The following is a 288,358-nucleotide window of genomic DNA, read 5'->3' as shown; positions in this document are numbered from 1 at the left end:
TGCATTTATGCATTTAGTAGGGCTTAATGGAATGATTGCGCTTGTTACACATCAACTCTAGATGCGCTCACTTATTAGACTTTGGTTGGGGCAACTTTAAAATATAATAATGATAATGGTCCTGTCTAGTGACAAGTTTATTTTACAGGCTTCTGGAGAAAGGCACAATACCAGTCATTCAAGGGTTAATTCTTTGGAACACTGAGAGGGACTTTCTAGCCAATGAAACCACAGTATAAAACACCTGTGATAACTATGGCAACTGCGCTGATGTCATAAACACATGCATCTATGATGCAGGAGAAGATTCCAGAACCACAAGACATTCAGCCGTAGACGGAGCCATACTTGATGTGTCTGGAGACCTGGAGCTTCATCACTCCACAATGGGAGGAAGGGGACACCGCCTAGCCAGCCAGATCAGCCATAGCGCCTAGTCAGCCAGATCAGCCATACCGCCTAGCCAGCCAGATCAATGGGGTGACAGATGTTGCAGCCAGATCTCCCTCACGTCCGGTACTGGCCGCCTTCACTTTATGTGTACGGCCTGGAGAGGTCGCATTAGGCTTCTCCAAAACAAATATGACACAATGTACAAATTCAGGTACAATTTGCTGTTACATGTTGGCACTAACCTTCTAAGCCCAAGGGAAGGGCAGTCCTGCAGCCATGGTTCCCTAGAGGTTTCCACCACAGGGGGTTTTTCCTCTCCTGAGTGCTGAAGGACGATTCTTCGTGAGTCGGGGGTTCTGCCATTTTCAGTGTCTCTTTCATAGTAATTGGCGGATTCTAAATTTCAGACACTGAAAGAAATAATAATGATGAGATTTGGAATAAAATTCGGTCAATTTAACATCCAATAAAAGTGTTTTGTGTGTTTCTTTCACAATCTTCGGTTGGTGATATTTTGTTGGGGATCAGGATCCAGCATCTATGATCAAGCCATGAAGCCAGATATGAAGTCAGAGCAATTTAACCCTGCGCTGGAAGACAGGACGGAGCAGAGATGACAAAGTGTGACTGCACAATTAGCACAAGTTCACACTCTTCCTCCCATTCAGATACACGAGGGGATTCAGGGCCGAGTTGGGACTAAAAAGCAGCCCTGGCACACAAAATTCACCAGCCCACATACAATAAGTGTCCTCAACCCAAATCGTAGAACACTGATAGGTCATGTAGGATTTTGCTTTATCCGTTACCAGGGCTGAAACAAAGTATTTTGGGTGCCCAAGGCAGATGAAGCCGAAGGCGCCCATTTTGCATCTCTACCCAGCTAATTCTTCCCTTTTCCATTAGGTCTATGACATCATGTGATTAATAACTGATGAGCTGAATCCTTCTAAGTCAGGCCCATATACATTTGTATCTCATGAACCTACAACTCCCAGTATGTCCTTAACAATGGTAAGGAGATGCTGGGAGTTATCAGTCTTTATCAGACTGTGGACTATACAGGAACCATAGTACTGATGAGACGCAGTCAGTACCAATAGCTAAAAATGTACATCCTGGTACCTTATAGGTGACCTCTTCTCAGATTGAGTCTTTTCTTTCTCTTAGGCCTGTTTCACACTTCAGTTTTCTGGCGTTAGTCAAAATCCGCCAGTGTGCAAAAACGGATCCGTTTCCGTTTTGTGGCAAACGGATGCAACTGGATCCGTTTTTTGTACGGATCCGCTTTAGACGCTAGTGCATGAAATTTAAAGTAAGGCCTGTTTCACGAGAGAGAGATATTTAGCTGCCAGAGTGGGATTTGGGGTTAAATATCATGAAAGGACATTCATTCGGGCATGCTCAGTATAAAAAGGAGGATCCGTTGGCGGATTCCGTCAATTAACGGTTGGCAACGGATACATCGCCTTTTCTCATCCACATCTCGCTTCTTAAGGCCCCTTTCACACTCCAGTCTTTTGCAATCAGTCACAATCCGTCAAAGTGTTCAGATTCGTCAAGTGGACGGATCCTGCGTATATTGCAAAAAACTGATGCACTGGATCCGTTTTTATGACTGATCCGTTGTAGCAGCCTTGCTGTACGAATTAAAGAAACAGAATTCTGGAGAGAGAGAGAGAGAGAGAGAGAGAGAGGGATTTTGTGCCAGAATAGAAAAAGCAGCCGCAGGGGTTAAAATAAAGGAAGAAAAATGATTCCGGTCATGCTCAGTTTTAAAAGACGGAATCCGTCGCTATCCGACTTTTCGACGTACACAAAAAACGTTCATCTGTCCCTTGTCTCCGGCCGACGGACAGAGATTTTCTGACGGATCCGTTGGACGACGGATGAAACATGTGGCCATCCGTCACAATCTGTCACTAATACAAGTCTATGAGAAAAAACGGATCCAGCATGAAAAAATGATGGAAAGCCAAAATTATAAATATATATATTGTATACCAAATTATAATGTGATGACATAAAAATCTGAATAATAAATATATCAATACATCTTGCCAAAATTAGTATAATATAAACACAAAAAATAGAATAAAAAATATATATCAAAAAGTGCTAAGTGCTAAAATATAAAATCTGAAAACAAACAATAAATAAATCAATACATCTTGCCAAAATTTGTATAATATCAGCACCAGAAAAAAATAAATAAAAAATATGTAAAAAAAATGCTAAGTGCTAAAATATATCGCTCAAAAAACTTTTTTAAACATTTTTTTCGCTCAAAAAACTTTTTTCTATTAATAATGTGTAAGTTAAATATATAGTGTAGACAATAATATTGTGGAAAGTACTACCATAATATTCTAAAAATTGCACTAAAAAGTGCTATAGTGCTGTAAAACAAAAATTGTGCAAAAGTGAAAAGTATTGCAAGATATAGAATTAAATCCACTGTAAATGATTCAGTACTATAAAGTGCTAGAGGACAAAACATACTATGCACATTGAAAATAAATGAATATACAAGTATAACCAAGAAATAATGTTCTACAAAAAGTACTGCAGTGCTATGGATGAATTGCAGAGTACTGCAAAATATGAGGGATAAATACAAATGAAAGTTTACATATACTAAAATATGCCAAGATATAAATTACTATAATATGACCCAGTAATATAAGGTGCTATAGTGCTACACCGCCATACACATTAAGTTTGGAGCTGTGACCAAGCTCACCCCAGCGAAGAGCGCTTGACACTGGACGCCAGAGTCCGTGGCTGCACGGGTACAACAGTCCCAGCAGCCAAATCCGGAGGGCAGGAGACTGCAGGCCTCCTGACCCCATCACACACCTGAACGCAGAGAAGCATACCAGAGCCGGAGCCACCACGAAGAAGTGACACCTGTGAAAGGCTCAAGCTGCCTGCCATACAGGCAAGGACTAAAGAACCGTAAGGAACAGAGGACTGAGCATAGCTTTAGACCTCATGGGAAAGCGCAGAAAGGAGGCCTCCAACCCATCTGGCTTAGTGGATCCTAAATTGCTTCCAGGCTGGCTGGATCTCCATTACCATCTGTACTCAGTGCCCTGGTTTGCAACTCTAAATGTGAGTAAAAGCGTAAAGACTGCACCCCGCTGTGTTCTCCTGTTTATTTGCTGCATCACCTCAGCCCTGCATTACATCCATCATCACCATCTTTTATAATATAATTGCCCTGGGACTTAGCTCTACCTGTGGAGAGCTGTACCAACTCTGCTGCATCACCATCAGCCTCAGCGGTCTTTTTAAGCAGCGTCGGCTATCAATTGCCGAATACCACAGGTGGCGTCACAAACTATATCTTATATAGGGTCCAGGATCCAGCAGGATGATGAGGAGCTCTACTAGCCAGCGTCCTCTTCCGTTCACGGCATAGCCACGCCAACCTTGAGATTGTTGATATCTTTCAACAATTTTGGTTCTCAAGTCCTCACAGTTCTCATCTTCTCTTTATGTCCTCCATGCTTAGTGTGGCACAGAGACATACTTTGCAAAGATTGAGTCAACTTCTCCCCTTTTTATCTGGTGTCAGGTGTTATTTTCATATTGCCCCCAATTTGTTATAAATTCTGCCTGGAATCTGCCTTAAAAAGAGCCTCAAAACCACTGCAAAAAGTGAATATAATCCACAGCAATCACACACAATGATCCCCCACTTATCGCTGGCATTACATTCTAAACCTCCAACACGATAGTTGAAAATCTGCCAAGTAAGAAATTTACATTTATTTTAGCATTTATATATTTTAAGGATTTTCAAACCGCTCCCACACACTTATTTATTATTACCAGTCCCTTATTAAATGACCCCAGTTCCTTATTAACCTTTTGCACCTTTTTATAAACACTACTTATGTTCTTAAACAAATTCTACATGATGAAGATGATGAATTAGCTGTGTAGTACTGATGATTGAAGGTGATGAAAACGGGATGAATGTACAGTACTGTACTGCACAGCATGGAAGAGCATTACAGCTCTCCTATTGGCACCACTTCATCAGGAGCTTCTTCAGGTGAGGCAGTAGTATCTTCAGCCTCATCCGTAACTTTTGCTACCACTAAATGCGTAACCAACCTCTTGTTCGAGTGATGAACATAGTCATGGAGAGATGCTGGTTCTGCTTCTTATGAACCATACGGAGGTCCTATTCCTCAGCCAATCGATGAAGTACATTGTCCATTATGACCATGATTACAAGTCGATCAAGTGTTAGGCCAACCTCCTCCTCTTCTTAAACCCGTTGTTCAAACTGTTCCTCATCCTCTTCTTCACTTGCTGAAGGGTGTTTCCGTCTTCAGTAGTCATGTCACTGAAGCCCTCTCCTCTCGGTATTTTCACCAGCTTCACAGCCTAATCCACCGCAGAGTGATACATTTCATCAAGAGAAAGTCTGACACATCATTTTCTTTATGGTTTTTTGAACATTTTTTCAATATATTTTTTGTTTTTAAATATTTGATAGACTCGAAAAAACAAGAAGTGGGAGAAAAGGTAGTCACTTATTAAAGAGACAAGTAGAAGAATATTTACCGTATACATTCGTGTATAAGCCGAGTTTTTCAGCACTTTTTTTGTGCTGTAAACACCCCCCCTTGGCTTGTACACGAGTCACGGTCCCAGAAAGCCGGCAGAGGAGGGGAGCAGCAGGTCACAGAGGCCACCAGCTTCCAGCACACCATACTCACATGCCTGCACGCCTCTCCGCTCCCTTAGGCGTGGAGCGCATATTCATTACCTTAATGAGCAGTACCACGTGATCACTCGACAGGAAGAGCTGCAGGCTCCGGCATCCAGAACGAGCTGCAAAGCCACCAGGGAGGTAAAAAGGATGGTTTTACCAGTTATAGGGCGTGCTGGGTCTGCTGGACAATTGTTTCTCCAAGGATCATTGTGGATACAGGGACCTCACTGCCTACTGATCAGGCACCAGGAAGCCCTGGATGAGATCTGGAGTTTCCGCTGTGGAGTCTCTGATACTTGCCTGGAGTTCATCCTGAGCCCTATATACAGTATGGGAGAGGACATGGGGGGGACTCTGTAGGGGAGGACATGGGGGGGACTCTGTAGGGGAGGACATGGGGGGGACTCTGTAGGGGAGGACATGGGGGGGACTCTGTAGGGGAGGACATGGGGGGGACTCTGTAGGGGAGGACATGGGGGGGACTCTGTAGGGGAGGACATGGGGGGGACTCTGTAGGGGAGGACATGGGGGGGACTCTGTAGGGGAGGACATGGGGGGGACTCTGTAGGGGAGGACATGGGGGGGACTCTGTAGGGGAGGACATGGGGGGGACTCTGTAGGGGAGGACATGGGGGGGACTCTGCAGGGGAGGACATGGGGGGGACTCTGCAGGGGAGGACATGGGGGGGACTCTGCAGGGGAGGACATGGGGGGGACTCTGCAGGGGAGGACATGGGGGGACTCTGTAGGGGAGGACATGGGGGGGACTCTGTAGGGGAGGACATGGGGGGGACTCTGTAGGGGAGGACATGGGGGGGACTCTGTAGGGGAGGACATGGGGGGGACTCTGTAGGGGAGGACATGGGGGGGACTCTGTAGGGGAGGACATGGGGGGGACTCTGTAGGGGAGGACATGGGGGGGACTCTGTAGGGGAGGACATGGGGGGACTCTGTAGGGGAGGACATGGGGGGACTCTGTAGGGGAGGACATGGGGGGACTCTGTAGGGTAGGACATGGGGGGACTCTGTAGGGGAGGACATGGGGGGACTCTGTAGGGGAGGATATGGGGGGACTCTGTAGGGGAGGACATGGGGGGACTCTGTAGGGGAGGACATGGGGGGACTCTGTAGGGGAGGACATGGGGGGACTCTGTAGGGGAGGACATGGGGGGACTCTGTAGGGGAGGACATGGGGGGACTCTGTAGGGGAGGACATGGGGGGACTCTGTAGGGGAGGACATGGGGGGACTCTGTAGGGGAGGACATGGGGGGACTCTGTAGGGGAGGACATGGGGGGACTCTGTAGGGGAGGACATGGGGGGACTCTGTAGGGGAGGACATGGGGGGACTCTGTAGGGGAGGACATGGGGGGACTCTGTAGGGGAGGACATGGGGGGACTCTGTAGGGGAGGACATGGGGGGACTCTGTAGGGGAGGACATGGGGGGGACTCTGTAGGGGAGGACATGGGCTGTGCAGGGGAGGACATGGGCTGTGCAGGGGAGGACATGGGGGGCTGTGCATGGGAGGACATGGGGGCTCTGTAGGAGGGACATGGGGGGGCTGTGCAGGGGGGTAAATGGGGAGGCTGTGTAGGGGAAGACATGGGAGACTGTGCTGGGGGGTACATGGGGAGGCTGTGTAGGGGAGGACATGGGGGGCTGTGCAAGGGGAGAACATGAGGGCTCTGTAGGGAGTGCACTGTGGGTCTGTGCAGGGGGAGGACACATGGGTCTCCTTACACTGTTTTATGGTGCGGCTCTATGCAGGGCAGTGGTGGAGGTTCAGTAGGGTCATCAAGCTAACACATACATATATATAGAGAACTGCAAGAAGATGAAAGTCTAGAAAATTAGAAATAATAACAGCAGAGTTAGTAGCAGACTAAAAATTAGATCTTTGAGTGTAGTGTGGGCTCTTCGGATGCTTCCGGAATATCAACGACCAAAGGGGCGGCAAATTTTTCGACCGCCCCGGGCGCCACAAACAGTTGCTACGCCACTGAGCTGCAGGAATATATAATGTGTATAAAGTGCACAGTAATGAATGTTCTAAATATTCACTGTCATTACCAAGAATTATCCGTGTTATATGGCCGGAACAAGATGCAGTGCCACCGACGGCGTGCAGGCAGGTAAATAGGATGGTTTTTTTCTTAACAGGAATCATACATACAAAGATATGGGATAAGGAGCCATACATACAATGACAGGGACGGGGGAAACATGCATACCACGGTAGGGATGAGTGGTCAATGCACACCCAGCTTATACTCAAGTCAATAAGTTTACCCAGTTTTTCGTGGCAAAAGTAGGTGCCTCGGCTTATACTCGGGTCGGCTTATACTCGAGTATATACGGTAATAGGTAAAACCTGACAAGAATAAACAATAATTTGCAGTTATCCCAATCGTGGGGATAAATAGCTGAGAAATAAATAGTGATTAGTATATCTTAATAAATATATTGCAATTCGCCCAGTACAAAGCGGTGAAAAAAAAATGGTAGTTACTATTTCCATTAAGTTTTGTTGCACTCAACCAGTTGATTAACCAAGAGAGATGGCATGTACCCGAATAGAATTCTCCTAGAGGCTGCACATAAGAGCGGCAGGAAGTAAAGGGTTAATTGGTACACAGAACACACAATTGGGTGAAAATATTAAATGGTCATGAGCGATATGTCCCGGCATAAAGAGTGTGATTATATCCTTAGTCCATAGATAATGCTTGGTATAAACCTGCATTCATAAAATATTCCAATGTCTATAGCCGTGGGGAGAGCTGCCCCGGCCGATGACGAATACACCAAGTACTTTCTCCAATGAGTGGAGGGCTCGTGCCCTGTGAAATAGAGCGCTGAACAGTACAAGGTGATTTCACCATATATAGTTGTATGTGAGTGTTGCTACTCACAATACCTCCGATGGTCTGCGTAGAATCCGGTGACTGCGTTCTGGCTGGTGCAGTAAAGGTCGGACCTGGGAGATGCGGCGATATGCCGAGGTGTAGTGTGAGACCAGAGCTCCTGCACTCCAGCTGTCGGCAGGGATCCGGTCACTCTGGTCGATAGCTGCATCCCGGCAGATGTGCAGTAGGAGCAGGAGCTGTGTGACGCGGTGGATCACGTGGTGCCGCGTAACTGCTGCTAGATGGAGGTACGGGTGGCAAAAAGGGTCGAAACCAACGCGTTTCAGAAAACTCAGCTTCTTTCTTCAGGTCCGGGACATATTGCTTATGACCATTTAATATTTTCACCCAATTGTGTTCTATGTACATATTAACCCTTTACTTCTAGGAGAATTCTATTCGGGTACATGCCATCTCTCCTTGGTTAATTAACTGTTTGAGTGCAATACTTACTATTTCCATTAACTACCATTTTTTTCACAGCTTTGTACTGGGCGAGTTGCAATATATTCATTAAGATATACTAATCACTATTAATTTCTCAGCTATTTATCCCCAAGATTGGGCTAACTGCAGTTTATTAAGAATCATAGAATCGTAGAGTTGGAAGGGACCTCCTGGGCCATCTGGTCCAACCCCCTGCTCAAAGCAGGATTCGCTAAATCATCCCAGTCAGATGTCTGTCCAGCCTCTGTTTGAAGACTTCCATTGAAGGAGAACTCACCACTTCTCGTGGCAGCCTGTTCCACTCATTGATCACTCTAACTGTCAAAAAGTTTTTTCTAATATCTAATCTGTGTCTCCTCCCATTCAGTTTCATCCCATTGCTTCTAGTCTTTCCTTGGGCAAATGAGAATAAAGTTGATCCTTCTACAATGTGACAGCCCTTTAGATATTTGTAGACAGCTATTAAGTCTCCTCTCAGTCTTCTCTTTTGCAAACTAAACATTCCCAAATCCTGCAACCTTTCCTCATAAGACAGGGTTTGCAGACCGGTCACCATTCTGGTCGCTCTTTTCTGAACTTGCTCCAGTTTGTTGATGTCTTTTTTAAAATGTGGTGCCCAAAACTGGACACAATATTCCAGATGAGGTCTGACCAAAGAGGAGTAGAGGGAAATAATGACTTCACGTGATCTAGACTGTATGCTTCTGTTAATACATCCTAGAATTGCATTTGCCTCTTTTGCTGCTGTATCACACTGTTGACTCATATTCAGTCTGTGATCTATTAGTATACCCAAGTCTTTTTCACATGTGCTGTCACTTAGCCCTATTCCTCCCATTCTATATATGCTTTTTTCATTTTTATTGCCCAGATGTAGTACTTTGCATTTCTCCCTGTTAAAAACCATTCTGTTAGTTGCTGCCCACTTCTCCAGTTTATTTAAATCTTTTTGAATCCTCTCTCTCTCTTCTCTAGTATTAGCTATCCCTCCTAGCTTTGTGTCATCAGCAAATTTAATCAGTTTACCCTCAATTCCTTCATCTAAATCATTGATAAAGATGTTGAACAATACAGGGCCCAGGACAGAGCCCTGTGGTACCCCACTTGAGACATTCCTCCAACTGGATGTGCAGCCATTTACGACCACTCTTTGGGTCCGATCACTAAGCCAGTTATGAATCCACCTAACAGTTGCCTTGTCCATTCCATACTTAGTCATTTTTTCAATAAGGATTGTATGAGAGACTTTGTCAAATGCTTTGCTGAAGTCAAGATATACTATATCTACAGCATTTCCTTGATCCACCCAATCAGTGATACCGTCATAGAAGGAAATTAAGTTAGTCTGACATGACTTATTAGTTACAAACCCATGCTGACTCTGTTTAATCACTTCATTCTTATCCAGGTCTTGACATACATGTTGTTTAATAATTTGTTCAAAGATCTTTCCTGGTATAGAAGTCAGACTCACCGGCCTATAGTTGCCTGGGTTCACCTTCTTCCCCTTTTTGAAGATAGGAACAACATTTGCTCTTCTCCAGTCTTCTGGCACTTCTCCTGTTCTCCAAGAATTTTCAAAGATTATGGAGAGGGGTTCAAAAATTTCTTCTGCTATCTCCTTCAGTACTCTGGGGTGTAATTCATCTGGACCTGGAGACTTGAATTCATTTAGGTTAGCTAAGTGTTTCCTCACTATCTTTCTGTTTATAGATATCCTGGATTCTTCTATTCCCTTAATAGGACAGTGAATAACAGTTGATGTTACATTACCTTTCTGAGAGAAAACAGATGCAAAATAGGAATTTAAAAGTTCAGCCTTCTCGACATCCTGTCTTACCATTTCATCATTTTCATCCTGTAAAAATCCTATAGCATCTTTGACTTTTCTTTTACTTTTGACATATCCCCAAAATCCTTTATTATTGCTTTTGACATCTCTTGCAAGCCTCAATTCATTTTCAGCTTTAGATAATCTGATTTGTGCCCTGCAGGTTCTGCAGACAGCATTATATTCTTCTTTAGATATGCCTCCCTCTTTCCATTTTATAAACATTTTTTTCTTCCTTTTTAGCATGTGCTTAAGTTCTGTGTTCATCCATCCTGGTTTCCATAAATGCTTCCTATTCTTCCCTCTTTTCGGAATTGTTAACAACTGTGCTTTGAGAATTTCATTTTTCAAGATTTCCCATCCTTCCTGGACATTTTTGTCTTTAAGGATATCCAGCCATTGGATCCCTCCAATTCTCTTTCTGAATCCCTTAAAATCTGCCTTTCTGAAATCTAACCTTGACGTCTGAGTCTTCACAGGTCTTCCGCCTCTAGTTATCCAAAATTCTAAAATAGCATGGTCGCTACCTCCTAGGGTCCCAGCCACTTTTACCTCCTCAACCATTTCCTCCCTGTTTATAAGGATTAGATCCAAGGTTGCAGTTCCCCTTGTTTTCTCTCCTACCTTTTGGAAGATAAAGTTGTCAGCAAGAGAGGATAAGAATTTCCTTGACCTGTTAGTTTTGCCTGAGAGAGATTCCCAACAAATGTCTGGATAGTTGAAATCTCCCATGACAACTATGTCATATTTTTTGGAGAACTTGGCCATTTGATGCATAAAGAGTTCATCCATATCTTCAGTTTGCACAGGCGGCCTGTAGTAAATGCCTACAATGGTGTCCTTTCCATTGTTCTGTCCTTGTATTCTTACCCAAACAGTTTCCACAGAACTCCCAGTCTCTGAAGCTTCAATCTCTGTGCAGATATACGCGTTTCTAACATACAATGCGACACCTCCTCCTCGTTTATCAAGTCTGTTTCTTGCAAATAAGTTGTATCCTTCTAGTCTTGTATTCCAATCATGTGTATTGTCCCACCAAGTTTCAGTGATTCCTATGACATCATATTTCTTTTCCTGTGTTAGTAGTTCCAATTCTCCTTGTTTGTTGCCCATTCTTTGTGCATTAGTATAGAAACATTTTAGTTTGTGATTGGTTTCTCTTTCTCCAATATTTTTATTAATTAGATTCTTTCGTCTTTGTTCTTCCTTTCCACTTCTAATTGCAGAGTTCTCAATAGCATTTGTCAGGTGTATGGCTTTTTCTGGTCTTTTGCTTCCCTTCCCATGTTGTTCTAGTTTAAAGCTCTCCTTACAAGTGTAGCAAGGCGACTTCCAAATACATGCTTTCCAGTCTTCGTAAGGTGCAACCCATCTCTAGCAAGTAGTCCATCGTATAAGTAGTTCACTCCGTGATCCAGAAATCCAAATCGTTGCTGACGGCACCATCGACGTAGCCAGTTGTTCACCTGCAGAATCTTATTCCACCTCCTCGTTCCATGGCCATCCACTGGGAGGATGGAAGAGAAGACCACCTGCGCTCCCAGTTCTTTCACTTTCTTGCCTAAGTCTTCAAAGTCTCTGCAGATGGTTTCCAGGTCGTTTCTTGCGGTGTCATTTGTCCCCACATGTAGTAGCAGGAATGGGTAGTCATCTGTAGGTCTGAAGAGTCCTGATATCCTGTCAGACACATCTTTAATTTTTGCACCTGGAAGACAGCACATTTCTCTTGAAGTTATGTCCGGTCTGCAGATAGCGGCCTCTGTTCCTCTCAACAGGGAATCCCCCATGACCACCACTCTCCGTTTCTTCTTCACAAGATTTTTCTTTCTCCATCCAGGAGGACTCTGAAGGCGTACAAGGTTGCTGTTTGTTGGCAAAGTCTTATCCTGATGTATTTCTTCATCGTTTTCCTGCGTGAGAGCCTGGTACTTGTTTCTGAGCAGTATGGGTGCTGACTGCCTCCTGATCCTCCTGCTTCTCTGGGTCACATGTCTCCATTTCTCTGTTTCTTCAGGTGCATTTTGAATTTCTTCTCTTTCTGTAACATGAAGAGATAATTCTGCTCTGTCCAAGAACTCTTCACCTTCCTTAATGATCTTCAACGTAGCTAACCTCTCTTCGAGATTTTGCAACTTTTCCTCCAACAGGGACACAAGCTTGCATTTGTGGCATGTGAAGTTTGGCTTTTCCACTGGTAAATCTGTGAACATGTAGCAAGAAATGGAGCTCACCAAATGGCTCCTGGCCTCTTCCATCTTGAGATTTCTTAAAAACGATGAAAGATGAGCCAAAATGTCGGCGCGCGGTTTTTCCGATTTCCTCTTTTCAGCTGCAACGGCCAAAACCCAGTGATCGTTGAGCTCGCGGAGACTCTTCACTTATCCCAGAAGGCACTGGGAATATGCAAATGATCTCCTCAAGACTCTTCCCCTGGTTTTCCGATTTCCTCTTTTCAGCTGCAATGGCCAAAACCCATTGATCGTTGAGCTCGCAGAGACTCTTCACTTATCCCAGAAGGCACTGGGAATATGCAAATGATCTCCTCAAGACTCTTCCCCTGGTTTTGTTTATTCTTGTCAGGTTTTACCTATTAAATATTCTTCTATTTGTCTCAATAATAAGTGACTAGCTTTTCTCCCACATCTTGGTTTTTTCAGCGCGAGTCTATCACAAATATTTATAATCCTTTCGATTTCCTTGTGGTTGGTATCTAGAGTCGCAGCAGTTACTGTCATGTTGAACGCTGTTCACACCACAGCGTCTGGCAGGCAGAGGTAGTTCCACCTCCAGCCACTATAGCCTCAGTGGCGCCGGCTTGATCTTCAGGCTCTCGGGGGTTAATCCTGCTGGAGACCAGGTTGGAAGGTTAGTCACGCCCACGGTCTTTAAATAGTCATACTGGCAAATGGGCGTCGCCGATTATAGCTTGTGTTTCATACCAAGTGGTTCCGGTCTGGAGTGGAGGTGTTGCAGAGAGAGAGATTCGTATCTGGTGTCGTATGATCCGTCGTTATCCTTTCTCCTTCCCATATTTGTGTTTAGTTGTGCCCAGTTCACATTACTGTATAGTCCTGTGTGTGTGCGGCGCAGTGCAGTTTAAGTTCTCCCTGTCTGTCATTATTTGTGTGGGAGCTTTGGTGGTTTGACTCCTCACTGGGTGGAGGGTGGAGGGTTTAGTGCAGGGCTGAGCAGGAGATAAGGAAAGGGTGGAGGCTCAGGCATTTGCACCTTCAGCAAAAACCCTGGGTTGAGGGTCAGACAGGGTTTTCCCTAGGTATAGGGACATCACAGGGGCCCGGGAATTACAGCCTTAGTTGAACTAAGCCCCCGTGACATTATAATCGGCCCACATTTTTTCAGGAGTCCATGGATCCATTAGATTCCATAACCCGCCAGTTGGCGGCGCTGTCCTTACAGGTCTCCGAGTTGAAAGGGGCAGTTCAGCAGCAGTGCCTGGTAGTAGCAAAGGTGCAAACGGCATCTGCAGGTATCGGTGCAGAGCCGAAGTTTCCGCTGCCAGAACGATTTTCAGGCGATCGCAGCAAATTTGTCGTATTTCGGGAGGCCTGCAAATTATACTTCCGCATGCGGCCAATCTCCTCAGGTAATGAGGCCCAGCGAGTAGGGCTGGTGTTGTCATTACTGAGTGGTGACCCCCAAGCATGGGCATTTTCCTTACCAGCTGACTCTGCTACATTTCATTCGGTCGATAATGTTTTTTCTGCCCTCGGGCTCATTTACGATGACCCTGACCGACTGGCTCTAGCGGAATCTAAAATCCGCGCCCTCCGCCAGGGGGAGCGCTTGGCAGAGGACTATTGTTCGGAATTTCGCCGCTGGGCTGTAGACACACAGTGGAATGACCCAGCGCTGCGGAGCCAGTTTATTCATGGGGTATCAGGGAGGGTGAAACAAGCCCTCCTGATGTATGAGACTCCGGCATCATTGGAGTCTGCCATGAGTTTGGTGATACGTATTGATCGCCGTTTTCGTCAGGGGCCACAGGAGACGCTACCTCTGGGGGAAAGCAGAGGTGCAGGTGTGGTTGAAGTAGATGAGTCCCCTGAACCTATGCAGATTGCTGGCGTGGCACAGGTTCAGCCTCGCGCTCCGGGATTCCGGAAGCCCGGAGCATGTTTCTACTGTGGTAAAAGAGGTCATTATGTTAACGTTTGCCCGGTACTACCTAAGAGGGTCACATCGGCGGAAAACTGTTAAGCTCAGAGGGTATGGAGGAGACCCAACTGAGCGTATGCATATCCTCCATGATGGTATCTCAATGTATGCTCCCTGCCAAGGTTATTATCGCCGGCAGAGAGCTACATATATCAGTGTTTGTGGATAGCGGTTCCGCTACCAATCTCATAGATGAGGAGTTTGCACACACCGCCGGGTTTAAGATCGAAAAACTTCCTCACCCCATACAGGTGGTGACCATTAATGCTGTTCCCCTCCCTCAAGGGGAGATTACTGAGTTTGTGGCAGAGGTGAAACTCCACATTGGGGTCCTACATTCTGAGTCGGTTACATGTAGGGTCCTCCGTAATCTCCCAGCTCAAATGGTCCTGGGTTTTCCATGGCTGTCCAGGCACAACCCGGTAATTGATTGGAAAACTCAGGACATAGTGCAATGGAGTGGTTTCTGCCAAGACAATTGCTTGGCCACATGTGTGTCTGCCGTGACGCCCAGCCTGCCGGAGGCTTTGCAGGATTTCGCGGATGTTTTCTCTGAGAAGGGTTGCTCAGAACTGCCTCCACATAGAGCCTATGACTGTGCGATTAGGTTAAAACCCGGGGCCAAATTACCTAAGGCCAGGATGTTTAATATTTCTGGTCCTGAGAGGCAAGCTCTGAAAGACTACATCGCGGAGAGTCTGAGCAAAGGACACATCCAGCCTTCGTCCTCGCCTGTAGCCGCGGGGTTTTTCTTCATTAAGAAGAAAGATGGGGGGTTACGCCCATGTCTGGATTTCCGAGAGTTAAACCAGATTACTATCCGTGATCCCTACCCAATGCCGTTGATCCCGGATTTGTTCAACCAGGTAGCGGGGGCGAAATGGTTTTCCAAGCTGGACCTCAGGGGGGCGTATAACCTCATAAGGGTCCGTCAGGGGGATGAGTGGAAGACGGCGTTTAACACTCCTGAGGGTCATTTTGAGAGTCTGGTTATGCCGTTTGGGTTGACCACCGCGCCTGCCATTTTCCAACATTTTATTAATGATGTATTTGCTCATGTCCTGGGGAGATTTGTGATTGTATACCTGGATGATATCCTCATTTATTCTAGCGATCGGGACACTCATTTGGAGCATGTTAGGCAGGTGTTACAGTTGCTCCGGGAGAACCAGCTCTATGCTAAGCTGGAAAAATGTTTATTTTTTGTCCAGGAGTTGCCCTTTTTGGGATATATTGTGTCTGCAGCCGGTTTTAAAATGGACACCGCTAAGGTGCAAGCGGTGCTGCAATGGGAGAGGCCGGAGAGTCTGAAAGCACTCCAGCGGTTCCTTGGGTTTGCGAATTATTATAGGAAATTTATAAAACACTTTTCGACTGTCGCCAAACCGCTCACGGACATGACAAAAAAGGGTGCCGATCTGGCGAACTGGCCTGAGGTGGCTATACGTGCATTTGAGCATCTGAAGAATAGTTTTGCTTCAGCCCCCATTCTGGTGCAACCAGACGTGTCCAAACCTTTTGTGGTAGAGGTTGATGCGTCGGAGGTGGGAGTAGGGGCAGTACTGTCTCAAGGCTCGTCCTTGAGCGAGATGCATCCATGCGCCTACTTCTCCAAGAAGCTGTCGCCGGCCGAACGGAATTATGATATCGGCAACAGGGAGTTGTTGGCCATCAAACTGGCTTTTGAGGAATGGCGACACTTCTTGGAGGGGGCGGCTCACCAGGTCACAGTTATCACCGACCATAAGAATCTGCTCTACCTGGAGTCGGCCAAGCGTCTGTCTCCTAGGCAGGCTCGCTGGGCATTGTTTTTTACACGTTTCAATTTTCTTGTGACGTACCGTCCCGGGGCTAAAAACACCAAGGCGGATGCTTTGTCTAGGTGTTTTCCGGGGGGAGAACCTTGGGAAGAGCCGGTACCCATCCTCCAGAAAGGGTTAGTGGTCTCGGCTCTCATGACTGAGGTAGAGGCGGAGATTGCCGAGGCCCAAGAGGAGGTACCACCAGGTCTTCCCGCCAACAAATCATTTGTACCCCTGCATCTTCGGCTTAAGGTGTTGAAGGAACACCACGATTCGGTACTGGCTGGTCACCCAGGGGTGAAGGGCACCTTAGAGCTGGTATCGCGTCGTTTCTGGTGGCCCAAAATCCGGCAGGACGTGGTCTCGTACGTGGCAGCTTGCATCACGTGCGCTAGGGCTAAGTCACCCCGAACCCGTCCTGCTGGCACGCTACAGCCTCTGGGGGTACCCAATAGGCCATGGACAGAAATCTCCATGGATTTTATCACTGACTTGCCAGCCTCGGCAGGGAACACGGTCATCCTGGTGGTGGTTGACCGTTTTTCAAAGATGGCGCATTTTGTGGCGTTGTCTTCTTTGCCCAATGCTAAGACATTGGCTCAGGTATTTGTGAAGGAGGTGGTCAGACTCCACGGAGTACCGTCTGACATAGTATCTGATAGGGGTACGCAATTTGTGGCGAGGTTTTGGAAAGCTTTTTGCTCAAGGTTGGGGATCAAGTTGTCACATTCATCGGCGTTTCATCCACAGTCTAATGGACAAACTGAGCGCATGAACCAAAATCTAGAACAGTATTTACGATGCTTTTTGTCCGACAACCAGGAGGAGTGGTCTACTTTCCTTCCTCTGGCCGAATTCACGTTAAATAATCACCGCCAAGAGTCATCAGGAGAGTCTCCATTCTTTTGTGTGTACGGTCAACATCCTCAGTTTTGTACCTTACGTCAGGGTGACTCCGGGGGTGTCCCGGAGGAGGATCAGCTAGGAGCCCAATTGTCATCAGTCTGGAGGCGGGTGAAACAGCGTTTGTTGAGCATGAGTGCCAGGTACAAACGGGTGGCTGACAGTAGACGCGTGCCAAGTTCGGACCTGTGTGTGGGTGAATGGGTGTGGTTAGCTACGAAGAACATAAAACTCAAAATCCCATCTTTAAAACTGGGTCCAAGGTTTATTGGGCCTTTCAGGATTTCTGCCATCATTAACCCAGTGGCTTATCGGTTGGAACTTCCTGCGGTGTACAGAATACATAACGTTTTTCACAGGGCTTTATTGAAAAAGGTGGTAGGCTTGGTGGACACGACGCCGATGCCACCTCCAGTAATGGTGGATGGCGATTTAGAGTTCGAGGTCGCCAAGGTAGTGGACTCTCGAGTAGTACGCCGTACTCTTCAGTATTTGGTGCACTGGCGGGGGTATGGTCCGGAGGAGAGGTCTTGGGTTCCAGCCTCAGACATACATGCGGATCGGCTGGTCAGTTCTTTTCACCGTCGTCATCCGGACAAGCCGGGTCCTGTGAGTCTTGAGGGCCCTGGGGTCCCTCGTAGAAGACGGGGTACTGTCATGTCGAACGCTGTTCACACCACAGCGTCCGGCAGGCAGAGGTAGTTCCACCTCCAGCCACTATAGCCTCAGTGGCGCCGGCTTGATCTTCAGGCTCTCGGGGGTTAATCCTGCTGGAGACCAGGTTGGAAGGTTAGTCACGCCCACGGTCTTTAAATAGTCATACTGGCAAATGGGCGTCGCCGATTATAGCTTGTGTTTCATACCAAGTGGTTCCGGTCTGGAGTGGAGGTGTTGCAGAGAGAGAGAGAGATTCGTATCTGGTGTCGTATGATCCGTCGTTATCCTTTCTCCTTCCCATATTTGTGTTTAGTTGTGCCCTGTTCACATTACTGTATAGTCCTGTGTGTGTGCGGCGCAGTGCAGTTTAAGTTCTCCCTGTCTGTCATTATTTGTGTGGGAGCTTTGGTGGTGTGACTCCTCACTGGGTGGAGGGTGGAGGGTTTAGTGCAGGGCTGAGCAGGAGATAAGGAAAGGGTGGAGGCTCAGGCATGCACCTTCAGCAAAAACCCTGGGTTGAGGGTCAGACAGGGTTTTCCCTAGGTATAGGGACATCACAGGGGCCCTGGAATTACAGCCTTAGTTGAACTAAGCCCCCGTGACAGTTACAAAACCTTTTAGGCTACTTTCACACATCCGGTGTGTGGGGTCCGGCGGCGTGCAGCGAAAAGCCGGGCCGCCGGATCCGGCCTGCAGCCGTGACACCGGATGTGTGTGCGGCGAGACGATACGGCTCAGACATTATTAAAGGAGCCGCAGGACGAGGTGGACAGAGGCAGCCAATGAGACAGCTGCTGAAAGGGAGGTGAGGGGAGGAGAGGATAGGAGAGGGGAGGGGAGGAGAGGAGAGGAGAGGGGGGTGGAAAGAGAGAGACATGGGGGGTTAACACTTAGTGTCCAGGCAAGAGAATCTCTCTCTTTTGCCGGGCACTTGTGGGGTTAACCCCACAGAGAGATCTCTCTCTCTCACCCAGACACTGTGAGTGTTAACCCCACAAGTGCCCGGCGAGAGAGATCTCTCACAAGTGTCCGGGTGACAGAGAGAGATCTCTCTCTCTCGCCGGGCACTTGTGGGGTTAACATTCACAGAGTCCGGGCATGCGCTGCGGAAAATGCCGGTCCGGCGCTGACAAAAAGCGTTGCAGGGAACGTTTTTTGCAGATGCCGGACGGCTAATTTATGCCGTGTCCGGCAACAACCGGACACGACGCATAACCATCCGGCACGATGCGGCGCCCATGAAAGCTTATGGGACAAAACCGGATCCAGTGCTGGATCCGGTTATTAAAAATTTTCCCGCATCGTGCCGGATGACAAAAACCGGATGTGTGAAAGAGGCCTTACACAGGCGCCACTTTATCGCTCTCCTTCATTTTTTGTTTTTAACAATTTTTCCCTGGATCTGTAGCTGGATATTTCCTGCTTTTGAATTGCCTCCTATATACAGTATGAGCCTGCACATTGCTTCCTATATACAGTATGAGGCCGCATATAGCCTCCTATATACAGTATGAGCCTGCACATCGCTTCCTATATACAGTATGAGGCCGCATATAGCCTCCTACATACAGTATGAGGCCGCATATAGCATCCTATATACAGTATGAGGCCGCATATAGCCTCCTACATACAGTATGAGGCCGCATATAGCCTCCTATATACAGTATGAGCCTGCACATCGCTTCCCATATACAGTGTGAGGCCACATATAGCCTCCTGAATACAGTATTTTCCTCCTATATACAGTATGAGGCTGCATTTACCCTTCTATACACAGTATGAGCCTGCACATCGCTTCCTATATACAGTATGAGGCCGCATATAGCCTCCTATATACAGTATGAGCACCCACATATAGCCTCCTGAATGCAGTGTTTACCTCCTATATACAGTATGAGCCTGCACATAGCCTCCTATATACAGTAGCAAAAAAAAAATGATTGAATGAGAGTAATGGTTTTGGGTCCTTTCTGTAAAAATCGTATGGGTATCTTTTTAGTCTTGGTTTTAGTTTTCTGTTTTTAATTAATTTTTCCTGTGCTTATACTCCAGTTCTCTATCTTCGCATCGCAATATATGATCTGGCATGGAATTCATTGTTGAGGGCATTTCAAGATTTTATGAAGAAACACTCCTCTCACAAGAAATCTACGGCTCTTTTCGTACCCATTGGGTCTTCAATATTTCATATTATTTGTTCACATTTTTATTCATTTTTTCTTTTTTTATTTGTTTATTTCATTTACATTTTTGTTTTATTTTTATATATATTTTTTTCACTCATTTTTTATTTTTTTCACAATTTTCTTTGTGTATTTGTGCTATGTATTATGCATTATACATAATTGTGTGTATAATTACTTTATGATATATGACATTTGATGTATGTATTGAATGCCATGTGTTATTTTTATATACATTTGTTTCTTAACAGAGACATGATATATAGTTGTTATAGTTATATGATGCACATACACTTTCATATAGCCTGCATACACATTATGCTAATTGTTAAAAAAAAATTTATTGCGTGCATAGTGTGCTTATAATTGACACATATGTGTGTGCCTTTGCACTCTATGTCAGGCATATTCACTTTAATGGTTCATACACACCGCTATAATTTTTTCAGCATCATTATGTTTTATCCCCTCACTTTCAACACTTGCTATCACTTTACGTAGTGATTATTATTCTTCATAATTATTTTATTTTCTTGTCCTCACTTGAGCGCATGCCCAGTTCTGTCCTCCCTAGGAGCCGTCTGATGTGCTCAGTCTGGTATGTGGTTGTCTCTGGCTGTTTTGCAGCTTGAGCCGCTTTCATGCTGATGAGCGCTGATCATAGACTCCCTGTTCATAGTGGGGACTCAACAGCGCATGCGCCGATAATGCTGTGGACGTTTAGAACTGGATACTATTGACGTCATTGTGGACACTACAGCGCAGGTCCTGAATTTTACAAGCTTTATTAGGGAGAGCGGTTTATTGGTTGACCGCACTATATAAACTAGATCCGGGGCACTTGTAAACCACGCCTCCTGAGGAAGCTGCGGTGTAACGCGTGTAGGGGCGGAAGGTTTTACAGCGACATACACTACACATGTAAGTTGTTACTTTCTAATGCAGTCCTTGTATCTTACTCTGGAATTTGTATAGACAGTTTTTACTCTGTGTACACTTAACGCCTACCAGGCTTATTTGATACAAGGCACTTATGCACTTTATATTCAGCAGTTTACTCTGGGCACTTATTGTATGCAAAACCATATCTGGGCATACATATTATGTAAATGGGGAGTTTGCGGTTTACTATGCATTCTATTTGTGAAAGGAAAGCAAAGAAACTACATGTTTTATACAGATAAAAACTTTATTAACTGTCAAGGTGCTGGTTTACTTATATTGTGTTTATGTCTGCTGTAACTTCCATTTAGCATTTATGCTCTGTTAATTATTCTAAATAAATTATTTAGCTTGAAAAACTCCAATTTTGATCTCTTGTGATGCTTAATAGCTCATTTATGAGATTTTTTTTGCTACTATATTTCCAGTGAGTTGAGCCTTTGAAGAATTTTTTCCAGTATTTGGGATATATTTGTACTTTATCCTATATACAGTATAAGCCTGTACATCGATTACTATATGCAGTATGAGGCTGCATATAGCCTCCTATATACAGTATGAGCCCACATAGCCTCCTGTATACAGTATGAGGCCGTATATAGTCTCCTATATACAGTATGAGCCTGCACATTGCTTCTATATACAATATGAGCCCACATAGCCTCCTATATATAGTATGGGCCTGCACATCGCTTCCTATATACAGTATGAGGCCGTATATAGTCTCCTATATACAGTATGAGCCTGCACATTGCTTCTATATACAATATGAGCCCACATAGCCTCCTATATATAGTATGGGCCTGCACATCGCTTCCTATATACAGTATGAGGCCACATATAGCCTCCTATGTACGGTATGAGCCTGCACATCGCTTCTTATATACTGCATGAGGCCGTATATAGCCTCCTATATACAGTATGAGCACCCACATATAGCCTCCTGAATACAGTTTTTGCCTCCTATATACAGTATGAGCCTGCACATTGCTTCCTATATACAGTATGAGCCAGCACATAGCCTCCTATATACAGTATGAGCCTGTACATCACTTCCTATATACAGTATGAGGCCGCATATAGCTTCCTATATACAGTATGAGCACCCACATATAGCCTCCTGTACACAGTATGATGCTGCATATAGCCTTCTATATGCAGTATGAGGCCGCATATAGCCTCCTATATACAGTATGAGCCTGTACTTCGCTTCCTATATACAGTATGAGGCAGCATATAGCCTCCTATATACAGTTTGAGCACCCACATATAGCCACCTGAATGCAGTGTTTACCTCCTATATACAGTATGAGCCTGCACATCGCTTCCTATATACAGTATGAGGCTGCATATAGCCTCCTATATGCAGTATGAGCCCACATAGCCTCCTGTATACGGTATGAGGCCGCATATAGCCTTCTATACACAGTATGAGGCCGCATATAGCCTCCTGAATACAGTTTTTGCCTCCTATATACAGTATGAGCCTGCACATTGCTTCCTATATACAGTATGAGCCTGTACATCACTTCCTATATACAGTATGAGGCCGCATATAGCCTCCTATATACAGTATGAGCATCCACATATAGCCTTCTATGTACAGTATGAGCCTGTGCATTGCTTCCTATAAACAGTATGAGCATCCACATAGCCTCCTATGTACAGTATGAGCCTGCACATCGCTTCCTATAAACAGTATGAGCCTGCAAATCGCTTCCTATATACAGTATGAGCCCACATATAGCCTCCTGAATACAGTGTTTGCCTCCTATATACTGTGTGAGTCCCCATATAGCCTCCTATATACAGTATGAGCACTCACATATAGCCTCCTGAATACATTGTTTGCCACCATATTGCCTCCTATATACAGTGTGAGTCCCCATATAGCTCCTATATACGGTATGAGCCCCTATATAGCATCCCATATCTAACTGCATTTACATTGGTATCATTAATTTTCTATGAGACTGCTCTGTTCTCATATTGTGCATTTATGCATTTAGTAGGGCTTAATGGAATGATTGTGCTTGTTACACATCAACTCTAGATGCGCTCACTTATTAGACTTTGGTTGGGGCAACTTTAAAATATAATAATGATAATGGTCCTGTCTAGTGACAAGTTTATTTTACAGGCTTCTGGAGAAAGGCACAATACCAGTCATTCAAGGGTTAATTCTTTGGAACACTGAGAGGGACTTTCTAGCCAATGAAACCACAGTATAAAACACCTGTGATAACTATGGCAACTGCGCTGATGTCATAAACACATGCATCTATGATGCAGGAGAAGATTCCAGAACCACAAGTCATTCAGCCGAAGACGGAGCCATACTTGATGTGTCTTGACACCTGGAGCTTCATCACTCCACAATGGGAGGAAGGGGACCCCGCCTAGCCAGCCAGATCAGCCATAGCGCCTAGCCAGCCAGATCAATGGGGTGACAGATGTTGCAGCCAGATCTCCCTCACGTCCGGTACTCGCCGCCTTCACTTTATGTGTTCAGCCTGGAGAGGTCGCATTAGGCTTCTCCAAAACAAATATGACACAATGTACAAATTCAGGTACAATTTGCTGTTACATGTTGGCACTAACCTTCTAAGCCCAAGGGAAGGGCAGTCCTGCAGCCATGGTTCCCTAGAGGTTTCCACCACAGGGGGTTTTTCCTCTCCTGAGTGCTGAAGGACGATTCTTCGTGAGTCGGGGGTTCTGCCATTTTCAGTGTCTCTTTCATAGTAATTGGCGGATTCTAAATTTCAGACACTGAAAGAAATAATAATGATGAGATTTGGAATAAAATTCGGTCAATTTAACATCCAATAAAAGTGTTTTGTGTGTTTCTTTCACAATCTTCGGTTGGTGAGATTTTGTTGGGGATCAGGATCCAGCATCTATGATCAAGCCATGAAGCCAGATATGAAGTCAGAGCAATTTAACCCTGCGCTGGAAGACAGGACGGAGCAGAGATGACAAAGTGTGACTGCACAATTAGCACAAGTTCACACTCTTCCTCCCATTCAGATACACGAGGGGATTCAGGGCCGAGTTAGGACTAAAAAGCAGCCCTGGCACACAAAATTCACCAGCCCACATACAATAAGTGTCCTCAACCCAAATCGTAGAACACTGATAGGTCATGTAGGATTTTGCTTTATCCGTTACCAGGGCCGAAACAAAGTATTTTGGGTGCCCAAGGCAGATGAAGCCGAAGGCGCCCATTTTGCATTTCTACCCAGCTAATTCTTCCCTTTTCCTTTAGGTCTATGACATCATGTGATTAATAACTGATGAGCTGAATCCTTCTAAGTCAGGCCCATATACATTTGTATCTCATGAACCTACAACTCCCAGTATGTCCTTAACAATGGTAAGGAGATGCTGGGAGTTATCAGTCTTTATCAGACTGTGGACTATACAGGAACCATAGTACTGATGAGACGCAGTCAGTACCAATAGCTAAAAATGTACATCCTGGTACCTTATAGGTGACCTCTTCTCAGATTGAGTCTTTTCTTTCTCTTAGGCCTGTTTCACACTTCAGTTTTCTGGCGTTAGTCAAAATCCGCCAGTGTGCAAAAACGGATCCGTTTCCGTTTTGTGGCAAACGGATGCAACTGGATCCGTTTTTTGTACGGATCCGCTTTAGACGCTAGTGCATGAAATTTAAAGTAAGGCCTGTTTCACGAGAGAGAGATTTAGCTGCCAGAATGGGATTTGGGGTTAAATATCATGAAAGGACATTCATTCGGGCATGCTCAGTATAAAAAGGAGGATCCGATGGCGGATTCCGTCAATTAACGGTTGGCAACGGATCCACCGCCTTTTCTCATCCACATCTCGCTTCTTAAGGCCCCTTTCACACTCCAGTCTTTTGCAATCAGTCACAATCCGTCAAAGTGTTCAGATCCGTCAAGTGGACGGATCCTGCGTACATTGCAAAAAACTGATGCACTGGACCCGTTTTTATGACTGATCCGTTGTATCAGCCTTGCTGTAGGAATTAAAGAAACAGAATTCTGGAGCGAGAGAGAGAGAGAGAAGGATTTTGTGCCAGAATAGAAAAAGCAGCCGCAGGGGTTAAAATAAAGGAAGAAAAATGATTCCGGGCATGCTCAGTTTTAAAAGACGGAATCCGTCGCTATCCGACTTTTCGACGTACACAAAAAAAGTTCATCTGTCCCTTGTCTCCGGCCGACGGACAGAGATTTTCTGACGGATCCGTTGGACGACGGATGAAACGTGTGGCCATCCGTCACAATCTGTCACTAACACAAGTCTATGAGAAAAAAATGGATCCAGCATGAAAAAATGATGGAAAGCCAAAATTATAAATATATATATTGTATACCAAATTATAATGTGATGACAAAAAAATCTGAATAATAAATATATCAATACATCTTGCCAAAATTAGTATAATATAAACACAAAAAATAGAATAAAAAATATATATCAAAAAGTGCTAAAAGCTAAAATATAAAATCTGAAGCCATACAATAAATAGATCAATACAACTTGCCAAAATTTGTATAATATCAGCACCAGAAAAAAATAAATAAAAAATATGTAAAAAAAATGCTAAGTGGTAAAATATATCGCTCAAAAAACTTTTCTAAACATTTTTTTCGCTCAAAAAACTTTTTTCTATTAATAATGTGTAAGTTAAATATATAGTGTAGACAATAATATTGTGATAAGTACTACCATAATATTCTAAAAATTGCACTAAAAAGTGCTATAGTGCTGTAAAACAAAAATTGTGCAAAAGTGAAAAGTATTGCAAGATATAGAATTAAATCCACTGTAAATGATTCAGTACTATAAAGTGCTAGAGGACAAAACATACAATGCACATTGAAAATAAATGAATATACAAGTATAACCAAGAAATAATGTTCTACAAAAAGTACTGCAATGCTATAGATGAATTGCAGAGTACTGCAAAATATGAGGGATAAATACAAATGAAAGTTAACGTATACTAAAATATGCCAAGATATAAATTACTATAATATGACCCAGTAATATAAGGTGCTATAGTGCTACACCGCCATACACATTAAGTTTAGAGCTGTGACCAAGCTCACCCCAGCAAAGAGCGCTTGACACTGGACGCCAGAGTCCATGGCTGCACGGGTACAACAGTCCCAGCAGCCAAATCCGGAGGGCAGGCAAATGCCGGCCTCCTGACCCCATCACACACCTGAACGCACAGCAGCATACCAGAGCCAGAGCCACCACGAAGGAGTGACACCTGTGAAAGGCTCAAGCTGCCTGCCATACAGGCAAGGACTAAAGAACCGTAAGGAACAGTGGACTGAGCATAGCTTTAGACCTCATGGGACAGCGTAGAAAGGAGGCATCCAACCCATCTGGCTTAGTGGATCCTAAATTGCTTCCAGGCTGGCTGGATCTCCATTACCATCTGTACTCAGTGCCCTGGTTTGCAACTCAAAATGTGAGTAAAAGTGTAAAGACTGCATCCCGCTGTGTTCTCCTGTTTATTTGCTGCGTCACCTCAACCCTGCATTACATCCATCATCACCATCTTTTATAATATAATTGCCCTGGGACTTAGCTCTACCTGTGGAGAGCTGTACCAACTCTGCTGCATCACCATCAGCCTCAGCGGTTACCACAGCCTCAGCCTTAGCGAATACCACAGGTGGCGTCACAAACTATATCTTATATAGGGTCCAGGATCCAGCAGGATGATGAGGAGCTCTCCTAGCCAGCGTCCTCTCCCGTTCACGGCATAGCCACCCCCCACCTTGAGATTGTTGATATCTTTCAACAATTTTGGTTCTCAAGTCCTCACAGTTCTCATCTTCTCTTTATGTCCTCCATGCTTAGTGTGGCACAGAGACATACATTGCAAAGATTGAGTCAACTTCTCCCCTTTTTATCTGGTGTCAGGTGTTATTTTCATATTGCCCCCAATTGGTTTTAAATTCTGCCTGGAATCTGCCTTAAAAAGAGCCTCAAAACCACTGCAAAAAGTGAATATAATCCACAGCAATACTACACAATGATCCCCCACTTATCGCGGGCATTACATTCTAAACCTCTAACACGATAGTTGAAAATCCCCCAAGTAAGAAACTTACATTTATTTTAGCATTTATATATTTTAAGGATTTACAAACTCCTCCCACACACTTATTTACCATTACCAGTCCCTTATTAGTCGGCCCCATTTCCTTATTAACCTTTTGTACCTTTTTATAAACACTACTTATGTTCTTAAACAAATTCTACATGATGAAGATGATGAATTAGCTGTGTAGTACTGATGATTGAAGGTGATGAAAATGGGATGAATGTACAGTACTGTACTGCACAGCATGGAAGAGCATTACAGCTCTCCTATTGGCACCACTTCATCAGGAGCTTCTTCAGGTGAGGCAGTAGTATCTTCAGCCTCATCCGTAACTTTTACTACCACTAAATGCGTAACCAACCTCTTGTTCGAGTGATGAACATCGTCATGGAGAGATGCTGGTTCTGCTTCTTATGAACCATACGGAGGTCCTATTCCTCAACCAATCGATGAAGTACATTGCCCATTATGACCATGACTACAAGTCGATCAAGTGTTAGGCCAACCTCCTCCTCTTCTTAAACCCGTTGTTCAAACTGTTCCTTATCCTCTTCTTCACTTGGTGAAGGGTGTTTCCGTCTTCAGTAGTCATGTCACTGAAGCCCTCTCCTCCCGGTATTTTCACCAGCTTCACAGCCTAATCCATCGTAGAGTGATACATTTCATCAAGAGAAAGTCTGACACATCATTTTCTTTATGGTTTTTTGAACATTTTTTCAATATATTTTTTGATTTTAAATATTTGATAGACTCTAAAAAAAAACAAGAAGTGGGAGAAAAGGTAGTCACTTATTAATTAGACAAATAGAAGAATATTTACTGTATACACTCGTGTATAAGCCGAGTTTTTCAGCACTTTTTGTGCTGAAAACACCCCCCTTGGCTTATACACGAGTCACGGTCCCAGAAAGCCGGCAGAGGAGGGGAGCAGCAGGTCACAGAGGCCACTAGCTTCCAGCACACCATACTCACATGCCTGCACGCCTCTCCGCTCCCTTAGGCATGGAGCGCATATTCATTACCTTAATGAGCAGTACCACGTGATCTCTCGACAGGAAGAGCTGCAGGCTCCGGCAGCCAGAACGAGCTGCAAAGCCACCAGGGAGGTAAAAAAGATGGTTTTACCAGTTAAAGGGCGTGCTGGGTCTGCTGGACAATTGTTTCTCTAAGGATCATTGTGGATACAGGGACCTCATTGCCTATTGATCAGGCACCAGGAAGCCCTGGATGAGATCTGGTGTTTCCGCTGTGGAGTCTCTGATACTTGCCTGGAGTTCATCCTGAGCCATCTGATTCATGAATACAATGCCAGTCCTGTAGTGAACATTGGCACCGATGTATAATGAAGCTCTGCAGATTCCCGAGGGCTGGTTAACTCTTCAGCCACTGCACAGGTCTCTGCTGATGTCAGGGGGTGGTCTCACGGGCCCCCTGACTATTGTGCTCAGTTTTATAATTGTGTCCCCTTTATGTTGAAGGCTGGTCCTGGCCTATGAATAGCTGATAACAGGGACCCATAGATGCAGTACTGGAGTAGCGTGGGGGGGCGGTCCGCCTCAGGCGGCACGTGTGTGGGGGCAGCAAGGCAGCTCCTCGGCTGCTTTTAGTTAAGGCCCCAGCAGCCGTGTTGCTATGGTAACACTGTAGGACTACATTACCCGTCATGCCTCGGGCGTGCATTCCTGGTATGACCCCGCTGCAGCGCTGTAGATTGGCAGTCACATGACCGTGGGATCTGCCGAGGCTCCGGCTGTCACATGCCCAAACAGCGAGCGGAGCGGCCGCACAGCACGGAGCATGGCCAATGTGGCCAACAGGGTGTCGTGGTCCGGCCGGGAGCAGCTGGAGGAGGCCGGGGAGAGCACGCCGCTGCTGAACGGAGCCGGCAACCGGCAGGTGAGGGTGGGAGGAGGGATACTGGGAATTGGGGGGCTGTGCAGATAGGTGACCATGGCGAGGCTGTGCAGGGGAGGACATGGGGGGCTCTGTAGGGAGAGGACATGGGGGCTCTGTAGGGAGAGGACATGGGGGGGCTCTTTAGGGAGAGGACATGGGGGGGCTCTTTAGGGAGAGGACATGGGGGGGCTCTTTAGGGAGAGGACATGGGGGGGCTCTTTAGGGAGAGGACATGGGGGGGCTGTGCAGGGGAGGACATGGGAGTTCTGTAGGGGAGGACATGGGGGGGCTCTGTAGGGGAGGACATGGGGGGCTCTGTAGGGGAGGACATGGGCTGTGCAGGGGAGGACATGGGGGGCTGTGCATGGGAGGACATGGGGGCTGTGTATGGGAGAACATGGGGGCTCTGTAGGAGGGACATGGGGGGGCTGTGCAGGGGGGGTACATGGGGAGGCTGTGTAGGGGAGGACATGGGAGGCTGTGCTGGGGGGTACACGGGGGGGCTGTGCAAGGGGAGAACATGAGGGCTCTGTAGGGAGTGTACTGTGGGTCTGTGCAGGGGAGGACACGTTGGTCTCCTTACACTGTTTTATGGTGCGGCTCTATGCAGGGCAGTGGTGGAGGTTCAGTAGGGTCATCAAGCTAATACATACATACATATATATATATATATATATATATATATATATATATATATATATATATATAGAACTGCAAGAAGATGAAAGTCTAGAAATGTAGAAATAATAACAGCAGAGTTAGTAGTAGACTCAAAATTAGATCTTTGAGTGTAGTGTGGGCTCTTCGGATGCTTCCGGAATATCAACGACCAAAGGGGCGGCAAATTTTTCGACCGCCCCGGGCACCACAAACAGTTGCTATGCCACTGAGCTGCAGGAATGTATAATGTGTATAATGTGCACAGTAATGAATGTTCTAAATATTCACTGTCATTACCAAGAATTATCCGTGTTATATGGCCGGAACAAGATGCAGTGCCACCGACGGCGCGCAGGCAGGTAAATAGGATGGTTTTTTTCTTAACAGGAATCATACATACAAAGATAGGGGATAAGGAGCCATGCATACAATGACAGGGACGGGGGAACCATGCATACCACGGTAGGGATGAGTGGTCAATGCACACCCGGCTTATACTCAAGTCAATAAGTTTACCCAGTTTTTCGTGGCAAAAGTAGGTGCCTCGGCTTATACTCGGGTCGGCTTATACTTGAGTATATACGGTAATAGGTAAAACCTGACAAGTAGAGTTGAGCGAAACAGGTCGAAAAATTTCAAAAGTCGCCGACTTTTGGCAAAGTCGGGTTTCATGAAACGAAACCCGACCCTAGTATGAGGTCGGCCACGAGGTCGGTGACTTACGCGCCAAAGTCGCGTTTCAAAAGTTTGTTTTGCGCTCTTTTTCAGCCAATCAGGATCCACGGACACTGTGGGCAACGTGATGACATAGGCAGGGGGTCACCACCATCTTTCAGAAGGGCATGCAAGTGATTGGCTTGCTTTTTGGGCGTCACAGGAGGTATAAAAGGGCATGCACGCCGACCGCCATCTTACTTCTGCCGATCTTAGCATAGGGAGAGGTTGCTGCTGCTGATTCTGTAGGGAGAGCGTTAGGCAGGGAAGAAGAAAAAAATACTGCTTCTGCTGCTAGCGATTTTGCCTGTACAACATACCAGTCACTGTGTGTGCAGTGCAAGGGGAGGCTATATTGTGGTAGATCAGCGGTGTTGGTTGTTAGGCTGCCTTCTAAGGCTTCCTGACAGCTGCATTGCTGTTTACCCACTGCTCTGCAAACTGCTTTTTTAAAAGCAATCCCAATTTTTTTTTTTGTCCTGCTGAGGTACTGAGCTGCAAACTGCTTTTTTAAAAGCAATCCCAATTTTTTTTTTTGTCCTGCTGAGGTACTGAGCGTGCATTTTTTCACACCATACAGCGGTGTACGCTCCTCACACAGTACCGTGTAACGGCTGTTATCACAGCCACAGTGAAGCTATCTGTGTGTCACTCTGTGAGAATAAGTCGAGGACATGTTCCGTTCTTACAGACCTGCACCTACTAGTTTTGTCTAGCTTTCAAACAGTTAAATATATTTGCTGTTTGATCACATTCAAAACTATAGAGAGACAGTGTGTGTCAGTCCGTATACTTAAAAAACACGGAGCTTGACAATTTTACGTACACCGGACAGCCGTGTACGTGCACGCTCCTCTCAGTACCGTGTAACGGCTGTTATCACGGCCACAGTGAAGCTGTGTGTCACTGTGGAAGGATAAGTGGAGGACTTGTTCCGTTCTTACAGACCTACACTCTAGGGAGATTCCTATTCTGCCCAATTCTACATACACCTTGTAGTTTGTGATACACGCGCCAATTTCTGCCTGTGACATAGCGCTCTGATATTCAGTGGGCCTCACACAATCCAAAAGTGTCCAGTGTCCACTAGTGTGTGCAGAAATTCAAAATCTCTGTAATCCTGTAGTCACTTTTTTCACACCTGTGCCATCGAGCCTGTGACATAGTGCTCTGATATTCAGTGGGCCTCACACAATCCATAAGTGTCCAGTGTCCACAAGTGTGTGCAGAAATTCAAAATCTCTGTGATCCTGTAGTCACTTTTTTCACACCTGTGCCATCGAGCCTGTAACATAGTGCTCTGATATTCAGTGGGCCTCACACAATCCATAAGTGTCCAGTGTCCACAAGTGTGTGCAGAAATTCAAAATCTCTGTGATCCTGTAGTCACTTTTTTCACACCTGTGCCATCGAGCCTGTGACATAGTGCTCTGATATTCAGTGGGCCTCACACAATCCAAAAGTGTCCAGTGTCCACTAGTGTGTGCAGAAATTCAAAGTCTCCACTGTCCTATAGACACCTTGTACCTTGTTTTACATTACTATATAGTTTGTTGGATTTTGTCTACATTTCTACAAAAAATGAGGAAGGCTGGTGGAAGAGGCCGTGGAATTGGGCGGGGGTTGGCAGCTGGTAATGATGGTGTTGGTGGTGGATCTGATGGTAGTGGCAAGAGCAAAATATGACCGAATGCAGGAGGTGTTGAGCCTGCGTCATCGTCTGGCTCCACAAGGCCTCGAAGGCTTAGTATTCTAGGACTTGGCAAACCGCTTTTAAAGCCAGAGCTGCAGGAAAAAGTTTTGTCTAACATTGCTGACTCAGCCTCCAGCTCTATCGCCTCCTCTTCTTCAGTTGTAAAAAGTAAAAGCACTGAGTCGTCATTGGAGGCTCATGTTCATGAACCACACCTTTCCTTGTGTCCTTCACCCCAACCAAGATTGAAGGATGACGCAGGCCATACTACTGATTACTCCATGGAGCTGTTTTCACATACCATGCCTGGATTATCAAGTGAAATGGTGAATTACCCATGCCAAGATGAATCTGACATGGAGTGCACTGATGCACAGCTGCTGATAGATGATTCTGCTGGTACATTCACTCAGAGAACTACATTGTCCTCGCAGTGTACAGAGCCAGATTCTGACCCTGATGAGACTCAGGTGCCCCTTCCCGCACACTATACCACCATACACGGTGACACAGAGGAAGGTGCATATGACATTGAAGAGGAGGTGATGGATGACCCAGTTGTTGACCCAGATTGGCATCCATTGGGGGAAGAGGGTGCTGCTTCCAATAGCTCAGATGAGGAGCATCCACAGCAGACATCGACATCGCAACAGCTGTTATCTGGCAGGCCCGGAGCACTCCAAAGACAGGTTCCAAAAATCAAAAGAGTTGCTGGACAGCTTGTCCAGAGGGTCAAAAGATCACAGCATGCTTGGCCGCAAAATGTCTGCCAAAGTAGGAAGAGTGCAGTGTGGCACTTTTTTGAACAAAATCCTCATGATCAGGCCAAGGTTATCTGTAAGAAGTGCGCAAAGACCTTTAGCCGAGGGAAAAATCTGAAAAATTTGAATACCAGTTGCATGCTTAGACATTTAACCACCATGCACTTGCAAGCGTGGACACAACACCAAACCTCAAGTGCCACATGTGCAACTGATCACAAAGAAGGTAGTCAGCAACGCTACATTGTTTCCCCCACTGTAAGCCCACCGGTTAGCACAGCAGCAAATGTTGAGGTGTCGTTGCAAGGCCACAGCAGTCAGGGAATCCCACTGTTATATCAATGAAAGACTGATTCTAGGCCATCAGAAAGAACACAAACTCCATCACCATCATCAACCCTCTCAGTCCGCCCTGTCCACCGCTACGTCCACCATATGCAGCTCTCAAGTCCAGCTCACCCTCCCAGACACTGAGTAGGTCAAGAAAGTACTCTCATCCGTGTACACTGGGTTTGAACGCCAACATTGCCAAACTAATCTCGTTTGAGATGATGCCCTATCGGTTGGTGGAAAGCGCAGCTTTCCGCGAACTCATGGCCTATGCAGTACCACGCTATGACCTACCCAGTCGCCACTTCTCTCGCAAAGCCATCCCAGCCCTCCACCATCATGTGAAAGACCGCATTGTCCATGCACTCAAGCAGTCAGTGAGTGGAAAGGTGCACCTCACAACTGATGCATGGTCCAGTCGGCATGGCCAGGGCCGTTACGTGTCCATCACTGCGCACTGGGTTAATGTGGTGGATGCAGGGTCCACAGGGGACAGCGGTGGTGGGACAGTGCTGCCTAGCCCACGGTATAGGAAACAGTTGGCTGTAGGCGTTCGACCCTCCTCCTCCTCCAGAAGCGAAAGCTCGTCCACAGAGCGCAGTCGTACGAGCACTCCATCTGCAGCTGCCACTGTTGCACAAGAGGTGTCCCCCTATCGAGCAGTTAGTGGAAAGCGTCAGCAGGCTGTGATGCAGATGATGTGTTTGGGCGACAGACACACCGCTGAGGTGCTGGCCGAGTACTTTCAGCGACAAACTGAGTCATGGCTGGGCAGTGTACATCTTGAGGCAGGCAAGGTAGTTAGTGATAACGGCCGCATTTTGTGGCAGCCATAGCCCTTTCAAAACTCAGCCACATACCTTGCTTGGCTCACACCTTGAACCTGGTGGTGCAGTGCTTCCTCAAAAATTATCCGGAGTTAACAGACCTGCTCCAGAAGGTGCGAAGACTGTGCGCGCACATCCGCCGGTCGCCTGTACACTCCATTCGTATGCAGAAGCTGCAGCGATTGCTCCACCTTCCCAACCACCGCCTCATTATCGACATTGCAACAAGGTGGAACTCCACCCTGCACATGGTTGAGCGGCTGTGCGAGCAGAGGCAGGCCATAATGCATTTGTGGGAGGATACACGGCCAGGCACTTTGAGAGCAGACATGGAGTTGACAGGTGTGCAGTGGTCGAAGCTGAAAGACCTCTGTAAAGTCCTTCAGTGTTTTGAGGAATGCACATGGCTGGTAAGCGCACACGACGCCATCCTAAGCATGAGCATCCCACTTATGCGTCTGCTCATGCAAACTTTGACGCACCTTAAGGAGCAGGCGTCTGCAGCCAATGTTGACGAGGAGGGAATCCTTGATGACATTCAGCCATTGTCTGCTCAGGGAACTCTCCTGGACGAGGTGGAGGAAGAAGAGGAGGAGGAGGATAATGATGGGGATGATTACTTAGGGGAGGAGGATGCATCTCGTGGGGCAAGTGAAAATGTTGGCGTGGCAAGGTCTGGTACAGGGTTTGTGCGTGACTGGAGGGATGTGGATTTGCCAGAAAGTGCTCTTCCAACCAGCACTCGCAGTGCATCATTGACACCGGGAACATTGGCCCACATGTCAGATTATGCCTTGCAGATCCTAAAAAGGGACCCCCGCATTGCCAAAATGATGAACGATGACTACTGGTTGGCCAGCATCCTGGATCCACGCTATAAAGGCAAATTACAAAACATCATGCCACAGGAGAACCTTGACCTAATATTGGCTAATAAACAAGCAACTCTGGTAAATCGGTTGCTTGAGGCATTCCCAGCACACAGCAGCGGTGATGGTTCTCACACGAGCCGTACGGGCTGGGGGCAGCTTGGCAGAGGTGTTCGTGATGCACACAGCAGAAGTGGCGTTGGAGACAGGGGTTTCATGACAATGTTGTGGACTGATTTTTCAAGTACCGCTCACACAACTGGTAATACTGCATCGATGGAAAGTGACAGGAGACAGCAGTTGTCAACTATGGTTACAAACTACTTTTCCTCCCATATCGATGTTCTCCCACACAGGTCATTCCCCTTTGACTATTGGGCCGCTAAACTGGACACCTGGCCTGAATTGGCACAATATACCTTACAGGAGCTCGCTTGCCCAGCTGCAAGTGTGCTATCGGAAAGAGTCTTCAGTGCAGCTGGATCAATCCTGACAGAAAAAAGGACCCGTCTGTCAACCCAAAATGTGGATGATCTAACCTTCATTAAAATGAACCATGCATGGGTTTCCAAGGATTTTGTCCCACCTTCCCCTGATGACACATAGGGTGACAGAAAAATGGCTTGCTCTGGTCCACCTCTTCCTGGGACTTGACCTATTTCGCCTTTTGCATCAGCTGAATGTCCAACATCAACATATGCCACTTTCAAAAACTCCCTAACTGTGCTGCCCCCCCCCCCCATGGCCGTGGTCACCACCTAGCGCACGACACCGTGCGAGTGCCGTTGCCCTGGACAGGTGGGTAGGCCGACTCTTGGGCGCGGGCACTGGCACAGGGTCCCTCATAGTGCAATCAAGTGTCTCTGACGGTGGTGGTGCACACCCGCCGTCAGACACACCGCCGTACTATGAAGGGCCCAGTGCCAGTACCGACGACCACGAGTGGTCCCCCCTTGCTTGGGCAGGGCCCCAGCATTTGCAATATTTACCTCTCCCTGCTCCTCCGCTGTGTAGTCTGGGCCGTCAAATCCATACTGTGCCTGACACCGTCTGAGCCTGCCTCCTGATGTATAGACATATATTTTGAATGTGTACGCTATCCATACATGTTATCTGGGGATACAGTACCCTTTCTCACCTTTGTGCAATCACGTGCAAGCCATACTGGGCCTAACACCGTCTGAGCCTGCCTCCTGATGTATAGACATATATTTTAAAGTGTACGCTATCCATACATGTTATCTGGGGATACGGTACCCTTTCTCACCTTTGTGCAATCACGTGTAATCCATACTGGGCGTGAGAACGGCTGGCGAGCTGTTAAGCAAGCTACAGCACCTGTGGTTTGCACACGTAAGTTTTTCATTTTTTCAGGAATGACGGTTAGGCCTAATTCCGGAACTGCAGTTGACCTGCACTTACTGGGAAATCATTGTTCGCGGGTAATAATTGTAATCAGTGATCCCCATCACTAACGTTGTTCAGCGGATTATCTGCACCTGTAAGCGACAAACGCTGGCTTTTTCAGTGTAGCGCACATGCAGCCACGGACATGTAAGGGCATGACACACCAGTTATTGGCCAATCTCATGTGCCAGAGCCTCACGTGTCCCTCTAGTAAGCCGGACTCGGACCGCGGGGCATGACGGAGTCTCGTTCGTTAACGGAATTAAGCTTGCAATGTGTGCATCTTTTCTGTAGCTGGCATGATTGAGGTTTCCCAGGTGGAGTCGAATTTAACCGTAGGCTCCACTCCTGGTGGTGCCCTTCTGGACATTCCTTTAAGGTTCAGCTTTGCAACCATACTGCCCACGTAAAACAAACACTTTGCCTTCATGAACGCTGTTTGGAGGGTCATGACTCGTGGGAATAACGCCGCCCAATCAGTTAACCTGCTAGAGAGATCGTTCGTTGCTCCCAAGCATGACATCACACTCCCTAGGAGGAAGGTAATGCCACTGTGGCGACCGTACTCCTGGGGGCGACACAAGTGCACTGATGCCCAGCCACTGCTCGATGAATCTGCTGGTATATTGACCCAGACCACTACATTCCCCTCGCCTGCTACACGGCCTGAATCTGACCCTGATGAAACTCAGGTTACCCTTCCCATATATAGTTCCATCTTACACGGTGACAAAGAAAGCTGCAGATGAAAGTGCAGGTTCGGCCCACCCGCCATCAGACACACCACCGTACTATCAGGGGCCCTGTGCCAGTGCCGTCGCCAACGAGTGGGCCCCCCCTGCTTGCTCAGGATCACAGCACTTGCAAGGTTGAAATACTGTGCAGTGAGATGGAAGATGGGGACGACGAGGAGTCCAGACTAGTACAGGGATTCCCTAGCAAGGAGACTTATTTGATTGTTTTCAATGTTGGGACAGCAATTTTTGGGGAGCACTATACTCTGGAGAATGATAGATGGGGCCCACCATACACTGGAACATTCCAAAGGTGGACATCAGACACTGGAGCAGCATTTACAGGGCCCATTATACACTAGAGCATTAGAAATGGGGCCCATTATGTTTGGAGCATTATTTGGGCCCATAAGACAGTGGAGCTTCATCCATGGGGACCAACATATACTGTAGCATTATGTGGAGCTCATCATATACTGTTTCAAACATTATATGGGACCAATGATTCTGTATGGAGAAATAGATGGGCCTCGTCATGAGATGTAAAACGTGAAGTATTTTTCATTGTACTATACCGCTATTTCTCTGCCGTATCGGAGCATGATGAGTTGTGGTATGTGTTAAAGGGGCGCTCTTTCGCCCAGGGCACATGAAAACCTGGAGCCAGCCCTCCCCCCCACAACTGTAGCCAAATAACCCCCATTTTTCAGTGCGTAACTTGTATTATGAAGTTAATTAAGGTTGACAAGCTTAAGTAAGAAGAATTGATGCTTTTGGCATTCAAATGGGCACTGTAGGTGTGTTTCCTGTACTCCTCTCACTGCCGACTTTTATTCCCCATTGACTTACATTGGGTTTCGTGTTTCGGGACGACCCCGACTTTTCCCTATAATCGGCCGATCTTGCTCGATCCGACTTTTGGAAAAGTCGGGTTTCACGAAACGAAACTCGACCCTAAAAAAACAAAAGTCGCTCAACTCTACTGACAAGAATAAACAATAATTTGCAGTTAGCCCAATCGTGGGGATAAATAGCTGAGAAATAAATAGTGATTAGTATATCTTAATAAATATATTGCAATTCGCCCAGTACAAAGCTGTGAAAAAAAATGGTAGTTACTATTTCCATTAAGTATTGCACTCAAACAGTTGATTAACCAAGAGAGATGGCACGTACCCGAATAGAATTCTCCTAGAGGCTGCAAATAAGAGCGGCAGGAAGTAAAGGATTAATAGGTACATAGAACACACAATTGGGTGAAAATATTAAATGGTCATGAGCAATATGTCCCGGCATAAAGAGTGTGATTATATCCTTAGTCCATAGTTAATGCTTGGTATAAACCTGCATTCATAAAATAGTCCAATGTCTATAGCCGTGGGGAGAGCTGCCCCGGCCGATGACGGATACACCAAGTACATTCTCCAATGAGTGGAGGGCTCGTGCCCTGTGAAATAGCGCGCTGAACAGTACATGGTGATTTCACCATATATAGTTGTATGTGAGTGCTGCTACTCACAATACCTCCAATGGTCTGCGTAGAATCCGGTGACTGCGTTCTGGCTGGTGCAGTAAAGGTCGGACCTGGGAGATGCGGCGATATGCCGAGGTGTAGTGTGAGACCAGCGCTCCTGCGCTCCAGCTGTCGGCAGGGATCCGGTCACTCTGGTCGATAGCTGCGTCCCGGCAGATGTGCAGTAGGAGCAGGACCTGTGTGACGCAGTGGATCACGTGGTGCCGCCTAACTGCTGCTAGATGGAGGTACGGGTGGCAAAAAGGGCCGAAACCAACGCGTTTCGGAAAACTCCGCTTCTTTCTTCAGGTCCGGGACATATTGCTTATGACCATTTAATATTTTCACCCAATTGTGTTCTATGTACATATTAACCCTTTACTTCTAGGAGAATTCTATTCGGGTACATGCCATCTCTCCTTGGTTAATCAACTGTTTGAGTGCAATACTTACTATTTCCATTAACTACCATTTTTTTCACAGCTTTGTACTGGGCGAGTTGCAATATATTCATTGCTAGGGTTCTAAAAGTTCAGGGGTCCAAGCCTCAAAGTGCATGTCTACCCATCTGACCCCCCTACAATCATCTAAAGAGCATCTATAGATATATAATTACAGTATACCACTGTTGCTAACCAAAAACATACAATGCAAAGACCAATATTATCAAAATTACTACTATAAAAGACCAAAACAATAAAACTACTCAATGTCCACCACCATCACCACTACTCAGCAAATACATAATATAATATAACCATTACCTTTACATAACAAAACACTATACAGAGACCAATGACACCACCATACACCTTCTACTACATAGACTGAAACAAATTTAGCGGTCACTAAATAAAAGAATAGTCTTCTAAAAAGAGCAATATTACCATCTTACTGTTATCATATATTGGTAGATACTAGTCCCGCAGAACATACACGTGAGTACAGTAGTTATATATAGAACCTTACAGCTGACAATCTTTCTGATTTGGGTCGCTCACTTTTCCTGTCTTTTTCATCAGGCCCAGACCTCCATTACCACTTCTCCAGCCACAAATCATCTGCACAGTTTACAACAAAAACACATTTGACATTTCACATTTCTACTGATGTCTCATTTATTCCCAACCTACAAAAACTCCCCACTCTGCTTACCTGAGGCATAGGATCCTGACCCCAATATTTTAAAAAACTGTGCCATTACTATGATTACTCCCTCCCCCAAAAATTAGTGTCCCATAGAAAATATTAATACCCCCACTGTGCAAAGGCGTGTATGCTCCTTTAACCCCTTCCTGACCAATGACTCCACATAGGCATCATGAAAAGCTGTGCCAATCTGACCAGTGACGCCTATGTGGCGTCATGAATTAATTGCCCTCCTGCGGGTCGGGTGACTGACCTTTCAGTGACTCCACCCGACCCACACACAGGGGGCTTTGTTCTTCAACACAGATGGGGTGGCTTCACCCCCACGTGTCTACAATCGCTCTGATTGGCTGTTAAATGTGAAACAGCCAAATCAGAGCGATAGTAATATTTCATCAATGAAATTTGATGAAATATTATAATCCCACCACGGCCGATGCTGCAGTAGCATCGGACATGGCTGGAGACACTAACCTGAACCCCCTCCCATACCGGCTGGGAAGGGCGATCTGCCGCCGCTGTCATCATCTGCTCCCCCTGCCTTGGAATTAGGGTTAAGATTAGGGTTAGATGTGTGTTGGGGTTAGGGTTAGGCTTGTTGTTAGGGTTATTGGTAGGGTTGGGGTTAGGGGTGTATCGGGGTTATGGTTAGGGATGTGTTAGGGTTAGGGTTGGAGTTAGAATTGAGGGGTTTCCACTGTTTATGCACATCAGGGGGTCTCCAAACGCGACATGGTGCCACTATTGATTCCAGCCTATTTTGCGTTCAAAAAGTCAAACGGTGCTCCCTCCCTTCCAAGCCCCGACGTGTGCCCAAACAGTTTTCCCCCCGCCACATATGGGGTACCAGTGTACTCAGGACAAACTGAACAACTTTTGGGGTCCAATTTCTCCTGTCACCCTTTGTGAAAATAAAAAATTGCCTACTAAATAATAATTTTTTGAGGGGAAAATTTTTTTTTATTTTCATGGCTGTGTTATAAACTTCTGTGAAGCACCTGGGGGTTCAAAGTGCTCACTATGAATCTAGATAAGTTCCTTAGGGGGTCTAGTTTCCAAAATGGGGTCATTTGTTGGGGAGCTCCGAAGTTTAGGTGCACAGGGGCTCTCCAAACACAGCATGGTGTCCGCTAACGATTGGAGCCAATTTTCATTTCAAAAAGTCAAATGGTGCTCCTTCCCTTCTGTGCCCTGCCGTGCGCCCAAACAGTGGTTCCCCCCACATATGGGGTACGAGCGTACTCCGGACAAACTGGACAACAACTTTGTGGTCCAATTTCTCCTGTTAGCCATGTGAAAATAAAAAATAGCGTGCTAAAAAATCATTTTTGAGGAAAAAAAAAATGATCTTTTATTTTCACTGCTCTGCGTTATAAACTTTTGTGGAGCATTTGGGGGTTCAAAGTGCTCACTACACATCTAGATAAGTTCCTTAAGGGGTCTAGTTTCCAAAATGGGGTTACTTGGGGGTTTTCACTGTTTAGGCACACGGGCTCTCCAAACGCGACATGGTGTCCGATAACGATTGGAGCTAATTTTCCATTCAAAGTCAAATGGCGCTCCTTCGCTTCCGGACCCTGCCATGCACCTAAACAGTGGTTTATGACCACATATGAGGTATCGGTGTACTCAGGAGAAATTGCTTAACAAATTTTAGGATCCAATTTATCCTGTTGCCCATGTGAAAATGAAAAAATAGGAGTGCTGGCGGTGCTCCTTTGCTTGAGGAGTGCTGGCGGTGCTCCTTTGCTTGAGGAGTGCTGGCGGTGCTCCTTTGCTTGAGGAGTGCTGGCGGTGCTCCTTTGCTTGAGGAGTGCTGGCGGTGCTCCTTTGCTTGAGGAGTGCTGGCGGTGCTCCTTTGCTTGAGGAGTGCTGGCGGTGCTCCTTTGCTTGAGGAGTGCTGGCGGTGCTCCTTTGCTTGAGGAGTGCTGGCGGTGCTCCTTTGCTTGAGGAGTGCTGGCGGTGCTCCTTTGCTTGAGGAGTGCTGGCGGTGCTCCTTTGCTTGAGGAGTGCTGGCGGTGCTCCTTTGCTTGAGGAGTGCTGGCGGTGCTCCTTTGCTTGAGGAGTGCTGGCGGTGCTCCTTTGCTTGAGGAGTGCTGGCGGTGCTCCTTTGCTTGAGGAGTGCTGGCGGTGCTCCTTTGCTTGAGGAGTGCTGGCGGTGCTCCTTTGCTTGAGGAGTGCTGGCGGTGCTCCTTTGCTTGAGGAGTGCTGGCGGTGCTCCTTTGCTTGAGGAGTGCTGGCGGTGCTCCTTTGCTTGAGGAGTGCTGGCGGTGCTCCTTTGCTTGAGGAGTGCTGGCGGTGCTCCTTTGCTTGAGGAGTGCTGGCGGTGCTCCTTTGCTTGAGGAGTGCTGGCGGTGCTCCTTTGCTTGAGGAGTGCTGGCGGTGCTCCTTTGCTTGAGGAGTGCTGGCGGTGCTCCTTTGCTTGAGGAGTGCTGGCGGTGCTCCTTTGCTTGAGGAGTGCTGGCGGTGCTCCTTTGCATGAGGAGTGCTGGCGGTGCTCCTTTGCATGAGGAGTGCTGGCGGTGCTCCTTTGCATGAGGAGTGCTGGCGGTGCTCCTTTGCTTGAGGAGTGCTGGCGGTGCTCCTTTGCTTGAGGAGTGCTGGCGGTGCTCCTTTGCTTGAGGAGTGCTGGCGGTGCTCCTTTGCTTGAGGAGTGCTGGCGGTGCTCCTTTGCTTGAGGAGTGCTGGCGGTGCTCCTTTGCTTGAGGAGTGCTGGCGGTGCTCCTTTGCTTGAGGAGTGCTGGCGGTGCTCCTTTGCTTGAGGAGTGCTGGCGGTGCTCCTTTGCTTGAGGAGTGCTGGCGGTGCTCCTTTGCTTGAGGAGTGCTGGCGGTGCTCCTTTGCTTGAGGAGTGCTGGCGGTGCTCCTTTGCTTGAGGAGTGCTGGCGGTGCTCCTTTGCTTGAGGAGTGCTGGCGGTGCTCCTTTGCTTGAGGAGTGCTGGCGGTGCTCCTTTGCTTGAGGAGTGCTGGCGGTGCTCCTTTGCTTGAGGAGTGCTGGCGGTGCTCCTTTGCTTGAGGAGTGCTGGCGGTGCTCCTTTGCTTGAGGAGTGCTGGCGGTGCTCCTTTGCTTGAGGAGTGCTGGCGGTGCTCCTTTGCTTGAGGAGTGCTGGCGGTGCTCCTTTGCTTGAGGAGTGCTGGCGGTGCTCCTTTGCTTGAGGAGTGCTGGCGGTGCTCCTTTGCTTGAGGAGTGCTGGCGGTGCTCCTTTGCTTGAGGAGTGCTGGCGGTGCTCCTTTGCTTGAGGAGTGCTGGCGGTGCTCCTTTGCTTGAGGAGTGCTGGCGGTGCTCCTTTGCTTGAGGAGTGCTGGCGGTGCTCCTTTGCTTGAGGAGTGCTGGCGGTGCTCCTTTGCTTGAGGAGTGCTGGCGGTGCTCCTTTGCTTGAGGAGTGCTGGCGGTGCTGCTTTGCTTGAGGAGTGCTGGCGGTGCTCCTTTGCTTGAGGAGTGCTGGCGGTGCTCCTTTGCTTGAGGAGTGCTGGCGGTGCTCCTTTGCTTGAGGAGTGCTGGCGGTGCTCCGTTGCTTGAGGCGTGCTGGCGGTGCTCCGTTGCTTGAGGCGTGCTGGCGGTGCTCCGTTGCTTGAGGCGTGCTGGCGGTGCTCCGTTGCTTGAGGCGTGCTGGCGGTGCTCCGTTGCTTGAGGCGTGCTGGCGGTGCTCCGTTGCTGAGGAGTGCTGGCGGTGCTCCGTTGCTGAGGAGTGCTGGCGGTGCTCCGTTGCTGAGGAGTGCTGGCGGTGCTCCGTTGCTGAGGAGTGCTGGCGGTGCTCCGTTGCTGAGGAGTGCTGGCGGTGCTCCGTTGCTGAGGAGTGCTGGCGGTGCTCCGTTGCTGAGGAGTGCTGGCGGTGCTCCGTTGCTGAGGAGTGCTGGCGGTGCTCCGTTGCTGAGGAGTGCTGGCGGTGCTCCGTTGCTGAGGAGTGCTGGCGGTGCTCCTTGCTGTTGACTGCTGATGTCGGTGGCCCAAGCAGGTTCTGTGGTGGTTTGGCTCCAAGCTGGTGGTGCTATGGCGGTGGTGGTGCTCCATACAGGAGCAGCGCTTGCCATAGTGGTGGTGGCGGAGGTGTGTCCTGCAGCACTCAGACTTGAGGTGGTGTAGTGATGTCCGGCTTCGCTGGGAATGCAGGTGGCCGTGCAGTGGTATGCAGCAGAAGTCGGTAGTGTGGTCAAGCGAGTCAGTGGTGGAACTGTTGGAAATGACACCACTGACTGCTGCACATACCGATTCTGCTGCATAGCCTGCAAGTAAGCAGTGTTGCAGGCCTGTAACACACTCAGCTGTTGCTCAGGACTAAGGTGTTCCGCCATGCCCTGTTCAATTTTACTGAAAAAATGGTGCGCTGGTGAGTTGAGGTCGACCTCCAGATGGTCAAGGCGCTGGTCGACAGAGTGGAAGCGGTGTTCCATGTGGTTAAAACCATGCTCCATCAGGAAAAAAACGCTTTCCGTTCTGGCGGCCAGCGCCCTGAAGCTGGCCTTAAAGGCCTCGCTCAAGTGCATGAACTCGGGCATGACATTACTGTCCAAGGCCCACTGCCGCTGGCGGGTAGTGCCCGCATAACCAGTGACAGAGACCTGGGACAGGGGAACACCTGATGGACCAGCTTTCTGGTCACCAGCTGTCTGTGTTGCTGACCTGCAAGATGCTTCCTGGCTGTCGGATGGCTGGGACGGGCCCGAGGTCGATCGATGAAGAAGCGCTCCCGGGACAGGGTTAGGTTGCAGGGTGCTGCTCCAAGTGCTGTGGAAAGAAAGGGAAAACTTTAGTATCATGCATTTACAAGAAGCATCACCTGTGGTATAGAAAAGCATATATTAAGCACAAACGAAAAAAAAAAACTTACGCTCTGATGGCAAGGACCGGTCTCAGGAAAGCCAACTCGTGATGGTAGCGGTACTTTCTTCTGCGCCTTGCCGCAGAACCACTCCGAACCGGTCCCTCAGCACGAACATCAGTGTTGAAGCGGTCCTTCATCGAGCGCCAACGTGTGCGGATTTTTTTCACTGTTGGTAAAAAAAAAAAAAATTAAAAATGCACTAGTTTAACGTCATTCTCACCACACACCTCATTGAACTTTGAAAACAGTCTCTGCTGCAGCACCAATAAAATTCTAGACACAATGCAGTAACTGTTGAGACGGCGGGCACTGTTATGTTTCCTGCTACTATATGTATCAGCGAAAACAACAGTATCATCAGGAACAAGAGTGAAAACAGGATCAAGACAGCAGTTGAAAAATCAATCACAGTTCTCAACAAGGCATTGGTCCTTTTCATGCAAGAATATATCAAATCAATCACAGTTCTCAACAAGGCATTGGTGTGCTTAATGCAAGAATATATCTTGCAAAAAACACAGCACCGTCAGGTCCAAAAAACAATGCAGCAGCTGAAGACACAAATCAATCACAGTTCTCAACAAGGCATTGGTGCTTTTCATGAAAGAATATATCTTGCCAAAAAAATACCACCACCGTCAGTTTTACAAAACAATGCAGCAGTTGAAGACACAATTCAATCATAGTTCTCATCAAGGCATTGGTGCTTTTCATGCAAAAATATAACTTGCCAAAAAAATACCACCACCGTCAGGTCCACAAAACAATGCAGCAGTTGAAGACACAAATCAATCAAAGTTCTCAACAAGGCTTTGGTGCTTTTCATGCAAGAATATATCTTGCCAAAAATACACCACCACCGTCAGGTCCACAAAACAATGGAGCAGTTCAAGTCACAAATCAATCACAGTTTTCCACCAGGCCTTGGTGTGTTTAATGCAAGAATATATCTTGCAAAATACACATCAGCACCAACAGGTCCAAAAATAAATGCTATATCACAGAGCATCTTTATACTTACTGAACACCCTTTTTGAAGCTGCAGAGGCGCTGTCCAAGCCATCCATCATCACTGCGGCCACCTCTTTCCAGAGCTCTGTCTTTGTACTGCTGGTCACGGCTGTCCCACAATGGGATGCGCTCCTCAACGAGGCGGATGAGGTGCTCGTTGTCTGTGTAGACTTCTTCGTTATTTCCCTCTACTCCTCTTTGGTCAGACCTCATCTGGAATATTGTGTCCAGTTTTGGGCACCACATTTTAAAAAAGACATCAACAAACTGGAGCAAATTCAGAAAAGAGCGACCAGAATGGTGACCAGTCTGCAAACCCTGTCTTATGAGGAAAGGTTGCAGGATTTGGGAATGTTTAGTTTGCAAAAGAGAAGACTGAGAGGAGACTTAATAGCTGTCTACAAATATCTAAAGGGCTGTCACATTGTAGAAGGATCAACTTTATTCTCATTTGCACAAGGAAAGACTAGAAGCAATGGGATAATAATAATAATAAATTTTATTTTTATAGCGCCGACATATTCCGCAGCACTTTACATTTCAGAGGGGATTTGTACAGACAATAGACATTACAGCATAACAATAATCACATACAGTAGATTATAACATACCAAGAGGAGTGAGGGCCCTGCTCGCAAGCTTACAGTCTATGAGGAAAGAGGTAGACACGAAAGGTGGGTGGTAACAGTTGCCCTGATTGTATGGACCAGCCATAATGTTAAGTGTGTAACAGTACAGACACAGAGGGCTAATGGATGCATAAAGCATGTGGGAACATGATGCTGGGAACCTGGTTATGGTAAAACTTTTGGCTCTGCCACACAGGGATAGGTTAGGTTAATGTGTTGAGGCGATAGGCCAGTCTGAATAAATGCGTTTTCAGGACACGCTTAAAATTGTGGGGATTGGGGACTAATCGTATTGACCTGGGAAGTGCATTCCAAAGAATTGGTGCGGCACGTGTAAAGTCTTGGAGACGGGAGTGGGAGGTTCTGACTATTGAGGATACTAACCTCAGGTCATCAGCAGAACGGAGGGCACGGGTAGGGTGGTATACTGAAACAAGGGAGGAGATGTAGGGTGGTGCTGAGCCATGGAGGGCTTTGTGGCTGAGGGTAATAAGTTTATACTGAATTCTGGAGTGGATGGGTAGCCAGTGTAATGACTGGCACAAGGTAGAGGCATCGGTGTAACGATTGGTGAGGAATATGATCCTGGCTGCAGCATTCAAGACAGATTGGAGAGGGGAGAGTTTGGTAAGAGGGAGACCGATTAGAAGAGAGTTACAATAGTCGAGACGAGAATGAATAAGAGAAACAGTAAGAGTTTTTGCAGAGTCAAAAGTAAGAAAAGGTCGAATTCTAGAAATGTTTTTGAGGTGCAGATGACAAGAGCGAGCCAGTGATCGAATGTGGGGGGCAAAGGAAAGCTCGGAATCAAGTATGACCCCAAGACAGCGGGCATGTTGCTGGGGAGTAATAGTGGAACCACACACGGAAATGGCAATGTCGGGTGTAGGTACATTAGTAGCGGGAGGAAACACAAGGAGTTCAGTCTTTGACAGGTTCAGTTTCAGATATAGTGAGGACATGATATTAGACACAGCGTTTAGACAATCGCCAGTGTTTTCTAGAAAGGCTGGCGTGATGTCAGGAGAAGAAGCGTATAATTGGGTGTCATCAGCATAGAGATGGTACTGGAAACCAAATCTACTGATTGTTTGACCAATAGGGGCAGTGTACAAGGAGAAGAGGAGGGGGCCTAGAACCGATCCTTGAGGAACCCCAACAGTAAGGGGAATGTGAGAGGAGGAGGAACCGGCAAAAGAAACAGTAAAGGAGCGGTCGGAGAGATAGGAGGAGAACAAGGAGAGAACGGTGTCCTTGAGGCCAATGGAACGGAGCATAGTGAGGAGGAGCTGATGATCCACAGTGTCGAATGCTGCAGAGAGATCCAAGAGAATTAGCATGGAGTAATGACCATTTGATTTAGCTGTTAGCAGATCATTAGAGACTTTAGTGAGGGCAGTTTCAGTGGAGTGTAAAGAGCGGAAACCGGATTGGAGAGGGTCGAGAACAGAGTTTTCTGAGAGATAGCGGATAAGACGGGAGTGGACCAGGCGTTCCAGGAGTTTAGAGATGAAGGGAAGATTAGAGACAGGTCTATAGTTAGCGGCACAGTTTTGGTCGAGGGATGGTTTTTTAAGTAGTGGATGTATGATGGCATGCTTAAATGAGGAGGGAAAAATACCAGAAGAGAGAGAGAGGTTAAATATTTTAGTTAGGTGAGGGGTGACAGCAGGGGAAAGGGACTGGAGGAGATGTGACGGAAATGGGTCACTGGTGCAAGTAGTTGGGCGAGAAGATGCAAGGAGCCTGCTTACTTCTTCTTCTGTGACTGGCTCAAAATCAGAGAGTGAGTTAGATGCAGTGGGGGAGGGAGGACAGTACATGGTATGAGGGGATTTGGAGATAATTTCCTGTCGGATCTGGTCAATTTTTTCTTTGAAGTAATTGGCCAGATCGTCAGCTCGGAGCTCCGTGGTTGGGGCCTGTACTCTTGGATTGAGTAGAGAATGAAAAGTGTCAAAGAGACGTTTCGGGTTATTGGACAGTGAGATGATGAGGGTGTTGAAATAGGTTTGTTTGGAGAGGTGAAGGGCAGTGTTGTATGTTCTAAGCATAAACTTAAAATGGATGAAATCTTCGTGTAGATTGGATTTTCTCCACAGACGTTCGGCGCACCTGGAGCACTGCTGCAGGAAACGTGTTTGCACCGTGTGCCAGGGTTGTCGCCGTCTGCGTTGTGGTGTTCTATTTATAGGGGGTGCAAATTCATCCAGGGCACTTTGAAGTGTTTCATTGTAATGCTTCAATGCAGAATCAGGACATGAGAGGGAGGAGATAGGGGCCAATGAAGACTGCAAGTTCTTCAGAAGTTTCTGGGTGTTAATGGCCTGTATGTTTCTATAAGTCTGGACAGTGGGGGTGACCTGAGCAGCCTGGCAGTTCTTTATGGAGAATGAAAGAAGATTGTGGTCAGAGAGCGGGAGAGGGGAGTTTGCAAAATCATCCACTGCACAAAGCCGAGATGAAACTGAATGGGAGGAGACACAGATTAGATATTAGAAAAAACTTTTTGACAGTTAGAGTGATCAATGAGTGGAACAGGCTGCCACGAGAAGTGGTGAGTTCTCCTTCAATGGAAGTCTTCAAACAGAGGCTGGACAGACATCTGACTGGGATGATTTAGCGAATCCTGCTTTGAGCAGGGGGTTGGACCAGATGGCCCAGGAGGTCCCTTCCAACTCTACGATTCTATGATTCTATGAGTCATCCCGCTGTGGAACCTAGAAAAAAAAATATAGAATGTTTAGAAGTTTGGAAAAGATACAAAAAGAAACAGAAAAGAAGCAAGAGAAAGAAAGACAGAAAAAATATATATATACTCACATTGCGTCTCCTCGCCACGACTTGACTACGCTGCTCCCGCTCAGAATCCTCAGACGGCTCCCGCTCAGACCGCTCCGACTGCTCCCGCTCAGACCTCTCCCGCACTCCATTTTCACTTCCCGTGTCCGATGTCTGTAAAGAAAGAAAAAATTAAAACACATTTCTAGAGGCAGCTATACTTATCAAAAGGCAGCAAGATTCTCACCTCACGATCAGCTTGGGCCAGTTCTTGCCGAGATGGCAAATAGACCGATCCGGAAGAAGACATGCTGAAAAGAAAACAAAAAATACATTGGTACATAATAAATTGTACAGGACACACAGACATCATTTTGGCTCCTGAAGCTTGAATCCACAGGTAGAAGGCTCTTGTAGAATGCTTGTCTGGTCTCTGCAAGGCATTATGTAGAGTAATTGTCTGACCCTGAAGACACATTCTTTTATGTACACTCCTCCAAAACAATGTTGCTTGTTTAGGGGGAGTTCTAGACAAGTGTCTAGACATTGTTTACTCAAATCGTGTGTGCGCACAAGGCGCTGACGTGCGCGGGGCCAAGCGCTCGTCAGCAACCTGTAATGCTATTTTTGGGCGCACACGTGCGAGCGCGATTTTTTTAACGATGCCGCCGGAAAAAAAATGCAACATGTAGCGTACGTTGTGTCTGGGCGCACACCTGTAAAATGCGCAGCGCACGCTAAACGCTGAAGAGCGCGTACATTCGCAAGACCCTGCGATCACCATGTTAAAGATAGGGGGACATTGCGCGTGCGCATGATGCGCTGCGCGATCAAACGCTAGTGTGAAACCAGCCTTACTATGTAGGTAAGGGAGCAGAACCAACCTTACGAGAGAGACATGGGAGCAGAACCAAGTTTACTACAGTGCTATGGGAGCATAACCGATCTTACTACAGAGATAAGGGAGCAGAACCGAGTTTACTACAGAGATAATGGAGCAGAACCAAGCTTAATATGTCTACTACACAGATATGGGAACAGAACCAAGCTTACGGCATGCATATGGTACAAGAATCTAGATTACTACATCAATACAGAACCAGAACCAAGCTTACTGCTTAGATATGGTACCATAACTGAGCTTACTGACAAACATACATATATCTCTAGAAACACTGAAAAGTAAACACACAGTACAGCAGGGACATTGCTAGGGTTCAAAAAGTTCAGGGGTCCAAGCCTCAAAATGCATGTCTACCCATCTGACCCCCCCTATAATCATCTAAAGAGCATCTATAGATATATAATTACAGTATACCACTGTTGCTAACCAAAAACATACAATGCAAAGACCAATATTATCAAAATTACTACTATAAAAGACCAAAACAATAAAACTACTCAATGTCCACCACCATCACCACTACTCAGCAAATACATAATATAATATAACCATTACCTTTACATAACAAAACACTATACAGAGACCAATGACACCACCATACACCTACTACTACATAGACTGAAACAAATTTAGCGGTCACTAAATAAAAAAATAGTCTACTAAAAAGAGCAATATTACCATCTTACTGTTATCGTATATTGGTGGTAGATACTAGTCCCACAGAACATACACGTGAGTACAGTAGTTATATATAGAACCTTACAGCTGACAATCTTTCTGATTTGGGTCGCTCACTTTTCCTGTCTTTTTCATCAGGCCCAGACCTCCATTACCACTTCTCCAGCCACAACTCATCTGCACAGATTACAACAAAAACACATTTGACATCTCACATTTCTACTGATGTCTCATTTATTCTCAACCTACAAAAACTCCCCACTCTGCTTACCTAAGGCATAGGATACTGACCCCAATATTTTAAAAAACTGTGCCATTACTATGATTACTCCCTCCCCCAAAAATTAGTGTCCCATAGAAAATATTAATACCCCCACTGTGCAAAGGCGTGTATGCTCCTTTAACCCCTTCCCGACCAATGACTCCACATAGGCATCATGAAAAGCTGTGCCAATCTGACCAGTGACGCCTATGTGGCGTCATGAATTAATTGCCCTCCTGCGGGTCAGGTGACTGACCTTTCAGTGACCCCACCCGACCCACACACACAGGGGGCTTTGTACTTCACCACAGGTGGGGTGGCTTCACCCCCACGCGTCTACAATCACTCTGATTGGCTGTTAAAAGTGAAACAGCCAAATCAGAGCGATAGTAATATTTCAGCAATGAAATATGATGAAATATTATAATCCCACCACGGCCGATGCTGCAGTAGCATCGGACATGGCTGGAGACACTAATCTGACCCCCCTCCCATACCGGCTAGCAAGGGCGATCGGCCCCCTGCCACTGAACGACAGCGGCGATCTGCCGCCACTGTCATCATCTGCTGCCCCTGCCTTGGAATTAGGGTTAAGATTAGGGTTAGGGGTGTGTTGGGGTTAGGGTTAGGCTTGTTGTTAGGGGTGTATCGGGGTTATGGTTAGGGATGTGTTAGGGTTGGAGTTAGAATTGAGGGGTTTCCACTGTTTATGCACATCAGGGGGTCTCCAAACGCGACATGGTGCCACTATTGATTCCAGCCTATTTTGCGTTCAAAAAGTCAAACGGTGCTCCCTCCCTTTCAAGCCCCGACGTGTGCCCAAACAGTTTCCCCCCCCGCCACATATGGGGTACCAGCGTACTCAGGACAAACTGAACAACTTTTGGGGTCCAATTTCTCCTGTCACCCTTTGTGAAAATAAAAAATTGCCGACTAAAAAATAATTTTTTGAGGGAAAATTTTTTTTTTTTTTTTTTTTTTCACGGCTGTGTTATAAACTTCTGTGAAGCACCTGGGGGTATAAAGTGCTCACTATGAATCTAGATAAGTTCCTTAGGGGGTCTAGTTTCCAAAATGGGGTCATTTGTTGGGGAGCTCCGAAGTTTAGGCGCACATGGGCTCTCCAAACACGACATGGTGTCCGCTAACGATTGGAGCCAATTTTCATTTCAAAAAGTCAAATGGTGCTCCTTCCCTTCTGAGCCCTGCCGTGCGCCCAAACAGTGGTTCCCCCCACATATGGGGTACGAGCGTACGCCGGACAAACTGGACAACTTTTGTGGTCCAATTTCTCCTGTTAGCCATGTGAAAATATAAAAATAGCGTGCTAAAAAAATCATTTTTGAGAAAAAAAAATGATCTTTTATTTTCACTGCTCTGCGTTATAAACTTTTGTGGAGCATTTGGGGGTTCAAAGTGCTCACTACACATCTAGATAAGTTCCTTAAGGGGTCTAGTTTCCAAAATGGGGTTACTTGGGGGTTTTTACTGTTTATGCACAGGGGCTCTCCAAACGCGACATGGTGTCCGATAACGATTGGAGCTAATTTTCCATTCAAAGTCAAATGGCGCTCCTTCGCTTCCGGACCCTGCCATGCGCCTAAACAGTGGTTTATGACCACATATGAGGTATCGGTGTACTCAGGAGAAATTGCTTAACAAATTTTAGGATCCATTTTATCCTGTTGCCCATGTGAAAATGAAAAAATAGGCTAAAAGTAAATTTTTGTGAAAAAAAAGTACCTTTTTTATTTACTGATCAATTGTGAAGCACCTGGGGGTTCAAAGTGAGCACTCTGCATCTAGATAAGTTCCTTGGGGCGTCTAGTTTCCAAAATGGGGTCACTTGTGGGAGAGCTCCAATGTTTAAGCACACAGGGGCTCTCCAAACGCGACATGGCAACCGCTAAATATTCCAGCATATTTTCCATTCAAAAAGTTTTCGAAGGGAGTGACAATAAAATCTCTTGAGGAGTAAGATCTGTTGGTGTCAAACCCATACAACGAAGTGAGCCATTAATATCTTTCCAGAAAGTTGAAATACCCGGGCAAAACCAGAAAATATGCACAAGAGATCCTATTGCACCAGAACATCTCCAACACAATGGTGTATTGCTTAAACCTAGGTGGACCAAGCGTTCCAGAGTTTTGTACCAGAATCTTGAATGCATTCTCCTGTAATAGAATACACCTGGAAAAACCGTGAGAGTTGGCAAGCACTTGACTCACTTCTTGGTGAGATAGGGTTATCTTTAGCTCCGATTCCCAAGAGGTTATATAAAGAGGCTCGAAGTTCTCTGGTGGCTTGATAAGATTAGCATATAGTTTAGACACTAGTTTGGAGATAGAATAGAGCTTAACCATGAGCTCCAGCCATAACAGATCCAAGGAATGCTTCAGGTCTGCTTTAAATTTTAAGATGAAATGGACATGCTGTTTCTGCAAGAAGTCCTTAGGACGTTTTGTAGCATCTCTCGGCCAACCCTCCACACATGGTATATCACCCCACAGGAGATGGGAGATAGGAATGTTTGGGAGACCATCCCACAGATCATAAACATCCACGTATTTGGGGTTAGTCAACCAAGGGAGGACTCTGAGTGGGATATCCTCCAGAAAAAAACAGTGAGGTATGATATTTGGGATTAGTTTGAGCATTCCGATACCGCAAGTATCGGGTATCGGCCGATATTCACTGTATCGGAATTCCGATACTGAGTTTCCGATACTTTTAGCATATCGAATACCGGAATCGGAAGTTCCCATAATGCTATGAGCCAGCTTTCTTTTGCCTTGCAGCAGCGCTAGTCACAGCTGTCTGCAAGGTCTGTGTGAGTGTAGCTCACACTGTGTAGTGTGTCCTGCAGACACGTCTGCTTGTAGGACGTTCAGCGTGTCACTGCCTCATACAAATTTTTTCTTTTTCTTGCTGCAAATTTTTCATTCTCCTATTAGTGTGAATCCATCCGTATCCATATACGTTGGTTGCAAACACTATAGGAGTAGACAGCGGAGCCTTTCTGCAGCCTTTCAAGCCATAGCGGGCGCTCCCAAGACTTGCAGTGCGTGGTCCTTTTTTGACACAGTTGCAGATGACATTTGCTTTGTCAAATGCAAGCTGTGTCATCAGAAAGTCAAAAGAGGGAAAAATGTCAGCAACCTCAGTTTGCTGCACTGTTCACGGCTGTCTGAGAGGTCCCTGTGTGTGAGTGCAGCTCACGCTGAGTAGTGTGTCCTTCAGCTACGTCTGGTTGTAGGCCGCTCAGTGTGCGTCACTGCCTCACACATTTTTCTTTTATTGCAGCTCATTTTTTATTCTCCTATTAGTGTGCATCCATCCGTATCCATCTACATTGGTTGGTTGCAAACACTATATAGGAGTAGATAGAGGAGCCTTTTTTCTGGCTTGTGCCCTTCAGCTGCAGCCAGATTAGTATTACCCTATTTTTTGGAGCCTCATCTTTTGCATTGTAGGTTACCTTCCTGTATTGTAATAGCTCCAAAAAGTTTGTGATACTATCGCGTTCAAATCTTTGGTCACATCCTTTTAGTTTTTACAAAAAAAAAAAACAAAATAAAGTTCACCAAACACTCCATTTGACAGTTGTGTAGGCCACATTAGCTCCTATTAAAGTGTAGTCCACACTCACACTTCATAAAATTAGTGTTTCTTATACCTGTTACCAGCTGTTCAGGAATAAGCACACTAAGCCCCCCCTTTGTACTTTTCTGCCTATCTTTATCAGTATACCAAGATGAAGAAGGCAGGAAGTAAGGCCCGTGGGCGTGGAGTTTCAGCAGGGAGAGGACGTGGGGATGCTGTGCCTGCTGCGGGCACCAATTAGTCAGCATCCCCCAGTTTTAGTAGGCAACAGTCCTTTATGCGCAGCTTTGTAGGACCTCGCTGTACCCCACTGCTGCGGGAGGAACAAATTGAAGCCGTTGTCGGATGGATGGCAGATAACGCATCGACTTCAATGACTTCCACGTCCTCTCAGGGCCAGAGCACTGAAGAGCAACCATCTGTCTCTTCACCACCTGCCAAAGTGCCCAGGCAGTCAGAGAGCCCTGGACAGGAGCCATCAGTCTCTACTTCTGTTCTCTGAATCTGTTGGCTTGGAAAGAGGGGGCCAGCCAAGCAGCATTCAAGAATGTGAAGAAGAGAGAGTATGCAGTGATGCGCAACTTCTTTGTCCCTCGGAATCTGAAGAGGCGGGTGGGCCAGTGCCTATGGTCAGCACACCTCGGTACGCATCAGATGATGAGACTCAGGTGCCACTTTCTGGTGTGTACGGTGCTGGCGAGACAACCCAGGAGAAGCAGGTGTTTCAAGAGGGGAGTGTAGATGATGAGGTCCTTGACCCATCATGGCGTGAGGTCAAGGACCTCTCCCAGGAGGGAGAGGGAGGGGGCAGACTTGGTTGCCTGTAGCCTCCACTTCGGCACCCGTTAGGACCATTCCTCTTTCAAAAGCCAAAGCGGGCGCTCCCAAGACTTGCAGTGCGTGGTCCTTTTTTGACACAGTTGCAGATGACATTTGCTTTGTCAAATGCAAGCTGTGTCATCAGAAAGTCAAAAGAGGGAAAAATGTCAGCAACCTCAATACCACAAATATGTGGAAACATGTGCGGACCAAGCACGAGGTGGAGTTACACAGACACACTGAAGACGTAGGCCAGCGTACCGCACCACCTACCACCTCTTCAGCTCGTGTTGGCGCCTCTTCCTCCAGCTCACACACAGCTGGTTCGGCTTCCTCACAGGATCGCCAAGGAAGAACCTCTGGCACTGTTGTCTGAAGACCCAGTGACATTCCACCCACAGCACCACTTTCCCAGTCATCCTCACACTCCCAGGCCACTCTACAGCCATCGGTAGCACAGGCATGGGATAAAACCCGGCGATACTCGGCAAATCATCCCCGAGCACAGGCTCTGAATGCTGGCATTGCCAAACTACTGGCCCTTGAAATGCTCTCATTCAGACTGGTGGAGACTGACACCTTCCGGAACTTCATGGCATTGGCAGTCCCACAATACACCATGCCCAGCCGCTTTTATTTCAGCAGGCAAGCCGTCCCTGCCCTGCAAAAACATGTGGAGGGAAAAATAAAACATGCACTACTTAATGCCGTCAGTAGCAAGGTCCACCTGACCACCGATGCGTGGACCAGTAACCATGGACAGGGACGATACCTTTCCCTCACTGCCCATTGGGTCAATGTTGTGGAGCCGGGTACAGATCTGGAGAGTGGCGCTGTACGTGTTCTGCCAACCCCAAGCCCAGGATCAAGCATGGAGCAGGCAGAGGCCTGATGGTTTTTGAATGTGGAGGCAGCAGGAGACATTGCCGTCCACACAGCAGGGGAACAGCAGAAGTTACTTAACCCCACTAAAGGGGGTTTTACACTAAGCGATATCGCTAGCAATATCGCTAAAACGTCACTGGTTTTGTGATGTCATAGCGATATTGCTAGCGATATCGCTATGTGTGATACTTACCAGTGACCGGCTCCCCCGCTGTCCATCGCTGATCGCGCGAGAATGTCCGGCTCCATTTCTCGTCGGGCGCTTCCTGCTGAGACTTTCTGCTGTGACGACGAGCGACGCGTGGAGGCGGGCGGGAGGACGCCAGGATCGCTGTGTGTGAATGGCAAGTATCGTGCGCTGCGTCGCTGCTGCATCGCTGTGAGATCTTTCTGTATGAAAGCTCACTAGCGATCATTTAGCGATGCACCAGCGATCCTGACCGGGTCGGATCGCTGGTCGGATCGCTGGTGCATCGCTAAATGTAAAAGGGCCTTAACACAGGAGCTAGTGTGTTTTTCTCTGTGAAGATGGCACTTCTGAACACCAACTGGCATTGTTGGAGCCCAGGATCAAGCATGGAGCAGGCAGAGGCCTGATGGTTTTTGAATGTGGAGGCGGCAGGAGACATTGCAATCCACACAGCAGGGTACCAGCAGACGTTACTGAACCCCACTAACACAGGAGCTAGTGTTTTTCTCTGTGCGGACAGCACTTCCGAGCGACAACTGGCTGTGTTGAAGCCCAGGATCAATCATGCAGCAGGCGGAGGCCAACTTGCAGCAAGTTTTATATAGCAACCGCTGCTTTTTGCTATTGGTCCCTATTGAATAATGAACGTTTTGAATTTTCTCCAAAAGTAAAGTAGTTGCAAACTCATCCTTTTAGAAACTTGTTTGGGCTGTTGAGAGGAGTAGAAAAACATCAAAAATTTCAATCCTGCACGATTCTACCAAGAAATGTGAGTGTTCATTCAAACCGCTGGTTTTTGCTATTTTGGGCCCTATTGAATAATGAATGTTTTGAATTTTCTCCAAAAGTAAAGTAGTTGCAAACTCATCCTTTTAGAAACTTGTTTGGGCTGTTGAGAGGAGTAAAAAAACATCAAAAATTTCAATCCTTTCAGTCTGCTGAAGGACCCTGGGAAGGACCAATCAGATCCGACACAGGACCTGAACACGTGACCCCTGCTCTCCACTGAGAGGTAAACTTGCGGGCATGCCCAGTAGCACGGCATGAGGACTTAGCCTCTGGAGCTGTTCCCTGCAGAGCAGGTTGCGCTACCATTGCTGCACCAGAGGTGGCAGCAACATCCAGGCTGTCAGAGTAAGTCTGAGCAGCACCCGGAGCGGTCAGAGAAAAATGGGAGACCGCTGGATGTCTGGCTCTGGATCCCCGCTGTGCAGAGTCAGGAATCCGACGCCTAACAGATTCATGGCATCTGTGGAAAATGGCTCCCTCTCCCATAGCCCCAGGAACAGGTTTGTATAGGATGGCGCACAGGCTGCAACCATGGCTGTCCCCTGGAGCTGTAGGAAGAAGGAACCATTAAAAGTAAAAAAAAATTGTGGGTTAAAAAATTTTTAAAGGTGTTTGAATAAAATTAACCTCATCAACATTCAAATTGGACATGATTAAAAACTGAAAACAAGGTTATTGCCTTCAGTATCCGCTGCTTATCAGACGCCTCTTATTCCAGACTTTTAGGCGAGATATTCAGTACTGAATATTACCACACAGGCCAGCTGTCTCTTTAATGATATATGGAATTCTCCATTACAGCTCCTTTCAGTTAAATCAACTGTGAATTTCCTTTCCTGATGGAGAGGAGGAGGGGTTTGTCTTTATGTAAAATCTTGTCTAAAGTCCATTTTAAGGAAAGATATTAGCGAAGGGAATGAGGATGTCGAGTCCATATGGGTCGAAATACATGGAGGGAAAAAATAGTAACAAAATTCTCTTTGGGGTCTGTTACAAACCCCCAAATATAACAGAAATCATGGCAAGTTTACTACTAAGGCAGATAGATGAAGCTGCAACCCATAATGAGGTCCTTGTTATGGGGGACTTTAACTACCCAGATATTAACTGGGAAACAGAGACCTGCGAAACCCACAAAGGCAACAGGTTTCTGCTAATAGCCAAGAATAATTATCTTTCACAATTTGTGCAGAATCCAACCAGAGGATCAGCACTTTTAGACCTAATACTATCTAACAGACCTGACAGAATAACAAATCTGCAGGTTGTTGGGTATCTAGGAAATAGCGACCACAATATTGTACAGTTTCACTTGTCTTTCGCTAGGGGGACATGTCAGGGGGTCACAAAAACACTGAACTTTAGGAAGGCAAAGTTTGACCAGCTTAGAGATGTCCTTAATCTGGTTGACTGGGACAATGTCCTCAGAAATAAGAATACAGAAAATAAATGGGAAATGTTTAAGAACATCCTTAATAGGCACTGTAAGCAGTTTATACCTTGTGGGAATAAAAGAACAAGAAACAGGAAAAACCCAATGTGGCTAAACAAAAAAGTAAGAGGGGCAATTAACAGTAAAAATAAAGCATTTAAACTACTAAAGCAGGATGGCACCGTTGAAGCTCTAAAAAACTATAAGCAGAAAATGTATCTAAAAAAATAATTAAAGCTGCCAAAAAGGAAACAGAGAAGCACATTGCTAAGGTGAGTAAAACTAATCCGAAGCAGTTCAACTATATCAATAGTAAAAGAATCAAAAGTGAAAGTGTAGGCCCATTAAAAAATTGTGAGGAAAGTATGGATGTAGATGATGAGGAAAAAGCTATTATATTAAACACCTTCTTCTCCACAGTATTCACGGTGGAAAATGAAATGCTAGGTGAAATGCCAAGAGACAAAGAAAACCCTATATTAATGGTCACCAATCTAACCCAAGAAGAGGTGCAAATCCGGCAAAATAAGAATAAAATAGATAAATCTCCGGGTCCGGATGGCATACACCCACGAGTACTAAGAGAACTAAGTAATGTAATAGACAAACCATTATTTCTTATATTTAGAGACTCTACAGCGACGGGGTCTGTTCCACAGGACTGGCGCATAGCAAATGTGGTACCAATATTCAAAAAGGGCTCTAAAAGTGAACCTGGAAATTATAGGCCAGTAAAGTCTAACCTCTATTGTTGGTAAAATATTTGAAGGGTTTCTGAGGGATGTTATTCTGGATTATCTCAATGAGAATAACTGTTTAACGCCATATCAGCATGGGTTTATGAGGAATCGCTCCTGTCAAACCAATCTAATCAGTTTTTATGAAGAGGTAAGCTATAGACTGGACCAAGGTGAGTCATTGGATGTGGTATATCTGCCACACCAGAGGCTGGTACACAAAATGAGAATGCTGGGACTGGGGGAAAATGAATGTAAATGGGTAAGTAACTGGCTTAGTGATAGAAAGCAGAGGGTGGTTATAAATGGTATATTCTCTAACAGGGTCGCTGTGACCAGTGGGGTACCGCAGGGGTCGGTGTTGGGACCTATTCTCTTCAACATATTTATTAACGATCTGGTAGAAGGTTTGCACAGTAAAATATCGATATTTGCAGATGATACATAACTATGTAAAGCAGTCAATACAAGAGAAGATAGTATTCTGCTACAGATGGATCTGGATAAGTTGGGAACTTGGGCCGAAAGGTGGCAGATGCAGTTTAACAATGATGATAAATGTAAGGTTATTCACATGGGAAGAAGGAATCAATATCACCATTACACACTGAACGGTAAACCACTGGGTAAATCTGACATGGAGAAGGACATGGGGATCATAGTTAATGATAAACTTACCTGGAGCAGTCAGTGCCAGGCAGCGGCTGCCAAGGCAAACAGGATCATGGGGTGCATTAAAAGAGGTCTGGATAAACATGATGAGAGCATTATACTGCCTCTGTACAAATCTCTTGTTAGACCGCACATGGAGTACTGTGTACAGTTTTGGGCACCGGTGAACAGGAAAGATATAATGGAAATAGAGCGGGTACAAAGGAGGGCAAAAAAATTAATAAAGGGGATGGGGGAACTACAATACCCAGAGAGATTAGCAAAATTAGGATTATTTAGTCTAGAAAAAAGACGACTGAGGGGTGAAATAATAACCATGTATAAGTATAAAAGGGGACAATACAAATATCTCTCCGAGGATCTGTTTATACCAAGGAAGGTGACGGTCACAAGGGGGCATTCTCTGCGTCTGGAGGAGAAACACCAAGGTTACTTACCGGTAGCCAGTTTTTCCGGAGCCCATGACGGCACACATGAGAGAGGGGATCCGCCCAGTCAGGACAGGAACCCTACTGAAGATAAAAGGGCGGTACCTCTCCCTCGCTTCAGTTGGTTTACAGAGCATGAGAGGCCCCCGGGTTAGTACACATGGTAAAACTATCACCACATTATATCTATCTAACTAAAAAACACCCAAACTATAGTGCACACCAAAGGAGTGAAAAGGGGGGGAATATACAGGTGCCGTCATGGGCTCCGGAAAAACCGGCTACCGGTAAGTAACCTTGGTGTTTTCCCGTCTCCCATGACGGCACACATGAGAGACTTTTGTAGAATAAGACACCTTAGGGAGGGACCACCGCTTGCAGCACCCTTCTACCAAAGGTTAGGTCAGTAGAGGAAGACAGATCAAGTCGGTAGTGTTTAACAAAGGTGGAAGGTGAGGACCAAGTAGCGGCTTTACAAATTTGATCAATCGATACCTCAGCCTTCTCTGCCCAGGAGGTAGCCACGGCTCTGGTGGAGTGAGCCTTGATGCCTTCTGGAACCAGAGCGCCACTTGCGGAGTAGGATAACATAATGGCCTCCCTGATCCATCTGGCAATGGTACTTTTAGCTACCCCGTGCCCCTTTCTACTACCCTGAAAGGCTACAAAAAGGGACTGATCTTTCCTCCACTGACTAGTTATTGACATATATTGTATTATGGCTCTTTTTACATCTAATGTATGGAACTTTTGCTCCCCCGGGTTTCTGGGATTGTTACAGAACGATGGCAAGGAGATCTCCTGAGTCCTATGAAACTTTTGGACTACCTTGGGGAGATAGGCCGGGTCTGGTCTTAGAACCACTCGGTCATCCAAGATCTGTGTATAAGGAGGACATATAGACAGAGCTTGTAGGTCGCTGACTCTTCGGGCTGACGTTAAGGCTACCAGTAAGACCGTTTTAAGTGTAAGTAGCTTTGGTGACAGCTCTAGTAGTGGTTCGAAGGGATCTTTGGTTAAAGCCTCCAAAACTAGGTTCAGGTCCCAGGGTGGTATCTTTGGGATAATGACCGGCCTTGACCTGCCACAGGACTTAATGAACTGGGACACCCACCTATTGGCTGCTAAATTGCAGTTATATAGGGCCCCCAAAGCTGAGACTTGAACTTTGAGTGTGTTAGTGGCTAACCCCAGTTGCAGCCCCGACTGTAAGAACTCTAGGATAGGTCCCACTGGAGCTACATCCCCTAAAGGTTCCCCCAGGAAGTCTAGGAACTTTTTCCACGTTCTACCGTAGATTTGGGATGTTATTGGTTTCCTACTTTTCAACAGGGTGGAGACTAACCCTGGAGAGAATCCCTGGCGACTCAGTAGCGCCCTCTCAAATTCCAGGCTGCTAGATGGAAGCCCTTCACCTGAGAGTGGACCACTGGTCCCTGGGAAAGCAGGTCTGGAATCTCTGGTAGTATCCATGGATCTGTCACTGACATGAGCCTCAGAAGGGAGAACCAAGGCCTTCTTGGCCAAAAAGGAGCTATAAGAATTATTCTTGCCCGATCCTCCCTGATTTTCCTGACTACTACTGGGATCATTGTTATCAGGGGAAATGCATAGGCCAGGATGAACTTCCAGGGTATTTGTAGGGCATCTACTGCGAAGGGGTTTTCCCTTGGATTTAGCGGGCAGAACTTCCTGACCTTCCGGTTGTGTGCGGTAGCGAACAGGTCTATTTCTGGTCTGCCCCAGGCCTGAACTATTTGTTGGAAGACTCGGGAGTTTAGGGACCATTCCCCTTGTCTTAGATGCCTGCGACTCAGGAAGTCTGCTTGTATATTTTCTGCCCCCTTTATGTGCAATGCTGTGATGGATAAGAGATGTTGTTCTGCTAGCTGGAAGAGTAGATCTGATATTTGCATGAGGCCCCGAGATCTCGTTCCCCCCGATGATTGATGTAGGCTACTACTGCCTGATTGTCCGTCATGACCCGGGTGTGGCGGCCCTGAAGTAAGGGAAGGAAATGTTTCACGGCTTTTTCCACTGCCCATAGTTCTTTTACATTTGAATTCTGATCGCTTTCTAGTGAGGACCAGGTCCCCTGTATTGTATGGGATCTCAGGTGTGCTCCCCACCCTGTGGCACTCGCGTCTGTCGTAATGATGTCCTCAACTGGTTTTTGCCACGGGACACCAGCTGTTAGATTCTTTTCTACAGTCCACCAGAGCAGGGAATCTCTTACAGCCACTGAGAGACATAGTTTGCCTTCTAAATGCCCTTTTAATTGTTTCTGCGCTGACAGGACTTCCCACTGTAGTTGCCTTAAGTGGTACTGCGCCCATGTTACTGCGGGTATACATGATGTCAGTGAGCCTAAAAGGGACATTGCGTTCCTCAGTGTCATATTTGGCCTTTGTATTGCTGTGCGAGCTAGGCCTCTTATCTTGGTCACTTTCCTCTGGTAGGTGGCAGCGTTGTTGCTCGGAGTCCAATATCAACCCTAGGAAGGATTGCTCTTTTACTGGGGTTATCCTTGACTTGGGGATGTTTACTATCCATCCTAGTCCTACTAGAGTTGCTATTACTTCCTTCACTTGAAGTGTGCAGTGGGATTCCGACCTCCCTATTACCAGAAAGTCGTCTAAGTATGGGACGATCACTATGTCCCTGGATCGCAGGAAAGACATCTCTGATACTCCCGATGGATTGGGATGTGATAGTAGGCATCTTTTAAGTCTATCACTGCCATGAGGAAATGATGGAACAGGATCTTTGTGGCCATGTTGATTGACTCCATTTTGAAGGAGCAATTGTCTATCCACTGATTGAGTCTCCTCAGGTTGACAATGGTTCTCCAAGAGCCATCTGGTTTTTGTATTAAGAAGAGGGGGGAGTAGAACCCCCTTCCTTCTTCTTGCGCTGGGACTTCCTGTAGGACTTGTTTTTTCACTAGTCCCAAAACTTCCGTCTCCAGGGCCAGCTGTTGCTCTTGGGCTTTCCTTCTGGGTGTTATTATGAAGGTATGCCTGGGCGGACGGATGAATTTTATTTTTAAGCCGTCCTTGATTATATTTAGGATCCATGTACTGGGGGAGATATTTGCCCAGGCGGAAAGGAAGAGAGAAAGCCTTCCCCCTACCTCCGGCCCAATGTCATTGGGGAGATTTTTTGGAGGAAGTGGAGGGCCCTTTAAACATATAGCCCGATCCTCTTTTTTCTTTAAAGTCCCAGCTTTTTCTATCTCCCGGGGGACGACCCCTGTTAAATCTCCTCCTCCGAAAGGGCTGCTTCTTAGGTTCTCCCGGAAATCGGGGAAAGCTTTTCTTCCTATCCCCCGCATGCTCCAAAATCTCTTCTAGTTTTTTCCCGAAGAGGAATTGGCCATCGCATGGAATGGAACATAACTTGTGCTTAGAGGGTAAATCTCCGGGACACCCTTTAAGCCACAGGGCTCGTCTTGACGCATTTGACAGGCTTTCTGCTATAGCTGTCAATCTTGCAGAGTCTGCAGAGGAATCGGCCAGGAAAGCCGCTGCTCCGTGCACCAATGTTAGATTAGCTAGAATTTCGTCTCTAGGAACTCTATCCTTGATCTGGTCCTCTATTTGTTGCAGCCAGACCATGAGGGCACGAGCGGTACAGGTACCGGCTATTGCTGGCTTCAATCCCCCTGCTGAAGCTTCCCAGATGTGCTTCAGAAACCCATCTGCTTTCTTATCAAGCGGGTCTTTCAACACGCCAGAATCTTCTAATGGTAGGGATACCTTTTTTGAGGATCTGGCTACAGCCCCATCAATTTTTGTGACTTTTTCCCAGGTTTCTGAGTCCTTCTGGTCAAAGGGGTACCTCCTCTTTGATGTGGAAGGTAAGCCCCCTGACCGCTCTGTCTTTTTCCATTCCCTGTCAATTAGCGCTTTTATTTTATCATTTACAGGGAAGGTACGCTTTCGCTTTTCCTCCAGTCCTCCAAACATTACATCCTCTAATGATTTGGGAGTTTTTTCTTCTTTAAAGGCCCATTGTAGCTCTAATGGCCTTGACCAGTTTTTCTACGTCCTCCGTTGGGAAACATGGACGGCCGCCTGTATCGCTGTCCGAGGAGGATTCTGAGGACTGCGTAGAGGAAGAGGAGGTGGAGGGGGACAAAGATCTATCCCGCCCCTTCTGCTTTGGCGAGGCCTCTGAATCGGAGCTCCTTCTACGGTTTCTTTTCTTTTTAAGGGCTGCCTTTAGGGAACCTTTCACCTCCTGATGTATTAACTCCTTCAGACTAGTCACCAAATCAGGGGTCTCCTCCTGTATAGTCCTGTTAATACAGTCAGCGCAGAGATCTTTCTGCCACTGATCTGCCAGCGGGTTTTTACATAGGGCGCATTCTCTATTTTTGGTTTTGCTGCTGGCCTTCCTCGCCCCCTAGTGATCAAACAGAGAAAATGGATCCCCATTACCATAAGGGTGACATTCACGTAGATCACTCACCACCGCTGTCAATCAGGGGTACCGATCTCGGAGGCTCCTCAGATGCACTCGTGACGTTTCTCTTGGACGTCCCAGAGTCATGCCGATTGCGTTTATGACTGCTGCTCCTACCACTTGAATGACTGCTCCTGGTATGTTGGTGGCTCGGCCTGGCATCTGGCGAGAGGTCTTGCTGCTGACGCTGCTGCTGTCGCTGCTGCTGTCGCTGCTGACGCTGCTCGTCTTGCCCCACTTCCATTCTGAAGCCTTGGCCATGAGTGCGTCTTCTGTGGTCATCCCCCTTATGTAAGGGGGATCCACTGCACTCTCCGCCTCCTCCGGTTACCCCCACAGCCCCTCCCCCCCGCCATACCGCCGGGATCTCTCTTCACCGATCGGCGTTCTTCACCATGGGCACCGCCATCTTGAATTGTCGGCGCCGCCTCCCGAAGTCACGCCCCTTCCCCAGCGTGCCCTGCGCGTGACGTCAGAGGAGCGCGACCCGGAAGCGGCCGCTCCCTCAAGGCTCCTGAGCTGCTCCAGAGTAGGGAATCACCGGCAGAGGGGGAGAGGGCGGTGCGGCAGCCACGGCAGAGCCCCAGGACCCCCGCCGTGCTGTTCCTGTGCCCGCTCGGACGCTGAGCTCCGGAGGACCCGCGGACGGCGCTTCCTCCATCCCGACGCCCAGCGCTCAGGAGCCCAGCCTGATCTTCTACGCCGGCACGGGAGAGGGGCAGGTAAGTGTGACCTGCTGTCTTCAGCACGGGTCCCTGTCAGGACAGGAAACCCAACTGAAGTGAGGGAAAGGTACCGCCCTTTTATCTTCAGTAGGGTTCCTGTCCTGACTGGGCGGATCCCCTCTCTCATGTGTGCCATCATGGGAGACGGGAAAAAGGGTTTTCCACCAACATAGAAGAGGATTCTTTACAGTTAGGGTAGAGAGAATCTGGAATTCCCTTCCTGAGGAGGTGGTGATGGCAAACTCAGTCGAAGGGTTCAAGAGGGGCCTGGATGTCTTCCTGGAGCGTAACAATATTGTATCTTACAGTTATTGTTAGGTTTTTTAGAAGGACATAGATCTGGGGATTTATTCTGACCAAATTTTATAGGCTGGACTGGATGGACTAATGTCTTTTTTCGGCCTTACTAACTGTTACTATGTTACTAAGGTCGAATGTACGACTGAAAACATTCAAGAATTTTGGAACTGGATGCTTTGTACAATAAAGGAACTGTTAAATTCAATTTTCCCTCTTGAGTGCCAAGTCTTTACTATAATCTATAGTGGATTGGATACCGTACTTCTGCACCTCCCTCTGTCATCGAGTGCTGTGTTTTTTCTAATTCATCCGCATCCATAGGCTTATATGGGTGCGAGTGAGCTGAGACTCTGCCATGTGTCAGTGGCAATCTCTGTATGCTACCATTTCACTCGGACACTGAAAACGGCTGGGGAAAAAAACCGTGATGGGAGCTGTCCCGTAGATGAATACTGGTCCGAGTGCTATGTGATGTTTTATTGCATAGCACTCGTCCGTATTCATCGCTGGAGTTACTCCGGCCTCAGGATGGGAGTCCTGCATTTGGGGCACGACAGGGGATATTAAGGACTGAACTATTCCACCCATCCTCCTATGCTGCCTTCTGAGGGTGATCTTCAGAGAAACAGGGAAGAACCCCCCCCAATTTTTTATTACCTACACTGATTTTTTTCGTGAGCACTTTGTAATAGTCTGTGTCACATATATATTCTATTGGTGTTTGAATTAGTTTACCTGTTATATATTAAAAGTTAAGCTTTATGGTATCTCATGCTACAGAGTTATTGATCCTGGGCAATTGGTCCAAAGTGTCTATGGGAAATATGTGCACAGAAAACTTAGCATATCTGCAAGAAAAAGTGACAGGTTGTGTTTGAAGCACACACCCCAGGTCAGTTTACACTGCATAAAAAAAGCCCAGCGGGCAGGAGGTTTTTATAAATCCCATCCACATTGCTGAACTGTAAGAAGCTGTGTTTTTGATGGAACAAAAATATGTCGTGTCAAAAACGCAACAAAATCTCATTGTGGACACAGAGCCTAAGGCTGGAGTGGAGTCACATCGGATGCGATACAAGTAAGTTCTCCGTCTCCTCCATGGCCTGACTTGGTGTATATCGGACTGCACTGGGATGACATCCGAGTGCAGTGTGAAGTTTCACTAAGACCCTTTGCTAATCCTTTGCATCTAATTTGGTTGTGCCTTTTTTTGCTTTCTGCTTTGTTGCTAAGGTTCAGAGTACTCCCTGCTGGGGGCAGCGCTGGGCACCGCTCATACGTTACAGCTTGTGGCAGATTGTTCAGTCCCCTGGTGTGTTGTTTGAATTAGAGGCCTACCTAACTACCTACCTACCTTCACCTGTCTGAGCTTTCTATCGGCTTACAGCACCGAGGTGTGTCACAATGGAACATTGAAACACGTGTCACAATGGGCGTCCCAGACTGTCTTCCAGCAGTGCGGCAGAAGCCAGCTTCAGTCTGTTGAGGGAGCCTCAGCAGACAGGTAGGGATGGGGCTATGCACACGTGTTGGTTTCAAAACCCAGCAACAGGAGAGATAAGGTTTCCAAAAACAGACTGAATTGAATCCAAAGCAAGTTGTCTTTTTAATATATCATTAAATTGACAGCTGGCCTGTGTGGTATTATTCAGTACTGAATATCTGGTCTAAACGTCTGGAGTAAGAGGCGTCTGGTAAGCAGCAGATACTGAACGTAATAACCTTGTTTTCAGTTGAGGAGCACTGGATTTCAAAATTGGGACTGAAGGAGCGTCTCCTTCAGCAGCTGTACACACGCCCGGACACAGATGCATCGCTATTCCCCTGCACTCAAGTGCCTTTCTAACCAGCGCGTCCTCTCCTCCCGTGGCACACATACCTGGGCAGGACATACGTCCTCAAACAGTACCAGTCCCATATCAGGGACACAAGCCTGATATGCACAACATGTGGCATATCCTCTAATTAAATCAGATCATTTTACCAGGACCTTTGTCAGTCCCAATTTTGAAATCCAGTGTTCCTCAACTGAAAACAAGTTTATTACCTTCAGTATCCGCTGCTTACCAGATGCCTCTTATTCCAGAGTTTAAGACCAGATTTTGGTTTCAATTCAATTCAGTCTGCTTTTGGAAACCTTATCTCTCCTGATGCTGGGTATTGTAACCAACAAGCATGCATACCAACCTCCCTACCTGTCTGCTGAGGCTCCCTCAGCAGACTGAAGCTGGCTGCTGTCGCACAGCTGGAAGACAGTCTGGGCCGCCCATTGTGACATGTGTTCCAATTGTTCCATTGTGACACCTGGCTGCTGTAAGCCAAGAGGATACTCAGACAGGTGAAGGTAGTTAGGTAGGTCACAAGAGGGAGACAATAGAACAAGTTTCACAATGGACGGTCCAGACTGTCTTCCAGCTGTGCGGCAGCAGCCAGCTTCAGTCTGCTGAGGGGGCCTCAGCAGACAGGTAGGGAGGATGGTATGCACACTCGTTGGTTACAATACCCAGCATCAGGAGAGATAAGTTTTCCAAAAACAGACTGAATTGAAACCAAAGCAAGTTGTCTTTTCAAAGCAATATTTTAATGCTTTTTGCAACTTTTGTTGCTCTGCATTAATTTTCCAAGTTGCACATTTCAAATGCCAAATGCATGTGGCTTGATTTAACTTGACCAACTCTGCTACATCAAGTACTCACCTATATATGGAAGGCATTGTATTGTATTCAGTCTGCAATATAAATCATCTGTCTTGGCTTTTGCTATTTGGTAGGTACAGGTGTCATTAGCTACAGTAATGTGTTTAGGTTTGGATGGATACATTTCTGCACACCCACCTGCTACAAGACCATCAGCGCCTTCCCTCATTACTTCAATGTGTAGTTAAGTTATTAAATTTCTACCAGATTCCTGACGCTTATGAATTCTTTAGTGAAACATTGTCTCCCCCTTGAGGCCCTCCAACTTCTAAATTTTGGGTATATGTATTCTATGACAAAGAATGAATTGGTCTGGTGTGTTTGCATCAGCGGCCTACCTAACCACCTACCTACCTTCACCTGTCTGAGTATCCTATTTACTTACAGCAGCCAGGTTTGTCACAATGGAACAATTGGAACCCGTGTCACATTGGGCGGCCCAGACGGTCTTCTAGCTGTGCGGCAGCAGCCAGTGTCAGTCTGCTGAGGGAGCCTCAGCAGACAGGTAGGGAGGGGGGTATGCACGCTTGTTTGTTACTATACCCAGCATCAGGAGAGATAAGGTTTCCAAAGACAGACTGAATTGAATTGAAACCAAAGCAAGTTGTCTTTTCAAAGCAATATTTGAATGCTTTTTGCAACTTTGGTTGCTCTGCATTAATTTTTTCTTTGGTAGGTACAGGTGTGAAAAGGTGCAGTGTACTCCCAGACGGCTCTTCCCCCTTCAAGTTTTGGGTCTCTAAGCTGGATACATGGCCAGAGCTTAGCCAGTATGCATTGGAGGTGCTGGCTTGCCCTGCTGCCAGTGTATTATCGAAACACGTCTTTAGTGCCGCAGGTGGTATACTAACAGACCGTCGCACGCGACTATCCTCCGATAACGTTGACCTGCTTACTTTTCTGAAAATGAACAAGGCCTGGATCTCGCCAGAATTTGCCAGTCCTCTTCCAGAATAAATAATTGGTTGGCAACAGTATCCAGGTCTCCTGCTGTGTTCATGTTTCTACCACCTGAACTGTAATCCCTGGGATTCAACACAGCCAGTTGTTGCTAAGAAGTGCCGTCTGCACAGAGAAAAATACTAGCTCCTGTGTTAGTGGGGTTCAGTAACGCCATCTGCTCCCCTGCTGTGTGGACGGCAAAGTCTCCTGCTGCCTCCACATGCAAACTAGATCATATTTTCTACTTGCACCAAGTAGGTCTCAGCATGCGCCATGATTGATCCTGGGCTCCAACGTTGCCAGTTGTTGCTCAGAAGTGCCGTGCACACAGAGAAAAACACGAGCTCCTGTGTTTGTGGGGTGCAGTAACACCAGCTGCTCCCCTGCTGTGTGGATGGCAAAGTCTCCTGCTCCCTCCAAAATCACACTACATCAGCTTTTCAACTTGCTCCATGTAGGCCTCAGCATACACCATGATTCACACTGGGCTTCAACACAGCCAGTTGTTGCTCAGAAGAACCATCTACACAGAGAAAAACACATGCTCCAGTGTTAGTCGGGTGCAGTAATGCCAGCTGGTCCCTTGCTGTGTGTACGGCAATGTCTACTGCTGCTTCCACATTCAGACTACAACTGATTTTTAACCGTGCTCCAATTAGGCCTCTGGCTCCAGTGTCTCTAGTATTTACCCTGGCCTTCAACACCACCAGTTGCTGCTCAAAAGTGCAGTCTGCACAATCAACACTTGTTCCTGTGTTACTGGTGTTCTGTAACGTCAGTTAATCCCCTGATGTGTGCCCGGCAATGTCTTCTGCTCTGTCCACATTCCCACTACTAGTTGTGCAGACTGCTTTTTTGAGCAGCAACTGGCAGTGTTGGAGGCCAGGGTAAATACTAGAGACACTGAAGCCAGAGGCTTAATGGGAGCACGGTTAAAATCAGTAGTAGTCTACAACCGATATTAAACTTGATGAAATTAGGCCTCAGCCTACACCCTGATTGACCCCGAGCTCCAACATCGCCAGTTGCTGCTCAGAAGTGTCTTTGACATGGGTACTCCCTCCTGCCCATCCTGGTTCCAGCACGCCTGCTGTTTCCGGGTAGTGTCAACGTCACTTTGCCAACAAAACGTTGTCCTGTTGTGTTGCGGCCAGGTTAGCCGCGTCTATGGTGCCTGCAGTTTAGGTGCTTCCAATGTGGGCTGCGGGTTCTGGTAATAAAGGCTGGTTCCTTAGTGCCAATAGGACAAGCACCCCTGTAAGGACTATGGGTTTTGGTAGCTGTGGCCGGCTCGCGGCCTTGCAACTTTGTTTTTCATGGGTACCTTCTGCTACCCATCCGGGTTCCAGCACCGTCAGCTGGTTCCAGGCAGAGCCTTTGGCCTAGGTGCCTCCTTCACGGTATCCGAGTTCCAGCAACGTCAGCTGGTCTTTGGTAGTGCTTTCTAGCACAGGTACCTCCAGCTTAGTAACCGGGTTCCAGCACCGTCAGCTGGTTCTCGGCTGTGTCTTTGGCACAGGTACTACCTCCTGCCCATCCTGGTTCCAGCACGCCTGCTGTTTCCGGGTAGTGTCAATGTCACTTTGCCAACAAAATGTTGTCCTGTTGTGTTGCGGCCGGGTTAGCCGAGCAACGTATGCTGGTCCTTGGTAGTGCTTTCTAGCACAGGTACCTCCTGCTTAGTAATCGTGCTCCAGCACCGTCAGCTGGTCCTCGGTAGTGTCATTGATTCTTGTTCCTTCTGCTGCCCCTCTGGGTTCCAGCACCGTCAGCTGGTTCTCGGCTGTGTCTTTGGCACGGGTACCCCCTCCGGCCCAGCCTGGTTCCAGCACGCCAGCTGTTTCCGGGAAGTGTCAACGTCACTGTCACCAATACGTTGTCCTGTCGTGTTGCGGTCGGGTTAGCCGAGTCTATGGTGCCTGCAGTTTAGGTGCTTCCTATGTGGGCTGTGGGTTCTGGTAATAAAGGCTTTTTCCATAATGCCAATAGGACAAGGGGTTAGGACTGTGGGTTTCGGTAACTGCGGCTGGCTCACGACCTTGCAAATTTGTTTTTCATGGGTACCTTCTGCTGCCCTTCCGGGTTCCAGCACCGTCAGCTGGTTCCAGGCAGAGCCTTTGGCCTAGGTGCCTCCTTCTCGGTATCCGAGTACCAGCAATGTCTGCAGTTACTTGGTAGAGCTTTCTAGCACAGGTACCTCCTGCTTAGCAACCGGGTTCCAGCACCGTCAACTGGTCCTCGGTAGTGCCATTGGCTCTTGTTCCTTCTGCTGCCCTTCCAGGTTCCAGTAGCGTCAGCTGGTTCCAGGCAGAGCCTTTGGCCTAGGTGCCTCCTTCTCAGTATCTGAGTTCCAGCAACGTCTGCTGGTCCTTGGTAGTGCTTTCTAGCACAGGTACCTCCTGCTTAGTAACCGGCTTCCAGCACCGTCAGCTGGTCCTCGGTAGTGCCATTGGCTCTTGTTCCTTCTGCTGCCCTTCCGGGTTCCAGCACAGTCAGCTGGTTCTCGCTAGTATCATTTGCTCTTCCAGCTTCTGCTGCCCTTCCGGGTTCCAGCACCATCAGCTGGTTCCAGGCAGAGCCTTTGGCCTAGGTGCCTCCTTCTCGGTATCTGAGTTCCAGCAACGTCTTGTGGTACTTGGTAGTGCTTTCTAGCACAGGTACCTCCTGCTTAGTAACCGGGTTCCAGCACCGTCAGTTGGTCCTCAGTAGTTCCATTAGCTCTTGTTCCTTCTGCTGCCCTTCCGGGTTCCAGCACCGTCAGCTGGTCCTCGCTAGTTCCATTGGCACTTGCAGCTTCGGCTACCCATCCGGATTCCAGCACCGTCAGCTGGTTCTCGGCAGTTCCTCAGCCTTCTTGTACATTCTGCTACATTTCCAAGTTCAAGCTTTTAGAAATGTTTTCTGTTTATTATCACTCTGGATCTCCCTGAAGATGACGACCCGGAAGACTATCCCGAAGAAGACCAAAAAGATGACCCTGAAGAAGATGACCAAGAGGACTAAGAGCATGAAGACAACCACCAAGATACAGAACAACTAGAGACAGAAGACCAAGAAGCAGAAGACCAAGAAGCAGAAGAAAAAGCAGAAGAACATTAAGCATAAGACTAAAAATCAGAGCAAAAGATATTATCTAAATTATAAGCAGAAGACGACTAAGCAGTGTATGGCGATGAGTCCGTTCCTCCTCGTGGTGCCTCTGGAAAATGCCTGCTACTGCAGGCCAAACTGAACGCGGACAAATCCTGTTGTAAATCTTTTGTGACAGGCAGAAAGGAAGGTGTAATCTTCAAACTTTTATACATAACAACTACAGGAATGACTGTCACAAATAAGAATATGATGAAGAAGAAGAATGGGAAGAAGATGAGGAAGTAGAATATGAAGAATAGTTGAATAAGAAGAATATGAAGAATGTAAAAAAAGAATAATAGGAAGATGGTGAAGAAGAAGTTGATTAAAAAGATGGTGCTGCTGCTGAGGATGATGAAGGAGAAAGTGTGGGAGAAGTAAAAAAAGAAGGTGAAGAGCATGGAAGTAGTGAAACTTACATATCTGACAAAATATAGAAAAGGTTAACATAGTCAATATTTTTGTAACTCCGAACGTCTTTAAAAAAAAAAATTAATTCCTGCTATTCCATTTGATTGGGCTAAACCTCTATGCCTTTAATGTCTCGTCCACCTCCCCCAATACATTCTACATTATTCTTAGTTGTTTTTCTTCATGTAGAATTAACCTACAAGGAAAGAAAGGGTTTTTTTTAATTCCAATATTTCTGTCCCATTGACTTGAATTTGGCTTCCGGTATCGGAATCGGCGATACCCGATACTTTTGTGATATCGATCCGATATTTCACGATATCTGATGGTATCGCTCAACACTATTGACCAGCGATTTCTCATTTTTGCAACACCATTTTATTTTTACGGACCACATCACATTTGAAGTCACTTTGAGGGGTCTATATGATAGAAAATACCAAGAAAATACCAAAAAGTGACACAATTCTAAAAACTGCACCCCTCAAGATGCTCAAAACCACATTCAAGAAGTTTATTAACCCTTCAGGTGCTTCACAGGAATTTTTTGAATGTTTAAAAATAAAAAATGAACATTTAACTTTTTTTCACAAAAAAATTACTTCAGGTTCAATTTTTTTATTTTACCAAGGGTATCGGGAGAAATTGGACTGGAAATGTTTTTGTGCAATTTGTCCTGAGTACGCCGATACCTGAATTGTTGGAAGGAACCACTGTTTGGGCGCATGGCAGAGCTCGGAAGGGAAGGAGCGCCGTTTGACTTTTTCAATGCAAAATTGGCAGGAATTCAGATTGGACGCCATGCCACGTTTGTAGAGCCCCTGATGTGCCTAAACAGTGGAAACCCCCCACAAGTGACCCCATTTTGGAAACTAGACCCCCCAAGGAACTTATCTAGGATTTTCTTCTCCAATAATGAGGGAAGAAAAAAAGCTGGGGTAGCCATTGCCTTTCATAAGGATCTATCCGTGGTAATTTCAGACGTACATAAAGACAACAAAGGCAGACAGCTGGCCATTAACTTTTCTTTAGAGGGTATAGAATATACTGTGGTCAATGTGTACACCCCCAATATAAGACAAATTAATTTTCTTAACAAAGTTAAGAGAAAACTCTCTAGCTTTAGCAAAGGACAAATTATATGGGGAGGAGACTTCAACTGTATTGTAAACCCAGACACTGACTGTTCTTCCTCAGATTTACACTCCTATAGTATGAAGCAGAGGAAGTGGCTGGAAGACTCCAACCTACACGATAGCTGTAAAATATTAAACCCCACCTCAAAAGAATATACCCGATTCTGCCCTCACAACAAATCTTATACCAGAATAGACCACATATTTACCAGTTTCTCATTACTAGATCTATACGTAGATTTCCAAACTGGTCCTATCACATGGTCAGACCATGATCCTATTCTGTTGACACTTTGTGTCTCCTCACTAGACCAAAGACATTACAACTGGAGATACAGCAAATTTGTTGTAGACTCCTCAGACAATATAACATTAATAAGAAATACTCTGATGGATTACTTTAGAGAGAACAAATCCCAGGAGATCACACCTGAGACTTTATGGCTGGCGCATAAGTGTGTCATCAGGGGACATTTGATCCAGATGGCCTCAAGACAAAAGAGAGCGCAAACAAAAAACATTACTAGAACACATCACAAAATTAGAGGGTCTAGCCAAAGCAGATAAAAATTTAACCAAATATAAAGAGTTATATTCTCTCAGACTGGAATTAAGAAACCTTCTTATAAATATCTATGAGAAAAAGACTCTGTTCAACAGAGCAGGGTTTTATATAAATAACAATAAAACTTCAAGAAGTATGGCCAACAGATTTAAACCTATAAATAAGAAGCACTTAATCAAAAAAATATCCCAGAATTCACTAACTATAGAAAAACCAAAAGAAATAGCCTTGGCCTTTGAGAAATTTTATTCTAATTTATACAACATAGGGGAAAATGGGGCTAATCCCCCTCCTACAGAAGAGACGATAAAAATTTTTCTAGATAATGTAAAACTAGGATCTCTATCTCCAGATCAGAGAGAACTCCTTGACACACCTTTCTCGGAAGACGAGGTCTCTCTTGTGATCAATAATCTGAAAAGTAACAAAGCTCCAGGCCCTGACGGTTTCCCAATAGAATATTACAAAACATTTCAAAAAGACCTTGTCCCATATCTAACAAATATTCTTAATTTCATAAGGTCAAGAGGTATATGTAGTGCAGACATGCTGAGGGCCACAATAGTGGTAATTCCTAAGCCGGACAAAGACTCTACAAAAATCAAAAACTATAGACCCATATCCCTTTTGAATGCAGATATTAAAATTTATGCAAAAATATTAGCGGAGAGGGTACAGAATGTTATTCCTTACCTTATACATCCCGATCAGGCGGGTTTTGTAAAACATAGACAAACCTCTGACAGCTCTAGAAGCATTCTGCACCATTTACATTTATGCAACAAGAAAAATATTCCCAGTCTGTTTATAGCCCTTGATGCCGAGAAGGCTTTTGACAGTGTCAACTGGGCTTACGCCTTCGCAGTACTTGAAAGGATGGGTTTTAGTGGGGAGATGATAAAGGGAATTCGAGCTCTTTATTCTCAGCCATCTGCCTCTGTACTGGTCAATAGCACTATGTCTGAAAAATTCTTTTATAACAAATGGGACAAGACAGGGTTGCCCCCTGTCCCCAATTATTTTAATTTTGAGTCTGGAGCCACTGGCTCAAATGATAAGAGACTCGGGTAGGATACGGGGTGTCCGGCTGGGAGATTCAGAGCATAAAATAAATCTATATGCGGATGACATCATCCTCACATTGACAGACCCTGTTGCCTCTCTGAAGCAGACTTGGGACATCATAGACCTGTTTGGATCGGTTTCAAGCTTAACATAAAGAAAACTAATGTTTTGTCACTTTTTATTCCAGCACCCATTAAGCAGCAACTAAGAGACAGATACCCTTTCAATTGGGACTGTACTAAGATTCCATATCTTGGGATATGGCTCACAGGTAATCTCACACACATGGGTGAGGTGAACACTGAATGTCTTTTGCAGTCTCTCGAGATCAAGTTGGGAGAACTGTCAAATACCCCGGCCACTTGGATGGGTAGAATAGTTCTGTACAAAATGTTCTGCCTCCCAAAGGTATTGTTTTTCTATAGAAATGTACCTTTACCTCTCTCAATGCAGTCTATACAGAAACTCACCTATCAAATGAATAAATTTAAATGGAACAACCAAAAATCAAGAGTGAGGAAACATACTCTGCTCAAATCCAAAGAAAATGGTGGGATAGCCCTCCCAGACCTAGAGGCATACTACTTTGCTACCATGGCTGAGCTAACAAAAATGTGGTTTACGGGGTGGACCGAGATGGGGTGGTCAGAAATTGAGAGAAATCTGATGCCTAACAAAGAGCCACTACTATACATATCTTATTTTCTCCTCCACAGGAAAGAGATTACATATATAGAGAACCCAATACTTAGGGCTTCTATGATTTGCTGGTCACATTTGTGCAGGAGGAAGTTTAAGGCTTACCCTCATTCGACTAAACAGTTGAGAATTCCCTTTTTGTCGCCTGTCAGAGTCTCTTTGAGACCATTGTTTGACAGCTGGACAAAATTCTCCATCATGTTTGTTGATGATTTACTTGACAACAATAGAGTCATACCTTTTGAACTGGTTAAAACCAAGTTTGGAGTCCCCAATACTGAGTACATGACATATCTCCTGCTCAAAGAGGAGTATAGTAATTATAAGAAAAACTTCTGTGGAGTGATCATGATTAACCATACTATTTACAATTTTTTAATTAACACCTCCCAGCCACAAGAGTTTCTTGAAACCCTTATACACTATTCTAAATAACAAATACACCTTTTCCAATAAAGGATGTTTTGAAAAGTGGGAAACCACTCTACAGAAACAAATAAAAAATTCCCCAATGGACAACATTATTCAAAATAGCGGCAAAAGCCACAAAATGTATGAATATTCTTGAGACTCATTATAAGCTGGTCCATAGATACTATCTCACTCCGAATAGACTCAGATATTTTGGAGGAGGGGGGTCTGGACTATGCTGGTGCGGATGTGGATCACAAGCTGACTTGCTTCATGTGTTTTGGGGATGCCCTATCTTAAAAGTATATTGGCTCAAGGTTTTTCAATTAATCTCGATTATATGTAACTGTCGTGTCCACCCACACCCAGCTCTAGCCTTGTTACTCATTGGAATCTATAGGTTTAAAAAAGAAAAATTTCTGGTCGCTCATATTCTAATGTCTGCTGTGTATCTAATAGCGAAAGGTTGGAACAACATGCAACCACCTGATGTTGTTACATTGATTATGTTGGTCGACAAACATTACACATATGAAAAAATTCATTAATAATTTATCAATAAAACTATTTGGAGATAGATGGAATAAATGGTTTGAACTTAAATCTAAAATAGAAAATGTTTTCATATCTTGAACCCTTTTTTTTCTTCCTTTTCTCACTCATATCATGCTCAAAAACTTCATATTTCCAGATGCCCGCCGGTGTTTCTACATTTGCCTATTGGTTGATTTGTTTATTGTTGATTACATTCATCTCAAGTGTCTTTGATTTTGATACATGATGGAAAATAGTACCATATTGTATTGTATTGTTACACAATGTTTAAAATGCCATATGGAAATGACTCACACTATATGAATGTATGTTTTATATTTCTGTTATCTTGAAAAACCTTAATAAAAACATTGTTTAAGAAAATTCAAAACATTCATTATTCAATAGAGCCCAAAAGGAAAAAGCAGCGTTTTGAATGAACAATCACATTTCTTGGTAGAATCATGCAGGATTGAAATTTTTGATGTTTTTTTACTCCTCTCAACAGCCCAAACAAGTTTCTAAAAGGATGAGTTTGCAACTACTTTACTTTTGGAGAAAATTCAAAACATTCATTATTCAATAGAGCCCAATATAGCAAAAAGCAGCGTTTTGAATGAACACTCACATTTCTTGGTAGAATCGTGCAGGATTGAAATTTTTGATGTTTTTCTACTCCTCTCAACAGCCCAAACAAGTTTCTAAGAGGATGAGTTTGCAACTACTTTCTTTTGGAGAAAATTCAAAACATTCATTATTCAATAGGGACCAATAGCAAAAAGCAGCGGTTTGAATGAACAATCACATTTCTTAGTTGTTATAGTTATATGATGCACATACACATTATGCGAATTGTTAAAAAAAAATTTTTATTACTTGCATAGTGTGCTTATAATTGACACATATGTGTGTGCCTTTGCACTCTATGTCAGGCATATTCACTTTAACGGTTCATACACACCGCTATAATTATTTCAGTATCATTATATTTTATCCCCTCACTTTCAACACTTGCTATCACTTTAAATAGTGATTATTATTCTTCATAATTATTTTATTTTCTTGTCCTCACTTGAGCGCATGCCCAGTTCTGTCCTCCCTAGGAGCCTTCTGACGTGCTCAGTCTGGTATGTGGCTGTCTCTGGCTGTTTTGCAGCTTGAGCCGCTTTCATGCTGATGAGCGCTGATCATAGTCTCCCTGTTCATAGTGGGGACTCAACAGCGCATGCGCCGATAATGCTGTGGACGTTTAGAACTGAATACTATTAACGTCATTGTGGACACTACAGCGCAGGTCCTGAATTTTACAAGCTTTATTAGGGAAAGCGGTTTATTGGTTGACGGCACTATATAAACTAGATCCGGGGCAATTGTAAACCACGCCTCCTGAGGAAGCTGAGGCGTAACGCGCGTAGAGGTGGCAGGTTTTACAGCGACATACACAGCACATGTAATTTGTTACTTTCTAATGCAGTCCTTGTATCTTACTCTGGAATTTGTATAGACAGTTTTTACTCTGTGTACACTTAACGCCTACCAGGCTTATTTGATACAAGGCACTTATGCACTTTATATTCAGCAGTTTACTCTGGGCACTTATTGTATGCAAAACCTTATCTGGGCATACATATGTAAATGTGGAGTTTGCTGTTTACTATGCATTCTATTTGTGAAAGGAAAGCAAAGAAATTACATGTTTTATACAGATAAAAACTTTATTAACTGTCAAGGTGCTGGTTTAATTATATTGTGTTTATGTCTGCTGTAACTTGCATTTAGCATTTATGCTGCTCTGTTAATTATTCTAAATAAATTATTTAGCTTGAAAAACTCCAATTTTGGTCTCTTGTGATGCTTAATAGCTCATTTATGAGATTTTTTTTGCTATTATATTTCCAGTGAGTTGAGCCTTTGCAGAATTTTTTCCAGTATTTGGGATATATTTGTACTTTATCCTATATACAGTATGAGCCTGTACATTGCTTCCTATATACAGTATGAGGCCGCATATAGCCTTCTATATACAGTATGAGGCCGCATATAGTCTCCTATATACAGTATGAGACTGCACATCGCTTCCTATATACAGTATGAGGCCACATATAGCCTCCTATGTATGGTATGAGCCTGCACATCGCTTCCTATATACAGTATGAGGCCGCATATAGCCTCCTATATACAGTATGAGCACCCACATATAGCCTCCTGAATACAGTTTTTGCCTCCTATATACAGTATGAGCCTGCACATAGCCTCCTCTATACAGTATGAGCCTGCACAAAGCCTCCTATATACAGTATGAGCCTGTACATCACTTCCTATACACAGTATGAGGCCGCATATAGCCTTCTATATACAGTATGAGCACCCACATATAGCCTCCTACGTACAGTATGAGCCTGCGCATTGCTTCCTATAAACAGTATGAGCCTACAAATCACTTCCTATATATAGTATGAGCCCACATATAGCCTCCTGAATACAGTGTTGGCCTCCTATATACTGTGTGAGTCCCCATATAGCCTTCTATATACAGTATGAGCCTGCACATTGCTTTCTATATACAGTATGAGGCCACACATATAGCCTTCTATATACAGTATGAGGCCGCATATAGTCTCCTATATACAGTATGAGCCTGCACATCGCTTCCTATATACACAATATGAGCCCACATAGCCTCCTATATACAGTATGAGCATCCACATATAGCCTCTTATGTACAGTATGAGCCTGCGCATTGCTTCCTATAAACAGTATGAGCATCCACATAGCCTCCTATGTACAGTATGAGCCTGCACATCGCTTCCTATAAACAGTATGAGCCTGCAAATCGCTTCCTATATACAGTATGAGCCCACATATAGCCTCCTGAATACAGTGTTTGCCTCCTATATACAATGTGAGTCCCCATATAGCCTCCTATATACAGTATGAGCCCCTATATAGCATCCCATATCTAACTGCATTTACCTTGGTATCATTAATTTTCTATGAGACTGCTCTGTTCTCATATTGTGCATTTATGCATTTAGTAGGGCTTAATGGAATGATTGCGCTTGTTACACATCAACTCTAGATGCGCTCACTTATTAGACTTTGGTTGGGGCAACTTTAAAATATAATAATGATAATGGTCCTGTCTAGTGACAAGTTTATTTTACAGGCTTCTGGAGAAAGGCACAATACCAGTCATTCAAGGGTTAATTCTTTGGAACACTGAGAGGGACTTTCTAGCCAATGAAACCACAGTATAAAACACCTGTGATAACTATGGCAACTGCGCTGATGTCATAAACACATGCATCTACGATGCAGGAGAAGATTCCAGAACCACAAGTCATTTAGCCGTAGACGGAGCCATACTTGATGTGTCTGGAGACCTGGAGCTTCATCACTCCACAATGGGAGGAAGGGGACACCGCCTAGCCAGCCAGATCAGCCATAGCGCCTAGCCAGCCAGATCAGCCATACCGCCTAGCCAGCCAGATCAATGGGGTGACAGATGTTGCAGCCAGATCTCCCTCACGTCCGGTACTCGCCGCCTTCACTTTATGTGTACGGCCTGGAGAGGTCGCATTAGGCTTCTCCAAAACAAATATGACACAATGTACAAATTCAGGTACAATTTGCTGTTACATGTTGGCACTAACCTTCTAAGCCCAAGGGAAGGGCAGTCCTGCAGCCATGGTTCCCTAGAGGTTTCCACCACAGGGGGCTTTTCCTCTCCTGAGTGCTGAAGGACGATTCTTCATGAGTCGGGGGTTCTGCCATTTAAGGTGTCTCTTTCATAGTAATTGGCTGATTCTAAATTTCAGACACTGAAAGAAATAATAATGATGAGATTTGGAATAAAATTCGGTCAATTTAACATCCAATAAAAGTGTTTTGTGTGTTACTTTCACAATCTTCGGTTGGTGAGATTTTGTTGGGGATCAGGATCCAGCATCTATGATCAAGCCATGAAGCCAGATATGAAGTCAGAGCAATTTAACCCTGCGCTGGAAGACAGGACGGAGCAGAGATGACAAAGTGTGACTGCACAATTAGCACAAGTTCACACTCTTCCTCCCATTCAGATACACGAGGGGATTCAGGGCCGAGTTGGGACTAAAAAAGCAGCCCTGGCACACAAAATTCACCAGCCCACATACAATAAGTGTCCTCAACCCAAATCGTAGAACACTGATAGGTCATGTAGGATTTTGCTTTATCCGTTACCAGGGCTGAAACAAAGTATTTTGGGTGCCCAAGGCAGATGAAGCCGAAGGCGCCCATTTTGCATCTCTACCCAGCTAATAAGGTAAGGGAGAAAACAAGGGGAACTGCTACCTTGGATCTAATTCTTATAAACAGGGAGGAAATGGTTGAGGAGGTAAAAGTGGCTGGGACCCTACGAGGTAGCGACCATGCTATTTTAGAATTTTGGATAACTAGAGGCTGAAGACCTGTGAAGACTCAGACGTCAAGGTTAGATTTCAGAAAGGCAGATTTTAAGGGATTCAGAAAGAGAATTGGAGGGATCCAATGGCTGGATATCCTTAAAGACAAAAATGTCCAGGAAGGATGGGAAATCTTGAAAGTCTTAGTTACTCACCGGTTAACGGTGTTTTTCGGAGTCCATGACAGCACCACCTGAGAGAGGGGATCCGCCCTTCAGGAACAGGAAACCTACAGATACAAAAGGGCGGCACCTCTCCCACGCATCAGTTGGATTACAGAGCACAAGAGGACCACAATGGTTAATAGCAAAGTTTATACACAGTGTTTTTTATACAACTATTCCTTACTAGTGTACATATAAGAGAAAGAAGTGCATATCCAAAATTAAACTACAAAAAGGGAGGGAATATACGGGTGCTGTCATGGACTCCGAAAAACACCGTTAACCGGTGAGTAACTAAGACTTTATCGGTCGTCCATGACAGCACCACCTGAGAGAATTACAGAGAGTAATAACTATTTAGGGAGGGACTATAGCCTGCAGTACCCTTATACCAAAAGAGAGGTCTGTGGAAGCACCCAAGTCTAGCCTATAATGATTATAAAAGGTGCTCGGAGAGGACCAAGTAGCCGCCTTACATATCTGGTCAATGGAGACTTCTGATCTCTCGGCCCACGAGGACGCCATGGCTCTGGTGGAATGCGCCCTCAGGTTTGCAGGTGCCGGTCTGCCCTTTGAGGTGTATGCAATTGAAATAGCCTCTCTAATCCACCTAGCTAGTGTATTTTTTGACACTCTACAGCCTTTCCTGGGACCCTGATGGGAGATAAATAGGGCATTTTTCTTTTTCCAGGGGTCAGTAACAGCCAGATATTCTTTAAGGCATTCTCTAACATCTAAGGTGTGTAATTTCTTTTCCTTCTCATTAGCTGGATTAGGGAGGAAGGATGGAAGGACTATTTCCTGTGTTCTATGAAAGCTAGAAACTACCTTCGGTAAGTACGCCGGGTCAGGTCTGAGTATTACCCTATCGTCCATAAACTGTAAATAGGGAGGACGCCTAGATAATGCCTGGATGTCGCTTACTCTACGAGCTGAGGTTAGAGCTACCAGGAAGGCTACCTTGAGGGACAGGTTTTTTATAGAGGCTGATGAGATGGGTTCGAATGGAGCTTCTGTCATGGCCGTAAGGACTAGGTTCAAGTCCCAAGGCATGAATCTATCCTTCACCACTGGCCTGGATCTACCTGCTGCTTTGATGAATCTACTGACCCAGTAATTACCCGCGATGTTGCAGCTAAAGAGGGCCCCCAAGGCTGAAGCTTGTACTTTGAGGGTACTAGTGGAGAGCCCCATTTCTAGACCTTTCTGAAGAAATTCTAAGATTTGATTTATAGGAGCCGAACCCCCCAGCGACTACTCTAGAGTTCTTTAGGAATCTCTTCCAAATTCTGACATAGATCTTGGTAGTAGTGATCTTTCTACTTTTAAGTAGAGTGTCAACCAGGTCTGGGGAGAAGCCTTTATTTTTCAGCAGTGTCCGTTCAAACTCCACGCCGTCAGATGTAGGCCAGCCACCTGAGGATGAAAGACTGGGCCCTGGGATAGGAGATCCGGGATCTCCGGGAGGACCCAAGGATCGGACACTGACATGGTCCTGAGGCATGAGAACCAAGCCCTCCTGGGCCAAAACGGAGCGATCACTATAACTTTCGCTCTGTCTCTCCTGATTTTCCTCACCACTAGAGGTAATAGCGATAGGGGAGGGAAGGCATAGGATAGCTCGAAATCCCACTTTATCAGCAAGGAGTCTACCGCCAGGGGGTCTTCTCTGGGATTTAGTGAGCAAAATTGTCTTACTTTCCTGTTTTCTCTGGTGGCGAAGAGATCTATCTCTGGCAGTCCCCACTTCTGAACAATCAGGTCGAAGATAGAGTTTTTTAGGGACCATTCTCCTTGCCTTAAGAGATTGCGGCTCAGGAAATCTGCCGTGGTGTTGTCTTTCCCCTTTATATGTAGAGCTGTTAATGATAGGAAATGCTGCTCTGCTAGCTGGAACAGCCGTTCTGCTACATTCATCAGGGATTTGGAACGGGTCCCGCCTTGGTGGTTGATATACGCTACGGTGACCAGATTGTCGGAAAACACTCGCACATGATGGCCCTGTAGATACACAAGCAGTTCTTTAGCCGCCAGCTCTACTGCTGTCAATTCTTTCAAGTTGGATGACATCTCTATCTGATGATGCTCCCATAGGCCCTGGACCAGAATTTCCCCCATATGAGCCCCCCAACCGGAAGGGCTAGCATCCGTGGTGATTATGCGGGATATGTCATATTCCCAGGGAACCCCTATGGATAAATTATTCTCATCTAGCCACCATTCTAGGGACTCCCTTGTGTTTCGGGACAAGGTTAGCTGGCCCTCTAAGTAACCCCCAAGGATTTTTTGATGCCTTAAGACCTCGCCCTGTAGAGTTCTTAAATGAAACTGGGCCCACTGGACCGCCGGGATACAGGAGGAAAGTGAACCTAGAAGGGACATGGCTTTCCTGAGGGACATGGTCGGGTTTTTGGAAGCGTTCAGGACCTGACAGTGTAGGCGAACTAGCTTCTCCGGGGGCAGACGACATTCCTGTTTTACGGAATCTAGGATGAGGCCCAAGAATTGTTGGATTCTCATTGGCTGTAATCGAGATTTTTTAATGTTAATCAGCCATCCTAACCGTTCTAGGGCAGACATTGCCCTTTGTAGCTGTTCCAAACAATGGTTAGCCGTTTTCCCTACAATCAAGAAGTCATCTAAGTAGGGGACTACTAAAATGTCTGATTCACGTAGATGGGCCATAACTTCCGCTACTACTTTCGTAAACACACGGGGAGCGACTGCTACCCCAAAGGGGAGGGCCGCATACTGGAAATGTTGAACTGACCCATCTAACTGCACTGCCACTCTGAGAAAACTCTGATGATCTGCATGAATGGGTATATGGTAGTAAGCATCTTTCAAATCTAACACCACCATGAAGCAGTTTTGAAACAGTAATTTTATTGTTGAATTAATTGTTTCCATCTTAAATGGACGTGTGACCAGGAATTCATTGAGGGATTTAAGATTCATTATGGTCCTAAAGGAACTGTCTGGCTTGCGGACCAGGAACAAAGGGGAGAAGAAACCTTTCCCCCTTTCTTCATCTGGAACTTTAGTTAGGACCTTTTTATGGCAAAGATCCCGAACTTCAGCTTCCAGGGCAGACTGTTCTGATGAGGATGACCTAAGAGGAGTGACCTTAAAACGATCTTGGGGAACCAGGGAGAATTCTAGTCGTAGGCCCGCAGTTACCACCCCCAGTATCCAGTTGCTATTAGAGATTAATGCCCAGGCCGGGTAGAAGGCAGCTAGTCTCCCCCCTACCGGAGCAACTAGTCATTGGGGCGGCTTTTTAGTGTCCCGTGCTGGACCTTCCTGGCGCCCCCCTCCTCCGAACATGAATCCAGTGCCTCTCCTTCTTTTGTCGTCCCATCTGCCCTGATCCCTGGACGGCCTCCTACGGAAATATCCTTTCCTAGTAAAGGGGCGTCTAAAAGAGGGGTTCGGCAGACTGGGGAACTTCTTTTTATCGTCCCCGGCCTTCTCTAAAAGTTCATCCAGGACGGGCCCAAACAGGTATTCGCCCTCACAAGGAATGGAACAGAGTCGAGATCTGGCCTGGATGTCTCCTGGCCAGCATTTTAACCAGAGAGCCCTTCGAGCTGCGTTGGATAAACCTGCGGTTCTAGCCGCCATCCTCGCAGAATCTGCTGACGCATCAGCCAGAAAAGCAGCAGCACTTTGGATAACTGGTAAGGCTTTTCGAATGTATGCTCTTGAAGTTCCATCCTTCAACTGGGAATCCAGCTGATCCAGCCAGACCATCAAGGATCTGGCCGTACATGTGGCCGCTACCGCTGGTCTCAATGCACCCGCTGACGTCTCCCATGTTCCTTTCAGAAAAGAATCCGCTTTTTTGTCTAGCGGGTCTTTTAAGGAGGCCATATCATCGAAAGGTATGGAGGACTTCTTGGAGGCTTTGGCCACTGCCGCGTCCAGCTTAGGGGCCTTGTCCCATTTGGTTACCACTGGGTCATCAAACGGGTACCTTCGTTTGAAGGCAGGTGGCAAAGAACCTCTTTTTTCAGGCTTTTTCCATTCTCTATTTATTAGGTTCTGGACTTTATCGTTCAACGGGAAGGATCTACGCTTTCTGGGATCTAGGCCTCCGAACATCACATCCTGTACTGAAAGTTCCGGTTTTGTGTCTGCTACCCCCATAGTAGACCTTACTGCTTTAACTAACTTATCCATCTGGTCTAAGGGAAAGCAGAAACGGCTCGAGTCTTCCTCTGAAGATGATGAAGTGGAGGCCGGGGAATCTGAGGAGATATCGATTCCAGGTGCGGCCGAGGACTCTGAACCAGAGAGGTTAACATCTCTTCCCTTAGAGGAGTCTTTTTTAGATAGGGCCTTCATTTCTGTCCTGATTATCTCCCTCAGGCTTGTGGTGAAGTCCGGTGTTTCTTCCGCCACCTGTATGGACGGGGAAGAGTGTAAGGGCCTGTCAATCTACCCCTAGGGTACCCCTATCCAACCCCTACCGTTTGTCGCACGCATGGCTGACACAACTTTTTAGGGTGGCCGTCTGGCAAAGGGCAATTACAGAGGGCACATTCCCTGTGCTTCTGCTTCCCCGTAGCTTTCCTTGCCTGTGAAGGAACAAAAATAAAACACTGCATCAGGGTACATTCACGGAGATCTCTTACCCATGCAGATGAGGCAGATACCGGGTCACGGAGGGAGGCAGGAGGGTCCTTTAGCCTGGAGGAACTTCTGTGGCTCTGTTCGCCCGTCCGTTTCTTCTTCTGCTGGCCACTCGCCTGTGAATTCACAGTGGCCTGTTTCTCTGGGCGCTCCTGCGCCTCGTCCTGCTGCTCTGTGGGGGCTTCTGTCGAATACATTGCTGGGCCTTCAGAAGCACCCCAGCAGCGTCACCTCCTGTCTTTTAATGCCTCCCATAGTGTCCGGATTAGCAGGGCTGTGGCGCGGCACCTCCCCCCCCGGGTCCTCCCCCCCCCGCGACTTCCCCCCACATGCTCCGTTCCTCCCCCCCCCCCCCCGGGTACCACGCGCCGCCCTAGACCGCCGAGCAGCGGCGGCGCAACCCGGAAAGCCGGCCGGCATCCGACTTCCGGTTTCGGCGTTCCCGGCCCCGCCCCTTCCGCTGCGTCACTTCCGTAGCGCGATCAAGAGCGCGGGAGCGCGCGGAAAGGAGCCGGCACGGCGCCCCCGGCTCCGGAATGCCTGCCGCCCCCCCATGCGCCGACCCGCGCCCGCCGCACAGGCGCGACCGCCAGCCCCCGGAGAGAGAGAGAGAAAGAGAGGACCAAGCGGAGACCGGGTGGATGTAACAGGAGGGGTTCCAGGGGGTCATACATACCTCGTGCCGGCCCTATGGAGACGGCTGTCCACCGGACCCTCTGCTCCGCCTGCTCCAACCACTGTCGTGGTGACCTACCCGGCCCCACCGTGGCGCATCCAGGGACCCGAGCTTGACAGAGGTAGGAGACCCCCCCGCTACCTGGGTCGGTCAGCCGGCCTGGGAATCCCTCGACGACTCCATGATGGACCATCTGTAGGAAGTCCCGTCCTATAGGAACAGGAAACCAACTGATGCGTGGGAGAGGTGCCGCCCTTTTGTATCTGTAGGTTTCCTGTTACTGAAGGGCGGATCCCCTCTCTCAGGTGGTGCTGTCATGGACGACCGATAAAAATGAAATTCTCAAAGCACAGTTGTTAACAATTCCGAAAAGAGGGAAGAATAGGAAGCATTTAAGGAAACCAGGATGGATGAACACAGAACTTAAGCACATGCTAAAAAGGAAGAAAAAAATGTTTATAAAATGGAAAGAGGGAGGCATATCTAAAGAAGAATATAATGCTGTCTGCAGAACCTGCAGGGCACAAATCAGATTATCTAAAGCTGAAAATGAATTGAGGCTTGCAAGAGATGTCAAAAGCAATAATAAAGGATTTTGGGGATATGTCAAAAGTAAAAGAAAAGTCAAAGATGCTATAGGATTTTTACAGGATGAAAATGATGAAATGGCTTACCAGGATGTTGAGAAGGCTGAACTTTTATATTCCTATTTTGCATCTGTTTTCTGTCAGAAAGGAAATGTAACATCAACTGTTATTCACTGTCCTATTAAGGGAATAGAAGAATCCAGGATATCTATAAACAGAAAGATAGTGAGGAAACACTTAGCTAACCTAAATGAATTCAAGTCTCCAGGTCCAGATGAATTACACCCCAGAGTACTGAAGGAGATAGCAGAAGAAATTTTTGAACCCCTCTCCATAATCTTTGAAAATTCTTGGAGAACAGGAGAAGTGCCAGAAGACTGGAGAAGAGCAAATGTTGTTCCTATCTTCAAAAAGGGGAAGAAGGTGGACCCAGGCAACTATAGGCCGGTGAGTCTGACTTCTATACCAGGAAAGATCTTTGAACAAATTATTAAACAACATGTATGTCAATACCTGGATAAGAATGAAGTGATTAAACAGAGTCAGCATGGGTTTGTAACTAATAAGTCATGTCAGACTAATTTAATTTCCTTCTATGACGGTATTACTGATTGGGTGGATCAAGGAAATGCTGTAGATATAGTATATCTTGACTTCAGCAAAGCATTTGACAAAGTCTCTCATACAATCCTTATTGAAAAAATGACTAAGTATGGAATGGACAAGGCAACTGTTAGGTGGATTCATAACTGGCTTAGTGATCGGACCCAAAGAGTGGTCGTAAATGGCTGCACATCCAGTTGGAAGAATGTGTCAAGTGGGGTACCACAGGGCTCTGTCCTGGGCCCTGTATTGTTCAACATCTTTATCAACGATTTAGATGAAGGAATTGAGGGTAAACTGATTAAATTTGCTGATGACACAAAGCTAGGAGGGATAGCTAATACTAGAGAAGAGAGAGAGAGGATTCAAAAAGATTTAAATAAACTGGAGAAGTGGGCAGCAACTAACAGAATGGTTTTTAACAGGGAGAAATGCAAAGTACTACATCTGGGCAATAAAAATGAAAAAAGCATATATAGAATGGGAGGAATAGGGCTAAGTGACAGCACATGTGAAAAAGACTTGGGTATACTAATAGATCACAGACTGAATATGAGTCAACAGTGTGATGCAGCAGCAAAAAAGGCAAATGCAATTCTAGGATGTATTAACAGAAGCATACAGTCTAGATCACGTGAAGTCATTATTTCCCTCTACTCCTCTTTGGTCAGACCTCATCTGGAATATTGTGTCCAGTTTTGGGCACCACATTTTAAAAAAGACATCAACAAACTGGAGCAAGTTCAGAAGAGATCGACCAGAATGGTGACCGGTCTGCAAACCCTGTCTTATGAGGAAAGGTTGCAGGATTTGGGAATGTTTAGTTTGCAAAAGAGAAGACTGAGAGGAGACTTAATAGCTGTCTACAAATATCTAAAGGGCTGTCACATTGTAGAAGGATCAACTTTATTCTCATTTGCACAAGGAAAGACTAGAAGCAATGGGATGAAACTGAATGGGAGGAGACACAGATTAGATATTAGAAAAAACTTTTTGACAGTTAGAGTGATCAATGACTGGAACAGGCTGCCACGAGAAGTGGCGAGTTCTCCTTCAATGGAAGTCTTCAAACAGAGGCTGGACAGACATCTGACTGGGATGATTTAGCGAATCCTGCTTTGAGCAAGGGGTTGGACCAGATGGCCCAGGAGGTCCCTTCCAACTCTACGATTCTATGATTCTATGATTCTTCCCTTTTCCATTAGGTCTATGACATCATGTGATTAATAACTAATGAGCTGAATCCTTCTAAGTCAGGCCCATATACATTTGTATCTCATGAACCTACAACTCCCAGTATGTCCTTAACAATGGTAAGGAGATGCTGGGAGTTATCAGTCTTTATCAGACTGTGGACTATACAGGAACCATAGTACTGATGAGACGCAGTCAGTACCAATCGCTAAAAATGTACATCCTGGTACCTTATAGGTGACCTCTTCTCAGATTGAGTCTTTTCTTTCTCTTAGGCCTGTTTCACACTTCAGTTTTCTGGCGTTAGTCAAAATCCGCCAGTGTGCAAAAACGGATCCGTTTACGTTTTGTGGCAAACGGATGCAACTGGATCTGTTTTTTGTACGGATCCGCTTTAGACGCTAGTGCATGAAATTTAAAGTAAGGCCTGTTTCACGAGAGAGAGAGATTTAGCTGCCAGAATGGGATTTGGGGTTAAATATCATGAAAGGACATTCATTCGGGCATGCTCAGTATAAAAAGGAGGATCCGTTGGCGGATTCCTTCAATTAACGGTTGGCAACGGATCCACCGCCTTTTCTCATCCACATCTCGCTTCTTAAGGCCCCTTTCACACTCCAGTCTTTTGCAATCAGTCACAATCTGTCAAAGTGTTCAGATCCGTCAAGTGGATGGATCCTGCGTATATTGCAAAAAACTGATGCACTGGATCCGTTTTTATGACTGATCCGTTGTAGCAGCCTTGCTGTAGGAATTAAAGAAACAGAATTCTGGAGCGAGAGAGAGAGAGGGATTTTGTGCCAGAATAGAAAAAGCAGCCGCAGGGGTAAAATAAAGGAATTAAAATGATTCCGGGCATGCTCAGTTTTAAAAGACGGAATCCGTCGCTATCCGATTTTTCGACGTACACAAAAAACGTTCATCTGTCCGTTGTCTCCGGCCGACGGACAGAGAATTTCTGACGGATCTCTTGGACGACGGATGAAACGTGTGGCCATCCGTCACAATCTGTCACTAATACAAGTCTATGAGAAAAAAAACGGATCAAGCATGAAAAAATGATGGAAAGCCAAAATTAAAAATATATATATTGTATACCAAATTATAATGTGATGACATAAAAATCTGAATAATAAATATATCAATACATCTTGCCAAAATTAGTATATTATCAACACAAAAAATAGAATAAAAAATATATATCAAAAAGTGCTAAGTGCTAAAATATAAAATCTGAATACATACAATAAATAAATCAATACATCTTGCCAAAATTTGTATAATATCAGCACCAGAAAAAAATAAATAAAAAATATGTAAAAAAAAAATGCTAAGTGCTAAAATATATCACTCAAAAAACTTTTCTATTAATAATGTGTAAGTTAAATATATAGTGTAGACAATAATATCGTGAAAAGTACTACCATAATATTCTAAAAATTGCACTAAAAAGTGCTATAGTGCTGTAAAACAAAAATTGTGCAAAAGTGAAAAGTATTGCAAGATATAGAATTAAATCCACTGTAAATGATTCAGTACTATAAAGTGCTGGAGGACAAAACATTCAATGCACATTGAAAATAAATGAATATACAAGTATAACCAAGAAATAATGCTCTACAAAAAGCACTGCAGTGCTATAGATGAATTGCAGAGTACTGCAAAATATGAGGGATAAATACAAATGAAAGTTTACGTATACTAAAATATGCCAAGATATAAATTACTATAATATGACCCAGTAATATAAGGTGCTATAGTGCTACACCGCCATACACATTAAGTTTGGAGCTGTGACCAAACTCACCCCAGCGAACAGCGCTTGACACTGGACGCCAGAGTCCGTGGCTGCACGGGTACAACAGTCCCAGCAGCCAAATCCGGAGGGCAGGAGACTGCAGCCCTCCTGACCCAATCACACACCTGAATGCACAGCAGCATACCAGAGCCAGAGCCACCACGAAGGAGTGACACCTGTGAAAGGCTCAAGCTGCCTGCCATACAGGCAAGGACTAAAGAACCGCAAGGAACAGAGGACTGAGCATAGCTTTAGACCTCATGGGACAGCGTAGAAAGGAGGCCTCCAACCCATCTGGCTTAGTGGATCCTAAATTGCTTCCAGGCTGGCTGGATCTCCATTACCATCAGTACTCAGTGCCCTGGTTTGCAACTCTAAATGTGAGTAAAACCATAAAGTCTGCACCTCGCTGTGTTCTCCTGTTTATTTGCTGCGTCACCTCAGCACTGCATTACATCCATCATCACTATCTTTTATAATATAATTGCCCTGGGACTTAGCTCCACCTGTGGAGAGCTGTACCAACTCTGCTGCATCACCATCAGCCTCAGCGGTCTTTTTAAGCAGCGTCGGCTATCCCTTGCCGAATACCACAGGTGGCGTCACAAACTATATCTTATATAGGGTCCAGGATCCAGCAGGATGATGAGGAGCTCTCCTAGCCAGCGTCCTCTCCCATTCACGGCAAAGCCACGCCCCACCTTGAGATTGTTGATATCTTTCAACAATTTTAGTTCTCAAGTCCTCACAGTTCTCATTTTTTCTTTATGTCCTCCATGCTTAGTGTGGCACAGAGACAAACATTGCAAAGATTGAGTCAACTTCTCCCCTTTTTATCTGGTGTCAGGTGTTATTTTCATATTGCCCCCAATTGGTTTTAAATTCTGCCTGGAATCTGCCTTAAAAAGAGCCTCAAAACCACTGCAAAAAGTGAATATAATCCACAGCAATCCTACACAATGATCCCCCACTTATCGCGGGCATTACATTCTAAACCTCCAACACGATAGTTGAAAATCCGCCAAGTAAGAAACTTACATTTATTTTAGCATTTATATATTTTAAGGATTTACAAACCCCTCCCACACACTTATTTACCATTACTAGTCCCTTATTAGTCGGCCCCGTTCCTTATTAACCTTTTGCACCTTTTTATAAACACTACTTACTACACTACTACAAATTCTACATGATGAAGATGATGAATTAGCTGTGTAGTACTGATGATTGAAGGTGATGAAAATGGGATGAATGTACAGTACTGTACTGCACAGCATGGAAGAGCATTACAGCTCTCCTATTGGCACCACTTCATCAGGAGCTTCTTCAGGTGTGGCAGTAGTATCTTCAGCCTCATCCGTAACTTTTAATACCACTAAATGCGTAACCAACCTCTTGTTCGAGTGATGAACATAGTCATGGAGAGATGCTGGTTCTGCTTCTTAAGAACCATACGGAGGTCCTATTCCTCAGCCAATCGATGAAGTACATTGCCCATTATGACCATGATTACAAGTCGATCAAGTGTTAGGCCAACCTCCTCCTCTTCTTAAACCCGTTGTTCAAACTGTTCCTCATCCTCTTCTTCACTTGCTGAAGGGTGTTTCCGTCTTCAGTAGTCATGTCACTGAAGCCCTCTCCTCCCGGTATTTTCACCAGCTTCACAGCCTAATCCACCGCAGAGTGATACATTTCATCAAGAGAAAGTCTGACACATCATTTTCTTTATGGTTTTTTGAACATTTTTTCAATATATATTTTGTTTTTAAATATTTGATAGACTCAAAAAAACAAGAAGTGGGACAAAAGGTAGTCACCAGGGCCGGACTGGGACTAAAATTCAGCCCTGGCATTTGAAGTTACATAGGCCCACTAGTCACATGGTGACTATATAATATCTTTGTACAGTTGTAGTTTACAAGAAGTGAGAGGAGATTAACACAACTATATAACATGTAGTCACAGCTGTGCCCAGGATTTCAGCTCAGTCCTATTTATTGCTTTTAGGTACAGTACTCCTCCCAAAGCGCTGTCCCCTTTTGTATGCATGATTACAGAATTCCTGGCAGAACTGCTCTCTATTGGGCAACCAGACCCCCTGGTCATAGCCTCCCCTATCATACCTCCCAACTTTTGAAGAAGGGAAAGACGGACAAAGACTGCGGCGCACAGCGCGCCACTGTAAATTTTGGCCACGCCCAACCACACCCATTTCACAACTAGTCACACCCATGTCCACACCTAATCGCACCCATTTAGCACTGCTGATCACACTGACTGGTACTGAGGGCACAGTGGCTGGCATTATGGGCACACTGACTGGCACTAAGGAAGAGAGAAAACAGAGAGAGAGAGAAAAAAGAAAACAGAGAGAGCGAGAAAGAAAGGGGAAAGAAAGAAAGAACAGTGAGAGACAAAGAAAGAACAGTGAGAGACAGAGAAAGAACAGTGAGAGACAGAGAAAGAACAGTGAGAGAAAGAAAGAGGGGAAAGAAAGAAAGAACAGAGAGAGACAGAGAAAGAACAGAGAGAGAAAGAAAGAAGTAAAGAAAAGAAAGAACAGAGAGAAAGAGAGGAAAGAAAAAGAAAGAAAGAGGGGAAGAAAGAACAGAGAGAGAAAAAAGAAAGATTAGAGAGAGAAAGAAAGAACAGAGAGAGAATAAAAGAACAGAGAAAGAAAGAAAAAGAGAGAAAGAAATAAAGAAAGATTCTACAAAGATACTATAGCAGCCCGGCTCCCATTGTAGTGCCCACCTGAGCCTCCCGATGCAGGACCTATCATGATCCGCTCACATGGCCGGCATCCCCGATTCCAAGGCGATCCTGCTGTCTGCGCTGTCGGAGGAGAACACGGTGATGGATCTGAAGCATTCCTGGTTCCGTCACAATCTCCTCAAGAAATTATCTCATTTCCGGTCAGCTTCCAGCACATCACTTCAGGTGGAACGTCATGTGTGTGTTTTAAAATGCTCCTAGGGGCTCCGCCGTGTACTCCTGTGTCCGTGGGAAAAGCACGCTTCGTATGCTTTGTACGCGCGGCTCCGCTCCGTACACCTCGTACACGCGCGGCTCCGCTCCGTACACCTCGTACACGCGCGGCTCCGCTCCGTACACCTCGTACACGTGCGGCTCCGCTCCGTACACCTCGTACACGCGCGGCTCCGCTCCGTACACCTCGTACACGCGCGGCTCCGCTCCGTACACCTCGTACACGCGCGGCTCCGCTCCGTACACCTCGTACACGCGCGGCTCCGCTCCGTACACCTCGTACACACGCGGCTCCGCTCCGTACACCTCGTACACGCGCGGCTCCGCTACATCCACACTGTAAATCCTGACCCCACACATACTTACCTCAACCAGCACCATGACAACAGCAAAGCAGAGTCTTGCAGACGGTAGAGGCAAGGCTGAGCGCACAGGACCTGTGATGAGGTCACAGGAGGGGCAGAGTCAGGGGTGATATGATCGGGGGTCTGGACAAAGGCTCCTGATCATGTGACCCCCTGACTCCTCCCCTCCTGTGATCTCATCACAGGTCCTGCGAACAGAGCGAGCAGGCAAGCGAGTGCGACGCTGTGAGTGGCTGCGGGGGGGAGGGGGTCTCATGCTACGGCGAGGATGGGGTGCGAGGATGGGGTGCGTGGGGGTGCGTGGCGGCTTATCTCCCTGCAATGCGGGAGGAACTTGAATCTATCACCGCCGTGCCCACAGAGGGCCGGCGGCAGGAGCAACAGTGGCCGCAGCAGCTGGCAAGCGGCCAGATGTTCGGGCGCTGCCGCCCGCGGCCCACGTGACAGCGGCCCAGCGGGAAAATGCCCGGTTGGTTATATTGCCAATCCGGGCCTGGTAGTCACTTATTAAAGAGACAAATAGAAGAATATTTACTGTATACACTCATGTATAAGCCGAGTTTTTCAGCACTTTTTTTGTGCTGAAAACACCCCCTTTGGCTTATACACGAGTCACGGTCCCAGAAAGCCGGCAGAGGAGGGGAGCAGCAGGTCACAGAGGTCACCAGCTTCCAGCACACCATATTCACATGCCTGCACGCCTCTCCGCTCCCTTAGGCATGGAGCGCATATTCATTACCTAAATGAGCAGTACCACGTGATCACTCGACAGGAAGAGCTGCAGGCTCCGGCAGCCAGAACGAGCTGCAAAGCCACCAGGTAGGTAAAAAGGATGGTTTTACCAGTTATAGGGCGTGCTGGGTCTGCTGGACAATTGTTTCTCCAAGGATCATTGTGGATACAGGGACCTCATTGCCTACTGATCAGGCACCAGGAAGCCCTGGATGAGATCTGGAGTTTCCGCTGTGGAGTCTCTGATACTTGCATGGAGTTCATCCTGAGCCATCTGATTCATGAATACAATGCCAGTCCTGTAGTGAACATTGTCACCGGTGTATAATGAAGCTCTGCAGATTCCTGAGGGCTGGTTAACTCTTCAGCCACTGCGCAGGTCTCTGCTGATGTCAGGGGGTGGTCTAACGGGCCCCCTGACTATTGTGCTCAGTGTTATAATTGTGTCCCCTTTATGTTGAGGGCTGGTCCTGGCCTATGAATGGCTGATAACAGGGACCCATAGCTGCAGCACTGAAGTAGCGTGGGGGGGCAGTCCGCCCCAGGCGCACGTGTGTGGGGGAGGCGCGGCAGCATGACAGCTCCTCGGCTGCTTTTAGGAAAGGCCCCAGCAGCCGTGTTGCTATGGTAACACTGTAGGACTACATTACCCGTCATGCCTCGGGCGTGCATTCCTGGTATGACCCTACTGCAGCGCTGTAGATTGGCAATCACATGACCGTGGGATCTGCCGAGGCTCCGGCTGTCACATGCCCAAACAGCGAGCGGAGCGGCCGCACAGCACAGAGCATGGCCAATGTGGCCAACAGGGTGTCGTGGTCCGGCCGGGAGCAGCTGGAGGAGGCCGGGGAGAGCACGCCGCTGCTGAACGGAGCCGGCAACCGGCAGGTGAGGGCGAGAGGGATACTGGGAATTGGGGGGCTGTGCAGATAGGTGACCATGGCGAGGCTGTGCAGGGGAGGACATGGGGGGGCTCTGTAGGGGGCGGACGTGGTGGGCTGTGCAGGGGAGGACATGGGGGGCTCTGTAGAGGAGAACATGGGGGCTCTGTAGGAGGGACATGGGGGCTCTGTAGGAGGGACATGGGGGGCTGTGCAGGGGGGGTACATGGGGAGGCTGTGTAGGGGAGAACATGGGAGGCTGTGCTGGGGGGGTACATGGGTAGGCTGTGTAGGGGAGGACATGGGGGGCTGTGCAAGGGGAGAACATGAGGGCTCTGTAGGGAGTGTACTGTGGGTCTGTGCAGGGGAAGGACACGTGGGTCTCCTTACACTGTTTTATGGTGCGGCTCTATGCAGGGCAGTGGTGGAGGTTCAGTAGGGTCATCAAGCTAATACATACATATATATATATATATAGAGAGAGAACTGCAAGAAGATGAAAGTCTAGAAATTTAGAAATAACAGCAGAGTTAGTAGTAGACTAAAAATTAGATCTTTGAGTGTAGTGTGGGCTCTTCGGATGCTTGCGGAATATCAACGACCAAAGGGGCGGCAAATTTTTCGACCGCCCCGGGCGCCACAAACAGTTGCTACGCCACTGAGCTGCAGGAATGTATAATGTGTATAATGTGCACAGTAATGAATGTTCTAAATATTCACTGTCATTACCAAGAATTATCCGTGTTATATGGCCGGAACAAGATGCAGTGCCACCGACGGCGCGCAGGCAGGTAAATAGGATGTTTTTTTTCTTAACAGGAATCATACATACAAAGATAGGGGATAAGGAGCCATGCATACAATGACAGGGACGGGGGAACCATGCATACCACGGTAGGGATGAGTGGTCAATGCACACCCGGCTTATACTCAAGACAATAAGTTTACCCAGTTTTTCGTGGCAAAAGTAGGTGCCTCTGCTTATACTCTGGTCGGCTTATACTCGAGTATATACGGTAATAGGTAAAATCTGACAAGAATAAACAATAATTTGCAGCTAGCCCAATCGTGGGGATAAATAGCTGAGAAATAAATAGTGATTAGTATATCTTAATAAATATATTGCAATTCGCCCAGTACAAAGCTGTGAAAAAAAAAAAGTAGTTACTATTTCCATTAAGTATTGCACTCAAACAGTTGATTAACCAAGAGATGGCATGTACCAGAATAGAATTCTCCTAGAGGCTGCAAATAAAAGCGGCAGGAAGTAAAGGGTTAATAGGTACATAGAACACACAATTGGGTGAAAATATTAAATGGTCATGAGCAATATGTCCCGGCATAAAGAGTGTGATTATATCCTTAGTCCATAGTTAATGCTTGGTATAAACCTGCATTCATAAAATAGTCCAATGTCTATAGCCGTGGGGAGAGCTGCCCCGGCCGATGACGGATACACCAAGTACTTTCTCCAATGCGTGGAGGGCTCATGCCCTGTGAAATAGCGCGCTGAACAGTACATGGTGATTTCACCATATATACTGTAGTTGTATGTGAGTGTTGCTACTCACAATACCTCCGATGGTCTGTGTAGAATCCAGTGACTGCGTTCTGGCTGGTGCAGTAAAGGTCGGACCTGGGAGATGCGGCGATATGCCGAGGTGTAGTGTGAGACCAGCGCTCCTGCGCTCCAGCTGTCGGCAGGGATCCGGTCACTCTGGTCAATAGCTGAGTCCTGGCAGATGTGCAGTAGGAGCAGGACCTGTGTGACGCGGTGGATCACGTGGTGCCGCGTAACTGCTGCTAGATGGAGGTACGGGTGGCAAAAAGGGCCGAAACCAACGCGTTTCGGAAAACTCTGCTTCTTTCTTCAGGTCCGGGACATATTGTTTATGACCATTTAATATTTTCACCCAATTGTGTTCTATGTACATATTAACCCTTTACTTCTAATCACAATTTATTTCTCAGCTATTTATCCCCACGATTGGGTTAACTGCAGTTTATTGTTTATTCTTGTCAGGTTTTACCTATTAAATATTCTTCTATTTGTCTCATTAATAAGTGACTAGCTTTTCTCCCACATTTTGGTTTTTTCAGCGTGAGTCTATCACAAATGTTTATAATCCTTTCGATTTCCATGTGGTTGGTATCTAGAGTCGCAGCAGTTACAAAACCTTTTACACAGGCGCCACTTTATCGCTCTCCTTCATTTTTTGTTTTTAACAATTTTTCCCTGGATCTGTAGCTGGATATTTCCTGATTTTGAATAGCCTCCTACATACAGTATGAGGCCGCACATAGCCTCCTACATACAGTATGAGGCCGCACATAGCCTCCTACATACAGTATGAGGCCGCACATAGCCTCCTACATACAGTATGAGGCCGCACATAGCCTCCTACATACAGTATGAGCCTGCACAGCGCTTCCTATATAGAGTATGAGCCTGCACATAGCCTCCTACATACAGTATGAGCCTGCACAGCGCTTCCTATATACAGTATGAGGCTGCATATAGCCTCCTATATACAGTATGAGCCCACATAGCCTCCTGTATACAGTATGAGGCCGCATATAGCCTTCTATATACAATATGAGGCCACATATAGTCTCCTATATACAGTATGAGCCTGCACATTGCTTCCTATATACAATATGAGCCCACATAGCCTCCTATATACAGTATGAGCCTGCACATCGCTTCCTATATACAGTATGAGGCTGCATATAGCCTCCTATATACAGTATGGGCACCCACATATAGCCTCCTGAATACAGTGTTTGCCACCATATTGCCTCCTATATACAGTGTGAGTCCCCATATAGCTCCTATATACAGTATGAGCCCCTATATAGCATCCCATATCTAACTGCATTTACCTTGGTATCATTAATTTTCTATGAGACTGCTCTGCTCTCATATTGTGCATTTATGCATTTAGTAGGGCTTAATGGAATGATTGCGCTTGTTACACATCAACTCTAGATGCGCTCACTTATTAAACTTTGGTTGGGGCAACTTTAAAATATAATAATGATAATGGTCCTGTCTAGTGACAAGTTTATTTTACAGGCTTCTGGAGAAAGGCACAATACCAGTCATTCAAGGGTTAATTCTTTGGAACACTGAGAGGGACTTTCTAGCCAATGAAACCACAGTATAAAACACCTGTGATAACTATGGCAACTGCGCTGATGTCATAAACACATGCATCTATGATGCAGGAGAAGATTCCAGAACCACAAGACATTCAGCCGTAGACGGAGCCATACTTGATGTGTATGGAGACCTGGAGCTTCATCACTCCACAATGGGAGGAAGGGGACACCGCCTAGCCAGCCAGATCAGCCATAGCGCCTAGCCAGCCAGATCAGCCATACCGCCTAGCCAGCCAGATCAATGGGGTGACAGATGTTGCAGCCAGATCTCCCTCACGTCCGGTACGGGCCGCCTTCACTTTATGTGTACGGCCTGGAGAGGTCGCATTAGGCTTCTCCAAAACAAATATGACACAATGTACAAATTCAGGTACAATTTGCTGTTACATGTTGGCACTAACCTTCTAAGCCCAAGGGAAGGGCAGTCCTGCAGCCATGGTTCCCTAGAGGTTTCCACCACAGGGGGTTTTCCCCTCCTGAGTGCTGAAGGACGATTCTTCGTGAGTCGGGGGTTCTGCCATTTTCAGTGTCTCTTTCATAGTAATTGGCTGATTCTAAATTTCAGACACTGAAAGAAATAATAATGATGAGATTTGGAATAAAATTCGGTCAATTTAACATCCAATAAAAGTGTTTTGTGTGTTTCTTTCACAATCTTCGGATGGTGATATTTTGTTGGGGATCAGGATCCAGCATCTATGATCAAGCTATGAAGCCAGATATGAAGTCAGAGCAATATAACCCTGCGCTGGAAGACAGGACGGAGCAGAGATGACAAAGTGTGACTGCACAATTAGCACAAGTTCACACTCTTCCTCCCATTCAGATACACGAGGGGATTCAGGGCCGAGTTGGGACTAAAAAGCAGCCCTGGCACACAAAATTCACCAGCCCACATACAATAAGTGTCCTCAACCCAAATCGTAGAACACTGATAGGTCATGTAGGATTTTGCTTTATCCGTTACCAGGGCCGAAACAAAGTATTTTGGGTGCCCAAGGCAGATGAAGCCGAAGGCGCCCATTTTGCATTTCTACCCAGCTAATTCTTCCCTTTTCCATTAGGTCTATGACATCATGTGATTAATAACTGATGAGCTGAATCCTTCTAAGTCAGGCCCATATACATTTGTATCTCATGAACCTACAACTCCCAGTATGTCCTTAACAATGGTAAGGAGATGCTGGGAGTTATCAGTCTTTATCAGACTGTGGACTATACAGGAACCATAGTACTGATGAGACGCAGTCAGTACCAACCGCTAAAAATGTACATCCTGGTACCTTATAGGTGACCTCTTCTCAGATTGAGTCTTTTCTTTCTCTTAGGCCTGTTTCACACTTCAGTTTTCTGGCGTTAGTCAAAATCCGCCAGTGTGCAAAAACGGATCAGTTTCCGTTTTGTGGCAAACGGATGCAACTGGATCCGTTTTTTGTACGGATCCGCTTTAGACGCTAGTGCATGAAATTTAAAGTAAGGCCTGTTTCACGAGAGAGAGAGAGATTTAGCTGCCAGAATGGGATTTGGGGTTAAATATCATGAAAGGACATTCATTCGGGCATGCTCAGTAAAAAAAGGAGGATCCGTTGGCGGATTCCTTCAATTAACGGTTGGCAACGGATCCACCGCCTTTTCTCATCCACATCTCGCTTCTTAAGGCCCCTTTCACACTCCAGTCTTTTGCAATCAGTCACAATCCGTCAAAGTGTTCAGATCCGTCAAGTGGACGGATCCTGCGTATATTGCAAAAAACTGATGCACTGGACCCGTTTTTATGACTGATCCGTTGTAGCAGCCTTGCTGTAGGAATTAAAGAAACAGGATTCTGGAGAGAGAGAGAGAGAGAGAGAGAGGGAGGGATTTTGTGCCAGAATAGAAAAAGCAGCCGCAGGGGTTAAAATAAAGGAAGAAAAATGATTCCGGGCATGCTCAGTTTTAAAAGACGGAATCCGTCGCTATCCGACTTTTCAACGTACACAAAAAACGTTCATCTGTCCCTTGTCTCCGGCCGACGGTCAGAGATTTTCTGACGGATCCGTTGAACGACGGATGAAACGTGTGGCCATCCGTCACAATCTGTCACTAATACAAGTCTGAGAAAAAACGGATCCAGCATGAAAAAATGATGGAAAGCCAAAATTATAAATATATATATTGTATACCAAATTATAATGTGATGACATAAAAATCTGAATAATAAATATATCAATACATCTTGCCAAAATTAGTATAATATAAACACAAAAAATAGAATAAAAAATATATATCAAAAAGTGCTAAGTGCTAAAATATAAAATCTGAATACATACAATAAATAAATCAATACATCTTGCCAAAATTTGTATAATATCAGCACCAGAAAAAAATAAATAAAAAATATGTAAAAAAAATGCTAAGTGCTAAAATATATCGCTCAAAAAACTTTCTATTAATAATGTGTAAGTTAAATATATAGTGTAGACAGGGGTGGATTAAGGGTAGCCAGGGCCCGGGGCAGTTCAGACTCTGTGGGCCCCCCTCGTCACGTGACGGGGGTCACGAATCGTAGAGCCACACTCTACATAGAGAATAATGGGGCCTCCAGCACCGACCTCCACCCGCAGAGCCACACTCTACATAGAGAATAATGGGGCCTCCAGCACCGACCTCCACCCGCAGAGCCACAATCCACATAGAGAATAATGGAGCCTCCAGCACCGACCTCCACCCGCAGAGCCGCACTCCACATAGAGAATAATGGAGCCTCCGGCACCGACCTCCACCCACAGAGCCGCACTCCACATAGAGAATAATGGGGCCTCCAGCACCGACCTCCACCCGCAGAGCCGCACTCCACATAGAGAATAATGGAGCCTCCAGCACCGACCTCCACCCGCACTCCACATAGAGAATAATGGGGCCTCCAGCACCTACCTCCACCCGCAGAGCCGCACTCCACATACATGGCTGCTCTCAGTGCTCTGTGCTGTGCGCACAGGACCTGTGATGAGGTCACAGGAGGGGAGGAGACAGGGGTCACATGATCGGGGGCCCTGACACCTTACCTCCTGTGATCTCATCACAAGCCTTTGCACGCTACCAGCAGCATCAGCGTTCACGCTACTTGTAGATGCTGCTGGTAGCAGAGCACATAATGCCGCCCCCACGGTCACTCACTTTTAGGTGGGGAGAAGATGGAGTGCCATTGCAGCAGCCAGCAGGAATGTGGTGGGGCCCCCCTTAGAAGCTCTTGTGGTGGGGGCCCCGGGGTTGAAGCCCCGCCTGCCCTCCCTATAATCCGGCCCTGCGCGGTGGCGGATTATAATGGGGCAATTTACTGGCCTGGGCTGTGGGCCCCTTAACCCCACTGGGCCCGGGGCAACTGCCCAAATTGACCTCATTATAATCCGCCACTGAGTGTAGACAATAATATCGTGAAAAGTACTACCATAATATTCTAAAAATTGCACTAAAAAGTGCTATAGTGCTGTAAAACAAAAATTGTGCAAAAGTGAAAAGTATTGCAAGATATAGAATTAAATCCACTGTAAATGATTCAGTACTATAAAGTGCTAGAGGACAAAACATACAATGCACATTGAAAATAAATGAATATACAAGTATAACCAAGAAATAATGTTCTACAAAAAGTACTGCAGTGCTATGGATGAATTGCAGAGTACTGCAAAATATGAGGGATAAATACAAATGAAAGTTTACGTATACTAAAATATGCCAAGATATAAATGACTATAATATGACCCAGTAATATAAGGTGCTATAGTGCTACACCGCCATACACATTAAGTTTGGAGCTGTGACCAAGCTCACCCCAGCGAAGAGGGCTTGACACTGGACGCCAGAGTCCGTGGCTGCACGGGTACAACATTTCCAGCAGCCAAATCCGGAGGGCAGGAGACTGCCGGCCTCCTGACCCCATCACACACCTGAACGCACAGCAGCATACCAGAGCCAGCGCCAGTGGCGGATTAAGTGGACTATGGGCCCGGGGCTGTTCATAAAACCTGGGCCCCTGTACCCCCCTTCCCACCTGAGCGCTGCGGTCCCCGTGCGGGAATTGACAGCCGTACGGACCGCAGCACTTGGTTTGCTGCGGGTCCATACGGAAAACCCGCCACCATTCCACCACGTGTGGACATGGCCTAAAAAGACGTTGCACATAAGCTGTAGGCCTACGGCCAATACGCACAAAATCGCCCAACGTGATCCTGGCCATAGGGGATCCACTTTAATGTCCCCACTTTAATTTGAAGTCCCCTTACTTCATCCATTGCAGTCCCCTATCACCCACTCACTTCATCTGCAGTGCCGCTTCATCATTTGCAGCCCCTTATCCCCCCTTCCATTTTATCATGTGCAGTCCCCTTCCCCCCCAACTTCATGTGCAGCCCCACTCCCCCATCATCATGTGCAGTTAATTTTACCCCCACATCATGTGCAGTCCCCCTTACCCCCACTTCATGTGCAGTGCCCCTTACCCCCAATTCATCATGTGCAGTCCCTCTTACCCCCAATTCATCATGTTCAGTCCCACTTACCCCTTAATTCATCATGTGCAGTTCCCCTTACCCCCAATTCATCATGTGCAGTCCCACTTACCCCTTAATTCATCATGTGCAGTCCCACTTACCCCTTAATTCATCATGTGCAGTCCCACTTACCCCTTAATTCATCATGTGCAGTCCCCCTTACCCCTTAATTCATCATGTGCAGTCCCCCTTATCCCCCACTTCATCATGTGCAGCCCCACTCACCCCCCCTTCATCATGTGCAGCCCCACTCACCCCCCTTCATCATGTGAAGCCCCCACTCATCCCCCCTTCATCCTGTGAAGCCCCCACTCACCCCTTCATCCTGTACAACCCCAGTCACCCCCCTTCATCATATACAGCCCCCAGTCACCCCCCCGTCATCATATACAGCCCCCAGTCACCCCCCTTCATCATAAACAGCCCCCAGTCACCCCCCTTCATATACAGCCCCCAGTCACCCCCCTTCATCATATACAGCCCCCAGTCACCCCCCCTTCATCATATACAGCCCCCAGTCACCCCCCTTCATCATATACAGCCCCCAGTCACCCCCCCTTCATCATATACAGGCCCCAGTCACCCCCCCTTCATCATATGCAGGCCCCAGTCACCCCCCCTTCATCATATACAGGCCCCAGTCACCCCCCCTTCATTGTGTACAGCCCCCACTCACCCCCTCCCCCATTTAATTCATTTTATAAATAAAAAAAAATAAAAAAAGTTCCCCATACTTACCTCACAGCCGGCTCGCTCCCCAGCAGCGCCTCTGCTTTCAGCATCCTCCGGGACATGTCGGCGCGTGCACGATGACGTCATCGCGCACGCCCGACATCTGACCCGGAAGTACAGCCGGAGGGAGCCGGAGCTGAGCAGCCGTCAAGGTGACGGCCGTGCACAGCTCCCGGCCCCTCATAGAATGTGATGCGGGCGGCTGTCTGCTGCCGGCGGTGTCACAGCACAGGGCACGGCCGGCCCTGTACAGGTGCTGGGGGAGCGGTCCGGGGGGCATTTGCCTCTCTGCCACCCGGCCCAGCCCGCCCCTGCCCCTGCCCCTGGGCCCCCAAAAAACCTTGGGCCCGGGGCGACCGCCCCATCCGCCCCTATTAAGATCCGCCATTAGCCAGAGCCACCACGAAGGAGTGACACCTGTGAAAGGCTCAAGCTGCCTGCCATACAGGCAAGGACTAAAGAACCGTAAGGAACAGAGGACTGAGCATAGCTTTATGAAGAGGAGGATGAATGAACTCATGGAGATCAACATCCGACACTGCGGAGACACCATCACGTGTTTCTCAACGCAGTGATTCTAGAGCACTGCCCCCATCCCTTATGGGAAATATGCAAAACATGCAAAACAGAAGCCGCGGAGACACCATCACGTGTTTCTCAACGCAAGCAATGACCAGCTAGGTCTTTGTCCGGGAAGGAACAACCACGGGAAGGGCAGTCTCCAATGAAGGAAACCACCTATGCCAAAACATGGTATCCATCCACATACAGCTGTTTCAGGGTATTGTCCCTCATCAGTGTGGAGTAGGAAACTGGCTGGTAGGAGCAATGCCTAGTAAAAAGACTATGAAGAGGAGGATGAATGAACTCATGGAGATCAACATCCGACACTGCGGAGACACCATCACGTGTTTCTCAACGCAGTGATTCTAGAGCACTGCCCCCATCCCTTATGGGAAATATGCAAAACATGCAAAACAGAAGCTGCGGAGACACCATCACGTGTTTCTCAACGCAAGCAATGACCAGCCAGGTCTTTGTCCGGGAAGGAACAACCACGGGAAGGGCAGTCTCCAATGAAGGAAACCACCTATGCCAAAACATGGTATCCATCCACATACAGCTGTTTCGGGGTATTGCCCCTCATCAGTGTGGAGTAGGAAACTGGCTGGTAGGAGCAATGCCTAGTAAAAAGACTATGAAGAGGAGGATGAATGAACTCATGGAGATCAACATCCGACACTGCGGAGACACCATCACGTGTTTCTCAACGCAGTGATTCTAGAGCACTGCCCCCATCCCTTATGGGAAATATGCAAAACATGCAAAACAGAAGCTGCGGAGACACCATCACGTGTTTCTCAACGCAAGCAATGACCAGCCAGGTCTTTGTCCGGGAAGGAACAACCACGGGAAGGGCAGTCTCCAATGAAGGAAACCACCTATGCCAAAACATGGTATCCATCCACATACAGCTGTTTCGGGGTATTGCCCCTCATCAGTGTGGAGTAGGAAACTGGCTGGTAGGAGCAATGCCTATGAAATATGCAAAACAGAAGCCGTGGAGACACCATCACGTGTTTCTCAACGCAAGCAACGCGGCTTCTGTTTTGCACGTGATGGTGTCTCCGCAGTGTCGGATGTTGATCTCCATGAGTTCATTCATCCTCCTCTTCATAGTCTTTTTACTAGGCATTGCTCCTACCAGCCAGTTTCCTACTCCACACTGATGAGGGACAATACCCCGAAACAGCTGTATGTGGATGGATACCATGTTTTGGCATAGGTGGTTTCCTTCATTGGAGACTGCCCTTCCCGTGGTTGTTCCTTCCCGGACAAAGACCTGGCTGGTCATTGCTTGCGTTGAGAAACACGTGATGGTGTCTCCGCGGCTTCTGTTTTGCATGTTTTGCATATTTCCCATAAGGGATGGGGCCAGTGCTCTAGAATCACTGCGTTGAGAAACACGTGATGGTGTCTCCGCAGTGTCGGATGTTGACCTCCATGAGTTCATTCATCCTCCTCTTCATAGTCTTTTTACTAGGCATTGCTCCTACCAGCCAGTTTCCTACTCCACACTGATGAGGGGCAATACCCCGAAACAGCTGTATGTGGATGGATACCATGTTTTGGCATAGGTGGTTTCCTTCATTGGAGACTGCCCTTCCCGTGGTTGTTCCTTCCCGGACAAAGACCTGGCTGGTCATTGCTTGCGTTGAGAAACACGTGATGGTGCCTCCGCGGCTTCTGTTTTGCATGTTTTGCATATTTCCCATAAGGGATGGGGGCAGTGCTCTAGAATCACTGCGTTGAGAAACACGTGATGGTGTCTCCGCAGTGTCGGATGTTGATCTCCATGAGTTCATTCATCCTCCTCTTCATAGTCTTTTTACTAGGCATTGCTCCTACCAGCCAGTTTCCTACTCCACACTGATGAGGGGCAATACCCCGAAACAGCTGTATGTGGATGGATACCATGTTTTGGCATAGGTGGTTTCCTTCATTGGAGACTGCCCTTCCCGTGGTTGTTCCTTCCCGGACAAAGACCTGGCTGGTCACTGCTTGCGTTGAGAAATAAATAAATAAATAAATAAATACTTATTTTTATATAGCGCTAACATATTCCGCAGCGCTTTACAGTTTGCACACATTTTCATCACTGTCCCGGGTGGGGCTCACAATCTATATTCCCTATCAGTATATCTTTGGAGTGTGGGAGGAAACCGGAGTGCCCGGAGGAAACCCACGCAAACACGGGGAGAACATACAAACTCCTTGCAGATGTTGTCCTTGGTGGGATTCGAACCCAGGACTCCAGCGCTGCAAGGCTGCAGCACTAACCACTGAGCCACCGTGCTGCCCTGAGAAACACCGTGCTGCCCTGCCCGGAGAAACACGTGATGGTGTCTCCGCGGCTTCTGTTTTGCATGTTTTGCATATTTCCCATAAGGGATGGGGGCAGTGCTCTAGAATCACTGCGTTGAGAAACACGTGATGGTGTCTCCGCAGTGTCGGATGTTGATCTCCATGAGTTCATTCATCCTCCTCTTCATAAAGCTATGCTCAGTCCTCTGTTCCTTACGGTTCTTTAGTCCTTGCCTGTATGGCAGGCAGCTTGAGCCTTTCACAGGTGTCACTCCTTCGTGGTGGCTCTGGCCAATGGTGGATCTTAATAGGGGCGGATGGGGCGGTCGCCCCGGGCCCAAGGTTTTTTGGGGGCCCAGGGGCAGGGGCAGGGGCGGGCTGGGCCGGGTGGCAGAGAGGCAAATGCCCCCCGGACCGCTCCCCCAGCACCTGTACAGGGCCGGCCGTGCCCTGTGCTGTGACACCGCCGGCAGCAGACAGCCGCCCGCATCACATTCTATGAGGGGCCGGGAGCTGTGCACGGCCGTCACCTTGACGGCTGCTCAGCTCCGGCTCCCTCCGGCTGTACTTCCGGGTCAGATGTCGGGCGTGCGCGATGACGTCATCTTGCACGCGCCGACATGTCCCGGAGGATGCTGAAAGCAGAGGCGCTGCTGGGGAGCGAGCCGGCTGTGAGGTAAGTATGGGGAACTTTTTTTATTTTTTTTTATTTATAAAATGAATTAAATGGGGGAGGGGGTGAGTGGGGGCTGTACACAATGAAGGGGGGGTGACTGGGGCCTGTATATGATGAAGGGGGGGTGACTGGGGCCTGTATATGATGAAGGGGGGGTGACTGGGGCCTGTATATGATGAAGGGGGGTGACTGGGGGCTGTATATGATGAAGGGGGGTGACTGGGGGCTGTATATGATGAAGGGGGGGTGACTGGGGGCTGTATATGATGAAGGGGGGGTGACTGGGGGCTGTATATGAAGGGGGGTGACTGGGGGCTGTTTATGATGAAGGGGGGTGACTGGGGGCTGTATATGATGACGGGGGGGTGACTGGGGGCTGTATATGATGAAGGGGGGTGACTGGGGTTGTACAGGATGAAGGGGGTGAGTGGGGGCTTCACAGGATGAAGGGGGGATGAGTGGGGGCTTCACATGATGAAGGGGGTGAGTGGGGCTGCACATGATGAAGGGGGGGTGAGTGGGGCTGCATATGATGAAGGGGGGGTGAGTGGGGCTGCACATGATGAAGTGGGGGATAAGGGGGACTGCACATGATGAATTAAGGGGTAAGGGGGACTGCACATGATGAATTAAGGGGTAAGTGGGACTGCACATGATGAATTAAGGGGTAAGTGGGACTGCACATGATGAATTAAGGGGTAAGTGGGACTGCACATGATGAATTGGGGTAAGGGGAACTGCACATGATGAATTAAGGGGTAAGTGGGACTGAACATGATGAATTGGGGGTAAGAGGGACTGCACATGATGAATTGGGGGTAAGGGGCACTGCACATGAAGTGGGGGTAAGGGGGACTGCACATGATGTGGGGGTAAAATTAACTGCACATGATGATGGGGGAGTGGGGCTGCACATGAAGTTGGGGGGGAAGGGGACTGCACATGATAAAATGGAAGGGGGGATAAGGGGCTGCAAATGATGAAGCGGCACTGCAGATGAAGTGAGTGGGTGATAGGGGACTGCAATGGATGAAGTAAGGGGACTTCAAATTAAAGTGGGGACATTAAAGTGGATCCCCTATGGCCAGGATCACGTTGGGCGATTTTGTACGTATTGGCCGTAGGCCTACAGCTTATGTGCAACGTCTTTTTAGGCCATGTCCACACGTGGTGGAATGGTGGCGGGTTTTCCGTATGGACCCGCAGCAAACCAAGTGCTGCGGTCCGTACGGCTGTCAATTCCCGTACGGGGACCGCAGCGCTCAGGTGGGAAGGGGGGTACAGGGGCCCAGGTTTTATGAACAGCCCCGGGCCCATAGTCCACTTAATCCGCCACTGGCGCTGGCTCTGGTATGCTGCTGTGCGTTCAGGTGTGTGATGGGGTCAGGAGGCCGGCAGTCTCCTGCCCTCCGGATTTGGCTGCTGGAACTGTTGTACCCGTGCAGCCATGGACTCTGGCGTCCAGTGTCAAGCCCTCTTCTCTGGGGTGAGCTTGGTCACAGCTCCAAACTTAATGTGTATGGCGGTGTAGCACTATAGCACCTTATATTACTGGGTCATATTATAGTCATTTATATCTTGGCATATTTTAGTATACGTAAACTTTCATTTGTATTTATCCCTCATATTTTGCAGTACTCTGCAATTCATCCATAGCACTGCAGTACTTTTTGTAGAACATTATTTCTTGGTTATACTTGTATATTCATTTATTTTCAATGTGCATTGTATGTTTTGTCCTCTAGCACTTTATAGTACTGAATCATTTACAGTGGATTTAATTCTATATCTTGCAATACTTTTCACTTTTGCACAATTTTTGTTTTACAGCACTATAGCACTTTTTAGTGCAATTTTTAGAATATTATGGTAGTACTTTTCACGATATTATTGTCTACACTCAGTGGCGGATTATAATGAGGTCAATTTGGGCAGTTGCCCCGGGCCCAGTGGGGTTAAGGGGCCCACAGCCCAGGCCAGTAAATTGCCCCATTATAATCCGCCACCGCGCAGGGCCGGATTATAGGCAGGGCAGGCGGGGCTTCAGCCCCGGGGCCCCCACCACAAGAGCTTCTAAGGGGGGCCCCACCACATTCCTGCTGGCTGCTGCAATGGCACTCCATCTTCTCCCCACCTAAAAGTGAGTGACCGTGGGGGCGGCATTATGTGCTCTGCTACCAGCAGCATCTACAAGTAGCGTGAACGCTGATGCTGCTGGTAGCGTGCAAAGGCTTGTGATGAGATCACAGGAGGTAAGGTGTCAGGGCCCCCGATCATGTGACCCCTGTCTCCTCCCCTCCTGTGACCTCATCACAGGTCCTGTGCGCACAGCACAGAGCACTGAGAGCAGCCATGTATGTGGAGTGCGGCTCTGCGGGTGGAGGTAGGTGCTGGAGGCCCCATTATTCTCTATGTGGAGTGCGGGTGGAGGTCGGTGCTGGAGGCTCCATTATTCTCTATGTGGGGTGGAGGTCGGTGCTGGAGGCTCCATTATTCTCTATGTGGAGTGCGGCTCTGCGGGTGGAGGTCGGTGCTGGAGGCTCCATTATTCTCTATGTGGGGTGGAGGTCGGTGCTGGAGGCTCCATTATTCTCTATGTGGAGTGTGGCTCTGCGAGTGGAGGTCTGTGCTGGAGGCTCCATTATTCTCTATGTGGAGTGGGGCTCTGCGGGTGGAGGTCGGTGCTGGAGGCTCCATTATTCTCTATGTGGAGTGCGGCTCTGCGGGTGGAGGTCGGTGCTGGAGGCTCCATTATTCTCTATGTGGAGTGCGGCTCTGCGGGTGGAGGTCGGTGCTGGAGGCTTCATTATTCTCTATGTGGAGTGTGGCTCTGCGGGTGGAGGTCGGTGCTGGAGGCTCCATTATTCTCTATGTGGAGTACGGCTCTGCGGGTGGAGGTCAGTGCTGGAGGCTCCATTATTCTCTATGTGGATTGTGGCTCTGCGGGTGGAGGTCGGTGCTGGAGGCCCCATTATTCTCTATGTAGAGTGTGGCTCTACGATTCGTGACCCCCGTCACGTGACGAGGGGGGCCCACAGAGTCTGAACTGCCCCGGGCCCTGGCTACCCTTAATCCACCCCTGTCTACACTATATATTTAACTTACACATTATTAATAGAAAGTTTTTTGAGCGATATATTTTAGCACTTAGCATTTTTTTTTACATATTTTTTATTTATTTTTTTCTGGTGCTGATATTATACAAATTTTGGCAAGATGTATTGATTTATTTATTGTATGTATTCAGATTTTATATTTTAGCACTTAGCACTTTTTGATATATATTTTTTATTCTATTTTTTGTGTTTATATTATACTAATTTTGGCAAGATGTATTGTTATATTTATTATTCAGATTTTTATGTCATCACATTATAATTTGGTATACAATATATATATTTATAATTTTGGCTTTCCATCATTTTTTCATGCTGGATCCGTTTTTTCTCAGACTTGTATTAGTGACAGTTTGTGACGGATGGCCACACGTTTCATCCGTCGTTCAACGGATCCGTCAGAAAATCTCTGTCCGTCGGCCGGAGACAAGGGACAGATGAACGTTTTTTTGTGTACGTTGAAAAGTCGGATAGCGACGGATTCCGTCTTTTAAAACTGAGCATGCCCGGAATCATTTTTCTTCCTTTATTTTAACCCCTGCGGCTGCTTTTTCTATTCTGGCACAAAATCCCTCTCTCTCTCTCTCGCTCCAGAATCCTGTTTCTTTAATTCCTACAGCAAGGCTGCTACAACGGATCAGTCATAAAAACGGGTCCAGTGCATCAGTTTTTTGCAATATACGCAGGATCCGTCCACTTGACGGATCTGAACACTTTGACGGATTGTGACTGATTGCAAAAGACTGGAGTGTGAAAGGGGCCTTAAGAAGCGAGATGTGGATGAGAAAAGGCGATGGATCCGTTGCCAACCGTTAATTGAAGGAATCCGCCAACGGATCCTCCTTTTTATACTGAGCATGCCCGAATGAATGTCCTTTCATGATATTTAACCCCAAATCCCATTCTGGCAGCTAAATCTCTCTCTCTCGTGAAACAGGCCTTACTTTAAATTTCATGCACTAGCGTCTAAAGCGGATCCGTACAAAAAACGGATCCAGTTGCATCCGTTTGCCACAAAACGGAAACGGATCCGTTTTTGCACACTGGCGGATTTTGACTAACGCCAGAAAACTGAAGTGTGAAACAGGCCTAAGAGAAAGAAAAGACTCAATCTGAGAAGAGGTCACCTATAAGGTACCAGGATGTACATTTTTAGCGATTGGTACTGACTGCGTCTCATCAGTACTATGGTTCCTGTATAGTCCACAGTCTGATAAAGACTGGTAACTCCCAGCATCTCCTTACCATTGTTAAGGACATACTGGGAGTTGTAGGTTCATGAGATACAAATGTATATGGGCCTGACTTAGAAGGATTCAGCTCATCAGTTATTAATCACATGATGTCATAGACCTAATGGAAAAGGGAAGAATTAGCTGGGTAGAAATGCAAAATGGGCGCCTTCGGCTTCATCTGCCTTGGGCACCCAAAATACTTTGTTTCGGCCCTGGTAACGGATAAAGCAAAATCCTACATGACCTATCAGTGTTCTACGATTTGGGTTGAGGACACTTATTGTATGTGGGCTGGTGAATTTTGTGTGCCAGGGCTGCTTTTTAGTCCCAACTCGGCCCTGAATCCCCTCGTGTATCTGAATGGGAGGAAGAGTGTGAACTTGTGCTAATTGTGCAGTCACACTTTGTCATCTCTGCTCCGTCCTGTCTTCCAGCGCAGGGTTAAATTGCTCTGACTTCATATCTGGCTTCATGGCTTGATCATAGATGCTGGATCCTGATCCCCAACAAAATATCACCAACCGAAGATTGTGAAAGAAACACACAAAACACTTTTATTGGATGTTAAATTGACCGAATTTTATTCCAAATCTCATCATTATTATTTCTTTCAGTGTCTGAAATTTAGAATCAGCCAATTACTATGAAAGAGACACTGAAAATGGCAGAACCCCCGACTCACGAAGAATTGTCCTTCAGCACTCAGGAGGGGAAAACCCCCTGTGGTGGAAACCTCTAGGGAACCATGGCTGCAGGACTGCCCTTCCCTTGGGCTTAGAAGGTTAGTGCCAACATGTAACAGCAAATTGTACCTGAATTTGTACATTGTGTCATATTTGTTTTGGAGAAGCCTAATGCGACCTCTCCAGGCCGTACACATAAAGTGAAGGCGGCCCGTACCGGACGTGAGGGAGATCTGGCTGCAACATCTGTCACCCCATTGATCTGGCTGGCTAGGCGGTATGGCTGATCTGGCTGGCTAGGCGCTATGGCTGATCTGGCTGGCTAGGCGGTGTCCCCTTCCTCCCATTGTGGAGTGATGAAGCTCCAGGTCTCCATACACATCAAGTATGGCTCCGTCTACGGCTGAATGACTTGTGGTTCTGGAATCTTCTCCTGCATCATAGATGCATGTGTTTATGACATCAGCGCAGTTGCCATAGTTATCACAGGTGTTTTATACTGTGGTTTCATTGGTAGAAAGTCCCTCTCAGTGTTCCAAAGAATTAACCCTTGAATGACTGGTATTGTGCCTTTCTCCAGAAGCCTGTAAAATAAACTTGTCACTAGACAGGACCATTATCATTATTATATTTTAAAGTTGCCCCAACCAAAGTTTAATAAGTGAGCGCATCTAGAGTTGATGTGTAACAAGCGCAATCATTCCATTAAGCCCTACTAAATGCATAAATGCACAATATGAGAACAGAGCAGTCTCATAGAAAATTAATGATACCAAGGTAAATGCAGTTAGATATGGGATGCTATATAGGGGCTCATACTGTATATAGGAGCTATATGGGGACTCACACTGTATATAGGAGGCAATATGGTGGCAAACACTGTATTCAGGAGGCTATATGTGGGTGCCCATACTGTATATAGGAGGCTATATGCGGCCTCATACTGTATATAGGAAGCGATGTGCAGGCTCATACTGTATATAGGAGGCTATGTGGGCTCATATTGTATATAGGAAGCAATGTGCAGGCTCATACTGTATATAGGAGACTATATGTGGCCTCATATTGTATATAGAAGGCTATATGTGGCCTCATACTGTATATAGAAGGCTATATGCGGCCTCATACTGTATACAGGAGGCTATGTGGGCTCATACTGTATATAGGAGGCTATATGCAGCCTCATACTGTATATAGGAAGCGATGTACAGGCTCATACTGTATATAGGAGGCTATGTGCAGGCTCATACTCTATATAGGAAGCGCTGTGCAGGCTCATACTGTATGTAGGAGGCTATATGCGGCCTCATACTGTATGTAGGAGGCTATGTGCGGCCTCATACTGTATGTAGGAGGCTATGTGCGGCCTCATACTGTATGTAGGAGGCTATGTGCGGCCTCATACTGTATGTAGGAGGCTATGTGCGGCCTCATACTGTATGTAGGAGGCTATGTGCGGCCTCATACTGTATGTAGGAGGCTATGTGCGGCCTCATACTGTATGTAGGAGGCTATGTGCGGCCTCATACTGTATGTAGGAGGCTATGTGCGGCCTCATACTGTATGTAGGAGGCAATTCAAAAGCAGGAAATATCCAGCTACAGATCCAGAGAAAAATTGTTAAAAACAAAAAATGAAGGAGAGCGATAAAGTGGCGCCTGTGTAAAAGGTTTTGTAACTGCTGCGACTCTAGATACCAACCACAAGGAAATCGAAAGGATTATAAATATTTGTGATAGACTCACGCTGAAAAAACCAAAATGTGGGAGAAAAGCTAGTCACTTATTAATGAGACAAATAGAAGAATATTTAATAGGTAAAACCTGACAAGAATAAACAATAAACTGCAGTTAACCCAATCGTGGGGATAAATAGCTGAGAAATAAATTGTGATTAGTATATCTTAATGAATATATTGCAACTCGCCCAGTACAAAGCTGTGAAAAAAATGGTAGTTAATGGAAATAGTAAGTATTGCACTCAGTTGATTAACCAAGGAGAGATGGCATGTACCCGTATAGAATTCTCCTAGAAGTAAAGGGTTAATATGTACATAGAACACAATTGGGTGAAAATATTAAATGGTCATAAACAATATGTCCCGGACCTGAAGAAAGAAGCTGAGTTTTCCGAAACGCGTTGGTTTCGGCCCTTTTTGCCACCCGTACCTCCATCTAGCAGCAGTTACGCGGCACCACGTGATCCACCGCGTCACACAGGTCCTGCTCCTACTGCACATCTGCCAGGACTCAGCTATTGACCAGAGTGACCGGATCCCTGCCGACAGCTGGAGCGCAGGAGCGCTGGTCTCACACTACACCTCGGCATATCGCCGCATCTCCCAGGTCCGACCTTTACTGCACCAGCCAGAACGCAGTCACTGGATTCTACACAGACCATCGGAGGTATTGTGAGTAGCAACACTCACATACAACTACAGTATATATGGTGAAATCACCATGTACTGTTCAGCGCGCTATTTCACAGGGCATGAGCCCTCCACGCATTGGAGAAAGTACTTGGTGTATCCGTCATCGGCCGGGGCAGCTCTCCCCACGGCTATAGACATTGGACTATTTTATGAATGCAGGTTTATACCAAGCATTAACTATGGACTAAGGATATAATCACACTCTTTATGCCGGGACATATTGCTCATGACCATTTAATATTTTCACCCAATTGTGTGTTCTATGTACCTATTAACCCTTTACTTCCTGCCGCTTTTATTTGCAGCCTCTAGGAGAATTCTATTCTGGTACATGCCATCTCTTGGTTAATCAACTGTTTGAGTGCAATACTTAATGGAAATAGTAACTACCATTTTTTTTCACAGCTTTGTACTGGGCGAATTGCAATATATTTATTAAGATATACTAATCACTATTTATTTCTCAGCTATTTATCCCCACGATTGGGCTAACTGCAAATTATTGTTTATTCTTGTCAGATTTTACCTATTACCGTATATACTCGAGTATAAGCCGACCAGAGTATAAGCAGAGGCACCTACTTTTGCCACGGAAAACTGGGTAAACTTATTGTCTTGAGTATAAGCCGGGTGTGCATTGACCTCTCATCCCTACCGTGGTATGCATGGTTCCCCCGTCCCTGTCATTGTATGCATGGCTCCTTATCCCCTATCTTTGTATGTATGATTCCTGTTAAGAAAAAAAACATCCTATTTACCTGCCTGCGCGCCGTCGGTGGCACTGCATCTTGTTCCGGCCATATAACACGGATAATTCTTGGTAATGACAGTGAATATTTAGAACATTAATTACTGTGCACATTATACACATTATACATTCCTGCAGCTCAGTGGCGTAGCAACTGTTTGTGGCGCCCGGGGCGGTCGAAAAATTTGCCGCCCCTTTGGTCGTTGATATTCCGCAAGCATCCGAAGAGCCCACACTACACTCAAAGATCTAATTTTTAGTCTACTACTAACTCTGCTGTTATTTCTAAATTTCTAGACTTTCATCTTCTTGCAGTTCTCTCTCTCTATATATATATATATATATATATATATATATATATATATATGTATGTATTAGCTTGATGACCCTACTGAACCTCCACCACTGCCCTGCATAGAGCCGCACCATAAAACAGTGTAAGGAGACCCACGTGTCCTTCCCCTGCACAGACCCACAGTACACTCCCTACAGAGCCCTCATGTTCTCCCCTTGCACAGCCCCCCATGTCCTCCCCTACACAGCCTACCCATGTACCCCCCCAGCACAGCCTCCCATGTTCTCCCCTACACAGCCTCCCCATGTACCCCCCCTGCACAGCCCCCCATGTCCCTCCTACAGAGCCCCCATGTCCCTCCTACAGAGCCCCCCATGTCCTCCCTCTACAGAGCCCCCCATGTCCTCCCCTGCACAGCCCACCACGTCCGCCCCCTACAGAGCCCCCCCATGTCCTCCCCTGCACAGCCTCGCCATGGTCACCTATCTGCACAGCCCCCCAATTCCCAGTATCCCTCTCGCCCTCACCTGCCGGTTGCCGGCTCCGTTCAGCAGTGGCGTGCTCTCCCCGGCCTCCTCCAGCTGCTCCCGGCCGGACCACGACACCCTGTTGGCCACATTGGCCATGCTCTGTGCTGTGCGGCCGCTCCGCTCGCTGTTTGGGCATGTGACAGCCGGAGCCTCGGCAGATCCCACGGTCATGTGATTGCCAATCTACAGCGCTGCAGTGGGGTCATACCAGGAATGCACGCCCGAGGCATGACGGGTAATGTAGTCCTACAGTGTTACCATAGCAACACGGCTGCTGGGGCCTTTCCTAAAAGCAGCCGAGGAGCTGTCATGCTGCCGCGCCTCCCCCACACACGTGCGCCTGGGGCGGACTGCCCCCCCACGCTACTTCAGTGCTGCAGCTATGGGTCCCTGTTATCAGCCATTCATAGGCCAGGACCAGCCCTCAACATAAAGGGGACACAATTATAACACTGAGCACAATAGTCAGGGGGCCCGTTAGACCACCCCCTGACATCAGCAGAGACCTGCGCAGTGGCTGAAGAGTTAACCAGCCCTCAGGAATCTGCAGAGCTTCATTATACACCGGTGACAATGTTCACTACAGGACTGGCATTGTATTCATGAATCAGATGGCTCAGGATGAACTCCATGCAAGTATCAGAGACTCCACAGCGGAAACTCCAGATCTCATCCAGGGCTTCCTGGTGCCTGATCAGTAGGCAAAGAGGTCCCTGTATCCACAATGATCCTTGGAGAAACAATTGTCCAGCAGACCCAGCACGCCCTATAACTGGTAAAACCATCCTTTTTACCTCCCTGGTGGCTTTGCAGCTCGTTCTGGCTGCCGGAGCCTGCAGCTCTTCCTGTCGAGTGATCACGTGGTACTGCTCATTTAGGTAATGAATATGCGCTCCATGCCTAAGGGAGCGGAGAGGCGTGCAGGCATGTGAATATGGTGTACTGGAAGCTGGTGACCTCTATGACCTGCTGCTCCCCTCCTCTGCCGGCTTTCTGGGACCGTGACTCGTGTATAAGCCAAAGGGGGTGTTTTCAGCACAAAAAAAGTGCTGAAAAACTCGGCTTATACACGAGTGTATACAGTAAATATTCTTCTATTTGTCTCTTTAATAAGTGACTACCAGGCTCGGATTGGCAATATAACCAACCGGGCATTTTCCCGCTGGGCCGCTGTCACGTGGGCCGCGGGCGGCAGCGCCCGAACATCTGGCCGCTTGCCAGCTGCTGCGGCCACTGTTGCTCCTGCCGCCGGCCCTCTGTGGGCACGGCGGTGATAGATTCAAGTTCCTCCCGCACTGCAGGGAGATAAGCCGCCACGCCCCCCCACGCACCCCATCCTCGCCATAGCATGAGACCCCCTCCCCCCCCGCAGCCACTCACAGCGTCGCACTCGCTTGCCTGCTCGCTCTGTTCGCAGGACCTGTGATGAGATCACAGGAGGGGAGGAGTCAGGGGGTCACATGATCAGGAGCCTTTGTCCAGACCCCCGATCATATCACCCCTGACTCTGCCCCTCCTGTGACCTCATCACAGGTCCTGTGCGCTCAGCCTTGCCTCTACCGTCTGCAAGACTCTGCTTTGCTGTTGTCATGGTGCTGGTTGAGGTAAGTATGTGTGGGGTCAGGATTTACAGTGTGGATGTAGCGGAGCCGCGTGTGTACGAGGTGTACGGAGCGGAGCCGCGTGTGTACGAGGTGTACGGAGCGGAGCCGCGTGTGTACGAGGTGTACGGAGCGGAGCCGCGTGTGTACGAGGTGTACGGAGCGGAGCCGCGTGTGTACGAGGTGTACGGAGCGGAGCCGCGTGTGTACGAGGTGTACGGAGCGGAGCCGCGTGTGTACGAGGTGTACGGAGCGGAGCCGCGTGTGTACGAGGTGTACGGAGCGGAGCCGCGTGTGTACGAGGTGTACGGAGCGGAGCCGCGTGTGTACGAGGTGTACGGAGCGGAGCCGCGTGTGTACGAGGTGTACGGAGCGGAGCCGCGTGTGTACGAGGTGTACGGAGCGGAGCCGCGTGTGTATAGAGTGGAGCCATATGTGTACGGGATGTACGGAGCGGAGCCAAGTGTGTACAAAGCATACGAAGCGTGCTTTTCCCACGGACACAGGAGTACACGGCGGAGCCCCGAGGAGCATTTTAAAACACACACATGACGTTCCACCTGAAGTGATGTGCTGGAAGCTGACCGGAAATGAGATAATTTCTTGAGGAGATTGTGACGGAACCAGGAATGCTTCAGATCCATCACCGTGTTCTCCTCCGACAGCGCAAACAGCAGGATCGCCTTGGAATCGGGGATGCCGGCCATGTGAGCGGATCATGATAGGTCCTGCATCGGGAGGCTCAGGTGGGCACTACAATGGGAGCCGGGCTGCTATAGTATCTTTGTAGAATCTTTCTTTATTTCTTTCTCTCTTTTTCTTTCTTTCTCTGTTCTTTCATTCTCTCTCTGTTCTTTCTTTCTCTCTCTAATCTTTCTTTTTTCTCTCTCTGTTCTTTCTTCCCCTCTTTCTTTCTTTTTCTTTCCTCTCTTTCTCTCTGTTCTTTCTTTCTTTTCTTTACTTCTTTCTTTCTCTCTCTGTTCTTTCTCTGTCTCTCTCTGTTCTTTCTTTCTTTCCCCTCTTTCTTTCTCTCTCTGTTCTTTCTCTGTCTCTCACTGTTCTTTCTCTGTCTCTCACTGTTCTTTCTTTGTCTCTCACTGTTCTTTCTTTCTTTCCCCTTTCTTTCTCGCTCTCTCTGTTTTCTTTTTTCTCTCTCTCTCTGTTTTCTCTCTTCCTTAGTGCCAGTCAGTGTGCCCATAATGCCAGCCACTGTGCCCTCAGTACCAGTCAGTGTGATCAGCAGTGCTAAATGGGTGCGATTAGGTGTGGACATGGGTGTGACTAGTTGTGAAATGGGTGTGGTTGGGCGTGGCCAAAATTTACAGCGGCGCGCTGTGCGCCCCGCAGTCTTTGTCCGTCTTTCCCTTCTTCAAAAGTTGGGAGGTATGATAGGGGCGGCTATGACCAGGGGGTCTGGTTGCCCAATAGAGAGCAGTTCTGCCAGGAATTCTGTAATCATGCATACAAAAGGGGACAGCGCTTTGGGAGGAGTACTGTACCTAAAAGCAATAAATAGGACTGAGCTGAAATCCTGGGCACAGCTGTGACTACATGTTATATAGTTGTGTTAATCTCCTCTCACTTCTTGTAAACTACAACTGTACAAAGATATTATATAGTCACCATGTGACTAGTGGGCCTATGTAACTTCAAATGCCAGGGCTGAATTTTAGTCCCAGTCCGGCCCTGGTGACTACCTTTTGTCCCACTTCTTGTTTTTTTGAGTCTATCAAATATTTAAAAACAAAATATATATTGAAAAAATGTTCAAAAAACCATAAAGAAAATGATGTGTCAGACTTTCTCTTGATGAAATGTATCACTCTGCGGTGGATTAGGCTGTGAAGCTGGTGAAAATACCGGGAGGAGAGGGCTTCAGTGACATGACTACTGAAGACGGAAACACCCTTCAGCAAGTGAAGAAGAGGATGAGGAACAGTTTGAACAACGGGTTTAAGAAGAGGAGGAGGTTGGCCTAACACTTGATCGACTTGTAATCATGGTCATAATGGGCAATGTACTTCATCGATTGGCTGAGGAATAGGACCTCCGTATGGTTCTTAAGAAGCAGAACCAGCATCTCTCCATGACTATGTTCATCACTCGAACAAGAGGTTGGTTACGCATTTAGTGGTATTAAAAGTTACGGATGAGGCTGAAGATACTACTGCCACACCTGAAGAAGCTCCTGATGAAGTGGTGCCAATAGGAGAGCTGTAATGCTCTTCCATGCTGTGCAGTACAGTACTGTACATTCATCCCATTTTCATCACCTTCAATCATCAGTACTACACAGCTAATTCATCATCTTCATCATGTAGAATTTGTAGTAGTGTAGTAAGTAGTGTTTATAAAAAGGTGCAAAAGGTTAATAAGGAACGGGGCCGACTAATAAGGGACTAGTAATGGTAAATAAGTGTGTGGGAGGGGTTTGTAAATCCTTAAAATATATAAATGCTAAAATAAATGTAAGTTTCTTACTTGGCGGATTTTCAACTATCGTGTTGGAGGTTTAGAATGTAATGCCCGCGATAAGTGGGGGATCATTGTGTAGGATTGCTGTGGATTATATTCACTTTTTGCAGTGGTTTTGAGGCTCTTTTTAAGGCAGATTCCAGGCAGAATTTAAAACCAATTGGGGGCAATATGAAAATAACACCTGACACCAGATAAAAAGGGGAGAAGTTGACTCAATCTTTGCAATGTTTGTCTCTGTGCCACACTAAGCATGGAGGACATAAAGAAAAAATGAGAACTGTGAGGACTTGAGAACTAAAATTGTTGAAAGATATCAACAATCTCAAGGTGGGGCGTGGCTTTGCCGTGAATGGGAGAGGACGCTGGCTAGGAGAGCTCCTCATCATCCTGCTGGATCCTGGACCCTATATAAGATATAGTTTGTGACGCCACCTGTGGTATTCGGCAAGGGATAGCCGACGCTGCTTAAAAAGACCGCTGAGGCTGATGGTGATGCAGCAGAGTTGGTACAGCTCTCCACAGGTGGAGCTAAGTCCCAGGGCAATTATATTATAAAAGATAGTGATGATGGATGTAATGCAGTGCTGAGGTGACGCAGCAAATAAACAGGAGAACACAGCGGGGTGCAGACTTTATGGTTTTACTCACATTTTGAGTTGCAAACCAGGGCACTGAGTACTGATGGTAATGGAGATCCAGCCAGCCTGGAAGCAATTTAGGATCCACTAAGCCAGATGGGTTGGAGGCCTCCTTTCTACGCTGTCCCATGAGGTCTAAAGCTATGCTCAGTCCTCTGTTCCTTGCGGTTCTTTAGTCCTTGCCTGTATGGCAGGCAGCTTGAGCCTTTCACAGGTGTCACTCCTTCGTGGTGGCTCTGGCTCTGGTATGCTGCTGTGCATTCAGGTGTGTGATTGGGTCAGGAGGGCTGCAGTCTCCTGCCCTCCGGATTTGGCTGCTGGGACTGTTGTACCCGTGCAGCCACGGACTCTGGCGTCCAGTGTCAAGCGCTGTTCGCTGGGGTGAGCTTGGTCACAGCTCCAAACTTAATGTGTATGGCGGTGTAGCACTATAGCACCTTATATTACTGGGTCATATTATAGTAATTTATATCTTGGCATATTTTAGTATACGTAAACTTTCATTTGTATTTATCCCTCATATTTTGCAGTACTCTGCAATTCATCTATAGCACTGCAGTGCTTTTTGTAGAGCATTATTTCTTGGTTATACTTGTATATTCATTTATTTTCAATGTGCATTGAATGTTTTGTCCTCCAGCACTTTATAGTACTGAATCATTTACAGTGGATTTAATTCTATATCTTGCAATACTTTTCACTTTTGCACAATTTTTGTTTTACAGCACTATAGCACTTTTTAGTGCAATTTTTAGAATATTATGGTAGTACTTTTCACGATATTATTGTCTACACTATATATTTAACTTACACATTATTAATAGAAAAGTTTTTTGAGTGATATATTTTAGCACTTAGCATTTTTTTTTTTACATATTTTTTATTTATTTTTTTCTGGTGCTGATATTATACAAATTTTGGCAAGATGTATTGATTTATTTATTGTATGTATTCAGATTTTATATTTTAGCACTTAGCACTTTTTGATATATATTTTTTATTCTATTTTTTGTGTTGATAATATACTAATTTTGGCAAGATGTATTGATATATTTATTCAGATTTTTATGTCATCACATTATAATTTGGTATACAATATATATATTTTTAATTTTGGCTTTCCATCATTTTTTCATGCTTGATCCGTTTTTTTTCTCATAGACTTGTATTAGTGACAGATTGTGACGGATGGCCACACGTTTCATCCGTCGTCCAAGAGATCCGTCAGAAATTCTCTGTCCGTCGGCCGGAGACAACGGACAGATGAACGTTTTTTGTGTACGTCGAAAAATCGGATAGCGACGGATTCCGTCTTTTAAAACTGAGCATGCCCGGAATCATTTTAATTCCTTTATTTTACCCCTGCGGCTGCTTTTTCTATTCTGGCACAAAATCCCTCTCTCTCTCTCGCTCCAGAATTCTGTTTCTTTAATTCCTACAGCAAGGCTGCTACAACGGATCAGTCATAAAAACGGGTCCAGTGCATCAGTTTTTTGCAATATACGCAGGATCCGTCCACTTGACGGATCTGAACACTTTGACAGATTGTGACTGATTGCAAAAGACTGGAGTGTGAAAGGGGCCTTAAGAAGCGAGATGTGGATGAGAAAAGGCGGTGGATCCGTTGCCAACCGTTAATTGAAGGAATCCGCCAACGGATCCTCCTTTTTATACTGAGCATGCCCGAATGAATGTCCTTTCATGATATTTAACCCCAAATCCCATTCTGGCAGCTAAATCTCTCTCTCTCGTGAAACAGGCCTTACTTTAAATTTCATGCACTAGCGTCTAAAGCGGATCCGTACAAAAAACAGATCCAGTTGCATCCGTTTGCCACAAAACGTAAACGGATCCGTTTTTGCACACATGGCGGATTTTGACTAACGCCAGAAAACTGAAGTGTGAAACAGGCCTAAGAGAAAGAAAAGACTCAATCTGAGAAGAGGTCACCTATAAGGTACCAGGATGTACATTTTTAGCGATTGGTACTGACTGCGTCTCATCAGTACTATGGTTCCTGTATAGTCCACAGTCTGATAAAGACTGATAACTCCCAGCATCTCCTTACCATTGTTAAGGACATACTGGGAGTTGTAGGTTCATGAGATACAAATGTATATGGGCCTGACTTAGAAGGATTCAGCTCATCAGTTATTAATCACATGATTATTGCAAAAAAAGGGGGAGACAAAAAAGCGCAATAGGGTCTTATCCACGTTACAAAAGACAGTATATCATGAAATATGCTCACCTGGTTAGGATGAGATAAGAGCGTGTAGGTAGCGGCTGCTGCAGATCCACAGGTCTTCAGTGACCAAAGAAATGATGAATCCAAAGGGAGTTTGTAGCTATATTCCGCGCTGCCGCTTTAGACAAATTCCAGGAGAATGCTGTATGATTGCAGTGGTTTTATTCTACGCGTTTCAGGGGTCTCATGCCCCCTTCATCAGGAAATACCACAAATACATACAGGTATCACAGACATAAATAGGTTTGTAAGGATGAAGAATCACATCATTAATCACATGATGTCATAGACCTAATGGAAAAGGGAAGAATCATAGAATCATAGAATCGTAGAGTTGGAAGGGACCTCCTGGGCCATCTGGTCCAACCCCTTGCTCAAAGCAGGATTCGCTAAATCATCCCAGTCAGATGTCTGTCCAGCCTCTGTTTGAAGACTTCCATTGAAGGAGAACTCACCACTTCTCGTGGCAGCCTGTTCCGCTCATTGATCACTCTCACTGTCAAAAAGTTTTTTCTAATATCTAATCTGTGTCTCCTCCCATTCAGTTTCATCCCATTGCTTCTAGTCTTTCCTTGTGCAAATGAGAATAAAGTTGATCCTTCTACAATGTGACAGCCCTTTAGATATTTGTAGACAGCTATTAAGTCTCCTCTCAGTCTTCTCTTTTGCAAACTAAACATTCCCAAATCCTGCAACCTTTCCTCATAAGACAGGGTTTGCAGACCGGTCACCATTCTGGTCGCTCTTTTCTGAACTTGCTCCAGTTTGTTGATGTCTTTTTTAAAATGTGGTGCCCAAAACTGGACACAATATTCCAGATGAGGTCTGACCAAAGAGGAGTAGAGGGAAATAATGACTTCACGTGATCTAGACTGTATGCTTCTGTTAATACATCCTAGAATTGCATTTGCCTTTTTTGCTGCTGCATCACACTGTTGACTCATATTCAGTCTGTGATCTATTAGTATACCCAAGTCTTTTTCACATGTGCTGTCACTTAGCCCTATTCCTCCCATTCTATATATGCTTTTTTCATTTTTATTGCCCAGATGTAGTACTTTGCATTTCTCCCTGTTAAAAACCATTCTGTTAGTTGCTGCCCACTTCTCCAGTTTATTTAAATCTTTTTGAATCCTCTCTCTCTCTCTTCTCTAGTATTAGCTATCCCTCCTAGCTTTGTGTCATTAGCAAATTTAATCAGTTTACCCTCAATTCCTTCATCTAAATCGTTGATAAAGATGTTGAACAATACAGGGCCCAGGACAGAGCCCTGTGGTACCCCACTTGACACATTCTTCCAACTGGATGTGCAGCCATTTACGACCACTCTTTGGGTCCGATCACTAAGCCAGTTATGAATCCACCTAACAGTTGCCTTGTCCATTCCATACTTAGTCATTTTTTCAATAAGGATTGTATGAGAGACTTTGTCAAATGCTTTGCTGAAGTCAAGATATACTATATCTACAGCATTTCCTTGATCCACCCAATCAGTAATACCGTCATAGAAGGAAATTAAATTAGTCTGACATGACTTATTAGTTACAAACCCATGCTGACTCTGTTTAATCACTTCATTCTTATCCAGGTATTGACATACATGTTGTTTAATAATTTGTTCAAAGATCTTTCCTGGTATAGAAGTCAGACTCACCGGCCTATAGTTGCCTGGGTCCACCTTCTTCCCCTTTTTGAAGATAGGAACAACATTTGCTCTTCTCCAGTCTTCTGGCACTTCTCCTGTTCTCCAAGAATTTTCAAAGATTATGGAGAGGGGTTCAAAAATTTCTTCTGCTATCTCCTTCAGTACTCTGGGGTGTAATTCATCTGGACCTTTATTATTGCTTTTGACATCTCTTGCAAGCCTCAATTCATTTTCAGCTTTGGATAATCTGATTTGTGCCCTGCAGGTTCTGCAGACAGCATTATATTCTTCTTTAGATATGCCTCCCTCTTTCCATTTTATAAACATTTTTTTCTTCCTTTTTAGCATGTGCTTAAGTTCTGTGTTCATCCATCCTGGTTTCCTTAAATGCTTCCTATTCTTCCCTCTTTTCGGAATTGTTAACAACTGTGCTTTGAGAATTTCATTTTTCAAGATTTCCCATCCTTCCTGGACATTTTTGTCTTTAAGGATATCCAGCCATTGGATCCCTCCAATTCTCTTTCTGAATCCCTTAAAATCTGCCTTTCTGAAATCTAACCTTGACGTCTGAGTCTTCACAGGTCTTCCGCCTCTAGTTATCCAAAATTCTAAAATAGCATGGTCTCTACCTCGTAGGGTCCCAGCCACTTTTACCTCCTCAACCATTTCCTCCCTGTTTATAAGAATTAGATCCAAGGTAGCAGTTCCCCTTGTTTTCTCCCTTACCTTATTAGCTGGGTAGAGATGCAAAATGGGCGCCTTCGGCTTCATCTGCCTTGGGCACCCAAAATACTTTGTTTCAGCCCTGGTAACGGATAAAGCAAAATCCTACATGACCTATCAGTGTTCTACGATTTGGGTTGAGGACACTTATTGCATGTGGGCTGGTGAATTTTGTGTGCCAGGGCTGCTTTTTAGTCCCAACTCGGCCCTGAATCCCCTCGTGTATCTGAATGGGAGGAAGAGTGTGAACTTGTGCTAATTGTACAGTCACACTTTGTCATCTCTGCTCCGTCCTGTCTTCCAGCGCAGCGTTAAATTGCTCTGACTTCATATCTGGCTTCATGGCTTGATCATAGATGCTGGATCCTGATCCGCAACAAAATCTCACCAACAGAAGATTGTGAAAGTAACACACAAAACACTTTTATTGGATGTTAAATTGACCGAATTTTATTCCAAATCTCATCATTATTATTTCTTTCAGTGTCTGAAATTTAGAATCAGCCAATTACTATGAAAGAGACACCTTAAATGGCAGAACCCCCGACTCATGAAGAATCGTCCTTCAGCACTCAGGAGAGGAAAAACCCCCTGTGGTGGAAACCTCTAGGGAACCATGGCTGCAGGACTGCCCTTCCCTTGGGCTTAGAAGGTTAGTGCCAACATGTAACAGCAAATTGTACCTGAATTTGTACATTGTGTCATATTTGTTTTGGAGAAGCCTAATGCGACCTCTCCAGGCCGTACACATAAAGTGAAGGCGGCGAGTACCGGACGTGAGGGAGATCTGGCTGCAACATCTGTCACCCCATTGATCTGGCTGGCTAGGCGGTATGGCTGATCTGGCTGGCTAGGCGCTATGGCTGATCTGGCTGGCTAGGCGGTGTCCCCTTCCTCCCATTGTGGAGTGATGAAGCTCCAGGTCTCCAGACACATCAAGTATGGCTCCATCTACGGCTAAATGACTTGTGGTTCTGGAATCTTCTCCTGCATCGTAGATGCATGTGTTTATGACATCAGCGCAGTTGCCATAGTTATCACAGGTGTTTTATACTGTGGTTTCATTGGCTAGAAAGTCCCTCTCAGTGTTCCAAAGAATTAACCCTTGAATGACTGGTATTGTGCCTTTCTCCAGAAGCCTGTAAAATAAACTTGTCACTAGACAGGACCATTATCATTATTATATTTTAAAGTTGCCCCAACCAAAGTCTAATAAGTGAGCGCATCTAGAGTTGATGTGTAACAAGCGCAATCATTCCATTAAGCCCTACTAAATGCATAAATGCACAATATGAGAACAGAGCAGTCTCATAGAAAATTAATGATACCAAGGTAAATGCAGTTAGATATGGGATGCTATATAGGGGCTCATACTGTATATAGGAGGCTATATGGGGACTCACATTGTATATAGGAGGCAAACACTGTATTCAGGAGGCTATATGTGGGCTCATACTGTATATAGGAAGCGATTTGCAGGCTCATACTGTTTATAGGAAGCGATGTGCAGGCTCATACTGTACATAGGAGGCTATGTGGATGCTCATACTGTTTATAGGAAGCAATGCGCAGGCTCATACTGTACATAAGAGGCTATATGTGGATGCTCATACTGTATATAGGAGGCTATGTGGGCTCATATTGTGTATATAGGAAGCGATGTGCAGGCTCATACTGTATATAGGAGACTATATGCGGCCTCATAATGTATATAGAAGGCTATATGTGTGGCCTCATACTGTATATAGAAAGCAATGTGCAGGCTCATACTGTATATAGAAGGCTATATGGGGACTCACACAGTATATAGGAGGCCAACACTGTATTCAGGAGGCTATATGTGGGCTCATACTGTATATAGGAAGTGATTTGTAGGCTCATACTGTTTATAGGAAGCAATGCGCAGGCTCATACTGTACGTAGGAGGCTATATGTGGGTGCTCATACTGTATATAGAAGGCTATATGCGGCCTCATACTGTGTATAGGAAGTGATGTACAGGCTCATACTGTATAGAGGAGGCTATGTGCAGGCTCATACTGTATATAGGAGGCAAAAACTGTATTCAGGAGGCTATATGTGGGTGCTCATACTGTATATAGGAGGCTATATGCGGCCTCATACTGTATATAGGAAGCGATGTGCAGGCTCATACCATACATAGGAGACTATATGTGGCCTCATACTGTATATAGGAAGCGATGTGCAGTCTCATACTGTATATAGGAGACTATATGCGGCCTCATACTGTATATAGAAGGCTATATGCGGCCTCATACTGTATATAGGAAGCAATGTACAGGCTCATACTGTATATAGGATAAAGTACAAATATATCCCAAATACTGGAAAAAATTCTGCAAAGGCTCAACTCACTGGAAATATAATAGCAAAAAAAATCTCATAAATGAGCTATTAAGCATCACAAGAGATCAAAATTGGAGTTTTTCAAGCTAAATAATTAATTTAGAATAATTAACAGAGCAGCATAAATGCTAAATGCAAGTTACAGCAGACATAAACACAATATAAGTAAACCAGCACCTTGACAGTTAATAAAGTTTTTATCTGTATAAAACATGTAATTTCTTTGCTTTCCTTTCACAAATAGAATGCATAGTAAACAGCAAACTCCACATTTACATATGTATGCCCAGATAAGGTTTTGCATACAATAAGTGCCCAGAGTAAACTGCTGAATATAAAGTGCATAAGTGCCTTGTATCAAATAAGCCTGGTAGGTGTTAAGTGTACACAGAGTAAAAACTGTCTATACAAATTCCAGAGTAAGATACAAGGACTGCATTAGAAAGTAACAAATTACATGTGCTGTGTATGTCGCTGTAAAACCTGCCACCTCTACGCGCGTTACGCCGCAGCTTCCTCAGGAGGCGTGGTTTACAATTGCCCCGGATCTAGTTTATATAGTGCGGTCAACCAATAAACCGCTCTCCCTAATAAAGCTTGTAAAATTCAGGACCTGCGCTGTAGTGTCCACAATGACGTTAATAGTATTCAGTTCTAAACGTCCACAGCATTATCGGCGCATGCGCTGTTGAGTCCCCACTATGAACAGGGAGACTATGATCAGCGCTCATCAGCATGAAAGCGGCTCAAGCTGCAAAACAGCCAGAGACAGCCACATACCAGACTGAGCACGTCAGAAGGCTCCTAGGGAGGACAGAACTGGGCATGCGCTCAAGTGAGGACAAGAAAATAAAATAATTATGAAGAATAATAATCACTATTTAAAGTGATAGCAAGTGTTGAAAGTGAGGGGATAAAATATAATGATACTGAAATAATTATAGCGGTGTGTATGAACCGTTAAAGTGAATATGCCTGACATAGAGTGCAAAGGCACACACATATGTGTCAATTATAAGCACACTATGCAAGTAATAAAAATTTTTTTTTAACAATTCGCATAATGTGTATGTGCATCATATAACTATAACAACTAAGAAATGTGATTGTTCATTCAAACCGCTGCTTTTTGCTATTGGTCCCTATTGAATAATGAATGTTTTGAATTTTCTCCAAAAGAAAGTAGTTGCAAACTCATCCTCTTAGAAACTTGTTTGGGCTGTTGAGAGGAGTAGAAAAACATCAAAAATTTCAATCCTGCACGATTCTACCAAGAAATGTGATTGTTCATTCAAAACGCTGCTTTTTCCTATTGGGCTCTATTGAATAATGAATGTTTTGAATTTTCTTAAACAATGTTTTTATTAAGGTTTTTCAAGATAACAGAAATATAAAACATACATTCATATAGTGTGAGTCATTTCCATATGGCATTTTAAACATTGTGTAACAATACAATACAATATGGTACTATTTTCCATCATGTATCAAAATCAAAGACACTTGAGATGAATGTAATCAACAATAAACAAATCAACCAATAGGCAAATGTAGAAACACCGGCGGGCATCTGGAAATATGAAGTTTTTGACCATGATATGAGTGAGAAAAGGAAGAAAAAAAAGGGTTCAAGATATGAAAACATTTTCTATTTTAGATTTAAGTTCAAACCATTTATTCCATCTATCTCCAAATAGTTTTATTGATAAATTATTAATGAATTTTTTCATATGTGTAATGTTTGTCGACCAACATAATCAATGTAACAACATCAGGTGGTTGCATGTTGTTCCAACCTTTCGCTATTAGATACACAGCAGACATTAGAATATGAGCGACCAGAAATTTTTCTTTTTTAAACCTATAGATTCCAATGAGTAACAAGGCTAGAGCTGGGTGTGGGTGGACACGACAGTTACATATAATCGAGATTAATTGAAAAACCTTGAGCCAATATACTTTTAAGATAGGGCATCCCCAAAACACATGAAGCAAGTCAGCTTGTGATCCACATCCGCACCAGCATAGTCCAGACCCCCCTCCTCCAAAATATCTGAGTCTATTCGGAGTGAGATAGTATCTATGGACCAGCTTATAATGAGTCTCAAGAATATTCATACATTTTGTGGCTTTTGCCGCTATTTTGAATAATGTTGTCCATTGGGGAATTTTTTATTTGTTTCTGTAGAGTGGTTTCCCACTTTTCAAAACATCCTTTATTGGAAAAGGTGTATTTGTTATTTAGAATAGTGTATAAGGGTTTCAAGAAACTCTTGTGGCTGGGAGGTGTTAATTAAAAAATTGTAAATAGTATGGTTAATCATGATCACTCCACAGAAGTTTTTCTTATAATTACTATACTCCTCTTTGAGCAGGAGATATGTCATGTACTCAGTATTGGGGACTCCAAACTTGGTTTTAACCAGTTCAAAAGGTATGACTCTATTGTTGTCAAGTAAATCATCAACAAACATGATGGAGAATTTTGTCCAGCTGTCAAACAATGGTCTCAAAGAGACTCTGACAGGCGACAAAAAGGGAATTCTCAACTGTTTAGTCGAATGAGGGTAAGCCTTAAACTTCCTCCTGCACAAATGTGACCAGCAAATCATAGAAGCCCTAAGTATTGGGTTCTCTATATATGTAATCTCTTTCCTGTGGAGGAGAAAATAAGATATGTATAGTAGTGGCTCTTTGTTAGGCATCAGATTTCTCTCAATTTCTGGTCACCCCATCTCGGTCCACCCCGTAAACCACATTTTTGTTAGCTCAGCCATGGTAGCAAAGTAGTATGCCTCTAGGTCTGGGAGGGCTATCCCACCATTTTCTTTGGATTTGAGCAGAGTATGTTTCCTCACTCTTGATTTTTGGTTGTTCCATATAAATTTATTCATTTGATAGGTGAGTTTCTGTATAGACTGCATTGAGAGAGGTAAAGGTACATTTCTATAGAAAAACAATACCTTTGGGAGGCAGAACATTTTGTACAGAACTATTCTACCCATCCAAGTGGCCGGGGTCTTTGACAGTTCTCCCAACTTGATCTCGAGAGACTGCAAAAGACATTCAGTGTTCACCTCACCCATGTGTGTGAGATTACCTGTGAGCCATATTCCAAGATATGGAATCTTAGTACAGTCCCAATTGAAAGGGTATCTGTCTCTTAGTTGCTGCTTAATGGGTGCTGGAATAAAAAGTGACAAAACATTAGTTTTCTTTATGTTAAGCTTGTAATATGAAACCGATCCAAACAGGTCTATGATGTCCCAAGTCTGCTTCAGAGAGGCAACAGGGTCTGTCAATGTGAGGATGATGTCATCCGCATATAGATTTATTTTATGCTCTGAATCTCCCAGCCGGACACCCCGTATCCTACCCGAGTCTCTTATCATTTGAGCCAGTGGCTCCAGACTCAAAATTAAAATAATTGGGGACAGGGGGCAACCCTGTCTTGTCCCATTTGTTATTTAAGAATTTTTCAGACATAGTGCTATTGACCAGTACAGAGGCAGATGGCTGAGAATAAAGAGCTCGAATTCCCTTTATCATCTCCCCACTAAAACCCATCCTTTCAAGTACTGCGAAGGCGTAAGCCCAGTTGACACTGTCAAAAGCCTTCTCGGCATCAAGGGCTATAAACAGACTGGGAATATTTTTCTTGTTGCATAAATGTAAATGGTGCAGAATGCTTCTAGAGCTGTCAGAGGTTTGTCTATGTTTTACAAAACCCGCCTGATCGGGATGTATAAGGTAAGGAATAACATTCTGTACCCTCTCCGCTAATATTTTTGCATAAATTTTAATATCTGCATTCAAAAGGGATATGGGTCTATAGTTTTTGATTTTTGTAGAGTCTTTGTCCGGCTTAGGAATTACCACTATTGTGGCCCTCAGCATGTCTGCACTACATATACCTCTTGACCTTATGAAATTAAGAATATTTGTTAGATATGGGACAAGGTCTTTTTGAAATGTTTTGTAATATTCTATTGGGAAACCGTCAGGGCCTGGAGCTTTGTTACTTTTCAGATTATTGATCACAAGAGAGACCTCGTCTTCCGAGAAAGGTGTGTCAAGGAGTTCTCTCTGATCTGGAGATAGAGATCCTAGTTTTACATTATCTAGAAAAATTTTTATCGTCTCTTCTGTAGGAGGGGGATTAGCCCCATTTTCCCCTATGTTGTATAAATTAGAATAAAATTTCTCAAAGGCCAAGGCTATTTCTTTTGGTTTTTCTATAGTTAGTGAATTCTGGGATATTTTTTTGATTAAGTGCTTCTTATTTATAGGTTTAAATCTGTTGGCCATACTTCTTGAAGTTTTATTGTTATTTATATAAAACCCTGCTCTGTTGAACAGAGTCTTTTTCTCATAGATATTTATAAGAAGGTTTCTTAATTCCAGTCTGAGAGAATATAACTCTTTATATTTGGTTAAATTTTTATCTGCTTTGGCTAGACCCTCTAATTTTGTGATGTGTTCTAGTAATGTTTTTTGTTTGCGCTCTCTTTTGTCTTGAGGCCATCTGGATCAAATGTCCCCTGATGACACACTTATGCGCCAGCCATAAAGTCTCAGGTGTGATCTCCTGGGATTTGTTCTCTCTAAAGTAATCCATCAGAGTATTTCTTATTAATGTTATATTGTCTGAGGAGTCTACAACAAATTTGCTGTATCTCCAGTTGTAATGTCTTTGGTCTAGTGAGGAGACACAAAGTGTCAACAGAATAGGATCATGGTCTGACCATGTGATAGGACCAGTTTGGAAATCTACGTATAGATCTAGTAATGAGAAACTGGTAAATATGTGGTCTATTCTGGTATAAGATTTGTTGTGAGGGCAGAATCGGGTATATTCTTTTGAGGTGGGGGTTTAATATTTTACAGCTATCGTGTAGGTTGGAGTCTTCCAGCCACTTCCTCTGCTTCATACTATAGGAGTGTAAATCTGAGGAAGAACAGTCAGTGTCTGGGTTTACAATACAGTTGAAGTCTCCTCCCCATATAATTTGTCCTTTGCTAAAGCTAGAGAGTTTTCTCTTAACTTTGTTAAGAAAATTAATTTGTCTTATATTGGGGGTGTACACATTGACCACAGTATATTCTATACCCTCTAAAGAAAAGTTAATGGCCAGCTGTCTGCCTTTGTTGTCTTTATGTACGTCTGAAATTACCACGGATAGATCCTTATGAAAGGCAATGGCTACCCCAGCTTTTTTTCTTCCCTCATTATTGGAGAAGAAAATCCTAGATAAGTTCCTTGGGGGGTCTAGTTTCCAAAATGGGGTCACTTGTGGGGGGTTTCCACTGTTTAGGCACATCAGGGGCTCTACAAACGTGGCATGGCGTCCAATCTGAATTCCTGCCAATTTTGCATTGAAAAAGTCAAACGGCGCTCCTTCCCTTCCGAGCTCTGCCATGCGCCCAAACAGTGGTTCCTTCCAACAATTCAGGTATCGGCGTACTCAGGACAAATTGCACAAAAACATTTCCAGTCCAATTTCTCCCGATACCCTTGGTAAAATAAAAAAATTGAACCTGAAGTAATTTTTTTGTGAAAAAAAGTTAAATGTTCATTTTTTATTTTTAAACATTCAAAAAATTCCTGTGAAGCACCTGAAGGGTTAATAAACTTCTTGAATGTGGTTTTGAGCATCTTGAGGGGTGCAGTTTTTAGAATTGTGTCACTTTTTGGTATTTTCTTGGTATTTTCTATCATATAGACCCCTCAAAGTGACTTCAAATGTGATGTGGTCCGTAAAAATAAAATGGTGTTGCAAAAATGAGAAATCGCTGGTCAATAGTGTTGAGCGATACCATCAGATATCGTGAAATATCGGATCGATATCACAAAAGTATCGGGTATCGCCGATTCCGATACCGGAAGCCAAATTCAAGTCAATGGGACAGAAATATTGGAATTAAAAAAAACCCTTTCTTTCCTTGTAGGTTAATTCTACATGAAGAAAAACAACTAAGAATAATGTAGAATGTATTGGGGGAGGTGGACGAGACATTAAAGGCATAGAGGTTTAGCCCAATCAAATGGAATAGCAGGAATTAATTTTTTTTTTTAAAGACGTTCGGAGTTACAAAAATATTGACTATGTTAACCTTTTCTATATTTTGTCAGATATGTAAGTTTCACTACTTCCATGCTCTTCACCTTCTTTTTTTACTTCTCCCACACTTTCTCCTTCATCATCCTCAGCAGCAGCACCATCTTTTTAATCAACTTCTTCTTCACCATCTTCCTATTATTCTTTTTTTACATTCTTCATATTCTTCTTATTCAACTATTCTTCATATTCTACTTCCTCATCTTCTTCCCATTCTTCTTCTTCATCATATTCTTATTTGTGACAGTCATTCCTGTAGTTGTTATGTATAAAAGTTTGAAGATTACACCTTCCTTTCTGCCTGTCACAAAAGATTTACAACAGGATTTGTCCGCGTTCAGTTTGGCCTGCAGTAGCAGGCATTTTCCAGAGGCACCACGAGGAGGAACGGACTCATCCCCATACACTGCTTAGTCGTCTTCTGCTTATAATTTAGATAATATCTTTTGCTCTGATTTTTAGTCTTATGCTTAATGTTCTTCTGCTTTTTCTTCTGCTTCTTGGTCTTCTGCTTCTTGGTCTTCTGTCTCTAGTTGTTCTGTATCTTGGTGGTTGTCTTCATGCTCTTAGTCCTCTTGGTCATCTTCTTCAGGGTCATCTTTTTGGTCTTCTTCGGGATAGTCTTCCGGGTCGTCATCTTCAGGGAGATCCAGAGTGATAATAAACAGAAAACATTTCTAAAAGCTTGAACTTGGAAATGTAGCAGAATGTACAAGAAGGCTGAGGAACTGCCGAGAACCAGCTGACGGTGCTGGAATCCGGATGGGTAGCCGAAGCTGCAAGTGCCAATGGAACTAGCGAGGACCAGCTGACGGTGCTGGAACCCGGAAGGGCAGCAGAAGGAACAAGAGCTAATGGAACTACTGAGGACCAACTGACGGTGCTGGAACCCGGTTACTAAGCAGGAGGTACCTGTGCTAGAAAGCACTACCAAGTACCACAAGACGTTGCTGGAACTCAGATACCGAGAAGGAGGCACCTAGGCCAAAGGCTCTGCCTGGAACCAGCTGATGGTGCTGGAACCCGGAAGGGCAGCAGAAGCTGGAAGAGCAAATGATACTAGCGAGAACCAGCTGACTGTGCTGGAACCCGGAAGGGCAGCAGAAGGAACAAGAGCCAATGGCACTACCGAGGACCAGCTGACGGTGCTGGAAGCCGGTTACTAAGCAGGAGGTACCTGTGCTAGAAAGCACTACCAAGGACCAGCAGACGTTGCTGGAACTCGGATACTGAGAAGGAGGCACCTAGGCCAAAGGCTCTGCCTGGAACCAGCTGACGCTACTGGAACCCGGAAGGGCAGCAGAAGGAACAAGAGCCAATGGCACTACCGAGGACCAGTTGACGGTGCTGGAACCCGGTTGCTAAGCAGGAGGTACCTGTGCTAGAAAGCTCTACCAAGTAACTGCAGACATTGCTGGTACTCGGATACCGAGAAGGAGGCACCTAGGCCAAAGGCTCTGCCTGGAACCAGCTGACGGTGCTGGAACCCGGAAGGGCAGCAGAAGGTACCCATGAAAAACAAATTTGCAAGGTCGTGAGCCAGCCGCAGTTACCGAAACCCACAGTCCTAACCCCTTGTCCTATTGGCATTATGGAAAAAGCCTTTATTACCAGAACCCACAGCCCACATAGGAAGCACCTAAACTGCAGGCACCATAGACTCGGCTAACCCGACCGCAACACGACAGGACAACGTATTGGTGACAGTGACGTTGACACTTCCCGGAAACAGCTGGCGTGCTGGAACCAGGCTGGGCCGGAGGGGGTACCCGTGCCAAAGACACAGCCGAGAACCAGCTGACGGTGCTGGAACCCAGAGGGGCAGCAGAAGGAACAAGAATCAATGACACTACCGAGGACCAGCTGACGGTGCTGGAGCACGATTACTAAGCAGGAGGTACCTGTGCTAGAAAGCACTACCAAGGACCAGCAGACGTTGCTGGAACTCTGATACCGAAAAGGAGGCACCTAGGCCAAAGGCTCTGCCTGGAACCAGCTGACGTGCTGGAACCCGGAGGGGCAGCAGAAGGAACAAGAATCAATAACACTACCGAGGACCAGCTGACGGTGCTGGAGCACGATTACTAAGCAGGAGGTACCTGTGCTAGAAAGCACTACCAAGGACCAGCATACGTTGCTCGGCTAACCCGGCCGCAACACAACAGGACAACATTTTGTTGGCAAAGTGACATTGACACTACCCGGAAACAGCAGGCGTGCTGGAACCAGGATGGGCAGGAGGTAGTACCTGTGCCAAAGACACAGCCGAGAACCAGCTGACGGTGCTGGAACCCGGTTACTAAGCTGGAGGTACCTGTGCTAGAAAGCACTACCAAAGACCAGCTGACGTTGCTGGAACTCGGATACCGTGAAGGAGGCACCTAGGCCAAAGGCTCTGCCTGGAACCAGCTGACGGTGCTGGAACCCGGATGGGTAGCAGAAGGTACCCATGAAAAACAAAGTTGCAAGGCCGCGAGCCGGCCACAGCTACCAAAACCCATAGTCCTTACAGGGGTGCTTGTCCTATTGGCACTAAGGAACCAGCCTTTATTACCAGAACCCGCAGCCCACATTGGAAGCACCTAAACTGCAGGCACCATAGACGCGGCTAACCCGGCCGCAACACAACAGGACAACGTTTTGTTGGCAAAGTGACGTTGACACTACCCGGAAACAGCAGGCGTGCTGGAACCAGGATGGGCAGGAGAGAGTACCCATGTCAAAGACACTTCTGAGCAGCAACTGGAGATGTTGGAGCTCGGGGTCAATCAGGGTGTAGGCTGAGACCTAATTTCATCAAGTTTAATATCGGTTGTAGACTACTACTGATTTTAACCGTGCTCCCATTAAGCCTCTGGCTTCAGTGTCTCTAGTATTTACCCTGGCCTCCAACACTGCCAGTTGCTGCTCAAAAAAGCAGTCTGCACAATCAACTAGTAGTGGGAATGTGGACAGAGCAGAAGACCTTGCCGGGAACACATCAGGGGATTAACTGACGTTACAGAACACCAGTAACACAGGAACAAGTGTTGATTGTGCAGACTGCACTTTTGAGCAGCAACTGGTGGTGTTGAAGGCCAGGGTAAATACTAGAGACACTGGAGCCAGAGGCCTAATTGGAGCACGGTTAAAAATCAGTTGTAGTCTGAATGTGGAAGCAGCAGTAGACATTGCCGTACACACAGCAAGGGACCAGCTGGCATTACTGCACCCGAATAACACTGGAGCATGTGTTTTTCTCTGTGTAGATGGTTCTTCTGAGCAACAACTGGCTGTGTTGAAGCCCAGTGTGAATCATGGTGTATGCTGAGGCCTACATGGAGCAAGTTGAAAAGCTGATGTAGTGTGATTTTGGAGGGAGCAGGAGACTTTGCCATCCACACAGCAGGGGAGCAGCTGGTGTTACTGCACCCCACAAACACAGGAGCTCGTGTTTTTCTCTGTGTGCACGGCGCTTCTGAGCAACAACTGGCAACGTTGGAGCCCAGGATCAATCATGGCGCATGCTGAGACCTACTTGGTGCAAGTAGAAAATATGATCTAGTTTGCATGTGGAGGCAGCAGGAGACTTTGCCGTCCACACAGCAGGGGAGCAGATGGCGTTACTGAACCCCACTAACACAGGAGCTAGTATTTTTCTCTGTGCAGACGGCACTTCTTAGCAACAACTGGCTGTGTTGAATCCCAGGGATTACAGTTCAGGTGGTAGAAACATGAACACAGCAGGAGACCTGGATACTGTTGCCAACCAATTATTTATTCTGGAAGAGGACTGGCAAATTCTGGCGAGATCCAGGCCTTGTTCATTTTCAGAAAAGTAAGCAGGTCAACGTTATCGGAGGATAGTCGCGTGCGACGGTCTGTTAGTATACCACCTGCGGCACTAAAGACGTGTTTCGATAATACACTGGCAGCAGGGCAAGCCAGCACCTCCAATGCATACTGGCTAAGCTCTGGCCATGTATCCAGCTTAGAGACCCAAAACTTGAAGGGGGAAGAGCCGTCTGGGAGTACACTGCACCTTTTCACACCTGTACCTACCAAAGAAAAAATTAATGCAGAGCAACCAAAGTTGCAAAAAGCATTCAAATATTGCTTTGAAAAGACAACTTGCTTTGGTTTCAATTCAATTCAGTCTGTCTTTGGAAACCTTATCTCTCCTGATGCTGGGTATAGTAACAAACAAGCGTGCATACCCCCCTCCCTACCTGTCTGCTGAGGCTCCCTCAGCAGACTGACACTGGCTGCTGCCGCACAGCTAGAAGACCGTCTGGGCCACCCAATGTGACACGGGTTCCAATTGTTCCATTGTGACAAACCTGGCTGCTGTAAGTAAATAGGATACTCAGACAGGTGAAGGTAGGTAGGTGGTTAGGTAGGCCGCTGATGCAAACACACCAGACCAATTCATTCTTTGTCATAGAATACATATACCCAAAATTTAGAAGTTGGAGGGCCTCAAGGGGGAGACAATGTTTCACTAAAGAATTCATAAGCGTCAGGAATCTGGTAGAAATTTAATAACTTAACTACACATTGAAGTAATGAGGGAAGGCGCTGATGGTCTTGTAGCAGGTGGGTGTGCAGAAATGTATCCATCCAAACCTAAACACATTACTGCAGCTAATGACACCTGTACCTACCAAATAGCAAAAGCCAAGACAGATGATTTATATTGCAGACTGAATACAATACAATGCCTTCCATATATAGGTGAGTACTTGATGTAGCAGAGTTGGTCAAGTTAAATCAAGCCACATGCATTTGGCATTTGAAATGTGCAACTTGGAAAATTAATGCAGAGCAACAAAAGTTGCAAAAAGCATTAAAATATTGCTTTGAAAAGACAACTTGCTTTGGTTTCAATTCAGTCTGTTTTTGGAAAACTTATCTCTCCTGATGCTGGGTATTGTAACCAACGAGTGTGCATACCATCCTCCCTACCTGTCTGCTGAGGCCCCCTCAGCAGACTGAAGCTGGCTGCTGCCGCACAGCTGGAAGACAGTCTGGACCGTCCATTGTGAAACTTGTTCTATTGTCTCCCTCTTGTGACCTACCTAACTACCTTCACCTGTCTGAGTATCCTCTTGGCTTACAGCAGCCAGGTGTCACAATGGAACAATTGGAACACATGTCACAATGGGCGGCCCAGACTGTCTTCCAGCTGTGCGACAGCAGCCAGCTTCAGTCTGCTGAGGGAGCCTCAGCAGACAGGTAGGGAGGTTGGTATGCATGCTTGTTGGTTACAATACCCAGCATCAGGAGAGATAAGGTTTCCAAAAGCAGACTGAATTGAATTGAAACCAAAATCTGGTCTTAAACTCTGGAATAAGAGGCATCTGGTAAGCAGCGGATACTGAAGGTAATAAACTTGTTTTCAGTTGAGGAACACTGGATTTCAAAATTGGGACTGACAAAGGTCCTGGTAAAATGATCTGATTTAATTAGAGGATATGCCACATGTTGTGCATATCAGGCTTGTGTCCCTGATATGGGACTGGTACTGTTTGAGGACGTATGTCCTGCCCAGGTATGTGTGCCACGGGAGGAGAGGACGCGCTGGTTAGAAAGGCACTTGAGTGCAGGGGAATAGCGATGCATCTGTGTCCGGGCGTGTGTACAGCTGCTGAAGGAGACGCTCCTTCAGTCCCAATTTTGAAATCCAGTGCTCCTCAACTGAAAACAAGGTTATTACGTTCAGTATCTGCTGCTTACCAGACGCCTCTTACTCCAGACGTTTAGACCAGATATTCAGTACTGAATAATACCACACAGGCCAGCTGTCAATTTAATGATATATTAAAAAGACAACTTGCTTTGGATTCAATTCAGTCTGTTTTTGGAAACCTTATCTCTCCTGTTGCTGGGTTTTGAAACCAACACGTGTGCATACCCCCATCCCTACCTGTCTGCTGAGGCTCCCTCAACAGACTGAAGCTGGCTTCTGCCGCACTGCTGGAAGACAGTCTGGGACGCCCATTGTGACACGTGTTTCAATGTTCCATTGTGACACACCTCGGTGCTGTAAGCCGATAGAAAGCTCAGACAGGTGAAGGTAGGTAGGTAGTTAGGTAGGCCTCTAATTCAAACAACACACCAGGGGACTGAACAATCTGCCACAAGCTGTAACGTATGAGCGGTGCCCAGCGCTGCCCCCAGCAGGGAGTACTCTGAACCTTAGCAACAAAGCAGAAAGCAAAAAAAGGCACAACCAAATTAGATGCAAAGGATTAGCAAAGGGTCTTAGTGAAACTTCACACTGCACTCGGATGTCATCCCAGTGCAGTCCGATATACACCAAGTCAGGCCATGGAGGAGACGGAGAACTTACTTGTATCGCATCCGATGTGACTCCACTCCAGCCTTAGGCTCTGTGTCCACAATGAGATTTTGTTGCGTTTTTGACACGACATATTTTTGTTCCATCAAAAACACAGCTTCTTACAGTTCAGCAATGTGGATGGGATTTATAAAAACCTCCTGCCCGCTGGGCTTTTTTTATGCAGTGTAAACTGACCTGGGGTGTGTGCTTCAAACACAACCTGTCACTTTTTCTTGCAGATATGCTAAGTTTTCTGTGCACATATTTCCCATAGACACTTTGGACCAATTGCCCAGGATCAATAACTCTGTAGCATGAGATACCATAAAGCTTAACTTTTAATATATAACAGGTAAACTAATTCAAACACCAATAGAATATATATGTGACACAGACTATTACAAAGTGCTCACGAAAAAAATCAGTGTAGGTAATAAAAAATTGGGGGGGGTTCTTCCCTGTTTCTCTGAAGATCACCCTCAGAAGGCAGCATAGGAGGATGGGTGGAATAGTTCAGTCCTTAATATCCCCTGTCGTGCCCCAAATGCAGGACTCCCATCCTGAGGCCGGAGTAACTCCAGCGATGAATACGGATGAGTGCTATGCAATAAAACATCACATAGCACTCGGACCAGTATTCATCTACGGGACAGCTCCCATCACGGTTTTTTTCCCCAGCCGTTTTCAGTGTCCGAGTGAAATGGTAGCATACAGAGATTGCCACTGACACATGGCAGAGTCTCAGCTCACTCGCACCCATATAAGCCTATGGATGCGGATGAATTAGAAAAAACACAGCACTCGATGACAGAGGGAGGTGCAGAAGTACGGTATCCAATCCACTATAGATTATAGTAAAGACTTGGCACTCAAGAGGGAAAATTGAATTTAACAGTTCCTTTATTGTACAAAGCATCCAGTTCCAAAATTCTTGAATGTTTTCAGTCGTACATTCGACGTTAGTAACATTGTAACAGTTAGTAAGGCCGAAAAAAGACATTAGTCCATCCAGTCCAGCCTATAAAATTCGGTCAGAATAAATCCCCAGATCTATGTCCTTCTAAAAAACCTAACAATAACTGTAAGATACAATATTGTTACGCTCCAGGAAGACATCCAGGCCCCTCTTGAACCCTTCGACTGAGTTTGCCATCACCACCTCCTCAGGAAGGGAATTCCAGATTCTCTCTACCCTAACTGTAAAGAATCCTCTTCTATGTTGGTGGAAAACCCTTTTTCCCGTCTCCCATGATGGCACACATGAGAGAGGGGATCCGCCCAGTCAGGACAGGAACCCTACTGAAGATAAAAGGGCGGTACCTTTCCCTCGCTTCAGTTGGGTTTCCTGTCCTGACAGGGACCCGTGCTGAAGACAGCAGGTCACACTTACCTGCCCCTCTCCCGTGCCGGCGTAGAAGATCAGGCTGGGCTCCTGAGCGCTGGGCGTCGGGATGGAGGAAGCGCCGTCCGCGGGTCCTCCGGGGCTCAGCGTCCGAGCGGGCGCAGGAACAGCCCGGGGGGGGCCTGGGGCTCTGCCGTGGCTGCCGCACCACCCTCTCCCCCTCTGCCGGTGATTCCCTACTCTGGAGCAGCTCAGGAGCCTTGAGGGAGCGGCCGCTTCCGGGTCGCGCTCCTCTGACGTCACTCGCAGGGCACGCTGGGGAAGGGGCGTGACTTCGGGAGGCGGCGCCGACAATTCAAGATGGCGGCGCCCATGGTGAAGAACGCCGATCGGTGAAGAGAGATCCCGGCGGTATGGCGGGGGGAGGGGCTGTGGGGGTAACCGGAGGAGGCGGAGAGTGCAGTGGATCCCCCTTACATAAGGGGGATGACCACAGAAGACGCACTCATGCCCAAGGCTTCAGAATGGAAGTGGGGCAAGACGAGCAGCGTCAGCAGCGACAGCAGCAGCGACAGCAGCAGCGTCAGCAGCAAGACCTCTCGCCAGATGCCAGGCCGAGCCACCAACATACCAGGAGCAGTCGTTCAAGTGGTAGGAGCAGCAGTCATAAACGCAATCGGCATGACTCTGGGACGTCCAAGAGAAACGTCACGAGTGCATCTGAGGAGCCTCCGAGATCGGTACCCCTGATTGACAGCGGTGGTGAGTGATCTACGTGAATGTCACCCTTATGGTAATGGGGTTCCATTTTCTCTGTTTGATCACTAGGGGGCGAGGAAGGCCAGCATCAAAACCAAAAATAGAGAATGCGCCCTATGTAAAAACCCGCTGGCAGATCAGTGGCAGAAAGATCTCTGCGCTGACTGTATTAACAGGACTATACAGGAGGAGACCCCTGATTTGGTGACTAGTCTGAAGGAGTTAATACATCAGGAGGTGAAAGGTTCCCTAAAGGCAGCCCTTAAAAAGAAAAGAAACCGTAGAAGGAGCTCCGATTCAGAGGCCTCGCCAAAGCAGAAGGGGCGGGATAGATCTTTGTCCCCCTCCACCTCCTCTTCCTCTACGCAGTCCTCAGAATCCTCCTCGGACAGCGATACAGGCGGCCGTCCATGTTTCCCAACGGAGGACGTAGAAAAACTGGTCAAGGCCATTAGAGCTACAATGGGCCTTTAAAGAAGAAAAAACTCCCAAATCATTAGAGGATGTAATGTTTGGAGGACTGGAGGAAAAGCGAAAGCGTACCTTCCCTGTAAATGATAAAATAAAAGCGCTAATTGACAGGGAATGGAAAAAGACAGAGCGGTCAGGAGGCTTACCTTCCACATCAAAGAGGAGGTACCCCTTTGACCAGAAGGACTCAGAAACCTGGGAAAAAGTCCCAAAAATTGATGGGGCTGTAGCCAGATCCTCAAAAAAGGTATCCCTACCATTAGAAGATTCTGGCGTGTTGAAAGACCCGCTTGATAAGAAAGCAGATGGGTTTCTGAAGCACATCTGGGAAGCTTCAGCAGGGGGATTGAAGCCAGCAATAGCCGGTACCTGTACCGCTCGTGCCCTCATGGTCTGGCTGCAACAAATAGAGGACCAGATCAAGGATAGAGTTCCTAGAGACGAAATTCTAGCTAATCTAACATTGGTGCACGGAGCAGCGGCTTTCCTGGCCGATTCCTCTGCAGACTCTGCAAGATTGACAGCTAGAGCAGCAAGCCTGTCAAATGCGGCAAGACGAGCCCTGTGGCTTAAAGGGTGTCCTGGAGATTTACCCTCTAAGCACAAGTTATGTTCCATTCCATGCGATGGCCAATTCCTCTTCGGGAAAAAACTAGAAGAGATTTTGGAGCATGCGGGGGATAGGAAGAAAAGCTTTCCCCGATTTCCGGGAGAACCTAAGAAGCAGCCCTTTCGGAGGAGGAGATTTAACAGGGGTCGTCCCCCGGGAGATAGAAAAAGCTGGGACTTTAAAGAAAAAAGAGGATCGGGCTATATGTTTAAAGGGCCCTCCACTTCCTCCAAAAAATCTCCCCAATGACATTGGGCCGGAGGTAGGGGGAAGGCTTTCTCTCTTCCTTTCCGCCTGGGCAAATATCTCCCCCAGTACATGGATCCTAAATATAATCAAGGACGGCTTAAAAATTAAAATTCATCCGTCCGCCCAGGCATACCTTCATAATAACACCCAGAAGGAAAGCCCAAGAGCAACAGCTGGCCCTGGAGACGGAAGTCTTGGGACTAGTGAAAAAACAAGTCCTACAGGAAGTCCCAGCGCAAGAAGAAGGAAGGGGGTTCTACTCCCCCCTCTTCTTAATACAAAAACCAGATGGCTCTTGGAGAACCATTGTCAACCTGAGGAGACTCAATCAGTGGATAGACAATTGTTCCTTCAAAATGGAGTCAATCAACACGGCCACAAAGATCCTGTTCCAGCATTGCCTCATGGCAGTGATAGACTTAAAAGATGCCTACTATCACATCCCAATCCATCGGGAGTATCAGAGATGTCTTTTCTGCGATCCAGGGACATAGTGATCGTCCCATACTTAGACGACTTTCTGGTAATAGGGAGGTCGGAATCCCACTGCACACTTCAAGTGAAGGAAGTAATAGCAACTTTAGTAGGACTAGGATGGATAGTAAACATCCCCAAGTCAAGGATAACCCCAGTAAAAGAGCAATCCTTCCTAGGGTTGATATTGGACTCCGAACAACAACGCTGCCTCCTACCAGAGGAAAGTGACCAAGATAAGAGGCCTAGCTCGCACAGCAATACAAAGGCCAAATATGACACTGAGGAACGCAATGTCCCTTTTAGGCTCACTGACATCATGTATACCCGCAGTAACATGGGCGCAGTACCACTTAAGGCAACTACAGTGGGAAGTCCTGTCAGCGCAGAAACAATTAAAAGGGCATTTAGAAGGCAAACTATGTCTCTCAGTGGCTGTAAGAGATTCCCTGCTCTGGTGGACTGTAGAAAAGAATCTAACAGCTGGTGTCCCGTGGGAAAAACCAGTTGAGGACATCATTACGACAGACGCGAGTGCCACAGGGTGGGGAGCACACCTGAGATCCCATACAATACAGGGGACCTGGTCCTCACTAGAAAGCGATCAGAATTCAAATGTAAAAGAACTATGGGCAGTGGAAAAAGCCGTGAAACATTTCCTTCCCTTACTTCAGGGCCGCCACACCCGGGTCATGACGGACAATCAGGCAGTAGTAGCCTACATCAATCGGGGGGAACGAGATCTCGGGGCCTCATGCAAATATCAGATCTACTCTTCCAGCTAGCAGAACAACATCTCTTATCCATCACAGCATTGCACATAAAGGGGGCAGAAAATATACAAGCAGACTTCCTGAGTCGCAGGCATCTTAAGACAAGGGGAATGATCCCTAAACTCCCGAGTATTCCAACAAATAGTTCAGGCCTGGGGCAGACCAGAAATAGACCTATTCGCTACCGCACACAACCGGAAGGTCAGGAAGTTCTGCCCACTAAATCCAAGGGAAAACCCCTTCGCAGTAGATGCCCTACAAATACCCTGGAAGTTCATCCTGGCCTATGCATTTCCCCTGATAACAATGATCCCAGTAGTAGTCAGGAAAATCAGGGAGGATCGGGCAAGAATAATTCTTATAGCTCCTTTTTGGCCAAGAAGGCCTTGGTTCTCCCTTCTGAGGCTCATGTCAGTGACAGATCCATGGATACTACCAGAGATTCCAGACCTGCTTTCCCAGGGACCAGTGGTCCACTCTCAGGTGAAGGGCTTCCATCTAGCAGCCTGGAATTTGAGAGGGCGCTACTGAGTCGCCAGGGATTCTCTCCAGGGTTAGTCTCCACCCTGTTGAAAAGTAGGAAACCAATAACATCCCAAATCTACGGTAGAACGTGGAAAAAGTTCCTAGACTTCCTGGGGGAACCTTTAGGGGATGTAGCTCCAGTGGGACCTATCCTAGAGTTCTTACAGTCGGGGCTGCAACTGGGGTTAGCCACTAACACACTCAAAGTTCAAGTCTCAGCTTTGGGGGCCCTATATAACTGCAATTTAGCAGCCAATAGGTGGGTGTCCCAGTTCATTAAGTCCTGTGGCAGGTCAAGGCCGGTCATTATCCCAAAGATACCACCCTGGGACCTGAACCTAGTTTTGGAGGCTTTAACCAAAGATCCCTTCGAACCACTACTAGAGCTGTCACCAAAGCTACTTACACTTAAAACGGTCTTACTGGTAGCCTTAACGTCAGCCCGAAGAGTCAGCGACCTACAAGCTCTGTCTATATGTCCTCCTTATACACAGATCTTGGATGACCGAGTGGTTCTAAGACCAGACCCGGCCTATCTCCCCAAGGTAGTCCAAAAGTTTCATAGGACTCAGGAGATCTCCTTGCCATCGTTCTGTAACAATCCCAGAAACCCGGGGGAGCAAAAGTTCCATACATTAGATGTAAAAAGAGCCATAATACAATATATGTCAATAACTAGTCAGTGGAGGAAAGATCAGTCCCTTTTTGTAGCCTTTCAGGGTAGTAGAAAGGGGCACGGGGTAGCTAAAAGTACCATTGCCAGATGGATCAGGGAGGCCATTATGTTATCCTACTCCGCAAGTGGCGCTCCGGTTCCAGAAGGCATCAAGGCTCACTCCACCAGAGCCGTGGCTACCTCCTGGGCAGAGAAGGCTGAGGTATCGATTGATCAAATTTGTAAAGCCGCTACTTGGTCCTCACCTTCCACCTTTGTTAAACACTACCGACTTGATCTGTCTTCCTCTACTGACCTAACCTTTGGTAGAAGGGTGCTGCAAGCGGTGGTCCCTCCCTAAGGTGTCTTATTCTACAAAAGTCTCTCATGTGTGCCGTCATGGGAGACGGGAAAACACCAAGGTTACTTACCGGTAGCCGGTTTTTCCGGAGCCCATGACGGCACCTGTATATTCCCCCCCTTTTCACTCCTTTGGTGTGCACTATAGTTTGGGTGTTTTTTAGTTAGATAGATATAATGTGGTGATAGTTTTACCATGTGTACTAACCCGGGGGCCTCTCATGCTCTGTAAACCAACTGAAGCGAGGGAGAGGTACCGCCCTTTTATCTTCAGTAGGGTTCCTGTCCTGACTGGGCGGATCCCCTCTCTCATGTGTGCCGTCATGGGCTCCGGAAAAACTGGCTACCGGTAAGTAACCTTGGTGTTTCTCCTCCAGACGCAGAGAATGCCCCCTTGTGACCGTCACCTTCCTTGGTATAAACAGATCCTCGGAGAGATATTTGTATTGTCCCCTTTTATACTTATACATGGTTATTATTTCACCCCTCAGTCATCTTTTTTCTAGACTAAATAATCCTAATTTTGCTAATCTCTCTGGGTATTGTAGTTCCCCCATCCCCTTTATTAATTTTCTTGCCCTCCTTTGTACCCGCTCTAGTTCCATTATATCTTTCCTGTTCACCGGTGCCCAAAACTGTACACAGTACTCCATGTGCGGTCTAACAAGAGATTTGTACAGAGGCAGTATAATGCTCTCATCATGTTTATCCAGACCTCTTTTAATGCACCCCATGATCCTGTTTGCCTTGGCAGCTGCTGCCTGGCACTGACTGCTCCAGGTAAGTTTATCATTAACTATGATCCCCATGTCCTTCTCCATGTCAGATTTACCCAGTGGTTTACCGTTCAGTGTGTAATGGTGATATTGATTCCTTCTTCCCATTTGAATAACCTTACATTTATCATCATTGTTAAACTGCATCTGCCACCTTTCGGCCCAAGTTCCCAACTTATCCAGATCCATCTGTAGCAGAATACTATCTTCTCTTGTATTGACTGCTTTACATAGTTATGTATCATCTGCAAATATCGATATTTTACTGTGCAAACCTTCTACCAGATCGTTAATAAATATGTTGAAGAGAATAGGTCCCAACACCGACCCCTGCGGTACCCCACTGGTCACAGCGACCCTGTTAGAGAATATACCATTTATAACCACCCTCTGCTTTCTATCACTAAGCCAGTTACTTACCCATTTACATTCATTTTCCCCCAGTCCCAGCATTCTCATTTTGTGTACCAGCCTCTGGTGTGGCAGATATACCACATCCAATGACTCACCTTGGTCCAGTCTATAGCTTACCTCTTCATAAAAACTGATTAGATTGGTTTGACAGGAGCGATTCCTCATAAACCCATGCTGATATGGCGTTAAACAGTTATTCTCATTGAGATAATCCAGAATAACATCCCTCAGAAACCCTTCAAATATTTTACCAACAATAGAGGTTAGACTTTACTGGCCTATAATTTCCAGGTTCACTTTTAGAGCCCTTTTTGAATATTGGTACCACATTTGCTATGCGCCAGTCCTGTGGAACAGACCCCGTCGCTGTAGAGTCTCTAAATATAAGAAATAATGGTTTGTCTATTACATTACTTAGTTCTCTTAGTACTCGTGGGTGTATGCCATCCGGACCCGGAGATTTATCTATTTTATTCTTATTTTGCCGGATTTGCACCTCTTCTTGGGTTAGATTGGTGACCATTAATATAGGGTTTTCTTTGTCTCTTGGCATTTCACCTAGCATTTCATTTTCCACCGTGAATACTGTGGAGAAGAAGGTGTTTAATATATTAGCTTTTTCCTCATCATCTACATCCATACTTTCCTCACAATTTTTTAATGGGCCTACACTTTCACTTTTGATTCTTTTACTATTGATATAGTTGAACTGCTTTGGATTAGTTTTACTCACCTTAGCAATGTGCTTCTCTGTTTCCTTTTTGGCAGCTTTAATTATTTTTTTAGATAAATTTTCTGCTTATAGTTGTTTAGAGCTTCAACGGTGCCATCCTGCTTTAGTAGTTTAAATGCTTTATTTTTACTGTTAATTGCCCCTCTTACTTTTTTGTTTAGCCACATTGGGTTTTTCCTGTTTCTTGTTCTTTTATTCCCACAAGGTATAAACTGCTTACAGTGCCTATTAAGGATGTTCTTAAACATTTCCCATTTATTTTCTGTATTCTTATTTCTGAGGACATTGTCCCAGTCAACCAGATTAAGGACATCTCTAAGCTGGTCAAACTTTGCCTTCCTAAAGTTCAGTGTTTTTGTGACCCCCTGACATGTCCCCCTAGCGAAAGACAAGTGAAACTGTACAATATTGTGGTCGCTATTTCCTAGATACCCAACAACCTGCAGATTTGTTATTCTGTCAGGTCTGTTAGATAGTATTAGGTCTAAAAGTGCTGATCCTCTGGTTGGATTCTGCACAAATTGTGAAAGATAATTATTCTTGGCTATTAGCAGAAACCTGTTGCCTTTGTGGGTTTCGCAGGTCTCTGTTTCCCAGTTAATATCTGGGTAGTTAAAGTCCCCCATAACAAGGACCTCATTATGGGTTGCAGCTTCATCTATCTGCCTTAGTAGTAAACTTGCCATGATTTCTGTTATATTTGGGGGTTTGTAACAGACCCCAAAGAGAATTTTGTTACTATTTTTTCCCTCCATGTATTTCGACCCATATGGACGCGACATCCTCATTCCCTTCGCTAATATCTTTCCTTAAAATGGACTTTAGACAAGATTTTACATAAAGACAAACCCCTCCTCCTCTCCATCAGGAAAGGAAATTCACAGTTGATTTAACTGAAAGGAGCTGTAATGGAGAATTCCATATATCATTAAAGAGACAGCTGGCCTGTGTGGTAATATTCAGTACTGAATATCTCGCCTAAAAGTCTGGAATAAGAGGCGTCTGATAAGCAGCGGATACTGAAGGCAATAACCTTGTTTTCAGTTTTTAATCATGTCCAATTTGAATGTTGATGAGGTTAATTTTTTTCAAACACCTTTAAAAATTTTTTAACCCACAATTTTTTTTTACTTTTAATGGTTCCTTCTTCCTACAGCTCCAGGGGACAGCCATGGTTGCAGCCTGTGCGCCATCCTATACAAACCTGTTCCTGGGGCTATGGGAGAGGGAGCCATTTTCCACAGATGCCATGAATCTGTTAGGCGTCGGATTCCTGACTCTGCACAGCGGGGATCCAGAGCCAGACATCCAGCGGTCTCCCATTTTTCTCTGACCGCTCCGGGTGCTGCTCAGACTTACTCTGACAGCCTGGATGTTGCTGCCACCTCTGGTGCAGCAATGGTAGCGCAACCTGCTCTGCAGGGAACAGCTCCAGAGGCTAAGTCCTCATGCCGTGCTACTGGGCATGCCCGCAAGTTTACCTCTCAGTGGAGAGCAGGGGTCACGTGTTCAGGTCCTGTGTCGGATCTGATTGGTCCTTCCCAGGGTCCTTCAGCAGACTGAAAGGATTGAAATTTTTGATGTTTTTTTACTCCTCTCAACAGCCCAAACAAGTTTCTAAAAGGATGAGTTTGCAACTACTTTACTTTTGGAGAAAATTCAAAACATTCATTATTCAATAGGGCCCAAAATAGCAAAAACCAGCGGTTTGAATGAACACTCACATTTCTTGGTAGAATCGTGCAGGATTGAAATTTTTGATGTTTTTCTACTCCTCTCAACAGCCCAAACAAGTTTCTAAAAGGATGAGTTTGCAACTACTTTACTTTTGGAGAAAATTCAAAACGTTCATTATTCAATAGGGACCAATAGCAAAAAGCAGCGGTTGCTATATAAAACTTGCTGCAAGTTGGCCTCCGCCTGCTGCATGATTGATCCTGGGCTTCAACACAGCCAGTTGTCGCTCGGAAGTGCTGTCCGCACAGAGAAAAACACTAGCTCCTGTGTTAGTGGGGTTCAGTAACGTCTGCTGGTACCCTGCTGTGTGGATTGCAATGTCTCCTGCCGCCTCCACATTCAAAAACCATCAGGCCTCTGCCTGCTCCATGCTTGATCCTGGGCTCCAACAATGCCAGTTCGTGTTCAGAAGTGCCATCTTCACAGAGAAAAACACACTAGCTCCTGTGTTAAGGCCCTTTTACATTTAGCGTTGCACCAGCGATCCGACCAGCGATCCGACCCGGTCAGGATCGCTGGTGCATCGCTAAATGATCGCTAGTGAGCTTTCATACAGAAAGATCTCACAGCGATGCAGCAGCGACGCAGCGCACGATACTTACCATTCACACACAGCGATCCTGGCGTCCTCCCGCCCGCCTCCACGCGTCGCTCGTCGTCACAGCAGAAAGTCTCAGCAGGAAGCGCCCGACGAGAAATGGAGCCGGACATTCTCGCGCGATCAGCGATGGACAGCGGGGGAGCCGGTCACTGGTAAGTATCACACATAGCGATATCGCTAGCAATATCGCTATGACGTCACAAAACCAGTGACGTTTTAGCGATATTGCTAGCGATATCGCTTAGTGTAAAACCCCCTTTAGTGGGGTTAAGTAACTTCTGCTGTTCCCCTGCTGTGTGGACGGCAATGTCTCCTGCTGCCTCCACATTCAAAAACCATCAGGCCTCTGCCTGCTCCATGCTTGATCCTGGGCTTGGGGTTGGCAGAACACGTACAGCGCCACTCTCCAGATCTGTACCCGGCTCCACAACATTGACCCAATGGGCAGTGAGGGAAAGGTATCGTCCCTGTCCATGGTTACTGGTCCACGCATCGGTGGTCAGGTGGACCTTGCTACTGACGGCATTAAGTAGTGCATGTTTTATTTTTCCCTCCACATGTTTTTGCAGGGCAGGGACGGCTTGCCTGCTGAAATAAAAGCGGCTGGGCATGGTGTATTGTGGGACTGCCAATGCCATGAAGTTCCGGAAGGTGTCAGTCTCCACCAGTCTGAATGAGAGCATTTCAAGGGCCAGTAGTTTGGCAATGCCAGCATTCAGAGCCTGTGCTCGGGGATGATTTGCCGAGTATGGCCGGGTTTTATCCCATGCCTGTGCTACCGATGGCTGTAGAGTGGCCTGGGAGTGTGAGGATGACTGGGAAAGTGGTGCTGTGGGTGGAATGTCACTGGGTCTTCGGACAACAGTGCCAGAGGTTCTTCCTTGGCGATCCTGTGAGGAAGCCGAACCAGCTGTGTGTGAGCTGGAGGAAGAGGCGCCAACACGAGCTGAAGAGGTGGTAGGTGGTGCGGTACGCTGGCCTACGTCTTCAGTGTGTCTGTGTAACTCCACCTCGTGCTTGGTCCTCACATGTTTCCACATATTTGTGGTATTGAGGTTGCTGACATTTTTCCCTCTTTTGACTTTCTGATGACACAGCTTGCATTTGACAAAGCAAATGTCATCTGCAACTGTGTCAAAAAAGGACCACGCACTGCAAGTCTTGGGAGCGCCCGCTTTGGCTTTTGAAAGAGGAATGCTCCTAACGGGTACCGAAGTGGAGGCTACAGGCAACCAAGTCTGCCCCCTCCCTCTCCCTCCTGGGAGAGGTCCTTGACCTCACGCCATGATGGGTCAAGGACCTCATCATCTACACTCCCCTCTTGAAACACCTGCTTCTCCTGGGTTGTCTCGCCAGCACCGTACACACCAGAAAGTGGCACCTGAGTCTCATCATCTGATGCGTACCGAGGTGTGCTGACCATAGGCACTGGCCCACCCGCCTCTTCAGATTCCGAGGGACAAAGAAGTTGCGCATCACTGCATACTCTCTCTTCTTCACATTCTTGAATGCTGCTTGGCTGGCCCCCTCTTTCCAAGCCAACAGATTCAGAGAACAGAAGTAGAGACTGATGGCTCCTGTCCAGGGCTCTCTGACTGCCTGGGCACTTTGGCAGGTGGTGAAGAGACAGATGGTTGCTCTTCAGTGCTCTGGCCCTGAGAGGACGTGGAAGTCATTGAAGTCGATGCGTTATCTGCCATCCATCCGACAACGGCTTCAATTTGTTCCTCCCGCAGCAGTGGTGTACGGCGAGGTCCTACAAAGCTGCGCATAAAGGACTGTTGCCTACTAAAACTGGGGGATGCTGACTAATTGGTGCCCGCAGCAGGCACAGAATCCCCACGTCCTCTCCCTGCTGAAACTCCACGCCCACGGGCCTTACTTCCTGCCTTCTTCATCTTGGTATACTGATAAAGATAGGCAGAAAAGTACAAAGGGGGGGCTTAGTGTGCTTATTCCTGAACAGCTGGTAACAGGTATAAGAAACACTAATTTTATGAAGTGTGTGTGTGGACTACACTTTAATAGGAGCTAATGTGGCCTACACAACTGTCAAATGGAGTGTTTGGTGAACTTTATTTTGTTTTGTTTTTTTTTGTAAAAACTAAAAGGATGTGACCAAAGATTTGAACGCGATAGTATCACAAACTTTTTGGAGCTATTACAATGCAGGAAGGTAACCTACAATGCAAAAGATGAGGCTCCAAAAAATAGGGTAATACTAATCTGGCTGCAGCTGAAGGGCACAAGCCAGAAAAAAGGCTCCTCTATCTACTCCTATATAGTGTTTGCAACCAACCAATGTAGATGGATACGGATGGATGCACACTAATAGGAGAATAAAAAATGAGCTGCAATAAAAGAAAAATGTGTGAGGCAGTGACGCACACTGAGCGACCTACAACCAGACGTAGCTGAAGGACACACTACTCAGCGTGAGCTGCACTCACACACAGGGACCTCTCAGACAGCCGTGAACAGTGCAGCAAACTGGACACTAGCACTGAAAGGCTGCAGAAAGGCTCCGCTGTCTACTCCTATAGTGTTTGCAACCAACGTATATGGATACGGATGGATTCACACTAATAGGAGAATGAAAAATTTGCAGCAAGAAAAAGAAAAAATTTGTATGAGGCAGTGACACGCTGAACGTCCTACAAGCAGACGTGTCTGCAGGACACACTACACAGTGTGAGCTACACTCACACAGACCTTGCAGACAGCTGTGACTAGCGCTGCTGCAAGGCAAAAGAAAGCTGGCTCATAGCATTATGGGAACTTCCGATTCCGGCATTCGATATGCTAAAAGTATCGGAAACTCAGTATCGGAATTCCGATACAGTGAATATCGGCCGATACCCGATACTTGCGGTATCGGAATGCTCAAACTAATCCCAAATATCATACCTCACTGTTTTTTTCTGGAGGATATCCCACTCAGAGTCCTCCCTTGGTTGACTAACCCCAAATACGTGGATGTTTATGATCTGTGGGATGGTCTCCCAAACATTCCTATCTCCCATCTCCTGTGGGGTGATATACCATGTGTGGAGGGTTGGCCGAGAGATGCTACAAAACGTCCTAAGGACTTCTTGCAGAAACAGCATGTCCATTTCATCTTAAAATTTAAAGCAGACCTGAAGCATTCCTTGGATCTGTTATGGCTGGAGCTCATGGTTAAGCTCCATTCTATCTCCAAACTAGTGTCTAAACTATATGCTAATCTTATCAAGCCACCAGAGAACTTCGAGCCTCTTTATATAACCTCTTGGGAATCGGAGCTAAAGATAACCCTATCTCACCAAGAAGTGAGTCAAGTGCTTGCCAACTCTCACGGTTTTTCCAGGTGTATTCTATTACAGGAGAATGCATTCAAGATTCTGGTACAAAACTCTGGAACGCTTGGTCCACCTAGGTTTAAGCAATACACCATTGTGTTGGAGATGTTCTGGTGCAATAGGATCTCTTGTGCATATTTTCTGGTTTTGCCCGGGTATTTCAACTTTCTGGAAAGATATTAATGGCTCACTTCGTTGTATGGGTTTGACACCAACAGATCTTACTCCTCAAGAGATTTTATTGTCACTCCCTTCGAAAACTTTTTGAATGGAAAATATGCTGGAATATTTAGCGGTTGCCATGTCGCGTTTGGAGAGCCCCTGTGTGCTTAAACATTGGAGCTCTCCCACAAGTGACCCCATTTTGGAAACTAGACGCCCCAAGGAACTTATCTAGATGCAGAGTGCTCACTTTGAACCCCCAGGTGCTTCACAATTGATCAGTAAATAAAAAAGGTACTTTTTTTTCACAAAAATTTACTTTTAGCCTATTTTTTCATTTTCACATGGGCAACAGGATAAAATGGATCCTAAAATTTGTTAAGCAATTTCTCCTGAGTACACCGATACCTCATATGTGGTCATAAACCACTGTTTAGGCGCATGGCAGGGTCCGGAAGCGAAGGAGCGCCATTTGACTTTGAATGGAAAATTAGCTCCAATCGTTATCGGACACCATGTCGCGTTTGGAGAGCCCCTGTGCATAAACAGTAAAAACCCCCAAGTAACCCCATTTTGGAAACTAGACCCCTTAAGGATCTTATCTAGATGTGTAGTGAGCACTTTGAACCCCCAAATGCTCCACAAAAGTTTATAACGCAGAGCAGTGAAAATAAAAGATAATTTTTTTTTCCTCAAAAATGATTTTTTAGCACGCTATTTTTTATTTTCACATGGCTAACAGGAGAAATTGGACCACAAAAGTTGTCCAGTTTGTCCGGCGTACGCTCGTACCCCATATGTGGGGGGAACCACTGTTTGGGCGCACGGCAGGGCTCAGAAGGGAAGGAGCACCATTTGACTTTTTGAAATGAAAATTGGCTCCAATCGTTAGCGGACACCATGTCGTGTTTGGAGAGCCCATGTGCGCCTAAACTTCGGAGCTCCCCAAATGACCCCATTTTGGAAACTAGACCCCCTAAGGAACTTATCTAGATTCATAGTGAGCACTTTATACCCCCAGGTGCTTCACAGAAGTTTATAACACAGCCGTGAAAAAAAAAAAAAAAAAAAAATTTCCCTCAAAAAATTATTTTTTAGTCGGCAATTTTTTATTTTCACAAAGGGTGACAGGAGAAATTGGACCCCAAAAGTTGTTCAGTTTGTCCTGAGTACGCTGGTACCCCATATGTGGCGGGGGGGGAAACTGTTTGGGCACACGTCGGGGCTTGAAAGGGAGGGAGCACCGTTTGACTTTTTGAACGCAAAATAGGCTGGAATCAATAGTGGCACCATGTCGCGTTTGGAGACCCCCTGATGTGCATAAACAGTGGAAACCCCTCAATTCTAACTCCAACCCTAACACATCCCTAACCATAACCCCGATACACCCCTAACAACAAGCCTAACCCTAACCCCAACACACCCCTAACCCTAATCTTAACCCTAATTCCAAGGCAGGGGCAGCAGATGATGACAGTGGCGGCAGATCGCCGCTGTCGTTCAGTGGCAGGGGGCCGATCGCCCTTGCTAGCCGGTATGGGAGGGGGGTCAGATTAGTGTCTCCAGCCATGTCCGATGCTACTGCAGCATCGGCCGTGGTGGGATTATAATATTTCATCATATTTCATTGCTGAAATATTACTATCGCTCTGATTTGGCTGTTTCACTTTTAACAGCCAATCAGAGTGATTGTAGATGCGTGGGGGTAAAGCCACCCCACCTGTGGTGAAGTACAAGGCCCCCTGTGTGTGTGGGTCGGGTGGGGTCACTGAAAGGTCAGTCACCTGACCCGCAGGAGGGCAATTAATTCATGACGCCACATAGGCGTCACTGGTCAGATTGGCACAGCTTTTCATGATGCCTATGTGGAGTCATTGGTCGGGAAGGGGTTAAAGGAGCATACACGCCTTTGCACAGTGGGGGTATTAATATTTTCTATGGGACACTAATTTTTGGGGGAGGGAGTAATCATAGTAATGGCACAGTTTTTTAAAATATTGGGGTCAGTATCCTATGCCTCAGGTAAGCAGAGTGGGGAGTTTTTGTAGGTTGAGAATAAATGAGACATCAGTAGAAATGTGAGATGTCAAATGTGTTTTTGTTGTAATCTGTGCAGATGAGTTGTGGCTGGAGAAGTGGTAATGGAGGTCTGGGCCTGATGAAAAAGACAGGAAAAGTGAGCGACCCAAATCAGAAAGATTGTCAGCTGTAAGGTTCTATATATAACTACTGTACTCACGTGTATGTTCTGTGGGACTAGTATCTACCAATATACGATAACAGTAAGATGGTAATATTGCTCTTTTTAGTAGACTATTTTTTTATTTAGTGACCGCTAAATTTGTTTCAGTCTATGTAGTAGTAGGTGTATGGTGGTGTCATTGGTCTCTGTATAGTGTTTTGTTATGTAAAGGTAATGGTTATATTATATTATGTATTTGCTGAGTAGTGGTGATGGTGGTGGACATTGAGTAGTTTTATTGTTTTGGTCTTTTATAGTAGTAATTTTGATAATATTGGTCTTTGCATTGTATGGTTTTGGTTAGCAACAGTGGTATACTGTAATTATATATCTATAGATGCTCTTTAGATGATTATAGGGGGGGTCAGATGGGTAGACATGCATTTTGAGGCTTGGACCCCTGAACTTTTTGAACCCTAGCAATGTCCCTGCTGTACTGTGTGTTTACTTTTCAGTGTTTCTAGAGATATATGTATGTTTGTCAGTAAGCTCAGTTATGGTACCATATCTAAGCAGTAAGCTTGGTTCTGGTTCTGTATTGATGTAGTAATCTAGATTCTTGTACCATATGCATGCCGTAAGCTTGGTTCTGTTCCCATATCTGTGTAGTAGACATATTAAGCTTGGTTCTGCTCCATTATCTCTGTAGTAAACTCGGTTCTGCTCCCTTATCTCTGTAGTAAGATCGGTTATGCTCCCATAGCACTGTAGTAAACTTGGTTCTGCTCCCATGTCTCTCTCGTAAGGTTGGTTCTGCTCCCTTACCTACATAGTAAGGCTGGTTTCACACTAGCGTTTGATCGCGCAGCGCATCATGCGCACGCGCAATGTCCCCCTATCTTTAACATGGTGATCGCAGGGTCTTGCGAATGTACGCGCTCTTCAGCGTTTAGCGTGCGCTGCGCATTTTACAGGTGTGCGCCCAGACACAACGTACGCTACATGTTGCAGTTTTTTTTCCGGCGGCATCGTTAAAAAAATCGCGCTCGCACGTGTGCGCCCAAAAATAGCATTACAGTCTATGTGGTTGCTGACGAGCGCTTGGCCCCGCGCACGTCAGCGCCTTGTGCGCACACACGATTTGAGTAAACAATGTCTAGACACTTGTCTAGAACTCCCCCTAAACAAGCAACATTGTTTTGGAGGAGTGTACATAAAAGAATGTGTCTTCAGGGTCAGACAATTACTCTACATAATGCCTTGCAGAGACCAGACAAGCATTCTACAAGAGCCTTCTACCTGTGGATTCAAGCTTCAGGAGCCAAAATGATGTCTGTGTGTCCTGTACAATTTATTATGTACCAATGTATTTTTTGTTTTCTTTTCAGCATGTCTTCTTCCGGATCGGTCTATTTGCCATCTCGGCAAGAACTGGCCCAAGCTGATCGTGAGGTGAGAATCTTGCTGCCTTTTGATAAGTATAGCTGCCTCTAGAAATGTGTTTTAATTTTTTCTTTCTTTACAGACATCGGACACGGGAAGTGAAAATGGAGTGCGGGAGAGGTCTGAGCGGGAGCAGTCGGAGCGGTCTGAGCGGGAGCCGTCTGAGGATTCTGAGCGGGAGCAGCGTAGTCAAGTCGTGGCGAGGAGACGCAATGTGAGTATATATATTTTTTTTTTCTGTCTTTCTTTCTCTTGCTTCTTTTCTGTTTCTTTTTGTATCTTTTCCAAACTTCTAAACATTCTATATTTTTTTTTCTAGGTTCCACAGCGGGATGACTCATAGAATCATAGAATCGTAGAGTTGGAAGGGACCTCCTGGGCCATCTGGTCCAACCCCCTGCTCAAAGCAGGATTCGCTAAATCATCCCAGTCAGATGTCTGTCCAGCCTCTGTTTGAAGACTTCCATTGAAGGAGAACTCACCACTTCTCGTGGCAGCCTGTTCCACTCATTGATCACTCTAACTGTCAAAAAGTTTTTTCTAATATCTAATCTGTGTCTCCTCCCATTCAGTTTCATCCCATTGCTTCTAGTCTTTCCTTGTGCAAATGAGAATAAAGTTGATCCTTCTACAATGTGACAGCCCTTTAGATATTTCTAGACAGCTATTAAGTATCCTCTCAGTCTTCTCTTTTGCAAACTAAACATTCCCAAATCCTGCAACCTTTCCTCATAAGACAGGGTTTGCAGACTGGTCACCATTCTGGTCGCTCTTTTCTGAACTTGCTCCAGTTTGTTGATGTCTTTTTTAAAATGTGGTGCCCAAAACTGGACACAATATTCCAGATGAGGTCTGACCAAAGAGGAGTAGAGGGAAATAACGAAGAAGTCTACACAGACAACGAGCACCTCATCCGCCTCGTTGAGGAGCGCATCCCATTGTGGGACAGCCGTGACCAGCAGTACAAAGACAGAGCTCTGGAAAGAGGTGGCCGCAGTGATGATTGATGGCTTGGACAGCGCCTCTGCAGCTTCAAAAAGGGTGTTCAGTAAGTATAAAGATGCTCTGTGATATAGCATTTATTTTTGGACCTGTTGGTGCTGATGTGTATTTTGCAAGATATATTCTTGCATTAAACACACCAAGGCCTGGTGGAAAACTGTGATTGATTTGTGACTTGAACTGCTCCATTGTTTTGTGGACCTGACGGTGGTGGTGTATTTTTGGCAAGATATATTCTTGCATGAAAAGCACCAAAGCCTTGTTGAGAACTTTGATTGATTTGTGTCTTCAACTGCTGCATTGTTTTGTGGACCTGACGGTGGTGGTATTTTTTTGGCAAGTTATATTTTTGCATGAAAAGCACCAATGCCTTGATGAGAACTATGATTGAATTGTGTCTTCAACTGCTGCATTGTTTTGTAAAACTGACGGTGGTGGTATTTTTTTGGCAAGTTATATTTTTGCATGAAAAGCACCAATGCCTTGATGAGAACTATGATTGAATTGTGTCTTCAACTGCTGCATTGTTTTGTAAAACTGACGGTGGTGGTATTTTTTTGGCAAGATATATTCTTTCATGAAAAGCACCAATGCCTTGTTGAGAACTGTGATTGATTTGTGTCTTCAGCTGCTGCATTGTTTTTTGGACCTGACGGTGCTGTGTTTTTTGCAAGATATATTCTTGCATTAAACACACCAATGCCTTGTTGAGAACTGTGATTGATTTGATATATTACCAATGCCTTGTTGAGAACTGTGATTGATTTGATATATTCTTGCATGAAAAGGACCAATGCCTTGTTGAGAACTGTGATTGATTTTTCAACTGCTGTCTTGATCCTGTTTTCACTCTTGTTCCTGATGATACTGTTGTTTTCGCTGATACATATATTGTAGCAGGAAACATAACAGTGTCCGCCGTCTCAACAGTTACTGCATTGTGTCTAGAATTTTATTGGTGCTGCAGCAGAGACTGTTTTCAAAGTTCAATGAGGTGTGTGGTGAGAATGACGTTAAACTAGTGCATTTTTAATTTTTTTTTTTTTTTACCAACAGTGAAAAAAATCCGCACACGTTGGCGCTCGATGAAGGACCGCTTCAACACTGATGTTCGTGCTGAGGGACCGGTTCGGAGTGGTTCTGCGGCAAGGCGCAGAAGAAAGTACCGCTACCATCACGAGTTGGCTTTCCTGAGACCGGTCCTTGCCATCAGAGCGTAAGTTTTTTTTTTTTCGTTTGTGCTTAATATATGCTTTTCTATACCACAGGTGATGCTTCTTGTAAATGCATGATACTAAAGTTTTCCCTTTCTTTCTTCATCGATCGACCTCGGGCCCGTCCCAGCCATCCGACAGCCAGGAAGCATCTTGCAGGTCAGCAACACAGACAGCTGGTGACCAGAAAGCTGGTCCATCAGGTGTTCCCCTGTCCCAGGTCTCTGTCACTGGTTATGCGGGCACTACCCGCCAGCGGCAGTGGGCCTTGGACAGTAATGTCATGCCCGAGTTCATGCACTTGAGCGAGGCCTTTAAGGCCAGCTTCAGGGCGCTGATGGAGCATGGTTTTAACCACATGGAACACCGCTTCCACTCTGTCGACCAGCGCCTTGACCATCTGGAGGTCGACCTCAACTCACCAGCGCACCATTTTTTCAGTAAAATTGAACAGGGCATGGCGGAACACCTTAGTCCTGAGCAACAGCTGAGTGTGTTACAGGCCTGCAACACTGCTTACTTGCAGGCTATGCAGCAGAATCGGTATGTGCAGCAGTCAGTGGTGTCATTTCCAACAGTTCCACCACTGACTCGCTTGACCACACTACCGACTTCTGCTGCATACCACTGCACGGCCACCTGCATTCCCAGCGAAGCCGGACATCACTACACCACCTCAAGTCTGAGTGCTGCATGACACACCTCCGCCACCACCACTATGGCAAGCGCTGCTCCTGTATGGAGCACCACCACCGCCATAGCACCACCAGCTTGGAGCCAAACCACCACAGAACCTGCTTGGGCCACCGACATCAGCAGTCAACAGCAAGGAGCACCGCCAGCACTCCTCAGCAACGAAGCACCGCCAGCACTCCTCAGCAACGGAGCACCGCCAGCACTCCTCAGCAACGGAGCACCGCCAGCACTCCTCAGCAACGGAGCACCGCCAGCACTCCTCAGCAACGGAGCACCGCCAGCACTCCTCAAGCAACGGAGCACCGCCAGCACTCCTCAAGCAACGGAGCACCGCCAGCACTCCTCAAGCAACGGAGCACCGCCAGCACTCCTCAAGCAACGGAGCACCGCCAGCACTCCTCAAGCAACGGAGCACCGCCAGCACTCCTCAAGCAACGGAGCACCGCCAGCACTCCTCAAGCAACGGAGCACCGCCAGCACTCCTCAAGCAACGGAGCACCGCCAGCACTCCTCAAGCAACGGAGCACCGCCAGCACTCCTCAAGCAACGGAGCACCGCCAGCACTCCTCAAGCAACGGAGCACCGCCAGCACTCCTCAAGCAACGGAGCACCGCCAGCACTCCTCAAGCAACGGAGCACCGCCAGCACTCCTCAAGCAAAGGAGCACCGCCAGCACTCCTCAAGCAAAGGAGCACCGCCAGCACTCCTCAAGCAAAGGAGCACCGCCAGCACTCCTCAAGCAAAGGAGCACCGCCAGCACTCCTCAAGCAAAGGAGCACCGCCAGCACTCCTCAAGCAAAGGAGCACCGCCAGCACTCCTCAAGCAAAGGAGCACCGCCAGCACTCCTCAAGCAAAGGAGCACCGCCAGCACTCCTCAAGCAAAGGAGCACCGCCAGCACTCCTCAAGCAAAGGAGCACCGCCAGCACTCCTCAAGCAAAGGAGCACCGCCAGCACTCCTCAAGCAAAGGAGCACCGCCAGCACTCCTCAAGCAAAGGAGCACCGCCAGCACTCCTCAAGCAAAGGAGCACCGCCAGCACTCCTCAAGCAAAGGAGCACCGCCAGCACTCCTCAAGCAAAGGAGCACCGCCAGCACTCCTCAAGCAAAGGAGCACCGCCAGCACTCCTCAAGCAAAGGAGCACCGCCAGCACTCCTCAAGCAAAGGAGCACCGCCAGCACTCCTCAAGCAAAGGAGCACCGCCAGCACTCCTCAAGCAAAGGAGCACCGCCAGCACTCCTCAAGCAAAGGAGCACCGCCAGCACTCCTCAAGCAAAGGAGCACCGCCAGCACTCCTCAAGCAAAGGAGCACCGCCAGCACTCCTCAAGCAAAGGAGCACCGCCAGCACTCCTCAAGCAAAGGAGCACCGCCAGCACTCCTCAAGCAAAGGAGCACCGCCAGCACTCCTCAAGCAAAGGAGCACCGCCAGCACTCCTCAAGCAAAGGAGCACCGCCAGCACTCCTCAAGCAAAGGAGCACCGCCAGCACTCCTCAAGCAAAGGAGCACCGCCAGCACTCCTCAAGCAAAGGAGCACCGCCAGCACTCCTCAAGCAAAGGAGCACCGCCAGCACTCCTCAAGCAAAGGAGCACCGCCAGCACTCCTCAAGCAAAGGAGCACCGCCAGCACTCCTCAAGCAAAGGAGCACCGCCAGCACTCCTCAAGCAAAGGAGCACCGCCAGCACTCCTCAAGCAAAGGAGCACCGCCAGCACTCCTCAAGCAAAGGAGCACCGCCAGCACTCCTCAAGCAAAGGAGCACCGCCAGCACTCCTCAAGCAAAGGAGCACCGCCAGCACTCCTCAAGCAAAGGAGCACCGCCAGCACTCCTCAAGCAAAGGAGCACCGCCAGCACTCCTCAAGCAAAGGAGCACCGCCAGCACTCCTCAAGCAAAGGAGCACCGCCAGCACTCCTCAAGCAAAGGAGCACCGCCAGCACTCCTCAAGCAAAGGAGCACCGCCAGCACTCCTCAAGCAAAGGAGCACCGCCAGCACTCCTCAAGCAAAGGAGCACCGCCAGCACTCCTCAAGCAAAGGAGCACCGCCAGCACTCCTCAAGCAAAGGAGCACCGCCAGCACTCCTATTTTTTCATTTTCACATGGGCAACAGGATAAATTGGATCCTAAAATTTGTTAAGCAATTTCTCCTGAGTACACCGATACCTCATATGTGGTCATAAACCACTGTTTAGGTGCATGGCAGGGTCCGGAAGCGAAGGAGCGCCATTTGACTTTGAATGGAAAATTAGCTCCAATCGTTATCGGACACCATGTCGCGTTTGGAGAGCCCGTGTGCCTAAACAGTGAAAACCCCCAAGTAACCCCATTTTGGAAACTACACCCCTTAAGGAACTTATCTAGATGTGTAGTGAGCACTTTGAACCCCCAAATGCTCCACAAAAGGTTTATAACGCAGAGCAGTGAAAATAAAAGATCAACTTTTTTTTCCTCAAAAATGATTTTTTAGCACGCTATTTTTTATTTTCACATGGCTAACAGGAGAAATTGGACCACAAAGTTGTTGTCCAGTTTGTCCGGAGTACGCTCGTACCCCATATGTGGGGGGAACCACTGTTTGGGCGCATGGCAGGGCACAGAAGGGAAGGAGCACCATTTGACTTTTTGAAATGAAAATTGGCTCCAATCGTTAGCGGACACCATGCTGTGTTTGGAGAGCCCCTGTGCATCTAAACTTCGGAGCTCCCCAACAAATGACCCCATTTTGGAAACTAGACCCCCTAAGGAACTTATCTAGATTCATAGTGAGCACTTTGAACCCCCAGGTGCTTCACAGAAGTTTATAACACAGCCATGAAAATAAGAAAAAATTTTCCCCTCAAAAAATTATTATTTAGTAGGCAATTTTTTATTTTCACAAAGGGTGACAGGAGAAATTGGACCCCAAAAGTTGTTCAGTTTGTCCTGAGTACACTGGTACCCCATATGTGGCGGGGGGAAAACTGTTTGGGCACACGTCGGGGCTTGGAAGGGAGGGAGCACCGTTTGACTTTTTGAACGCAAAATAGGCTGGAATCAATAGTGGCACCATGTCGCGTTTGGAGACCCCCTGATGTGCATAAACAGTGGAAACCCCTCAATTCTAACTCCAACCCTAACCCTAACACATCCCTAACCATAACCCCGATACACCCCTAACCCCAACCCTACCAATAACCCTAACAACAAGCCTAACCCTAACCCCAACACACATCTAACCCTAATCTTAACCCTAATTCCAAGGCAGGGGGAGCAGATGATGACAGCGGCGGCAGATCGCCCTTCCCAGCCGGTATGGGAGGGGGTTCAGGTTAGTGTCTCCAGCCATGTCCGATGCTACTGCAGCATCGGCCGTGGTGGGATTATAATATTTCATCAAATTTCATTGATGAAATATTACTATCGCTCTGATTTGGCTGTTTCACATTTAACAGCCAATCAGAGCGATTGTAGACGCGTGGGGGTAAAGCCACCCCACCTGTGGTGAAGTACAAGGCCCCCTGTGTGTGTGGGTCGGGTGGGGTCACTGAAAGGTCAGTCACCTGACCCGCAGGAGGGCAATTAATTCATGACGCCACATAGGTGTCACTGGTCAGATTGGCACAGCTTTTCATGATGCCTATGTGGAGTCATTGGTCGGGAAGGGGTTAAAGGAGCATACACGCCTTTGCACAGTGGGGGTATTAATATTTTCTATGGGACACTAATTTTTGGGGGAGGGAGTAATCATAGTAATGGCACAGTTTTTTAAAATATTGGGGTCAGTATCCTATGCCTCAGGTAAGCAGAGTGGGGAGTTTTTGTAGGTTGGGAATAAATGAGACATCAGTAGAAATGTGAAATGTCAAATGTGTTTTTGTTGTAAACTGTGCAGATGATTTGTGGCTGGAGAAGTGGTAATGGAGGTCTGGGCCTGATGAAAAAGACAGGAAAAGTGAGCGACCCAAATCAGAAAGATTGTCAGCTGTAAGGTTCTATATATAACTACTGTACTCACGTGTATGTTCTGCGGGACTAGTATCTACCAATATATGATAACAGTAAGATGGTAATATTGCTCTTTTTAGTAGACTATTTTTTTTATTTAGTGACCGCTAAATTTGTTTCAGTCTATGTAGTAGAAGGTGTATGGTGGTGTCATTGGTCTCTGTATAGTGTTTTGTTATGTAACGGTAATGGTTATATTATATTATGAATTTGCTGAGTAGTGGTGATGGTGGTGGACATTGAGTAGTTTTATTGTTTTGGTCTTTTATAGTAGTAATTTTGATAATATTGGTCTTTGCATTGTATGTTTTTGGTTAGCAACAGTGGTATACTGTAATTATATATCTATAGATGCTCTTTAGATGATTATAGGGGGGTCAGATGGGTAGACATGCACTTTGAGGCTTGGACCCCTGAACTTTTAGAACCCTAGCAATGAATATATTGCAACTCGCCCAGTACAAAGCTGTGAAAAAAATGGTAGTTAATGGAAATAGTAAGTATTGCACTCAAACAGTTGATTAACCAAGGAGAGATGGCATGTACCTGAATAGAATTCTCCTAGGAGTAAAGGGTTAATATGTACATAGAACACAATTGGGTGAAAATATTAAATAGTCATAAGCAATATGTCCCGGATCTGAAGAAAGAAGCGGAGTTTTCCGAAACGCGTTGGTTTCGGCCCTTTTTGCCACCCGTACCTCCATCTAGCAGCAGTTAGGCGGCACCACGTGATCCACCGCGTCACACAGGTCCTGCTCCTACTGCACATCTGCCGGGACGCAGCTATCGACCAGAGTGACCGGATCCCTGCCGACAGCTGGAGCGCAGGAGCGCTGGTCTCACACTACACCTCGGCATATCGCCGCATCTCCCAGGTCCGACCTTTACTGCACCAGCCAGAACGCAGTCACCGGATTCTACGCAGACCATTGGAGGTATTGTGAGTAGCAACACTCACATACAACTATATATGGTGAAATCACCATGTACTGTTCAGCGCGCTATTTCACAGGGCACGAGCCCTCCACTCATTGGAGAATGTACTTGGTGTATCCGTCATCGGCCGGGGCAGCTCTCCCCACGGCTATAGACATTGGACTATTTTATGAATGCAGGTTTATACCAAGCATTAACTATGGACTAAGGATATAATCACACTCTTTATGCCGGGACATATTGCTCATGACCATTTAATATTTTCACCCAATTGTGTGTTCTATGTACCTATTAATCCTTTACTTCCTGCCGCTCTTATTTGCAGCCTCTAGGAGAATTCTACTCGGGTACGTGCCATCTCTCTTGGTTAATCAACTGTTTGAGTGCAATACTTAATGGAAGTAGTAACTACCATTTTTTTTCACAGCTTTGTACTGGGCGAATTGCAATATATTTATTAAGATATACTAATCACTATTTATTTCTCAGCTATTTATCCCCACGATTGGGCTAACTGCAAATTATTGTTTATTCTTGTCAGTAGAGTTGAGCGACTTTTGGTTTTTTAGGGTCGAGTTTCGTTTCGTGAAACCCGACTTTTCCAAAAGTCGGATCGAGCAAGATCGGCCGATTATAGGGAAAAGTCGGGGTCGTCCCGAAACACGAAACCCAATGTAAGTCAATGGGGAATAAAAGTCGGCAGTGAGAGGAGTACAGGAAACACACCTACAGTGCCCATTTGAATGCCAAAAGCATCAATTCTTCTTACTTAAGCTTGTCAACCTTAATTAACTTCATAATACAAGTTACGCACTGAAAAATGGGGGTTATTTGGCTACAGTTGTGGGGGGGAGGGCTGGCTCCAGATTTTCATGTGCCCTGGGCGAAAGAGCGCCCCTTTAACACATACCACAACTCATCATGCTCCGATACGGCAGAGAAATAGCGGTATAGTACAATGAAAAATACTTCACATTTTACATCTCATGACGAGGCCCATCTATTTCTCCATACAGAATCATTGGTCCCATATAATGTTTGAAACAGTATATGATGAGCTCCACATAATGCTACAGTATATGTTGGTCCCCATGGATGAAGCTCCACTGTCTTATGGGCCCAAATAATGCTCCAAACATAATGGGCCCCATTTCTAATGCTCTAGTGTATAATGGGCCCTGTAAATGCTGCTCCAGTGTCTGATGTCCACCTTTGGAATGTTCCAGTGTATGGTGGGCCCCATCTATCATTCTCCAGAGTATAGTGCTCCCCAAAAATTGCTGTCCCAACATTGAAAACAATCAAATAAGTCTCCTCGCTAGGGAATCCCTGTACTAGTCTGGACTCCTCGTCGTCCCCATCTTCCATCTCACTGCACAGTATTTCAACCTTGCAAGTGCTGTGATCCTGAGCAAGCAGGGGGGGCCCACTCGTTGGCGACGGCACTGGCACAGGGCCCCTGATAGTACGGTGGTGTGTCTGATGGCGGGTGGGCCGAACCTGCACTTTCATCTGCAGCTTTCTTTGTCACCGTGTAAGATGGAACTGTATATGGGAAGGGTAACCTGAGTTTCATCAGGGTCAGATTCAGGCCGTGTAGCGTGCGAGGGGAATGTAGTGGTCTGGGTCAATATACCAGCAGATTCATCGAGCAGTGGCTGGGCATCAGTGCACTTGTGTCGCCCCCAGGAGTACGGTCGCCACAGTGGCATTACCTTCCTCCTAGGGAGTGTGATGTCATGCTTGGGAGCAACGAACGATCTCTCTAGCAGGTTAACTGATTGGGCGGCGTTATTCCCACGAGTCATGACCCTCCAAACAGCGTTCATGAAGGCAAAGTGTTTGTTTTACGTGGGCAGTATGGTTGCAAAGCTGAACCTTAAAGGAATGTCCAGAAGGGCACCACCAGGAGTGGAGCCTACGGTTAAATTCGACTCCACCTGGGAAACCTCAATCATGCCAGCTACAGAAAAGATGCACACATTGCAAGCTTAATTCCGTTAACGAACGAGACTCCGTCATGCCCCGCGGTCCGAGTCCGGCTTACTAGAGGGACACGTGAGGCTCTGGCACATGAGATTGGCCAATAACTGGTGTGTCATGCCCTTACATGTCCGTGGCTGCATGTGCGCTACACTGAAAAAGCCAGCGTTTGTCGCTTACAGGTGCAGATAATCCGCTGAACAACGTTAGTGATGGGGATCACTGATTACAATTATTACCCGCGAACAATGATTTCCCAGTAAGTGCAGGTCAACTGCAGTTCCGGAATTAGGCCTAACCGTCATTCCTGAAAAAATGAAAAACTTACGTGTGCAAACCACAGGTGCTGTAGCTTGCTTAACAGCTCGCCAGCCGTTCTCTCGCCCAGTATGGATTACACGTGATTGCACAAAGGTGAGAAAGGGTACCGTATCCCCAGATAACATATATGGATAGCGTACACTTCAAAATATATGTCTATACATCAGGAGGCAGGCTCAGACGGTGTCAGGCACAGTATGGATTTGACGGCCCAGACTACACAGCGGAGGAGCAGGGAGAGGTAAATATTGCAAATGCTGGGGCCCTGCCCAAGCAAGGGGGGACCACTCGTGGTCATCGGTACTGGCACTGGGCCCTTCATAGTACGGCGGTGTGTCTGACGGCGGGTGTGCACCACCACCGTCAGAGACACTTGATTGCACTATGAGGGACCCTGTGCCAGTGCCCGCGCCCAAGAGTCGGCCTACCCACCTGTCCAGGGCAGCGGCACTCGCACGGTGTCGTGCGCTAGGTGGTGACCACGGCCATGGGGGGGGGAGGCAGCACAGTTAGGGAGTTTTTGAAAGTGGCATATGTTGATGTTGGACATTCAGCTGATGCAAAAGGCGAAATAGGTCAAGTCCCAGGAAGAGGTGGACCAAAGCAAGCCATTTTTCTGTCACCCTATGTGTCATCAGGGGAAGGTGGGACAAAATCCTTGGAAACCCATGCATGGTTCATTTTAATGAAGGTTAGATCATCCACATTTTGGGTTGACAGACGGGTCCTTTTTTCTGTCAGGATTGATCCAGCTGCACTGAAGACTCTTTCCGATAGCACACTTGCAGCTGGGCAAGCGAGCTCCTGTAAGGTATATTGTGCCAATTCAGGCCAGGTGTCCAGTTTAGCGGCCCAATAGTCAAAGGGGAATGACCTGTGTGGGAGAACATCGATATGGGAGGAAAAGTAGTTTGTAACCATAGTTGACAACTGCTGTCTCCTGTCACTTTCCATCGATGCAGTATTACCAGTTGTGTGAGCGGTACTTGAAAAATCAGTCCACAACATTGTCATGAAACCCCTGTCTCCAACGCCACTTCTGCTGTGTGCATCACGAACACCTCTGCCAAGCTGCCCCCAGCCCGTACGGCTCGTGTGAGAACCATCACCGCTGCTGTGTGCTGGGAATGCCTCAAGCAACCGATTTACCAGAGTTGCTTGTTTATTAGCCAATATTAGGTCAAGGTTCTCCTGTGGCATGATGTTTTGTAATTTGCCTTTATAGCGTGGATCCAGGATGCTGGCCAACCAGTAGTCGTCATCGTTCATCATTTTGGCAATGCGGGGGTCCCTTTTTAGGATCTGCAAGGCATAATCTGACATGTGGGCCAATGTTCCCGGTGTCAATGATGCACTGTGAGTGCTAGTTGGAAGAGCACTTTCTGGCAAATCCACATCCCTCCAGTCACGCACAAACCCTGTACCAGACCTTGCCACGCCAACATTTTCACTTGCCCCACGAGATGCATCCTCCTCCCCTAAGTAATCATCCCCATCATTATCCTCCTCCTCCTCTTCTTCCTCCACCTCGTCCAGGAGAGTTCCCTGAGCAGACAATGGCTGAATGTCATCAAGGATTCCCTCCTCGTCAACATTGGCTGCAGACGCCTGCTCCTTAAGGTGCGTCAAAGTTTGCATGAGCAGACGCATAAGTGGGATGCTCATGCTTAGATGGCGTCGTGTGCGCTTACCAGCCGTGTGCATTCCTCAAAACACTGAAGGACTTTACAGAGGTCTTTCAGCTTCGACCACTGCACACCTGTCAACTCCATGTCTGCTCTCAAAGTGCCTGGCCGTGTATCCTCCCACAAATGCATTATGGCCTGCCTCTGCTCGCACAGCCGCTCAACCATGTGCAGGGTGGAGTTCCACCTTGTTGCAATGTCGATAATGAGGCGGTGGTTGGGAAGGTGGAGCAATCGCTGCAGCTTCTGCATACGAATGGAGTGTACAGGCGACCGGCGGATGTGCGCGCACAGTCTTCGCACCTTCTGGAGCAGGGCTGTTAACTCCGGATAATTTTTGAGGAAGCACTGCACCACCAGGTTCAAGGTGTGAGCCAAGCAAGGTATGTGGCTGAGTTTTGAAAGGGCTATGGCTGCCACAAAATGCGGCCGTTATCACTAACTACCTTGCCTGCCTCAAGATGTACACTGCCCAGCCATGACTCAGTTTGTCGCTGAAAGTACTCGGCCAGCACCTCAGCGGTGTGTCTGTCGCCCAAACACATCATCTGCATCACAGCCTGCTGACGCTTTCCACTAGCTGCTCGATAGGGGGACACCTCGTGTGCAACAGTGGCAGCTGCAGATGGAGTGCTCGTACGACTGCGCTCTGTGGACGAGCTTTCGCTTCTGGAGGAGGAGGAGGAGGAGGGTCGAACGCCTACAGCCCACTGTTTCCTATACCGTGGGCTAGGCAGCACTGTCCCACCACCGCTGTCCCCTGTGGACCCTGCATCCACCACATTAACCCAGTGCGCAGTGATGGACACGTAACGGCCCTGGCCATGCCGACTGGACCATGCATCAGTTGTGAGGTGCACCTTTCCACTCACTGACTGCTTGAGTGCATGGACAATGCGGTCTTTCACATGATGGTGGAGGGCTGGGATGGCTTTGCGAGAGAAGTGGCGACTGGGTAGGTCATAGCGTGGTACTGCATAGGCCATGAGTTCGCGGAAAGCTGCGCTTTCCACCAACCGATAGGGCATCATCTCAAACGAGATTAGTTTGGCAATGTTGGCGTTCAAACCCAGTGTACATGGATGAGAGTACTTTCTTGACCTACTCAGTGTCTGGGAGGGTGAGCTGGACTTGAGAGCTGCATATGGTGGACGTAGCGGTGGACAGGGCGGACTGAGAGGGTTGATGATGGTGATGGAGTTTGTGTTCTTTCTGATGGCCTAGAATCAGTCTTTCGTTGATATAACAGTGGGATTCCCTGACTGCTGTGGCCTTGCAACGACACCTCAACATTTGCTGCTGTGCTAACCGGTGGGCTTACAGTGGGGGAAACAATGTAGCGTTGCTGACTACCTTCTTTGTGATCAGTGGCACTTGAGGTTTGGTGTTGTGTCCATGCTTGCAAGTGCATGGTGGTTAAATGTCTAAGCATGCAACTGGTATTCAAATTTTTCAGATTTTTCCCTCGGCTAAAGGTCTTTGCGCACTTCTTACAGATAACCTTGGCCTGATCATGAGGATTTTGTTCAAAAAAGTGCCACACTGCACTCTTCCTACTTTGGCAGACATTTTGCGGCCAAGCATGCTGTGATCTTTTGACCCTCTGGACAAGCTGTCCAGCAACTCTTTTTTGATTTTTGGAACCTGTCTTTGGAGTGCTCCGGGCCTGCCAGATAACAGCTGTTGCGATGTCGATGTATGCTGTGGATGCTCCTCATCTGAGCTATTGGAAGCAGCACCCTCTTCCCCCAATGGATGCCAATCTGGGTCAACAACTGGGTCATCCATCACCTCCTCTTCAATGTCATATGCACCTTCCTCTGTGTCACCGTGTATGGTGGTATAGTGTGCGGGAAGGGGCACCTGAGTCTCATCAGGGTCAGAATCTGGCTCTGTACACTGCGAGGACAATAGTTCTCTGAGTGAATGTACCAGCAGAATCATCTATCAGCAGCTGTGCATCAGTGCACTCCATGTCAGATTCATCTTGGCCTGGGTAATTCACCATTTCACTTGATAATCCAGGCATGGTATGTGAAAACAGCTCCATGGAGTAATCAGTAGTATGGCCTGCGTCATCCTTCAATCTTGGTTGGGGTGAAGGACACAAGAAAAGGTGTGGTTCATGAACATGAGCCTCCAATGACGACTCAGTGCTTTTACTTTTTACAACTGAAGAAGAGGAGGCGATAGAGCTGGAGGCTGAGTCAGCAATGTAAGACAAAACTTTTTCCTGCAGCTCTGGCTTTAAAAGCGGTTTGCCAAGTCCTAGAATACTAAGCCTTCGAGGCCTTGTGGAGCCAGACGATGACGCAGGCTCAACACCTCCTGCATTCGGTCATATTTTGCTCTTGCCACTACCATCAGATCCACCACCAACACCATCATTACCAGCTGCCAACCCCCACCCAATTCCACGGCCTCTTCCACCAGCCTTCCTCATTTTTTGTAGAAATGTAGACAAAATCCAACAAACTATATAGTAATGTAAAACAAGGTACAAGGTGTCTATAGGACAGTGGAGACTTTGAATTTCTGCACACACTAGTGGACACTGGACACTTTTGGATTGTGTGAGGCCCACTGAATATCAGAGCACTATGTCACAGGCTCGATGGCACAGGTGTGAAAAAAGTGACTACAGGATCACAGAGATTTTGAATTTCTGCACACACTTGTGGACACTGGACACTTATGGATTGTGTGAGGCCCACTGAATATCAGAGCACTATGTCACAGGCTCGATGGCACAGGTGTGAAAAAAGTGACTACAGGATCACAGAGATTTTGAATTTCTGCACACACTGCACACACTGGACACTTTTGGATTGTGTGAGGCCCACTGAATATCAGAGCGCTATGTCACAGGCAGAAATTGGCTAGTGTATCACAAACTACAAGGTGTATGTAGAATTGGGCAGAATAGGAATCTCCCTAGAGTGTAGGTCTGTAAGAACGGAACAAGTCCTCCACTTATCCTTCCACAGTGACACACAGATAGCTTCACTGTGGCCGTGATAACAGCCGTTACACGGTACTGAGAGGAGCGTGCACGTACACGGCTGTCCGGTGTACGTAAAATTGTCAAGCTCCGTGTTTTTTAAGTATACGGACTGACACACACTGTCTCTCTATAGTTTTGAATGTGATCAAACAGCAAATATATTTAACTGTTTGAAAGCTAGACAAAACTAGTAGGTGCAGGTCTGTAAGAACGGAACATGTCCTCGACTTATTCTCACAGAATGACACACAGATAGCTTCACTGTGGCTGTGATAACAGCCGTTACACGGTACTGTGTGAGGAGCGTACACCGCTGTATGGTGTGAAAAAATGCACGCTCAGTACCTCAGCAGGACAAAAAAAAAAATTGGGATTGCATTTAAAAAAGCAGTTTGCAGCTCAGTACCTCAGCAGGACAAAAAAAAAAATTGGGATTGCTTTTAAAAAAGCAGTTTGCAGAGCAGTGGGTAAACAGCAATGCAGCTGTCAGGAAGCCTTAGAAGGCAGCCTAACAACCAACACCGCTGATCTACCACAATATAGCCTCCCCTTGCACTGCACACACAGTGACTGGTATGTTGTACAGGCAAAATCGCTAGCAGCAGAAGCAGTATTTTTTTCTTCTTCCCTGCCTAACGCTCTCCCTACAGAATCAGCAGCAGCAACCTCTCCCTATGCTAAGATCGGCAGAAGTAAGATGGCGGTCGGCGTGCATGCCCGTTTATACCTCCTGTGACGCCCAAAAAGCAAGCCAATCACTTGCATGCCCTTCTGAAAGATGGTGGTGACCCCTGCCTATGTCATCACGTTGCCCACAGTGTCCGTGGATCCTGATTGGCTGAAAAAGAGCGCAAAACAAACTTTTGAAACGCGACTTTGGCGCGTAAGTCGCCGACCTCGTGGCCGACCTCATACTAGGGTCGGGTTTCGTTTCATGAAACCCGACTTTGCCAAAAGTCGGCGACTTTTGAAATTTTTCGACCTGTTTCGCTCAACTCTACTTGTCAGGTTTTACCTATTACCGTATATACTCAAGTATAAGCCGACCCGAGTATAAGCCGAGGCACCTACTTTTGCCACGAAAAACTGGGTAAACTTATTGACTTGAGTATAAGCCGGGTGTGCATTGACCACTCATCCCTACCGTGGTATGCATGGTTCCCCCGTCCCTGTCATTGTATGCATGGCTCCTTATCCCCTATCTTTGTATGTATGATTCCTGTTAAGAAAAAAACCATCCTATTTACCTGCCTACGCGCCGTCGGTGGCACTGCATCTTGTTCCGGCCATATAACACGGATAATTCTTGGTAATGACAGTGAATATTTAGAACATTCATTACTGTGCACATTATACACATTATACATTCCTGCAGCTCAGTGGCATAGCAACTGTTTGTGGTGCCCGGGGCGGTCGAAAAATTTGCCGCCCCTTTGGTCGTTGATATTCCGGAAGCATCCGAAGAGCCCACACTACACTCAAAGATCTAATTTTGAGTCTACTACTAACTCTGCTGTTATTATTTCTACATTTCTAGACTTTCATCTTCTTGCAGTTCTCTCTCTCTCTCTCTCTATATATATATATATATATATATATATATATATATATATATATATATATATATATGTATGTATTAGCTTGATGACCCTACTGAACCTCCACCACTGCCCTGCATAGAGCCGCACCATAAAACAGTGTAAGGAGACCAACGTGTCCTCCCCTGCACAGACCCACAGTACACTCCCTACAGAGCCCTCATGTTCTCCCCTTGCACAGCCCCCCCGTGTACCCCCCAGCACAGCCTCCCCATGTCCCTCCTACAGAGCCCCCATGTTCTCCCATACACAGCCCCCATGTCCTCCCATGCACAGCCCCCCATGTCCTCCCCTGCACAGCCCATGTCCTCCCCTACAGAGCCCCCCCCATGTCCTCCCCTACAGAGCCCCCCCATGTCCTCCCCTACAGAACTCCCATGTCCTCCCCTGCACAGCCCCCCCATGTCCTCCCCTACAGAGCCCCCCATGTCCTCTCCCTAAAGAGCCCCCCCATGTCCTCTCCCTAAAGAGCCCCCCCATGTCCTCTCCCTAAAGAGCCCCCCCATGTCCTCTCCCTACAGAGCCCCCATGTCCTCTCCCTACAGAGCCCCCCATGTCCTCCCCTGCACAGCCTCGCCATGGTCACCTATCTGCACAGCCCCCCAATTCCCAGTATCCCTCCTCCCACCCTCACCTGCCGGTTGCCGGCTCCGTTCAGCAGCGGCGTGCTCTCCCCAGCCTCCTCCAGCAGCTCCCGGCCGGACCACGACACCCTGTTGGCCACATTGGCCATGCTCCGTGCTGTGCGGCCGCTCCGCTCGCTGTTTGGGCATGTGACAGCCGGAGCCTCGGCAGATCCCACGGTCATGTGACTGCCAATCTACAGCGCTGCAGCGGGGTCATACCAGGAATGCACGCCCGAGGCATGACGGGTAATGTAGTCCTACAGTGTTACCATAGCAACACGGCTGCTGGGGCCTTAACTAAAAGCAGCCGAGGAGCTGCCTTGCTGCCCCCACACACGTGCCACCTGAGGCGGACCGCCCCCCCACGCTACTCCAGTACTGCTTCTATGGGTCCCTGTTATCAGCTATTCATAGGCCAGGACCAGCCTTCAACATAAAGGGGACACAATTATAACACTGAGCACAATAGTCAGGGGGCCCGTGAGACCACCCCCTGACATCAGCAGAGACCTGTGCAGTGGCTGAAGAGTTAACCAGCCCTCGGGAATCTGCAGAGCTTCATTATACATCGGTGCCAATGTTCACTACAGGACTGGCATTGTATTCATGAATCAGATGGCTCAGGATGAACTCCAGGCAAGTATCAGAGACTCCACAGCGGAAACACCAGATCTCATCCAGGGCTTCCTGGTGCCTGATCAATAGGCAATGAGGTCCCTGTATCCACAATGATCCTTAGAGAAACAATTGTCCAGCAGACCCAGCACGCCCTTTAACTGGTAAAACCATCCGTTTTACCTCCCTGGTGGCTTTGCAGCTCGTTCTGGCTGCCGGAGCCTGCAGCTCTTCCTGTCGAGTGATCACGTGGTACTGCTCATTAAGGTAATGAATATGCGCTCCATGCCTAAGGGAGCGGAGAGGCGTGCAGGCATGTGAGTATGGTGTTCTGGAAGCTAGTGGCCTCTGTGACCTGCTGCTCCCCTCCTCTGCCGGCTTTCTGGGACCGTGACTCATGTATAAGCCAAGGGGGGTGTTTTCAGCACAAAAAGTGCTGAAAAACTCGGCTTATACACGAGTGTATACGGTAAATATTCTTCTATTTGTCTAATTAATAAGTGACTACCTTTTCTCCCACTTCTTGTTTTTTTTTTAGAGTCTATCAAATATTTAAAAACAAAAAATATATTGAAAAAATGTTCAAAAAACCATAAAGAAAATGATGTGTCAGACTTTCTCTTGATGAAATGTATCACTCTACGGTGGATTAGGCTGTGAAGCTGGTGAAAATACCGGGAGGAGAGGGCTTCAGTGACATGACTACTGAAGACGGAAACACCCTTCACCAAGTGAAGAAGAGGATGAGGAACAGTTTGAACAACGGGTTTAAGAAGAGGAGGAGGTTGGCCTAACACTTGATCGACTTGTAGTCATGGTCATAATGGGCAATGTACTTCATCGATTGGTTGAGGAATAGGACCTCCGTATGGTTCATAAGAAGCAGAACCAGCATCTCTCCATGACGATGTTCATCACTCGAACAAGAGGTTTGTTACGCATTTAGTGGTAGTAAAAGTTACGGATGAGGCTGAAGATACTACTGCCTCACCTGAAGAAGCTCCTGATGAAGTGGTGCCAATAGGAGAGCTGTAATGCTCTTCCATGCTGTGCAGTACAGTACTGTACATTCATCCCATTTTCATCACCTTCAATCATCAGTACTACACAGCTAATTCATCATCTTCATCATGTAGAATTTGTTTAAGAACATAAGTAGTGTTTATAAAAAGGTACAAAAGGTTAATAAGGAACTGGGGCCGACTAATAAGGGACTGGTAATGGTAAATAAGTGTGTGGGAGGAGTTTGTAAATCCTTAAAATATATAAATGCTAAAATAAATGTAAGTTTCTTACTTGGCGGATTTTCAACTATCGTGTTGGAGGTTTAGAATGTAATGCCCGCGATAAGTCGGGGATCATTGTGTAGTATTGCTGTGGATTATATTCACTTTTTGCAGTGGTTTTGAGGCTCTTTTTAAGGCAGATTCCAGGCAGAATTTAAAACCAATTGGGGGCAATATGAAAATAACACCTGACACCAGATAAAAAGGGGAGAAGTTGACTCAATCTTTGCAATGTATGTCTCTGTGCCACACTAAGCATGGAGGACATAAAGAGAAGATGAGAACTGTGAGGACTTGAGAACCAAAATTGTTGAAAGATATCAACAATCTCAAGGTGGGGGGTGGCTATGCCGTGAACGGGAGAGGACGCTGGCTAGGAGAGCTCCTCATCATCCTGCTGGATCCTGGACCCTATATAAGATATAGTTTGTGACGCCACCTGTGGTATTCGCTAAGGCTGAGGCTGTGGTAACCGCTGAGGCTGATGGTGATGCAGCAGAGTTGGTACAGCTCTCCACAGGTAGAGCTAAGTCCCAGGGCAATTATATTATAAAAGATGGTGATGATGGATGTAATGCAGGGTTGAGGTGACGCAGCAAATAAACAGGAGAACACAGCGGGATGCAGTCTTTACACTTTTACTCACATTTTGAGTTGCAAACCAGGGCACTGAGTACAGATGGTAATGGAGATCCAGCCAGCCTGGAAGCAATTTAGGATCCACTAAGCCAGATGGGTTGGAGGCCTCCTTTCTACGCTGTCCCATGAGGTCTAAAGCTATGCTCAGTCCACTGTTCCTTACGGTTCTTTAGTCCTTGCCTGTATGGCAGGCAGCTTGAGCCTTTCACAGGTGTCACTCCTTCGTGGTGGCTCTGGCTCTGGTATGCTGCTGTGCGTTCAGGTGTGTGATGGGGTCAGGAGGCCGGCATTTGCCTGCCCTCCGGATTTGGCTGCTGGGACTGTTGTACCCGTGCAGCCATGGACTCTGGCGTCCAGTGTCAAGCGCTCTTCGCTGGGGTGAGCTTGGTCACAGCTCCAAACTTAATGTGTATGGCGGTGTAGCACTATAGCACCTTATATTACTGGGTCATATTATAGTAATTTATATCTTGGCATATTTTAGTATACGTTAACTTTCATTTGTATTTATCCCTCATATTTTGCAGTACTCTGCAATTCATCTATAGCATTGCAGTACTTTTTGTAGAACATTATTTCTTGGTTATACTTGTATATTCATTTATTTTCAATGTGCATTGTATGTTTTGTCCTCTAGCACTTTATAGTACTGAATCATTTACAGTGGATTTAATTCTATATCTTGCAATACTTTTCACTTTTGCACAATTTTTGTTTTACAGCACTATAGCACTTTTTAGTGCAATTTTTAGAATATTATGGTAGTACTTTTCACAATATTATTGTCTACACTATATATTTAACTTACACATTATTAATAGAAAAAAGTTTTTTGAGCGAAAAAAATGTTTAGAAAAGTTTTTTGAGCGATATATTTTAGCACTTAGCATTTTTTTTACATATTTTTTATTTATTTTTTTCTGGTGCTGATACTATACAAATTTTGGCAAGTTGTATTGATCTATTTATTGTATGTCTTCAGATTTTATATTTTAGCACTTTTTGATATATATTTTTTATTCTATTTTTTGTGTTTATATTATACTAATTTTGGCAAGATGTATTGATATATTTATTATTCAGATTTTTTTGTCATCACATTATAATTTGGTATACAATATATATATTTATAATTTTGGCTTTCCATCATTTTTTCATGCTGGATCCGTTTTTTTCTCATAGACTTGTGTTAGTGACAGATTGTGACGGATGGCCACACGTTTCATCCGTCGTCCAACGGATCCGTCAGAAAATCTCTGTCCGTCGGCCGGAGACAAGGGACAGATGAACGTTTTTTGTGTACGTCGAAAAGTCGGATAGCGACGGATTCCGTCTTTTAAAACTGAGCATGCCCGGAATCATTTTTCTTCCTTTATTTTAACCCCTGCGGCTGCTTTTTCTATTCTGGCACAAAATCCTTCTCTCTCGCTCCAGAATTCTGTTTCTTTAATTCCTACAGCAAGGCTGCTACAACGGATCAGTCATAAAAACGGGTCCAGTGCATCAGTTTTTTGCAATGTACGCAGGATCCGTCCACTTGACGGATTGTGACTGATTGCAAAAGACTGGAGTGTGAAAGGGGCCTTAAGATGCGAGATGTGGATGAGAAAAGGCGGTGGATCCGTTGCCAACCGTTAATTGACGGAATCCGCCATCGGATCCTCCTTTTTATACTGAGCATGCCCGAATGAATGTCCTTTCATGATATTTAACCCCAAATCCCATTCTGGCAGCTAAATCTCTCTCTCGTGAAACAGGCCTTACTTTAAATTTCATGCACTAGCGTCTAAAGCGGATCCGTACAAAAAACGGATCCAGTTGCATCCGTTTGCCACAAAACGGAAACGGATCCGTTTTTGCACACTGGCGGATTTTGACTAATGCCAGAAAACTGAAGTGTGAAACAGGCCTAAGAGAAAGAAAAGACTCAATCAGAGAAGAGGTCACCTACAGTGCCTACAAGTAGTATTCAACCCCCTGCAGATTTAGCAGGTTTACACATTCGGAATTAACTTGGCATTGTGACATTTGGACTGTAGATCAGCCTGGAAGTGTGAAATGCACTGCAGCAAAAAAGAATGTTATTTCTTTGTTTAATTTTTTTTTTAAATTGTGAAAAGTTTATTCAGAGGGTCATTTATTATTCAACCCCTCAAACCACCAGTATTTCAGGCACAAAGAACAATGAGCTTCACATGTTTGGATTAATTATCTCTTTTTCCAGCCTTTTCTGACTATTTAAGACCCTCCCCAAACTTGTGAACAGCACTCATACATGGTCAACATGGGAAAGACAAAGGAGCATTCCAAGGCCATCAGAGACAAGATCGTGGAGGGTCACAAGGCTGGCAAGGGGTACAAAACCCTTTCCAAGGAGTTGGGCCTACCTGTCTCCACTGTTGGGAGCATCATCCGGAAGTGGAAGGCTTATGGAACTACTGTTAGCCTTCCACGGCCTGGACAGCCTTTGAAAGTTTCCTCCCGTGTCGAGGCCAGGCTTGTCCGAAGAGTCAAGGCTAACCCAAGGACAAGAAGGAAGGAGCTCCGGGAAGATCTCATGGCAGTGGGGACATTGGTTTCAGTCAATACCATAAGTAACGTACTCCACCGCAATGGTCTCCGTTCCAGACGAGCCCGTAATGTACCTTTACTTTCAAAGCGTCATGTCAAGGCTCGTCTACAGTTTGCTCATGATCACTTGGAGGACTCTGAGACAGACTGGTTCAAGGTTCTCTGGTCTGATGAGACCAAGATCGAGATCTTTGGTGCCAACCACACACGTGACGTTTGGAGACTGGATGGCACTGCATACGACCCCAAGAATACCATCCCTACAGTCAAGCATGGTGGTGGCAGCATCATGCTGTGGGGCTGTTTCTCAGCCAAGGGGCCTGGTCATCTGGTCTGCATCCATGGGAAGATGGATAGCACGGCCTACCTGGAGATTTTGGCCAAGAACCTCCGCTCCTCCATCAAGGATCTTAAGATGGGTTGTCATTTCATCTTCTAACAAGACAACGACCCAAAGCACACAGCCAACAAAACCAAGGCCTGGTTCTAGAGGCAAAAAATCAAGGTGTTGGAGTGGCCTAGTCAGTCTCCTGACCTTAACCCAATTGAAAACTTGTGGAAGGAGCTCAAGATTAAAGTCCACATGAGACACCCAAAGAACCTAGATAACTTGGAGAAGATCTGCATGGAGGAGTGGGCCAAGATAACTCCAGAGACCTGTGCCGGCCTGATCAGGTCTTATAAAAGACGATTATAAGCTGTAATTGCAAACAAGGGTTATTCCACAAAATATTAAACCTAGGGGTTGAATAATAATTGACCCACACTTGTATGTTTAAAATTTATTAAAATTTAACTGAGCAAAATAACTTTTTGGTTTGTAAGATTTATGCATCTGTTAATAAATCCTGCTCTTGTGTGAAGTTTGAAGTTTGAACTTATTTGCATCTTATCAAACCTGCTAAATCTGCAGGGGGTTGAATACTACTTGTAGGCACTGTATAATGTACCAGGATGTACATTTTTAGCTATTGGTACTGACTGCGTCTCATCAGTACTATGGTTCCTGTATAGTCCACAGTCCGATAAAGACTGATAACTCCCAGCATCTCCTTACCATTGTTAAGGACATACTGGGAGTTGTAGGTTCATGAGATACAAATGTATATGGGCCTGACTTAGAAGGATTCAGCTCATCAGTTATTAATCACATGATGTCATAGACCTAAAGGAAAAGGGAAGAATTAGCTGGGTAGAAATGCAAAATGGGCGCCTTCGGCTTCATCTGCCTTGGGCACCCAAAATACTTTGTTTCGGCCCTGGTAACGGATAAAGCAAAATCCTACATGACCTATCAGTGTTCTACGATTTGGGTTGAGGACACTTATTGTATGTGGGCTGGTGAATTTTGTGTGCCAGGGCTGCTTTTTAGTCCTAACTCGGCCCTGAATCCCCTCGTGTATCTGAATGGGAGGAAGAGTGTGAACTTGTGCTAATTGTGCAGTCACACTTTGTCATCTCTGCTCCGTCCTGTCTTCCAGCGCAGGGTTAAATTGCTCTGACTTCATATCTGGCTTCATGGCTTGATCATAGATGCTGGATCCTGATCCCCAACAAAATCTCACCAACCGAAGATTGTGAAAGAAACACACAAAACACTTTTATTGGATGTTAAATTGACCGAATTTTATTCCAAATCTCATCATTATTATTTCTTTCAGTGTCTGAAATTTAGAATCCGCCAATTACTATGAAAGAGACACTGAAAATGGCAGAACCCCCGACTCACGAAGAATCGTCCTTCAGCACTCAGGAGAGGAAAAACCCCCTGTGGTGGAAACCTCTAGGGAACCATGGCTGCAGGACTGCCCTTCCCTTGGGCTTAGAAGGTTAGTGCCAACATGTAACAGCAAATTGTACCTGAATTTGTACATTGTGTCATATTTGTTTTGGAGAAGCCTAATGCGACCTCTCCAGGCTGAACACATAAAGTGAAGGCGGCGAGTACCGGACGTGAGGGAGATCTGGCTGCAACATCTGTCACCCCATTGATCTGGCTGGCTAGGCGCTATGGCTGATCTGGCTGGCTAGGCGGGGTCCCCTTCCTCCCATTGTGGAGTGATGAAGCTCCAGGTCTCAAGACACATCAAGTATGGCTCCGTCTTCGGCTGAATGACTTGTGGTTCTGGAATCTTCTCCTGCATCATAGATGCATGTGTTTATGACATCAGCGCAGTTGCCATAGTTATCACAGGTGTTTTATACTGTGGTTTCATTGGTTAGAAAGTCCCTCTCAGTGTTCCAAAGAATTAACCCTTGAATGACTGGTATTGTGCCTTTCTCCAGAAGCCTGTAAAATAAACTTGTCACTAGACAGGACCATTATCATTATTATATTTTAAAGTTGCCCCAACCAAAGTCTAATAAGTGAGCGCATCTAGAGTTGATGTGTAACAAGCGCAATCATTCCATTAAGCCCTACTAAATGCATAAATGCACAATATGAGAACAGAGCAGTCTCATAGAAAATTAATGATACCAATGTAAATGCAGTTAGATATGGGATGCTATATAGGGGCTCATACTGTATATAGGAGCTATATGGGGACTCACACTGTATATAGGAGGCAATATGGTGGCAAACAATGTTTTCATGAGGCTATATGTGAGTGCTCATACTGTATATAGGAGGCTATATGGGGACTCACACTGTATATAGGAGGCAAACACTGTATTCAGGAGGCTATATGTGGGCTCATACTGTATATAGGAAGCGATTTGCAGTCTCATACTGTTTATAGGAAGCGATGCACAGGCTCATACTGTACATAGAAGGCTATATGTGGATGCTCATACTGTATATAGGAGGCTATATGCGGCCTCATACTGTATATAGGAAGTGATGTACAGGCTCATACTGTATATAGGAAGCAATGTGCAGGCTCATACTGTATATAGGAGGCAAAAACTGTATTCAGGAGGCTATATGTGGGTGCTCATACTGTATATAGGAGGCTATATGCGGCCTCATACTGTATATAGGAAGTGATGTGCAGGCTCATACCATACATAGGAGGCTATGTGGGCTCATATTGTATATAGGAAGCAATGTGCAGGCTCATACTGTTTATAGGAGACTATATGCGGCCTCATACTGTGTATAGAAGGCTATATGCGGCCTCATACCGTATACAGGAGGCTATGTGGGCTCATACTGCATATAGGAGGCTATATGCAGCCTCATACTGTATATAGGAAGCGATGTGCAGGCTCATACTGTATATAGGAGGTAAACACTGCATTCAGGTGGCTATATGTGGGTGCTCAAACTGTATATAGGAGGCTATATGCTGCCTCATACTGTATATAGGAAGCGAAGTACAGGCTCATACTGTATATAGGAGGCTATATGCGGCCTCATACTGCATATAGAAGGCTATATGCAGCATCATACTGTATACAGGAGGCTATATGTGGGTGCTCATACTGTATATAGGAAGCTATATGCGGCCTCATACTGTATATAGGAAGTGATGTACAGGCTCATACTGTATATAGGAGGCTATGTGCTGGCTCATACTGTATATAGGAAGCAATGTGCAGGCTCATACTGTATATAGGAGGCAAAAACTGTATTCAGGAGGCTATATGTGGGTGCTCATACTGTATATAGGAGGCTATATACGGCCTCATGCAGTATATAAGAAGCGATGTGCAGGCTCATACCGTACATAGGAGGCTATATGTGGCCTCATACTGTATATAGGAAGCGATGTGCAGGCTCATACTATATATAGGAGGCTATGTGGGCTCATATTGTATATAGAAGCAATGTGCAGGCTCATACTGTATATAGGAGACTATATACGGCCTCATACTGATTACAGGAGGCTATGTGGGCTCATACTGTATATAGGAGGCTATATGCAGCCTCATACTGCATATAGGAATCGATGTACAGGCTCATACTGTATATAGGACAAAGTACAAATATATCCCAAATACTGGAAAAAATTCTTCAAAGGCTCAACTCACTGGAAATATAGTAGCAAAAAAAATCTCATAAATGAGCTATTATGCATCACAAGAGATCAAAATTGGAGTTTTTCAAGCTAAATAATTTATTTAGAATAATTAACAGAGCATAAATGCTAAATGCAAGTTACAGCAGACATAAACACAATATAAGTAAACCAGCACCTTGACAGTTAATAAAGTTTTTATCTGTATAAAACATGTAGTTTCTTTGCTTTCCTTTCACAAATAGAATGCATAGTAAACCGCAAACTCCCCATTTACATAATATGTATGCCCAGATATGGTTTTGCATACAATAAGTGCCCAGAGTAAACTGCTGAATATAAAGTGCATAAGTGCCTTGTATCAAATAAGCCTGGTAGGCGTTAAGTGTACACAGAGTAAAAACTGTCTATACAAATTCCAGAGTAAGATACAAGGACTGCATTAGAAAGTAACAACTTACATGTGTAGTGTATGTCGCTGTAAAACCTGCCGCCCCTACACGCGTTACACCGCAGCTTCCTCAGGAGGCGTGGTTTACAAGTGCCCCGGATCTAGTTTATATAGTGCGGTCAACCAATAAACCGCTCTCCCTAATAAAGCTTGTAAAATTCAGGACCTGCGCTGTAGTGTCCACAATGACGTCAATAGTATCCAGTTCTAAACGTCCACAGCATTATCGGCGCATGCGCTGTTGAGTCCCCACTATGAACAGGGAGTCTATGATCAGCGCTCATCAGCATGAAAGCGGCTCAAGCTGCAAAACAGCCAGAGACAACCACATACCAGACTGAGCACGTCAGACGGCTCCTAGGGAGGACAGAACTTTGCATGCGCTCAAGTGAGGACAAGAAAATAAAATAATTATGAAGAATAATAATCACTATTTAAAGTGATAGCAAGTGTTGAAAGTGAGGGGATAAAACATAATGATGCTGAAATAATTATAGCGGTGTGTATGAACCATTAAAGTGAATATGCCTGACATAGAGTGCAAAGGCACACACATACTGTATGTGTCAATTATAAGCACACTATGCACGCAATAAATTTTTTTTTAACAATTAGCATAATGTGTATGCAGGCTATATGAAAGTGTATGTGCATCATATAACTATAACAACTATATATCATGTCTCTGTTAAAAAACAAATGTATATAAAAATAACACATGGCATTCAATACATACATCAAATGTCATATATCATAAAGTAATTATACACACAATTATGTATAATGCATAATACATAGCACAAATACACAAAGAAAATTGTGAAAAAAATAAAAAATGAGTGAAAAAAATATATATAAAAATAAAACAAAAATGTAAATGAAATAAACAAATAAAAAAAGAAAAAATGAATAAAAATGTGAACAAATAATATGAAATATTGAAGACCCAATGGGTACGAAAAGAGCCGTAGATTTCTTGTGAGAGGAGTGTTTCTTCATAAAATCTTGAAATGCCCTCAACAATGAATTCCATGCCAGATCATATATTGCGATGCGAAGATAGAGAACTGGAGTATAAGCACAGGAAAAATTAATTAAAAACAGAAAACTAAAACTAAGACTAAAAAGATACCCATACGATTTTTACAGAAAGGACCCAAAACCATTACTCTCATTCAATCATTTTTTTTTTGCTACTGTATATAGGAGGCTATGTGCAGGCTCATACTGTATATAGGAGGTAAACACTGCATTCAGGAGGCTATATGTGGGTGCTCATACTGTATATAGGAGGCTATATGCGGCCTCATACTGTATATAGGAAGCGAAGTACAGGCTCATACTGTATATAGGAGGCTATATGCGGCCTCATACTGTATATAGGAAGCGATGTGCAGGCTCATACTGTGTATAGAAGGGTAAATGCAGCCTCATACTGTATATAGGAGGAAAATACTGTATTCAGGAGGCTATATGTGGCCTCATACTGTATATGGGAAGCGATGTGCAGGCTCATACTGTATATAGGAGGCTATATGCGGCCTCATACTGTATATGGGAAGCGATGTGCAGGCTCATACTGTATGTAGGAGGCTATATGCGGCCTCATACTGTATATAGGATGCTATATGCGGCCTCATACTGTATGTAGGAGGCTATATGCGGCCTCATACTGTATATAGGAAGCGATGTGCAGGCTCATACTGTATATAGGAGACTATGTGCAGACTCATACTGTATATAGGAAGCGCTGTGCAGGCTCATACTGTATGTAGGAGGCAATTCAAAAGCAGGAAATATCCAGCTACAGATCCAGGGAAAAATTGTTAAAAACAAAAAATGAAGGAGAGCGATAAAGTGGCGCCTGTGTAAGGCCTCTTTCACACATCCGGTTTTTGTCATCCGGCACGATGCGGGAAAATTTTTAATAACCGGATCCAGCACTGGATCCGGTTTTGTCCCATAAGCTTTCATGGGCGCCGCATCGTGCCGGATGGTTATGCGTCGTGTCCGGTTGTTGCCGGACACGGCATAAACTAGCCGTCCGGCATCTGCAAAAAACGTTCCCTGCAACGCTTTTTGTCAGCGCCGGACCGGCTTTTTCCGCAGCGCATGCCCGGACTCTGTGAATGTTAACCCCACAAGTGCCCGGCGAGAGAGAGAGATCTCTCTCTGTCACCCGGACACTTGTGAGAGATCTCTCTCGCCGGGCACTTGTGGGGTTAACACTCACAGTGTCTGGGTGAGAGAGAGAGATCTCTCTGTGGGGTTAACCCCACAAGTGCCTGGCAAAAGAGAGAGATTCTCTTGCCTGGACACTAAGTGTTAACCCCCATGTCTCTCTCTTTCCACCCCCCTCTCCTCTCCTCCCCTCCCCTCTCCTATCCTCTCCTCCCCTCACCTCCCTTTCAGCAGCTGTCTCATTGGCTGCCTCTGTCCACCTCGTCCTGCGGCTCCTTTAATAATGTCCGAGCCGTATCGTCTCGCCGCACACACATCCGGTGTCACGGCTGCAGGCCGGATCCGGCGGCCCGGCTTTTCGCCGCACGCCGCCGGACCCCACACACCGGATGTGTGAAAGTAGCCTAAAAGGTTTTGTAACTGTCACGGGGGCTTAGTTCAACTAAGGCTGTAATTCCCGGGCCCCTGTGATGTCCCTATACCTAGGGAAAACCCTGTCTGACCCTCAACCCAGGGTTTTTGCTGAAGGTGCAAATGCCTGAGCCTCCACCCTTTCCTTATCTCCTGCTCAGCCCTGCACTAAACCCTCCACCCTCCACCCAGTGAGGAGTCACACCACCAAAGCTCCCACACAAATAATGACAGACAGGGAGAACTTAAACTGCACTGCGCCGCACACACACAGGACTATACAGTAATGTGAACAGGGCACAACTAAACACAAATATGGGAAGGAGAAAGGATAACGACGGATCATACGACACCAGATACGAATCTCTCTCTCTGCAACACCTCCACTCCAGACCGGAGCCACTTGGTATGAAACACAAGCTATAATCGGCGACGCCCATTTGCCAGTATGACTATTTAAAGACCGTGGGCGTGACTAACCTTCCAACCTGGTCTCCAGCAGGATTAACCCCCGAGAGCCTGAAGATCAAGCCGGCGCCACTGAGGCTATAGTGGCTGGAGGTGGAACTACCTCTGCCTGCCGGACGCTGTGGTGTGAACAGCGTTCGACATGACAGTACCCCGTCTTCTACGAGGGACCCCAGGGCCCTCAAGACTCATAGGACCCGGCTTGTCCGGATGACGACGGTGAAAAGAACTGACCAGCCGATCCGCATGTATGTCTGAGGCTGGAACCCAAGACCTCTCCTCCGGACCATACCCCCGCCAGTGCACCAAATACTGAAGAGTACGGCGTACTACTCGAGAGTCCACTACCTTGGCGACCTCGAACTCTAAATCGCCATCCACCATGACTGGAGGTGGCATCGGCATCGTGTCCACCAAGCCTATCACCTTTTTCAATAAAGCCCTGTGAAAAACGTTATGTATTCTGTACACCGCAGGAAGTTCCAACCGATAAGCCACTGGGTTAATGATGGCAGAAGTCCTGAAAGGCCCAATAAACCTTGGACCCAGTTTTAAAGATGGGATTTTGAGTTTTATGTTCTTCGTAGCTAACCACACCCATTCACCCACACACAGGTCCGGACCTGGCACGCGTCTACTGTCAGCCACCTGTTTGTACCTGGCACTCATGCTCAACAAACGCTGTTTCACCCGCCTCCAGACTGATGACAATTGGGCTCCTAGCTGATCCTCCTCCGGGACACCCCCGGAGTCACCCTGACGTAAGGTACAAAACTGAGGATGTTGACCGTACACACAAAAGAATGGAGACTCTCCTGATGACTCTTGGCGGTGATTATTTAACGCGAATTCGGCCAGAGGAAGGAAAGTAGACCACTCCTCCTGGTTGTCGGACACAAAGCATCGTAAATACTGTTCTAGATTTTGGTTCATAAGCTCAGTTTGTCCATTAGACTGTGGATGAAACGCCGATGAATGTGACAACTTGATCCCCAACCTTGAGCAAAAAGCTTTCCAAAACCTCGCCACAAATTACGTACCCCTATCAGATACTATGTCAGACGGTACTCCGTGGAGTCTGACCACCTCCTTCACAAATACCTGAGCCAACGTCTTAGCATTGGGCAAAGAAGACAACGCCACAAAATGCGCCATCTTTGAAAAACGGTCAACCACCACCAGGATGACCGTGTTCCCTGCCGAGGCTGGCAAGTCAGTGATAAAATCCATGGAGCTTTCTGTCCATGGCCTATTGGGTACCCCCAGAGGCTGTAGCGTGCCAGCAGGACAGGTTCGGGGTGACTTAGCCCTAGCGCACGTGATGCAAGCTGCCACGTACGAGACCACGTCCTGCCGGATTTTGGGCCACCAGAAACGACGCGATACCAGCTCTAAGGTGCCCTTCACCCCTGGGTGACCAGCCAGTACCGAATCGTGGTGTTCCTTCAACACCTTAAGCCGAAGATGCAGGGGTACAAATGATTTGTTGGCGGGAAGACCTGGTGGTACCTCCTCTTGGGCCTCGGCAATCTCCGCCTCTACCTCAGTCGTGAGAGCCGAGACCACTACCCCTTTCTGGAGGATGGGTACCGGCTCTTCCCGAGGTTCTCCCCCCGGAAAACACCTAGACAAAGCATCCGCCTTGGTGTTTTTAGCCCCGGGACGGTACGTCACAAGAAAATTGAAATGTGTAAAAAACAATGCCCAGCGAGCCTGCCTAGGAGACAGACGCTTGGCCGACTCCAGGTAGAGCAGATTCTTATGGTCGGTGATAACTGTGACCTGGTGAGCCGCCCCCTCCAAGAAGTGTCGCCATTCCTCAAAAGCCAGTTTGATGGCCAACAACTCCCTGTTGCCGATATCATAATTCCGTTCGGCCGGCGACAGCTTCTTGGAGAAGTAGGCGCATGGATGCATCTCGCTCAAGGACGAGCCTTGAGACAGTACTGCCCCCACTCCCACCTCCGACGCATCAACCTCTACCACAAAAGGTTTAGACACGTCTGGTTGCACCAGAATGGGGGCTGAAGCAAAACTATTCTTCAGACGCTCAAATGCACGTATAGCCACCTCAGGCCAGTTCGCCAGATCGGCACCCTTTTTTGTCATGTCCGTGAGCGGTTTGGCGACAGTCGAAAAGTGTTTTATAAATTTCCTATAATAATTCGCAAACCCAAGGAACCGCTGGAGTGCTTTCAGACTCTCCGGCCTCTCCCATTGCAGCACCGCTTGCACCTTAGCGGTGTCCATTTTAAAACCGGCTGCGGACACAATATATCCCAAAAACGGCAACTCCTGGACAAAAAATAAACATTTTTCCAGCTTAGCATAGAGCTGGTTCTCCCGGAGCAACTGTAACACCTGCCTAACATGCTCCAAATGAGTGTCCCGATCGCTAGAATAAATGAGGATATCATCCAGGTATACAATCACAAATCTCCCCAGGACATGAGCAAATACATCATTAATAAAATGTTGGAAAACGGCAGGCGCGGTGGTCAACCCAAATGGCATAACCAGACACTCAAAATGACCCTCAGGAGTGTTAAACGCCGTCTTCCACTCATCCCCCTGACGGATCCTTATGAGGTTATACGCCCCCCTGAGGTCCAGCTTGGAAAACCATTTCGCCCCCGCTACCTGGTTGAACAAATCCGGGATCAACGGCATTGGGTAGGGATCACGGATAGTAATCTGGTTTAACTCTCGGAAATCCAGACATGGGCGTAACCCCCCCATCTTTCTTCTTAATGAAGAAAAACCCCGCGGCTACAGGCGAGGACGAAGGCCGGATGTGTCCTTTGCTCAGACTCTCCGCGATGTAGTCTTTCAGAGCTTGTCTCTCAGGACCAGAAATATTAAACATCCTGGCCTTAGGTAATTTGGCCCCGGGTTTTAACCTAATCGCACAGTCATAGGCTCTATGTGGAGGCAGTTCTGAGCAACCCTTCTCAGAGAAAACATCCGCGAAATCCTGCAAAGCCTCCGGCAGGCTGGGCGTCACGGCGGACACACATGTGGCCAAGCAATTGTCTTGGCAGAAACCACTCCATTGCACTATGTCCTGAGTTTTCCAATCAATTACCGGGTTGTGCCTGGACAGCCATGGAAAACCCAGGACCATTTGAGCTGGGAGATTACGGAGGACCCTACATGTAACCGACTCAGAATGTAGGACCCCAATGTGGAGTTTCACCTCTGCCACAAACTCAGTAATCTCCCCTTGAGGGAGGGGAACAGCATTAATGGTCACCACCTGTATGGGGTGAGGAAGTTTTTCGATCTTAAACCCGGCGGTGTGTGCAAACTCCTCATCTATGAGATTGGTAGCGGAACCGCTATCCACAAACACTGATATAGGTAGCTCTCTGCCGGCGATAATAACCTTGGCAGGGAGCATACATTGAGATACCATCATGGAGGATATGCATACGCTCAGTTGGGTCTCCTCCATACCCTCTGAGCTTAACAGTTTTCCGCCGATGTGACCCTCTTAGGTAGTACCGGGCAAACGTTAACATAATGACCTCTTTTACCACAGTAGAAACATGCTCCGGGCTTCCGGAATCCCGGAGCGCGAGGCTGAACCTGTGCCACGCCAGCAATCTGCATAGGTTCAGGGGACTCATCTACTTCAACCACACCTGCACCTCTGCTTTCCCCCAGAGGTAGCGTCTCCTGTGGCCCCTGACGAAAACGGCGATCAATACGTATCACCAAACTCATGGCAGACTCCAATGATGCCGGGGTCTCATACATCAGGAGGGCTTGTTTCACCCTCCCTGATACCCCATGAATAAACTGGCTCCGCAGTGCTGGGTCATTCCACTGTGTGTCTACAGCCCAGCGGCGAAATTCCGAACAATAGTCCTCTGCCAAGCACTCCCCCTGGCGGAGGGCGCGGATTTTAGATTCCGCTAGAGCCAGTCGGTCAGGGTCATCGTAAATGAGCCCGAGGGCAGAAAAAACATTATCGACCGAATGAAATGTAGCAGAGTCAGCTGGTAAGGAAAATGCCCATGCTTGGGGGTCACCACTCAGTAATGACAACACCAGCCCTACTCGCTGGGCCTCATTACCTGAGGAGATTGGCCGCATGCAGAAGTATAATTTGCAGGCCTCCCGAAATACGACAAATTTGCTGCTATCGCCTGAAAATCGTTCTGGCAGCGGAAACTTCGGCTCTGCACCGATACCTGCAGATGCCGTTTGCACCTTTGCTACTACCAGGCACTGCTGCTGAACTGCCCCTTTCAACTCGGAGACCTGTAAGGACAGCGCCGCCAACTGGCGGGTTATGGAATCTAATGGATCCATGGACTCCTGAAAAAATGTGGGCCGATTATAATGTCACGGGGGCTTAGTTCAACTAAGGCTGTAATTCCCGGGCCCCTGTGATGTCCCTATACCTAGGGAAAACCCTGTCTGACCCTCAACCCAGGGTTTTTGCTGAAGGTGCAAATGCCTGAGCCTCCACCCTTTCCTTATCTCCTGCTCAGCCCTGCACTAAACCCTCCACCCTCCACCCAGTGAGGAGTCACACCACCAAAGCTCCCACACAAATAATGACAGACAGGGAGAACTTAAACTGCACTGCGCCGCACACACACAGGACTATACAGTAATGTGAACAGGGCACAACTAAACACAAATATGGGAAGGAGAAAGGATAACGACGGATCATACGACACCAGATACGAATCTCTCTCTCTCTGCAACACCTCCACTCCAGACCGGAACCACTTGGTATGAAACACAAGCTATAATCGGCGACGCCCATTTGCCAGTATGACTATTTAAAGACCGTGGGCGTGACTAACCTTCCAACCTGGTCTCCAGCAGGATTAACCCCCGAGAGCCTGAAGATCAAGCCGGCGCCACTGAGGCTATAGTGGCTGGAGGTGGAACTACCTCTGCCTGCCAGACGCTGTGGTGTGAACAGCGTTCGACATGACAGTAACTGCTGCGACTCTAGATACCAACCACAAGGAAATCGAAAGGATTATAAATATTTGTGATAGACTCGCGCTGAAAAAACCAAGATGTGGGAGAAAAGCTAGTCACTTATTATTGAGACAAATAGAAGAATATTTAATAGGTAAAACCTGACAAGAATAAACAAAACCAGGGGAAGAGTCTTGAGGAGATCATTTGCATATTCCCAGTGCCTTCTGGGATAAGTGAAGAGTCTCCGCGAGCTCAACGATCACTGGGTTTTGGCCGTTGCAGCTGAAAAGAGGAAATCGGAAAAAACGCGCGCCGACATTTTGGCTCATCTTTCATCGTTTTTAAGAAGTCTCAAGATGGAAGAGGCCAGGAGCCATTTGGTGAGCTCCATTTCTTGCTACATGTTCACAGATTTACCAGTGGAAAAGCCAAACTTCACATGCCACAAATGCAAGCTTGTGTCCCTGTTGGAGGAAAAGTTGCAAAATCTCGAAGAGAGGTTAGCTACGTTGAAGATCATTAAGGAAGGTGAAGAGTTCTTGGACAGAGCAGAATTATCTCTTCATGTTACAAAAAGAGAAGAAATTCAAAATGCACCTGAAGAAACAGAGGAATGGAGACATGTGACCCAGAGAAGCAGGAGGATCAGGAGGCAGTCAGCACCCATACTGCTCAGAAACCAGTACCAGGCTCTCACGCAGGAAAACGATGAAGAAATACATCAGGATAAGACTTTGCCAACAAACAGCAACCTTGTACGCCTTCAGAGTCCTCCTGGATGGAGAAAGAAAAATGTTGTGAAGAAGAAACGGAGAGTGGTGGTCATGGGGGATTCCCTGTTGAGAGGAACAGAGGCCGCTATCTGCAGACCGGATATAACTTCAAGAGAAATGTGCTGTCTTCCAGGTGCAAAAATTAAAGATGTGTCTGACAGGATATCAGGACTCTTCAGACCTACAGATGACTACCCATTCCTGCTACTACATGTGGGGACAAATGACACCGCAAGAAACGACCTGGAAACCATCTGCAGAGACTTTGAAGACTTAGGCAAGAAAGTGAAAGAACTGGGAGCGCAGGTGGTCTTCTCTTCCATCCTCCCAGTGGATGGCCATGGAACGAGGAGGTGGAATAAGATCCTGCAGGTGAACAACTGGCTACGTCGATGGTGCCGTCAGCAACGATTTGGATTTCTGGATCACGGAGTGAACTACTTATACGATGGACTACTTGCTAGAGATGGGGTGCACCTTACGAAGACTGGAAAGCATGTATTTGGAAGTCGCCTTGCTACACTTGTAAGGAGAGCTTTAAACTAGAACAACATGGGAAGGGAAGCAAAAGACCAGAAAAAGCCATACACCTGACAAATGCTATTGAGAACTCTGCAATTAGAAGTGGAAAGGAAGAACAAAGACGAAAGAATCTAATTAATAAAAATATTGGAGAAAGAGAAACCAATCACAAACTAAAATGTTTCTATACTAATGCACAAAGAATGGGCAACAAACAAGGAGAATTGGAACTACTAACACAGGAAAAGAAATATGATGTCATAGGAATCACTGAAACTTGGTGGGACAATACACATGATTGGAATACAAGACAAGAAGGATACAACTTATTTGCAAGAAACAGACTTGATAAACGAGGAGGGGGTGTCGCATTGTATGTTAGAAACGCGTATATCTGCACAGAGATTGAAGCTTCAGAGACTGGGAGTTCTGTGGAAACTGTTTGGGTAAGAATACAAGGACAGGCCGCCTGTGCAAGCTGAAGATATGGATGAACTCTTTATGCATCAAATGGCCAAGTTCTCCAAAAAATGACATAGTTGTCATGGGAGATTTCAACTATCCAGACATTTGTTGGGAATCTCTCTCAGGCAAAACTAACAGGTCAAGGAAATTCTTATCCTCTCTTGCTGACAACTTTATCTTCCAAAAGGTAGGAGAGAAAACAAGGGGAACTGCAACCTTGGATCTAATCCTTATAAACAGGGAGGAAATGGTTGAGGAGGTAAAAGTGGCTGGGACCCTAGGAGGTAGCGACCATGCTATTTTAGAATTTTGGATAACTAGAGGCGGAAGACCTGTGAAGACTCAGACGTCAAGGTTAGATTTCAGAAAGGCAGATTTTAAGGGATTCAGAAAGAGAATTGGAGGGATCCAATGGCTGGATATCCTTAAAGACAAAAATGTCCAGGAAGGATGGGAAATCTTGAAAAATGAAATTCTCAAAGCACAGTTGTTAACAATTCCGAAAAGAGGGAAGAATAGGAAGCATTTATGGAAACCAGGATGGATGAACACAGAACTTAAGCACATGCTAAAAAGGAAGAAAAAAATGTTTATAAAATGGAAAGAGGGAGGCATATCTAAAGAAGAATATAATGCTGTCTGCAGAACCTGCAGGGCACAAATCAGATTAGCTGAAGCTGAAAATGAATTGAGGCTTGCAAGAGATGTCAAAAGCAATAATAAAGGATTTTGGGGATATGTCAAAAGTAAAAGAAAAGTCAAAGATGCTATAGGATTTTTACAGGATGAAAATGATGAAATGGTAAGACAGGATGTCGAGAAGGCTCAACTTTTAAATTCCTATTTTGCATCTGTTTTCTCTCAGAAAGGTAATGTAACATCAACTGTTATTCACTGTCCTATTAAGGGAATAGAAGAATCCAGGATATCTATAAACAGAAAGATAGTGAGGAAACACTTAGCTAACCTAAATGAATTCAAGTCTCCAGGTCCAGATGAATTACACCCCAGAGTACTGAAGGAGATAGCAGAAGAAATTTTTGAACCCCTCTCCATAATCTTTGAAAATTCTTGGAGAACAGAAGTGCCAGAAGACTGGAGAAGAGCAAATGTTGTTCCTATCTTCAAAAAGGGGAAGAAGGTGGACCCAGGCAACTATAGGCCGGTGAGTCTGACTTCTATACCAGGAAAGATCTTTGAACAAATTATTAAACAACATGTATGTCAATACCTGGATAAGAATGAAGTGATTAAACAGAGTCAGCATGGGTTTGTAACTAATAAGTCATGTCAGACTAACTTAATTTCCTTCTATGACGGTATCACTGATTGGGTGGATCAAGGAAATGCTGTAGATATAGTATATCTTGACTTCAGCAAAGCATTTGACAAAGTCTCTCATACAATCCTTATTGAAAAAATGACTAAGTATGGAATGGACAAGGCAACTGTTAGGTGGATTCATAACTGGCTTAGTGATCGGACCCAAAGAGTGGTCGTAAATGGCTGCACATCCAGTTGGAGGAATGTCTCAAGTGGGGTACCACAGGGCTCTGTCCTGGGCCCTGTATTGTTCAACATCTTTATCAATGATTTAGATGAAGGAATTGAGGGTAAACTGATTAAATTTGCTGATGACACAAAGCTAGGAGGGATAGCTAATACTAGAGAAGAGAGAGAGAGGATTCAAAAAGATTTAAATAAACTGGAGAAGTGGGCAGCAACTAACAGAATGGTTTTTAACAGGGAGAAATGCAAAGTACTACATCTGGGCAATAAAAATGAAAAAAACATATAGAATGGGAGGAATAGGGCTAAGTGACAGCACATGTGAAAAAGACTTAGGTATACTAATAGATCACAGACTGAATATGAGTCAACAGTGTGATACAGCAGCAAAAGAGGCAAATGCAATTCTAGGATGTATTAACAGAAGCATACAGTCTAGATCACGTGAAGTCATTATTTCCCTCTACTCCTCTTTGGTCAGACCTCATCTGGAATATTGTGTCCAGTTTTGGGCACCACATTTTAAAAAAGACATCAACAAACTGGAGCAAGTTCAGAAAAGAGCGACCAGAATGGTGACCGGTCTGCAAACCCTGTCTTATGAGGAAAGGTTGCAGGATTTGGGAATGTTTAGTTTGCAAAAGAGAAGACTGAGAGGAGACTTAATAGCTGTCTACAAATATCTAAAGGGCTGTCACATTGTAGAAGGATCAACTTTATTCTCATTTGCCCAAGGAAAGACTAGAAGCAATGGGATGAAACTGAATGGGAGGAGACACAGATTAGATATTAGAAAAAACTTTTTGACAGTTAGAGTGATCAATGAGTGGAACAGGCTGCCACGAGAAGTGGTGAGTTCTCCTTCAATGGAAGTCTTCAAACAGAGGCTGGACAGACATCTGACTGGGATGATTTAGCGAATCCTGCTTTGAGCAGGGGGTTGGACCAGATGGCCCAGGAGGTCCCTTCCAACTCTACGATTCTATGATTCTTAATAAACTGCAGTTAGCCCAATCTTGGGGATAAATAGCTGAGAAATTAATAGTGATTAGTATATCTTAATGAATATATTGCAACTCGCCCAGTACAAAGCTGTGAAAAAAATGGTAGTTAATGGAAATAGTAAGTATTGCACTCAAACAGTTAATTAACCAAGGAGAGATGGCATGTACCCGAATAGAATTCTCCTAGAAGTAAAGGGTTAATATGTACATAGAACACAATTGGGTGAAAATATTAAATGGTCATAAGCAATATGTCCCGGACCTGAAGAAAGAAGCTGAGTTTTCTGAAACGCGTTGGTTTCGACCCTTTTTGCCACCCGTACCTCCATCTAGCAGCAGTTACGCGGCACCACGTGATCCACCGCGTCACACAGCTCCTGCTCCTACTGCACATCTGCCGGGATGCAGCTATCGACCAGAGTGACCGGATCCCTGCCGACAGCTGGAGCGCAGGAGCTCTGGTCTCACACTACACCTCGGCATATCGCCGCATCTCCCAGGTCCGACCTTTACTGCACCAGCCAGAACGCAGTCACCGGATTCTACGCAGACCATCGGAGGTATTGTGAGTAGCAACACTCACATACAACTATATATGGTGAAATCACCTTGTACTGTTCAGCGCTCTATTTCACAGGGCACGAGCCCTCCACTCATTGGAGAAAGTACTTGGTGTATTCGTCATCGGCCGGGGCAGCTCTCCCCACGGCTATTGGAATATTTTATGAATGCAGGTTTATACCAAGCATTATCTATGGACTAAGGATATAATCACACTCTTTATGCCGGGACATATCGCTCATGACCATTTAATATTTTCACCCAATTGTGTGTTCTGTGTACCAATTAACCCTTTACTTCCTGCCGCTCTTATTTGCAGCCTCTAGGAGAATTCTATTCGGGTACATGCCATCTCTCTTGGTTAATCAACTGGTTGAGTGCAACAAAACTTAATGGAAATAGTAACTACCATTTTTTTTTCACCGCTTTGTACTGGGCGAATTGCAATATATTTATTAAGATATACTAATCACTATTTATTTCTCAGCTATTTATCCCCACGATTGGGATAACTGCAAATTATTGTTTATTCTTGTCAGGTTTTACCTATTACCGTATATACTCGAGTATAAGCCGACCCGAGTATAAGCCGAGGCACCTACTTTTGCCACGAAAAACTGGGTAAACTTATTGACTTGAGTATAAGCTGGGTGTGCATTGACCACTCATCCCTACCGTGGTATGCATGTTTCCCCCGTCCCTGTCATTGTATGCATGGATCCTTATCCCATATCTTTGTATGTATGATTCCTGTTAAGAAAAAAACCATCCTATTTACCTGCCTGCGCGCCGTCGGTGGCACTGCATCTTGTTCCGGCCATATAACATGGATAATTCTTGGTAATGACAGTGAATATTTAGAACATTCATGACTGTGCACTTTATACACATTATACATTCCTGCAGCTCAGTGGCGTAGCAACTGTTTGTGGCGCCCGGGGCGGTCGAAAAATTTGCCGCCCCTTTGGTCGTTGATATTCCGGAAGCATCCGAAGAGCCCACACTACACTCAAAGATCTAATTTTTAGTCTGCTACTAACTCTGCTGTTATTATTTCTAATTTTCTAGACTTTCATCTTCTTGCAGTTCTCTATATATGTATGTGTTAGCTTTATGACCCTACTGAACCTCCACCACTGCCCTGCATAGAGCCGCACCATAAAACAGTGTAAGGAGACCCACGTGTCCTCCCCCTGCACAGACCCACAGTGCACTCCCTACAGAGCCCTCATGTTCTCCCCTTGCACAGCCCCCCATGTCCTCCTCTACACAGCCTCCCCATGTACCCCCCAGCACAGTCTCCCATGTCCTCCCCTACAGAGTCCCCCCATGTCCTCCCCTACAGAGTCCCCCCCATGTCCTCCCCTACAGAGTCCCCCCCATGTCCTCCCCTACAGAGTCCCCCCATGTCCTCCCCTACAGAGTCCCCCCATGTCCTCCCCTACAGAGTCCCCCCATGTCCTCCCCTACAGAGTCCCCCCATGTCCTCCCCTACAGAGTCCCCCCATGTCCTCCCCTACAGAGTCCCCCCATGTCCTCCCCTACAGAGTCCCCCCATGTCCTCCCCTACAGAGTCCCCCCATGTCCTCCCCTACAGAGTCCCCCCATGTCCTCCCCTACAGAGTCCCCCCATGTCCTCCCCTACAGAGTCCCCCCATGTCCTCCCCTACAGAGTCCCCCCATGTCCTCCCCTACAGAGTCCCCCCATGTCCTCCCCTACAGAGTCCCCCCATGTCCTCCCCTACAGAGTCCCCCCATGTCCTCCCCTACAGAGTCCCCCCATGTCCTCCCCTACAGAGTCCCCCCATGTCCTCCCCTACAGAGTCCCCCCATGTCCTCCCCTACAGAGTCCCCCCATGTCCTCCCCTACAGAGTCCCCCCATGTCCTCCCCTACAGAGTCCCCCCATGTCCTCCCCTACAGAGTCCCCCCATGTCCTCCCCTACAGAGTCCCCCCATGTCCTCCCCTACAGAGTCCCCCCATGTCCTCCCCTACAGAGTCCCCCCATGTCCTCCCCTACAGAGTCCCCCCATGTCCTCCCCTACAGAGTCCCCCCATGTCCTCCCCTACAGAGTCCCCCCATGTCCTCCCCTACAGAGTCCCCCCATGTCCTCCCCTACAGAGTCCCCCCATGTCCTCCCCTACAGAGTCCCCCCATGTCCTCCCCTACAGAGTCCCCCCATGTCCTCCCCTACAGAGTCCCCCCATGTCCTCCCCTACAGAGTCCCCCCATGTCCTCCCCTACAGAGTCCCCCCATGTCCTCCCCTACAGAGTCCCCCCATGTCCTCCCCTACAGAGTCCCCCCATGTCCTCCCCTACAGAGTCCCCCATGTCCTCCCCTACAGAGTCCCCCCATGTCCTCCCCTACAGAGTCCCCCCATGTCCTCCCCTACAGAGTCCCCCCATGTCCTCCCCTACAGAGTCCCCCCATGTCCTCCCCTACAGAGTCCCCCCATGTCCTCCCCTACAGAGTCCCCCCATGTCCTCCCCTACAGAGTCCCCCCATGTCCTCCCCTACAGAGTCCCCCCCATGTCCTCCCCTACAGAGTCCCCCCATGTCCTCCCCTACAGAGTCCCCCCATGTCCTCCCCTACAGAGTCCCCCCATGTCCTCCCCTACAGAGTCCCCCCATGTCCTCCCCTACAGAGTCCCCCCATGTCCTCCCCTACAGAGTCCCCCCATGTCCTCCCCTACAGAGTCCCCCCATGTCCTCCCCTACAGAGTCCCCCCATGTCCTCCCCTACAGAGTCCCCCCATGTCCTCCCCTACAGAGTCCCCCCATGTCCTCCCCTACAGAGTCCCCCCATGTCCTCCCCTACAGAGTCCCCCCATGTCCTCCCCTACAGAGTCCCCCCATGTCCTCCCCTACAGAGTCCCCCCATGTCCTCCCCTACAGAGTCCCCCCCATGTCCTCCCCTACAGAGTCCCCCCCATGTCCTCCCCTACAGAGTCCCCCCCATGTCCTCCCCTACAGAGTCCCCCCCATGTCCTCCCCTACAGAGTCCCCCCCATGTCCTCCCCTACAGAGTCCCCCCCATGTCCTCCCCTACAGAGTCCCCCCCATGTCCTCCCCTACAGAGTCCCCCCCATGTCCTCCCCTACAGAGTCCCCCCCATGTCCTCCCCTACAGAGTCCCCCCCATGTCCTCCCCTACAGAGTCCCCCCCATGTCCTCCCCTACAGAGTCCCCCCCATGTCCTCCCCTACAGAGTCCCCCCCATGTCCTCCCCTACAGAGTCCCCCCCATGTCCTCCCCTACAGAGTCCCCCCCATGTCCTCCCCTACAGAGTCCCCCCCATGTCCTCCCCTACAGAGTCCCCCCCATGTCCTCCCCTACAGAGTCCCCCCCATGTCCTCCCCTACAGAGTCCCCCCCATGTCCTCCCCTACAGAGTCCCCCCCATGTCCTCCCCTACAGAGTCCCCCCCATGTCCTCCCCTACAGAGTCCCCCCCATGTCCTCCCCTACAGAGTCCCCCCCATGTCCTCCCCTACAGAGTCCCCCCCATGTCCTCCCCTACAGAGTCCCCCCCATGTCCTCCCCTACAGAGTCCCCCCCATGTCCTCCCCTACAGAGTCCCCCCCATGTCCTCCCCTACAGAGTCCCCCCCATGTCCTCCCCTACAGAGTCCCCCCCATGTCCTCCCCTACAGAGTCCCCCCCATGTCCTCCCCTACAGAGTCCCCCCCATGTCCTCCCCTACAGAGTCCCCCCCCATGTCCTCCCCTACAGAGTCCCCCCCATGTCCTCCCCTACAGAGTCCCCCCCATGTCCTCCCCTACAGAGTCCCCCCCATGTCCTCCCCTACAGAGTCCCCCCCCATGTCCTCCCCTACAGAGTCCCCCCCCATGTCCTCCCCTACAGAGTCCCCCCCCATGTCCTCCCCTACAGAGTCCCCCCCCATGTCCTCCCCTACAGAGCCCCCCCATGTCCTCTCCCATACTGTATATAGGGCTCAGGATGAACTCCAGGCAAGTATCAGAGACTCCACAGCGGAAACTCCAGATCTCATCCAGGGCTTCCTGGTGCCTGATCAGTAGGCAATGAGGTCCCTGTATCCACAATGATCCTTGGAGAAACAATTGTCCAGCAGACCCAGCACGCCCTATAACTGATAAAACCATCCTTTTTACCTCCCTGGTGGCTTTGCAGCTCGTTCTGGCTGCCGGAGCCTGCAGCTCTTCCTGTCGAGTGATCACGTGGTACTGCTCATTAAGGTAATGAATATGCGCTCCACGCCTAAGGGAGCGGAGAGGCGTGCAGGCATGTGAGTATGGTGTGCTGGAAGCTGGTGGCCTCTGTGACCTGCTGCTCCCCTCCTCTGCCGGCTTTCTGGGACCGTGACTCGTGTACAAGCCAAGGGGGGGTGTTTACAGCACAAAAAAAGTGCTGAAAAACTCGGCTTATACACGAATGTATACGGTAAATATTCTTCTACTTGTCTCTTTAATAAGTGACTACCTTTTCTCCCACTTCTTGTTTTATCGAGTCTATCAAATATTTAAAAACAAAAAATATATTGAAAAAATGTTCAAAAAACCATAAAGAAAATGATGTGTCAGACTTTCTCTTGATGAAATGTATCACTCTGCGGTGGATTAGGCTGTGAAGCTGGTGAAAATACCGAGAGGAGAGGGCTTCAGTGACATGACTACTGAAGACGGAAACACCCTTCAGCAAGTGAAGAAGAGGATGAGGAACAGTTTGAACAACGGGTTTAAGAAGAGGAGGAGGTTGGCCTAACACTTGATCGACTTGAACAAGGAGGTGGAATAAGATTCTGCAAGTGAACAACTGGCTACGTCGATGGTGCCGTCAGCAACGATTTGGATTTCTGGATCACGGAGTGAACTACTTATACGATGGACTACTTGCTAGAGATGGGGTGCACCTTACGAAGACTGGAAAGCATGTATTTGGAAGTCGCCTTGCTACACTTGTAAGGAGAGCTTTAAACTAGAACAACATGGGAAGGGAAGCAAAAGACCAGAAAAAGCCATACACCTGACAAATGCTATTGAGAACTCTGCTATTAGAAGTGGAAAGGAAGAACAAAGACGAAAGAATCTAATTAATAAAAATATTGGAGAAAGAGAAACCAATCACAAACTAAAATGTTTCTATACTAATGCACAAAGCATGGGCAACAAACAAGGAGAATTGGAACTACTAACACAGGAAAAGAAATATGATATCATTGGAATCACTGAAACTTGGTGGGACAATACACATGATTGGAATACAAGACTAGAAGGATACAACTTATTTGCAAGAAACAGACTTGATAAACGAGGAGGGGGTGTTGCATTGTATGTTAGAAACGCGTATATCTGCACAGAGATTGAAGCTTCAGAGACTGGGAGTTCTGTGGAAACTGTTTGGGTAAGAATACAAGGACAGAACAATGGAAAGGACACCATTGTAGGCATTTACTACAGGCCGCCTGTGCAAGCTGAAGATATGGATGAACTCTTTATGCATCAAATGGCCAAGTTCTCCAAAAAATATGACATAGTTGTCATGGGAGATTTCAACTATTCAGACATTTGTTGGGAATCTCTCTCAGGCAAAAATAACAGGTCAAGGAAATTCTTATCCTCTCTTGCTGACAACTTTATCTTCCAAAAGGTAGGGGATAAAACAAGGGGAACTGCTACCTTGGATCTAATCCTTATAAACAGGGAGGAAATGGTTGAGGAGGTAAAAGTGGCTGGAACCCTAGGAGGTAGCGACCATGCTATTTTAGAATTTTGGATAACTAGAGGAGGAAGACCTGTGAAGACTCAGACGTCAAGGTTAGATTTCAGAAAGGCAGATTTTAAGGGTTTCAGAAAGAGAATTGGAGGGATCCAATGGCTGGATATCCTTAAAGACAAAAATGTCCAGGAAGGATGGGAAATCTTGAAAAATGAAATTCTCAAAGCACAGTTGTTAACAATTCCGAAAAGAGGGAAGAATAGGAAGCATTTATGGAAACCAGGATGGGTGAACACAGAACTTAAGCACATGCTAAAAAGGAAGAAAAAAATGTTTATAAAATGGAAAGAGGGAGGCATATCTAAAGAAGAATATAATGCTGTCTGCAGAACCTGCAGGGCACAAATCAGATTAGCTAAAGCTGACAATGAATTGAGGCTTGCAAGAGATGTCAAAAGCAATAATAAAGGATTTTGGGGATATGTCAAAAGTAAAAGAAAAGTCAAAGATGCTATAGGATTTTTACAGGATGAAAATGATGAAATGGTAAGACAGGATGTTGAGAAGGCTGAACTTTTAAATTCCTATTTTGCATCTGTTTTCTCTCAGAAAGGAAATGTAACACCAACTGTTATTCACTGTCCTATTAAGGGAATAGAAGAATCCAGGATATCTATAAACAGAAAGATAGTGAGGAAACACTTAGCTAACCTAAATGAATTCAAGTCTCCAGGTCCAGATGAATTACACCCCAGAGTACTGAAGGAGATAGCAGAAGAAATTTTTGAACCCCTCTCCATAATCTTTGAAAATTCTTGGAGAACAGGAGAAGTGCCAGAAGACTGGAGAAGAGCAAATGTTGTTCCTATCTTCAAAAAGGGGAAGAATCATAGAATCATAGAATCATAGAATCATAGAATCGTAGAGTTGGAAGGGACCTCCTGGGCCATCTGGTCCAACCCCCTGCTCAAAGCAGGATTCGCTAAATCATCCCAGTCAGATGTCTGTCCAGCCTCTGTTTGAAGACTTCCATTGAAGGAGAACTCACCACTTCTCGTGGCAGCCTGTTCCACTCATTGATCACTCTAACTGTCAAAAAGTTTTTTCTAATATCTAATCTGTGTCTCTTCCCATTCAGTTTCATCCCATTGCTTCTAGTCTTTCCTTGTGCAAATGAGAATAAAGTTGATCCTTCTACAATGTGACAGCCCTTTAGATATTTGTAGACAGCTATTAAGTCTCCTCTCAGTCTTCTCTTTTGCAAACTAAACATTCCCAAATCCTGCAACCTTTCCTCATAAGACAGGGTTTGCAGACCGGTCACCATTCTGGTCGCTCTTTTCTGAACTTGCTCCAGTTTGTTGATGTCTTTTTTAAAATGTGGTGCCCAAAACTGGACACAATATTCCAGATGAGGTCTGACCAAAGAGGAGTAGAGGGAAATAATGACTTCACGTGATCTAGACTGTATGCTTCTGTTAATACATCCTAGAATTGCATTTGCCTTTTTTGCTGCTGCATCACACTGTTGACTCATATTCAGTCTGTGATCTATTAGTATACCCAAGTCTTTTTCACATGTGCTGTCACTTAGCCCTATTCCTCCCATTCTATATATGCTTTTTTCATTTTTATTGCCCAGATGTAGTACTTTGCATTTCTCCCTGTTAAAAACCATTCTGTTAGTTGCTGCCCACTTCTCCAGTTTATTTAAATCTTTTTGAATCCTCTCTCTCGCTTCTCTAGTATTAGCTATCCCTCCTAGCTTTGTGTCATCAGCAAATTTAATCAGTTTACCCTCAATTCCTTCATCTAAATCATTGATAAAGATGTTGAACAATACAGGGCCCAGGACAGAGCCCTGTGGTACCCCACTTGAGACATTCTTCCAACTGGATGTGCAGCCATTTACGACCACTCTTTGGGTCCGATCACTAAGCCAGTTATGAATCCACCTAACAGTTGCCTTGTCCAGAAGGTGAACCCAGGCAACTATAGGCCGGTGAGTCTGACTTCTATACCAGGAAAGATCTTTGAACAAATTATTAAACAACATGTATGTCAATACCTGGATAAGAATGAAGTGATCAAACAGAGTCAGCATGGGTTTGTAACTAATAAGTCATGTCAGACTAACTTAATTTCCTTCTATGACGGTATCACTGATTGGGTGGATCAAGGAAATGCTGTAGATATAGTATATCTTGACTTCAGCAAAGCATTTGACAAAGTCTCTCATACAATCCTTATTGAAAAAATGACTAAGTATGGAATGGACAAGGCAACTGTTAGGTGGATTCATAACTGGCTTAGTGATCGGACCCAAAGAGTGGTCGTAAATGGCTGCACATCCAGTTGGAAGAATGTCTCAAGTGGGGTACCACAGGGCTCTGTCCTGGGCCCTGTATTGTTCAACATCTTTATCAACAATTTAGATGAAGGAATTGAGGGTAAACTGATTAAATTTGCTGATGACACAAAGCTAGGAGGGATAGCTAATACTAGAGAAGAGAGAGAGAGGATTCAAAAAGATTTAAATAAACTGGAGAAGTGGGCAGCAACTAACAGAATGGTTTTTAACAGGGAGAAATGCAAAGTACTACATCTGGGCAATAAAAATGAAAAAAGCATATATAGAATGGGAGGAATAGGGCTAAGTGACAGCACATGTGAAAAAGACTTGGGTATACTAATAGATCACAGACTGAATATGAGTCAACAGTGTGATGCAGCAGCAAAAAAGGCAAATGCAATTCTAGGATGTATTAACAGAAGCATACAGTCTAGATCACGTGAAGTCATTATTTCCCTCTACTCCTCATTGGTCAGACCTCATCTGGAATATTGTGTCCAGTTTTGGGCACCACATTTTAAAAAAGACATCAACAAACTGGAGCAAGTTCAGAAAAGAGCGACCAGAATGGTGACCGGTCTGCAAACCCTGTCTTATGAGGAAAGGTTGCAGGATTTGGGAATGTTTAGTTTGCAAAAGAGAAGACTGAGAGGAGACTTAATAGCTGTCTACAAATATCTAAAGGGCTGTCACATTGTAGAAGGATCAACTTTATTCTCATTTGCACAAGGAAAGACTAGAAGCAATGGGATGAAACTGAATGGGAGGAGACACAGATTAGATATTAGAAAAAACTTTTTGACAGTTAGAGTGATCAATGAGTGGAACAGGCTGCCACGAGAAGTTGTGAGTTCTCCTTCAATGGAAGTCTTCAAACAGAGGCTGGACAGACATCTGACTGGGATGATTTAGCGAATCCTGCTTTGAGCAGGGGGTTGGACCAGATGGCCGAGGAGGTCCCTTCCAACTCTACGATTCTATGATTCTATGATTCTATGACTTGTAATCATGGTCATAATGGACAATGTACTTCATCGATTGGCTGAGGAATAGGACCTCCGTATGGTTCATAAGAAGCAGAACCAGCATCTCTCCATGACTATGTTCATCACTCGAACAAGAGGTTGGTTACGCATTTAGTGGTAGCAAAAGTTACGTATGAGGCTGAAGATACTACTGCCTCACCTGAAGAAGCTCCTGATGAAGTGGTGCCAATAGGAGAGCTGTAATGCTCTTCCATGCTGTGCAGTACAGTACTGTACATTCATCCCGTTTTCATCACCTTCAATCATCAGTACTACACAGCTAATTCATCATCTTCATCATGTAGAATTTGTTTAAGAACATAAGTAGTGTTTATAAAAAGGTGCAAAAGGTTAATAAGGAACTGGGGTCATTTAATAAGGGACTGGTAATAATAAATAAGTGTGTGGGAGGGATTTGAAAATCCTTAAAATATATAAATGCTAAAATAAATGTAAATTTCTTACTTGGCAGATTTTCAACTATCGTGTTGGAGGTTTAGAATGTAATGCCCGCGATAAGTGGGGGATCATTGTGTGATTGCTGTGGATTATATTCACTTTTTGCAGTGGTTTTGAGGCTCTTTTTAAGGCAGATTCCAGGCAGAATTTATAACCAATTGGGGGCAATATGAAAATAACACCTGACACCAGATAAAAAGGGGAGAAGTTGACTCAATCTTTGCAAAGTATGTCTCTGTGCCACACTAAGCATGGAGGACATAAAGAGAAGATGAGAACTGTGAGGACTTGAGAACCAAAATTGTTGAAAGATATCAACAATCTCAAGGTTGGCGTGGCTATGCCGTGAACGGAAGAGGACGCTGGCTAGGAGAGCTCCTCTTCATCCTGCTGGATCCTGGACCCTATATAAGATATAGTTTGTGACGCCACCTGTGGTATTCGGCAATTGATAGCCGACGCTGCTTAAAAAGACCGCTGAGGCTGATGGTGATGCAGCAGAGTTGGTACAGCTCTCCACAGGTAGAGCTAAGTCCCAGGGCAATTATATTATAAAAGATGGTGATGATGGATGTAATGCAGGGCTGAGGTGATGCAGCAAATAAACAGGAGAACACAGCGGGGTGCAGTCTTTACGCTTTTACTCACATTTAGAGTTGCAAACCAGGGCACTGAGTACAGATGGTAATGGAGATCCAGCCAGCCTGGAAGCAATTTAGGATCCACTAAGCCAGATGGGTTGGAGGCCTCCTTTCTGCGCTTTCCCATGAGGTCTAAAGCTATGCTCAGTCCTCTGTTCCTTATGGTTCTTTAGTCCTTGCCTGTATGGCAGGCAGCTTGAGCCTTTCACAGGTGTCACTTCTTCTTGGCGGCTCCGGCTCTGGTATGCTGCTCTGCGTTCAGGTGTGTGATGGGGTCAGGAGGCCTGCAGTCTCCTGCCCTCCGGATTTCGCTGCTGGGACTGTTGTACCCGTGCAGCCACGGACTCTGGCGTCCAGTGTCAAGCGCTGTTCGCTGGGGTGAGCTTTGTCACAGCTCCAAACTTAATGTGTATGGCGGTGTAGCACTATAGCACCTTATATTACTGAGTCATATTATAGTAATTTATATCTTGGCATATTTTAGTATATGTAAACTTTCATTTGTATTTATCCCTCATATTTTGCAGTACTCTGCAATTCATCCATAGCACTGCAGTACCTTTTGTAGAACATTATTTCTTGGTTATACTTGTATATTCATTTATTTTCAATGTGCATAGTATGTTTTGTCCTCTAGCACTTTATAGTACTGAATCATTTACAGTGGATTTAATTCTATATCTTGCAATACTTTTCACTTTTGCACAATTTTTGTTTTACAGCACTATAGCACTTTTTAGTGCAATTTTTAGAATATTATGGTAGTACTTTCCACAATATTATTGTCTACACTATATATTTAACTTACACATTATTAATAGAAAAAAGTTTTTTGAGCGAAAAAAATGTTTAAAAAAGTTTTTTGAGCGATATATTTTAGCACTTAGCATTTTTTTTTTACATATTTTGTATTTATTTTTTTCTGGTGCTGATATTATACAAATTTTGGCAAGATGTATTGATTTATTTATTGTTTGTATTCAGATTTTATATTTTAGCACTTGGCACTTTTTGATATATATTTTGTATTCTATTTTTTGTGTTTATATTATACTAATTTTGGCAAGATGTATTGATATATTTATTATTCAGATTTTTATGTCATCACATTATAATTTGGTATACAATATATATATATTTATAATTTTGGCTTTCCATCATTTTTTCATGCTGGATCCGTTTTTTCTCATAGACTTGTATTAGTGACAGATTGTGACGGATGGCCACACGTTTCATCCGTCGTCCAACGGATCCGTCAGAAAATCTCTGTCCGTCGGACGGAGACAAGGGACAGATGAACGTTTTTTGTGTACGTCGAAAAGTCGGATAGCGACGGATTCCGTCTTTTAAAACTGAGCATGACCGGAATCATTTTTCTTCCTTTACTTTAACCCCTGCGGCTGCTTTTTCTATTCTGGCACAAAATCCCTCTCTCTCTCTCTCTCTCGCTCTCTCTCTCTCCAGAATTCTGTTTCTTTAATTCGTACAGCAAGGCTGCTACAACGGATCAGTCATAAAAACGGATCCAGTGCATCAGTTTTTTGCAATATACGCAGGATCCGTCCACTTGACGAATCTGAACACTTTGACGGATTGTGACTGATTGCAAAAGACTGGAGTGTGAAAGGGGCCTTAAGAAGCGAGATGTGGATGAGAAAAGGCGATGGATCCGTTGCCAACCGTTAATTGACGGAATCCGCCAACGGATCCTCCTTTTTATACTGAGCATGCCCGAATGAATGTCCTTTCATGATATTTAACCCCAAATCCCACTCTGGCAGCTAAATATCTCTCTCTCGTGAAACAGGCCTTACTTTAAATTTCATGCACTAGCGTCTAAAGCGGATCCGTACAAAAAACGGATCTAGTTGCATCCGTTTGCCACAAAACGGAAACGGATCCGTTTTTGCACACTGGCGGATTTTGACTAACGCCAGAAAACTGAAGTGTGAAACAGGCCTAAGAGAAAGAAAAGACTCAATCTGAGAAGAGGTCACCTATAAGGTACCAGGATGTACATTTTTAGCTATTGGTACTGACTGCGTCTCATCAGTACTATGGTTCCTGTATAGTCCACAGTCTGATAAAGACTGGTAACTCCCAGCATCTCCTTACCATTGTTAAGGACATACTGGGAGTTGTAGGTTCATGAGATACAAATGTATATGGGCCTGACTTAGAAGGATTCAGCTCATCAGTTATTAATCACATGATGTCATAGACCTAATGGAAAAGGGAAGAATTAGCTGGGTAGAGATGCAAAATGGGCGCCTTCGGCTTCATCTGCCTTGGGCACCCAAAATACTTTGTTTCAGCCCTGGTAACGGATAAAGCAAAATCCTACATGACCTATCAGTGTTCTACGATTTGGGTTGAGGACACTTATTGTATGTGGGCTGGTGAATTTTGTGTGCCAGGGCTGCTTTTTAGTCCCAACTCGGCCCTGAATCCCCTCGTGTATCTGAATGGGAGGAAGAGTGTGAACTTGTGCTAATTGTGCAGTCACACTTTGTCATCTCTGCTCTGTCCTGTCTTCCAGCGCAGGGTTAAATTGCTCTGACTTCATATCTGGCTTCATGGCTTGATCATAGATGCTGGATCCTGATCCCCAACAAAATATCACCAACCGAAGATTGTGAAAGAAACACACAAAACACTTTTATTGGATGTTAAATTGACCGAATTTTATTCCAAATCTCATCATTATTATTTCTTTCAGTGTCTGAAATTTAGAATCAGCCAATTACTATGAAAGAGACACTGAAAATGGCAGAACCCCCGACTCACGAAGAATCGTCCTTCAGCACTCAGGAGAGGAAAAACCCCCTGTGGTGGAAACCTCTAGGGAACCATGGCTGCAGGACTGCCCTTCCCTTGGGCTTAGAAGGTTAGTGCCAACATGTAACAGCAAATTGTACCTGAATTTGTACATTGTGTCATATTTGTTTTGGAGAAGCCTAATGCGACCTCTCCAGGCCGTACACATAAAGTGAAGGCGGCCAGTACCGGACGTGAGGGAGATCTGGCTGCAACATCTGTCACCCCATTGATCTGGCTGGCTAGGCAGTATGGCTGATCTGGCTGACTAGGCGCTATGGCTGATCTGGCTGGCTAGGCGGTGTCCCCTTCCTCCCATTGTGGAGTGATGAAGCTCCAGGTCTCCAGACACATCAAGTATGGCGCCGTCTACGGCTGAATGACTTGTGGTTCTGGAATCTTCTCCTGCATCATAGATGCATGTGTTTATGACATCAGCGCAGTTGCCATAGTTATCACAGGTGTTTTATACTGTGGTTTCATTGGCTAGAAAGTCCCTCTCAGTGTTCCAAAGAATTAACCCTTGAATGACTGGTATTGTGCCTTTCTCCAGAAGCCTGTAAAATAAACTTGTCACTAGACAGGACCATTATCATTATTATATTTTAAAGTTGCCCCAACCAAAGTCTAATAAGTGAGCGCATCTAGAGTTGATGTGTAACAAGCGCAATCATTCCATTAAGCCCTACTAAATGCATAAATGCACAATATGAGAACAGAGCAGTCTCATAGAAAATTAATGATACCAAGGTAAATGCAGTTAGATAAAGGATGCTATATAGGGGCTCATACTGTATATAGGAGCTATATGGGGACTCACACTGTATATAGGAGGCAAACACTGTATTCAGGAGGCTATATGTGGGCTCATACTGTATATAGGAAGCGATTTGCAGGCTCTTGCTGTTTATAGGAAGCGATGTGCAGGCTCATACTGTACATAGGAGGCTATGTGGATGCTCATACTGTTTATAGGAAGCAATGCGCAGGCTCATACTGTACATAGGAGGCTATATGTGGATGCTCATACTGTATATAGGAGGCTATATGCGGCCTCATACTGTATATAGGAAGTGATGTACAGGCTCATACTGTATATAGGAGGCTATGTGCAGGCTCATACTCTATATAGGAAGCAATGTGCAGGGTCATACTGTATATAGGAGGCAAAAACTGTATTCAGGAGGCTATATGTGGGTGCTCATACTGTATATAGGAGGCTATATGCGGCCTCATACTGTATATAGGAAGCGATGTGCAGGCTCATACCGTACATAGGAGGCTATATGTGGCCTCATACTGTATATAGGAAGTGATGTCCAGGCTCATACTGTATATAGGAGAATATATGCGGCCTCATACTGTGTATAGAAGGCTATATGCGGCCTCATACTGTATACAGGAAGCTATGTGGGCTCATACTGTATATAGAAGGCTATATGCAGCCTCATACTGTATATAGGAAGCGATGTACAGGCTCATACTGTATATAGGAGGCTATGTGCAGGCTCATACTGTATATAGGAAGCAATGTGCAGGCTCATACTGTATATAGGAGGTAAACACTGCATTCAGGTGGCTATATGTGGGTGCTCATACTGTATATAGGAGGCTATATGCGGCCTCATACTGTATATAGGAAGCGAAGTACAGGCTCATACTGTATATAGTAGGCTATATGCAGCATCATACTGTATACAGGAGGCTATATGTGGGTGCTCATACTGTATATAGGAGGCTATATGTGGCCTCATACTGTATATAGGAAGCGATGTGCAGGCTCATACTGTATATAGAAGGCTATATGGGGACTCACAATGTATATAGGAGGCAAATACTGTATTCAGGAGGCTATATGTGGGCTCATACTGTATATAGGAAGCGATTTGCAGGCTCATACTGTTTATAGGAAGCGATGTGCAGGCTCATACTGTTTATAGGAAGCGATGTGCAGGCTCATACTGTAGTTAGGAGGCTATGTGGATGCTCATACTGTTTATAGGAAGCAATGCGCAGGCTCATACTGTACATAGGAGGCTATATGTGGGTGCTCATACTGTATATAGGAAGTGATGTACAGGCTCATACTGTATATAGGAGGCTATGTGCAGGCTCATACTGTATATAGGAAGCAATGTGCAGGCTCATACTGTATATAGGAGGCAAAAACTGTATTCAGGAGGCTATATGTGGGTGCTCATAATGTATATAGGAGGCTATATGTGGCCTCATACTGTATATAGGAAGCGATGTGCAGGCTCATACTGTATATAGAAGGCTATATGCGGCCTCATACTGTATACAGGAGGCTATGTGGGCTCATACTGTATATAGGAGGCTATATGCAGCCTCATACTGTATATAGGAATCGATGTACAGGCTCATTGTGATGATCTCAGTGCGGGTTTGCCTCGCACACGTGGGGTTAATGTTTGGAACCAGTACTGATGACTGGCATTTCTGGGGTTAAAGGTTGTGATCCCAATGCAGGCTTACCTGCACACCTGGGGCTATGATTGTGGCCTCTCCCTGGGTCTGGGGGAGGCTTCTTATAGCCTCAGGATGCTCCCATCCTTGTCAGTTATACTCTTGCCCTTGGCATTTGTGTGGTGACCCCTGAGTGTGTTTGTGCTGTGTTCTGGTTACTTGATTCTCTGTGTATGACTCGGTCTGTTCTCTGGATATCGCTTTGGATTCTGCCTGGTACCTTATATGTCTGTTTGGTTTTGATCTCTGCTTGGCCCTGATTATCCGCTCTGTCTCATTCCTGGTACTGTACTGTGATCCTGTGTATGACCTTTGGCTTTGTCTGACCTCCCGTCTGTTTATTCCTCCTGTACCTCGTTTAGCACTGCTTCTGTACTCAGGACACGCGTACTGGCTCTATGAGCAAGTGCAGTGCGGTGTCTCTGACATTATAACTGACCCTTTCAGTTTTTTTTTTTCTGAAGAAAAAAAAAAAAAAGTGTGTGTTATCCTCATGGATCCCATACAAGCCTTGGCTGATCAGGTCAAGCACCTGACCCAAATGTTCCATAAGCTCAATGTGGAACAACGCACGATGGCCCATACCCAGCAACAGTTGGTGGTTACTGTGCAGGGGGCTGTTGATGCAGGGGCTTCTGGTGCTGGGGGTAGGGATGTGTCATTAGCATCCCCCGAATCTCAGGTCAAGTTACCAGACCTTTTCTCAGGGGATAAAAAGGAGTTCAGGTCTTTCAGAGAAGGATGCAAGCTTTTTTTTTCTCTAAGGCCCCGCTCTTCTGGGGATGAGTTCCAGAGGGTGGGGGTCATTATTTCCCTACTTCGGGGGGCTCCGCAAGCATGGGCTTTCTCTCTGTCTTCCTCTGCTCCTGAACGTATGTTAGTGAACGCATTCTTTGAGGCCCTTGGGCACATTTATGATGAACCTGACCGAGTGCGATTGGCAGAGGACATGGTGATGAGTGTCTGTCAGGGGAAACACACAGCTGAGTGGTTTTGTTCTGAGTTCCGCCGCTGGGCGGCAGAGGTCTCTTGGAGCGACGCCGCACTCCGAGGACTCTTTCGCAGAGGCTTGTCCGAGCGGCTGGATGCCTTGGCGTTACATCCCCCACCTAACTCTCTCGAGGACGCCATGACCCAGGCCGTCCGGATGGACCGCAGGCTGCGGGCCAGAGGGGTGATGCAGGTGGATACTCCATTATTCCCCAGTGGAAAAGAGACTGCCCCTGAGCCCATGGATGTAGGCGCCCTCTCCCTGAAGGATACGGAGAGGAAACGCCGGAAGGACAAGCAGTTATGCTTTTACTGCGGTAAAACGGGACATTGGAAAAGGGAGTGCCCGAATTGCCCGTCTTCAAACCCGGTCGGCGGGAAACGACTAGGTCTGGGTAGTCAACGGGAAGGCTGCTCAGACCCTCAGGTACCATTTTCCTCGTCTTCTAAAGTAGTACTGCCTGTGGAACTGGTTGTGGATGGTAGTTCTTTTTCCTCTACAGCCTTTGTGGACTGCGGATCATCTATTAATCTTATTGACTCCCAATTGGTCACACACTGCAAGATAGGGACAGTTAGGCTCAAGGTTCCGATCAAGGTGATGGCCATTGACTCATCTCCCCTCACTAAGGAGGGAATTCGCTTTATGTCTGATGTGTTTTCGCTCAGAGTGGGCGCTACTCATGTGGAAAACATAAGTTGTTGTGTGCTGGACAATCTACCTGCAGGGTTGGTGTTGGGCATGCCCTGGTTACAACACCATAACCCAGTTATTAACTGGAAAACGGGGGAGATTGTACAATGGGGGTTTAATGATTTTGAGTTATATGATAAAGCCGCACTGCTGGTTGAACCTGTTAAATCTGTGTCTGTATCATCTGTCGAGCTGGAAGGTATTCCGGAATGCCTGAAGGACTTCGAAGATGTATTCTCCGAAAGCGAGGCCGAGACGTTACCGCCACATAGACCCTTTGACTGCGCTATTGAGCTGGCCCCGGGGGCTAAATTACCCAAAGCCCGTCTGTTTAATTTGTCCGGTCCTGAGCGCTTGGCTATGAAGGAGTACATTACTGAAAGTCTGCGCAAAGGACACATACGTCCTTCAGTCTCACCTGTGGCGGCAGGTTTCTTTTTTGTAAAGAAAAAAGATGGCGGGTTATGTCCCTGTCTCGACTTCCGGGAGCTTAATCAAATTACTGTACGGAATACGTACCCCCTTCCGTTGATTCCCGATTTATGTAACCAACTATCAGGGGCAAAGTGGTTTTCTAAACTGGACCTTCGGGGGGCATATAATTTGATAAGGGTCCGAGAGGGGGATGAATGGAAAACCGCGTTCCTCACGACCGAGGGACTATTTGAAAATGTAGTCATGCCGTTTGGTCTTACCAACGCCCCTGCCATATTTCAGAATTTCATCAACGTGGTATTCTCAGATCTCATTGGTCGTTTTGTCGTTAGCTACTTAGATGATATTTTGATATATTCCCCCGACAAGTATTCTCATTTGGAACATGTACGAACTGTGCTCCAAAGGCTGAGAGAAAATCATTTGTATGCCAAATTGGAAAAATGTGTATTCTGTGTACAAGAGTTGTCCTTTTTGGGGTTAATTGTATCCGGTGAGGGTTTTCGCATGGACCCCAAGAAGGTGCAGGCCATTGCGGATTGGGTGCAACCCCGAGATCTTAAGGGTCTTCAGCGCTTCTTGGGGTTCGCCAATTATTACCGCAAATTTATCCAGGGGTTTTCGCAAGTGGTCAAACCTCTCACGGATCTAACATGCAAAGGTGCGGATGTGAGAAATTGGTCCTCGCTCGCAAAAGCGGCCTTTGCGACGCTGAAAAAATGTTTTATGTCTGCTCCTGTGTTAGTGCAGCCAGATCCGTCCAAACCATTTGTCGTGGAAGTGGATGCCTCTGAGGTGGGGGTGGGGGCGGTGTTGTCCCAAGGGCCTGCCACTCTAACCAACCTCAGGCCATGTGCTTTCTTTTCCAAGAAGTTCTCTGCTGCGGAAAGAAATTACGACGTAGGCAATAGAGAGCTTCTTGCGGTCAAATTGGCGTTTGAAGAATGGAGGCACTTTTTGGAGGGGGGCCAGTCACCCGGTTACGGTGATCACGGATCACAAAAATTTGTCGTACATTGAGTCTGCTAAAAGACTAATGCCCAGACAAGCCCGTTGGTCACTTTTTTTTCCCCGTTTTCAATTTACAATTACATTTCGTCCAGTGTCTTAAAATGTCAAGGCTGACGCCTTATCACGCAGTTTTCAGCCGGTGTCGCCCCCTGAGCCACCGTCCTCCATTCTTCACCCTGGGGTTGTGATAGCAGAGGTCTCATCTGAATTTGAACGGGAGATTCAGGGGGCCCAGTCGCAAGCCTCGGCGGCCAAGCCGGAGGGGAAGTTGTTTGTCCCAGAGCAACTTCGCCTGAAACTCTTGCAGGAGTTCCATGAATCCAAGCTGAGTGCTCACCCTGGTATTTCAGCCACACGTCTGGCGGTGGCTAGGATCTTTTGGTGGCCTACCCTTGGTTCGGACATAAAAAAATTCATTGCTGGTTGTGGGGTCTGCGCTCGTTCTAAAAGCTCTCATAGCCGGCCGGCAGGGGAGCTGATACCCTTGGCAGTGCCCGAAAGGCCATGGACTCACTTATCCATGGATTTTGTTACCAATCTCCCTCCATCTAAGGGTAATACAGTGGTATGGGTAGTGGTGGACAGGTTTTCTAAGCAGGCTCATTTCGTACCCCTGTCCGCACTACCGTCAGCTGAGACGTTGTCCAGGTTGTTTGTGCAGCATGTGATCCGGTTGCATGGGGTACCCCTGAATGTGATGTCTGATCGTGGTGTGCAGTTTGTGGCTAAGTTTTGGCGTGCTTTCTGCAAAAAATTAGGTATGTCTCTGTCCTTTTCGTCTGCATACCATCCTGAGAGCATTGGGCAGACGGAGCGCACTAACCAGTCCCTGGAACAGATCCTCAGGTGTCTAACCTCTGCTAGACAGAGTGACTGGTGTGATGCACTGCCGTTAGCTGAATTTGCCTTCAATAGTCGGGTGAGTCAATCCACTGGTAGGTCCCCTTTCTTGATTAACTATGGGTTCAGTCCTCATTTCGGTGAGTTTTCTCGTCTGGATTCGGGGTGCCCCGGGGCTGAGGACTCTGTTCAGCGGTTAAAAAATACATGGGCAGAAGTCCAGCGGCGTATATCCAGGTCTCAAGGCAGGTATAAGTATTTTGCGGACAGGAAACGAACACCTGGTCCCATGTTTCGGGTGGGAGAGAAAGTTTGGCTCTCCACGCGAAACATTAAGTTAAAGATTCCGTCAGCCAAGTTAGGACCCAAATTCATTGGCCCGTACAAGATTGTGGAAAAAATCAATCCAGTGGCGTATAGGCTGTGCCTTCCACCCTCTTTCAAGATCCCTAACGTCTTCCACAAATCTCTACTGAAACCTTTTGAAGCAGTCCGGGGAGACTCCGAGTCTGCTGCTTCATCTGTTTTGGTCGAGGGGCAGGTGGAGTACAAGGTTGGTCATATCGTAGATTCCAGGTTGGTACGGCGGTCGGTACAGTACCTGGTTCATTGGAAGGGGTATGGACCGGAGGACAGGTCCTGGGTACCGGCCCGGTTGATGCATGCTGATCGCCTGGTACGGGCTTTCCATGCTAAGTACCCGGGCAAGCCTGGGGGTCCAGAGGCCCCCCGTTGAGAGGGGGGTACTGTCATGATCTCAGTGCGGGTTTGACTCGCACACGTGGGGTTAATGTTTGGAACCAGTGCTGATGATTGGCATTTCTGTGGTTAAAGGTTGTGATCCCGATGCAGGCTTACCTGCACACCTGGGGCTATGATTGTGGCCTCTCCCTGGGTCTGGGGGAGGCTTCTTATAGCCTCAGGACGCTCCCATCCCTGTCAGTTATACTCTTGCCCTTGGCATTTGTGTGGTGACCCCTAAGTGTGTTTGTGCTGTGTTCTGGTTACTTGATTCTCTGTGTATGACTCGGTCTGTTCTCTGGATATCGCTTTGGATTCTGCCTGGTACCTTATATGTCTGTTTGGTTTTGATCTCGGCTTGGCCCTGATTATCCGCTCTCTCATCCCTGGTACTGTACTGTGATCCTGTGTATGACCTTTGGCTTTGTCTGACCTCCCGTCTGTTTATTCCTCCTGTACCTCGTTTAGCACTGCTTCTGTACTCAGGACACGCGCACTGGCTCTATGAGCAAGTGTAGTGCGGTGTCTCTGACACTCATACTGTATATAGGATAAAGTACAAATATATCCCAAATACTGGAAAAAAATCTTCAAAGGCTCAACTCACTGGAAATATAGTAGCAAAAAAAATCTCATAAATGAGCTATTAAGCATCACAAGAGATCAAAATTGGAGTTTTTCAAGCTAAATAATTTATTTAGAATAATTAACAGAGCATAAATGCTAAATGCAAGTTACAGCAGACATAAACACAATATAAGTAAACCAGCACCTTGACAGTTAATAAAGTTTTTATCTGTATAAAACATGTAGTTTCTTTGCTTTCCTTTCACAAATAGAATGCATAGTAAACTGCAAACTCCCCATTTACATAATATGTATGCCCAGATAAGGTTTTGCATACAATAAGTGCCCAGAGTAAACTGCTGAATATAAAGTGCACAAGTGCCTTGTATCAAATAAGCCTGGTAGGCGTTAAGTGTACACAGAGTAAAAACTGTCTATACAAATTCCAGAGTAAGATACAAGGACTGCATTAGAAAGTAACAACTTACATATGTAGTGTATGTCGCTGTAAAACCTGCCGCCCCTATGCGCTTTACGCCGCAGCTTCCTCAGGAGGCGTGGTTTACAAGTGCCCCGGATCTAGTTTATATAGTGCGGTCAACCAATAAACCGCTTTCCCTAATAAAGCTTGTAAAATTCAGGACCTGCGCTGTAGTGTCCACAATGACGTCAATAGTATCCAGTTCTAAACGTCCACAGCATTATCGGCGCATGCGCTGTTGAGTCCCCACTATGAACAGGGAGTCTATGATCAGCGCTCATCAGCATGAAAGCGGCTCAAGCTGCAAAACAGCCAGAGACAGCCACATACCAGACTGAGCACGTCAGACGGCTCCTAGGGAGGACAGAACTGGGCATGCGCTCAAGTGAGGACAAGAAAATAAAATAATTATGAAGAATAATAATCACTACTTAAAGTGATAGCAAGTGTTGAAAGTGAGGGGATAAAACATAATGATGCTGAAATAATTATAGCGGTGTGTATGAACCATTAAAGTGAATATGCCTGAATCATAGAATCGTAGAGTTGGAAGGGACCTCCTGGGCCATCTGGTCCAACCCCCTGCTCAAAGCAGGATTCGCTAATTCATCCCAGTCAGATGTCTGTCCAGCCTCTGTTTGAAGACTTCCATTGAAGGAGAACTCACCACTTCTCTTGGCAGCCTGTTCCACTCATTGATCACTCTAACTGTCAAAAAGTTTTTTCTAATATCTAATCTGTGTCTCCTCCCATTCAGTTTCATCCCATTGCTTCTAGTCTTTCCTTGTGCAAATGAGAATAAAGTTGATCCTTCTACAATGTGACAGCCCTTTAGATATTTGTAGACAGCTATTAAGTCTCCTCTCAGTCTTCTCTTTTGCAAACTAAACATTCCCAAATCCTGCAACCTTTCCTCATAAGACATGGTTTGCAGACCGGTCACCATTCTGGTCGCTCTTTTCTGAACTTGCTCCAGTTTGTTGATGTCTTTTTTTAAAATGTGGTGCCCAAAACTGGACACAATATTCCAGATGAGGTCTGACCAAAGAGGAGTAGAGGGAAATAATGACTTCACGTGATCTAGACTGTATGCTTCTGTTAATACATCCTAGAATTGCATTTGCCTTTTATGTGTGTGCCTGACATAGAGTGCAAAGGCACACACATATGTGTCAATTATAAGCACACTATGCAAGCAATAAATTTTATAACTATAACAACTATATATCATGTCTCTGTTAAAAAACAAATGTACATAAAAATAACACATGGCATTCAATACATACATCAAATGTCATATATCATAAAGTAATTATACACACAATTATGTATAATGCATAATACATAGCACAAATACACAAAGAAAATTGTGAAAAAAATAAATGAGTGAAAAAAATATATATAAAAATAAAACAAATAAAAATGTAAATGAAATAAACAAAAAAAGAAAAAATGAATAAAAATGTGAACAAATATGAAATATTGAAGACCCAATGGGTACGAAAAGAGCCGTAGATTTCTTGTGAGAGGAGTGTTTCTTCATAAAATCTTGAAATGCCCTCAACAATGAATTCCATGCCAGATCATATATTGCGATGCGAAGATGGAGAACTGGAGTATAAGCACAGGAAAAAATAATTAAAAACAGAAAACTAAAACCAAGACTAAAAAGATACCCATACGATTTTTACAGAAAGGACCCAAAACCATTACTATCATTCAATCATTTTTTTTTTTGCTACTGTATATAGGAGGCTATGTGCAGGCTCATACTGTATATAGGAGACTATGTGCAGACTCATACTGTATATAGGTAGCAATGTGCAGGCTCATACTGTATATAGGAGGCAATTCAAAAGCAGGAAATATCCAGCTACAGATCCAGGGAAAAATTGTTAAAAACAAAAAATGAAGGATAGCGATAAAGTGGCGCCTGTGTAAAAGGTTTTGTAACTGCTGCGACTCTAGATACCAACCACAAGGAAATCGAAAGGATTATAAATATTTGTGATAGACTCGCGCTGAAAAAACCAAGATGTGGGAGAAAAGCTAGTCACTTATTAATGAGACAAATAGAAGAATATTTAATAGGTAAAACCTGACAAGAATAAACAATAAACTGCAGTTAGCCCAATCGTGGAGATAAATAGCTGAGAAATAAATAGTGATTATTATATCTTAATGAATATATTGCAAATCGCCCAGTACAAAGCTGTGAAAAAAATGGTAGTTAATGGAAATAGTAAGTATTGCACTCAAACAGTTGATTAACCAAGGAGAGATGGCATGTACCCGAATAGAATTCTCCTAGAAGTAAAGGATTAATATGTACATAGAACACAATTGGGTGAAAATATTAAATGGTCATAAGCAATATGTCCCGGACCTGAAGAAAGAAGCTGAGTTTTCCGAAACGCGTTGGTTTCGGCCCTTTTTGCCACCCGTACCTCCATCTAGCAGCAGTTACACGGCACCACGTGATCCACCGCGTCACACAGGTCCTGCTCCTATTGCACATCTGCCGGGACGGAGCTATCGACCAGAGTGACCGGATCCCTGCCGACAGCTGGAGCGCAGGAGCGCTGGTCTCACACTACACCTCGGCATATCACCGCATCTCCCAGGTCCGACTTTTACTGCACCAGCCAGAACGCAGTCACCGGATTCTACGCAGACCATCGGAGGTATTGTGAGTAGCAACACTCACATACAACTATATATGGTGAAATCACCTTGTACTGTTCAGCGCGCTATTTCACAGGGCACGAGCCCTCCACTCATTGGAGAAAGTACTTGGTGTATCCGTCATCGGCCGGGGCAGCTCTCCCCACGGCTATAGACATTGGACTATTTTATGAATGCAGGTTTATACCAAGCATTAACTATGGACTAAGGATATAATCACACTCTTTATGCCGGGACATATTGCTCATGACCATTTAATATTTTAACCAATTGTGTGTTCTATGTACCAATTAACCCTTTACTTCCTGCCGCTCTTATTTGCAGCCTCTAGGAGAATTGTATTCGGGTACATGCCATCTCTCTTGGTTAATCAACTGGTTGAGTGGAAAACTTAATGGAAATAGTAACTACCATTTTTTTTTCACAGCTTTGTACTGGGCGAATTGCAATATATTTATTAAGATATACTAATCACTATTTATTTCTCAGCTATTTATCCCCACGATTGGGCTAACTGCAAATTATTGTTTATTCTTGTCAGGTTTTACCTATTACCGTATATACTCGAGTATAAGCCGACCCGAGTATAAGCCGAGGCACCTACTTTTGCCACGAAAAACTGGGTAAACTTATTGACTTGAGTATAAGCCAGGTGTGCATTGACCACTCATCCCTACCGTGGTATGCATGTTTCCCCCGTCCCTGTCATTGTATGCATGGCTCCTTATCCCCTATCTTTGTATGTATGATTCCTGTTAAGAAAAAAAACATCCTATTTACCTGCCTGCACGCCGTCAGTGGCACTGCATCTTGTTCTGGCCATATAACACGGATAATTCTTGGTAATGACAGTGAAAATTTAGAACATTCATTACTGTGCACTTTATACACATTATACATTCCTGCAGCTCAGTGGCGTAGCAACTGTTTGTGGCGCCCGGGGCGGTCGAAAAATTTGCCGCCCCTTTGGTCGTTGATATTCCGGAAGCATCCGAAGAGCCCACACTACACTCAAAGATCTAATTTTGAGTCTACTACGAACTCTGCTGTTATTTCTAATTTTCTAGACTTTCATCTTCTTGCAGTTCTCTCTCTCTCTCTCTCTCTCTCTCTCTCTATATATATATATATATATATATATATATATATATATATATATATATATATGTATGTATGTATTAGCTTGATGACCCTACTGAACCTCCACCACTGCCCTGCATAGAGCCGCACCATAAAACAGTGTAAGGAGACCAACGTGTCCTCCCCTGCACAGACCCACAGTACACTCCCTACAGAGCCCTCATGTTCTCCCCTTGCACAGCCCCCCCGTGTACCCCCCTGCACAGCCCCACATGTCCTCCCCTACACAGCCTCCCCATTTACCCCCCCTGCACAGCCCCCCCATGTCCCTCCTACACAGCCCCCATGTTCTCCCATACACAGCCCCCATGTCCTCCCATGCACAGCCCCCCATGTCCTCCCCTGCACAGCCCATGTCCTCCCCTACAGAGGCCCCCCATGTCCTCCCCTACAGAGCCCCCCCATGTCCTCTCTCTACAGAGCCCCCCCATGTCCTCCTCCATACTGTATATAGGGCTCAGGATGAACTCCAGGCAAGTATCAGAGACTCCACAGCGGAAACTCCAGATCTCATCCAGGGCTTCCTGGTGCCTGATCAGTAGGCAATGAGGTCCCTGTATCCACAATGATCCTTGGAGAAACAATTGTCCAGCAGACCCAGCACGCCCTATAACTGGTAAAACCATCCTTTTTACCTCCCTGGTGGCTTTGCAGCTCGTTCTGGCTGCCGGAGCCTGCAGCTCTTCCTGTCGAGTGATCACGTGGTACTGCTCATTAAGGTAATGAATATGCGCTCCACGCCTAAGGGAGCGGAGAGGCGTGCAGGCATGTGAGTATGGTGTGCTGGAAGCTGGTGGCCTCTGTGACCTGCTGCTCCCCTCCTCTGCCGGCTTTCTGGGACCGTGACTCGTATACAAGCCAAGGGGGGTGTTTACAGCACAAAAAAAGTGCTGAAAAACTCGGCTTATACACGAGTGTATACGGTAAATATTCTTCTACTTGTCTCTTTAATAAGTGACTACCTTTTCTCCCACTTCTTGTTTTTTTCAAGTCTATCAAATATTTAAAAACAAAAAATATATTGAAAAAATGTTCAAAAAACCATAAAGAAAATGAAGTGTCAGACTTTCTCTTGATGAAATGTATCACTCTGCGGTGGATTAGGCTGTGAAGCTGGTGAAAATACCAGGAGGAGAGGGCTTCAGTGACATGACTACTGAAGACGGAAACACCCTTCAGCAAGTGAAGACGAGGATGAGGAACAGTTTGAACAACGGGTTTAAGAAGAGGAGGAGGTTGGCCTAACACTTGATCGACTTGTAATCATGGTCATAATGGACAATGTACTTCATCGATTGGCTGAGGAATAGGACCTCCGTATGGTTCATAAGAAGCAGAACCAGCATCTCTCCATGACTATGTTCATCACTCGAACAAGAGGTTGGTTACGCATTTAGTGGTAGTAAAAGTTACGGATGAGGCTGAAGATACTACTGCCTCACCTGAAGAAGCTCCTGATGAAGTGGTGCCAATAGGAGAGCTGTAATGCTCTTCCATGCTGTGCAGTACAGTACTGTACATTCATCCCATTTTCATCACCTTCAATCATCAGTACTACACAGCTAATTCATCATCTTCATCATGTAGAATTTGTTTAAGAACATAAGTAGTGTTTATAAAAAGGTGCAAAAGGTTAATAAGGAACTGGGGCCGTTTAATAAGGGACTGGTAATGATAAATAAGAGTGTGGGAGGGGTTTGAAAATCCTTAAAATATATAAATGCTAAAATAAATGTAAATTTCTTACTTGGCGGATTTTCAACTATCGTGTTGGAGGTTTAGAATGTAATGCCCGCGATAAGTGGGGGATCATTGTGTAGGATTGCTGTGGATTATATTCACTTTTTGCAGTGGTTTTGAGGCTCTTTTTAAGGCAGATTCCAGGCAGAATTTAAAACCAATTGGGGTCAATATGAAAATAACACCTGACACCAGATAAAAAGGGGAGAAGTTGACTCAATCTTTGCAATGTACAGTATGTCTCTGTGCCACACTGAGCATGGAGGACATAAAGAGAAGATGAGAACTGTGAGGACTTGAGAACCAAAATTGTTGAAATATATCAACAATCTCAAGGTGGGGCGTGGCTATGCCGTGAACGGGAGAGGACGCTGGCTAGGAGAGCTCCTCATCATCCTGCTGGATCCTGGACCCTATATAAGATATAGTTTGTGACGCCACCTGTGGTATTCGGCAATTGATAGCCGACGCTGCTTAAAAAGACCGCTGAGGCTGATGGTGATGCAGCAGAGTTGGTACAGCTCTCCACAGGTAGAGCTAAGTCCCAGGGCAATTATATTATAAAAGATGGTGATGATGGATGTAATGCAGGGCTGAGGTGATGCAGCAAATAAACAGGAGAACACAGCGGGGTGCAGTCTTTACGCTTTTACTCACATTTTGAGTTGCAAACCAGGGCACCGAGAACAGATGGTAATGGAGATCCAGCCAGCCTGGAAGCAATTTAGGATCCACTAAGCCAGATGGGTTGGAGGCCTCCTTTCTGCGCTGTCCCATGAGGTCTAAAGCTATGCTCAGTCCTCTGTTCCTTAGGGTTCTTTAGTCCTTGCCTGTATGGCAGGCAGCTTGAGCCTTTCACAGGTGTCACTCCGTGGTGGCTCTGGCTCTAGTATGCTGCTGTGTGTTCAGGTGTGTGATGGGGTCAGGTGGCCTGCAGTCTCCTGCACTCCGGATTTGGCTGCTGGGACTGTTGTACCCGTGCAGCCATGGACTCTGGCGTCCAGTGTCAAGCGCTCTTCGCTGGGGTGAGCTTGGTCACAGCTCCAAACTTAATGTGTATGGCGGTGTAGCACTATAGCACCTTATATTACTGGGTCATATTATAGTAATTTATATCTTGGCATATTTTAGTATATGTAAACTTTCATTTGTATTTATCCCTCATATTTTGCAGTACTCTGCAATTCATCCATAGCACTGCAGTACTTTTTGTAGAACATTATTTCTTGGTTATACTTGTATATTCATTTATTTTCAATGTGCATTGTATGTTTTGTCCTCTAGCACTTTATAGTACTGAATCATTTACAGTGGATTTAATTCTATATCTTGCAATACTTTTCACTTTTGCACAATTTTTGTTTTACAGCACTATAGCACTTTTTAGTGCAATTTTTAGAATATTATGGTAGTACTTTCCACAATATTATTGTCTACACTATATATTTAACTTACACATTATTAATAGAAAAAAGTTTTTTGAGCGATATTTTTTAGCACTTAGCATTTTTTTTTTACATATTTTGTATTTATTTTTTTCTGGTGCTGATATTATACACATTTTGGCAAGATGTATTGATTTATTTATTGTATGTATTCAGATTTTATATTTTAGCACTTAGCACTTTTTGATATATATTTTGTATTCTATTTTTTGTGTTTATATTATACAAATTTTGGCAAGATGTATTGATATATTTATTATTCAGATTTTTATGTCATCACATTATAATTTGGTATACAATATATATATTTATAATTTTGGCTTTCCATCATTTTTTCATGCTGGATCCGTTTTTTCTCATAGACTTGTATTAGTGACATATTGTGACGGATGGCCACACGTTTCATCCGTCGTCCAACGGATACGTCAGAAAATCTCTGTCCGTCGGCCGGAGACAACGGACAGATGAACGTTTTTTGTGTACGTCGAAAAGTCGGATAGCGACGGATTCCGTCTTTTAAATCTGAGCATGCCCGGAATCATTTTTCTTCCTTTATTTTAACCCCTGCGGCTGCTTTTTCTATTCTGGCACAAAATCCCTCTCTCTCTCTCTCGCTCCAGAATTCTGTTTCTTTAATTCCTACAGCAAGGCTGCTACAACGGATCAGTCATAAAAACGGATCCAGTGCATCAGTTTTTTGCAATATACGCAGGATCCATCCACTTGACGAATCTGAACACTTTGACGGATTGTGACTGATTGCAAAAGACTGGAGTGTGAAAGGGGCCTTAAGAAGCGAGATGTGGATGAGAAAAGGCGGTGGATCCATTGCCAACCGTTAATTGACGGAATCCGCCAACGGATCCTCCTTTTTATACTGAGCATGCCTGAATGAATGTCCTTTCATGATATTTAACCCCTAATCCCACTCTGGCAGCTAAATCTCTCTCGTGAAACAGGCCTTACTTTAAATTTCATGCACTAGCGTCTAAAGCGGATCCGTACAAAAAACGGATCCAGTTGCATCCGTTTGCCACAAAACGGAAACGGATCCGTTTTTGCACACTGGCGGATTTTGACTAACGCCAGAAAACTGAAGTGTGAAACAGGCCTAAGAGAAAGAAAAGACTCAATCTGAGAAGAGGTCACCTATAAGGTACCAGGATGTACATTTTTAGCTATTAGTACTGACTGCGTCTCATCAGTGCTATGGTTCCTGTATAGTCCACTGTCTGATAAAGACTGATAACTCCCAGCATCTCCTTACCATTGTTAAGGACATACTGGGAGTTGTAGGTTCATGAGATACAAATGTATATGGGCCTGACTTAGAAGGATTCAGCTCATCAGTTATTAATCACATGATGTCATAGACCTAATGGAAAAGGGAAGAATTAGCTGGGTAGAGATGCAAAATGGGCGCCTTCGGCTTCATCTGCCTTGGGCACCCAAAATACTTTGTTTCAGCCCTGGTAACGGATAAAGCAAAATCCTACATGACCTATCAGTGTTATACGATTTGGGTTGAGGACACTTATTGTATGTGGGCTGGTGAATTTTGTGTGCAAGGGCTGCTTTTTAGTCCCAACTCGGCCCTGATTCCCCTCGTGTATCTGAATGGGAGGAAGAGTGTGAACTTGTGCTAATTGTGCAGTCACAGTTTGCCATCTCTGCTCTGTCCTGTCTTCCAGCGCAGGGTTAAATTGCTATGACTTCATATCTGGCTTCATGGCTTGATCATAGATGCTGGATCCTGATCCCCAACAAAATCTCACCAACCGAAGATTGTGAAAGAAACACACAAAACACTTTTATTGGATGTTAAATTGACCGAATTTTATTCCAAATCTCATCATTATTATTTCTTTGAGTGTCTGAAATTTAGAATCCGCCAATTACTATGAAAGAGACACTAAAAATGGCAGAACCCCCGACTCACGAAGAATCGTCCTTCAGCACTCAGGAGAGGAAAAACCCCCTGTGGTGGAAACCTCTAGGGAACCATGGCTGCAGGACTGCCCTTCCCTTGGGCTTAGAAGGTTAGTGCCAACATGTAACAGCAAATTGTACCTGAATTTGTACATTGTGTCATATTTGTTTTGGAGAAGCCTAATGCGACCTCTCCAGGCCGTACACATAAAGTGAAAGCGGCCAGTACCGGACGTGAGGGAGATCTGGCTGCAACATCTGTCACCCCATTGATCTGGCTGGCTAGGCGGTATGGCTGATCTGGCTGGCTAGGCGCTATGGCTGATCTGGCTGGCTAGGCGGTGTCCCCTTCCTCCCATTGTGGAGTGATGAAGCTCCAGGTCTCCAGACACATCAAGTATGGCTCCGTCTACGGCTGAATGACTTGTGGTTCTGGAATCTTCTCCTGCATCATAGATGCATGTGTTTATGACATCAGCGCAGTTGCCATAGTTATCACAGGTGTTTTATACTGTGGATTCATTGGCTAGAAAGTCCCTCTCAGTGTTCCAAAGAATTAACCCTTGAATGACTGGTATTGTGCCTTTCTCCAGAAGCCTGTAAAATAAACTTGTCACTAGACAGGACCATTATCATTATTATATTTTAAAGTTGCCCCAACCAAAGTCTAATAAGTGAGCGCATCTAGAGTTGATGTGTAACAAGCGCAATCATTCCATTAAGCCCTACTAAATGCATAAATGCACAATATGAGAGCAGAGCAGTCTCATAGAAAATTAATGATACCAAGGTAAATGCAGTTAGATATGGGATGCTATATAGGGGCCCCATACTGTATATAGGAGCTATATGGGGACTCACACTGTATATAGGAGGCAATAAGGTGGCAAACAATGTATTCAGGAGGCTATATGTGAGTGCTCATACTGTATATAGGAGGCTATTTGGGGACTCACACTGTATATAGGAGGCAAACACTATTCAGGAGGCTATATGTGGGCTCATACTGTATATAGGAAGCGATTTGCAGGCTCATACTGTTTATGGGAAGCGATGTGCAGGCTCATACTGTACATAGGAGGCTATGTGGATGCTCATACTGTTTATAGGAAGCAATGCGCAGGCTCATACTGTACATAGGAGGCTATATGTGGATGCTCATACTGTATATAGAAGGCTATATGCGGCCTCATACTGTATATAGGAAGCGATGCGCAGGCTCATACCGTACATAGGAGGCTATATGTGGCCTCATACTGTATATAGGAAGTGATTTGCAGGCTCATACTGTATATAGGAGGCTATGTGGGCTCATATTGTATATAGGAAGTAATGTGCAGGCTCATACTGTATATAGGAGACTATATGTGGCCTCATACTGTGTATAGAAGGCTATATGCGGCCTCATACTGTATACAGGAGGCTATGTGGGCTCATACTGTATATAGGAGGCTATATGCAGCCTCATACTATATATAGGAAGCGATGTACAGGCTCATACTGTATATAGGAGGCTATGTGCAGGCTCATACTGTATATAGGAAGCAATGTGCAGGCTCATGCTATATGTGGGTGCTCATACTGTATATAGGAAGCGATGTGCAGGCTCATACTGTATATAGGAGGTAAACACTGCATTCAGGTGGCTATATGTGGGTGCTCATACTGTATATAGGAGGCTATATGCGGCCTCATACTGTATATAGGAAGCAAAGTACAGGCTCATACTGTATATAGGAGGCTATATGCGGCTATATGCGGCCTCATACTGTATATAGGAGGCTATATGCAGCATCATACTGTATACAGGAGGCTATATGTGGGTGCTCATACTGTATATAGGAAGCGATGTGCAGGCTCATACTGTATATAGAAAGCTATATGGGGACTCACACTGTATATAGGAGGCAAATACTGTATTCAGTAGGCTATATGTGGGCTCATACTGTATATAGGAAGCGATTTGCAGGCTCATACTGTTTATAGGAAGCGATGTGCAGGCTCATACTGTATATAGGAGGCTATGTGGATGCTCATACTGTTTATAGGAAGCAATGCGCAGGCTCATACTGTACATAGGAGGCTATATGTGGGTGCTCATACTGTATATAGGAAGCTATATGCGGCCTCATACTGTATATAGGAAGTGATGTACAGGCTCATACTGTATATAGGAGGCAAAAACTGTATTCAGGAGTCTATATGTGGGTGCTCATACTGTATATAGGAGACTATATGCAGCCTCATACTGTATATAGGAAGCGATGTGCAGGCTCATACCGTACATAGGAGGCTATATGTGGCCTCATACTTTATATAGGAAGCGATGTGCAGGCTCATACTGTATATAGGAGGCTATGTGGGCTCATATTGTATATAGAAGCAATGTGCAGGCTCATACTGTATATAGAAGGCTGTATGCGGCCTCATACTGTATATAGGAGGCTATTTGCAGCCTCATACTGTATATAGGAATCGATGTACAGGCTCATACTGTATATAGGATAAAGTACAAATATATCCCAAATACTGGAAAAAATTCTTCAAAGGCTCAACGCACTGGAAATATAGTAGCAAAAAAAATCTCATAAATCAGCTATTAAGCATCACAAGAGATCAAAATTGGAGTTTTTCAAGCTAAATAATTTTTTTAGAATAATTAACAGAGCATAAATGCTAAATGCAAGTTACAGCAGACATAAACACAATATAATTAAACCAGCACCTTGACAGTTAATAAAGTTTTTATCTGTATAAAACATGTAGTTTCTTTGCTTTCCTTTCACAAATAGAATGCATAGTAAACAGCAAACTCCCCATTTACATAATATGTATGCCCAGATAAGGTTTTGCATACAATAAGTGCCCAGAGTAAACTGCTGAATATAAAGTGCACAAGTGCCTTGTATCAAATAAGCCTGGTAGGCGTTAAGTGTACACAGAGTAAAAACTGTCTATACAAATTCCAGAGTAAGATACAAGGACTGCATTAGAAAGTAACAACTTACATGTGTAGTGTATGTCGCTGTAAAACCTGCCGCCCCTACGCGCGTTACGCCGCAGCTTCCTCAGGAGGCGTGGTTTACAAGTGCCCCGGATCTAGTTTATATAGTGCGGTCAACCAATAAACCGCTTTCCCTAATAAAGCTTGTAAAATTCAGGACCTGCGCTGTAGTGTCCACAATGACGTCAATAGTATCCAGTTCTAAACGTCCACAGCATTATCGGCGCATGCGCTGTTGAGTCCCCACTATGAACAGGGAGTCTATGATCAGCGCTCATCAGCATGAAAGCGACTCAAGCTGCAAAACAGCCAGAGACAGCCACATACCAGACTGAGCACGTCAGACGGCTCCTAGGGAGGACAGAACTGGGCATGCGCTCAAGTGAGGAAAAGAAAATAAGATAATTATGAAGAATAATAATCACTACTTAAAGTGATAGCAAGTGTTGAAAGTGAGGGGATAAAACATAATGATGCTGAAATAATTATAGCGGTGTGTATGAACCATTAAAGTGAATATGCCTGACATAGAGTGCAAAGGCACACACATATGTGTCAATTATAAGCACACTATGCAAGTAATAAAAATTTTATAACTATAACAACTATATATCATGTCTCTGTTAAAAAACAAATGTACATAAAAATAACACATGGCATTCAATACATACATCAAATGTCATATATCATAAAGTAATTATACACACAATTATGTATAATGCATAATACATAGCACAAATACACAAAGAAAATTGTGAAAAAAATAAAAAATGAGTGAAAAAAATATATATAAAAATAAAACAAATAAAAATGTAAATGAAAAACAAATAAAAAAAGAAAAAATGAATAAAAATGTGAACAAATAATATGAAATATTGAAGACCCAATGGGTACGAAAAGAGCCGTAGATTTCTTGTGAGAGGAGTGTTTCTTCATAAAATCTTGAAATGCCCTCAACAATGAATTCTATGCCAGATCATATATTGCAATGCGAAGATACAGAACTGGAGTATAAGCACAGGAAAAAATAATTAAAAACCGAAAACTAAAACCAAGACTAAAATGATACCCATACGATTTTTACAGAAAGGACCCAAAACCATTACTCTCATTCAATCATTTTTTTTTTGCTACTGTATATAGGAGGCTATGTGCAGGCTCATACTGTATATAGGAAGCAATGTGCAGGCTCATACTGTATATAGGAGGTAAATACTGCATTCAGGAGGCTATATGTGGGTGCTCATACTGTATATAGGAGGCTATATGCGGCCTCATACTGTATAAAGGATGCGAAGTACAGGCTCATACTGTATATAGGAGGCTATATGCGGCATCATACTGTATATAGGAAGCGATGTGCAGGCTCATACTGTATATAGAAGGCTAAATGCAGCCTCATACTGTATATAGGAGGCAAATACTGTATTCAGGAGGCTATATGTGGCCTCATACTGTATGTAGGAGGCTATATGCAGCTTCATACTGTGTGTAGGAGGCTATATGCGGCCTTATACTGTATATAGGAAGTGATCTGCAGGCTCATACTGTATATAGGAGACTATGTGCAGACTCATACTGTATATAGGAAGCAATGTGCAGACTCATACTGTATATAGGAGGCAATTCAAAAGCAGGAAATATCCAGCTACAGATCCAGGGAAAAATTGTTAAAAACAAAAAATGAAGGATAGCGATAAAGTGGCGCCTGTGTAAAAGGTTTTGTAACTGCTGCGACTCTAGATACCAACCACAAGGAAATCGAAAGGATTATAAATATTTGTGATAGACTCGCGCTGAAAAAACCAAGATGTGGGAGAAAAGCTAGTCACTTATTAATGAAACAAATAGAAGAATATTTAATAGGTAAAACCTGACAAGAATAAACAATAAACTGCAGTTAGCCCAATCGTGGGGATAAATAGCTGAGAAATAAATAGTGATTATTATATCTTAATGAATATATTGCAACTCGCCCAGTACAAAGCTGTGAAAAAAATGGTGGTTAATGGAAATAGTAAGTATTGCACTCAAACAGTTGATTAACCAAGGAGAGATGGCATGTACCCGAATAGAATTCTCCTAGAAGTAAAGGGTTAATATGTACATAGAACACAATTGGGTGCAAATATTAAATGGTCATAAGCAATATGTCCCGGACCTGAAGAAAGAAGCTGAGTTTTCCGAAACGCGTTGGTTTCGGCCCTTTTTGCCACCCGTACCTCCATCTAGCAGCAGTTACGCGGCACCACGTGATCCACCGCGTCACACAGGTCCTGCTCCTACTGCACATCTGCCGGGACGCAGCTATCGACCAGTGTGACCGGATCCCTGCCGACAGCTGGAGCGCAGGAGTGCTGGTCTCACACTACACCTCGGCATATCGCCGCATCTTCCAGGTCCGACTTTTACTGCACCAGCCAGAACGCAGTCACCGGATTCTACGCAGACCATCGGAGGTATTGTGAGTAGCAACACTCACATACAACTATATATGGTGAAATCACCTTGTACTGTTCAGCGCGCTATTTCACAGGGCACGAGCCCTCCACTCATTGGAGAAAGTACTTGGTGTATCTGTCATCGGCCGGGGCAGCTCTCCCCATGGCTATAGACATTGGACTATTTTATGAATGCACGTTTATACCAAGCATTAACTATGGACTAAGGATATAATCATACTCTTTATGCCAGGACATATTGCTCATGACCATTTAATATTTTCACCCAATTGTGTGTTCTATGTACCAATTAACCCTTTACTTCCTGCCGCTCTTATTTGCAGCCTCTAGGAGAATTGTATTCGGGTACATGCCATCTCTCTTGGTTAATCAACTGGTTGAGTGGAAAACTTAATGGAAATAGTAACTACCATTTTTTTTTCACAGCTTTGTACTGGGCGAATTGCAATATATTTATTAAGATATACTAATCACTATTTATTTCTCAGCTATTTATCCCCACGATTGGGCTAACTGCAAATTATTGTTTATTCTTGTCAGGTTTTACCTATTACCGTATATACTCGAGTATAAGCCGACCCAAGTATAAGCCGAGGCACCTACTTTTGCCACGAAAAACTGGGTAAACTTATTGACTTGAGTATAAGCCGGGTGTGCATTGACCACTCATCCCTACCGTGGTATGCATGGTTCCCCCGTCCCTGTCATTGTATGCATGGCTCCTTATCCCCTATCTTTGTATGTATGATTCCTGTTAAGAAAAAAACCATCCTATTTACCTGCCTGCGCGCAGTCAGTGGCACTGCATCTTGTTCTGGCCATATAACACGGATAATTCTTGGTAATGACAGTGAATATTTAGAACATTCATTACTGTGCACTTTATACACATTATACATTCCTGCAGCTCAGTGGCGTAGCAACTGTTTGTGGCGCCCGGGGCGGTCGAAAAATTTGCCGCCCCTTTGGTCGTTGATATTACGGAAGCATCCGAAGAGCCCACACTACAGTCAAAGATCTAATTTTCAGTCTACTACTAACTCTGCTGTTATTATTTCTAATTTTCTAGACTTTCATCTTCTTGCAGTTCTCTATATATATATATATATATATATGTATGTATTAGCTTGATGACCCTACTGAACCTGTCACGTGGGGCTTAGTCCCACTAAGGCTGTAATACCCGGGGGCCCTGTGATGTCCCTATAACTAGGGGAAACCCTCTCTGACCCTCAACCCAGGGTTTTTGCTGATGGTGCAAATGCCTGATCCTCCAACCTTTCCTTGTCTCCTGCTCAGCCCTGCACTTAACCCTCCACCCTCCACCCAGTGAGGAGACACACCACCAAAGCCCCCACACAAATAAAAACAGACAGGGAGAACTTAAACTGCACTGCGCCGCACACACACAGGAATATACAGTAATGTGAACAGGGCACAACTAAACACAAATATGGGAAGGAGAAAGGATAACGACGGATCATACGGCACCAGATACGAATCTCTCTCTCTGCAACACCTCCACTCCAGACCGGAACCACTTGGTATGAAACACAAGCTATAATCGGCGACGCCCATAGGCCAGCATGACTATTTAAAGACCATGGGCGTGACTAACCATCCAACCTGGTCTCCAGCAGGATTAACCCCCGAGAGCCTGAAGATCAGGCCGGCGCCACTGAGGCTATAATGGCTGGAGGTGGAACTACCTCTGCCTGCCGGACGCTGTGGTGTGAACAGCGTCCGACATGACATTACCCCATCTTCTACGAGGGACCTCCGGACCCTCAAGACTCATAGGACCCGGCTTGTCCGGATGACGACGGTGAAAAGAACTGACCAGCCGATCCGCATGTATGTCTGAGGCTGGAACCCAAGACCTCTCCTCCGGACCATACCCCCGCCAGTGCACCAAATACTGAAGAGTACGGCGTACTACTCGAGAGTCCACTACCTTAGCGACCTCAAATTCTAAATCGCCATCCACCATGACTGGAGGTGGCATCGGCGTCACGTCCACAGAGCCTACCACCTTTTTCAATAAAGCTCTGTGAAACACGTTGTGTATCTTGTACACCGCAGGAAGTTCCAACCGATACGCCACTGGGTTAATGATGGCTGAAATCCTAAAAGGCCCAATAAACCTTGGACCCAGTTTTAAAGATGGAACTTTGAGTCTTATGTTCTTCGTAGCTAACCACACCCATTCACCCACACACAGGTCCGGACCTGGCACACGTCTACTGTCAGCCACCCGTTTGTACCTGGCACTCATGCTCAACAAACGCTGTTTCACCCGCCTCCAGACTGATGACAATTGGGCTCCTAGCTGATCCTCCTCCGGGACACCCCCGAGTCACCCTGACATAAGGTACAAAACTGAGGATGTTGACCGTAAACACAAAAGAATGGAGACTCTCCCGATGACTCTTGGCGGTGATTATTTAACGCGAATTCGGCCAGAGGAAGGAAAGTAGACCACTCCTCCTGGTTGTCGGACACAAAGCATCGTAAATATTGTTCTAGATTTTGGTTCATGCGCTCAGTTTGTCCATTAGACTGTGGATGAAACGCCGATGAATGTGACAACTTGATCCCCAAACGTGATCAAAAAGCTTTCCAAAACCTCGCTACAAATTGCGTACCCCTATCAGATACTATGTCCGACGGTACTCCGTGGAGTCTGACCACCTCCTTCACAAATACCTGAGCCAACGTCTTAGCATTGGGCAACGAAGACAACGCCACAAAATGCGCCATCTTTGAAAAACGGTCAACCACCACCAGGATGACCGTGTTCCCCGCCGAGGCTGGCAAGTCAGTGATGAAATCCATGGAGATTTCTGTCCATGGCCTATTGGGTACCCCAGAGGCTGTAGCGTGCCAGCAGGACTGGTACGGGGTGACTTAGCCCTAGCGCACGTGATGCAAGCTGCCACGTATGAGACCACGTCCTGCCGGATTTTGGGCCACCAGAAACGACGCGATACCAGCTCTAAGGTGCCCCTCACCCCTGGATGACCAGCCAGTACCGAGTCGTGGTGTTCCTTCAACACCTTAAGCCGAAGATGCAGGGGTACAAATGATTTGTTGGCGGGAAGTCCTGGTGGTACCTCCTCTTGGGCCTCGGCAATCTCCGCCTCTACCTCCGTCGTGAGAGCCGAGACCACTACCCCTTTCTGGAGGATGGGTGTACCGGCTCTTCCCGAGGTTCTCCCCCCGGAAAACACCTAGACAAAGCATCCGCCTTGGTGTTTTTAGCCCCGGGACGGTAAGTCACCAGAAAATTGAAACGAGTAAAAAACAATGCCCAGCGAGCCTGCCTAGGAGACAGACGCTTGGCCGACTCCAGATAGAGCAGATTCTTATGGTCGGTGATGACTGTGACCTGGTGAGCCGCCCCCTCCAAGAAGTGTCGCCATTCCTCAAAAGCCAGTTTGATGGCCAACAACTCCCTGTTGCCGATATCATAATTCCGTTCGGCCGGCGACAGCTTCTTGGAGAAGTAGGCGCATGTATGCATCTCGCTCAAGGACGAGCCTTGAGACAGTACTGCCCCCACTCCCACCTCCGACGCATCAACCTCCACCACAAAAGGTTTAGACACGTCTGGTTGCACCAGAATGGGGGCTGAAGCAAAACTATTCTTCAGACGCTCAAAGGCACGTATAGCCACCTAAGGCCAGTTCGCCAGATCGGCACCCTTTTTTGTCATGTCCGTGAGCGGTTTGGCGATAGTCGAAAAGTGTTTTATAAACTTCCTATAATAATTTGCAAACCCAAGGAACCGCTGGAGTGCTTTCAGACTCTCCGGCCTCTCCCATTGCAGCACCGCTTCTACCTTAGCGGTGTCCATTTTAAACCCGGCTGCGGACACAATATATCCCAAAAAGGGCAACTCCTGGACGAAAAATAAACATTTTTCCAGCTTAGCATAGAGCTGGTTCTCCCAGAGCAACTGTAACACCTGCCTGACATGCTCCAAATGAGTGTCCCGATCGCTAGAATAAATGAGGATATCATCCAGGTATATAATCACAAATCTCCCCAGGACATGAGCAAATACATCATTAATAAAATGTTGGAAAACGGCAGGCGCGGTGGTCAACCCAAACGGCATAACCAGACTCTCAAAATGACCCTCAGGAGTGTTAAACGCCGTCTTCCACTCATCCCCCTGACGGACCCTTATGAGGTTATATGCCCCCCTGAGGTCCAGCTTGGAAAACCATTTCGCCCCCGCTACCTGGTTGAACAAATGCGGGATTAACGACATAGGGTAAGGATCACGGATAGTAATCTGGTTTAACTCTCGGAAATCCAGACACGGGCGTAACCCCCCATCTTTCTTCTTAATGAAGAAAAACCCCGCGGCTACAGGCGAGGACGAAGGCCGGATGTGTCCTTTGCTCAGACTCTCCGCGATGTAGTCTTTCAGAGCTTGTCTCTCAGGACCAGAAATATTAAACATCCTGGCCTTAGGTAATTTGGCCCCGGGTTTTAACCTGATCACACAGTTATAGGCTCTATGTGGAGGCAGTTCTGAGCAACCCTTCTCAGAGAAAACATCTGCGAAATCCTGCAAAACCTCCGGCAGGCTGGGCGTCACGGCGGACACACATGTGGCCAAGCAATTGTCTTGGCAAAAACCACTCCATTGTACTATGTCCTGAGTTTTCCAATCAATTACCGGGTTGTGTCTGGACAACCATGGAAAACCCAGGACCATTTGTGCTGGGAGATTACGGAGGACCCTACATGTAACCGACTCAGAATGTAGGACCCCAATGTGGAGTTTCACCTCTGCCACAAACTCTGTAATCTCCCCTTGAGGGAGGGGAACAGCATTAATGGTCACCACCTGTATGGGGTGAGGAAGTTTTTCAATCTTAAACCCGGCGGTGTGTGCAAACTCCTCATCTATGAGATTGGTGGCGGAACCGCTATCCACAAACACTGATATTGGTAGCTCTCTGCCCGCGATAATAACCTTGGCAGGGAGCATACATTGAGATACCATCATGGAGGATATGCATACGCTCAGTTGGGTCTCCTCCATACCCTCTGAGCTTAACAGTTTTCCGCCGATGTGACCCTCTTAGGTAGTACCGGGCAAACGTTAATATAATGACCTTTTTTACCACAGTAGAAACATGCCCCGGGCTTCCGGAATCCCGGAGCGCGACGCTTAACCTGTGCCACGCCAGCAATCTGCATAAGTTCAGGGGACTCATCTACTTCAACCACACTTGCACCTCTGCTTTCGCCCAGAGGTAGCGTCTCCTGTGCCCCCTGACTAAAACAGCGATCAATACGTATCACCAAACTCATGGCAGACTCCAACGTTGCCGGAGTCTCATACATCAGGAGGGCCTGTTTAACCCTCCCTGACACCCATGCATAAACTGGCTCCGCAGAGCTGGGTCATTCCACTGTGTGTCTACGGCCCAGCGGCGAAATTCCGAACAACAGTCCTCTGCCAAGCGCTCCCCCTGGCGGAGGGCGCGGATTTTAGATTCCGCTAGAGCCAGTCGGTCAGGATCATCATAAATGAGTCCGAGGGCAGAAAAAACATTATCAACAGAAAGAAATGTAGCAGAGTCAGCTGGTAAGGAAAATGCCCATGCTTGGGGGTCACCACTCAGTAATGACAACACCAGCCCTACCCGCTGGGCCTCATTACCTGAGGAGATAGGGCGCATGCGGAAGTATAACTTGCAGGCCTCCCGAAATACGAAAAATTTGCTGCGATCCCCTGAAAAACGTTCTGGCAGCGGAAACTTCGGCTCTGCACCGATACCTGCAGATGCCGTTTGCACCTTCGCTACTACCAGGCCCTGCTGCTGAACTGCCCCTTTCAACTCGGAGACCTGTAAGGACAGCGCCGCCAACTGGCGGGTTATGGAATCTAATGGAACCATGGACTCCTGAAAAACTGAAGGCCGATTATAATGTCACGTGGGGCTTAGTCCCACTAAGGCTGTAATACCCGGGGGCCCTGTGATGTCCCTATAACTAGGGGAAACCCTGTCTGACCCTCAACCCAGGGTTTTTGCTGATGGTGCAAATGCCTGAGCCACCAACCTTTCCTTGTCTCCTGCTCAGCCCTGCACTTAACCCTCCACCCTCCACCCAGTGAGGAGACACACCACCAAAGCCCCCACACAAATAATGACAGACAGGGAGAACTTAAACTGCACTGCGCCGCACTCACACAGGAATATACAGTAATGTGAACAGGGCACAACTAAACACAAATATGGGAAGGAGAAAGTATAACGACGGATCATACGACACCAGATACGAATCTCTCTCTCTGCAACACCTCCACTCCAGACCGGAACCACTTGGTATGAAACACAAGCTATAATCGGCGACGCCCATAGGCCAGCATGACTATTTAAAGACCGTGGGCATGACTAACCATCCAACCTGGTCTGCAGCAGGATTAACCCCCGAGAGCCTGAAGATCAGGCCGGCGCCACTGAGGCTATAGTGGCTGGAGGTGGAACTACCTCTGCCTGCCGGACGCTGTGGTGTGAACAGCGTCCGACATGACAGAACCTCCACCACTGCCCTGCATAGAGCCACATCATAAAACAGTGTAAGGAGACCCATGTGTCCTCCCCCTGCACAGTCCCACAGTACACTCCCTACAGAGCCCTCATGTTCTCCCCTTGCACAGCCCCCCGTGTGCCCCCCATGTCCTCCCCTACACAGCCTCCCCATGTACCCCCCCAGCACAGTCTCCCATGTCCTCCCCTACACAGCCTCCCCATTTACCCCCCCTGCACAGCCCCCCATTTCCCTCCTACAGAGCCCCCATGTCCTCCCATGCACAGCCCCCCATGTCCCCCCATGTCCTCCCCTACAGAGCCCCCCCATGTCCTCCCCCTACAGAGCCCCCCCATGTCCTCTCCCTACAGAGCCCCCCCATGTCCTCTCCCATACTGTATATAGGGCTCAGGATGAACTCCAGGCAAGTATCAGAGACTCCACAGCGGAAACTCCAGATCTCATCCAGGGCTTCCTGGTGCCTGATCAGTAGGCAATGAGGTCCCTGTATCCACAATGATCCTTGGAGAAACAATTGTCCAGCAGACCCAGCACGCCCTATAACTGGTAAAACCATCCTTTTTACCTCCCTGCTGGTTTTGCAGCTCGTTCTGGCTGCCGGAGCCTGCAGCTCTTCCTGTCGAGTGATCACGTGGTACTGCTCATTAAGGTAATGAATATGCGCTCCACGCCTAAGGGAGCGGAGAGGCGTGCAGGCATGTGAGTATGGTGTGCTGGAAGCTGGTGGCCTCTGTGACCTGCTGCTCCCCTCCTCTGCCGGCTTTCTGGGACCGTGACTCGTGTATAAGCCAAGGGGGGTGTTTTCAGCACAAAAAAGTGCTGAAAAACTCAGCTTATACACGAGTGTATACGGTAAATATTCTTCTATTTGTCTCTTTAATAAGTGACTACCTTTTCTCCCACTTCTTGTTTTTTTCGAGTCTATCAAATATTTAAAAACAAAAAATACATTGAAAAAATGTTCAAAAAACCATAAAGAAAATGATGTGTCAGACTTTCTCTTGATGAAATGTATCACTCTGCGGTGGATTAGGCTGTGAAGCTGGTGAAAATACCGGGAGGAGAGGGCTTCAGTGACATGACTACTGAAGACGGAAACACCCTTCAGCAAGTGAAGAAGAGGATGAGGAACAGTTTGAACAACAGGTTTAAGAAGAGGAGGAGGTTGGCCTAACACTTGATCGACTTGTAATCATGGCCATAATGGGCAATGTACTTCATCGATTGGCTGAGGAATAGGACCTCCGTATGGTTCATAAGAAGCAGAACCAGCATCTCTCCATGACTATGTTCATCACTCGAACAAGAGGTTGGTTACGCATTTAGTGGTAGTAAAAGTTACGGATGAGGCTGAAGATACTACTGCCTCACCTGAAGAAGCTCCTGATGAAGTGGTGCCAATAGGAGAGCTGTAATGCTCTTCCATGCTGTACAGTACTGTACATTAATCCCATTTTCATCACCTTCAATCATCAGTACTACACAGCTAATTCATCATCTTCATCATGTAGAATTTAAGAACATAAGTAGTGTTTATAAAGAGGTGCAAAAGGTTAATAAGGAACTGGGGCCGACTAATAAGGGACTGGTAATGGTAAATAAGTGTGTGGGAGGGGTTTGTAAATCCTTAAAATATATAAATGCTAAAATAAATGTAAGTTTCTTACTTGGCGGATTTTCAACTCTCGTGTTGGAGGTTTAGAATGTAATGCCCGCGATAAGTGGGGGATCATTGTGTAGGATTGCTGTGGATTATATTCACTTTTTGCAGTGGTTTTGAGGCTCTTTTTAAGGCAGATTCCAGGCAGAATTTAAAGCCAATTGGGGGCAATATGAAAATAACACCTGACACCAGATAAAAAGGGGAGAAGTTGACTCAATCTTTGCAATGTATGTCTCTGTGCCACACTAAGCATGGAAGACATAAAGAGAAGATGAGAACTGTGAGGACTTAAGAACCAAAATTGTTGAAAGATATCAACAATCTCAAGGTGGGGCGTGGCTATGCCGTGAACGGGAGAGGATGCTGGCTAGGAGAGCTCCTCATCATCCTGCTGGATCCTGGACCCTATATAAGATATAGTTTGTGACGCCACCTGTGGTATTCGGCAAGGGATAGCCGACGCTGCTTAAAAAGGCCGCTGAGGCTGATGGTGATGCAGCAGAGTTGGTAAAGCTCTCCACAGGTAGAGCTAAGTCCCAGGGCAATTATGTTCTAAAAGATGGTGATGATGGATGTAATGCAGGGCTGAGGTGACGCAGCAAATAAACAGGAGAATACAGCGGGGTGCAGTCTTTACGCTTTTACTCACATTTTGAGTTGCAAACCAGGGCTCTGAGTACAGATGGTAATGGAGATCCAGCCAGCCTGGAAGCAATTTAGGATCCACTAAGCCAGATGGGTTGGAGGCCTCCTTTCTACTCTGTCCCATGAAGTCTAAAGCTATTCTCAGTCCTCTGTTCCTTACGGTTCTTTAGTCCTTGCCTGTATGGCAGGCAGCTTGAGCCTTTCACAGGTGTCACTCCTTCGTGGTGGCTCTGGCTCTGGTATGCTGCTGTGCGTTCAGGTGTGTGATGGGGTCAGGAGGCCGGCAGTCTCCTGCCCTCCGGATTTGGTTGCTGGGACTGCTGTACCCGTGCAGCCACGGACTCTGGCGTCCAGTGTCAAGCGCTCTTCGCTGGGGTGAGCTTGGTCACAACTCCAAACTTAATGTGTATGGCGGCTTAGCACTATAGCACCTTATATTACTGGGTCATATTATAGTAATTTATATCTTGGCATATTTTAGTATACGTAAACTTTCATTTGTATTTATCCCTCATATTTTGCAGTACTCTGCAATTCATCTATATCATTGCAGTACTTTTTGTAGAACATTATTTCTTAGTTATACTTGTATGTTCATTTATTTTCAATGTGCATTGTATGTTTTGTCCTCTAGAACTTTATAGTACTGAATCATTTACATTGGATTTAATTCTATATCTTGCAATACTTTTCACTTTTGCACAATTTTTGTTTTACAGCACTATAGCACTTTTTAGTGCAATTTTTAGAATATTATGGTAGTACTTTTCACAATATTATTGACTACACTATATATTTAACTTACACATTATTAATAGAAAAAAGTTTTTTGAGCGAAAAAAATTTATTAAAAATCTTTTGTGCGATATATTTTAGCACTTAGCATTTTTTTTACATATTTTTTATTTTTTCTGGTGCTGATATTATACAAATTTTGGCAAGATGTATTGATTTATTTAATGTATGTATTCAGATTTTATATTTTAGCACTTAGCACTTTTTGATATATATTTTTTATTCTATTTTTTGTGTTTATATTATACTAATTTTGGCAAGATGTATTGATATATTTATTATTCAGATTTTTATGTCATCACATTATAATTTGGTATGCAATATATATATATTTATAATTTTGGCTTTCCATCATTTTTTCATGCTGAATCCGTTTTTTTCTCATAGATTTGTATTAGTGACAGATTGTGACGGATGGCCACACGTTTCATCTGTCGTCCAACGGATCCGTCAGAAAATCTCTGTCCGTCGGCCGGAGACAACGGACAGATGAACGTTTTTTTGTGTACGTTGAAAAGTCGGATAGCGACGGATTCCGTCTTTTAAAACTGAGCATGCCCGGAATCATTTTTCTTCCTTTATTTTAACCTCTGCGTCTGCTTTTTCTATTCTGGCACAAAATCCTTCTCTCTCTCTCTCTCACTCCAGAATTCTGTTTCTTTAATTCCTACAGCAAGGCTGCTACAACGGATCAGTCAAAAAAACGGGTCCAGTGCATCAGTTTTTTGCAATATAGGCAGGATCCGTCCACTTGACGGATCTGAACACTTTGACGGATTGTGACTGATTGCAAAAGACTGGAGTGTGAAAGGGGCCTTAAGAAGCGAGATGTGGATGAGAAAAGGCGGTGGATCCGTTGCCAACCGTTAATTGACGGAATCCGCCAACGGATCCTCCTTTTTATACTGAGCATGCCCTAATGAATGTCCTTTCAAGATATTTAGCCCCAAATCCCATTCTGGCAGCTAAATCTCTCTCTCTCGTGAAACAGGCCTTACTTTAAATTTCATGCACTAGCGTCTAAAGCGGATCCGTACAAAAAACGGATCCAGTTGCATCCGTTTGCCACAAAACGGAAACGGATCCATTTTTGCACACTGGCGGATTTTGACTAACGCCAGAAAACTGAAGTGTGAAACAGGCCTAAGAGAAAGAAAAGACTCAATCTGAGAAGAGGTCACCTATAAGGTACCAGGATGTACATTTTTAACTATTGGTACTGACTGCGTCTCATCAGTACTATGGTTCCTGTATAGTCCACAGACTGATAAAGACTGATAACTCCCTGCATCTCCTTACCATTGTTAAGGACATACTGGGAGTTGTAGGTTCATCAGATACAAATGTATATGGGCCTGACTTAGAAGGATTCAGCTCATCAGTTATTAATCACATGATGTCATAGACCTAATGGAAAAGGGAAGAATTAGCTGGGTAGAAATGCAAAATGGGCGCCTTCGGCTTCATCTGCCTTGGGCACCCAAAATACTTTGTTTCGGCCCTGGTAACGGATAAAGCAAAATCCTACATGACCTATCAGTGTTCTACGATTTGGGTTGAGGACACTTATTGTATGTGGGCTGGTGAATTTTGTGTGCCAGGGCTGCTTTTTAGTCCCAACTCGGCCCTGAATCCCCTCGTGTATCTGAATGGGAGGAAGAGTGTGAACTTGTGCTAATTGTGCAGTCACACTTTGTCATCTCTGCTCCGTCCTGTCTTCCAGCGCAGGGTTAAATTGCTCTGACTTCATAATCTGGCTTCATGGCTTGATCATAGATGCTGGATCCTGATCCCCAACAAAATCTCACCAACCGAAGATTGTGAAAGAAGCACACAAAACACTTTTATTGGATGTTAAATTGACCGAATTTTATTCCAAATCTCATCATTATTATTTCTTTGAGTGTCTGAAATTTAGAATCAGCCAATTACTATGAAAGAGATACTGAAAATGGCAGAACCCCCGACTCACGAAGAATCGTCCTTCAGCACTCAGGAGAGGAAAAACCCCCTGTGGTGGAAACCTCTAGGGAACCATGGCTGCAGGACTGCCCTTCCCTTGGGCTTAGAAGGTTAGTGCCAACATGTAACAGCAAATTGTACCTGAATTTGTACATTGTGTCATATTTGTTTTGGAGAAGCCTAATGCGTCCTCTCCAGGCCATACACATAAAGTGAAGGCGGCGAGTGCCGGACGTGAGGGAGATCTGGCTGGCTAGGCGCTATGGCTGATCTGGCTGGCCTCCCCATGTACAGCATGAGCCCCACACAGCCTTCCCATGTACAGCATGAACCCCACAAAGTCTCCCCATGTACAGCATGAACCTCACACATCCTCGCCATGTACAGTATGAGACCCCACACAGCCTCCCATGTAGCCCCCCCAGGGAGCCTCAGCAGACAGGTAGGGAGGGGGGTATGCACGCTCTTTGGTTACAATACCCAGCATCAGGAGAGATAAGGCTTCCAAAAACAGACTGAATTGAAGTTGTCGTAGGTGTTTTCCTTCTGACCAAAGTCAGGTATGTCAGGAGACCAGTCCACCCCCGTAGCCCGGCCCTCACCACATTTGCATCCAAAGCTAAACACATTACTGCAGCTTATCACACCCAGGGCCGGACTGGCAATCGGGCATTTCTGGAAAATGCCAGAACGGCCGAACCCTGTAGTGGGACGCACGATCAGTAATCCTCTTCACGCTGTCAGCTACTAAAAATCACGGCCGCCACATGAAATTTGTGGCTGCGGTCTGATGTCCAACTCTTGATCCGGGATGCAGTGACGTAACAGAGATAGGGCAAGGGGAGGAGGAGACTCAATGTGCTCAGTGCTGTGCTGCTTGGAGTTCCGGTCCTGCTTCTTACTGCAGTGATCAGTACATCAGACGTCCACTTCCTCAAGTCTAGCGCAGCTTGCATGACCAGAAGGGGTTAACAAGCATCTGATAAGCTGAGTGCACTGCACAGAGAAGCCCAGACAGCAGCACAGGAGTTGCACCTAGGAAGAAAGAAGCTTTTAAGAGGCAGGCATTTGTGTACGTGCACACGCTGTGGAATGCTCTGTGGATTAGGCTGCGAGGATATTGTAAAATTCGTAGATAAATCTGCAGGTCAAAAGACCTGCAGTTTTACCTGTGGATTAGCCTGCGGTTTTGCCCTGCGGTCTATCATCTCTACAGTGGAGGAGATGGTAAACTGCAGCCGAATCCGCAGAAAGATTTGACATGTCAATTTTTTCTGTGGTTTAGAAAACGCAGCAAATCCGCGTGGAAAAATCTGCACTGCGGTTTTTGATATCTATAGGATATTATGGTAGTGTACACCGCAGCAGAAACTGCTGCGGGTCCGCAGGGCCAAAACTGCTGCGGATTCGCAGCATAATCCACAGCGTGTGCACACACCCTAAGGCTGTGTTCACACGTAGCATTTTTTTTGCGTTTTCGCTGCCATTTTCAACGTGCGATTTTGCCGCAAAAAATAGCATCCCATGCAATCATATAGCATTCCGCTCATGCTTTCCTAATGCTGCGGATTTTTCCATGGCGGAATTGCATTGCAGAAAGATACGCAGCATGCTCATTCTTTGTGCGGAATCGCGGGAATTCCGCACACATAGGAATGCATTGTTCTGCCTTCTTTCCGCATGAGGCTATGCTCACCATGCGAAAAGTAAGCAGAACATTTGCGGATTGTACCCACTGTTTGGAAGAGAGGAGATTCTCCTCCAGGCTCTGGGTACCATATACCTGTAAAAAATAGAATTAAAATAAAAAAATGGTGATAATCTCACCTTCCGATGTCCCTCGCAGCGTCACCAGGCCTCAGCAATGCTCCGGGCAGGTCCCGTTCCAAGTGATGCATTGTGACAATGACCATTGATGACGTCGCAGTCTCGCGATACCATAGCAGTGATGCGAGACTGCGATGTCATCAAATGGGAACGGCACCTGCCAGGAGCATCGCGATGATCGGGAACGCTGCGTGGGACGTCAGAAGGTGAGAATGACACGATTTTTTATTTTTTTTAATTATTTTTAACATTAGATCTTTTTACTACTGATGCTTCATAGGCAGCCTCAATAGTAAAAAGTTGGTCACACTAGTCAAACACTATCACAAAGGAGGAAGAAAAAGACCAGGTTTTCCAATGTATCCGCACTGACCACACAAGGACAGAAATGTCAAAGTAAATGTCTAAGAGAGAGATTTTTAGAGCGTGAATGCCCTAAAAAATTAGTAAAAAAAGCATACTCAGAGGCAAAGGGAATTTCACAAAGTAGTTTAATACATGGGACAGACAATAAAAAATCTACAGATGAATACTATACCACTAATTTCATCACAACCTTTTCTTCCCAAAATGGCACTTTCTCAGGAATATAATACAGAAGCACTGAAAGGTCCTACTAAATTACCCAGTCTTTCAGAAAGTATTACCAACTAGACCAGTGGTTACCCTTAGGAGGGCGCCATCCCTATAAAACATTTTAGCCCCCAGTAGAATTAGGAATGTGGGAGACAAAAAAGCCCCGAATGCAGGAAAAAGTACCTTACAGAAGCACATAAGAGTTTCCTTTAAATGTAAAAACAAAATGCTTGTGTTTATGGATTAGTGATAATGTAAATACCTTTTATTCAAATAGTGATAATGATAGAGTATATAACATTAATTTTAAGCTAACATGTCAATCCAGTTTTGTGATTTAACTAATTGATTGTTGCTGTGGGAAACAATATGTGGGACGCACTACACAGCCTCTACATCTAAGGATGAACTCACAACATAGACACAATATCTCTAAAGGATATCTGAAACATGGCTTGTCTCGACATTGTTTTGAAAAACACGGGAATAAAGCCTCTCTGTGAGTTACACCCATAGATCATATACCAGCAGATACCCCAAACAGAATACAGTGTCTAAATAAGAGAGAACTGTATTGGATATATAAACTAGATACCATTCATCCTAAAGGCCTCAATGAGTTGGTAGATATTTTTTGATAAGCTTTCTCTCATGTTTCTTTGTCCCTAGCGGCCCAACGGATTTCCTTCCCTGACCTGGAGTGTCAGCGTTCTCACATGGGGGTCCGTTATTGGATGTCGGACACCTAGTGGGAATTTTACCAAACAATCGGTTAATTCCAAATTACATAACCATTCCTTGCAAGTGGAGAGGTAGCATAATGGTAATGGGAAGCCTACAGGGTTCTGGCTTGCCTAAACCTTGTGGGTTCGAGTCCAGTCATTATATCTTTATAAAAATTTAATATATATTTATTATAGGTTTCATACATTTTTAAATGAAAGATTGATTTTTTAGATGTTCAATGTGTTTTATCAGAGGTTATATTTATATAGGTTTGACATTTTAACATTGGAGGGGGAGTTTTCACAGGAAGTGATGTTTTGCCTGTTAGTGATGTCATGTAGGTCTTATGTCATGAAGGGCTTGTATAAAACCACAACAATCCTAACAAGTGGAGAGATAGTATGATGGTAATGGGAGGCCTTAAGTGTTCTGGCTTGCCGAAAATCTGTGGGTTTGATTCTAGTCAATTCTATTTTTATCAAATTTTAATATGTAGTGAATATAGGTTTCATACACTTTTTCAAATTAAAGATTGATTTTTTAGATGTTTAATGTGTTTTATCAGAGGTTAGATCTTGATATAAAGTTATTGTGACTGGTGTATGACATTTTGACATTGGAGGGGGTAATTCCACAGGAAGTGATGTCTTTTTGCATGTAATTGTGATGTAATGAAGGTTTTGTATAAAACCACTGCTGTAATCAGATTCTGTAATTCTTTGGCCCTGAGGAAGTGGCAGATATGCCATGAAACGCATCGGCACAATAAAGCTATGAAGAATATTTCTGTCCTTGTGTGGTCAGCGTGGATATATTGAAAAACCCGGTCTTTTTTTCCTCCTTTGCGACATTGGTATCTACAGGAGTCTGCAGCAACCACTGGTTCCTTTCACATTCTGCAAGGGGTTGTGACAGTTCACAACCTTTAAAGGTGAGTGCACTAACCGTGTATTTGCCACCCCCAAAAAAATCACTTTTATCGCCCTATGTGCGCTCTCTTTCCTTAATAGTCAAACACTGTTTGACGAGTGTGACCTACCTGTCAATCAGTTTTCCAAGCGATGCTACAGATTGCTTGGAAAACGCTAGAATTCTGCAAGCTAATTACTTTTGCAAATTGCTAGTTTTTCCGTGGGAAATAGGCAGAAATTAAAATGCGATTTTCTCGCATATTTCCTGCGGAATGGAATTCCGGCATTCCCGCTGAAATTTCCGCGGCAACGTGTGGACATAGCCTTAGAATTAACAAAAAAAAAGTGTCCTCTCTGCTCCCATGCCACTAATGCAAAAGAAAATCATTACTCCTGTGGTGAACTATAACTCCCAACATGCCATATTAGCTCCTGTACATGCTGGGAGTTATAGCTCTCTTCAAAGACATAAGGATAATGGTCAACCATGTGACATAACTGGCACCTATGGGATCTTAAAGGTAATCTGATGGCTGATGCCAGCTGCTCAATCCACAGGCCGCATGGATCAGACATTGGCTGTATCATTCCAGCCAGGTATGGTTGACTCTGACACGCTGCGGCATTTCATGCAAAAACCTACTTTGAAAGCCGCCGTGGACTGAGGTCACACAGGTGACTAGTCAGACAGGTGGGTCCCTGGTGGCTTCTCCCCATCTGCTCCCACTGAGGGACAATCTTCTTTCTGCGTGCAACCAGTCATTGGCAGCAGGAGGGGAGAAGTCAGAAAAGTTTTTCTCTGTGACGCTGCAGTGTTAAAGAGACAAACATACTGGGCTTAGATCGTACAGCCGGTGCCGGACACGTGCTGCCTATGGGTCAGACTCACTATAAAGCAGGTGTGAGCAATTAATTTTTTAGAGGGGCCACATGAGACCATGACTGTTGTGGAAGGCAGAACCAATAGCTTGAAATTAATTCTCAATATTAATTTATTAATATTAATTGTATCACTTAATATTGAGCAGAATTAAATATGCTAAACCCCTATATATCTTTAACCCCCCACAGCCCCTTATATACATAACATGAGCCTCACACAAGCTACTACATATGCAACATGAGCCCCACACAGCAGCCCCACACAGCCTACCCATGTAATGCATAAGCCCCACACAGCCTCCCCATGTACAGCATGAACCCTACACAGCCTCGCCATGTACAGCATGAACCTCACACAGCTTCGCCATGTACAGCATGAACCTCACACATCCTCGCCATGTACAGCATGAGACCCCACACAGCCTCCCCATATACTGCATGAGCCCCACACAGCCTCCCATGTAGCCCCCCCAGGGAGCCTCAGCAGACAGGTAGGGAGGGGGGTATGCACGCTCTTTGGTTACAATACCCAGCATCAGGAGAGATAAGGCTTCCAAAAACAGACTGAATTGAATTGAAGCTGTCGTAGCTGTTTTCTTTCTGACCAAAGTCGGGTATGCCAGATGACCAGTGAGTCTGAATTAGCAGTTTTTTACGCCCTTAATTTACAAGCAATTGGAGACAAAAGAGACTGCACACGGGTCGTGGGAAAATCACTTCATCTGACGAAATGAAACACAAGGCAATATTTTATACCATTTACAACAAATGTAGCTCTATGTGGCTCACGTAGCCCCCACCCCTCAGGGTCATACCTTGTTTACCATGTACCCAGAACATGTTGTTGCTGACTATTGAGGACATATATGATAACAAGTATAGTCTCCTTGAAACAGAGACTAATAGTCTGCAGTGTCATAAGAATAATTCTAGCAATAATAGGCAAAAGGCAATTGAAGTATTAAAGGGATATGAAGGCAAACCTTCTATATCAATTTCCCCCTTTTGTAAATGGTATAACTTTTGCCACAGGGTCAGCTGATGTCCACAAAGGAGCTATTGTCTCATGGGTCTAGTACCCATAAGAGGGCTTCCTACCTGCTTCACCCATCCACCCTCAGTGTGGACACTCACTTTCCCCATCAGCAACGCTATCTGGGGTCTATGATACACTACAGAAGGTTCAGCCTTAGATTATTTTTTCACACATACATTATTCAGCAGTAGAGTTGAGCGAAACGGGTCGAAAAATTTCAAAAGTCGCCGACTTTTGGCAAAGTCGGGTTTCATGAAACGAAACCCGACCCTAGGATGAGGTCGGCCACGGGGATCGGCGACTTACGAGTCAAAGTCGTGTTTCAAAAGTTTGTTTTGCGCTCTTTTTCAGCCAATCAGGATCCACGGACACTGTGGGCAACGTGGTGACATAGGCACGGGTCACCACCATCTTTCAGAAGGGCATGCAAGTGATTGGCTAGCTTTGGTGGACGTCACAGGGGGTATAAAAGGGCATGCACGCCGACCGCCATCTTACTTCTGCCGATCTTAGCATAGGGAGAGGTTGCTGCTGATTCTGTAGGGAGAGCGTTAGGCAGGGAAGAAGAAAAAAAAAATGCTTCTGCTGCTAGCGATTGTGCCTGTACAACACACCAGTTACTGTGTGTGCAGTGCAAGGGGAGGCTATATTGTGGTGTATCAGTGGTGTTGGTTGTTGGGTTGCCTTCTAAGGCTTCCTGACAGCTGCATTGGTGTTTACCCACTGCTCTGCAAACTGCTTTTTTAAAAGCAATCCCAATTTTTTTTTTTTTTGTCCTTCTGAGGTACTGAGCTGCAAACTGCTTTTTTAAAAGCAATCACAATTTTTTTTTTTTTGTCCTGCTGAGGTACTGAGCGTGCATTTTTTCACACCATACAGCGGTGTACGCTCCTCACACAGTACCGTGTAACGGCTGTTATCACAGCCACAGTGAAGCTATCTGTGTCACTCTGTGAGAATAAGTCGAGGACATGTTCCCTTCTTACAGACCTGCACTCTAGGGAGATTCCTATTCTGCCCAATTCAACATACACCTTGTAGTTTGTGATAAACTAGCCAATTTCTGCCTCTGACATAGCGCTGTGCAGAAATTCAAAATCTCCCTTATCCTCTAGTCACTTTTGTCACAGCTGTGCCATTGAGCCTGTGACATAGCGCTCAGATATTCAGTGGGCCTCACTCAATCCAAAAGTGTCCAGTGTCCACTAGTGTGTGCAGAAATTCCAAATCTCACTTATCCTCCAGTCATTTTTGTCACAGCTGTGCCATCGAGCCTGTGACATAGCGCTCAGATATTCAGTGGGCCTCACACAATCCAAAAGTGTCCAGTGTCCACTAGTGTGTGCAGAAATTCAAAATCTCACTTATCCTCCAGTCACTTTTGTCACAGCTGTGCCATCGAGCCTGTGACATAGCGCTCAGATATTCAGTGGGCCTCACACAATCCAAAAGTGTCCAGTGTCCACTAGTGTGTGCAGAAATTCAAAATCTCACTTATCCTCCAGTCACTTTTGTCATAGCTGTGCCATCGAGCCTGTGACATAGCGCTCAGATATTCAGTGGGCCTCACACAATCCAAAAGTGTCCAGTGTCCACTAGTGTGTGCAGAAATTCAAAATCTCACTTATCCTCTAGTCACTTTTGTCACAGCTGTGCCATCGAGCCTGTGACATAGCGCTCAGATATTCAGTGGGCCTCACACAATCCAAAAGTGTCCAGTGTCCACTAGTGTGTGCAGAAATTCAAAATCTCCCCTGTCCTATAGACACCTTGTACCTTGTTTTACATTACTATATAGTTTGTTGGATTTTGTCTACATTTCTGCAAAAAATGAGGAAGTCTGGTGGAAGAGGCTGTGGAATTGGGCGGGGTTTGGCAGCTGGTAATGATGGTGTTGGTGGTGGATCTGATGGTAGTGGCAAGAGCAAAATAGGACCGAATGCAGGAGGTGTTGAGCCTGCATCATCGTCTGTCTCCATAAGGCTTCGAAGGCTTAGTTTTCTAGGAGTTGGCAAACCGCTTTTAAAGCCAGAGCATCAGGAAAAAGTTTTGTCTTACATTGCTGACTCAGCCTCCAGCTCTATCGCCTCCTCTTCTTCAGTTGTAAAAAGTAAAAGCACTGAGTCGTCATTGGAGGCTCATGTTCATGAACCACACCTTTCCTTGTGTCCTTCACCCCAACCAAGATTGAAGGATGACGCAGGCCATACTACTGATTACTCCATGGAGCTGTTTTCACATACCATGCCTGGATTATCAAGTGAAATGGTGAATTACCCAGGCCAAGATGAATCTGACATGGAGTGCACTGATGCACAGCCGCTGATGGATGATTCTGCTGGTACATTCACTCAGAGCACTACATTGTCCTCGCAGTGTACAGAGCCAGATTCTGACCCTGATGAGTCTCAGGTGCCCCTTCCCGCACACTATACCACCATACACGGTGACACAGAGGAAGGTGCACATGACATTGAAGAGGAGGTGATGGATGACCCAGTTGTTGACCCAGATTGGCATCCATTGGGGAAAGAGGGTGCTGCTTCCAATAGCTCAGATGAGGAGCATCCACAGCAGACATCGACATCGCAACAGCTGTTATCTGGCAGGCCCGGAGCACTCCAAAGACAGGTTCCAAAAATCAAAAGAGTTGCTGGACAGCTTGTCCAGAGGGTCAAAAGATCACAGCGTGCTAGGCCGCAAAATGTCTGCCAAAGTAGGAAGAGTGCAGTGTGGCACTTTTTTGAACAAAATCCTCATGATCAGGCCAAGGTTATCTGTAAGAAGTGCGCAAAGACCTTTAGCCGAGGGAAAAATCTGAAAAATTTGAATACCAGTTGCATGCTTAGACATTTAACCACCATGCACTTGCAAGCGTGGACACAACACCAAACCTCAAGTGCCACATGTGCAACTGATCACAACGAAGGGAATCAGCAACGCTACATTGTTTCCCCCACTGTAAGCCCACCGGTTAGCACAGCAGCAAATGTAGAGGTGTCGTTGCAAGGCCACAGCAGTCAGGGAATCCCACTGTTATATCAACGAAAGACTGATTCTAGGCCATCAGAAAGAACAACTCCATCACCATCATCAACCCTCTCTCAGTCCGCCCTGTCCACCGCTACTTCCACCATATGCAGCTCTCAAGTCCAGCTCACCCTCCCAGACACTATGAGTAGGTCAAGAAAGTACTCAGTCTCTCATCCGCGTACACACTGGGTTTGAACACCAACATTGCCAAACTAATCTCGTTTGAGATGATGCCCTTTCGGTTGGTGGAAAGCGCAGCTTTCCGCGAACTCATGGCCTATGCAGTACCACGCTATGACCTACCCAGTCGCCACTTCTTCTCTCGCAAAGCCATCCCAGCCCTCCACCATCATGTGAAAGACCGCATTGTCCATGCACTCAAGCAGTCAGTGAGCGGAAAGGTGCACCTCACAACTGATGCATGGTCCAGTCGGCATGGCCAGGGCCGTTACGTGTCCATCACTGCGCACTGGGTTAATGTGGTGGATGCAGGGTCCACAGGGGACAGCAGTGGTGGGACAGTGCTGCCTAGCCCACGGTATAGGAAACAGTTGGCTGTAGGCGTTCGACCCTCCTCCTCCTCCAGAAGCGAAAGCTCGTCCACAGAGCGCAGTCGTACGAGCACTCCATCTGCAGCTGCCACTGTTGCACACGAGGTGTCCCCCTATCGAGCAGCTAGTAGAAAGCGTCAGCAGGCTGTGTTGCAGATGATGTGTTTGGGCGACAGACACACCGCCGAGGTGCTGGCCGAGTACTTGAAGCGAAAAACTGAGTCATGGCTGGGCAGTGTACATCTTGAGGCAAGCAAGGTAGTTAGTGATAACGGCCATAATTTTGTGGCAGTCATAGCCCTTTCAAAACTCAGCCATATACCTTGCTTGGCTCACACCTTGAACCTGGTGGTGCAGTGCTTCCTCAAAAATTATCCGGAGTTAACAGCCCTGCTCCAGAAGGTGCGAAGACTGTGTGCGCACATCCGCCGGTCGCCTGTACACTCCGTTCGTATGCAGAAGCTGCAGCGATTGCTCCACCTTCCCAACCACCGCCTCATTATCGACATTGCAACAAGGTGGAACTCCACCCTGCACATGGTGGAGCGGCTGTGCGAGCAGAGGCAGGCCATAATGCATTTGTGGGAGGATACACGGCCAGGCACTTTGAGAGCAGACATGGAGTTGACAGGTGTGCAGTGGTCGAAGCTGAAAGACCTCTGTAAAGTCCTTCAGTGTTTTGAGGAATGCACACGGCTGGTAAGCGCAGACGACGCCATCCTAAGCATGAGTATCCCACTTATGCGTCTGCTCATGCAAACTTTGATGCACCTTAAGGAGCAGGCTTCTGCAGCCAATGTTGATGAGGAGGAAGAGGAGGAGGGAATCCTTGATGACATTCAGCCATTGTCTGCTCAGGGACCTCTCCTGGACGAGGTGGAGGAAGAAGGGGAGGAGGAGGAGGAGGATGATGGCGATGATTACTTAGGAGAGGAGGATGCATCTCGTGGGGCAAGTGAAAATGTTGGCGTGGCAAGGTCTGGTACAGGGTTTGTGCGTGACTGGAGGGATGTGGATTTGCCAGAAAGTGCTCCTCCAACCAGCACTCGCAGTGCATCATTGACACCGGGAACATTGGCCCACATGTCAGATTATGCCTTGCAGATCCTAAAAAGGGACCCCCGCATTGCCAAAATGATGAACGATGACGACTACTGGTTGGCCAGCATCCTGGATCCACGCTATAAAGGCAAATTACAAAACATCATGCCACAGGACAACCTTGACCTAATATTGGCTAATAAACAAGCAACTCTGGTAAATCGGTTGCTTGAGGCATTCCCAGCACACAGCAGCAGTGATGGTTCTCACACGAGCCGTACGGGCCAGGGGCAGCTTGGCAGAGGTGTTCGTGGTGCACACAGCAGAAGTGGCATTGGAGACAGGGGTTTCATGACAATGTTGTGGACTGATTTTTCAAGTACCGCTCACACAACTGGTAATACTGCATCGATGGAAAGTGGCAGGAGACAGCAGTTGTCAACTATGGTTACAAACTACTTTTCCTCCCATATCGATGTTCTACCACACAGGTCATTCCCCTTTGACTATTGGGCTGCTAAACTGGACACCTAGCCTGAACTGGCACAATATGCCTTACAGGAGCTCGCTTGCCCAGCTGCAAGTGTGCTATCGGAAAGAGTCTTCAGTGCAGCTGGATCAATCCTGACAGAAAAAAGGACCCGTCTGTCAACCCAAAATGTGGATGATCTAACCTTCATTAAAATGAACCACGCATGGGTTTCCAAGGATTTTGTCCCACCTTCCCCTGATGACACATAGGGTGACAGAAAAATGGCTTGCTTTGGTCCACCTCTTCCTGGGACTTGACCTATTTCACCTTTTGCATCAGCTGAATGTCCAACATGAACATATGCTACTTTCTAAAACTCCCTAACTGTGCTGCCTCCCCCCCCCCCCCATGAACAAAAAAATTGTCATCTCTTTGCTGCGTGGCGATCCCCTGGATTGGGCATTTTCTTTGAAACCAGATGATCCTATTCTGACTAATGTGAACACATTTTTTCAAGCCTTGGGGTTGTATGACGAACCTAATGCCATTGATCAGGCTGAAAAGACCCTGCTGGCATTGAACCAGGGTCGGGATTCTGCAGAATTGTACGGTCAAAAATTCCGAAAGTGGCGGTACTTACTACCTGGAATGATAATGCCTTGGCTACTCTCTTTCGGAAGTGTTTGTCAGAAGCCGTAAAAGATACTATGGTGGGATTTCCTGTTCCCTCTGGTCTTGACGATTCTATGTCATTAGCCATTCAGGTTGATCGGCGTTTGCGCGAACGCAAAACTGCACGTGAGGTGTTGTCACCTGTTGAACAAATGTCTGAACCTATGCAATGTGATAGAGTTTTCTCCAGAGAGCAGCGTCAGGAGTTCAGAAGGCGTAATAAGTTGTGTTTTTTCTGTGGGGATGCCTCGCATATTATTTCTGTCTGTCCTAAACGAGAGAAACGCTTTGCACACACATTTTCTGTTGGTGGTGTTCAACCTAAGTTTCTTTTGGCTATTACTCTGATCTGCTCCCTGTCCACATTTTCCGCCAAGGCTTTTGTGGATTCGGGAGCAGCCCTAAACCTAATGACCTTGGATTTTGCTAAACGTTGTGGATTTCCAATGACACCTCTGCAGACGCCTATCCCTTTGAGGGGGATTGATGCTACTCCTTTGGCTAAAAATAAACCTCAGTTTTGGACCCAGGTGGTAATGCGGGTCGCCCCAGACCATCAAGAAAATTGCAGATTTTTGGTGTTGCATAATCTGCATGATACCATGGTTCTGGGGTTTCCCTGGTTACAAATTCATAATCCAGTTTTGGATTGAAAATCTGTGTCTGTGGTGAGTTGGGGTTGTCGGTGTGCCTTTAGTGAGGCTCCGGTGTTTTCCACCTCTCCTCAGTCGCATGATGTTCCTGATTATTTGGCGGACTTTTATGATGTATTTAGTGAAAATGAGTCTGCATCTCTGCCTCCTCATAGGAGTTATGACTGTGCAATTGAACTGAGCCCGGGGTGTAAATTTCCCAAGGGTCGGCTCTTCAATTTATCTGTACCCGAGCATGAGGCTATGCGATCCTATATTAAGGAGGCGTTGGAGAAGGGTCATATTAGACCATCCTCGTCACCCTTAGGTGCCGGGTTTTTTTTTGTAGCCAAAAAGGATGGATCATTAAGACCTTGTATTGATTATCATGCCATCAACAAAATTACTGTTAAATATCAGTATCCGTTACCCCTGATTTCGGATCTATTCTCTAGAGTTAAAGGTGCTTGCTGGTTTACCAAGCTTGACCTCAGGGGGGCGTATAATCTTATTCGCATTAAGCATGGGGATGAATGGAAGACGGCGTTTAATACTCCGGAGGGACATTTTGAGTACCTGGTGATGCCTTTTGGGCTCACTAATGCCCCTTCTGTCTTCCAGTGCTTCATGAACGATATTTTCCGAGATTTTGTCGATAAATTTTTGCAACTACTTTACTTTTGGAGAAAATTCAAAACATTCATTATTCAATAGAGCCGAATAGCAAAAATCAGGTTTTGAATGAAGAATCACATTTCTTGGTAGAATCATGCAGGATTGAAATTTTTGATGGTTTTTTACTCCTCTCAACAGCCCAAACAAGACTCTAAAAGGATGAGTTTGCAACGACTTTACTTTTGGAGAAAATTCAAACCATTCATTATTCAATAGTGCCCAAAATATCAAAAACCAGCGGTTTGAATGAACACACATTTCTTGGTAGAATCGTGCAAGACTGAAATTTTTGATGTTTTTCTACTCCTCTCATGAGCCCAAACAAGTCTCTAAAAGCATGAGTTTGCAACTACTTTACTTTTGGAGAAAATTCAAAACATTCATTATTCAATAGAGCCCAATAGCAAAAATCAGGTTTTGAATGAAGAATCACATTTCTTGGTAGAATCATGCAGGATTGAAATTTTTGATGGTTTTTTACTCCTCTCAATAGCCCAAACAAGTTTCTAAAAGGATGAGTCTGCAACTACTTTACTTTTGGAGAAAATTCAAAACATTCATTATTCAATAGAGCCCAATAGCAAAAATCAGGTTTTGAATGAAGAATCACATTTCTTGGTAGAATCATGCAGGATTGAAATTTTTGATGGTTTTTTACTCCTCTCAATAGCCCAAACAAGTTTCTAAAAGGATGAGTCTGCAACTACTTTACTTTTGGAGAAAATTCAAAACATTCATTATACAATAGGGCCCAAAATATCAAAAACCAGCGGTTTGAATGAACACACATTTCTTGGTAGAATCATGCAGGACTGAAATTTTTGATGTTTTTCTACTCCTCTCATGAGCCCAAACAAGTCTCTAAAAGCATGAGTTTGCAACTACTTTACTTTTGGAGAAAATTCAAAACATTCATTATTCAATAGAGCCCAATAGCAAAAATCAGGTTTTGAATGAAGAATCACATTTCTTGGTAGAATCATGCAGGATTGAAATTTTTGATGGTTTTTTACTCCTCTCAACAGCCCAAACAAGTTTCTAAAAGGATGAGTTTGCAACTACTTTACTTTTGGAGAAAATTCAAAACATTCATTATTCAATAGGGCCCAAAATATCAAAAACCAGCGGTTTGAATGAACACACATTTCTTGGTAGAATCATGCAGGACTGAAATTTTTGATGTTTTTCTACTCCTCTCATGAGCCCAAACAAGTCTCTAAAAGCATGAGTTTTCAACTACTTTACTTTTGGAGAAAATTCAAATGGAGATGCGAAGATGGAGAACTGGAGTATAAGCACAGGAAAAAATAATTAAAAACAGAAAACTAAAACCAAGACTAAAAAGATACCCATACGATTTTTACAGAAAGGACCCAAAACCAATACTATCATTCAATCATTTTTTTTTTTGCTACTGTATATAGGAGGCTATGTGCAGGCTCATACTGTATATAGGAGACTATGTGCAGACTCATACTGTATATAGGTAGCAATGTGCAGGCTCATACTGTATATAGGAGGCAATTCAAAAGCAGGAAATATCCAGCTACAGATCCAGGGAAAAATTGTTAAAAACAAAAAATGAAGGATAGCGATAAAGTGGCGCCTGTGTAAAAGGTTTTGTAACTGCTGCGACTCTAGATACCAACCACATGGAAATCGAAAGGATTATAAACATTTGTGATAGACTCACGCTGAAAAAACCAAAATGTGGGAGAAAAGCTAGTCACTTATTAATGAGACAAATAGAAGAATGTTTAATAGGTAAAACCTGACAAGAATAAACAATAAACTGCAGTTAACCCAATCGTGGGAATAAATAGCTGAGAAATAAATTGTGATTAGTATATCTTAATGAATATATTGCAACTCGCCCAGTACAAAGCTGTGAAAAAAATGGTAGTTAATGGAAATAGTAAGTATTGCACTCAGTTGATTAACCAAGGAGAGATGGCATGTACCCGAATAGAATTCTCCTAGAAGTAAAGGGTTAATATGTACATAGAACACAATTGGGTGAAAATATTAAATGGTCATAAACAATATGTCCCGGACCTGAAGAAAGAAGCTGAGTTTTCCGAAACGCGTTGGTTTCGGCCCTTTTTGCCACCCGTACCTCCATCTAGCAGCAGTTACGCGGCACCACGTGATCCACCGCGTCACACAGGTCCTGCTCCTACTGCACATCTGCCAGGACTCAGCTATTGACCAGAGTGACCGGATCCCTGCCGACAGCTGGAGCGCAGGAGCGCTGGTCTCACACTACACCTCGGCATATCGCCGCATCTCCCAGGTCCGACCTTTACTGCACCAGCCAGAACGCAGTCACTGTATTCTACACAGACCATCGGAGGTATTGTGAGTAGCAACACTCACATACAACTACAGTATATATGGTGAAATCACCATGTACTGTTCAGCGCGCTATTTCACAGGGCATGAGCCCTCCACTCATTGGAGAAAGTACTTGGTGTATCCGTCATCGGCCGGGGCAGCTCTCCCCACGGCTGTAGACATTGGACTATTTTATGAATGCAGGTTTATACCAAGCATTAACTATGGACTAAGGATATAATCACACTCTTTATGCCGGGACATATTGCTCATGACCATTTAATATTTTCACCCAATTGTGTGTTCTATGTACCTATTAACCCTTTACTTCCTGCCGCTTTTATTTGCAGCCTCTAAGAGAATTCTATTCTGGTACATGCCATCTCTTGGTTAATCAACTGTTTGAGTGCAATACTTAATGGAAATAGTAACTACCATTTTTTTTCACAGCTTTGTACTGGGCGAATTGCAATATATTTATTAAGATATACTATTCACTATTTATTTCTCAGTTATTTATCCCCACGATTGGGCTAACTGCAAATTATTGTTTATTCTTGTCAGATTTTACCTATTACCGTATATACTCGAGTATAAGCCGACCAGAGTATAAGCAGAGGCACCTACTTTTGCCACGGAAAACTGGGTAAACTTATTGTCTTGAGTATAAGCCGGGTGTGCATTGACCTCTCATCCCTACCGTGGTATGCATGGTTCCCCCGTCCCTGTCATTGTATGCATGGCTCCTTATCCCCTATCTTTGTATGTATGATTCCTGTTAAGAAAAAAAACATCCTATTTACCTGCCTGCGCGCCGTCGGTGGCACTGCATCTTGTTCCGGCCATATAACACGGATAATTCTTGGTAATGACAGTGAATATTTAGAACGTTAATTACTGTGCACATTATACACATTATACATTCCTGCAGCTCAGTGGCGTAGCAACTGTTTGTGGCGCCCGGGGCAGTCGAAAAATTTGCCGCCCCTTTGGTCGTTGATATTCCGCAAGCATCCGAAGAGCCCACACTACACTCAAAGATCTAATTTTTAGTCTACTACTAACTCTGCTGTTATTTCTAAATTTCTAGACTTTCATCTTCTTGCAGTTCTCTCTCTATATATATATATATATGTATGTATTAGCTTGATGACCCTACTGAACCTCCACCACTGCCCTGCATAGAGCCGCACCATAAAACAGTGTAAGGAGACCCACGTGTCCTTCCCCTGCACAGACCCACAGTACACTCCCTACAGAGCCCTCATGTCCTCCCCTACACAGCCTACCCATGTACCCCTCCAGCACAGCCTCCCATGTTCTCCCCTACACAGCCTCCCCATGTACCCCCCCTGCACAGCCCCCCATGTCCCTCCTACAGAGCCCCCATGTTCTCCCATACACAGCCCCCCCATGTCCTCCCCTACAGAGCCCCCCATGTCCTCCCTCTACAGAGCCCCCCATGTCCTCCCCTGCACAGCCCACCACGTCCGCCCCCTACAGAGCCCCCCCATGTCCTCCCCTGCACAGCCTCGCCATGGTCACCTATCTGCACAGCCCCCCAATTCCCAGTATCCCTCTCGCCCTCACCTGCCGGTTGCCGGCTCCGTTCAGCAGCGGCGTGCTCTCCCCGGCCTCCTCCATCTGCTCCCGGCCGGACCACGACACCCTGTTGGCCACATTGGCCATGCTCTGTGCTGTGCGGCCGCTCCGCTCGCTGTTTGGGCATGTGACAGCCGGAGCCTCGGCAGATCCCACGGTCATGTGATTGCCAATCTACAGCGCTGCAGCGGGGTCATACCAGGAATGCACGCCCGAGGCATGACGGGTAATGTAGTCCTACAGTGTTACCATAGCAACACGGCTGCTGGGGCCTTTCCTAAAAGCAGCCGAGGAGCTGTCATGCTGCCGCGCCTCCCCCACACACGTGCGCCTGGGGCGGACTGCCCCCCCACGCTACTCCAGTGCTGCAGCTATGGGTCCCTGTTATCAGCCATTCATAGGCCAGGACCAGCCCTCAACATAAAGGGGACACAATTATAACACTGAGCACAATAGTCAGGGGGCCCGTTAGACCACCCCCTGACATCAGCAGAGACCTGCGCAGTGGCTGAAGAGTTAACCAGCCCTCAGGAATCTGCAGAGCTTCATTATACACCGGTGACAATGTTCACTACAGGACTGGCATTGTATTCATGAATCAGATGGCTCAGGATGAACTCCAGGCAAGTATCAGAGACTCCACAGCGGAAACTCCAGATCTCATCCAGGGCTTCCTGGTGCCTGATCAGTAGGCAATGAGGTCCCTGTATCCACAATGATCCTTGGAGAAACAATTGTCCAGCAGACCCAGCACGCCCTATAACTGGTAAAACCATCCTTTTTACCTACCTGGTGGCTTTGCAGCTCGTTCTGGCTGCCGGAGCCTGCAGCTCTTCCTGTCGAGTGATCACGTGGTACTGCTCATTTAGGTAATGAATATGCGCTCCATGCCTAAGGGAGCGGAGAGGCGTGCAGGCATGTGAATATGGTGTGCTGGAAGCTGGTGACCTCTGTGACCTGCTGCTCCCCTCCTCTGCCGGCTTTCTGGGACCGTGACTCGTGTATAAGCCAAAGGGGGTGTTTTCAGCACAAAAAAAGTGCTGAAAAACTCGGCTTATACACGAGTGTATACAGTAAATATTCTTCTATTTGTCTCTTTAATAAGTGACTACCAGGCCCGGATTGGCAATATAACCAACCGGGCATTTTCCCGTTGGGCCGCTGTCACGTGGGTCGCGGGCGGCAGCGCCCGAACATCTGGCCGCTTGCCAGCTGCTGCGGCCACTGTTGCTCCTGCCGCCGGCCCTCTGTGGGCACGGCGGTGATAGATTCAAGTTCCTCCCGCACTGCAGGGAGATAAGCCGCCACGCCCCCCCACGCACCCCATCCTCGCACCCCATCCTCGCCATAGCATGAGACCCCCTCCCCCCCGCAGCCACTCACAGCGTCGCACTCGCTTGCCTGCTCGCTCTGTTCGCAGGACCTGTGATGAGATCACAGGAGGGGAGGAGTCAGGGGGTCACATGATCAGGAGCCTTTGTCCAGACCCCCGATCATATCACCCCTGACTCTGCCCCTCCTGTGACCTCATCACAGGTCCTGTGCGCTCAGCCTTGCCTCTACCGTCTGCAAGACTCTGCTTTGCTGTTGTCATGGTGCTGGTTGAGGTAAGTATGTGTGGGGTCAGGATTTACAGTGTGGATGTAGCGGAGCCGTGTGTGTACGAGGTGTACGGAGCGGAGCCGCGTGTGTACGAGGTGTACGGAGCGGAGCCGCGTGTGTACGAGGTGTACGGAGCGGAGCCGCGTGTGTACGAGGTGTACGGAGCGGAGCCGCGTGTGTACGAGGTGTACGGAGCGGAGCCGCGTGTGTACGAGGTGTACGGAGCGGAGCCGCGTGTGTACGAGGTGTACGGAGCGGAGCCGCGTGTGTACGAGGTGTACGGAGCGGAGCCGCGTGTGTACGAGGTGTACGGAGCGGAGCCGCGTGTGTACGAGGTGTACGGAGAGGAGCCGTGTGTGTACGAGGTGGAGCCGCGCGTGTACGAGGTGTACGGAGAGGAGCCGCGCGTGTACGAGGTGTACGGAGAGGAGCCGCGCGTGTACGAGGTGTACGGAGAGGAGCCGCGCGTGTACGAGGTGGACGGAGTGGAACCGTGTGTGTATGGAGTGGAGCCATATGTGTACGGGATGTACGGAGCGGAGCCAAGTGTGTACAAAGCATACGAAGCGTGCTTTTCCCACGGACACAGGAGAACACGGCGGAGCCCCGAGGAGCATTTTAAAACACACACATGACGTTCCACCTGAAGTGATGTGCTGGAAGCTGACCGGAAATGAGATAATTTCTTGAGGAGATTGTGACGGAACCAGGAATGCTTCAGATCCATCACCGTGTTCTCCTCCGACAGCGCAGACAGCAGGATCGCCTTGGAATCGGGGATGCCGGCCATGTGAGCGGATCATGATAGGTCCTGCACCGGGAGGCTCAGGTGGGCACTACAATGGGAGCCGGGCTGCTATAGTATCTTTGTAGAATCTTTCTTTATTTCTTTCTCTCTTTTTCTTTCTTTCTCTGTTCTTTCATTCTCTCTCTGTTCTTTCTTTCTCTCTCTAATCTTTCTTTTTTCTCTCTCTGTTCTTTCTTCCCCTCTTTCTTTCTTTTTCTTTCCTCTCTTTCTCTCTGTTCTTTCTTTCTTTTCTTTACTTCTTTCTTTCTCTCTCTGTTCTTTCTCTGTCTCTCTCTGTTCTTTCTTTCTTTCCCCTCTTTCTTTCTCTCTCTGTTCTTTCTCTGTCTCTCACTGTTCTTTCTTTGTCTCTCACTGTTCTTTCTTTCTTTCCCCTTTCTTTCTCGCTCTCTCTGTTTTCTTTTTTCTTTCTCTCTCTGTTTTCTCTCTTCCTTAGTGCCAGTCAGTGTGCCCATAATGCCAGCCACTGTGCCCTCAGTACCAGTCAGTGTGATCAGCAGTGCTAAATGGGTGCGATTAGGTGTGGACATGGGTGTGACTAGTTGTGAAATGGGTGTGGTTGGGCGTGGCCAAAATTTACAGCGGTGCGCTGCGCGCACCGCAGTCTTTGTCCGTCTTTCCCTTCTTCAAAAGTTGGGAGGTATGATAGGGGCGGCTATGACCAGGGGGTCTGGTTGCCCAATAGAGAGCAGTTCTGCCAGGAATTCTGTAATCATGCATACAAAAGGGGACAGCGCTTTGTGAGGAGTACTGTACCTAAAAGCAATAAATAGGACTGAGCTGAAATCCTGGGCACAGCTGTGACTACATGTTATATAGTTGTGTTAATCTCCTCTCACTTCTTGTAAACTACAACTGTACAAAGATATTATATAGTCACCATGTGACTAGTGGGCCTATGTAACTTCAAATGCCAGGGCTGAATTTTAGTCCCAGTCCGGCCCTGGTGACTACCTTTTGTCCCACTTCTTGTTTTTTTGAGTCTATCAAATATTTAAAAACAAAATATATATTGAAAAAATGTTCAAAAAACCATAAAGAAAATGATGTGTCAGACTTTCTCTTGATGAAATGTATCACTCTGCGGTGGATTAGGCTGTGAAGCTGGTGAAAATACCGGGAGGAGAGGGCTTCAGTGACATGACTACTGAAGACGGAAACACCCTTCAGCAAGTGAAGAAGAGGATGAGTAACAGTTTGAACAACGGGTTTAAGAGGAGGAGGAGGTTGGCCTAACACTTGATCGACTTGTAATCATGGTCATAATGGGCAATGTACTTCATCGATTGGCAGAGGAATAGGACCTCCGTATGGTTCTTAAGAAGCAGAACCAGCATCTCTCCATGACTATGTTCATCACTCGAACAAGAGGTTGGTTACGCATTTAGTGGTATTAAAAGTTACGGATGAGGCTGAAGATACTACTGCCACACCTGAAGAAGCTCCTGATGAAGTGGTGCCAATAGGAGAGCTGTAATGCTCTTCCATGCTGTGCAGTACAGTACTGTACATTCATCCCATTTTCATCACCTTCAATCATCAGTACTACACAGCTAATTCATCATCTTCATCATGTAGAATTTGTAGTAGTGTAGTAAGTAGTGTTTATAAAAAGGTGCAAAAGGTTAATAAGGAACGGGGCCGACTAATAAGGGACTAGTAATGGTAAATAAGTGTGTGGGAGGGGTTTGTAAATCCTTAAAATATATAAATGCTAAAATAAATGTAAGTTTCTTACTTGGTGGATTTTCAACTATCGTGTTGGAGGTTTAGAATGTAATGCCCGCGATAAGTGGGGGATCATTGTGTAGGATTGCTGTGGATTATATTCACTTTTTGCAGTGGTTTTGAGGCTCTTTTTAAGGCAGATTCCAGGCAGAATTTAAAACCAATTGGGGGCAATATGAAAATAACACCTGACACCAGATAAAAAGGGGAGAAGTTGACTCAATCTTTGCAATGTTTGTCTCTGTGCCACACTAAGCATGGAGGACATAAAGAAAAAATGAGAACTGTGAGGACTTGAGAACTAAAATTGTTGAAAGATATCAACAATCTCAAGGTGGGGCGTGGCTATGCCGTGAATGGGAGAGGACGCTGGCTAGGAGAGCTCCTCATCATCCTGCTGGATCCTGGACCCTATATAAGATATAGTTTGTGACGCCACCTGTGGTATTCGGCAAGGGATAGCCGACGCTGCTTAAAAAGACCGCTGAGGCTGATGGTGATGCAGCAGAGTTGGTACAGCTCTCCACAGGTGGAGCTAAGTCCCAGGGCAATTATATTATAAAAGATAGTGATGATGGATGTAATGCAGTGTTGAGGTGATGCAGCAAATAAACAGGAGAACACAGCGGGGTGCAGACTTTATGGTTTTACTCACATTTTGAGTTGCAAACCAGGGCACTGAGTATAGATGGTAATGGAGATCCAGCCAGCCTGGAAGCAATTTAGGATCCACTAAGCCAGATGGGTTGGAGGCCTCCTTTCTACGCTGTTCCATGAGGTCTAAAGCTATGCTCAGTCCTCTGTTCCTTGCGGTTCTTTAGTCCTTGCCTGTATGGCAGGCAGCTTGAGCCTTTCACAGGTGTCAATCCTTCGTGGTGGCTCTGGCTCTGGTATGCTGCTGTGCATTCAGGTGTGTGATTGGGTCAGGAGGGCTGCAGTCTCCTGCCCTCCGGATTTGGCTGCTGGGACTGTTGTACCCGTGCAGCCACGGACTCTGGCGTCCAGTGTCAAGCGCTGTTCGCTGGGGTGAGCTTGGTCACAGCTCCAAACTTAATGTGTATGGCGGTGTAGCACTATAGCACCTTATATTACTGGGTCATATTATAGTAATTTATATCTTGGCATATTTTAGTATACGTAAACTTTCATTTGTATTTATCCCTCATATTTTGCAGTACTCTGCAATTCATCTATAGCACTGCAGTGCTTTTTGTAGAGCATTATTTCTTGGTTATACTTGTATATTCATTTATTTTCAATGTGCATTGAATGTTTTGTCCTCCAGCACTTTATAGTACTGAATCATTTACAGTGGATTTAATTCTATATCTTGCAATACTTTTCACTTTTGCACAATTTTTGTTTTACAGCACTATAGCACTTTTTAGTGCAATTTTTAGAATATTATGGTAGTACTTTTCACGATATTATTGTCTACACTATATATTTAACTTACACATTATTAATAGAAAAGTTTTTTGAGCGATATATTTTAGCACTTAGCATTTTTTTTTACATATTTTTTATTTATTTTTTTCTGGTGCTGATATTATACAAATTTTGGCAAGATGTATTGATTTATTTATTGTATGTATTCAGATTTTATATTTTAGCACTTAGCACTTTTTGATATATATTTTGTATTCTATTTTTTGTGTTTATATTATACAAATTTTGGCAAGATGTATTGATATATTTATTATTCAGATTTTTATGTCATCACATTATAATTTGGTATACAATATATATATTTTTAATTTTGGCTTTCCATCATTTTTTCATGCTGGATCCGTTTTTTCTCATAGACTTGTATTAGTGACAGATTGTGACGGATGGCCACACGTTTCATCCGTCGTCCAACGGATACGTCAGAAAATCTCTGTCCGTCGGCCGGAGACAACGGACAGATGAACGTTTTTTGTGTACGTCGAAAAGTCGGATAGCGACGGATTCCGTCTTTTAAATCTGAGCATGCCCGGAATCATTTTTCTTCCTTTATTTTAACCCCTGCGGCTGCTTTTTCTATTCTGGCACAAAATCCCTCTCTCTCTCTCTCGCTCCAGAATTCTGTTTCTTTAATTCCTACAGCAAGGCTGCTACAACGGATCAGTCATAAAAACGGATCCAGTGCATCAGTTTTTTGCAATATACGCAGGATCCGTCCACTTGACGGATCTGAACACTTTGACAGATTGTGACTGATTGCAAAAGAATGGAGTGTGAAAGGGGCCTTAAGAAGCGAGATGTGGATGAGAAAAGGCGGTGGATCCGTTGCCAACCGTTAATTGAAGGACTCCGCCAACAGATCCTCCTTTTTATACTGAGCATGCCCGAATGAATGTCCTTTCATGATATTTAACCCCAAATCCCATTCTGGCAGCTAAATCTCTCTCTCTCGTGAAACAGGCCTTACTTTAAATTTCATGCACTAGCGTCTAAAACGGATCCGTACAAAAAACAGATCCAGTTGCATCCGTTTGCCACAAAACGTAAACGGATCCATTTTTGCACACTGGCGGATTTTGACTAACGCCAGAAAACTGAAGTGTGAAACAGGCCTAAGAGAAAGAAAAGACTCAATCTGAGAAGAGGTCACCTATAAGGTACCAGGATGTACATTTTTAGCTATTGGTACTGACTGCGTCTCATCAGTACTATGGTTCCTGTATAGTCCACAGTCTGATAAAGACTGATAACTCCCAGCATCTCCTTACCATTGTTAAGGACATACTGGGAGTTGTAGGTTCATGAGATACAAATGTATATGGGCCTGACTTAGAAGGATTCAGCTCATTAGTTATTAATCACATGATGTCATAGACCTAATGGAAAAGGGAAGAATCATAGAATCGTAGAGTTGGAAGGGACCTCCTGGGCCATCTGGTCCAACCCCCTGCTCAAAGCAGGATTCGCTAAATCATCCCAGTCAGATGTCTGTCCAGCCTCTGTTTGAAGACTTCCATTGAAGGAGAACTCACCACTTCTCGTGGCAGCCTGTTCCACTCATTGATCACTCTAACTGTCAAAAAGTTTTTTCTAATATCTAATCTGTGTCTCCTCCCATTCAGTTTCATCCCATTGCTTCTAGTCTTTCCTTGTGCAAATGAGAATAAAGTTGATCCTTCTACAATGTGACAGCCCTTTAGATATTTGTAGACAGCTATTAAGTCTCCTCTCAGTCTTCTCTTTTGCAAACTAAACATTCCCAAATCCTGCAACCTTTCCTCATAAGACAGGGTTTGCAGACCGGTCACCATTCTGGTCGCTCTTTTCTGAACTTGCTCCAGTTTGTTGATGTCTTTTTTAAAATGTGGTGCCCAAAACTGGACACAATATTCCAGATGAGGTCTGACCAAAGAGGAGTAGAGGGAAATAATGACTTCACGTGATCTAGACTGTATGCTTCTGTTAATACATCCTAGAATTGCATTTGCCTTTTATGTGTGTGCCTGACATAGAGTGCAAAGGCACACACATATGTGTCAATTATAAGCACACTATGCAAGCAATAAATTTTATAACTATAACAACTATATATCATGTCTCTGTTAAAAAACAAATGTACATAAAAATAACACATGGCATTCAATACATACATCAAATGTCATATATCATAAAGTAATTATACACACAATTATGTATAATGCATAATACATAGCACAAATACACAAAGAAAATTGTGAAAAAAATATATATAAAAATAAAACAAATAAAAATGTAAATGAAATAAACAAAAAAAGAAAAAATGAATAAAAATGTGAACAAATATGAAATATTGAAGACCCAATGGGTACGAAAAGAGCCGTAGATTTCTTGTGAGAGGAGTGTTTCTTCATAAAGGGAGACTATGATCAGCGCTCATCAGCATGAAAGCGGCTCAAGCTGCAAAACAGCCAGAGACAGCCACATACCAGACTGAGCACGTCAGAAGGCTCCTAGGGAGGACAGAACTGGGCATGCGCTCAAGTGAGGACAAGAAAATAAAATAATTATGAAGAATAATAATCACTATTTAAAGTGATAGCAAGTGTTGAAAGTGAGGGGATAAAATATAATGATACTGAAATAATTATAGCGGTGTGTATGAACCATTAAAGTGAATATGCCTGACATAGAGTGCAAAGGCACACACATATGTGTCAATTATAAGCACACTATGCAAGTAATAAAAATTTTTTTTTAACAATTCGCATAATGTGTATGTGCATCATATAACTATAACAACTAAGAAATGTGATTGTTCATTCAAACCGCTGCTTTTTGCTATTGGTCCCTATTGAATAATGAATGTTTTGAATTTTCTCCAAAAGAAAGTAGTTGCAAACTCATCCTCTTAGAAACTTGTTTGGGCTGTTGAGAGGAGTAGAAAAACATCAAAAATTTCAATCCTGCACGATTCTACCAAGAAATGTGAGTGTTCATTCAAAACGCTGCTTTTTGCTATATTGGGCTCTATTGAATAATGAATGTTTTGAATTTTCTCCAAAAGTAAAGTAGTTGCAAACTCATCCTTTTAGAAACTTGTTTGGGCTGTTGAGAGGAGTAAAAAAACATCAAAAATTTCAATCCTGCATGATTCTACCAAGAAATGTGATTGTTCATTCAAAACGCTGCTTTTTCCTATTGGGCTCTATTGAATAATGAATGTTTTGAATTTTCTTAAACAATGTTTTTATTAAGGTTTTTCAAGATAACAGAAATATAAAACATACATTCATATAGTGTGAGTCATTTCCAATTTTGATCTCTTGTGATGCTTAATAGCTCATTTATGAGATTTTTTTTGCTATTATATTTCCAGTGAGTTGAGCCTTTGCAGAATTTTTTCCAGTATTTGGGATATATTTGTACTTTATCCTATATACAGTATGAGCCTGTACATTGCTTCCTATATACAGTATGAGGCCGCATATAGCCTTCTATATACAGTATGAGGCCGCATATAGTCTCCTATATACAGTATGAGCACCCACATATAGCCTCCTACGTACAGTATGAGCCTGCGCATTGCTTCCTATAAACAGTATGAGCCTACAAATCACTTCCTATATACAGTATGAGCCCACATATAGCCTCCTGAATACAGTGTTGGCCTCCTATATACTGTGTGAGTCCCCATATAGCCTTCTATATAGAGTATGAGCCTGCACATTGCTTTCTATATACAGTATGAGGCCACACATATAGCCTTCTATATACAGTATGAGGCCGCATATAGTCTCCTATATACAGTATGAGCCTGCACATCGCTTCCTATATACACAATATGAGCCCACATAGCCTCCTATATAAAGTATGTGCCTGCACATCGCTTCCTATATACAGTATGAGGCCGCATATAGCCTCCTATATACAGTATGAGCATCCACATATAGCCTCTTATGCACAGTATGAGCCTGCGCATTGCTTCCTATAAACAGTACGAGCATCCACATAGCCTCCTATGTACAGTATGAGCCTGCACATCGCTTCCTATAAACAGTATGAGCCTGCAAATCGCTTCCTATATACAGTATGAGCCCACATATAGCCTCCTGAATACAGTGTTTGCCTCCTATATACAATGTGAGTCCCCATATAGCCTCCTATATACAGTATGAGCCCCTATATAGCATCCCATATCTAACTGCATTTACCTTGGTATCATTAATTTTCTATGAGACTGCTCTGTTCTCATATTGTGCATTTATGCATTTAGTAGGGCTTAATGGAATGATTGCGCTTGTTACACATCAACTCTAGATGCGCTCACTTATTAGACTTTGGTTGGGGCAACTTTAAAATATAATAATGATAATGGTCCTGTCTAGTGACAAGTTTATTTTACAGGCTTCTGGAGAAAGGCACAATACCAGTCATTCAAGGGTTAATTCTTTGGAACACTGAGAGGGACTTTCTAGCCAATGAAACCACAGTATAAAACACCTGTGATAACTATGGCAACTGCGCTGATGTCATAAACACATGCATCTACGATGCAGGAGAAGATTCCAGAACCACAAGTCATTTAGCCGTAGACGGAGCCATACTTGATGTGTCTGGAGACCTGGAGCTTCATCACTCCACAATGGGAGGAAGGGGACACCGCCTAGCCAGCCAGATCAGCCATAGCGCCTAGCCAGCCAGATCAGCCATACCGCCTAGCCAGCCAGATCAATGGGGTGACAGATGTTGCAGCCAGATCTCCCTCACGTCCGGTACTCGCCGCCTTCACTTTATGTGTACGGCCTGGAGAAATTTTTGATGTTTTTCTACTCCTTTCATGAGCCCAAACAAGTCTCTAAAAGAATGAGTTTGCAACTACTTTACTTTTGGAGAAAATTCAAAACATTCATTATTCAATAGAGCCCAATTGCAAAAATCAGGTTTTGAATGAAGAATCACATTTCTTGGTAGAATCATGCAGGATTGAAATTTTTGATGTTTTTTTACTCCTCTCAACAGCCCAAACAAGTTTCTAAAAGGATGAGTTTGCAACTCCTTTACTTTTGGAGAAAATTCAAAACATTCATTATTCAATAGGGCCCAAACTATCAAAAACCAGCAGTTTGAATGAACACACATTTCTTGGTAGAATCGTGCAAGACTGAAATTTTTGATGTTTTTCTACTCCTTTCATGAGCCCAAACAAGTCTCTAAAAGCATGAGTTTGCAACTACTTTACTTTTGGAGAAAATTCAAAACATTCATTATTCAATAGAGCCCAATAGCAAAAATCAGGTTTTGAATGAAGAATCACATTTCTTGGTAGAATCATGCAGGATTGAAATTTTTGATGGTTTTTTACTCCTCTCAACAGCCCAAACAAGTTTCTAAAAGGATGAGTTTGCAACTACTTTACTTTTCTAGAAAATTCAAAACATTCATTATTCAATAGGGCCCAAAATATCAAAAACCAGTGGTTTGAATGAACACTCACATTTCTTGGTAGAATCATGCAGGACTGAAATTTTTGATGTTTTTCTACTCCTCTCATGAGCCTAAACAGGTCTAAAAGCATGAGTTTGCAACTACTTTACTTTTGGAGAAAATTCAAAACATTCATTATTCAATAGAGCCCAATAGCAAAAATCAGGTTTTGAATGAAGAATCACATTTCTTGGTAGAATCATGCAGGATTGAAATTTTTGATGGTTTATTACTCCTCTCAACAGCCCAAACAAGTTTCTAAAAGGATGAGTTTGCAACTACTTTACTTTTGGAGAAAATTCAAAACATTCATTATTCAATAGGGCCCAAAATATCAAAAACCAGCGGTTTGAATGAACACACATTTCTTGGTAGAATCATGCAGGACTGAAATTTTTGATGTTTTTCTACTCCTCTCATGAGCCCAAACAAGTCTCTAAAAGCATGAGTTTGTGCGATTTACAAACCCTGCTGAAACTGTAATAAAGTTCAACTTAATCACAATAATAATAAAACAGGGGTGGCATATACATGAACATTTAAGGGTATAGCGCATTTCCTTTACTCTTGTTTCGGTATACTCTAATTATGGCATCTAATTTGAAATCTAAATTGCCTACTGGTAAAAACCAGAAATCTACGAGCGCATCAAATCAGAAAATTTACACTGAATCTGTTAATCTATTAAGTCCAATTAAATCTAGATCCCCTCTAAAAAGGGAGAAAGCTATCTCATCTAGACACATGCCTCACGGTTTATCTAATAAGGCTACTCAGCAGGACTCGGATCAAAAAATTATATCTTCTGACCCCCGTACTCTATCTTTCACATCTTCTCAAGTTTTTGATAATAAAGGTGCCTCAAAACTTTCTTTTCAGAATGAGGAAAGTAAAATGGATTTATCCAAATCTTATAAGAGAAGAATTCCAGAAGGTGAAACTGTGAGAACAGAGGCAGCAGATTTAGATTCTAATACTTCATCTGATGACTATTCTCCAAATAGTACCCCAGTTAAACAACTCTCTAAAAAAGGCTGTCCGGAGTCGTCTTCTACTGATTTTCTGACTCCCCATGACTTTGACTTTAAAACCCTGTTGAACTCTGATAGGCGAGTCACTGAGGGTTTGCTTGCTGGCTTCCTCATATCCTTCCAGGAATCCACCAATCAAGCTAATCAATTCATGCATAAATCTATCAATGCAATCAATGCGTCGATTGAAACGGGATTTGATTCTCACAGGAAGGATATGCAGGAGATTAGTGAAAAATTCTCTCAAAGATTTGAACTGAATGAGAAAAGATTGTCAAAGGTTGAAAATAGAACAGATGAGTTAGTAAAGCAAAACTCAGATTTAAAAGCCGAACTTTTATCCGTGAGGTCCAAGTTAACGGACTTAGGCCGGTTTCACACTAGCGCATTTTCAACGCGCGCACGGCCGGGGGTAGCTCCGCCCCCGATCCGGCTCTCTGCCCGGCGTGCCCGCCCCTTCCTTGTAGCGCCGCCTCCTAGCGGACAGCGGCGCCTGCGATCGGCGCACCCTATCTTTAGCATAGGGTGCGCCGATCGTGCGCAGGCCGTGCGCTAGTTGCGCTTTGACCTGCGCTGCGCACTTTTGACGGTGCGCCGTGCGCGCCAAAATCAAACTTTTCGGATTTTGGCGCGCACGGCGCACCGTCAAAAGTGCGCAGCGCAGGTCAAAGCGCAACTAGCGCACGGCCTGCGCACGATCGGCGCACCCTATGCTAAAGATAGGGTGCGCCGATCGCAGGCGCCGCTGTCCGCTAGGAGGCGGCGCTACAAGGAAGGGGCGGGCACGCCGGGCAGAGAGCCGGATCGGGGGCGGAGCTACCCCCGGCCGTGCGCGCGTTGAAAATGCGCTAGTGTGAAACCGGCCTTAGAGGACCGGAGTAGACGGAACAACGTCAAGATTAGGGGGATACCTGAAAGCGTGATACAGAAAGACCTTTCAGATTACACTAAAGCTACGCTTAAAAAGGCTTTGCCGTCCTTAACTGATTTACAATTGATAATTGATAGGATTCACCGCCTGCCCCGCCCAAAGAATGTACCAATGGATAAGCCGAGGGATACGATACTTCACTTTCACTTTTTTGAAACTAAAGAAATGATACTAAGATATATTAGAGAGAAGGGCTCTCTACCTCCCCCTAATGATCATTTAAAATTCTTCTCTGATTTCTCAAAGTCAACTATGGAAGCTAGAAAATCGTTTAATCAAGCTACTAATGCTCACAGGGAAATGGGGATTCCATATAAATGGGGCTTTCCAACAAAGTTACTTGTGTCACATAGGGGTAAAATTGTCCCCTTCTTTACTCCAAAGGAAGCTTTAGACTTTATACGCTTTCTAGATGAGGATCCTTCTAACAAAGATACTGGTTGAATAGGGATATATCTCTCATTGGTCTTTGTATTATTTACATTTGACATTTGACAAAATATCAATGGCTTCATGGGTTCTCGCCACTTTGGCTTTTTTTTAAAGTCCCCAAAAAAAGGAGATTATCACGTTCAGTGATTAACTCCAGGAGGACTCTTTAGTTTGTTTATTTGTTTGTTAGTTTTTTTTTTTTTTTTTTTTTTTTTTTTTCCTTTTGTTGTTTCATTCGCCTTTTCTAGACATATACATTTTATTGAATTCAGCTAATAAGAGTAAGCAATCCTAAATATATATAAGATAATTTACTCTAATAAAAAAGGAAAGAGATTATCATGAGAATTAAAATCCTTTCACACAATGTTAAAGGACTGAACAGTCCCCATAAGCGCTATATAACTTGGAGAGAAATAAGACGGCTTCAAGCGGATGTCTCTTGTTTACAAGAGGTCAAATTAATAAAAGATATACATCCAACCTTTCAGCATAAAGATTTTCCATATATTTTTAAATCCCTCAATAATAATAAAAAAAGTGCGGGAGTTATAACCATTATAAAGAAGAATATTCCCTTCCAATTAATTGAAGAACATCCCGACACCCAGGGAAGATTTCACATCCTCATATGTAAGTTAAATTTTAACCTTTGTACAATCGTGAATATATATGCCCCAAATAATGGTCAGATCTCTTTTTTTAATAAATTAATGCAGAAGATTGACGAAGTTAAAAAAGGTGACCTCATGCTAATAGGGGACTTCAATCTAGTTCCCGATAGAGAAATTGACTCATCATCTTCTGCTACTTCTAAATCAGGCCGATCTCTGAAAAATTGGATAAAACAAAATGAGATGTATGACATTTTCAGATGTCTAAATACCACCTCTAGAGAATTTACATATTACTCAGATATATATAAGACATCTTCCAGAATAGACTTATTTCTAACCAATGTCTTTTCTATCACAAAATTTAAGAAAATTGAAATTCTTGAGAAGTCCTTTTCCGACCACGCCCCTGTGTTGGCAGTATTTGAATCAGGCCCTCCAGTAGCAAACACTTTTCTTTGGAAGGTTAATCCTACCCTACTACGTACCCCAAAGTATAGAAATATAATTACCGAAACTATTGATAATTATTTTAAAGAAAACTCTTCAGATAGTATTGATCCCTTTACATTATGGAACGCCCACAAGGCGGTCTTGAGAGGATGTCTCATCCAACTCTCCACGAGATACAAAAAATTGCTGACCTCCAGAACCAAATTGCTTCAAAAGAAAAACAACAAAATTCCCTGTCTGCTCCATCCCATATTATCCATCTTGATATCCTGAAATTGAGACAGGAGTTAAGATCCGAAATTATTTCCGAGTACGATTCCATTGTTAGAGCATCAAAATATAATCTGTATGCTTCAATTAACAAACCCACCAAATATATGACAAGTAAACTTAAACAAGCTCGCGTAAGTAGAAGGATTGTTAAAATAAAATCCCCTTCAGGAGAAATGAAACAACACCCCTCTGATATTACCGAAATATTTGCGGATTATTTCGAAACCCTCTATAATCTTAAAAAAGATCCCTTAGTTCATACTCCTAATCAAAAAGAGATTGACCTTTTTCTTTCTAAATTGACCCTTCCCCAACTAGATAATTTGGACCTAACTCTTTTAAATCAACCGTTTACTGTAGAAGAAATTGCCAAAACGATTGACAAACTTAAACTTAACAAATCCCCTGGCCCAGATGGGTTCACAAACGAATATCTCAAGTTTTTCTCCAACATTTTATCCCCGCACCTAAAATCTCTTTTTGACCACGTTTCTAGTATTGGATCGTTCCCCAAAGAAATGACGGAGGCAACTATCATTTTGATCCCCAAAGACATTAGAAACCCAGAAGAAGTTAAAAATTATCGTCCGATCTCTTTAATTAACACTGATATTAATGTATATTCGAAAATTTTAGCGGATCGATTAAAGAATCTTTTACCTGATCTTGTTAAAAATGATCAAGTAGGGTTTGTCTCCGGAAGACAAGTAACAGACGGTACCAGAAGAATCTTGAACTTGTTTAACATAGCTAGCTCTAATAATCTCCCTTCACTATTTATCTCGTTGGATGCCCAAAAAGCTTTTGATAGGGTGAATTGGGATTATCTTAAAGCTACTTTACTAAAGTTTGGTTTTGACAATCGCTTTATAACATCTATATTTGCATTGTACTCTAATACTAATGCTAAAACCTATACTAATAATCACCTTTCTAGGAATTTCAACATCACTAATGGAACAAGGCAGGGCTGCCCCCATTCGCCCCTTTTATTTGCCTTGGCAGTCGAGCCCTTGGCGGAAATGATCAGACAATGTACTGATATTTCGGGTTTTAAAACAAAAAATTATCATCACAAGTTAACCTTATTTGCTGACGACCTTATGTTATCAGTCACTGATCCGGCTAATTCACTTAACGCTTTAATCACCATTTTAGATGAGTTCTCTAAGGTCTCATATTTTAAAATAAATCCCCAAAAATCTAAAATAATACATTTTAATTTACGTCCCTCTGAAATTGAAGCCTTTAAAGAATTATCTGAATTTTACTGGGAAGATTTTGAACTAGAATACTTGGGGATAATTTTCCCTAAAGATTTGAAACTCATTGTTTCTAAGAATATGGAACATCTCAGTAAGAAAATCTTAAAAGACCTTTCTGGTTATAATAATTGCGATCTATCCCTGATGGGAAGAACCTTGGTAATAAAAACATATATTTTACCTAAAATTCTTTTTGTACTTAGGAATTTACCTCTTACGATTCCCACTTCCCTTTTATTTAAAATCCAAAAAGCAATTAACCTTTTTATCTGGAAAGGGAAGAAACCTAGAGTTGCTACTGAAATTTTATATAAGAAAAAGAGTAATGGAGGCCTTGCACTCCCCAATATTCAAATCTATTTTCAAGCTTCTCTTATTCTTCAGAGTCAACAGTGGTTTTCTACGAAAACACTTCCCGCTTGGTTGGACCTTGAGCTAGAACATTATGGGACTAGTTCAATATCAGATTTTTTCTTTAAAGATCTGATATCTCCTTCGATCATTACTTATCAACATCCTGTTGTAAATTCTATACTGACTATGTGGAGGAGTTTCACAAAATTAAAGAAAGGTGACGACAGGAAAAGCATTTTGAAAAAATTCCCATTAAAATTATTATCAAAAATATATAAATGTCCAGTTCCAGAGGAGTGGTGCAGCTTTAAAATTAATACGGTAGGGGATTTATGGGACGGACAAAATTTTTTACCCTTTAATGAAATTAAAAATAAATTTCATGTCCCGTCTACACATTTCACCTCTTATCTACTTCTGAAAGATCTTCTGCGGAAATTTTTGACTAGTAGAGCTTTGAATTCGGATATTGTGGCCTCCATGTTTGCAAATGTTGCTCTTAAGTCGACTTGGTGTCTTAAAAACATATATTCCCACCTTAATGATGATACCGAACTCTTTAAAAATGTATACATTCAAAGATGGGAAAGGGATTTTAACATAAAATTTGATGAAGACCAATGGGGGAAGGCCATAAGGTTTTCAAATGCATCTACTATTTCTGCGACTTTACAGGAGTCTTTCTTTAAAACTTTAATTAGATGGCATTACACTCCGATTAGGTTAGCTCATATAGATAATAAATACTCCCCTCTATGCTGGAGGAATTGTGGTTTTCCAGGTAACCTGTACCACATTTTCTGGAGCTGTCCTAAATTGAAGAGATTGTGGAAAGAAGTTACGAATCATATAAATACTCTCTCTGACAACGCAGTGAAGGTCACCCCACAAATGGCATTACTTTCTTTGGGCACTGAAGAAATAAATCCTGTTATTCGATTTGTAATGATACATACTTTTTTGGTGACCAAAAACGCTATAGCTTTCTGGTGGCTTAAAACTGATTTACCTTCTTTTGCTGATATTTTAGGTAAATTACGGACTCATAATTCTATGGAGAAAAGATTTGCCTTTATTAATGGTACTCTCCATAAATATCACACTAAATGGGATGTTTGGAATTTGAAATTTTCTTAATTTATGTTATCTAAAACTCTACTGTAAACTCAATATGACAATGTTGGTTCCTTTTTTGAGAGGATTGCATTCAAGCGATGTATTATATTTGTTTCTTATGTACACTACTTGTATTAAACAATTTTATTTAATGTGTGATGTAACACGTAGAGTAGAGTTCTCTACTTTTTACTTTGTCCATTTACCCTTTCCCTCTATACTTGAAACTTTAATAAAAATATTTAAACAAAAAAGCATGAGTTTGCAACTACTTTACTTTTGGAGAAAATTCAAAACATTCATTATTCAATAGAGCCCAATAGCAAAAATCAGGTTTTGAATGAAGAATCACATTTCTTGGTAGAATCATGCAGGATTGAAATTTTTGATGGTTTTTTACTCCTCTCAACAGCCCAAACAAGTTTCTAAAAGGATGAGTTTGCAACTACTTTACTTTTGGAGAAAATTCAAAACATTCATTATTCAATAGGGCCCAAACTATCAAAAACCAGCGGTTTGAATGAACACACATTTCTTGGTAGAATCGTGCAAGACTGAAATTTTTGATGTTTTTCTACTCCTCTCATGAGCCCAAACAAGTCTCTAAAAGCATGAGTTTGCAACTACTTTACTTTTGGAGAAAATTCAAAACATTCATTATTCAATAGAGCCCAATAGCAAAAATCAGGTTTTGAATGAAGAATCACATTTCTTGGTAGAATCATGCAGGATTGAAATTTTTGATGGTTTTTTACTCCTCTCAACAGCCCAAACAAGTTTCTAAAAGGATGAGTTTGCAACTACTTTACTTTTGGAGAAAATTCAAAACATTCATTATTCAATAGGGCCCAAAATATCAAAAACCAGCGGTTTGAATGAACACACATTTCTTGGTAGAATCATGCAGGACTGAAATTTTTGATGTTTTTCTACTCCTCTCATGAGCCCAAACAAGTCTCTAAAAGCATGAGTTTGCAACTACTTTACTTTTGGAGAAAATTCAAAACATTCATTATTCAATAGAGCCCAATAGCAAAAATCAGGTTTTGAATGAAGAATCACATTTCTTGGTAGAATCATGCTGGATTGAAATTTTTGATGTTTTTCTACTCCTCTCATGAGCCCAAACAAGACTCTAAAAGGATGAGTTTGCAACTACTTTACTTTTGGATAAAATTCAAAACATTCATTATTCAATAGAGCCCAATAGCAAAAACCAGCGTTTTCAATGAAGAATCACATTTCTTGGTAGAATCATGCAGGATTGAAATTTTCTGATGGTTTTTTACTCCTCTCAACAGCCCAAACAAGTTTCTAAAAGGATGAGTTTGCAACTACTTTACTTTTCTAGAAAATTCAAAACATTCCTTATTCAATAGGGCCCAAAATATCAAAAACCAGTGGTTTGAATGAACACTCACATTTCTTGGTAGAATCGTGCAGGACTGAAATTTTTGATGTTTTTCTACTCCTCTCATGAGCCCAAACAAGTCTCTAAAAGCATGAGTTTGCAACTACTTTACTTTTGGAGAAAATTCAAAACATTCATTATTTAATAGAGCCCAATAGCAAAAATCAGGTTTTGAATGAAGAATCACATTTCTTGGTAGAATCATGCAGGATTGAAGTTTTTGATGGTTTTTTACTCCTCTCAACAGCCCAAACAAGTTTCTAAAAGAATGAGTTTGCAACTACTTTACTTTTGGAGAAAATTCAAAACATTCATTATTCAATAGGGCCCAAACTATCAAAAACCAGCGGTTTGAATGAACACTCACATTTCTTGGTAGAATTGTGCAGGACTGAAATTTTTGATGTTTTTCTACTCGTCTCATGAGCCCAAACAAGACACTAAAAGGATGAGTTTGCAACTACTTTACTTTTGGAGAAAATTCAAAACATTCATTATTCAAGAGAGCCCAATAGCAAAAACCAGCGTTTTGAATGAAGAATCACATTGCTTGGTAGAATCATGCAGGATTGAAATTTTTGATGGTTTTTTTACTCCTCTCAACAGCCCAAACAAGTTTCTAAAAGAATGAGTTTGCAACTACTTTACTTTTGGAGAAAATTCAAAACATTCATTATTCAATAGGGCCCAAACTATCAAAAACCAGCGGTTTGAATGAACACACATTTCTTGGTAGAATCGTGCAGGACTGAAATTTTTGATGTTTTTCTACTCCACTCAACAGCCCATACAAGTTTCTAAAAGAATGAGTTTGCAACTACTTTACTTTTGGAGAAAATTCAAAACATTCATTATTCAATAGGGCCCAAAATATCAAAAACCAGCGGTTTGAATGAACACACATTTCTTGGTAGAATCATGCAGGACTGAAATTTTTGATGTTTTTCTACTCCTCTCATGAGCCCAAACAAGTCTCTAAAAGCATGAGTTTGCAACCAGTTTACTTTTGGAGAAAATTCAAAACATTCATTATTCAATAGAGCCCAATAGCAAAAATCAGGTTTTGAATGAAGAATCACATTTCTTGGTAGAATCATGCAGGATTGAAATTTTTGATGGTTTTTTACTCCTCTCAACAGCCCAAACAAGTTTCTAAAAGGATGAGTTTGCAACTACTTTACTTTTGGAGAAAATTCAAAACATTCATTATTCAATAGGGCCCAAACTATCAAAAACCAGCGGTTTGAATGAACACACATTTCTTGGTAGAATCGTGCAAGACTGAAATTTTTGATGTTTTTCTACTCCTCTCATGAGCCCAAACAAGTCTCTAAAAGCATGAGTTTGCAACTACTTTACTTTTGGAGAAAATTCAAATCATTCATTATTCAATAGAGCCCAATAGCAAAAATCAGGTTTTGAATGAAGAATCACATTTCTTGGTAGAATCATGCAGGATTGAAATTTTTGATGGTTTTTTACTCCTCTCAACAGCCCAAACAAGTTTCTAAAAGGATGAGTTTGCAACTACTTTACTTTTGGAGAAAATTCAAAACATTCATTATTTAATAGAGCCCAATAGCAAAAATCAGGTTTTGAATGAAGAATCACATTTCTTGGTAGAATCATGCAGGATTGAAATTTTTGATGGTTTTTTACTCCTCTCAACAGCCCAAACAAGTTTCTAAAAGGATGAGTTTGCAACTACTTTTGGAGAAAATTCAAAACATTCCTTATTCAATAGGGCCCAAAATATAAAAAAACAGTGGTTTGAATGAACACTCACATTTCTAGGTAGAATCGTGCAGGACTGAAATTTTTGATGTTTTTCTACTCGTCTCATGAGCCCAAAAAAGTCTCTAAAAGCATGAGTTTGCAACTACTTTACTTTTGGAGAAAATTCAAAACATTCATTATTCAATAGGGCCCAAACTATCAAAAACCAGTGGTTTGAATGAACACACATTTCTTGGTAGAATCGTGCAAGACTGAAATTTTTGATGTTTTTCTACTCCTCTCATGAGCCCAAACAAGTCTCTAAAAGCATGAGTTTGCAACTACTTTACTTTTGGAGAAAATTCAAAACATTCATTATTCAATAGAGCCCAATAGCAAAAATCAGGTTTTGAATGAAGAATCACATTTCTTGGTAGAATCATGCAGGATTGAAATTTTTGATGGTTTTTTTACTCCTCTCAACAGCCCAAACAAGTTTCTAAAAGGATGAGTTTGCAACTACTTTACTTTTGGAGAAAATTCAAAACATTCATTATTCAATAGGGCCCAAAATATCAAAAACCAGCGGTTTGAATGAACACACATTTCTTGGTAGAATCATGCAGGACTGAAATTTTTGATGTTTTTCTACTCCTCTCATGAGCCCAAACAAGTCTCTAAAAGCATGAGTTTGCAACTACTTTACTTTTGGAGAAAATTCAAAACATTCATTATTCAATAGAGCCCAATAGCAAAAATCAGGTTTTGAATGAAGAATCACATTTCTTGGTAGAATCATGCTGGATTGAAATTTTTGATGTTTTTCTACTCCTCTCATGAGCCCAAACAAGACTCTAAAAGGATGAGTTTGCAACTACTTTACTTTTGGATAAAATTCAAAACATTCATTATTCAATAGAGCCCAATAGCAAAAACCAGCGTTTTCAATGAAGAATCACATTTCTTGGTAGAATCATGCAGGATTGAAATTTTCTGATGGTTTTTTACTCCTCTCAACAGCCCAAACAAGTTTCTAAAAGGATGAGTTTGCAACTACTTTACTTTTCTAGAAAATTCAAAACATTCCTTATTCAATAGGGCCCAAAATATCAAAAACCAGTGGTTTGAATGAACACTCACATTTCTTGGTAGAATCGTGCAGGACTGAAATTTTTGATGTTTTTCTACTCCTCTCATGAGCCCAAACAAGTCTCTAAAAGCATGAGTTTGCAACTACTTTACTTTTGGAGAAAATTCAAAACATTCATTATTTAATAGAGCCCAATAGCAAAAATCAGGTTTTGAATGAAGAATCACATTTCTTGGTAGAATCATGCAGGATTGAAGTTTTTGATGGTTTTTTACTCCTCTCAACAGCCCAAACAAGTTTCTAAAAGAATGAGTTTGCAACTACTTTACTTTTGGAGAAAATTCAAAACATTCATTATTCAATAGGGCCCAAACTATCAAAAACCAGCGGTTTGAATGAACACACATTTCTTGGTAGAATCGTGCAGGACTGAAATTTTTGATGTTTTTCTACTCCACTCAACAGCCCATACAAGTTTCTAAAAGAATGAGTTTGCAACTACTTTACTTTTGGAGAAAATTCAAAACATTCATTATTCAATAGGGCCCAAAATATCAAAAACCAGCGGTTTGAATGAACACACATTTCTTGGTAGAATCATGCAGGACTGAAATTTTTGATGTTTTTCTACTCCTCTCATGAGCCCAAACAAGTCTCTAAAAGCATGAGTTTGCAACCAGTTTACTTTTGGAGAAAATTCAAAACATTCATTATTCAATAGAGACCAATAGCAAAAATCAGGTTTTGAATGAAGAATCACATTTCTTGGTAGAATCATGCAGGATTGAAATTTTTGATGGTTTTTTACTCCTCTCAACAGCCCAAACAAGTTTCTAAAAGGATGAGTTTGCAACTACTTTTGGAGAAAATTCAAAACATTCCTTATTCAATAGGGCCCAAAATATCAAAAAACAGTGGTTTGAATGAACACTCACATTTCTAGGTAGAATCGTGCAGGACTGAAATTTTTGATGTTTTTCTACTCGTCTCATGAGCCCAAAAAAGTCTCTAAAAGCATGAGTTTGCAACTACTTTACTTTTGGAGAAAATTCAAAACATTCATTATTCAATAGGGCCCAAACTATCAAAAACCAGCTGTTTGAATGAACACTCACATTTCTTGGTAGAATCATGCAGGACTGAAATTTTTGATGTTTTTCTACTCTCATGAGCCCAAACAAGTATCTAAAAGCATGAGTTTGCAACTACTTTACTTTTGGAGAAAATACAAAACATTCACTATTCAATAGAGCCCAATAGCAAAAATCAGGTTTTGAATGAAGAATCACATTTCTTAGTAAAATCATGCAGGATTGAAATTTTTGATGGTTTTTTACTCCTCTCAAGAGCCCAAACAAGTTTCTAAAAGGATGAGTTTGCAACTACTTTACTTTTGGAGAAAATTCAAAACATTCATTATTCAATAGGGCCCAAACTATCAAAAACCAGCGGTTTCAATGAACACACATTTCTTGGTAGAATCATGCAGGACTGAAATTTTTGATGTTTTTCTACTCCTCTCATGAGCCCAAACAAGTCTCTAAAAGCATGAGTTTGCAACTACTTTACTTTTGGAGAAAATTCAAAACATTCATTATTCAATAGAGCCCAATAGCAAAAATCAGGTTTTGAATGAAGAATCACATTTCTTGGTAGAATCATGCAGGATTGAAATTTTTGATGGTTTTTTACTCCTCTCAACAGCCCAAACAAGTTTCTAAAAGGATGAGTTTGCAACTACTTTACTTTTGGAGAAAATTCAAAACATTCATTATTCAAAAGGGCCCAAACTATCAAAAACCATCGGTTTCAATGAACACACATTTCTTGGTAGAATCATGCAGGACTGAAATTTTTGATGTTTTTCTACTCCTCTCATGAGCCCAAACAAGTCTCTAAAAGCATGAGTTTGCAACTACTTTACTTTTGGAGAAAATTCAAAACATTCATTATTCAATAGAGCCCAATAGCAAAAATCAGGTTTTGAATGAAGAATCACATTTCTTGGTAAAATCATGCAGGATTGAAATTTTTGATGGTTTTTTACTCCTCTCAACAGCCCAAACAAGTTTCTAAAAGGATGAGTTTGCAACTACTTTACTTTTGGAGAAAATTCAAAACATTCATTATTCAATAGGGCCCAAACTATCAAAAACCAGCGGTTTCAATGAACACACATTTCTTGGTAGAATCATGCAGGACTGAAATTTTTGATGTTTTTCTACTCCTCTCATGAGCCCAAACAAGTATCTAAAAGCATGAGTTTGCAACTACTTTAATTTTGGAGAAAATTCAAAACATTCACTATTCAATAGAGCCCAATAGCAAAAATCAGGTTTTGAATGAAGAATCACATTTCTTAGTAAAATCATGCAGGATTGAAATTTTTGATGGTTTTTTACTCCTCTCAACAGCCCAAACAAGTTTCTAAAAGGATGAGTTTGCAACTACTTTACTTTTGGAGAAAATTCAAAACATTCATTATTCAATAGGGCCCAAACTATCAAAAACCAGCGGTTTGAATGAACACACATTTCTTTGTAGAATCATGCAGGACTGAAATTTTTGATGTTTTTCTACTCCTCTCATGAGCCCAAACAAGTCTCTAAAAGCATGAGTTTGCAACTACTTTACTTTTGGAGAAAATTCAAAACATTCATTATTCAATAGAGCCCAATAGCAAAAATCAGGTTTTGAATGAAGAATCACATTTCTTGGTAGAATCATGCAGGATTGAAATTTTTGATGGTTTTTTACTCCTCTCAACAGCCCAAACAAGTTTCTAAAAGGATGAGTTTGCAACTACTTTACTTTTGGAGAAAATTCAAAACATTCATTATTCAATAGGGCCCAAACTATCAAAAACCAGCGGTTTCAATGAACACACATTTCTTGGTAGAATCATGCCGGACTGAAATTTTTGATGTTTTTCTACTCCTCTCATGAGCCCAAACAAGTCTCTAAAAGCATGAGTTTGCAACTACTTTACTTTTGGAGAAAATTCAAAACATTCATTATTCAATAGAGCCCAATAGCAAAAATCAGGTTTTGAATGAAGAATCACATTTCTTGGTAGAATCATGCAGGATTGAAATTTTTGATGGTTTTTTACTCCTCTCAACAGCCCAAACAAGTTTCTAAAAGGATGAGTTTGCAACTACTTTACTTTTGGAGAAAATTCAAAACATTCATTATTCAAAAGGGCCCAAACTATCAAAAACCATCGGTTTCAATGAACACACATTTCTTGGTAGAATCATGCAGGACTGAAATTTTTGATGTTTTTCTACTCCTCTCATGAGCCCAAACAAGTCTCTAAAAGCATGAGTTTGCAACTACTTTACTTTTGGAGAAAATTCAAAACATTCATTATTCAATAGAGCCCAATAGCAAAAATCAGGTTTTGAATGAAGAATCACATTTCTTGGTAAAATCATGCAGGATTGAAATTTTTGATGGTTTTTTACTCCTCTCAACAGCCCAAACAAGTTTCTAAAAGGATGAGTTTGCAACTACTTTACTTTTGGAGAAAATTCAAAACATTCATTATTCAATAGGGCCCAAACTATCAAAAACCAGCGGTTTCAATGAACACACATTTCTTGGTAGAATCATGCAGGACTGAAATTTTTGATGTTTTTCTACTCCTCTCATGAGCCCAAACAAGTATCTAAAAGCATGAGTTTGCAACTACTTTACTTTTGGAGAAAATTCAAAACATTCACTATTCAATAGAGCCCAATAGCAAAAATCAGGTTTTGAATGAAGAAAAACATTTCTTAGTAAAATCATG

This window comes from Dendrobates tinctorius, unplaced genomic scaffold (assembly GCF_039654945.1).
Source record: "Dendrobates tinctorius isolate UK_male_01 unplaced genomic scaffold, ASM3965494v1 ptg000045l, whole genome shotgun sequence".
NCBI classification, from domain to species: domain Eukaryota; kingdom Metazoa; phylum Chordata; class Amphibia; order Anura; family Dendrobatidae; genus Dendrobates; species Dendrobates tinctorius.
This window is presented reverse-complemented; position numbering follows the sequence as displayed.